Here is a 285971-nt window from a genome sequence, read left to right as displayed (position 1 = left end):
GGGCTTTCCAGCAGGAGAGAGCTGGGGCAGAGATGAGGGTTGCAAGGGTGGTAAAAGTTACAGCAGGGACCCGTCATCACTTTCTCAGGAGAAGGTCTCCCCTCCCCCCCGCTCCCTATGCTCTCCAGGTCTCATCCCCAAATACGTGTCACGCTCTCTCTCTCTCTTTCTCTGTCTGTCTGTCTCTCTCTCCATTGTGCTTAGTAGAAACTACACTTCAATTAGTACAATCATTTGATTAACTTTTCTCTCCTTGTCCAGACTGAAAACACCATTTGGGTAGAAAACTCTAGTTCACAACTGAGTACTCAGCCCATGTACCAGGAACATAGTAGGTGGGTGGATGGATGGGAGGGAGGGTGAGTGAGTGCAGGGGTGTGTGGGTGCACAGAGGGTGGAGGGGATTGGATGGGCTTGCCAGAGAAGGTGATATTCATGCTGGATGGCGGAGAATGAGGTGGGTTTTGAGAAAGCCCAGGTTCACGTTAGCATAGTTAGTAGGCATTCCGCCTGCCTCCCGCACACTGCTCTTTTCTTGGTAGCTACCCTGGTTTTTATTTTGGTATCCTCATATCTCCTTATCAGTCATAGACTTTGGGGGAAGCTGCTCCCATGCTTGGGGCGGGGCGGGGGTGTGTGGGGTGGGGAAGCATGTGGTTTAGGCAGAAATGAATTCGTGTATTGCCATCCCCTGGCCATTGTTTAAGAAAGGGCAACATGACAAAGGAAAAAGATTTTCTGGAAAGTAAGCATTTTTTGCTTTTCTATGAGAGCTCCTAGAATGAATTAACTAACTAACTAATTAACTTTTGCACCTCCCTCTTCTGCCCTCACACCCCTCCCAGGCTGGGACAAAGAATCATGCAGGCCCAGAAATTGATAGAGGTCTGGGTAGGGAAGGGAGATCTGGCCTTGGGATGAGGCAGAGGCTGGATGGAGAAACCAAGTGCCAGAAGGTGTCGTTGAGCCCCTGAATCAAGCCATCCCCTCAGCCTGCTCCCCTGAGGGCTTTCCAATTATGTGACCTTACGTCCCCTTTATTGTTTAGGCATGTTTGAGTCAGGATGCTTTGAACCCACAGTATCCTGATAACAGCAGTCCAATGAGATGCAAACCAATTCCCTGCCTCTCACAAATGCGTGCCCTCCCAAGAGGTTCCCAAACTCTGGGTGCCTGGAGCACCTGTAAAGAATGCAAAGTCCCCGAAGATCAGGGAATCCTGATGGGACACAGGCACTCTGCTGTGTAGGGGGCTGAAGGCCATAGTCTGAGACTGCGCACTGCTGGCTGTAGGGCTCCGGTGGGAGTGCTGCTGCTGGTCCTTGAGGCACCATTCTACCATCCATTCACTCACCCTGCCCTCATCTGGGCCTGGGGGGTCTGAATCCTGTGTGTGTGCCTTGGTGTAACCTGAGAAGGTGGAGCGGAAAGCCATGTGTCCTCACTTATTCTTTCAACAAGTATTTGAGTGCTCACTGTGCACCCCCCCCAACACACACACACACAAGTCACAGGAGAGAAGCCTGCACCTGAAGAACCAGTGATAGGGCTGAGAAGAGACACAACCTCACATTTAATGGCATTGTCATTACTTATTATTTAATTATTCATTCAAATCATTTATTATGTAACGGTTTTAAAACACTATTTAAATCACACAAGGCAGCCGCATATGGGTGACAAATGGATGCTCCACATTCAGTCTGGAGAAGCTCAGACAAGGGCCTTATGAAAGCTGGGATTTGAGTGGAGCAGTAATAATTAGTAATAATAACAATAATAATCCTTTACATGTGCATAGAGTATTTATTTTTTATTGAGATACCACATTCACATACCATAAAATTTGTCATGCAATTCTGCAACTTTTGGTGTACTCACAAGGTTGTGCAACTGTTACCACTAATTTCAGGATATTTTTATTACTCCAGAAAGAAACTCTATAACCATTAGCAGCCACTCCCCGTTCCCTCACCCCAGCCCATAGCAACCACCAATCTACTTACTGTCTCTATGGAGTTGTCTCTTCTGAACATTTCATGTAAATGAAATCATAGGGTACGTGGCCTTTTGTGTCTTGTTTCTTTCACTTAGTACATTGTTTTCAAGGTTCATCTAATGTATCAGTGTATCATTCATTTTTATTTTCAAGTAACATTCAATTATAAAGCTTTCATATAAGACCCAGTCTTATTTTACTATAATATAAGACCGGGTCTTAATATAATATAATATAATATAATACAACATAATATAATATAATATACCAGGTCTTATATTAATTTTTGCTCCAAAAGACGCGTTAGAGCTGATTGTCCGGCTAGATCTTATTTTCTGGGAAACACGGTAAGAATTGCAAAGTTGAATTGCTGCAGGTATAGCTGCATCGAGACTCTCGTCTTTTTTCTCTCTGTCTTCTCTTAGTTTTACTTCACTCTGCATTCCTTTTCTGCAGCAGACAGGATTTCTCTGCCTGCTAGAAAGATGTAGCCAGCAGTCCCAAGCTTATCCTTTATATATTCTAAAGGGAGAAGACAGCCTTCGCTCCCAGATCCAGCAAAAAAGTCCCGGGTTTTGATTCATGCCCACCCCCGAACCAGTCAGTGTCTGGAGAATACGGTGCTATAATTGGCCCAGTCTGAGGCACACACGCAGCCCCCAGCAGTTGGGAGGAGAGGGCATTATGACTGACAGCCCAACCAACACCACATATTATAGGACAGGAATTCCTTAAAGGAAAAAGGAAAAGGAGGGTGACAAAGTATCCCTTTGACAGACGAAATCCATAGTTGCTAAGTCCACGTGAGAAATCTAAGCTTCAAGCAGCAAGGGACTCACCCAAGATCCCATAGCACGCGTGTGGTAGAACTGGGGTTAGAATTCAGGTATTCTGACAGCAGGTTCAGAACTCATCACCGCACTCCGGCTGGATGAGGGAAGCAGGTGTTTCCGGCCAGGACTGCATGAGCATGGTGAGCCTGAGAGTCCTGTGCGCGGCTCCTCTGGCTCTCAAGCTTTGGGTCTGAGAACCCTCCTCTGGGGAGTATGTGACTTCTCGAGGAAGGAAAGGTGGGTGAGATGCCACCACCTCCAGAGGAACGCAGCTGTTTCTGGGCACTGATGACAGAAGCCTGGTTCTTCTGACTGGCACACTCTTCTTCCAGAAACGTACTGGAGGTGACCCGATCTGCTTTCATTTTAGAGGGTACTTTTCTCTTTCCATACTTTCTCGGCATTAGCACTTCTGTGACGTAAGGTAACCAACTGTCCTGGTTTACTTGGGACTGAAGGGTTTCCTGGGTTGCTGGACTTTCATGTCAAAACTGGGACAATCCCTGGACAACCGGGGCAGATTGGTCTCCTTATCCCCCATCTCTGTCTGTCCTGGACCTTCTCCCTCACTTTCTTCTCCAACCTCCTCCCCTCCGCACCCCCTGTTTTTCTCCCACTATCTGGTTCTTTCTCTCGACCTCCTAGTATTATTATTATTACTAATTATTACTGCTCCACTCAAATCCCAGCTTTCATAAAGCCCTTGTCTGAGCTTCTCCAGACTGAATGTGGAGCATCCATTTGTCACCCATATGCGGCTGCCTTGTGTGATTTAAATAGTGTTTTAAAACCGTTACATAATAAATGATTTGAATGAATAATTAAATAATAAGTAATGCCGATGCCAATAAATGTGAGGTTGTGTCTCTTCTCAGCCCTATCACTGGTTCCTCAGGTGCAGGCTTCTCTCCTGTGACTTGTGTGTGTGTGTGGGGGGGTGCACAGTGAGCACTCAAATACTTGTTGAAAGAATAAGTGAGGACACATGGCTTCCCGCTCCACCTTCTCAGGTTACACCAAGGCACACACACAGGATTCAGGCCCCCCAGGCCCAGATGAGGGCAGGGTGAGTGAATGGATGGTAGAATGGTGCCTCAAGGACCAGCAGCAGCACTCCCACCAGAGCCCCTACAGCAGCCTCTGTCCATGTCAGCATGGGGGTAGTGTCCACACTGAGGTGTACCCTGGCTCCTGGGCTCCTTTCTGTCCCCACAAGTCCCCCTCCCCCCACAGATCTGGCCTCTGCCCTATGTCTTGTCTGTTGGTCTATGCTCAGGAAATGCAAACTTTTTTTTTTTTTGAGATAAACTTAAGCAAACTTACAGTTACTGGGAAGGCACATCTTCTGCCAAAAATGATATAATAAATTCCAAAGCCAAGAAAAAAAAGTAGAAAAGAAAGTTACAAGATTGCTTTTGTTACCTGCTATTTGAGTGACTTGTGCCACTGTTCTGGGCCAATAATGTGGATGATAGGGGGGTGACTGCATTTGCCACCCACAAAGGGTCTTGGAAGGCGTTCCTTGGTTTCTGTGTGTCATGCCTGGTCTCATACCTGCCCACCGAGTGAAGGACATTAGCCTGGCATAAATGCATTTACACAAGTAGCTTACGTTGGTCCCAGCCATGTTCGACTCGAAGTAGAAAGTACAATATAAAATGTTGGAGCCGGAGGGTGCCACCTCCCCCTAAATGCTGTACGTGAGCCCCAGTCTCAGTTCGGCTGCTGAGGGTCAGTGACTGGGGTTTCTACTAGGATCGAGCCCTGTGCACAACCTGTGTCAAATCCAGGAAGTTATTTTCTGATCTCTATTTCTCAAGCCACAAGTATGTACAGCATTTGCAATAAAGAATTCAAAAGAAAGGAGCATGGCCACAGCACAAACATGTAGGATGGGTAAGGAAACATCCCTTTGAAGAAAAAGTGTGTCAAAGGGTATGAGAGAGTGCAAATTGCCTTAAAAGTCTAGAGGTAGCCATCAGCATCCTAGTTGAGAGGCCATTTCTGATGAAGCTTAGCTGAGCTAAATGCTTGACCTTGAACCAGATGGAAAGAGGCACATCAGAAATAACCGTCACAGCGACAACAGTGTGAAGAAAAACTGCCTTCAACTGAGTACTTAATATGGACTAAATGCCACTCCTACATTATCTCCTTTAGTCATCAGCGCAGCCCCGGGGGTTGTCCAGGACTTTTGTCCTGGCCCTGGCTGGGCTGAGATGGCAGGGAGAAGCCATGAGAGTCTGAGGTCAGACTGGATGGAGTGCACAAGCGTCAGGATGGGCTTACGGCGAGCCCCCAGGGAAGCAATCATGACATTACACAAAGACATGGGGCAGAGAAAGGGATTCCCACGGGGCCAAGGGCAGGTTCAAGGGACCAGACGCTGCGCCATTCAGTAAGTGTACTACTGAGCACTCCACTGGGGATAGAGTGACACACCAGATTCAGGTCATGCCTTTCCATGAAGCTCCTAATCCAGGAAAGGAGGCAAACATGTACAGCAATAATCAAAATGACAGCGCCCACTTTCCACCCACTTACTGTGCTGTACACTTTCTTTATGTCATTTCCTTTCATCCCCACGACAATCCTAGGCAGTAGTATAATTTCTGTCTGCATTTTACAGAGGAAGAAATTGAGGTTCAGAGAGGTAAAGTCCCAGAACTTGTAAAAGGCAGACCTAGGATTGGAACCTGGTCTTGCCTGATCCCAGATTCCATGCTTCTAACTCCTTGGCTTCATTGTTTTGCGGAGCTGGCTGGGAATGGGACTGTGATGATAGAAATGCAATCATAGCATTTATGACCAAGTGTCTGGGAGGCACAGAAGAGGATCAGGGAAGGGGGTAACATCTGAGCCGGGTCTTGGAAGCAGCAGTTTTTCAGAGGGGAAGCGGGGAAGGGCATTCTAAGTAGAGAAAGCTGCACACGTGCACAGGTCTGTGCAAAAGAGCAAGAGTTCAGGCCGTCCCAGGGAATGGTGAGCAATCAGAGGTGGCAGAAGTGTAAGAAAAGACGAAACCCAAGTTTCGAATGTCTGTCCCTTCAAGGGTCAGCTCCCTCTGGTGTATTTGGGAAGGAGGAGTGTGTCTCGTGTCTGCTCCTGAATTAGCCCCTTGGGAACCACTTCTTTGTTCTGAATCTGGTCAAGCTCAATTTTCTCTGTCAGCAGAGGAGGTGATGTGCAGATATACACACTCCCTGTGGGCTTCTAGTGGGTGTGATTGGGCCAGACACACAGTCACGTACATGCATGCACATTTGTACCAACAATAAATAATACTCTTCTGATCCAGCGCAATCCAAACCCATGTTAAGGGGGAAAACATTCCTCCAGGTAAACCTCCAATGTGCAGATTACCCTGTGCATTGTGGAGGTGGCATTTTCCATTTTTTCTCAGAGCAGCGTTGGTTCCTCACGGCTCTTTCTTCCACTTTCAGAGGACACCTAAGGGTTCTGAGTCATTGCATCCATGTCTCAAATGCCAGGCACAGAGCCCCAGAAGGTTGCTTCTTGGCTATAAAAAGGCCCAGCTAAAGCTTTTACATTTTCATCTTTTTCTTTATACTGGGGGCAGATCAAATTCCAAGGAGGCACGTCCTAGTTGTTTTATCTGGATGGGAGGTGTGGGAGTGGTGGGTAAGAGAGAAGGGTAAAAAAATAATTTTGGTCCAATTGTGGGGGATTTTTTTAAATGGCGTTCATTTGATAGGTAATGAGAAGGCTTCAGCGGCTTTTGAGTGAGATGCAGGGAGGGTGGGGAGGTTTGTGTTCAAACTAGTCAGTAGGACAGAAGCCTGTGGCTCTGGCCAGTTCAGGGAGGATCTGTGGAGGAGATGCCAATGCTTCGTGGATCACCTTTTAGACACCCCTCAAGCTCCCCTAAGACGTGGGTGCTTTCTTGTGCGTTGCTTGAGCTTCTGAATGATGCTGTCTTTCCCACCTGGGCCTTGGCTGGTCATGTTTCCTCTGCTTACCATGGAGCCCTGCATGCGCACTAGCCTTGCTGCCCACGCGGTCAAATCCATGACCTGCCTGCCCTTTGAAGCCCTGTGTAACGGACTTACCCCTGCATTCCTTGTTTTGTTTCCTACCTCTCTCCAAAACAAACCACGTGTGACTTGTACACAGCATTCTTGGAACAATAATAGGACCAACAACCATCACTGACCATCACTGACCATGGACTAGGTACGGTTATGTAACTTGTGATGCTTAGAAATCCCTGCATGTCCTTCCAGGCTGAGGACATCAGCCCAGGGGGCTGGGACTGGCTGTCAGCTAAACAGGAAACAGGACATGCTCATTTCATCACCCTCTCGGCTGCCTTTCTGAGGAGCTGCTTGCTCCTCTGGGGCCGTCCAGCTGCACAAGGGCTAGTGCCCCTGATCCACACTCCCTGCAAACTCAGATCCCTTTCTCTTCCCTATTAAAGCTCCTACTCGGTGCAAGGATCTTGGGGAAGAAGGTGATGTGGTGAAAAGCTCATGAGATGGGTGAATGGCTGATAGTACCTAATAGGTTACTGTACTTCCCAAGGGGATTTTTTTTTTCTTTTTCAAAGAGGGTACCTGGAGCCAGAAAGTAAAAAGGCAAAATATCTGGCATCCTCAGACATTTCAGGTGTTTGGACAGAGGTGAGAAAGTGTGGAGGCAGTATAATCAGTGTGGTTTGGAGGCACCATCCATGTTCCACCCACACCTCAGCGTTCAAATCCTGACTCGGCCACTTTCCGGCTATGACACTTGGGGCAAGTTCCTTCAGCTCTCTAAACCATCTGCCTGTCCTGGTTCCCCTGGAAGCAGACCCTGATACAAGGATTTAAGCGCTTATTTTTTGTAATTAATTAATTTATTTATTTATTTATTTATTTTGGGGGTGAGGGGGGATCCCAACAAGCACTGTCAAAGGAATGAGGAAGTAAGACAGGGAAGGGAAGGAAGCAGTAGTGAGCAGGTGGCCACTGTGGGTAACTGGGCTGCCCCAGGAGACTGTAGAACATACCTTGGACTTGTCCTTCGGGGGGATGTCTGAGTCGGTTGAGGCCGCTATAACAAAAACTCCACAGACTGGATGGCTTATAAACAACGGAAACCTATTTCTCACAGTTCTGGAGGCTGGAAGCCCAAGATGAAGGCACAGACAGATTTGGTGTCTGGTGAGGGCCTGCTTCCTGGTCCGTAGACAGCATCTTCTAGCTGTGTCCTCACAAGGTGGAGAAGGCAAGGGAGCTCTTTGGGGCCTCTTTTATAAGGACACGAATCCCATTCGTGTTCTGATCACCTTCCAAGGCTCCACCGCTTAATATTATCATCGCCTTAGGGGTTAGGATTCAACATATGAATTGGGGGGCATAAACATTAGTCCATAGTAAGGGGTATTTCTCCCCTAGCTCCCATCAGGCATTGGTTGAGGACTGCTCCCACTAATTCCTCAGCACTCTTAGATTGCTGAGAGGGCTCCAGGAGCCAGAGAACACTTTCCAGCTTGTAGCTGGAAGACGTAGGATCTGGCACTCAAAGGAATGGTGAGTGCCAAGAGAATACGTTAGAATATTGACAGCGACTGCAGCACTATCCGTTCAGTGAGAATAGAAAGACCCTCTGCAGGCTGAGAGATTAAATGAGCATCACAAATTGCATACCTGATTTTGGAAGTTGAAGGAGAGGGATAAAGGAGCCCTCAGCCCAAGATAAACCATAAGAAACATTTGTGACAGTAAGACCCGTGCTGAAGCCCACTATCTAATCTCCGCTTCCAGCCAGACTCGCTAAATCCAGTGTCTAGAATTTGAAAAGGGTGCTACCTCTCTCTAGCTCCCCTCCTGCCACGGGCTTGAGGAGCTGGGTTTGTCTCTGTGATCAAACGCCTACCAGGTGTGGGCAGCCACCAATGGGTGCTTGCTTGGAGACTTTGCTTGTCTACGCTTACTTCTGCACAGAGGACCAACCCCCTGCTCTGCCAGGGAAGGCTGTCTCCAGACTGCGCTAGCTGCTGCTTCTCGTCCTCAAGCATATCTCAGAAATATCTCATCCTCAAGCATGTCAGCAATTTGCAGCTGGGGGCAGAGGCCAAGTGGTTGTGGTTGGGGACGGGGGGAGAGGTATAGTGAGTGTAGACGTTTTAGTTGGTATTTGGGTAACAAATGCTTCTGTGAGCATTTTTTTTTTTCCTCTCCGAGCATAGTGAGAAACATGTGGATGCAAGTGCTGGGCTTAAGTCTTCTTAAGAACTTCCTCCTCAGTAAAGGCCAACAATTAAGCATCACGTGCAGGATTACTGCAAGGGAACTGGAGACGGCAGCTTTCTTGGTCTTTGCAGAGCTTCAAAACAGGCTGTGCAAAAGGCTGGTGGCCCCAGCAGTTGCTCATAGGGCTGTGGGCGTAGGGAGTGTAGTGAAACACATGGGCTCTAGGCTAGAGAGACCTGGATTAGAACCCCAGCCTGGTCCCTCATCAGCTGGGTGACCTGCCACTTACAAACACTTTACCACCTATAAAATGAAAATGATAAAACAAGTTCCTACTGACCACTTACGAAGTGCCAGACACAGTTCCAAGCACTCGGCGTGTAGTAACTCACTGAAGGATCATAATAGTTCTATGAAGTTGCTGCTATCATTATTCTCATTTTACAGTATAGGAAATTGAGGCACAAAGGGGGCCATAACTTGCTCAAGACACTCAGCTGGTAAGTGGTGCGGCCCAGAGATTACCTCAGGGAATCTGGCCACAGCACCCTTAGCCACTCTGCCTCTTGGAAATTGATGTAAGGAACAGATAAAATACAGCCTATAAAGGTTTGGCACAGGGCCTGCCATATGGCAAGCTCTCAATAAATGTTAACTTTTATTATTAACAACATATGACATGGTGTAAAACAGACTAGTTGAGTTATCTGCACCATATGAGATTCTTAACAATGCCTGCCATTTGTTTAGCCCTGTATATAATTCAAAGGGCTTTCCCAATTACGTCTCCTATAACCCTCCCTGAAGCTCTGTGAGGCCAGTGGGGCAGTTTGGAGCGGGCGTGATTATTGGATGAACGAGGACATGGAGACCCAAATGCCAGTGACTTGCATAAGGTCTCATACACACCATCCTTTAGCAAGCCTGAATTGACATCCCAGGGCCTGAATTACGTGCCAAGTGGGCTTAAAAAAAATAAAAGCCAAGGAACCATCAGCATGTGCTCCTTTAGTATGTTTAATTCAGGTCCTATTTACTCAAACATTTTTATACTCAACTGTATGAACTGTGATACAATAATAGCACTTTATTGATTTTTTTGTACTCTACCTTTTTATACTAGGGCTTACAATAAAAGCAGATGCTACAAACCTATAAAATCACCAAAAAATAAAAAATAAACATAAAAGAGGAAGAGTCAAACAATAGAACTAACATTTGTACATCCTCCAGTTTATAAACATGTGTGATCTCATTTCAACCTCCCAACAATCTACTACTGAACATAATTGTGCCATAAAAGTTGGGCTGAGGAGAGCTACTGTAATGGAGACTCATACAGTAATCTCCCTACTCTTAGAAAACAAAATAAAACAACAAAAACAAAACAAAATCTCCTGCTCTTGTTGAGTTTCTCCAGTTACTGAGAGAGTAGTGTTGATGCCTCCCACTAGTTCCAGTAAGATTTTGGAGCTAGAATGCTTGGTTTGAAATATCAACCCTGACGCTTACTCATTCTGTGACTTTGGGTAAGTTACTTAAGACCTTGGTGTTTCTGAATTCTCACCTATTGAGAATACCTACCACACGGATGTAACTATTGTGAGGATAAAATAAACTAATATGTATACAGTGTTTGTAAAGTGCCTGGCACATAGTAAGTGCTATTTGCTTATACAAAAATGAAAACAAAAATAATCTTCCATGAAGATTGTGGAATCACATATCATATCTCCTCTTGTAGTTCTGTCTATTTTTGCTTTATGGATGTTGAGGCTAAGTCATCAGGTGTAGCCAAATTTTGAATTGTGGCATCTTCCTAGTGATTTGAATCTTCCATTGTTATAAAATGCTTTTATCTTTAGTAATGCTTTTTGCCTTAAAACTATTTTGTCTGATATGAACAGAGTTCACACTGGCTTTCTTTTGGTTAGTGTTTGCATGGAATATCATTTTCAATTATTTTGCTTTCAACCTTTCTGTATCTTTGTGTTTCAGACCTTTCTCATGTGAGGAGCATGTAGTTGTTTTGAAATTTAATCTATTAAACCATTTCTAAATTGGAGCTCTTAGTCCTTTTACATTTAATTTAATTGTTATATTTGAGTTTAAATCTATTATCTTAATATTTTCTCTCTATTTGTCCTGTCTGATTTATGTTTCTTTTTCTCTCTTGCTTTGTTTGGGATAGATTATTTGTAATTATTCTAATTCGCCCTCTGTTAGGTGGGAAGTAATACAGTCATTTCCTGTTCGTTAATGATTCCCTAGAGTTTCCAGCATGGATCTTTGATTTATAAAAGTCTTATATTAAGAAGTGCTTTTATCTTCTCTCAGAAAATGGAGGAAACTCAAAACATCTGCACTGCAGTTGCTTCCCACCTAATTTACATACAATTGTTTTTATTTTAATTCTCTCTATATTTTGAACACCATGAGACTTTAATATTTTCTTACAGCCAATCAATATTTAGATTTATCCACATACTTACCATTTTTGTTGGCTTTTCCTGCGTCTTTGACTTTCCATAGGGCATCATTTTTCTTCTACCAGAAGAATACCTTTTAGTATTTACTTTAGGACTGGATTTTCTGGTATTAAATTTTTGCCATTTTTATTTGTATAAAAATGATATCATTTCATTTTTATTTCTGAAGGACATTTTATCTGGGCATTAGTTTTTTCTTTCATTGCATTGAAATGATCATTCCATAGTCTTCTGATTCTTGTTCTGATGAGAAGTCAATTGTCAGTTTAATCATTGCTTCTTTGAAGGTCAACTGTCTAATTTTTCTATAGCTGCACTTAAGATTTTTCTTTTTCAGTTTTGCTTTAGGAGGTTTTACTATGATGTAGGTTTATTTTTATTTATCCTCCTAAGATTAATTTGGCTTCTCTTACCTGTGAATTTAAGCCTTTCATCAGTTTTAGCCATTACCTCTTCAAACATTGTGTCTGTCCAATTTTCTTTCTCCTCTACCATTGGGCCTTCAATAAACATTAATTAGAATTTGTCACTGTATATGATATAGATTGAATATTTGTGTCACCCACCAAAAAAATTCATATGTTGAGATCCTAACCCCATGTGTTGATGTTAAGGGGCCTTTGGGAGGTCGTTATGTCATGACTATGGAGCCCTCACGAATGCACTAGTGACCTTAGAGCGTTCTACCACCCCTTCCACTACATGAGGATATAGTGAGAAGATGACCATCTCTGAAGCAGGAAGTGGGCCTTTACCAGACACCGAATCTGCTGGTGCCTTGATATTGTCTTCTCAGCTTCCAGAACTGTGAGACATAACTTTTTGTTGCTTAAGCCTAGTCTATGATATTTTTGTTATACCATATAATTAATAGCCTGAATGGATTAAGACAGTATTCTTTATCTCTTTTATCCTCTCTTTGCATTTTTCAATTATTTTTTTCTTCCTATAGTTCATTCTGGATATTGTTTTCTGCCTTATCTTCCAATTTATTCAGTCTTTCCCCAGCTGACTCAAGCCTATTCTTTAAATTCTTAATCTTGGTTATTTAATTTTTAACTTTGAGAATTTCTACTTGGTTCTTTATAAATTCTCTGTTAAAATTTTAAATCTTCTCTTTTGTCTCCTCGATCACAAGAAATATCATTATTTTAAAGTCTGGGTCTGATCCACTGGAGTTATTATGGTTTGTTTCTACTGTATATCATTTTTTACGATCCTCACGTATGACGTCGTATTTCCTCATTGGCCTGGTTATCTTTGATTGTGCATAGGTCATTGTACTTAAAACTTGCTTGTAAAAATAAATTGAGAGCTTGAATTTTATCTTCCAAAGAGGATTATTTGCTCCTGCTAGGTTCCTGAAGCCATTTAGATCACTTGAATACTGTTAATAACGTTTGGGGATCGAGACTTTCTTGGGTACCCAGATGTCTAGGAGTTGGGTTGCTATCTATGTAAGGGCTGGTTTACTGACTGTTCACCGTTACTCTTAGGGTTTAAAAGTGTTAGATGTTTACCATGATCCCCACTTTTGTAGACCCTGAAAGACAACTTTTTTCCCCTCGATATCCACAAACATTGTCCAAATGTTTCTGTTTCCCTGCTGCATCTCCTGGATTTGCAAATGCCTCCAGGGCAAGGGAGCCCCAAAGGTCAAGCTCCCCACTCTGGGCTTCCTTCCTCTTCCAGACCTTAGACCAGTACTTTTCTTTACTACCTTGATAGCTTTTCCATACTCTTAAGCTGGTTTTTGGAAAATATTTTGTCCAGTTTTTTGAGTTGTCCTTAGAGGAAAAATTTGTCTACATTACTCAGTCTGCCAGAATTGGAAATGTAATACAAAATATGACAATGTCATTTTCTCAAGATGACCTTTAATAATATCTCCTACACCTCAGCAAGAATTTCCTGATGAACCTTCTAGAATTTCCTATTCAATAGCAAGTACTTCTGGAATGGTGATTTTATCCAGTCTTTTAACAACCCAAGGACTAGGAGATTAGTTCATTTATTTATTCAACAAATATTGAGTGTCTTCTATGTTCCAGGCATTGATCTAGGCTCTGGAAATATTATGGTAAGCAAAGCTGACACTTTCCCCGCTCTCTCAAAGTTTAAAGTCTAGAGACAGAGAAAAGTATGGACAAATAACAAAGACATAGCTACACTCAAATGTGACAAGAGATTGAGAGGAAAATTGACGGAGAACAATTGAGTGTAACAGGAACTGGCCGAGGAGGCCAAGTACAGGAAGAATACATCAGTTGTGATGCTTTGACTGCAAGCCCCAGAAAACTGGACCCAAGTGGGCTTCAGTAATGACTGACTGACTATATTATCCTTCACAAACTAGTAAGTCTAGAGGTGGAGGAACCTTAGAGGTCATCATGACTCTGATTGCTCCTCAGCTTCTTCCCTTTTGTTGTCCTCAGGCTGATATAAGATGACGTTCTGATTGTCTCATCCAGCCATGGAATCATCCAGAGGAAAAACAGAAAGCCATCTAGAACACCTCTCCTCATTTTTCATTGGGAAGAATTAGGTCACATGCCCTCTCCTATACGAATCACTGACAAAGGGAATAAAATTACCAAAATGGACTAGACTAGTCACAATCTGTTCCTGGCTGGGAATGGGGCCATCTTCCCTTGAGTCAAGTGTGGGAGAGAGGTCAATTCCTCAACAAAATTGGGGTTCTATTAGGAAAGAAGATGGAAAGAGCAGAATCAGTGTTGAGCAGATCACCAGCAGTGTCCACCACAGGGGTTGGTAGTAGAGGTGGGATGTCACCAAAGACAAACCATTCATTCCACAATTCCTCTAGAGTCTTTTACACATGCATTCTAACATGTTCTTCACAATAACCTCCTAAACCAATAGTAATAATTAACATTATTGAATGTTCGTATACGTAAACTCATTTAGACCTTACGACAGCCCGGCGAAGTCGGTCCTATTATAATGGCAAAACTGAGTCACAGAGTGTGGAGGAGCTTGTCCAAGGTTATATGGTTGGTGGAACCTAGATTTAAACCCAGGTCATCTGGTTCCAAAGCTAATATTTTTACCCATTTTGATAAATGATTTCTAGCAAGGTAAATGGAGATTATTCTACTGATTCAGAGGAGGAAACTGAGGTTCAGAAATGTGAGGTTCATTCATCTACTTATTCACTTAACAAAACTTTCTGGAGTTCTTTAATACTCTCAATGCTATGCTAGACTCAAGGGATGCATTCTGAACAAGACACTGCCCTCGATCTTATTGTGATGCTTACAGACTAATGGGATAGTGATTATTGCCTGCTTCCTGTGAGTGATTTAGCACAGAAGTAAAGGCTGTAGGCTCTGGCATCAGATGCTATGGTTAAGTCCCAGCTGGCTGTGTGACCTTGGGCAAGTCTCCATTTTGATCACGTCTTCTTCACACCATTGCTGAGGGAGAGATTACCACTCTAGCAGGATGGGGATGATTGAGCAAACAACACCCTGCACTAGAGAGATGAGAAAACAGTATTTTATCATTACCTATACTCAGCCTGGGAGGAGGACACCACACACCTTGCAAGGCTACCTGGGGGTTTCACTTGGGAACAGAGTGAACAACGGGGGGCTGTGGAAGGCAGGCTCTGTAGTATCAAGAGGGTGTGGTGCCTTCTGGTTTCCGCAGGAAGATGAGATTGACCTGTTTGAATAATTCCGCGTGCTGGCAGGGAACTGAAACCTGCTATTTAGGTCTAGGCAAGAACTGCACCGGGCCCATCTAAGAAGAATAGTTATTTAGCTAGAGAACCTTTCCCATGAAAGCAGAGTAGAAAGGAAAATTGACTGTTGGGTCATTTGGGCCCCTTCTAATTTCATCAGGTATCCAGGGAGTATGTATTATTGAACTTTAATTTTAGGCCTTATGTCACTGTTTCTTAACCTTGTTGCACTTTGTTTCTGCATGTGTAAAACAGGAATAGTAGTGCTTAATTAATTGGTTATTTGTGAGTTTTTAATGAGGCAATGTGAGTTCGACTACGCCAAAACTCCCTGAGGATGAGGACACTCTTTCTGATTCCTAAACTGTAGCTACCACTCACTGGTGGTGTGATCTCTGTACTTCATAATGTGAAGTGACCTTTTGGATAATCTAATAGAATCCTTCCCTTTTGCAGAGGAGGAAACTGAGACTCAGAGAGGTAAAGCAATTATTCCAAGGTCACACAGCTTGCCAGTGGCAGTGCCAGGCTTACGTGATTTTCCTCTTTCCCTCTCTGGGCCTCAATTTCTTCATTTGTAAAACAAGAGTGTTGGGCTAAGTGGTCTGGAAAGTTCCCTCCAGCTCTACCTGAGGATATGTTTTTAAACAGCGTGTCTCATGAGACCCCTACTCCATGGAGCCACCACTGTTCCCTGAACTAGCCCTTCCTTCTTCTCCTCCATCCCATATAAATGCTACACGCATCCTTCTGGTCCACACCACACATTCCTCTGGACCAGTGACTGGCTTCTTCAGATAACTGCTTTCAGGAGGAAAGTACAGTTCAAAACACAGGTTTGAACTTATGCATGGAATTTTTTCAATAAATATAGTCAGCGCTTCCTATCAGTAGTTTTCACATCCATGGATTCAACTAACCATGACGGAAAACAGTATTTTTACATTCCCAACTGCAGATTTCCAACCTCTATTGAAAATAGTAACATGAAATAATAGTAACAAACAACAAAACCCAGGAAAATGAAAAGGCTATTGCTAGTCCCTTTGACTGTCTTTGAAGGTTTGCACACTTCATTTATTTGGCCAGCTTGACTTTTCCTCAGATGGAGCTCTCGTCTTAAATTAGACTGTGCCATGGCTTGGTGGATTTATTTTTTCTTCCATGCTTGGTGCTCTACAGGATTTCAGAAAAGAGCCAACTTGGCAGTTTTCTTCAAATCCGCTTGTTGCTCAAAGATCTGGGAGGGGGCCTTCCAAGTCTGGACAGGGCTAGGGCAATCCAGCAGCATTGGATATTTCCCAGGCTGGCCTGCCCATGGCCCTGGGTGTAGGTGGCAGGCAGACAACTGGGTTGGCAGCTGGGGGAGGACCCAGAGAATAAGGTGGGAAATTTGCCTCCTCCTCCAACAGGGCTCTCTTGAGCCTATGTGTCTGGAGTCTGGCTGGGTCAGGGCTTTCAGAGGCAATGTTGTGGGACTCTCCCCTACCCTGTTATCAACAAAAGCATCCAAGTTCTGCTTTCAAACCTAGGGCATCAAGAGGAAAATCATGTAAGCCTGGCACTGCCACTGACAAGCTGTGTGACCTTGGTATAATTGCTTTACCTCTCTGAGTCTCAGTTTCCTCCTTTGCAAAAGGGAAGGATTCTATTAGATTATCCAAAAGGTCACTTCAGGTTATGAAGTACTATGAAGGGGTTGGAGCATCGTCTCTGGAATCAGATAGACCTACTTTGAATCCCAGCACCACTTACCAATAGGGGATGCTTTTGTTGATAACAGGGTTGGCTTGAGAATTAGATGAATTAGTGCATGGAAGAGTGTAGTGCGGGCCTTATGTAAAGGAAGCAGTCAGTAAATAAGTTATGATTTATGAGCTCTCGAGACAATGATGGTAATGAGTCTGAGTGCTCAGCTGTCCTCAGTTTTCTTCTACTTGATCTTCCTGGGCAGAGACCGGAAAGCAAATGCAATGAGGTGTTTAGGAGCTAAAAGTAGCTCTTAACTCCCCAAGGCTGGTATTTCCTCCCTAGGCACCCAAGCCAATATGTAGGGGGCCACCAGAGGGCCAGAGACAAGACATTAGGTGACTGTGGCTGAGTGTGAGGCAGGGAGCCAAGAGAGGCTTGCTGAAACCCAGTAAGTGCCAGTGGATGCTGGGAGAGGAGGCAAAGAGCATTTTCTGGAGTGGACCATGACTAGGAAGAAGCTCATGATCCCATCTTTAACTAGACTGGCCTCGCAGTCCTGTTGTGTTCCATGCCATCCTCTTGTGAAGTGGAAGGGGATGCATGCGCAGTGCGGCGTGCTTATGGGAGGGAGAGAGGAGGTTTGGAATGATGGAGTTGCTGGGGCGACACTAGACCCTCCTTGACCATAAATCAGAGACGTCTCCTGGCCATGCTGCCCCGCAGTGGCCGTGGAAAACCACCTGCCAGCTCAGCCCTGGCCCCAGAGGTCCTTCAATGAGCAATACTCTCAGTGGACTCGTATCACTGCTGAGACAGTCAGCATCTGTGTGGCTACGAGCTGGCTTCTTCTCTCTGGAACTTAGTCTCCTCTTTTGCAACGTGATAGAGACTTCTTTTTCTTGCGTGATGGCAGACTAGATACCGTGAAAGACTCTACCAAATGAAATAGTAGACGGTGCTGTATAGAGAAGAAAAAAATATTTTTAATTGTACCACTGAGCTGGCATAAAGGGAAGGAATCACAAATGAGGTAAAACCAGAAATCCTTGGATGTAAATTGATACCAAAGCTCTCTTTTAAATTGTAGGTTTCTGTCAAAATGTGGGAATCTTGAGCTTCTGTTTTACGGTTTTACAGAATCAGGAAACACAATAGTAAGCCTAGGGGCCACCAAAGGTGGAAAATCTAATAGGAGATCTCTTTGAATAAAGCTAGGACATCCCTTAAAGGCTTTATTTTCACTGTAATTGAATAAGTGAACGTTGCAAAGAGAATAAAGCATGGAAACCAGCCTTTGAATTTTTTTTTGATTATGTATGGAGAGGGGAAAAAAAATACTCTGAAAATTTAAAACTATAAGCAATCTTTGAGTTTGCAGTCCAAATTCATACTATCAGTATGGCCCAAAAACCTCAAGTGGAGAATTTAACTTTAAGTGGTCCTATGTCGGAAGAAACAAATATAAATGATCTTTGGAGAAACCAAACTTAAGATCATCCCTCAAAGAATTCCCACAAATAAACTTCCAAGGAAAATGAGCGGCTCACAGTAAAAACAAAATGAACCAAAACACACAAGGAAATAAGGCACCAAAAAGTAAGGTCAGCATAAACATTAAACAGCAGAAGCAGAAACGCAATGACTTCACATTCTGGAATTAACAGACAGAAAAACTAGATTTAATAAAGAAATAAAAAGCATATTGTAAATATAAGCGAGAAATAAATAGATTTGAAACAGCATCAAGTGGATTGACAATTGAAAAATAAAAGGACTGAAAATAAAAAGACAAACCACAAATGGGCAAAAGGTTAATTACAACACAAAGCGTTAACACAGGGTTGAATAGTATCCAGAATATGAGTCAATAAGAAAATGACAAACAGTTGCAAAACAGGCACACACACACAAAAAGAAATAAAAGCAAACAGGGATATCATAGATGAAAAAACATAAATGGTTCATCGGTGTAGGAAAAGAGGCTTGACCTCATTAGTAGTTAGGAAAATGAAAGTTAAAATGACATACAGTTACACACACTCATGAAATAAGCAAACAGTCTGACAATGCCAAGTCTTGGTAAAGATATGGAGCGATGAAACTCTCTTCCACTGCTGGTGGGACTGTATATTGATGAAACTATTTGGAAAACAGCTTAGCATTGCCTAGTAGTACTGAACATGCACAAAGCTTAAAACTCAAATTCCACTCTAACATAAAAGCATTTTTGCACATGTGCGCTGAGGGACACTTTAAAAAATGTTCATAGCAGAACTCTTTGTAATAGCCCCAAGCTGCAAACAATTCAATGTCTATCAATAGAAGGTTCAGATCCTTTGCTTATTTTTAATTGGTTATTTGTCTTTTTATTACAGAATTATGATAGTTCTTTATATATTCTAGATACAAGTTCTTTGTCAAATACATAATTTGCAAAACTTTCCTCCCATGTGTAGGTTGTCTTTTCACTTTCTTATGGTATCCTATGAAGCACCGAAAGTTTTACTTTTGATTGTGTTCAGTTTATTTTTCTTTTGTCGCCTCTACTTCTGGTGTCATATCTAAGAAGTTATTTTCTAATCCAAAGCCATGAAGAAAACATACATGTTTTCTTCTAAGAGTTTTGTAGTTTTAGCTCTTACATGTAGGTCTTTGGTCCATTTTGAGTTAATTTTTGCATATGGTGTGATGCAGGGATCCACCTTCATTCTTTTGCATGTAGAAATTCATTTTTTAAAAATATATTGCCCAATTACAAAATGAGCACAGGATTTGAATAGACATTTCTCCAAAGACACACAAATGGCCAATAAGTGCGTGCGAAGATGCCCAACATCATTAGTTATTAGGGAAATGACAGTCAGAACCACAATGAGATACCATGTCTTACCCACAGTATGGCTATAATGAAAAAGACAGACAATAACAAGTATTAGAGAGGATGCAGAGAAATTGGAACATATAGAATGTTGGTGGTAAAATGATGCAGATTCTTTGAAAGATAGTTTGGCAGTTCCTCAAATGATTAAACATAGAGGTACCATATGACCCAGCAATTCCACTTCTAGGTGTATATAAAGAGAATTGAAAACATCTGGTCACACAAAAATTGGTAGATGAATGGTTAGAGCAGCGTTCATTATTCATAATAGCCATAAAGTAGAAGCAGCACAAGTATCCATCACCATCTGATGGACAGATAAACAAAATGCACTGGAATATTATTTGGCCATACAAAGAAATGAAGAACTACACCAGGGCTGAGCCTTGAACACATTATACTTAGTGAAAGAAGCCAGTCATAAAACATGACTTACCGTATGATTCCATTTATATGAAGCATCCGGAATAGGTCAATCCATAGAGACAGAAACCTATGGGGAGTGACTGCTAATAGGTGAGGAGTTTCCTTGTGGGGGGTGATAAAAATGTTCTTCAATTAGATGATGGTGATGGTTGTATAACCATGTACGTATATCAAAAACTACTTTATTGTGAACTTTAAGAAGGTAAGTCTTATGGTGTATAATTATTACTCAAAAAGTTAAAAAATACATGTTAAGTGGTAAAACTGCTTTCAAAAGTAAAGACTAGTTAACTCCAAATCAAGACACGATGACCTCTCGTGATGATTACCGCCAGTGCGTGTGCTTTGGGGGTGGAGATGCGGATGGGCAGTTCTAACGTATTGGTGTTGTTTCTTTGCTTAATTTGCAGTGTATACACAGGGTTCATTTTTATGATTCTGTAAACTAAACACATCTCTTGCGCACTCCTCTATGTATGATTTATGTCACAATAAGTAAAGATAATCAAATGAGGGAGATGGATTAGATAGCCTCCAAGAGTCCTTCTTGCCCAGATGGTTCCCAGGTCGGGGGAAGTAACAGAGGAGTAGAAGCAGTGCTGATGCTCAGAAGTGATGGGACTCCGGACTGGGGAGTGACCATGCGCCTGTCCTTGGTGTGGACATTCCAATGGAAAGCGGGTCTCCCGGGCTGACTGTGAGGCTGACCCTCTACATTCTTCATTTGCAAGTAGAACTCAGTGCTCATGTGGTGTGACCCAATTCTCTTCCTGAAGGGGGCTGCGTGGGGAATCTCATCTCCGGAGGACAGGAGGACTATCCCTCTCACACCTAGATGGACTTGCTGGTGAGGCTGGCATCCTCAGGGTCTATTGATACAATTTCTTGCATCTTTTGTCTCAGCAGTGATGACATACCAGGTCTGACAATTAAGTTTGAGAACTTGCCACCGTGCACTTACATTGGCAACACAAACAGCTTGGTAAGGTTTCATAACCTTGATGTATCAGTGTCTCACAGCTGTGTTTGTGGTGGTGTCTTGTTGAGAGGCGTTCATTATTGTTGTTGTGTGTTTTTGTGTGCCATTGTGAGAATGTCTGAGCTTGAATTAAAAGCAACAAACAAACATTACATTTCTTGTTCAACTTGTCAAGAGTGGAAGTAAAATCAGGAACATGTTAGTCCAAGTTTATGGAGATAATGCCATGAAGAAAACGGCAGTGTACAAATGGATTAAACGTTTTTCTGAGGGGAGAGAATGTGTCACTGATGAAGAGAGGTCAGAGCAGCCAGTAACAAGCAGAACTGATGAAAACTTTGCAAAAATTCATTGAATTATGCATCAAAATCATCAGCTGATTGTGAGAAGCATAGCAGACCAAGTAAACATCCATAGAGAAACAGTTAGGAAAATCTTAACTGAAAGTCTTGGCATGAGAAAGGTGTGTGCAAAAATGGTCCCAAAGGAGCTCACCGATGAACAAAGGCAAAGGAGAGTCAAACTTTGCCAAGACCTTTTGGAGAGGCAAGATGATGTTTTGGGCTGTGTTATCACTGGTGATGAAACGTGGGTGCACCAATACGACCCTGAAACAAAGCATCAAAGTGCACAATGGAAGTCAGCCAATTCTCCACAACCAAAAATGTCCTTCAGTCCAAATCAAGAGTCAAAATGATGTTGCTGAACTTTTTTGATATCAGAGAGAATATTCATTATGAATTTGTACCAACTGGACAAAACAGTTAAACAAGTTTACTATTTGGAAGTGCTGAAAAGGCTGCATGAAAAAGTTAGATGAAAACAACCTGACCTTTTCACCAACAATTCGTGGCTCTTGTATCATGACAATGCAGCAGCTCACACGGCACTGTCGGTGAGGGAGTTTTTAGCCAGTAAACAAATAACTATATTGGAATACCCTCCCTACTCACCTGATCTGGTCCCCAGTGACTTCTTTACCTGAAGATAAAGGAAATATTGAAAGGAAGACATTTTGATGACATTCAGGACATCAAGTGTAACACGACGACAGCTCTGATGGCCATTCCAGAAAAAGAGTTCCAAAATTGCTTTGAAGGGTGGACTAGGCTCTGGTGTTGGTGCACAGCTTCCCAATGGGAGTACTTCGAAGGTGACCGTAGTGACATTCAGCAATGAGGTATGTAGCACTTTTTCTAGGATGAGTTTGCGAACTTAATAGTCAGTCCTCCCAGAGATTCTGCATTGAACTAACCCATATCTATCAAGTGCTTTTATGAACCAGGTCCCATGGTAGGCACTGGAAATACAGCATTGAACAGAACAGAGCCTACAGCCTAACCATGGAGGCAGGACATAACCAACTAATCACACAGCTAAAAATAAAGTTGCAAATTACGATCAATTCAGTGGAAACTCATCTATTCACCGACAAATGTCATACCCTAGAGGAGTGTCTGACAAAGATGTGTTTGATGAATAAGTGAATGACTAGAGATTGAATGAAATGAATTTGTTCTATGAATGGAAATGCTGCCAGCCCACAGACCAGGTCCGCCTCTCCCTGTATCTCCAGGCACCATCAGTGTTGGTCTGGACATGTCACCTTTCTCCACTCTTTTGTGATTGGCCCTTCCCCATCTGACCTACACGTTGTTTCTTTAGAACTTCCCATCAGGATGTGGCTCAGTCTTACTGATATGGAAGCCAGTCTGTCTCTGAAGGTAACTTTACTTATTACTGCCCTGATCTAAGTTCTTGGAGAGCACGTCCTTGAGGCCACCAGCACCCACAACACTTCTCATGTGGCTGTCACAGAGCAGCCCTGGTGGTCATTAGTGTGGCAGTGAGAAGCTGATCACATCCCATCAGGGGAAATGCTCAGGGAGCTGAAAGATGCCACTTCCTTTCCATAGCAGGCCTGAGCATGTCCTGAGTGCCGTCCAGAAAGATCCTGGGCCATGCGCAGTGAGAAGGTGTCAATCTGCAGGGAAGACAGCCGGGGTGAGGTCCTTGGAAATACTCAGAGGTGATCAGAGAGTGGGAAGGCAAGGAGGGAGGAAAGGAAAGGAGGGAATTCTACAGGCAGTCGACCAAGGAAACTTTTACAGCACTGGATGGAAGGAGCCCACTTTCTCTGCTACTATGAAAAGAGACCTTTGTCTTCCAGGAATGCCCGAAACCATCTAGTGGAGGGGCCAGGCAGACCTACATCTGCCTGTTTCTCAGCAGCATGGAGTCCCTCTCTGGAAGGGGAGATAAGAATGGTCTTTTCTGAGAGACAACTCTGCCTATTTCTCCAGGAACCAAGGAGAGTGAAATGAGCAGATATTTACCTGTCCTTCCCTGGAGAGGTCAGTGTAGCTGGTCAGATAGGACTAACCACGGGATATGGACACCAATGAGAAGCTGCCAGGATGGGTGGTAGGGACTAAATGAGCTGCCGGCCGCATCCCTAGACACAGTGCAGCCCGATGGGTAGAGCAAGGCTCCTGGCTCAGACAGCCAGCCCTGGGCTCAGGTCCCAGCTCTGTGCTCATGACAGACAAGCAGTGTAACCTTCAACAACTTACTTCAACTCTCTGGATCCCTGTATCCTCCTTCCCTTCAAAATGAGGATAAACGTACTACCCACTGGGAAGAGATAATGTACCTAGGATTTACATGAAGTGATCACTCAGCACAGCACCTGGCATGTCCTAAACCTCAATAAGTGTTAGTTACTATAATAATAATAATATAATATCCTGTATTATATGCCTGAGCATATAATAATATCCTATATTTTATTTTTATTATTATTATTATTATTATTATTATTATCGTTGAGGGAAGGGAGAGAAGGCTGGAGAAACAGAGATAAGCTTCATGGAGCAGGCAGAATGACTCCTTGAAAAGAGGAGTGAAGAGTGGATACATGGCCCGGATGGCAGCAGTGGGGGAAGCTGAGGCAGGGAATAGGGAGGAGTGGGTGCAGGTGGCAGCTGGCAGGAAGGAGCCCTCCAGGTTAGAGCAAAGATGGAGCTGGGGAGTCTCGAGGGATCAGGAAGGAGTGCTGGGACCTGAAGGGAGTGAGCGTGGGCCTTGCACCTCGGTCTACCCAGGTCTTAGCACCGTGGCAGAGGCAGGACCCCTGTGACCTGCCGAAGGGCTCCTTCCAAGTGCCGCCCCTCACTTCCTGAGATCACCCGGTCACAGGCAACGGCTTCACGAAGCAGCTGCTATTCTGGAAACATCATCATAAGGAGAGACAGGAGCGCTCAAGTTCTCATCCTAGTTCTGCCTCTAACTGGACAAGTGGCGACCTGGTGCTGGGCCCCCCCTGAGGACTTCAATCTCCTGTTCTGTCCGGTGGGGGTGGGGCAAATAACTGATCTCTAACGTTCCTGCCACTTTGTGATCTCTGCAAAAAAAAAAAAAAAAAACCCACCTAACTCTATCCTTGCTATGCTTATTTCAAAGATTTTGGGGGACAAATCTCCAGATACTTTCTTTGCTTAGAGTTCACAGAGAGGTTGCGATGATCTGACCCTCGCAGTCTTGCTTACTTTTTAGCCTGAAAATGAACAACATGGCAACTGTTGTCTCTGGTTCTGAGTTTCAGGACTAATATTTCCTTAAAAAAACCTCTTTAAACGCAAGTTGGCTCCTGATGAACCCACAGGCAGCTCTGGGGTGGTGGAGGAAGCCTTGGTTTTCGGGTCAGTCGGTGTGGCTGGAGTGCTGGCTCCTACACTCACCATCCACGGGTCTCAGTCGGATACTTACCCCCCTGCGCTCCCACTTTCTCGTCTCTAATACAGGGTTCAGGGTCCTTTTGTCACAAGGGGAAGAGCAGATGCGATGTCATCACAGTTATTACATTCTTGCCTTGTTTTCCTTCCAAGTGTTTAACTTTTGCCATCACGGCAGTTTAGTGAACCAAAGCAGGTCCTATTGTCTCCGTTTTCAGGTTGGGGAACTGAGGCTCAGAAAAGGGACATGGATTTTCCCAAGCCACATAGCATTCAATGGCAGTGCTAGGATTAAAAAGTCACTTCCTGTCTTCCTTTGTATCATGAGGGCACCCACTAAACCTGCATTTGCATGACCACTTTGAATAGAGACTTTGAATTCCCGATCCTTGTCTTGTCACTCCAGGGGAGGCCTGGCGACTCTTTCCAGTGGGTAGCAGCTGAAGGGCTCTCTGACATCTGCGCTGCTAGGAGGACTTCATGGTTGTAGCTCTTCAGCCTGGGTCAGGAGTCAGAGCTCCTCCCCCAATCGATGACCAGGGCCCAGGAAGGGGGGCAGGGCCCTGTGGCCGTCGACCACAATCGCCAGCAGGCCCCTGATTCCAGTAGCTGTCCGGGAAGCTGCAATCCAGTCCTGTAATTTCCAAGCTGGGTCTGGACCAAGAGCAACCCCACTGCTGAATCAGTCACTTGATCAGACCTATCTTATTATTTCTTGGCTCCCTGGCTAACAGCTTTACCTCCAGGAAGTGGCGCATAGAGCCTGCCTTCTGTTTGGTGTGCCTGGGGCACTGGCAGGCTTCCTTCTTGCCTCCTCACTGCCGCAGCGCTGCTCTCCAGAGCTCTCTTGCCGCGAGGACTCTATACCTGTTAGTCCTCTCCCCTTACCCTCAGCCTCCTTCATCAATTGCAAACCTTTCTGGCTTCATCCCACTGGATGAATCATGTGTTTCTTCTCCCCAAAGGGCCCCAGCTGGGGTTTCTGCCAGACAATCTGACAATCAGATAACTGCAGGGCACTTTCCCACAAAAAATGGGAAAATGGCCCAGAAATTAGAGAGCCTTCTTTCTTCACCCTCCCCTATTCCTCCACCATTTAACAAAATGCCTGGGCTAAGCCAAAGAGGAGATGGTTCTTAGGAGGACAAAGCAGGGACTTCTTGTACCTATTTTGTTCTCAGGTGGGCAAACAAGTTGACCGTCCCTTCCTGGACCCCAAAGCCCTGCAGAAGGGGCTGAGGACTCTGGAGCTGGGGAAGGCCCAGTGTTCACTCCTAAAAGACCTTAGCATCTGTCACCATCTTCTGATGGTGATGGCTCTCGATCAAGCAATCGCCTCCCATCAGGACGCGGCCTCCCCGCTAGCCCTCTCCCTCTGCTTCCCACAAGGACGCCAGAGTCTCCTTTCTGAAACATAAATGTGTTATGAGTCCTCTGTGCTCCCTCTTTAAAGCCCATCAGCAGCTCCTCCCTGCTTTTGGGAACTCTCTCTCTCATGCCTCCGAAGTTCTGCCTGGTCTGCCTGCTTACCCTCCAGTTTCTCTTGGGCCTCATTTCCCCTCCGTTGCTGTCCAGGCAGCACCAGTCTGCCTTCAGTTCCCCACGGCCACACTCTTTCCCACCACGGGGCCTTGGACATGCTGTTTCTTTTGCCTGGAGTGCTCCTCTCCACCTGCTACCTGACAACACCTGCTTATCCTCAGATCTTGGTCCACGTGTTCCCAAGCCCAGCTCAGTCTCAGTCCTCTAGGGGCACCCCTGTCACAGCCCCACAGACCTCCCCGTCATAGCAGAGTCGTGATGCCATCGCACATCTGTCTTTGTGGCTATTTGGTTCATGTCTGTCTCCTCCCTGAGAGCAGGGGCCTTGTCTGCTTTTGCTCACGCCTGTATTCTCAGGGCCTTGTATGATGCTTGGCACAGGGCAAGTGCCCAGTCAATATCTGTAGAATGGGAGAAGCAAATGCTGAATATTCCTGAGGTCAAACTCCCATGACCCAGGAGCTCCCGATGGAGACCTCACAAGGCACAGAGAAAAAGCCATGGCAGAGCTGTGGGCTGTGGATGGTTCAGTATGGGAAAGACAGATATGTGCATGCTCAGAAAGTGTATGTGTGTGTGTGTGTGTGTGTTTGTGCGCGTTTGTGTGTGTGTTCACATCCAATGTAGTTATGTCCAGGCATAATTCCATGGCTTAAACTCCTGTTCGTGCGTAAGTCCCTCCTCAGATTGGACATTCCAGTGACAGGGCGAAGCAGTATTTAAAAACAACGACTCTGAGGTTAGACAGGCCAGGGTTGGAATCCCAGCTTCATCACTAAACAGGCCATTTAACATTTTGGAGCCTCAGTTTCCTTCCTTGACAGACAGAGACGATGATTTCTACCTTCTGGGATTATGGTGACAATTAAATGTAGTGTTGCATTTAATGTACTTAGTACAGTGCTTGGCACACAGTAAGCACGTCATAACTCATAGCTATCAACATCATTCAGAGTCATATTTGGGTCTTCTATGAGCAAGCTTTGGTTTTGTCCCAGGTTGTTGTTGACCAGGTTGACCAGGTTTTTTCCCAGGTTGTTGTTGATCAAGACTTTTTCAACAAAGAAAAAGCAAATTAACTGCCCAGAGCACTTTTTCAAAGCAAATTAACTGCCCAGAGCACTCCTGGGAACCATAAAGCTCATTGCAGATTTTGAGGGAGGATGAGAATGGGGTCATATGTTATTCTCCACAGCAGAACAATAAAAGCCCCCAGACATCCTTCTCGTCAGATTGGCTCTCCCCAAGTTTACTCCTCGCCCGAAGCTGCAGTGCTACTCTTCCTCCACCCTTTCTCTGTACAGCTCTTGATTTCTCCGTCTCGCAGCTCAGGTGTGGCCCACATTTGTATTCACCATGAAGGAAAATAAAAGTTCACTGTTTTCCAGACCTGCCTCCCTTAGCAGTGATTTAACAGCAGTGATCACATTTTGCTATGGACGTTTTCCCCATGGGGGTTTATTCTACTCTTAAGCCCAGCTGCTGGTTTTCATTCCTCTTTCTAGCCTTCTAGAGTGTTTTCTCTAAAAGGAAATTATGGAAAATACAATTTTCTCCAATTTTTAAGCAATTCATTGAGCTCATTCCACTGCAGGGTGGGTCTGTGATAAAGTTCTTTATTATGCTTAGCTGAAATCTGTCTCCCTATAACTTCTCTCTGGAGCAGTTTCGTCCATACTCTCCTTCACAGGACAAATTCTCAATTACCCACATCAATTTCTATTAAGAAATATCCCTGTTCATTCTGGTTTCGGCCTTGTCAAGAATTCCACATCTTGCTTTTGCATTTTTTCTTGGTTGTGCGTCTGTGTGTCCTTTCAGCTTTCATATATGTCCTTTTCCAGTGGTGGCTCACAGGGTGTCTGAAGCCACCATATTAGGTTTATCAAACAACTCCTCTTAACCTCCTTCGCATCAGGTCCTATCTGACGATATTCAGCTGAATTTTCATTTAATCTAATACCTCTAAGATACAGTCTCTCAAAATGAGATGTGAGAGCCACTTGCCTCTAAGTTGTCTAGGGAGATTATTAAAAATGCAGATTCTGTGCTTTATCCTACACCTACTAAAACCAAGTCTCTGGAGATAGGGTCTAGGAAGGGTGTTTTAAACAATCCCCCCAAGAATTAGGATGCATAGTTAAAATGGCAAACCACTGCTCTAAGGAAACCTGAGCTAGACCTAGTAAAATGGGACCCCTTGCCATTCTATTGCTCTTACTTCCTAAAGTGGATTTTTCTACAATATGATGGAATTCTTGATGGAGTTGGTGGTGGGGAGGAGAGAAGTGTTTTGTTTTGTTTTTGTTTTTGTTTTTTGATGAGAGGAGGTTGCTTACCATGTTCCTTTCCTGGGCTTTAGTAACATCATTTCTGGAGCTGCTAAGGTTTCCATAAGCTGATGAATTGAGCTAGTTCCAAATCCACTGGCCGGTTACTCAACCATACATTTATGTGTGTTCAGTAATATTTACGAAGTATCTGCCTTGTGCCTGGTACTGGGGATACTTTGTTGAGCAAAACAGACAGACGTCCTGCCCTCATAGAGCCTACTTTCTAGTGGAAAAGAAATAAGCCCATAGGAACAAAGAAGGAAGAAGACAAAAGTAGGGGGAGTGATGTGAGCTCTCCTTTAGGGGAATAAAATGCAATGAGACGTGAGGTTGAGGCACAACAGATAGAGGTGACTCATGTGCTGGTCATGAAGGAGATGTCCCAGGGTAGAGAATGGATGAGGAAAGTGTGGGGGACTCTGAAGGTGATTAGGTACTGTGCCAAGATGAGACTGGATCTTACGTCAGACTACGGGGAGCGAGGACCTGTACAACAGACTGACGGCCTATAGACAGGGAGTAGCTGTAGTTGGGGCTGGGGGGAGATAGAAAGGGAAGTGAACGTCAAGGTGAGGAGGTGTGAGACTTACAGTATTTAGGAAAGTGGGCGATCGAGCTGGGTGTGCAGGGGGATAGGTTTTTCAATGTGGGTCCAGATAGCTTAGACAGGGCTGGGGAGCCTCTGCGCAGATAATTTGTAGGTTTGGCTCATCCTATGTGGTTCCATATTGAACATGGTACACTAGCTCCTCTCCTGACAAAAAAGATACGACAGAGTGGAGGGCCTACCTTCAGGTTCATCAGAGACACAACTGAAACATGTATTCTGAACATCTGACAGGGGACAGGGACGTCGCACACACTCACAGGTGCATGCATGCACATACACATACATGCACACACATATTCGCACATATACACACACGCAGTCAGCCTCCTTCCTTTGTTACATTGAGATTAAGTACGAGGTGGGGATCAGGTCAGAGCTGCACAGGCTTCTGTGGGTTGGTGGGGACATCTGAAACATCGAGGTTAAAGGAGGGAAGAGGACGTGCTGCTTTCAGACATCCGAGCAGAGACCTATAATAGTTTCAGTCCAGTCTAGCTCTCCACTGCTCCTAACCTGCAATCCAACTTTTCACAGTGAGTTAGTAATAATAGTGTCAACAAAGGAGAGAGCTCTTCAAATAGCACCGAATTGGTGTTTGTCTTCCTGAAGAGTAGAAAACACATTTTTGAGGTCAGATTTTTTATAGTTGGGAAGTCCTTTTAACCAAAGCAACTAGCCTAGTGATGTGTCATTTTGACAGTACAAATTTATGCTCATTATATTTCCACAGTATAATCTTTCCCTCCATCCTTTTGATAAATATTTATCTTGCCCCACTATGCCCCAGGCACTGTCCTCGGTGCCCAGTGGGAAGAAGGATCAGCCCCAGCCCTCCTGGAGCTTATGCTCAGACATAAGCTCAGGCCTGGGGAGTGAGAGGCTCTTTGGTGACTAGAAGGGTTGGAATCCATACTGGATGGGGACTTCCTGGATGGGCAGCCTTCCCACTTCCCCTCCCGGGAGATGCTGCTGGCCTGAGCTGTCATCACTCACAGAGGACAAGGTCATGAGCAGAGGTCAGGGAGGCCCCCGGGCTGCTGAAGGGTGAGCGGTGGAGCAGAGCTCCAAGTCTGGCACTGTCTTCTCCCAAAGACCAATCGACAGTCTTCCTTCACTCGCCCTCTCTCCTCAGGAAAGTGCTCCCTGCTTCCCCACTGTAATCCCCCATTTTGCTGGAGGTAGAGTGGAGAGAGATCCACCTTAGTGTGGCCAACTTCCTGTGGAGCCTCAGTCACACCAGTCCCACCAGTCTGAGTATGTGTCTAAGTTTGGTGCTAAAGTTCCAGTCCTGATTCCCTCACCAGGCTCCTTCAGAACATGGCCTCCTGGTCTACCTGCCCTGAGGTTTTCTGGTCACCCGGCTCCATTCCATACTGACTCCAGCTGTGTGGACACAGACACAGATGAACCAATGTGCCTAGTGTGTATGAAAGAGACACATGATGGTTTGATGAAGTAAGAGCAGAGGCCCAAGGAGACCTAAGGTCGGGGACACTTAACTCTGAGAGGGAGATGTGCCCAGACTTAACCTGATGCCATTTCTGTAAGGAAGCTCCCCCAGGGCAGGTGCATGTTGGTACCCAGTGCCTAATACAGAGCCTAGCACATAGTAGATGCTTACTAAATATTTGTTAAGTAAATGACTAAATACAGCCAGGCAGTAACCATGGGGGACGCTATTGGTCTTGCCTCTCTCTTGTGCTCTGGGTTATATGACCAAGCTATAATTTCCCCTCCAGAGGAAGCTCTGGAGAGGTGCAGCAACCTCCACTGGTTCAGTGCTCGAGGGTTCTCATTATAGTGTCCTCAGGGGGGCAGAATGGATTACTCACAACTTGTGATTCCAGAGGTGATAGACAATGGAGCTAATGAAGCCTCAGAATCACGCTCTAACATGGGCCCTTCCAAGTCTTAGCATTCTCTGCTGGGAATGCAGGATGTCTCTTAACTGGTGCCCTGGTGGTGCCAGCATCACCCCACGTTCATAGAGCTCCCCAACACACGCCCCCTGGGGGATATCATTGAGGGTGTGAGCCCTGCTTTGAAAGCCCATGGAGAAGAATCTGAAGGTGCCGCCACTATGATCCAGGCTTTACCATCACCCAGCTCTTTAGGTACCTGTCTGAAAGGTGGGGGTGATGGTGATGGCTGGGCTGAGCTGGGCCAGATGCCTGGGCATGACCCTTGGGCATAAATTACCAGCTGAACAAGAAACTTCAGGAGAAGCTATAAAGCCTACTGTTCCAAACTATCACCACCACAAACACATTCTGATAACCCAGGGGAAGACTGAATTATCTTTCTGTCTAACAACTGCATGTGAATCTACAATTAATCTGCACATCTCTCAGTTTTCTGGGGATGGGGGGAAAGGGAGTGTTGGTCAACGTAATTTGAAAAGTTCAAGGTGCCCTGTGGATTTAACAGCTTCAGGGCTGCTGATGTTGACCATGGTGGTGCTTCTGATACTGGCTAAGTACTTTGGCTCACAGCGGTGGTATCAAGGAACTCACCTTCAACATCAAGGCAGAAGACCTGAGTTCCAGTCTCAACTTTACCACTTACTAAGTCCTTGACCTGTGGCAAGTCGTTTGTGGCTCAGTGCTTTGGTCTGCCCTGATCCTCTGCTCCCTATGGTTCAGATGGGGCTGACCTGTCCTTGCTGGCCAGGTGTGGGCATAGTGCTGAGGTCTGGCCATTCAAGGACTCATCAATTGAGCCCAAATGAATGGTTCTGGTATTAGGCTGTGATCAGGAAGGGCCAATCAGAGTCTTCCCTAAGCCTTCCTTTTCTTCTCTTCCTCCTCCTCCTTATTCCCCAAGAGCTATCAAAAAGGGCACTCTCTTTTCTTCTGGGACCATGACTCTAAGAAAGACATAGGAACTACTTGGGAGCTTCTTCCCCAGCCACGTGGAAGAAGCAATAACTTGATATTGTTAGAATTTCTAGGTCCAGCCACACCTGAAACCAGCTACCGAAATAAATATATTTTTCTACTTACACTAATTTGAGCAAGGTTTCTGTCACTGGCACTTTAAAAAGTACCACTCTGAGTCTGTTTTATTATCTGTCTATAGATAAATATACTTCTTTATCTATTTATTACACAAATAGATGCAATAACAATCTAATTAGAGTGTTGTATTTAAATAGATCTGTACTTAAATAGATGCACATAAATCTTTGTTTCTTTCTTCCACCCCTAAACAGTTGATTAATTTGGGTAGAGTCACAGAGAATTGTAAAACAGAAAGGTCATAGTTGGAGGGGCCGTAAAGGTCATCTAAACTACCCATGTAATACTTCAATCTTTTTTTTTAATGAATTTTTTTATTAGTTTCAGGTGTATAAAGCAACATAATAGTTAGACATTTAAACCCCTCATAAAGTGACAACCCACCCCCCAAGCTACTACCCCTCTGACATCTTATACAGCTGTTACAATACCATCAACTGTCTTCCCTGTGTTGTCCTCCACATCCCATGACTATGTATACCTACATATTTAGTTATAGTTGACACTCAATATTATTCTACTTCAGCTCTTCAGGTGCATAGTGCATTGGTCAGGCATCTACACAGTCTGTGACGTGATCCCCCTGATACGTCCAGTGCCCATCTGGTACCCTGCATGATCTTTACAACATTGTTGATTGTATTCCCCATACTGTGTTAACTCCCCATTTGTATTTCTTAATGCCTTCACCTTTTTCACTCTGTCCCCAACCCCATTCCCATCTATCACCCTGATAGATCTAGTACCTATCTGCCACCATACCTACTTATGACAATATTGTCGACTGTATTCCTTATGCTATAACCTACATCCCCATGACTACTGTATGACACCCAATTTGTTCTTCTTAATCCCTTCCCCTTCCACTTGTCCTTAGCCCCCCTCCCCTCTTAAAGAAGTCCCTCTAAGAGTCCTTGTAATACTGGTTTGGTGGTGATGGACTCCTTCAACTTTTTCTTGTCTGGGAAGCTCCTTATCTCTCCTTCAATTCTAAATGACAGCCTTGCTGGGTAGAGCAATCTGGTTGTATGTCATTGCTTTTCATCACTTGGAATTTTTCCTGCCTCTCCCTTCTTGCCTGCAAAGTTTCTGCTGAGAAATCAGCTGACAGTCTTATGGGGGCTCCCTTGTAGGTAACTAACTGTTTTTCTCTTGCTGCTTTTAAGATTCTCTCTTTGTATTTAACCTTTGGCATTTTAATTATGATGTGTTTTGGTATGGGACTCTTTGGGTTTATCTTATTTGGGACTCTCTGTGCTTCCTGGGCTTGTATGTCCATTTCCTTCACCAAGTTAGGGAAATTTTCTGTCATTATTTCTTCAAGTAGGTTTTCAATTCCTGTTCTCTCTCTTCTCCTTCTGGTACCCCTATAATGCAAATGTTGGTATGCCTGATATTGTCCCCAAGACCCCTTAAACTCTCCTCAATTTTTTGGATTCTTTTTTCTTTTTGCTGTTCTGGTTAGGTGTTTTCTTCTACCTTATCTTCTACATCGCTGGTTGGATCTTCTGCTTCATCTAATCAACTGTTGATTCCCTGTTACATATTCTGTTTCCATTATTGTATCCTTTATTTCTGACTGGTTCTTTTTCATGGTTTCCATCTCTATTTTTATGAGATCACTGAGCATTCTTATAACCAGTATTTGGAACTCTGTGTCTGATAAATTGCTTATCTCCATTTCATTAGTTCTTTTTCTGGAGCTTTGTTCTGTTCTTTCACTTGGGACATGTTTCTTTGTCTCGCCATTTTGGCTGCCTCCCTGTGTTTGTTTCTATGTATTAGGTAGGGCTACTATGTCTTCTGGTCTTAGTAGAGTGTCATTATGTAATAGGTGTGCTGTGGGGTTCAGTGGCACAGTCTTTCTGGTCACCTGAGCCACGCGTTCCAGGTGTCCCTGTGTGGGTTGTGTGTGCCCTCCTCTCGTAGTCGAGCCTTGGTTGATAATTGTACATCAATGTGAAGAACTGGCCTTGACTACAGTGGAAGGGTTGTTGTGCAGAGGCTGATCCTACAGAGCAGGATCTGCCTCCGCAGGACTCTGGTGCCTGCCCAATCTGCCCCTTGGGTGGGTCGTACTTGGAGATGGCTAAGTGATGCTCCAGCTCATTTTGAAGTCTGCTGTCCGTGCTGTGCTTAGAAGTGAGTTTGAGAGGCCAAGCTGCGAACCAAGGCTGGCTGCCACTAGTGCCAGCTTAGGCTGCTCAGCCAGAGGTACAGGACATGCTCAAGCCAGATGCTGCTTATCTGGGTTCCGCCAACATTTGAGAGACCCTAGGAAAGTGCGGCTTGAACCAAGGCAGGCGGTCTGCATGAGAAAGACACTGAAAGCAGCCTGGTTATGCCTGAAAGTTGGGCGGGGCCAGGTCTCAAATCACCATGGTGGGGCCGAGGAGCAGCAGAAACTCAGAAATGGCAGCTGCCTTGTGTTCACGCGCCAGGAAGGGAAAAGGCTCAGCAAAGAAATGATGGCTTCCACCAGCTCCTCTGTCCGGGAAAAAGCTGCCTCTCCAGCCTCCATCCCAAACCAGACAACTCAATTCCCCACCATTTGTCCCTGCCTCCTCTCCAGCTGCTGCCCCATCACTGGAGCTCAGAGTGAGTGATTCCGTTGGTGGGTAAGTCCCCGCGCAGTTTCTTTAAGAGGGGCATCTGTGAGTGCAGCCGCACTGGCTCACTCAGTCACAATCCCTGCTGTTTTTCACAACCAAAAATTATGGGGACTTCTTTCCCCAGCACTGGAACCCTGGGCTGGGGCGGGGCTGGTATCTCTCACTCATTTAGGAGCCGGGGGACTCCCCCAGCTGGAATAGCCCGCCCGATCTTTGATCTTTAATGACCACACATGGGCGTGGGACCAGCCGGTTCCGCGTCTCTGACCTTCCTACCAGTCTGGTGGCTCTTCCTACCAGGAGGTGGCTTTTTCTGCGTGTCCTTAATTGAAAGGCTTTAGTTCAGCTTGATTTTAGGCGATTCTCAATAATGGTGGTTTTGTCGATTCGTTGTAATTTTGATGTGATTGTGAGAAAAGGTAAATGTAGCCTTTACCTACTGCGCCATCTTGGTTATTCCTCTCCGCTTCAATCTTTTCTTCACTTCCACTTAACTTTCTTGAGGATAAAAGCTGGTGGGTTTTTTTTTTTCGTGAGCACATAGTATGGTTGGGAGGATCAAATGGCTTGATGCATATCAAAGCATTTTGCACAAAATATAAGAAAATAGCTATTATCTTACAAGGAACTTGTGTTCTGGCAACAGGGATAAGGAACCCTCCAAGAACACTCTAGGAAGATACAATGTGCATAAGAATAACCTGGGGAGCGTGGCAGGCTAAACAGTGACACTCTGAGTGTCACTGCACTAGTGACCAGAGAAAAAGGCAAGAGCCTGTGGAAAGGGAGCACTTCAACACTTGCTGCTGACAACCAGAGAAGGGTTCATTAGGAAAGTGCAGAAAAGGGCAGCTGGTCTGGAGTCAGGATGCGCTCCTGGCAGAAGGGCTTCGTGGTGGGGTTCTCCTAGAAGCAGACCTGGAGGCAAAGCATCAAGTGCCATGGGCTGGGGAAGGGAGGGCTCCCACTGAAAACTGGTAAGGGGATGGGTGAAGCAGGATACGCCTGGGAGAGAAGCCAAGCAGGGCATAGCTACGGGTGAAGACCTACACTCAGCCTGATCTCAGGGGAGCTCTGAGTATGACTTACACCTCGGGACTCCCATACTAGTCAGTCGTTGGCTATGGGGTAGGGTGTGGAGATAAACTCCTGCCACATCCAGCCCTCCCTGCAGTGAGGCTATTCTGTGTCCAAAAGCAAGGTGCTGAAGGTCATGGGTGCTAGCCACTAGCAACAAAACACCAGGAAGCTAGAGGATGGGAGCTGAGAGAACCTGGGGCGTCAACATGTCCAGTCCTGAGACCTGGGATAGCACCTTGAGTCTGGGTGTATGATCCAGGAAAGAAAAAGGAGGAGGACATTTCAGAATCCAGGACTGAAAGCGCCAGGGGGTGGATTCAATGTGTCCAGAGTTGCCACTCTCGTGTTCTTATTTCTTGTATTCCCAGCAATCGCAGAATAAAATCCAGAGCATTTGGGAATGTGACCCACCTTCCCACAGCTCCTCCCGCACAGCCCCCCACCACACACATGAAAATGAAATATTTTTAGCCATGCTCATTTGCTGTCTGTCTCTGCAGACAGGGTTGCATAAGAAGGGGCTGTTTTTCTCCCTGCGGGATTGCAAGGGGATGGTTAAGCTGCACAGCGATGGTAAAGCCATTCACACTCAGAAGCAGCCAGTGTGGCTTCGGGGGATTGGCAGGTCCCAAACCTCTCGGCACATAAAGGGAAAACCTGACAAATGCCTGCCAGGGAGGCGAGGTGACTTCATACGAGGGCTGATTTACTGCAAAGAATAATATACAAGCCTCCCACTGGACCTGCCTCTTTGGATTTTTGGCATCACAAAATGTTATAGCTGTAAGAAGAACCTTTGCAAGTATAATAGATCACCTGGCCTGAACTGGTCGTTATAAAGATGAGAAAATTGAGGCCTCTAAGTGGGGAAGGGAAAGAAACTAACTCTTGTGAAACAGAGCCACTCCTAGGCCCAGACACTGTGTTGCACACTTTTCCAGATTGTTCCACTTTAGCCTCATTATGGCACTGTGAGGTGGAATTATCAACACCATTTCTATGAACAGGGATACAAGCTCAGAGGTAACATAGCTTTCCCGAAGTCTTACAGCGAAGCAGGCAGCTGCGATTTAGATCCAAGGCCCACCTGGTGTCCAGACGGAATCCTTGTTTGTTTCTCAATCTTCAGGGAAAGCTGGGCAATGGCTTTCTAGCCAGCCATGAAATCAGAGCCTGTGCTTGCTTTCCATGAACGTGTCAGTGCCACAAGGGCGGGGCAGCATCTGTTTTGTTTACTTCTGTATCCCGGTACCTAAAACCGGGCCTGTGAACACTGCTTGCTGATTTAACTAAACCCTGGGCTTTTGGAAATCTGGGAGTAGAAGAAGTGGGAGAGTCATAGGAAAAAGGGTTAAATCTAAAACTACCGTGACAAGAAGCCAAGAGATTCTGCTAAAGCCAAACAACTCAAGAAACAGCAGTGTAAACACATACATATTTCTTTTTAAAAATATGAAAGTCAAAACCAGAAAAAAGAGCTTAAGGAATTAAAAGTTGGTGCCACTAGGGAGAGGAGCCAAGGGTAGGGGGCAGAGGACTACAGATTTTCATAGATTTTTAGCTCTATTTAAGAAAAATAATGTATATGTGGTACTTTGACTTGATGCAAATTAAAAACTAAAAGACGGCTTTCATAGGTCTGTGGAGGACAGACACAGGTGTGGACACAGAAGCAGGGAAGCCAGGGGAGGCCCGGAAAGGCCTGGTGGGTGGGACACAGGACAAGGCCTGTGGAGGTGCCCAGGTGGGACCTGAGTGACAAGCTGCAGACCTGGGTCCCCAGAAGTCGCAAGTGTTGGAGAACCGAGGGGTCAGTTGAGGACAAGAACACAGGCAGGCAAGGCAGGCATCGTGGGCTGGCCTGGGAGTGAGGCGTGGGGCGTGGAAGCTCGCTCTTGCCCTGGCTGTGGCTGCTGCGGTGGCCTGTGAGCCCCTCTGTCATCTCCCTGACTGTCAAGCACCTACATGACAGCTTAGGAGGGGGACCAGCGTTTCCATGGTAACGGAGCAAAGAATCCCAGGAAAGGAGAAAGAAACTGGTGAGATCAAATCTGTCCCTGAAACAAAAATAGCCAATAGTTAAGATTTTTAAGAAAGAAGAAAAACAAAAACAGCGTTTGGTACATGAGTCACACCGACTTCTCCCAATTACCAGCTTTTAGGCTCCAAAGAAAGCTTCCGACAGAGGAACCTTGGAATGTTGGTGGTGGCAAGGATGCTGAACTCCGATCCCTCCTGCCAACCTCACGTTTGGCTCTTTCTAGTGGAAAGCATCAGCCTGCCTGCCCAGAGTCAAATGCCCCATCTGGCAGCTGGGTGCCAGAGAAAGACCAGTGGACAGGGAGCCAGGAGAATTGGAGCAAGTTTCACCCCTTTCCAGGCCTCAGTTTCCCCCTCTGCAAGTGAGGGGGCTGGACTGAATGGTCTCAAGGCCCATGGGCTTCTATATGGTCTGCTGTGCTTAGTGTGGGAAGCACAGCAGGGGGCGCTATAGCAGTGTCCCCCTGGTGCTTAGACAATTATGTTAGGTTTTAGGGGTGTATTCTTTTGTCAACGGACTATAGAGAGGATGCTGCATGCTGGCAGGGGCTCCCATTCAAAAAAATGGGTGGAACTTTGGGTGAAAAATCCATCCATCCTGTGAGTTTGGAGGAGGAAGATTACACAACCTTTGGGCTCGGCTGGGTTGGCCAGGGAGGCTTCTTGAGGTGATTTCAAGCTTGAAGAATCAGATGGGTGACCACCTGCTTGGGCTGGTTGGGGAAAGGGTACCCGGGTGTAGGGGATGGACCAGATGACCTTCACAGAACTGCCCCACCCATGACTTGAAGGCACGCTTCGTTGTAATGCTCCTTCTCCCCTGGGTCTGCACCACCTTGCTTCATCCGCACACGCCTTTTCTGATAGAACAGGGATTCGTAACTTCCAAGGATTAAATCACGGATGCTCCAGCTACTGGTGATGGGAGAGAATTTAAGTGGGCGTGGGTGACTGTGGCTGTTATTTCACTCAGAACACTCAGGACTGTGCACAAGATGAGTGGCAGGAATGTTCTAAGCCCTCAGTCAGTCTCACGGCTGCGAACCTCACCTGGTGAGAGCATCCTGCTAAGCCGGGCTTCCCTGCCATACCACGTTCAGGGCGAGGCCTGTGGGATTCCATCCTACAGACCAGGGGTGTCCAAACTGCGGCCCGCAGGCCAACTGCAGCCCGCAATCCATTTTTAATTGGCCTGCAGCAAATTCCAAAAATATATTTAGTTTACTTAAATAAACCGGGTGAGGCAATCCGTACTTCACCTCGAGTGAGTGGCCCGGCGTATGGCCCTTGGTGAAAAACGTTGAAAAAAGTTTGGACACCCCGCTACAGACCCTGTTGTGCAGAAGGTCCATGGCGTGCTGGCCTTATAGCCGGGAGGCTCCTGGTAGCCTGCAGCCAGACTGCCAGGGTTTGAATCCTGGCTCTGCCTGTGACTAGATGAGTGATGCAGAGGAGGGTCCCGCAGGACACAGACAGCTCCTCCCAGGGTTTAACTGAGCAGAGGTCGGAGAAGGGCCTATTTACAGGGTGCGCACAGGGTTAAGGGAAGTGACAAAGGATGGCGAGCCCCAGGGACTCCTACAGAGGAGGGTGTTCTACTTCTAGGACAGAAGGGGCCAGGACAGGGATGGGAACTGGTGAGCGCTGTAGCCCTGGGAGAGGGGTTGAGGATGGGAGCTGTGGCCAGAAGAGGAAACCGTGGCCAGCAGGAGGCCAGGTAAACGCTCTGACCGCCCTCTCCTCCTGCCAGTGCCCCTATGGGTGGAATCCCACTAGAAGCCAGAAGACAAGGGAGAGGGAAGCTCACTGTAGATCAGCCTCTTGAGGCACAGAGCCGCAGGAAGAAAGGTGGAGAGTGAATCTGCAGCGGCAAAAGCCAGCACACATGGCCTTTCTGTGCCTCCGTTCCCTCATTTGTAAACTGGTGATGATGATAACGTGCGCCGTGAGACAATTCTCAGAATTAAAGGAATACATCTATATACCTACATCTATTGCGGAGAATGGTGCCTGGCACAAAATACATGTATAGTGTTTGCTACTACCCGTATTATTACCACGCTCCCACACAAATTTGTTCCCATCCTCTGGGCACCCGTTTCCTTCCTCCCTTCTATCCAAATCTGTTCCCTGCCAGCTGGTTCTTGAGAAGGCCTATTAATCAGTCCATACTAAGGTGTACACAGCTAATAACAGCTTCAGGAGTTACCTCTGCCTGGGGGTGTCTGCATTTTAATAGGAAACATTGAATCACCCTAAGAATGCGAAGTTCTAAAGCTGGAGCCTCAGGTCTTTTGTTGCTTTTGCAATTGTGGGTGAGTGGTCTCCTGGTCCTACATTGAATAATAATAGTAATAACCAGTGGGGCGATACTGGAAGTATGGAGGCTTCTTACGCCTCTGCTCAGGGGCGGAGCTGTGAACACCTGACAGGATGAGATAGATGGTCCGGGTCCACCAACTGGCCACGTGCCAACTCCTAAGGAGCCAGCCCTGACCCTGAGCTGGCAGGAACCTCTGAGTGAGGCCCTTCCTTCCAAGCTGGAAAGAACACCTTCAGTACCTGGACAGCCAGGAGCCCAGAGAGAGTGACCTAGCCCCATCAGTCAGGAGCCCTATGGTGAGGCCAGGGTTTAAACCGAGTGTCCTGACCCCCAGGCCACGTCCTTCTTTTACCTCCTACTGTTCGCTCTCAAGTGCACGCCCTTGAGTGGCCAGAGTCATGCCTCGGTGGCCATCTGAACTCACCAGCTGGCCCTGGAGCAGCTTTGTCTTTCAGCCAAAGGGGAATGCGTGACCCAGGAGAGGATCCAAGTGTGACTCAAGCGGACAGTGTGGACTCTTAAGGGTGCTGAAGCCCCTCCTGTTCAAAGCTCCATCTGGCAGTCATGACCTACTGCTCTGGGTGTGTGGCCTTGGCAATGACTCTGTTCCCCCCTATGGAGGTGTTCCCCAGATGAGGCTTCCTTGACCTCAAAATGCCCCTCCTTCCACTGCCACCAGGCCGGTCACATGCTCTGGGACAATGTGAGCTGGTTGTTTATGCAGTGTTTGCTCACAATAGCAACAAGCACCCCTCTTCCTCAGCCCTTTGATAGCAAGATGCCGTCACACAAGGAGGGGCTAGAAAGTAGCTGGCAGCAAAAGGTGTCCAAAAAACAAATTTAAGCTCATGGAAGCATCTGGAAAACAAGCTCAGACGCAAGGAACATCCAAAAAAATCAAGCTCGGGCTCAAGCTCTCTCTCCAGCTCCTGACTCATTTGTACAACCCTAGGTATTACTCCATGGTGACCCCTGACCCATCGTTATTTACACCTCGGTGCCCCAGATTTCAAGGTGAGAAGAGGAGGCCATGTGGCATTGAGGATCTTAGAAACACTGAGAAAATCTCATGACATTAAAGTTGGAAGTTTCTTAATTTTACATGAATGTGCAGTTTTCCTGTGGTCCAAACTTTTCTCAGATGCCCAAAGGGGTCCTTCCTGTATGAGTCAGGATAGAGTAGGTAATGCTGTGGTAACAAACAAACCTAAAATCTCAGTGGATGACGACACCAGTGACTTTTCAGTGATTCCCCTATTTGGAGTCTATTTCCTGCCCCTATTCTCCTTCCCTAATATCCAGCCGCCCACTTATGTCAGAACAAACAAAACAACAAAAGACAAACATAACCAAATTGTTTTATTAGATTATCCTTTGTGTGGCAGACTCATGAAGAACCAGCTGTTTTATAAAGTGCTGTTTCATTTGATCTTGTGAGGCAAAGTAGGAATCTGAGGCTCACAGAGACAGATTGAACTGGAATGAATGATGCTTGGTGGGGTTTCAAGCTCCATACAGATTGGCCAGAGCTATTCAGGAGGATTCCACAGCACAGTGAGTTACCCTGCCTCCACTGTGGTACATGCAGCTGCCTGGAAAAAATTCTGGGGGAGTCCCTGCACCACTGAGCCTGGGCTTTTTTTTTTTTTTTTTTTAACCTGTGGAATCACATTCATCATTTTGTCTCTCACAACACGGGATCTGGTTTAGAGAAGATGTTCCTCAAATGTTTATTGAATGAATGAATGAACAAGTGAATGAATGAATGATGACTGACAGCGGACAAACCACTTCTTTTCTCTGGGCCTTGGTTTCCCCATCCGTCCACTAAGACGCTGTGTAAGAGCTCCTTCACTACTGACATCTGCTGACTAATGTGACAGCAGCATGCCTACGTGGTCGGGAACACTGCTTTGCCATATCTGCCCAAAAGGGGCCTGTGTGTCCGTCCCCAAAGCTGATTTCTGGGTTGGCTGGGTGCTTTGGCTCCAGAGACAATTACTCACACGGTTAGTACGGGAATCGGATCCAGCAGCATTGTGGTGGAGGGGTGAGGGTTCTCCAGCACCAGGACTTCAGGACTCTGTGGCCAGGGTTCATAGCAAGATGGTGTGCCTCCAGAAACACAGGCAAGAAATGTCTCTTCCCAAACACCTCTTCTGCTGGTGCCTGAAATTCCACCATTTGTGATTTATTCCATTGGGTTCACCATTGTTCTGTGTGTGCGTCTGGGTCCTCTTTATAAACATTAGAAACCTTGGCAGAGTGATAGAGCTTTTAAATAAAATTCAATTCATGGTTGCTGGCCTCTGTATGGGGGTTAGGGGCTGGCGTAGGTACCAAGTGAATAATAGCGACATTAACATAACTAGTGTTTATTATTTACTCTATGACAGGCTCTGCATATGTTGTTTACTTAAGCCCTCACCCCACACCTGTGAATATGAATTTTGGGCCTCGTTTACAGATAGGGGAACTGAGTCACAGAGAGGCTAAGACACTTATATTAAAGGGTCATACTGCTTGTTTAACTGCTACAATGCCAACCGCCCTGCTTGTGTGTGGAGCGGTTCTAGGCAGTGGGCAGAAAGACATGGAAGTTGAGCAAGTGAATAGAGGCATAACGAGTGAGCCACACGTGGCTGATGAGAAAGGCGGAGATTTTATTCCAGTTGGTTCTTACAGGTTAAGAAGGATTTTCATAGCAGGAAAACAGGGCAATAAAGCCTTGGAGAGTTGCCAAACCAGTTTACCTGCTGAGCTGTTGGTGTCGTACCCTCAGACTGAGTCTTACACCACCGACTTTCCTAGTCCTCAGGCCTTCGGATCTGGATTGCCAGGCCACACCCAGAGCTGTCGGTTGGTTGGCCTTGGGATGGCTGGAGAATGCAATGGATGGAAGAGGGTGCATAGTGGAAGACCATGGAATTTGGCAATGGAGCACCACTGAAGGTTTTTGCAGAGTGAGATCCCATGAAGTCTGTTTTAAAATACTCGCTGCGGAGAAACTGTCATAGACCAGAGCCGGCTAAGGAGACAGGATACCTAAAAGCAATGAGTCACCCTGAATGGGCCCCTGGAACAGAAAAAGGACATTAGGGAGAAAGTAATGGCACCCGCATGGGGATGGAGTGAATAGTAATCTGCCAGTGTTGGTTCTTTAGTTGTGACAGATATACCCTAAGATGTCGACAATAAGGGAAACTGGCGAATGGTATGTAGGAACTCTTCGCAACTTTTCTGTAAATCTAAAACTATTCTCAAAAAAAAAAAAAATGTTTAAATACATTTAAAACAACTCCTTCGGTAGCAATGTGGAGAACGGAGTTAAGTGGGCTCCACCCTCCTCCCGGTGGCACAAAGAGGGACCAGAGGGAAGGGGACAGAAATGAGGGCCACACAGGCAGTGGGTGAGACAGGACTTGCCGACTGTTTGGAAGTGAGGGCTGAGTGGAAGGCACGCATCCAAGGTGACAGTTCAGTCCCGCACTGGGTGCCTGGCACGGAGGAGAGCCAAGAAGAGGGGTGAGTTTGCGATAGGCCAGCCTGGGAGCCGGGGACAGGGGAGGGCCGCAGCCCCAGTGCTGCTCTGTGCTCGTCGTGGTGAGGTGAGGGCTCGTAGCTAGACTCTTCACAACAGTGACTGGTGGTTAAGGGTCAGGTGTTTGGGCTTTTTGGTTTTGATTTTTTAAGTGTACTCATATTTCCAGTTCAGTAAAGATCAATATTTTGGTCTGCACCGTGTTCAGTGAGCCAAGTCGCCTGGTCTTCTGCTTGGATGTCAGGCAATTTCAAAGCACTATAAACGTTTCTGAACACGTACCCTATTTGTATCTATTTGTATCTCACTGCAGACCAATAAAAACACAGTTTATGGATGGGCACTGTCTGCTGGAAACCTCACAACTGCCCAAGAGTTAGAGATTTACAGATGAACAAACTGAGACATGGGGAGGTTTGTAACCTCTCTGAGCTCACACACAACTACTAGTAGGTTGCAGAGAGCAGGGAGTTAGTCTGGCTCTAAAAGCAGTGTCCCCACTCCTGTCAGCCCTGTCCCCAGACCTCTTTTCCTCATGCCCTTCAGGTTGTTTTTAATGCTTCTCTTCCCTGAAGGCCAAATCACGGGTTGCTTTTACTTCATAAGAGGAGGATGTGGAAGGGAGCATCTTTGCCAGAGGTGACGTCTCCGCCTATCTCCCCAGGGCCTGGCAGGGGAGCGTGCAGAGAGCTCAGAGCCAGCAGTGACCTTGCCAAGGTGGCTGGGAGCATGACCTTGACTGGCATCGTTCCCAGGGCTCTGCTGTCCATGCGCTGGGGAGGGAGGGTCCCACAGCCTCCTGCCCAAGGACGGCCCCTTTAGTGACTCCGGGTAACACAGCACTCGGTAGTGGCTGTAATAACAACGGGAAGGCTAGAGCGCCCTCACATACCAGAAACTAAGTGCAGAGATGCTCATTTGTGTTTACTTTGGCTCTGTGGGAGAATCAGGAGTATGAGCTTTCTTTGGGTTTTTATTTTTCACACTGAGTTTTTTTCCCATTCTGAGGACGAAGCTGAGCTTTTGGGCACCCTCTCCTCAGGGATGTTTGCAGGAAGGAAAAAGAAGCGGCTTTAAAACAATCTCTTTTTGAGGCTTCTGAGCAAGCCTAAGGTTATGGAGGAGATGGTAGCCAGAAAAGGGGACAGGCAGTGACTCTGGGATAGTTGAGATGGCAACAGACGGTGGAGATTCCCAGCCTTTGGGAAAGGGGCTAGAAATTGGTGTGGAGCGGGGGACCCAGGGTTCATTTCCTGGGACAATGGCTGAACTATGGGCGTAGGGAGATGCATCCATTCATTCATCAAACATTCACCAAAACCCACTGTGTACATGCACGTGTCTCGGTTCTGGGAATACAGTGGTAAATAAGACAGACTTTAAGAAAATAACAGCACATTTCCTGCACATTCCATTTCAAAGAGTAAGACTGTCTCCTCCAGTTCCCGGCTACGATCCTCCCAGCCCCTGAGTTCTCTCTGGCCTCTGCTCGTCCTGTCCCACAGCAGAGGGACACTCTCTTGCTCAAAACTTTGACATTTGGTGGTTCCGTTTCAGCAAAGGGTAAAGTGCATATTCCCTGTCAGAGTGTGCAAGGCCATGAGAAGGGAATAAATTAGACTCGTGTGTGACCACTGCACACTCACTCCTTGGCGGCCAGGTGGGCACATTTCTCCTTCCCCGTCTGTACCTGGGCTAGCTCCTACCCTTCCAGCCTCATTCCCAGCACACCCTTTCCGCACGTTTCATACTCTGGCAACACACGACCACTCCTTACCATGCACTTTCAGGTCTCTACTCCCTTCCTTGTACTGTTTCTTCTGTCCCAAGTCATTTTGGGATTTTCCATTCTTTAGCATATTGAAATCTTATTAATCTCCCAAGGCCCAGCTCACATGCCACCTCCACTGGGAAGCCTTGTCTGATGTCCATTATTAGAAAGAATGCTTACTGCTCTCTGTTCCCAGACGGACACACACTCATTAGGGCAGTGCACACCCCTGTCGGCTGCTGTCTTGTTGGCCTCACGCGCTGCTCCCACCAGTGTAGAGTCCGCTGACCAAGGCGGTCCTTCTCCAACCTGTTTACCCCAGTTGTTCTCATTGCCCAGGATGACAGAGCCACACTGGCTCAGTGCGGGAAGACAGAGACTCGGCAAGGGGTGGCTCAGGAAGGAGTCGGGCCTAAGCTGACAAGGCAGATTGAACTCGCTGGAGAAATGTTTACAGTTCTGACTGAGAATTAGGGTCAGAATTAATCCTAGGTTAATGGAAAGTCAACACATGAAGGGAAAAAGCCATTATTAACTCTCGGGGGGAAAAAAACAACAACCAAAAGCCAGCCAAAGGAAAGAAAATGTAATCACAGCACACTATTGTGCTCCAATAATTATGTCAATACTGACTAGAGATTTAAGCAAAAATTGTGATAACTATGCATTGAAAGGATGGGAATTGAGGAAGTATGTATACGTATTTGTATATGTTTATGTGAGTGTGTGTGTGTGATGGGAAAGTGGTGTAAGAGAACTAAGTTGTTATCTTTGACAGTTAGTGGCTATTGTCTAAAACTGAAAAATAAAGAATCAGAATTATAAGCTTGTTGTATAGAAATATGCAGGTACTCCAAAAAGTGTTGAAAATGGTTGCCTCATTTTCAAAATCAAGATACTGCTGTTTTTGTTATACATTGTATGGTATGAGCGGCTTTTTTGAAACTAAACACATACATTGCTTCACAAGAATTAAAACTTCAATTAAAATTTTAAAGGTCACTAAGAGACAAGTTGAGTGTGGCTGCTCCCTGGCTTCTATGCTGCTCCTCTGGGGAGACAGCCTGGGGAGCAAACCCTCAGCCCTCCGGCCTCTCCCAGGAAGGGAGTCAGGGGGATCTCCAGGATACAGCTGGTGCATCTGGTCACGTTTTATTTTTGTGCCTCAGAACCACAGGGTGAACTAGCTCCTCATTAAACACAGGCCTCATGTGAGGTGGAGGCTTGGGGGAAGGCATAAAGGGGAAGGATGTTTGGGAAACACTTGCAAGCAGGGGCTAGGGTGGTTGTTTTTCCTCTGAGACCCAGACACTTCTGGTAACCATTGTTCCCAAGTGTGGTTTTTTGAAAACTTACTCTTTTCAAATTCCATGGGCAGCCCAGACTGAATCGTCCGTCTAGGAATTTGAGGGGCCGAGAGCAGAAATAACATTTTATAGGAGAAGGGGGATCAAAGCCAACAGACTTTGTGTAGAATCCACCCAGGTCTTGCACTTTCAGGATCACACCTCGTTAATGGGCTGAGCCTCACCAGGTTGGTTTTTAACAAGCTGCCCTTCAGCCTGCTCTGGCTCTTTGTCAACATTTTCCAGGCCAACTGCTGTTTCTCCTGGTGCTGGGACAAGTCCCCAGTGACCCCAGAGCAGAACGCAGACCCTATCATACAAGCGGTCTTGTGCTTTGTCTGTCAATATATATAGGTCTTCGTTCTCAATGTTCTTTTCCTCCAGAAAGCAATCGCTCAGATTTCTCTAATGCTTTATAGTTCATAAAGCACCACAGTGGACCTATGTAATATCAATATGGAACGGGCAAGGATTATTGTTTCCATTTTACAGGTGGGGAAAGTGAGGCACAGAGAGGCGAAGGGACTTGCCCATGATAACACACCTAGAAAGGGCAGAGTTGGGAATTGAACCCAAGTCTCCTGAGGCCTTAGCCGGACCTCCTCCCAACACCAGGCACCTTAGAAGGGGCCAGCTCCCAGCCCCAGTGTGGTAGGTAGCCCATGTGCCCCGCTATGGCACAGCACCTGGGCTAGCTCGCCTGCCTGCCTGCCTTAGTAGAGCCAGGTCTCCAAGCCTCTCAAGGGCCTGTCCCCACCCCAACCTTAACTTCTTTCTTAGGGCCTGAGTTTCGGCTACTACCACCAGCTGGACAGTCTGAAGCTAACTCACTCTAAAGGGTGAATGAATGCCACGCAGCCCCTCCCAGGTCAGAGCAAAGAGTCTAGGATTTGTGTTATATACAAATCCCAGGGCTGTATCTCCCCAACTGTGGCCTTGGGCAAACCTTAAGGCATTCTGGGCCTCAGTGTCCTCTACTCTGAAATGCAGGCCATAATTCTGATCTAATAGAGTTTTATAGATCAGACAACCAAAATGATTTATCAACTGTACAAAGGAAAGAGATTATTAATTTCAGCATTAATCGCAACTGCCTTAGACCCCACACCTTTTTGTGAAGGAGGTATCCTTCTTCCCACATCACAGATGAGAATACTACCATGCAGAGACAGTATTTGACTTGTCCAAGGTAGAAGTTTCAGGTCTGGATCTTAGCTCTGCTCATTCCAAGGTTAATGTTTTTCACTTGTCACAAGTCAAATATTTGCCTCCCTAGGTAAATAAATACCCATCTTGTGCCTGGGTCAGTCCACATGTCTCAGCTTTCAGGGAGTAGCTAATCAATTCTTTCACTAAAAACTGTTATGTGTATTAGGATGCTTTTGGCTGCAAGTAACAACTCATAACTAAAACACAAGAAAAATATATGACATCACATAGCCAGCAGTCCAGCAACCCTAGAGCTGGTGAATTCAGGGCTCAATGTCACCGCAGTGAGTGGCAGGATAGATATGGCCATTCCAGGGGTTTCACACAAGCAGGATGGAGTGCAGGGAAGGAGAGGGGTGTTTCCTGCTTATTAGTGAGGAAGATTTTCCAGAAGCTATCCTTCCTTCCAAGCAGAATTCCCCTTGTATCTCATTGCCCAGGGCTGTATCACAGGCCCAGACTAAACCCATCCTTGGCAAGGAACGGGGAATTACCAAGAGTGGCTTAGGTTAATCAACACCCACCCCAGGGAAGTCTGGGGGTGGGTGTCACCCTCCAGAATACCTGAAAATATGAACAGCTAATCAGAATCAGTGCCCAGGCGAAAACCTAGAGCAGTGCTGTCCAGTAGAACTTTCTGCAACGATGGAAATGTTCTGTATCTGTGCTGTACCATACAGAATAGTATGCCTACCATTTTAGGCTCGGCAGGTCTACAAGGGTATGTGAGTGTGCATATGTACTTGTGTGTGGGTGTGTGTGCGCATGTGTATGTGTGTGTGTGTGTCCGTTGGATAAGTAACCAAGGGTCTGCCACAGAGTTAATGAGCTTTCCTGGGAATACTTACATCCTGTTTCCCTCAGAATGGTAAGAGAAGCTAATTGCAGGTCATAAACTGGTGGGTAGACGGGGGAGATAAAAAGCTCCCAGGAGCCCAAGGTCAAACAGCAGGTGAGGACCACCTCTGGCTCAGGACCCTGGAGGAGAAGCCCCCACTAGGAAGCCCTGGCTGCCCCTATGTCCTACCACTAGGACACTCAGGACAGAGAGTAGGCCCAGGTCCTGAAGATCTGCCCTCCTCACGTTCTTTCTGTCCCTTCCTCCCCATCCCCTTTCATTTTCCCTTCCGGCGCCGCCACCCCACATTCCCTCCCCTCCTTTTCATCTCCCCCCTTTCTTGTTCTCAGCCCCTCTACCTTTTTTTCCTTCTTTCCCCTAACTTCTCCATCCCTTCCTTCCTGCTCCCTTTCTTACTCCCATTCCCCTCTTCTTTACTTCTCACCATCCTGCCAGATTTTAAACTTTGGTCAAAAAGTTTCTCCAAACCCCTTCTCTTTCCTGAATTTGCCAAATCCTCCCAGGCTCTGTCTCCTTTGCTCAGTTCCCTGTCCCTAATTCACCCCTCCTTTTCCTGGCATGTGATTTCTACTTGGAAGGGGCGCCTTCTGGAGACATAATCCCTGGACCCCATGTTGTGAATTTGACTGTGGAATTGCCTGGGTCCCAGAGCAGGCCCATGGCAGGGGTTGGAAGAACCATCTGAGGGAAGAAAAGAGGTTTTGCGGAGTGTCTCAAACGCACAGAGCAGGAAGAAGTGGGGCCAGTTTGGGGGCATGCCCCCAGGGTATTAGCGATCACCCATCGTCCTGCGTGGCTTGGATTCTTGGGTAGCCCACAGGGACATGGATGAGTGATGCTTTAAGTCTGGGCCTGTGCATCGAAGGGCCAGCCATGGTTCTCAGTAAGGAGGGTGGAAGCAGCTGGAAACTCTTCCCCATGCCCCACCCCTTGCTGGCCTGAAGGGGTTTCAGCAGAGGGCACAACATCAACACAGGGCGTTAGAGCTCAGCTGGCCCACTGGCCCCATCTCCTTCTGCAGTTGGAGCACAGACATATGGACAAGGCCCTGGAGGTCTTCTCCCTGTTTCCAGCAGGCTGGCCTGGTGCTGGACACCATGGGTCCCCCATCCTGAAAAGGCTCTTTCTGACTCAAATTGCCACTCTCTGAGGACTTCCCGAATTTCTGAAAGCTGGGAGTCCCATCAGCGCCTCAGCAAGTCTCTAGAAGTAGGAATGACTTCATCAGAATTCTTTCCAGTTTCTGGTCTTCACCGTATTTTCAAGGGCAAAATGCCATCACCCAGACCCTTTCCAAAAGCCCAAATGCCTTTCAAATAGGACAGAAAGGGGCATCTACTCTCCAGGAAAATCCTCTATCCCAAATTATAAACAGCCCGGGTAACCCTACCCCAGAGCATTGAGCTGTAAATGCTGCTTTGTTCAGGGCTGGGCCCTGGGAGAGGTACTGAGTCTGAGCGAGCGGAGTGATTGCTTTCCCTCCTGGGGTCTGTGTGAGCTGGGCACCAGTGATCCTGTGCCAAGCAGCACAGCCCACCCAGGTGGTGATGGACCGGGCTATGACCGCCATGGGCCCTGAACTCATAGAGACGGGGTGGCGGGGAGCATGGCCCAGGCTGTAGGGCTTTGTCATAAACACCCCTGTTCTGCTACCACATCTGTGAGCAACACTTCCAAGTTCCCGTGGGCCCCTACACGCACTTCAGCGTCCCCCCTCACGTGCGCATGGGTACCGCCCTGCCTCCTTTTGGCCCAGCGCTGAGTCTGCAGTCACATGCCAGGACCCCACACCCTTGTTACCTCCTGGCTTCTTTTTAAAATGTCTCTTCCTCATCTGTCTGTTTGGCTCTGCGTTTCTATCAAGGTCTAAGTCCAAAGCTGCCACTTCCTTGAAGCTTTTCCAGATTTCTATCCAGAATTGAACAATATCCCCTCTGTCTCTGACCACATATCTGTAAGGTATGTTAGAACAAATCATAGTCTTCCTTGCTTTAGGGTACATGTCTGTTATCCCACCTACATATCTCGGGTCTATCCCTCCTTTCTGTACCCCTGTCCAGTACCAAGCACAGTGTCCCATATGAACTGTGTACTCAGCACCCTTGTCAAAAACAGACTCTTTTTCAAAAATTTGCATCAGTATAATACCAGTAGCTAGCATTTACTAAGATTTACCATGTGACTGGCCAAAGTCTAAGTATTTTATGTGTATTAACTCATGTACCTTCTAAGAGCCCTATGAAGCAGGTACTACAATTACCCCATTTTACAGATGAGGAAGCTAAGGCACAGAGATGTTGAGTAACCTGCTCAGAGTCACACAGCCAGTAAGTAGTAAAGCCTGGATTTAATTCTTTACAGTTTAGGTCTAGAATCTGTGCATTTTAACCTTTCACTTCCCCTCTTGAAGTGGATGTGAACATGGAGTCTGACTGGTGGATTTGAATCAGGGCTCCACCTTCTCTACCTGTGTGACTTTGACGAGGGCACTTATGTAACCTCATGTGTGAAACAGGGACAACAATAGTACCTATATCACAGTGTTGTTATGAAAGTTCAGTGAAAGAGCGTGTGTGAAAAGTCTTTGCACAGCATTTGGCATAGTGAGAACATGCTCAAAAGTGCTCTGTGCTTGCTGTTCCTACTGTGACCACTTGGCTTAAACATTGATCCTGGCTGTCACTTGCAGGCTCAGGCACTGACTGGTGAGGGACTCACATGGGGTGAGTCCAAGGGCAAGGGCCACACCTGTCCAGGACCCAGGCGAGGCCTGTCTGTGGTGTGGGGAGAGGGGAGGTCAGGGCCAGTGCTACCACCTGGCCCCTCCCAGTCTTACCCATCCCAGCACCCCACAAACAAACCTCCCTCATTCTCACAGAGGCACAAGGACAAAACTCCAACGTCAGAAAACTAACCAACCAACCAACCAACCAACCAAACACCCTGGATACAATAGGATTGCGGTCAGAAGCCCAGAGTGACAAGAGTCCTTTATGTCTTTTACGAGGGGAATCAGCCATACCAGCTCCAGGCTAACCGTTGGAGACAGGGGATAGGAGAATTGTACTGTCAGCTGTAACTGCTTGCTCAAAAGATACCAGTGTAAGGACAAGGCCTGGGGGTGATAAGCAAGAATGAAAAGAATTGTTGTGGTAGGTATGGCATAGACGGGTGTGTGTGTGTTTCCTGAACATTCTTTAATGGTGTTGTTACAGCCCCTCCCCCCCATTAGAAAACACCAGAAGTAAATAATGTTGTTTCAGACACATTTGGTGTGTTTGCCTGTGCAGCTGTTGCTCTCCTGTCTTCTGGGTAAATGTCTTCTCTTCCGACTCTCAGGCCAAGGGGTTCTTGGGTACTGATTCCAGGTGGGGCCTTTGACCCAACCCTGGCTTTTTAGATGCTCTGGGCCACAGAGGGTGACTGGGAGATGAGCATATGACCCCAGGTGTCCAGTGAGACTCATTTCTGGGACTTTCATTTGAACAGCTGGGGACCGTGTCAGCTTCGGGATGCTGGTGGCCTCAGGCAGAGGCTAGAGACTGAAGTCAACACCAAGAGCCGGGGGAGAGACGGCGAGGAGAGCGGGGTACTGGTGAAATTGTCTGAGCTTCTAGATGCAGGGAAACCCAAGGGGAGATCTCTCCTGGGATTTTCCTCTCAGTGGGGGTGAAGGACACGGGCTTTGCAGCGAGCCTGCCTGAGCCAAACCTTGGCTCTACCACTTGCCAGCTGAAGGACCTAGGGAGAGTCCACCCTCAACGTCATATTCCTCATCTGTAAATGGGGATGAGAACACTTACGTCCAGGTTGTGAGGAGCATTACATGAGTTAATATACATAAAGCAAATGCAAGCTCTAGATAAGGGTTGGTTATCAGTATCGAGCTGGGTTTCTTTCTGCCTAGCAGCTCAGAGTCCTCCCTGCTTCAAGGTGCCATGGTTGGGAATGTTTTCTAAGACAGGGAGAAAAGAGCCCCAGGTCTAGGCTTGTTTGGGTCTGATGGTAGCAAATGGAGAGCCCCCGCTGGGGCTCAAGGAGCCCTTGCCCTTTGGAGGAAGTCTGGCCAACTGGCCCCGCCGTGACAGACTTGTCCACAGGCTGGATACTCTGGCTAGTAATCCCATCTCTGCTCAGCCACAGCCCCTCGGGTCCCTCCCCCATAACGTGAGTCACTTCACACCAGGCAGTGTGTCCTCTGGGATCCTCACCCCCACTGGGTGACGGCTAGAGCAAGCCACCCTGGACATTCAGGGGCCTGGCGAGCCTCGTGTGCCCATTGACCAGGCCACAGCTCCTTTCTTCCCTGACCCACTGGTCTCACTGAGAAGACAGGCCACTCACTCCCTGGCCTGGCTGTCCCTGCAGAGCCCTGTGCAGCTGCCCTGCTCAGCCTGTGGCAGCCTCGTCCCCAGCCATGGACTCTGTCAGTGCACACTAGGTTTGCTCCAGACTCTTGGACCTTCCAGAATTTGCAGAAACCTAATACCTTACCTTACCAAAGGAAATCCCCAGTGGGGACAATGCCAAGAACATGGGACTGTCAGTTACAGCAACAGCCACCATTTGCTAAACATGGGATAAGGGTTCTTTGACCACGGAGGGATGGGCACTCAGCTGGGACTCTCCATTTACAGAGGCGGCTGCACTTAGACAGGAGCAGGCGCAGACCTGGGGCTCTTTTCTCCCAGCTATGCCTCCAGTCCCGGGAGCAAAATCTCCCCTCCCTCCCTGCTGCCCGGCTGGCTGCTTGGCTGCTGGCAGCGACTGAGCCTGAGCTCCCCCAACCACTCAAGAGCCCCCTTATTAGCTATCTATGGCTATATAACAAATTGCCCCAAAGTTTAGCAGCTTAAAACAACAAACATTTATTGTCTCACAGTTTCCAAGGGATGGGAATCTGGGAGCAGCTTAGCTGTGTGCCTCTGCTCAGGGCCTCTCCTGAGGTTACAGTCAAACTGTCAGCGAGGGCTGCAGACATCTGAATGCTTGTCTTGGGACAGGAGGACCTGCTTCCAGTCTCACTCGTGTGGCTGTTGGAAGGAGGCCTCAGTTCCTTAGAGCTGCTCGTAATACAGCAGCTGGCTTCCCCCAGAGTGAGTGAGGAGAGAGGGAGAGAGAGAGAGAGAGAGAGAGAGAGAGAGAGAGAGAGAGAGAGAGAAGCCTCTAAGACAGAAGCTGTAGTGTCTTTTACAACTGAATCTTGGAAGTGTCACACCCTCATTTCCTCCATATTCTATTGTTCACACAGACCCACCTGGCTCCAAGTGATGGAGACCACACAGGGAGGGTGTGAACACCAGGAGATGGGCCGTGAGGGCCATCTTGGAGGGAAGCGACCACAGCCCCCCCAGGAGGGCTTGGAGTCAGGAAAGGGGGACAGGAGAAGAGTACAATTCAGAATTAAAGAGAAGTTAGAACTGTGAATGGTGACAGCAGTACTTCAATTTGACTAGCTACTCAACCGAGAGACTTAGATTTTAGTAACCGGATTGGATCCCAGAGCCCCTTGAACTGGGCTGACATTTGGGCAGGAACAGGATGAAGAGTGTGATTCTGCTCTGAGCAGATGGAGTGTTTGGGATTTGACCAAACCAGCACATGTAGATTTGAGAATAAAGTGGATTTGAGACTGCTTGTTGGGCTGAACAGGTGTTTCCTGGACTTGGCACAGAGCTGTGCGCTGTCTATTTGCTCAAGCCGTGACCCACACAGTGGTCACAAGGAGGGTCCGAAGAGAAGACAGGTCTCCTTTCACAGTGGGAGATTTTGAGTCGTGCCTTCAAGGAGGGAAGGTCTGTCAAACAGAGTCAGCAAAGGGTTTTTACTGATCTTTTTCAGGTAGATGTTAAGGTCTCCTCTGAGCCCCTGGAGACTGTCCAGACCTCAGAGGTTTCTCCCCAACCCCCATCCAGCTCACTCTCCTTGAACCACGTTCTCACCACCCCTCATGTTCATTTAACCAGCCCACATCTGGCCTGGTTCTGCTGGAAACTCCATCCCTGAGGAGGCAGGCGGAATGGGCTGCTCCAGAGCCAGCAACAAATTCCTGAAGCGTTAACAGGTTGGTTTGCATCAAAAGACTTGAAAGCTCTGGACAGCCAGACACGTCTCTTCGGGGTAATGATATTTGCAGGCCCCAAGGCCTACCTTCCAGCTCCTGTACATGGCGGCTCTCTGCCCCCTGACAACCATTATTTTGCGTCCCAGAATTCCCAAGCCAGGCTCCCTGAAGCCTTCTCTACCCTCCCTGAGACTTCCAAAGCCTGGGGTCTTACTGGATGGGACAGAATCCAATTATTACAAACTAGGCCTCCAGTAAGGAGATACTAGGGGCCCAGGCTCAGGGCCCAGCAAGTGCCGCCCAGACTCTGGCCTGATCTCTGGCATGGCCAGCGTTCTCTTTCCCACGATTCCTACCCTCCCACCTCCCAAGGCCACTGAGCAAATGAACTGATGAGATTACGTAACTCTAAGTGTCAGACGCTACTGCCCCAACTATTTGTAGGAGTTTGTGCTTTTTATCTGAGGTTCCCCATGATCTGTTTTTTTTCTTTGTACAGAATTCAGTTGACGCCACTCCCTCAGCACCTCCAACCAAGTAATTTAAAGGGAGTGATGCTTCTAGATCAAGAGAGGTTATCTGCACTGACATTGGCAGAGCCGTAGCAGAGTCCCAAGTCCCCTCCTGCAAACCCATGTAGCAAGTTAATGTGGGGCCCAGCTGGCTTCTCCCTTGTTCTGAATGTACCTTGCACTCCTCACAGGTGACAATGAGAGTGGCTCTTGGTTTCTAAATGAGAACCAGGTCAATGTGATTTGCTGTTCCCCACTTTTCCCTCCCACCTCCTCCTGCCCACCCCACCTCTGATCGTGGGGAAGATCTCAGATAAGGGATCAGATGACAGTTTTGGGGTGCTGTCTGTGCAGCATTTCCCCTCCCCTCTGAAAGGTGAGCCTGTGCAGCTGGGATCACTGGGGCTGGGCCAGTACTGCTGGCTGCAGCCTCTAAGTGAATGTATAGATGGGCCAGTTTGGGGCTGAGCGTGCACCTTCTGCCCGGGTTGCCGTCATGCAGGACTGATCTGAAGTCACAGGAGGGGCTCTGTGACCCCTGCTGTCCACTCTTTTCAAACTAAGACTCCTCCGTGGTGCTACATTGGTGTAGTCTGGCAGATACAATCAGATCCAGGAAAGCCACTAAGGCAAGAAGGAGCACGCAGGTACAGTAGGTACAGGGATCCATTTACTCATTACGTCAGCACTCAGCCGTTCAGAAACCTTCTATGCACTTTGTGCCAGGCTGGGATGTCATGGGGAGTATGACTGTTATGGCCTTGGTTTCAAGGAGCTCGCATTTTGGGCGGGGAGCAGGCAGGCTGACCAGCAATTGCAATACAGTGCGACAAGTGCTGCCGTGCTGTGGACAGAGACACTGCTGTGGGTTGAACTGTGTCCCCCCAAAAAGATATGTTGAAGTCCTAACCCCTGGTACCTGTGAATGTGACCTTATTTGGGAACAGGGCCTTTGCAGTTATAATCAAGTAGAGATGAGGTCATTAGGGTGGACCCCAATCGGTTACGACTGACGTCCTTATAAGAAGGGAAGAGAAACAGACACAGAGACATTCAGGGAGGGTGCCATGTGGTGAGGGAGGGGAGGTGCAGAGGAGTGATGCTTCTACAAACCAAGAATTGCTGGCAACACCAGAAGCTAAGAGAAAGGCATGGATGGATTTCCCCCAAGGCCTTCAGAGGAAGTGTGACTCTGCTGACACCTTGGTTTTGGACGTCAAGCCTCCAGAACTGTGAGACAATACATTTCTGCTCTCTCAAGTCACTCAGCTGTGGTACTTTGTTATAGCAGCCCTAGGAAACTAATGCAGGCACATCACCTGTCTGAAGTCTTTCGTCTAGAAAGAGTAATGGAAACCATGGCTCCCGGGGAGCATATGCACAGAGGGAAATGGAAACATGGCCTTAGAGAGAACCCTGTGAAGCATCAAACTGTAATGATTAAAGGAAAGAAATCTGCAGAGATGACTGGGAAGCAGTGGCTGGAGAGGGAGGAGAGAACACAGGAGAGGTTTCATGAAAGCCACACAGGGGATTCGACAAGGTGGAAATGGCCAGTAATGTCAAATGCTGTCTCAAAGCCAAGCAAGTGAGAAAAGAAATATATCATTTCTTGATGAGGAGGTTAGGAGTACTCTTGGCAAAAGCTGTTTCATTATGAGAGGTGGGGGCAAAAGCCAGGTTGCAGTGGGGCGTGAGGAGGCAAGCACTGAATTTGTAGACAACTCTGCAGAAATCGGGCTAGAGAGGGAAGGAGAGAGAGTTCTTAGATGGGGTGAAGATTGAGAAATTGAAGGAAATTTGTTTGTTTCCTGTCTCTCATATGGGAATAATGTGAACATGTTGCATCCCCAACAGAATAGAGAGGAGGGGTTGAGAACAGGAGAGAGGCATAAACAAAGAAGGGGAGAGGGGGGACCCAGAGCCCACAGACACTGAAGTCCACAGGGGACCAGGGGATGAAGGGTGAATGAGGCAGCTCTTCCGGTAAGGGGCCACAGCCCGGCAGCGGGGGCAGAGGGCTGCAGGAGTACAGAGGTCTTGAAAGAGGCTCAATGCATCCTCCAGACCTTCCTCTTTCTCACCCTCTTGGCCCGGCTGAATGTCCTTCAGAGATCTGCTCAAATGCCACATCTTCAGGAAAACCACCAAAACCTTCCAAGAAGGGACACAGTACCAGCAACATAAGCTCTCTCAACAATCCACACTTCTCCTTCCAAGCACTTTTCTATAAAACCTGAATTACAGAGAGTTGAGAAAATTATTCTCTTTGGTTCATGGGATTCCAGTATCAGCTATCCGTGCAACGTCCCCTACTCCCTGTGGGAGGCAGAATAATGACCTCCCAAAGATGTCTGTGCCCTAGTCCCAGGACCTGTGATAGGTCACTTTACATGGAGAAACAGACTTTGCAGGTGGGATTAAGATACGGACCTTGAGACAGATTGTCCTGGATTATCTGGGTAGGCTCAATGTGATCACAAGGGTCAGAGTCAGAGAAAGGGATGTGATGACGGAAGCAGAGTCAGTGAAGGAGATATAAAGATGCTACACTGCTGGCTTCAAATATGGAGGAAGGAGCCATGAGCCAAGGAATGCAGGTGGTCTCTAGAAGAAAAGAAAACAGGTTTCCCCTAGGGCTTCTAGAATAATCCAGCCCTGCTGGCATCGTGACGTTAGCTCTGTGAGACCGATTTTGGACTTCCCACCTCCAGAGCTGTAAGAGAATAAATTTGTGTTGTTTTTAGTAGCTAGATTTGTCGAAACGTGTTACCAGCAATAGGAAACCAATACAACCCTTGTCTTGCTTTTTGTTTTACTTTTTGCTTTTATCCCCCAAACTAGTCTAGCTCCCCACCCTCACAACTGGCACCCCCTTCAATGTATGTACTATATGTCATTAGATATATGTGTATCTTGGGGAAATGTACAGGGTTCTTTTATGTGTATATGTTTTTAATTCACGTAAATGTTATTGTGCTTTAGTCTCACACTTCCTTACATTTTTTCTGTCGTTGCTAAATTGTTAAAACCCTATGCTGGGGTGGCCGGTTAGCTCAGTTGGTTAGAGCGTGGTGCTAGTAACACCAAGGTTGCCAGTTTGATCCCCACATGGGCCACTGTGAGCTGCGTCCTCCTTAAAAATAAAAATAATAATAATAATAATAATAATAATAATAAATTATACTTTAAGAAAACCAAAACCCTATGCATATTGCTATGTGTGTTAGCAGTGTGAGCACCTGCCTGTTATGTGGGTTCCACAATACACAGCAACAACAACTGACTGAGAACACTAAAATTTCTGCCAATGCTCTGCTGCCACCAGCATTTCTGGGGTGAACATCCTCACGTGTCTTCTTCACGGAGCTATGAGAGCTCTCTGGATTGTATACCCAGTGGAGGGATTGTTGGCTCATGAGTACTGCACGACATTTATTCACTAAGTATGGCTAGTAAATGGCGCCTGCTCCCCACTTCTCCACCAATGTCTGATGTTATCCAACTTTTGATTTTTGCCAAAATTATGGGTGTAATGGGGCATGTCATAATTGTCTGAATGTGCATTTCTCTGAGCGCTATGAGCTTGCATATCCTTCATATATTTCTTAGCCATTGACATTTTTCTTCTGTGAATAGCTTGTTTCTCTTTTTTGCCAATTTATCAATTGCCATTGCGCTATCTTAACTTATTGATTTGCAAGAGTTCCTTACGTATCTTTCTACATGCATACTCCATTTTAATCTTTGAAAATGTTTCCTCCCAGGTTATCATTTGTTTAACTCCGTACTCTGTGTTCTTTACTGAACAAAAATTGTTAATTTTGATGAACACTAATCATTATTTTTCCCTTTTAAAATTTGTACATTTAGGGCCTTGCATAAGAAATCATTCCTCACTCCCAGATAAAAGGTGTTCTTCTAATATGTGTTCTATATGTTTTTTTAGATTTACTTTTTACATCCAGCTTGGTGTTTATACCTTTTTTATAAATTTTTATAATTTGATCCACAAATTTCTTATTAATTTTTCACTTGGTTAATCCCCAGATAATTTGTAAATTTGCTGCTATTGTAAATAGAAGTTTATTTTCTACCTTATCTTCTAATTGATTATTGGTGTTTTAGAGGAACGCTAATGAATTTTATAGGTTGGTCTTGTATCCAGCCATCTTGAGCAACTATTTGTTTTAGTTCTATTAGTTTGTTTGCTACGTGTTAGGTTTTATTTGAAGATAATCATATTATATAAAATTGATTGTTTCATCTCTTCCATTACAATAATTATATGAATTCCAATCTCATTTCTATCTCTTATTTTATTGCTTTGACCGGAACCTCCAGTGCTGTACTGAACAATAGCAGTCACGGGGAACATCCCTGTCTTGTATCTCAACATAAGAAGAATATATCTAAATTTAGAAAAAAATTTTTAAGTGTATTTGCTGTAGGATTTTAGTAGAGAACCTTTCTAAAGTTAAAGAAGTTCCTTTCTATTTTTGGTCTCTAAGAATCTTTGTCATTAAGAGATGATAAACTTTTAAATACTTTTTATGCATCTGAGACATCATGTGATTTTTTTTATCCCTTAGTTTATTAATGTGGTGAAATACATGGATAGATTTCCTGATACGGGATCATCCTTACATTCCTGGAATAAAGACTTCTTAGTCATGATGTGCTATTTTTAAAATAATTTGCTAATGTTTTCTAAAGAATTACAACTCCAGCAATAAGCGAAATAGTCTGATTTTCTTTTCTTTTTTGTTTTGGTCCTGTTCTTATCAAGTTTTGAAAGCAATGTTATAGTGGCGTCATAAAAAAATTATGCAGGTCGCTCTCTTTTCTGTTAGGATTTCTATTAGGGTGGACTCCAGGGCTGCCCAGGCATGGGGGACGTGGCGGAGACAATCTCACCATGTGTTTTCCTCAAATCAAGGTTTTTCCAGAGAATACTGGTTGCATTCGTGTTTATAGAGCTAACCCTGTCACCCCTCGCCCCCAACCTTATGGAGGTTTAAGTGCAGATGTGCTGGATGGACCCGCCTGCCCCTCGTACTTGTATAACCAATGACATATGCTTTAGATCTGGCTGTTCTAGGCTCCGGCTGGCCAGAGTGCAATAGTTCAGCTTTCAGCTGGGGTTAGGGGTCAGCTTGTGGTCAGTATGTGGCTGGTTCATACAGTTAGGAGCAACCCTTGAGGGTTTGGGTTACTATTCAAATATGATTCATGCTCAGAGTCTATCTCTAGGTAAGGTAACAGTGTCTGGGTTCATTGTCAGCCTGTGAGTGAGGTTTGGAGCCAGTGTGTGTATGTTTTCAGGGGACTGTGTGTGGCCAGGGTTGAGGTCAGTCCCGCTGAGTGTGACAAGTTAGTGTGTGGCTTAGCCATGGACCAGAGAGCAGCCCTGTGGTGTCTGTGTTGGCCCCGTGAGCAGCTCTCAGTGCCCCATGCACTGCACAGGGCCCCAGACTTGGTCCCTTTGGCCAAACAGTCTCTGCTCTGGGCATCTGTGCAGTGTGTGCTCTGGCCAGATCCTTCTTAGCAATCTGGGCCACGGCAACCCTTGGCCCTGCCCCCTCACAGGGGTCCACGCAACCTGATGGCCTATTACTGTGCTTCCAACATGGCCAGGTAGCACTGCTGTGAGATGGCATTGCCCTGTACCCCCAAAGCCAGGCTCCCCTGGCCCCACTTTTCAGAGAAGCTGGTGGCTAACATAGAAAGAGAAGAACAGACCATGAAGCAAAATGTGGTTGCTTAAGGCAATGTGCTTATCGTGCTACCTAGTGGCACTGATGTGTGGAGAAAGGGTCCTGGGCTCAAGTCTCATTTGTCCAACCATGCAGTGAGCAATCTTGAGTAAGTCTTTGAGTAAGTCATCTGAACTTCCATTTTCTTGTTTGTAAAATGGGAATCAGAATTTCTGTGAGGAGGAAATGAGATAGAATGTTGAAAATTCCAGTTAAACTATAAAGTGCTATTGCAAAGTAGGGGATAGTGGTGACGATGATGATGATGACGACGATGGAGGGTGGTAACTGTTTATTCTCTTGGGGTCTCCTGGTGAAGCTACTGCAAATATAGAGAGATGAGCACCAGCTTTGGAGTCACACACTCTTCAAGTCCAGGCTTGACTTCTTACTAGACATGTGTCTACGGGCAAAGCACGTTACCTCTCGGAGCCTCATCTTCTGTAAAGGGAAGGGCTCAGAATGGCCAGCATTTTAGGAGTAATTATTATGTGCTTTACATGGAACAACTCATTTAAATCTTCATACCATTGTGCCGATGAGGAAACTGAGTCATGAAGAGGTCAAATAAACTGTTCAGAGTCACACAGTTAGAGCAGAGTGAGGAGTCACATGCTGGGCGGGTGGCCCGAGTCCTTGCTTGTGGTTCCCCTCTACCTCCATCACTGGGTCACCCTGGGGATTAGTGCTAAAGTGGACACAAAAGGGGCAGTAGGCAGGTGAAGCACTGACGGACTGGCCCAAGGAGTGAGAAGGAAGAAGAGGACCCCCGTGGTGTTATCTGATGCTGCCATCAGTATATACCAGGAGAGCGTGTCATTTCGAAGCCATTTAGCAAACACTTCTGTCTTTTTATTAACTGTTGTGAACCTTTTTATTTATTTAAATCAAATCACCAATAAAAGCAAAATACTAACAGGTATGTGAAAAGTCTCCTCACCCAGTATCTGGCACATGGTACATGCTCACTAAATGGCAGCTTTCTTCATTGTTAGTATTTAAGCCTAAAAATCCCAAGAGAAATGTCCGTGGGACCCAAGTGTTTGTAGTACTGAATCTATGACCAAACACTCTGTCCTGAAACTGGAAGAGTAGCCATCCACATATAAAAAAGCCCCCAATACACAAAATTTCATGTGATCTTCAGGGTCTCTCCCTACTGGGAGGCCAGTTAGCCAGGAAAAGCTAGATATGCTGAGACAACAATACATCCCCCTAATCTCAATGACTGCACAGCAAAGCCTTTCTTCTCCCTTACATCAGAGTTCAGTGAGGTTGGGTGGCTTTGCTCTGTGTCATGACTCAGGAACCCAGGTCTTCTCCATCCTGTAACTATGCCATCGCCATCTCTTCAGAGGTAGAAAATAGGGCTATGGGACCATGCGGATGTTTTTAAGGCCCAGGACTGGAATAGCTGACCTTACTTGCATCTATACTCCACTGGGAAGAACTTGGTCACAGGGCCCTTGATCTAACTGCAAGGGAGCTGGGAAATGTCATTCTACTGTGAACTGGGAAGAGGACATGGTATGCTGAGCACACAGCATTGTTTCAGCCACAGAAGATATTATTTATTATTCCATTTTACAGATGAAAATACTGAGATTTGAAGATTACGTGATTTACCCAAGGTCACATGACTCAGAGGATCTTTGACTCCTATTTTAGGACTTGTGCCATGACACCAGCTGCCTCCGTGTGGAGTGTTCCTCATGGCTGCTTCGTCCTTCCCTTCTCCAGCACTTTCTCCTGTCCTCTGTATCACAGCACAATGACAAAGATGACAGCAACGATTGGCCAAGTGCTTGCTGTTCATCAAGCATTGTGCTAAGCATTTAGACACCTCATTTCCTTTCATCCTCATGACAACCTTCAAAAGTGGGGACTATTTAGGTCCAAAGATCCCAAGAGAAAATGTTACAGATGAGGAAACTGAGGCTCAGAGAGTGGGAGTGCCTTGCCAATAGGGGCTGAACAGAGACTTTGTCCCTGGCCTCTCTGGCTTCGAAGCCCACACTGACCGCCACTGTGTTTTACTGAATCATGGCCAGGCCGGGAGTCGGACATTCTGGATCATACGCGGCCCGCCAACGACACCTTTGCGTCACTTTGGCATCGTCTAGCATTCTCATTTGGAGAAAATAAGAACTCCCAGCAGGCCTTCCTCCTGGGGAGTACTTGAGGGTCAAATGAGTGGAAGAATATAGTTAAAAGGCCAAATTGTTGCATAAGTGGATGAGCTTTTTAAGTACCCTCCAAACCCCTTCTTGTTCTCCACTTCTCCTTCCTGATTTCCTCGCTCCTCTTCAGTGACAGTTAGGACAAAAGTGATGATTATGTGGGGGGCATAATCGGGGTCTGTCCCTTGGAAAGGCCTCTCCTCCCTGCCTCCTGGGGGTTTTCCAGTTTTCAGGCTGTTTTCAATGACCCCAAGAACACTACCACCATTTCCCTTCACGGCGATGGAAATAATTAGCTCCTTTCTTCCTATTTGGACAGACAGTCATGTCTACTTGGGCTCTTAATTTGATTTTTGTGTGCAGTGCATTTTCAACCCCTCACAGGTTCTATTTTTACTCTTCTTGCTAGAGGAGCTCTGGGAAGAAGATTCCAGCACAAAGGGCCCTAATTAATTTCCCCTGCCTTTAAATATTTTTTCAAAGTATGTGTTTGAAAAGGACATTAAAAAAATATTCCATGACTCTGGATGCAGATTCCAACATATTTCTTACTGCTTTCCACTTGGAAAGCCACCTCCCCTGCCAGCGGTGTCCTGGCTTGGGGTACTGTTTTGCAGCTGGTAGCACTGTTCCTCCTCCCTCCTAACTGAGTGGTCCGTCTTCTCCATCCATCTCTCAGACAGCTGAGGGCCGGCCTCTCAGGCCACAAGCTGTTTTCAGGTCCAGAGTTGGAGGGCCCAGAAAGGAGATGGTCCTGGCTAAGAGCCAGGCAGAGGTAAAGAGGGCCTCCGACAGCCAGAAATACAAAAGCACAGGACTGGGCCTTTGGAAAAACCATTAGGGTGGATTCCTTTGCCTTGAATCCCCTTTCCCAGAAGGGCCACCGAGCCAAACCATACATGGTGATGGTGATTTATTATCGATTTGGCCGTCCGGCTTTGAAATGATATTCTTCACACTGCCTGTGTCCTCACAAGTCCAGAGGGAGTCTGAGCACACAGTCCTGGGGTGAGAGAGAAGCTTCTATGAGCTAGAACACTGGCTGGAGGGAGCAGTTTTATTCTTTGAGAGTGATTCTGGTTTTCAAGTTCCTCACTGAAAACAAGTTGTTTTCAAAGAGCAGAGGCTTTTTAAAAACACACAAGTAAAGGTTCTTCCATTCCAGCTCTGAGTCGCCAGGGTTAGGCTCCAGCTTCCCGGGATGAATCCTAATCCGAGGTAGGGAATTAAAGGTCTCCGAGACTGAGTGGAGTCTTGGGCATTTGAGAGCCCTGTGCCTGAAATCCCACCTTTAGTCCTTCCTGCGTTAGAATTGGAGGCACTAACCCTGGCAACACACAAATCCATTTCAGCCAGCATGTGAATGGTGTGGGTGGCAGCGAGTTGACTAGGAAAAGGCTTCTCTCCTCCGTTTCTCTTCTGCTTCCTCTCTGCTTTTCTCCGCCCAGGGCCTCATTCCCTCACCTCTGCCTTGCCCACTCTCACCCCCATTTTCTACTCCCTCCCAATTTTCTAGCCAGTCTTTCTTCTCCCTTTCTCTTTCTTCTCCTGCCTTGGGGCTATCCTGCCCTTGCTCCCAGGAAGCAGCCTCTAGTCCCTTTATCCCTGTGCAGTCTTACTGCTAGAATGGGGACCATCTGGGCATGCAGTTCAGCTGCAGCTGGAAACACACTGCGGACTGGTCCCCACCCTAGGGCTTCCCAGGGGCTCCCTGCTAACCCTCTGATTATTTGTCCTGCTCTTTTCTGATGGGGATTGGGGGATTGGCTGGAGTAAAGAGAGGCCTTCTCCTAATAGCTGTAAACACTGAGAGGTCAAGGAGCCTTTATAGACACAGAGTAAGACAGATGTGCTCGATTCCTCAGACATTGGCTCTCCAGACCCTTGGTTCAGTGCCCTGGAATGACCTCAAGTCCAGGACAAGGAGCCTGGGCTGGGCCTCTGCTCTCCAGTCAGATTTTAGATAACACGTCCTGCTGTCCAGCTCCATTGTGTGTGTGTGTGTGTGTGTGTGTGTGTGTGTGTGTGTATCACCTCCTCTTTATCTATTTATCCATCAATGGGCACCCAGGCTGCCGCCACATCTTGGCCATTGTAAACAATGCTGTGATGAACATGTGGATGCACATGTCCTCTCGAAGTAGCATTCAGGTTTCTTCAGATAAATACCCAGGAGTGGGATTACTGGGTCCTTCTTTGTCTCTTGTTATAACCTTTGTTTTAAAGTCTATTTTGTCTGGAATAAGTATTACTACCCCAGCTTTTTTTTTGTTGTTTGTTTCCATTTTCATGAGATATCTTTTTTCCTCCCTTTACTTTCTGTCTTTGTGTCTTTCGATCTGAAGTGAGTCTCTGGTAGGCAGCATATGTAAGGGTTTTGTTTATTTATTTATTCAGCCCTTCTATGTCTTTTGATTGGAGCATTTAATCCATTTACATTGAAAGTAATTGATGATAGATATGTAGCTATTGTGATTTCATTATTCAAATTTTTATTTTTTTTCTTTTTCCATCTTACAGCAGTCCCTCAATGTTCCTTGTAATTCTGCTTTGGTGATGATGAAATCCTTTTGCTTTTTCTTATCTGGGAAACTCTTTTTCTGTCCTTCAATTCTAAATGATAGCTTTGCTGGGTAGAATAGTCTTGGTTGTAAATCCTTGCTTTTCATCACATTGAATATTCTGTGCCAATCCCTTCTGGCCTGCAAAATTTCTGTTGAGAAATCAGCTGAAGTCTTATGCGAGCTCCCTTATAAGTTACCAGTTGCCTTTCTCTTGCTGCTTTTAGGATTCTCTCTTTGTCTTTAATCTTTGCCATTCTAATTATAATGTGTCTTGGTGTGGGCCTCTTTGGGTTCATCTTGTTTGAGACTCTCTATACTTCCTGGACTTGTATGTCTATTTCCTTTGCCAGGTTAGGAAAGTTTTCAGTCATTATTTCTTCAAATAGGTTCTCAATCCCTTCCTTTCTCTCTTCTCCTTTAGATACCCTATGATGTGAATGTTGTTACATTTGATGTTATCCCAGGGGTCTTTGAAACTATCCTCATTTTAAAAAAATCTGTTTTCTTTTTGCTATTCTGATTGGGTGTTTTCTGCTACATTCTCTTCCAAATCGCTGATTTGATCCTCTGCTTCATCTAGTCTGCTGATGATTCCTTCTAGTTCATTCTTCATTTCAGTTTTTGTATTCTTCACTTCATACTGATTCTTTTTTTATGGTTTCTATGTCTTTTTTATGCTTACTATCTCTTTGTTGAAGTTCTCACTGAGTTCCTTGAGCATCCTTATAACCATTGTTTTGAACTCTGTATCTGGTAGGTTGCTTGCCTCTGTTTTGTTTAGTTCTTTTTCTGGAGCTTTCTCCTGTTCTTTCATTTGAGATGTATTTCTTTGTTTCCTCATTTTGGCTGCTTCTCTGTTTCTATGTATTAGGTAGATCTGCTATGTCTCCCAGTCTTGGCCCAGTGGCCTTATGTAGTAGGTATCCTGTAGGGCCCAGTGGCACAGTCTCCCTGGTCACCTGCACCAGGTGCTGCAGGAGTGTCCCTTGTGTGGGTTTTGTGTGCCCTCCTGTTATAGTTGAGCCTTGATTGCTATTGGCACATCAGTGGGTGGGACTGAACCTCAGGCTGGCTGTAGTGTCTGGCCACATCTACAGCTTATAGGCTGCTGTGTGTGGGGCTTACCCCACTAAGTGGGATTCACTCCAGTGGGCTCTGGTGCTTGTTGAGACCACCCATTTTGTGTACCATTTTGGGGGCTAACTGGGCAGTGTTCTGCTGTGGTCTGAAGCCAACCTGCAAGTGTATTAGTTCTGGGGCTTCTTGCAAGAGTCCAGTGCATGTCCAGGTCACCCACTGCCTATGACCAGCCAGGGACTACCTGATAGGAGCTACAAAGTGATCTGTGGTTGTTCGCTGCCTGTGCTAACGCTGGAGGTTTGTGGGAGAGGCCATGCTGCGAAATGAGGATAGCTGCCACCAGTACCAGACCTGGGGTAACTCCACAAAATGCCAGGACATGCAGAGATCTGCTGTCACCTGCTGGCTCCCTTTAGGTTCAGCCACCCATAAAGCCGTGTGTGGTAAGCGAGTTGGGTGAGGCAGGGTGTCAGGGAGTCACTAGATTGGGAAGAATTGTGGTCACAAGGTTAATATAGATTCTGGTTTGGTGTTAGTGCTGAGCCTGGAGCTACTCAGCAAAAGTCTCAGAGTACAACAAGGCTGGTCGCCACCTGCCTGAGCCCCACAGACTCCAATAGTTTTGCAAGAAGGAGTGCAATGTGGGTGGGGCTGCCTGCTCACTGAGAAAGTGCCTCTGGTGTTGGGCGAGTTGGGTGGGGCAGGGTCTCAGGGAGTCAGCAGAGTGGAGCTGTGGAGCTCACCAGGCTAATCAGATTCAGATTTGGCCTGTGGGGTCAGGGCGCAGCACAAGGAAGATGGTGTCCACCTGCTTTGCTGGCTGCACAGGAGAAGGACCCCACACAAGGAAAATGGCAACTGTTCTCCAGCTCTCGCCTGAAGCCATACACCTCAGTCTCATGTCCTCCGTATGTCTCCGGTATCCCCCGAGTTACTGTCCCTCTGCCAGAGCCTAAGGTGAGTACCTGCAAGTGAGAGAGTCTGTGTGCGGGCCATTTAAGAGGACGCCTAGGTTTTCTGCTGCCTTCCATCCTCAATAGGGATGGTTGAAATCCCTATTGTTTTTCACAGCCAGATGTTGTGGGGGCTCCTCTTCCAAGCACCAGTACTCTGAGCTGGGGAGGCCAATGTGGGGTTGGGGTCCCTCGCTCCTTGGGGGGAACCTCTGTGGCTGAGATATATATACATCCTGATTCTCAACTGCCACATGGAGGTTTGCGGCCAGCATGTTTTGCATGTATGCCCCTCCTACCAGTCTCGAAGTGGCTTCTTCTTTATATCCTTAGTTATAAAACTTCTGTTCAGCCAGACTTCAGATGGTTCTTCAGATTGATTGTTCTATAGTTTAATTGTAATTTTAATGTGTTCACGGAAGGAGGCAAGCAGAGCCTTTATCTGCTCTACCATCTTGGATCTCCCTCTCTTTTCCTAATTTCTTGAGATGGATACTTAAATAACTGATTTTCAGCCTTTCTTCTTTTCTAATATATGAACTTAAGGCTATCCATTTCTCTCTAAGCATAGCTTTAGCTATATCTTCAGATGAATGTTAGACAAAATTGATTTCAGCACTTATTTTCTAACATAGGCATATTTGAGGTTATAAATTTTCCTCTAAGCGCATCTTTAGCTTCATAAATTTTGATATGTCATATTTATCATATTCTTCAGCTCAAACTGTTTTCTAATTGCTATTGTGATATTTTTTTGAATCCATGTATTATACGAAGCATAATGTTGAATTTTCAAACATCTGGGAATTTTCTGGTTCTTTTTCTTACTGTCTTATGGTCAAAGAACATACTTTGAATCATTTCTATCATTTGAAATTTGTTGAGATTTGCTTTATAGGGTAACATATGGTCAATGTTGATAAATGTTTCATGTGCACCTGATATGAATGCATTTTCTATTGATGTTAGGTGCAGGTTCTGTGGATGCCAGTTAGGCAAATTTTGTCTATTACATCATTCAGATCTATGTCCTTATAGATTTTTTGTTGCCTGTTTCATTAGGTACTGAATGAGCTATATTAGAGTTTCTCCTTATATTTGTAACTTTTGTCTATTTCTCCTGTGAGGTCTGTTAATTTTTGCTTTACATATTTTGAAGCTATGCCATTAGGTGCACAAAAATTTATGAGAGTTGTATCTTCTTGATAGATTGGCATTTTTATCACTAAGAAATGTCTCTGTAGGGCCGGCCTTGCCTTAAACTCTACTTTTTCTTGATTACTTTTTGCATAGTATATTCTTTCTATCCCTTTACCTTCAGCTTCCCTGTGCCATCATTTTCAGTTGAATCATATGAAACTACCATTTTTGTAAATAAAAAATGATTGAATATAGGCACTTTCATGTGGTTCAACTTAATATTTAAAGTGTCTCTTGTAAGCAAGAGAAAATTAATTAACTAACTATATATATATGTATGTATATATATGTATATGTATATATTTAGTTGTAATTTTAATGTGTATTTTTATGTGTAATTTTAATATATATAAAATCTCATCTGTAAATCTTTGTCTTTTAAATGGAGTATATATTCCATGTCCCATATGTTTTATACTTCTCAGTATTTTCTTTTTTTTACATTTATTTAGAGTATATAGTTCCTTGGCTGACATATTTGGTTTTATATCTACTATCTTTACTATTTGTATTCTAATTTTTCTACCTGATTTATGTTCCTTTTCTTTTCTTGCATTCTTTTGCATTAATAAAATATTTCCCATTATTTATTCCATCTACTCCATTAGCTTATTAGTTTTACATTCTTTTACTATTATATTAGACATCACCCTGGATTACTTGACTTATTAGAGTCTAATATAAGATAGTGCTTTTGTAAGTTCTTATATAACACTAGAAGCTTGGAACGCTTTAACTCCATTTACTCCTCTTCTTCTTCTTCTTTTTTTTTTTTTGATTATTGCTATACATTTCAATCCTATATATATATTTGAAACTTCATATTTCATTATCTTGTAAAGTCAATATTCATTTAGACTTACTCACACTCACACCCACACATTTACCCTTACTGTTGTTCTTCATTCCTTCCTACATGTCTTTTTTTTTTTTCCTTTTAGGGTCATTTTACTTCTACCTGAAGAACTCACTTTTTGTGTTATTTTTAGTGCTGGGCTACTGGTGCTGAATTCTCCTGGTTCTTGTCTGTCTCGAAATAACTATCTTGCCTATATTTTTGGAATATTTTTTTCACCGGGTATAGAATTCTAGGTTGACTATTATTATTGTTACTTTATACGTTGACTATTATTATTATTATTTTAGCAATCTGAAGGTACAGTGTTTCCCCGAAAATAAGACCTAGCTGGACAATCAGCTCTAATGTGTCTTTTGGAGCAAAAATTAATATAAGACCTGGTATTATATTATATTATATTATATTATATTATATTATATTATATTATATTATATTATATTATGTTATATTATAAAGGCCTGGTCTTATAGTAAAATAAGACCGGGTCTTATATTAACTTTTGCTCCAAAAGACACATTAGAGCTGATTGTCCAGTTAGGTCTTATTTTCGGGGAAACAGTATTAATCCATTTTCTTCTGGCTTTCATCTTTTTATTGTGCTTTTAAAGGTACACATCTTTTTATCCTGAACAGTTTTAAGAATATTCTCTTTATCTTTAGTGTTCAAAGATTCACTGTAATGTTCCTAAGTGAGATTTTCTTCATATTTATCCTGTTTGGACTTCGTAGCACTTCTTGAATCTTTAGCTTGATGTCTTCTCATTGCTGGAATATTCTTGGTCATTATTTCTTTAAACTCCACTTCTCTATTCTCTCTTCCCCTTCTCAGACTTCAATTATATGTATATTTAAATGTATATTTAAACTTTCCATCATGTTCCATATGTGTCTTATCCCCTTTTCTGTTGTTTGGATTTTTTTGTTTTGTTTTGGTTTGGTTTTCAGTTTGGAATTTGGACTGGATATTTTCTATGACTTAACTAATCCTCTTCTGCCGTTCCAATCTGCTATTGAGCCATCTATTGAATTCTCAGTTTTATGACTTTCTTTCTCAGCTTTAGAATTTCTATTTGATTCTTTTCTTTATAGATTACAGGTCTCAAGTAAAATTCTCCACCTTGTTATATCTTTTTATGAAACTTCATCACCGTTATTTTAAAATTAGTGTCTGATCACCTTAATATCTAAATTATCTGTGGGTTTGTTTTTCCTGTCTGTTTTTGTTTCTTTTATCTCTTGGTCCTGTGACTTGGTACACCTAGTATTTTTGATTGAATACTGGAGAGCTTACATTAAAACATGTGGAGGTTTTGCATGATGTCTTCCGTAGAGGATCCCCCTTACCTCTGGTAAGCAGCTAAAGTAGGGCTGTCTGTCCACCTCCTTCAATCATTGACTTGAGGCCTGGTTTCAGCCTTTGTAAGCTTGGTCTTCTTCTGGTTGAGCTCTCCTCCCAGACCATGGCCCTCCAGTGGTCCCAGCTGAGAACTGGGTAATTCCTGGATCCTTTAATCTTTGGCATATCTTCAATTCAAATTTTTGTCTCCCAGCAACCATGGAATTTTTTCAGCCACGTTTTGCTCATCTTCTTAGCTTCTTATCCTGCATAGCTAAGAATTAGAAAATGCCTTAAGGAGAAAAGTGCTGGCAGCCAGGCTCACTTCTCTGGGCCTCCATTATCTCTTGGATCTTGACTCCTCAAGTCCTGGCTGTCTTGGAATCCCAGAACTGTGCTCTTGGTTTCTCTGCTCTGTGAGATAGCCTGAAGTTCTGCTGGTTTCTCCACCTCCTTGTGGAAACCTCCACCAGGACTCTCTACCTCTCACCCTACATCAAAAGTCTCAAGGGGAAAAGTGATGACCAAATGTTGGGATCGATAAAACATCTTCCTTTTTTCCCCCTCCAAAATCTTGGCTCCTTGAACAGTGGCTGCCTTGGGAGTCCTATAACTCTTTAAAGAATTACAAAAAAATATTTTGTCTAACTTTTTCGGTTGATCTCAATGAAAATTTTTATCTGATACAAGCTCCTTTATCATAGCCAGAAGTGGAACTACACTTCATCTTTTAAATCTTGTTTTAATGATTTTTCAAGTTAATTGAAACTATTGTTTTCCCTAATCCCTCTTTGAAGATCTATGAAGGCACAAACAAATAAATCATAAATACTTTCATGCATTTTTTGCTGAGTCATCTTAGGCTTATCTCCCCAATCATAGTTTAATAAATGAACTTTACAATTTTATTGCATTTATATTTTATAAACTGACATCCTAAGCATTATCTTCTTTGAACCTCACCCAATCTTATAGAGTAAATAGAGATAATTTTTCCTATTTTGAAAATCATAACACTGAAGCTCATTGAAATTCATTCAACAAAGAAGTTAAATGAATTCTTGAATGAGTACTACTAATGAAATAGAGGAATCCTAACTAAAATTTAGTTATTCAAGCTCTAAGTCTAGCCACCATTCATGCTTCTTTTCTGTTGTTTGCTTCCTGCAGTCAGACCTTCTGAATATTCCACTGGGCTCACCAAAGGTCTAAGTGCACAATGGTTGCTCTAGAAATGCTTGCTGAATTGATTTGTGTTGTATTACAGCAGCTGATCAGCGGTGGAGGCTCCAAGGCTGACACTGGCCCTTAACTATTGCATCAGACTTTATTTATAAGGAACTGAGAATAACAAATTAAATTCTGGTGCCAAAAGAAAAACCCACAGGAATTTATGAGAAATACAACATAAATTCACTGAAACTTTTACTGAGTATTTGTTCTCCTTTGTCTTATATTTAGGCACATCTGGGTATAACTAAATCAGACAAATCTGCCCCTCTCAGACAGACAACTTAATCCAGCAAAACCCTCACCCAAACCCCAAAATAAAGCAAACTGACATCATTTAATAGTTAACGGGGCCTATTATGGTCTAAAATGACAGGTATGTAAATTGAAGCCATTTCTGAAATAAGTCATTCAAAATTCCAGGGGTGGGGGAAACACAATCTTTATTTTCAAAGTAAATCCTGAAGCATTTTAAAAAGAAAAGAAGAGCGGTCTATGAAACATTACTGAATAAGTCAGGAAGGACTACAGATGGTTTGAAGCAAATTACTGCTGAGCTTGTCAAAATTTGGAAAAGATTAGCACCCCCTCTTTCTGGGTCATGGGAGGATTCAACAAGGCTTTATGAGTTACCAAGATGAGATGAACTTGACTCCTGACAGAGACTTTTGCAGGGTTTGTAAACATTTGTTAAAACTCTTTGCACAGTACACTTTAAATGGGTACATTTTACTGTATATACACACACATACACACACACGTGTGTGTATGTGTGTATGTGTGTGCATATATAAATTATTGAGGTATATGTAAAGTGAATATTTTCTCTGAGCCTATGGCTGGTCTTTCATTTATTAAAGATATTTTTCAAGGAGCAGAAGTTTTTAATTTTGATGAAGACTGTTATAGACTGAATCGTGTCCCTACTAAAACTCATATTGAAGCCCTAACCCGTAAGGGACTGTATTTGGAGATAGGGCCTTTACGGTGGTAATTAAAATTAAATAAGGTCGTCGTAGGGTGAGGCCCTAATCCAGTAGAGACACCAAGGATGTGCATGTGCAGAGATAGGCCACGTGAGGACACAAGATAGCAGCCATTTGCAAGCCAAGGACAGGCTTCACCGGAAACCAACCCACAGTCACCTTGATCATGGACTCCTAGTCTCCAGAACTGTGGGAAAATGAATTTCTCTCAATGGTGTCTTGTTCTCGAACAGTAGTTGTTAGTCGTTCTTCTTGTGAGGGGCAGTGAAGTTAGGAATAATCTATGTGGCCATCTTGGTGAGGTCACTCCCTAACAAGTACTCTCAAATTCACTAATTTACTAACATTTACTATTTTTGATGCTCTTTATTCCTTTCCATAGGTCCAAGTTTCCACCTAGTATCATTTTGGTCCTTCCTGAAGAATTTTCTTTAACCTTTCTTATACTGCAGTGAAATCTATCAGGTTTTGTTTGCCTGAAAAAGTTTGTAGTTTGTCTTCATTTCTAAAGAATATTTTTTCTGAATATAGAATTTTAGGTTTTCAAAGCATTTTTTTTTTCCCTTTCAGCACTTCAAAGATGTCTTTCTTGGTGTACATAGTTTGTGACAAAAAAATGTCTGTGGTGTTATCTTTTATTCTATGACACTGTGTCTTTTTTCTCAAGATGCTTTTAATAGTTTCATGATTGATTTTCAACAAATTGTTCATAATGTGCTTCACCTGGTTTTCTTTGTGTTTGCTCTGCTTGGGATTTACTGAGGTTCTTGGATCTAGTTTTCATCTTTAAACTTGAAAAAAACTACATTTTTCATCAAATTTGGAAAATATTTTTCCCAAAAAGTCTTTAAATACTTTTCTGTCTATGCTCCTTTCCTCTGGGACTTTAGCAACATATATATTATACTGCTTTCTGCTGTCCTATAGGTCATTGTGGCTCTGTTTATTTATTGTTCAGCCTTTTTTATTTCTATGCATCAGTTTAGAGAGTTTCTATTGTTATGTCTTCAAATTCCCTGGTGCTTTCTTCTGATCTGCTCTTGACCCATCCAGTGAATTTTTAATTTCACGTGTTGTATTTTTGCCTCTAAAAATTCCATGTTTTTAAAAAATGTTTTTTGCATCTTTATTTTTCATCATTATGTTCATCTTTTTCTTTAAGTCATTGAACATGAGTATATTTATAATAGCTGTTTAAAGATCTTGTTTGCTAGTTTTGTCATCGCTGTAATTTCTATTTCTGCTTCTACTGACTTGATTTTTTTTTTTCTGGTTTTCGGTCACATTATCCTGCTTCTTGGCATGTCTAATAATTTTTAATTTTTTATTTAATTGTGAATATTATGCTATTCAGTACTTTGTTGTCTTCCTATAAAGACTGTTGGGATTTTTATATCAGGAGATTAAATTGCCACAGGATTAGCTTGTTTCTTTTAAGGCTTTTTTAAACCTTTGTTAGGGCAGGTCTGGAGCTGAATGTCCTGGGTAATCAATAAGAACCATTTACTCTGGTTGGTTGAAGTCTAAACATCTCCTCACCTGTACGTACACTGGGAAATTTCAATTTACAAATCAATGGTTGTTCTTTGGGTGAAGTCATGGACTTTCAGCCTCCACGTGCATTGCTAATAATTCAGGATTCAAGGGAACCCCCATGCAATTTTTTTGGATTTCTTTTTCTACATAGTTACCTCCTCTCTAGAACTCCAGCCACATTTCCAACTACTTCAACATCTCTGAAAGTTAATCTCTATCTCTTCAACTCAATGAGGCCCCTGTGCTCTACTTGAGATTTCCTCCCTGTGTCACAGTCCAGAATGTGCCTCTCAACACATAGGAATCAGTGGGCTCATTTTATTTGTTTTCCTTCTCTCATGGATCATACTCCCATGCTGCCTGTTAGCCAGTGTCTGAAAATAGTGGTTTAATATATTTTGATCAGATTTCTAGTTTATTATGGTGGAAAGGTAAGTATGAATTCTGTTAGTCTATCATGGTCTGATGTAGAAATCCTGTGTGCTGAATTTTAATTCAGAAACTGTCAACTAGGTTGGGGGAAGGAGAGCTGGATTAACAAGTTTACAGATCAAACAGGCATATAATATGTATATGAAAATATTGGTGAAAGCATGAATAAATAAACAGATAAACCTAACCATGAGGAACCTGGAGCAGACTTACCAATAGAGTAGATAGACTGTGGCACTAGAGCCAGTGGGGCTGGATCACTGGGTATCCACTGATTAGTGATAACTGCCACTCTTTTGTGGGAAGAAGAGAGAAGTCAAACCTGAGCTGGTCCTCCTGGCAGGGACCATGAGGGGATGAGATCAGAGAGGTGAGCAGCCATGTCTCCCCAAGCACTGTCTTAAAAAGCAGCGTCTTTTCAACATTTTCAAAGGTCACATTTGACATGACAGTCATTAAAATAATAATAATAATGTGTTAGGGTAAGCAGTATGAAATACTCCGTTTAAATATCTGTGCCCAAAATATGAGAGCCTAGAGAAGGTCATCAAAGGGTGGGGACCTTATTATGGTCATTTTCCAACCACATCCCACACAAGCTTGTACAGAGCCCCCCATCTTAGATTCTCACATCAATAGCTTTCTGTAGCCATTAATAGATCCAAACAGGGCCCAGTCTGGCTCTAATCTCCCTTCTCCCTAAGCTTCCTAACATGAGTTCCATGTCCACGGCAGGCAGAGTTCCTCATGGTTCTCCATTCACATAGGTGTCCTTTCCCCTGGGGAACCTATGTGTCTGGTGGGACCTCTGGATGGGAAGGCCTTCTACCACTCCTGCCAGTTCCTATCTAGCAGACATTTCCTGTCTTGTCCGTATGGAGCCAGGTCAGCATCTCCATCTCTATCTCTGAGGCCTTCTTCTCCTCTCACCTCTCTGTGCATACACACACACACACACACACACACACACACACACGATGTAGGCCTCCCACAACTGCACTCATGTTTGATCTTTATTCACCTGTTCCTCATGTTAAAATGGAACTTCTTAAAGATAAAGATTTTTGCCTTGCACATTTTTAGAGTATTTTATCTCCAGACCAAGGAACATGATAGAAGCTTAACAAATGACTGCTGAGTGATGTACTCACTTCCACCTTAGGAATTTATCTGCCAAATAGACCAGAATACCCATGTCAGCCAATCCAGGCATCCTTTTTCCCTACTCACTGCTGATTAAAGACTGCTAAATTACCCTTTGAAAACTCACTGACAGTTACAGTCCCTTTGCCAATACATCTGTTCTTACTACATGTGCCAGCAAAGTGAGTCTTGTTACTTGGGTCTTAGCTACATGGGAAGGTAACCAAGGCTTCCCCCTGGCCATCTTATTTAGATTTATGCCTCCCCAAGTTTCCTTGGCTCCTCACAGTCTACTTATTCCTAGGAAGGATTATTTCTGAAGATAGCTCCTTTTATCATTTTCCTGATGAAATTTAGTAATTTTGATCTCAAAGTTGGGATGGTCTTTTCCTTATGCTCTGCCCCAAAGCTGGAGGCATCTCCCTGTAACCCTACAGCCAACAACCAGGCTTATAATTTTAAAGCTACCATTTCATAGTTGTATGACCTTAAGTAAGTTACTTCACTTTTCTGAGACTGAGCTTGATCATCTGAAAAATGAAGGTATTGATCATTATAATGGTAATTCAATCACAGGGTTGCTGGAGTGATTAAATGAGATGAAGTATGGCAAGAACTAGCATGATGCCCATAGTATGTATTCAATAAATGTTGTTCTAATTGTTATTACAATATTAACCCTCCATACACTGATGATACGACCTCTGTGGTCCTCCTGCCTCTCACAAATATGTAAATACTTCTCAAATCTGTTAGGGGTTATGCAACAGTGGGAGGTGACTAGCGAGAGGAAGAGTGCCTGCCATTGGCGTTGGAGGGGGTAATGTTTTGTGAATCCAAACTTGGGAGCAGACATAGTCACCTTCAATGCCAGCTCAGCGGGAGACTTAGAAACCAGAGACCAGACATGCCATCTACAACAATTGTTTGGGATTCTATAACTCAGGTTGTTTAAGAACACTGCATGATTCTGGAAACTTGGTCTTTGAGAATTGTATGGGTTTACGGAACATCAGGCTGTAGGAATGCTGCGTGATTCTAGATCTAATGACTTAAAAGAAACTTTGAGTGATTCTGAAACATTAGCCTGTAAGAAGGTTCTATGATTTGCAATTTTAGTATATAATAATGTTATGCTATTTCATAACCTTGTGTGCTTCTGGAAGTTGACCTGTAATAAACTTACATGATTCCAGTAAGTTGATTGATTAAAACATCATGTGATTCTGAAAACTTGGCCGGAAAGAAATATGCTTGATTCTAGGATCTTGGCTATCAGAATATTATATAATAACACTGTGTTATTTCAGAAATTTATTCTACAAAAATATTATGTAATCTGGAATCCTAGCTATAAGAAATTTAAGATAATTCTGGAATTTTGCTCTCTATATACCTTGGCCTATGTGAATCTTACATGAGTCTGAAAGCTTGTTCTGTAGGAATATCATACAATTCTGGATGCTTTGTCAAAAGAATCTTATGTGATTTGGGAAGGTTGATTTATTGGACTGTGTGATTGTGACTCTTGGCTTGTGAGATTTTATGTGGATTTCGAATTCTGACCTGAAGGAATCTTATCTAATTCTAGAAACTTGGCCATGAGAATCTTATGTGATTCAGAATCCCGGAACCTAATCGCACAGCACTTCAGAACTTTGGCCAGTAAGAATGTGGTGTGACTATGTAATCAGCCTGTAACTACATGGTGTTACAGGCTGTGAAACACCTGTGAAATCCTGGTGTGTCAAAAATCACTGCTTGTCTTTCAGTATTTGTTCTTACTTTTTTCCTTGGTTATAGACCACCTGATTTTCAGCTGGGCACATGGCCACCTGAAATAATAACTAAATTCTCATCCTGTCTGACCTCTAGGTTTATCCTCATGACTAAGCTCTGGCCGATGACACGTAAACAGAAGTGGCATACACACGTTCTAGAAAATCCATTCATAGAGTGGGTGTTATTTAGGGGAAACAATAAAGTATACAGAGGGGCTATATCCTTCTTCCACCCACCTCCTTCCTGTGGCTGGAATGTGGACTTGGCTCCAGCAGCCACCTTGAACCATAAAATGACCTTGGCATGACTTATGGAGCATTGAGAGAGAAGGAGCCTGAGTTCCTGACATTGAAGGTGCTGTGATATGAAAGAGAATTCAACTGCCTCATTTAAGCAAGCTGAATCCATTGTTTTAAGCCAAAGAACAATAGATGATTCTGAAGATGAGGTGTATCATTCTGGTCTCAGGGCCTATGAATCTTCTATGATTCAGATACCTTGGTGTGCTGGATTATCTGTTGCCTACTATGCATCACTGCCACCCTCTTGAATTGGAAAAGCCAAAAACGACATTTCCCAGAATTCTCTTCAGTGTGGTTCTGGATTAGAGTTAGTTTGTGAGGGGCACTCATGTGAGATTTAGAAAGTGGAAGAAGAGAAGCCATTAGTCTCCAGAAACAGTAACGGGCAACAGCAGGGGCAGACTTAGCAAACTATAGCCCATGGCCAATCTGGCCCACTGCTTGTTTTTGTAAACAAAGTTTTATTGGAACACAGCTATGTTTACATATTGTCTATGGCTACTTTTACACTACAACAGCAGAGTTGAGTAGTTAATACAGGGAACGTATGTGGCCTGCAAAGCCTAAAGTATCTACTATTTGGCCCAGTACAGAAAATGTTTGCCAATTCCCACTATAGAGTACATGGTTGGGGTTCAGTAACTTCAATTTGATAAGTATGTGTTGAGTATCAGATGTCTGGTGTGAGGGGAGGGGAGACTTTTATTCATAGAGTGGGTGTTATTTAGGGGGAACAATAAAGTCTACCCAGTAGCAGATCTCAAACTTATTTATGTCACCTTTAGACATTCAGAGAAATACAAACTTTTATTTTTCTTCCCCAGTGATTGATCTGATCTCTTTCACGTCACTCTCCATGGGGTAACAGAGGCAAGAGCATTACAATTTAATTTACCCAATGATTTTTAATTCCCTAAAATAATTTAGTCTTTTTAAAGCAATGCTTGCTTTCATTAGGTAAACATGTACAGGGTATGGCAGCTGGAGGAGAGATGGGTCGTTGGATTCATGCATTGTCCTCTGGAATTGCTGACTTCAGATGCTGAGGGGCTGGCCCTGAGTGCTCTTGGGACGGTGACTGTGGAGGGCCTGGGTGTGGCCATGACATCCAGCGCTGGAGTCTGTGGTTGCTATTCGAGCATAACTCATGGAGAGTGCTTCCTTTTCTTCTGCATGGCCAGAGTCCTCATCACCCCAGTTGATTTGGCCCCACTTTGGTTCTTGTTGTCTGTTATTTTAATGAAAGCTTAGGCTTCAAGTTCACTCTAAATGAATAGGTTTTTTACCTACAGAAAGGAAACTCACAAGTTTATGAAAACAGCAACAAACAAGGCAGCTTTATTGTCATCTCCCAACCTCCCTAGGCCCAGTGGAAGAGAAGAAGAGAATTCCTGGACGCATTAGGACTTCTTGCACTCTGGGCAGGGCATTGCGTTCCCTAAGGAGGGGTCTAGGTGTCATCACAGCAGCCTGCAGGTTCCCACAGACCTGTCTCATCAGAAAGAGGGCTGGGAGTCCTCATTTCTATTAGGCAAGCTAACTAACGTCCTGGGGCATTGATGGTTTGGAGACTATTAATCCTTTAAAGTGACTATATCAAGGCTGACAATCACACTCTTATGTTCTAGTTTATGTGCCTAAATTCAAATGTGTGCATTATATTTGTATTGTGTTATGCTATTTAACATTGCTAGGCTTCTACAACATCGGAGGCACTTCAGAGACCAAAGAAAATGTTCAGGTACAATGTAATAGAACTGGGAACCACAGAAACCCAAGCTGCAGGAGTCTGCCAAGAGAGCACACTGGACCAGAAAGGAAAACCAACCCCTTCCTCCTGCAATGTCTCTAGAACCCTCTACTAACAAAGTTTAGCATTGTGCCAGCTGGCAAAGCAAAAATATTTAAAGGGCTCTGAAAAAATATTTTTGCAGAGCAGGCAGTGAAGGACTGAGAATCAATAAATTGATAACTGTATATCTATTCATAATTACCTTTCTAGAAAAAATGAGAAATTTTTGAAATATTTATTAATTCAGTCATTTAAAAATAACAACAATAAACCCATTAGGTATTAACAGAATACATTTTTATAAAAATAGCTGTTTCCCGAAACACATAAAATTAATGAAAAGAGTAGCATTATTTTACATTTTTGGAGATCTCTTTGGTGTTGGACTTAATAGAAGACAGCTAGATTCACCTATCTGCTTCTTCAGTCAGTCTATTGTGATATGTTGTTTTGGTTGAAGTATATGAAGAAAATCTGCTTCTCTACACACACACACACACACACACATGCACACACAATTGTAACTATGCGAGGAGATGGTTATGTTAATTAGATCGATTGTGGTGATCTTTTCACAATGAATATGTATATCAAAACATCAAGTTATATACTCTAAATATATACAATTTTTATATGTCAATGATATCTCAGTAAAGATGTTTTTAAAATGTTTTTTTTAATGAAAATCTGGTTTCACACAGCTATGTAGTTGGAAAAGGGAGGAGGATTTTAATAGTTTTTAAAGATGATTGTGACTATTGCTCTTTAACAGTGCACCAAAAGCTCAACAAGCGGTAATTTCTTACAAATTAGTTGCAATGAGGAATCTGAAATCGTATCAGTGAACTTTTCATACTGTTACATCAACCTCCCTTTGTCAACCTTGCACTTTACGTGGATCTTTTGCCTATGCATGATCCTGAAACATCATGCACTGGTCATTTGGAAAATATTGATTCACTGAGTTATGTAGAGCTTCCAAATGTTAATACATTTCATTATACAATAAAAGAAAAATAACATTCCATAATACGCATCACCACCGATCACAATGTATCAGGAAATTGTCAACATCACAGTGGCAAATACAAGTTTTCCAAAATTCTGATTTGCATTTGAAAGCTTGAATTTTATAATTGGCCACAATCATTGTCAGTTATTTTTTCCTTGAAATGAATAGTAAGCTGATTTCATTCATTTTCAAAATTATGGCTGCCAAATACCCCAATCTGAATAATTATACGTAGTCTATCTTTCAAGTAAAAATGATGTGCCATGGAGAAAGGCCTAGTTTAGTCCACAACTCAATCAGTCAGACAAATCCCTGTCCTCTAGACAACCCTCATATGTGTGGGGCAGAACTGCTTTACTCCCCACTTCGTCCCACAGAATCAGAATATTAAAAAGTCACGTCCTCAAGTTTCAATATTTAATAAAATGAATAATTTTTATGGCTTCATCAAGGACATTCTTGAGCCAAACTGACTTACTTTATTTATTTGTTTATTTATTTATTTATTTATTTTACTGCAAGTGCTTGGTGGTGAAAAACACAATCATGACTACTGGTACAGCTGACACCCCAATTCATGCGAAAGCACCAGCAGTTTTACCCTCCGTTGCATTTGTACCCTCAGTGCAAATTTCATCATGGGGCCATAATCTTGTTAGTATTATGAAAATAGTTTTGACTTTGTGGACTCCCCGAAAGATCTCAGGAACCTCCAGGGTTCTGTGGCCAACACTTTGAAAATTGTGGATCTATTTAAACATTTTATAAATAACTACCATCGTGTGATTTCAGGGCCCTAATTTTCATTTGCATGGAGTTGTGTTGGCACCAAGTGGTACTGGTTTATTTTTAAAGGCTAGCGAGAGTAGGAGGAGGTATAGCACATAGTTCATACTAAGTGATAGTCAAATACTGTGAACAAAGATTTTATAGTAGTTTAGATCGAGGAAAAAGTGATGGGAGAGTTGGATCATTACACGAGATAATAATATGCTGAACCCAAAGGAGTCTGTACCATCCCAGTCAGCACCGTAATCATGGTGCGAGTGGTGATTTCGTTTCATCAAAATAACATAATTTAGGGCCAATTATCCCCACTACTGAAGCAAGACCCTTTGAGTGCTTTGCCCAATGCCCTGTGAATTATGACGCAGTTCACTCTGGCTGGAGAACAAACCTTATTCCTGACCCAGTGTGAGCTTCTGTGACTGTTTCCTCCGATCCTTTCAGGTGGTTTGTCCCCTGGCTCATGTAGTTCCTCCACATACATGTGTCTCAGTACTCTGCTGAAGACCTGACGGGGGCCCTCCATGGGTCTTTGGCGTTCTTTCTTTCTGTGGCTCTCTCTTCTCCGGGACAGTGTCCTGTGAATTGTAGCTGCCTTGATCTCCCTAGATTCAAGTCTGTCTTCTCAACTTAGAGATTCTGCTGGGATCTGCCTGTGTTTCTTCTCCCTGCACGGTGGCTGAAAACTCTCTCAAGGCAGAAGAATGGGGTAATCATATAACTTGTCTCATTTGTTTTGTCTCAAGGATCACTGCTCTTTGTTGACTGAGGTCCAATATCTTCAAAACCATCAGTTCTTATTTTTACTTGTTTCAGGTAGGCCAGTCAATCCAGTACCCTACTTTTCTTGGCTAGAATTGGAAGACCCTAAGTGTTCCAGATCTCATCCTACCACGTTCATCCATGAATTAGGCTGACCCATCCTTAACCACATAATTTCTGAGCTCATCACTTTTTTGTAGTGCCTTCCCAAATGCAGCCACTAAACAAATCACACTATTAAGTTTCTGTCTTCAAACTTCTTTCCCTAGAGTACATTCCAAGTAACCACAGGCAATAGTTTCACCAAATGCTCCTCCCCTGCATGGATCACCATCTTTCCAGCCTCCAACATCAGTCTCCTCACTGCCTGCCCCTGAGCCTCTAAGAGAATGCCACATCTTTTAGTTGTTTGTTTGTTTCAACATCCCACTTCCAAAAACAAATTTCTGTGTCAGTCAGAATAGGAGAGGCTAAGTAAGCTATGCTGACAACAACACCCACATAAACAAGTTTATTTCTGGCTCACACTACATGTCCAGTGGGGACAGAAGAAAGATGACCTCACTTACTGTAGTCATTCAGCAACCAGGCCATTGGAAATTCCATCTCTTTTCTTTTTTAATTAAAGTTTATTGAGGTGACAATGGCTAGTAAAGTTACACAGGTTTTCAAGTGTGCAGTTCTGTAATACATCATCTGTATATCACATTGCGTGTTCACCACCCCGTTCTCCTTCCATAACTATATATGTGATCTCATTTACCCTCATCTACCACCCCATCCCGCCTCACCCTCTGGTAACTAGGTGCCATCTCAATGCCTGTTTTCAGTTTGCTAAGCAACAAGAGGATATGACCAAAATTGTACACTAGCTCTTAAAGATTTCCCAAAAGGTCATATTCTGCTCACATTTCATAGGTCAGGGAAAGTCATATGGCTTCAGTTAACTTCCGAAGAGAGCAGAGAAGTACACTCTTACCATGTGCCATGAAGGTGGGAAATGAGATTTTCAACTAGCCCTAATGCCTACTTGATAATCGGTGGTCAAAATGTATTTGTTGAGTAATGCTCTGCTATCTGGCATATTTAACAAAAATGCCTTGTTCCAGACTTCTCCTGGGTTGTCAGAGTTTATTGTTGAACAAAGGAAATTCTTCACTTCCAAGGCAGTGCGAATCCAAAAACTATCAGGCTGGAGGGAGGAGATAACTCAGGAAGGCTTCCAGCAGGGGGCGGCATTGGGAGCCAAAGATGCCCACACTCCCAGCGACCCACGGAGGTATTCTCCAACACTGGATCTGTCACTGTAAAATGACCTTGACCAAGTCATGTCCCCTTTGTAGCCCTCGGCTTTCTCCCCTCTAAAAGGGGGACAGTGTGAGTGGAAATTTCCAGAACAGTGGCTGGCTTGTTCCCGTCCCCTGGCTGGGAAATGTCTCTCCTGGACCAGAGCCTGGGGCTGATTCACACTCACTATCAGCATCATTCTTAGGCCTGTGCCAGGTCAACAAGTTGTTTATCTTGGTGTCTGAGCCGATTCCTGACTTTGCAGACACACAGAGACTAAAAGCATCTGAGGGGCTAGTGGGTCCCCACCCCCATATTTCCACTTCTTCCTCTATCATCCCAGGAGCTTGTGGGAATGACTAAAATGCGACTGTCAGGCCAGCGAGGGCAACTTCCCAGGGGCAGAGTCAGTAGAGTTCCCATAGAGACCCTACCGTTTGCTTCCCAGGCCCCTTCCTTTGGAAGGACTCTTGAATTTTTGCCTCTTCCCAGCTCCCATGCCTGTCTCTGAGCTCAGGGCATCCACTCCTCCCCCCAGGACAACTATAGAAATCCCCTGTCTGCTCTTGCCCCAGTCTTTCTCCTGAGTACCAGTCTGGTCTTCCCGGCTTTGCCTTCATGGTCTCCTGCCCAGCAGCCTCCCATGGCTGCCCAGGTGAGGGGATGAAGCCCCACTGCAGCCCTTACCTTTCCCCACTCTCTAGTCAGAACAGACGTTCTGCTGGACAAGTCACAAGCCTTCCCCCCGAAATAGCTCCCCATCCCTTTCTCTGATTGTTGAAGGGGCATCTCAGGCCCCACCCTGGTGACCACACCAGCCCACCCCAAGCTCCGGCCCCCACTGTAGACAGCCAACTGTGTCGGGTAGTGTTTGAGAGCAGGGCACTACACTGTGGGATCCACACCCTGCCTCTACCTGAGCAGGTGGCTAGCTCTCTCTGCGGCTCAGTTTCCCAACTGTAAAAGGGAGAAAATGATGGTACCTTCCTCAGAAGGTTACTGGGAGGAGTAACTAAGAGACAACATGTAACGATATGCAGAGTGTGAGTGTGTGTGTGTGTGTGTGTGAGAGAGAGAGAGAGAGAGAGAGAGAGAGAGAGAGAGAGAGAGAGAGAGAGACTAGTGACCTGTAGCACGAGTCATCACTTAATCCATCTGTTGGTGCACATTACCGAGTCCCTCATATCTGCTAGGCTCTGTACTAGTTGCACGTGACACAGAGATGCCTAGGACTGAGTTCGTGCCCTCCTTTAACTAGGGGTGAGTGCCAGGTAAATAAAACCTGGACACTGTGTGACACGCATGTACAGAATTGTGTTCGTGCAGTGGGAGCCGAGGGCACGGAGCTCTCCTGCGTGAGTGAAAACACCTGAGTTGGACTCCCACGATGGACAAGGCAGAGGGCACCACACCCCAACTTGACCCTAAACCCTTGGAGAACAGAATGACTTCATAGAGATCTCTTGCTCCCTCTAGTGCCGGGCTCAGGGCTCTGCACCCTTCCGGGGTTGAGCAATATTCCTTAAGGTGATGAGCCCAGAGAGGTTAAGTGACCCACTAGTTTTGTAACTGTTCTGTGCCTCATTTTCTGCGTCTATAAAATGATGGAACTAGTAGTTCCTTCTTCATGGGGTTGTGAGAATTGAAGGAGTTATGATAAATAAAAGTTAGGGTGCCTGGCATATATGGAGTACTCAGTACGTGAGGAAGGCACCAGCAAATAAAAACCCTGCCTCTGAGCCTTCATGGTTTTCCCCCTAATTTTTCAATCTGGGTATTTAATTCAGTTATTTTCACATTTTTGTAGTATTGATATGGAAAGGCATTTGCTGTTATAAATGTCAGGTCTCAGGTTTATCTGCCTCCAAAGTTTGTGGCTTCCTACCCTACTCAATCCCGGTCCCTGGAGACCATTCAGTGGTAAAGTCATTACTATGAATGAAGGCATGAAATGAGTTACTGTGTTTCCCTGGAAATAAGACCTAGGCGGACAATCAGCTCTAATGCGTCTTTTGGAGCAAAAATTAACATAAGACTCGATATTATATTATATTGTATTATATTATGTTAAAGACCCTGTCTTATGTTAAAATACAACTGGGTCTTATATTAATTTTTGCTCCAAAAGACGCATTAGAGCTGATTGTCCGGCTAGGTCTTATTTTCGAGGAAACAAGGTATGTCTCTTGTGTGGGTGTGGCAGCTCTCCACATTTTAAAGTTGTTGGGATCAAGAATGGGGTTTCCCCAGTGGCCTTTTCCACCACCCCAGAAGCTCCCTAAGGGAAGGCCCAGAGTTCATACACCCCTCCCTTTGGAGCCCTACCGGGAACAGGAAGAAGGGGTGGTAATACTGGCGTAAGGGAATAGAGCAGCAGCCAGGGTGGCATTTGAAGGAGCCAAAGAGGCTTCCCCTTTCTTAGGTCCTGGCAGAAACATTCCTTTCTCAAGGGGGGAAAAGTCCCATCATCCCATTCAGTGGAGGTAAAGAGCCAGGGTAAAGGCGGCCTGTCAGGGAGGTTGGGGCACCCCCATGGAATTGACAGGAGCGGAGGTCGCCTCCTGTCCCCAGCCCCAAGGTTGTGGTTAGGAAAGTGGCACACAGTTGTGCCAGGGCCCAGAATGCCTGTCAGAGCCAGTGGCCACCCGGAGAGTTGGCATTTCCTCCAAAAAGGTCTCATTTCCTCGACATGGGATCTCCTAAACCCCAAGACCTCACCCCACTCTGCTCTCCCTCTTTTGCCAGCTCATGTCACTCATTTTCCAGGGCAAAATGCCAGCAGTGAGTTGTGCTTGCCACCCTCCATTCTTTGGGCAGAAAATGGACTCAAGGCTCTTTTCTGAATATAGAACTGCTCTCTTGTTGATTGCCCATTATGTTCCAGGCCTTTCTGTCCTCACATTTCCTGCCAGGAGGGTGACCAGACAAAGAATTGTCATGTTCATCTTGCAGATAAGGAAACCCAGCTCAGAGACATTGAGGGATTTGCTCCAAGACCTCCCAGGACTTGGTTTAAGATCCTGCCATCCCACTGCATTTTTTTCTGTTTCCTCACCTTTCCAATACTATGCACCGATTCGGGGGTGTGGAACGTGTTTCAGTAAATTGGATCCTGACTCAGCTACCCCAAGGGCTTCTAAGGGTTCCAGGAACCTGCAGGGAGTTCTGTCTAAGTAGAAAATTTTCTGATATCCTTGTTTTTAACTGTTGAGGCTTGTTGAATCAACACAGTTGAATTTGACACAAGTTCAGTGTCATTTCCTTCAAGAATTAACTCATCTTTCTGGGCTTGAGATACTGAACAAGCAACGCCTGACCTCATCTGAACCCTGTGGATGTATTTTTCACCTAAGAAATTTTGGATTTCAACAAGAGGACCATTCTCCTGAAGAACGACGCTGATAGGGAAGTGAGCACGCGCAGACCTCAGCTTGTATCGGACGCCCAGTGTAACACCCTTGATCATGTTCTGTGTGTGACTACAGAGAGTGTGAATAGGGGCCAGCTCCTTTCCATGTCCCCTCCATTTGTCAACCCGGAGCCTCTTCTTTTTCCTCCCAAGGAGACTGAACTCTACATGGATATAATTGAAGTCTCTCTGCGGGGTGCCTCTGGGGTGCTTCCCGGTAACCGGGGTCCCTTCACAGTGACGTCCACATTTTCTGGGATGTCCAGTCTGATTGCTGAGAATGGTCTTCATCCTCACAGCAGATGCAGCAAAACCCCTCCTGCTGTATTGAGCGAGGATTTCCAGCCCCTTCACTCCTCCTCCTGCTCTGGCCTCTGGCTGAACCAGCTCAGACCTTCTGCGGGGCAGGGTGAAGGGGCCACAGGGAGGATGAAGTGGGCTGGCAACTGAGTCACTCCATTCTAGTCCCAGCTCCTCCCTGAAACTGCTGCTGAGTATGAGCAAGTCACTTAGCTCCTCTCAGACTTGGTGAGCTCCTTGCTTCCTGCTTCCCGGAGGGTGCGAATTGCACTTGGTAGGTTTGCAGACCTGGGAAAAGGTAGAGTCTGCCAAGAGATGGACAGGGGAGATGCCAAGCCCCAAGTGTGCTTGAAGCTGAGGGTTCTCTAGGAAGAAGCCTGCTTGCCTGATGCAGATTTGAAGCTGCTTCTTTCTAGCCATCATGAAAATGCAGAGTTACTCACACAAGCCCCCAAAGCAAGCTTGGAGAAGCCCGCTGGGACGTAATGCTCCTTCTATTATAGGTAGTTTAGGTTCTTTCCCAACTTTGTTATGACTTCCCATGTGGCCTTCGCAAATCACTCAGCCTGGGCCTCAGGACTCCTTCTGAAAACGCCCTTTCCGGGGAGCTAGCTAGTGATGTGAGGGGTTTTGGAGTCAGAAGGGCAGCATGGACTTTCAGCTCCAAACCTCACCAACCGAAGCAGGTTATTGAACCTCTCTGAAGCTGTTTCATAATCTGTAAAATTAGAACACAATAGCACCTATCTCATATACTTTATTGTAAATTTTAATGAAATGATCCTGGTGCAAAGTAAGGGTCAACAAAAACATTTTGCAACCACTGTTTCCATTACCGCTGAGTTCTGGAATTCTGGAGTCCCCTGAGAAAGGATAGCCGGCTGTCTCTAAAATAGCCAGCAGGTGGTGCTGTCTCAGAGCAAATCTCCCAGCAGGTCTTGTGAAGGTTTCCTCCAGCAGGCAGGGAGGTCCCTTTGGAGCCAGAATACATCTGAGATGGAAGGGGCTCTGGAGAATCTAGGCCCCTCATTTTCCAGAAGGCTACCTGGGGACTAAAGAGAGTATGCTGCTTACCTGCAGTCCTGACAGAGCCAGTGCTCAAACACAGACCACATGCCTCCCAAGGGGAAACACTATACTCTCCCCACACCTCCAGTCTCCCTCCCACCTGTGGGCTACCCACCCCCATGGGTGTGGGCTGTTGGATGGGCAGAGCCTGCTGGGTGTGTGTCTGAGTAGAGAGAGGGTTCCTGACCGACCAAGGGCAAAGGGGCCCAGGCTGTTTGAATAACCCTGAACGGAGTTCCCCACTCAGCCTTCCCCAATTGTTATATGCCACAGAGGGTGGATAGAGTGCAGCTGGGAGAGCCTAAGTCATGACCTGAAAGAGGCAGCTCAGAGGACACAGAGCCAGGATGCTCTCAAAGACTCATTCTGAGTTGTGTCTGATGCCAGCCCAAGCCACCCAGGTTCCTTACTCTCAGGGGCCTGGGGATTAGGAGATACAGTGTATGAGCCCCAGGGGTTCTTCCTGCAGGCTCAAGGTACAGCCTGGCACTAGATGTGCTCATCTCATCTTGGAGAGTCTTAGCCCCAGGTCCCCTCATGGGCTGTGTACAAGGCAGTGTCACTCAAGACTCTTATTCCCAAGAGTAGAGGGAGTAAAGACATGCGCCTCCCCCAGCTCTGCCTCCCCAGCCTCTTTTTCACCTCAACACTTTCCCCTCTACTCTCCTCCTCTCCCCCCCCCCCCCCCCAGAGAACTGGGACTTGACTGGCCACCTCACTCCCTCTGATGGTCCCGTGAGGTCTCTGGGAAGCCCAGTGTGGGGACAGAGTCCCAGAGAGCAGTTTCCAGGCTCTCAGCCTCACGTGGAAAGGTGCTGGCCGGGTAGTAGATGGCCATCAGCTGTGGCTGGTTGACCATCACCTGTAACCAGTTAGCCAATTAGCCACTGATATAACTGCTGCAGCTGCATTGGTTAGTCAGTCGGTTGGTTGGTTGGCAGGCAGAGAAGCGGACAGCAGGTTGCAGGTCGTGTGGATCCAGCCTCCAGTGAGACTATAGTGGTATGACTCCCCTATCTACGGCTCCGTGGGTGTTCCTTTTTGGCCTAGCCATGTCCTGCATTCTTATGTGGGGAGCAGGACCAGAGACCCCACAGGCCACCTCACACGACAAATGGTGCAGTGAGCAGGATCTCCTGCACAACACCAGACTCCCAGAGCCCCTGGGAGGGACACTGAGTGGCCCAGCGCCCTGGAGCTGGTGGGGTCAGGGCCCTCACAGGTAGACCTCGAGGCCTGGGCCACTTCCATGTCTTTAGACCAAGATATATTTGAAAAATGGAAAATGGCAATTAAAGTTACAAAGATAACAGCTTATTTTATATGCTTACGATTACAGATTAATGCTTTTCACTTATAAAACATGACAGTGATTATAACTTCCTTTGGTATGACATCTAAAGTCTAGATTTGGGACCCTTCATGCATGTGAGGCCCAGAGCCAAATGGCCCTCCTTTCCCCTCCCCCTTAGACCAAGACAAGATGCTATAGGTCTGGGGTGCAGTGCAGAGACCTGTCTGGACCCTGGGGTCTTGTGTCTGCTCCATCTCTGACCCCAGGGTTCTAGAATCACAGAATGTCAGGTCCAGAAGAGGGCTTGGCAGTCAGCTGGCCCAGACTCTCCTCTCACAGATAGGGAAACTGAGAACCAAGGAGTCAGAGGTAGATCCAGGCCGTGGCACCAGGTCTTCTGACTTCCAGGCTGGTGTTCTTCCTGCTTCACTCCAGTTAAAATGGAAAAGGAGAAAAACCCAGAAAAGACCGAAGCTGAAATACCCCTTGCTACCCTCTCCTTACCTAGACCCCTGGGCCCTCCTCTCTCCTGATGCTGAATCTGCAGCCCCAGCCACAACAATCACAAAAGTAGCTGTGAGGACAGAGCCAGGAGAGCAGTTTCCAGGCTCTTGGCCTCACGTGGAAAGGTGCTGGCTCGGGTAGTAGATGGCCATCAGCTGTGACTAGTTGGCCATCAGCTGTTACCGGTTAGCCATTAGTCACTGATATAACTGCCGTGGCTACACTAGGAGGTTGGTTGGTTGGCAGAGAAGAGGACAGCGGATTGCGGATCATGTGGCTCCTGCTTCCTGTGTCTCCAACTCAGCTGCCAGCAAGAATATAGTGGTATGACTTCTCTATCTATGGCTCCTTGGGTGTTCCTTTTTGGCCTCACCATATCCTGCACTCTTGTGCGGGGAGCAGGACCAGAGACCCTGCATGACTACTCTTGGTATTTGGACACAGAGGGAATCTGGTTCCATCTAGTACACACTGAAACAATCCAGGAAAAATGTAAAGCTCCCAAGGGGCAGAAATGGCTACAGGAGCAATAGAGGAGGCAGGGCCTTGTTGCTGGGCAACCAGGCTCATCTGTTGCCTCCCTGAAAGCCCCATCGGAGGGAGGTTGTGTGCAGAGTATGTGCCTGAGTCTCCAGTCTTTTCAGCACCAGCTGGCTGCAGCCACACACCCCCACACACGTATTGCAGACTGCCTCCTGCACACTGTGGAGGCCCCCAAACATGGTTGGGACCCTTCCTGCCTCATTCCAGCCTTCTCCCCGATTCCTCCTCATAGCCTGTCCAATGACAATATACGTGATCTTGCTCCTAACCTTTGCTCAAGAAGTTCTCTCAATCTAGTGGCTTGCTGGGTCACTGTGTCCTAGGGAAAAGAGAGGCTTGCCACCCAACCAGGGTGTGTGGTGTTTGCAGAGGTTGCCCACAAGCTGGGCTTCCTGTTGTTGGCTTTTGAGTGTCTTTCCATTCATTCATTCAACAAACATTCAGTGAGCACTGCTTACCTGCCAGGCATTGTGACCCTGGGAACACAGGGGTGCATAGGACAACCCAGTCCCTGCGGCTCAGCCTAGCAGGGGCGTCAAACAAGGAAGCCAAGGGTTACATGACGGTGGAGGTGCTCCAATGAAGAGAGATCTTGGGGAGCTGTGTCAACACGGAAGAGAGGCGTCTCATCCCTGGGGACAGAGGGATGTGGTTGGCTGAATAACAGCCCCCAACGATGTCCACACCCGCATTCCCAGAACCTGGGAACATTACCTTATGTTGCAAAAGGGACTTTACAGATGTGATTAAGTTAAAGATCTTGAGAGGAGAAGATTATCCTGGATTATCTGGGTGGGCCCAATGTAATCACAGGGTCCTCATAGGAGGGAGGCAGGAGGGTCAGAGAGAGAGATTATGACAGAAGCAAGAGGTTAGAATGATGAGAGAAAGAGGCCACGAAACTGAAAAAGGCAAAGATCAGATTCTCCCCCTAACTCTCAAGAAGGAATAAGGCCCTGCCAACACCTCAATTTTAGCCCCATAACATCCATTTTAGACTACTGGCCTCCAGATCTGTCAGAGAGTAAATCGGTGTTGTTTTAAACCACTGAGTTGTGATGATTTGTTATAGCGGCTGCAGGAAACTAATAGGAATATGAAGGTTTCTTGGAGGAGGTGATGTCTGGCAGAGTTTTGAAGAGTCAGTAGAAGTGAGTCCAGCAAAGGGACAGAGGAATTCTCCTGGGAAAAGGCCAGAAAGTGAGAGCTCCTGGCACTTTTGTGCCTTATGTGTGGTTCGGGGAGGATTTGGGGGCGTGGGGTGATAGGGAGAAGCTGTCAGAGATGAGGAGGGAGGCCAGGGCAGGAACAAGGCCATGCAGGACCATGCAGGACCTGGAAAGCCATGGAAAGGAGTTTGGCCATCTCCCTGAGAGCAATGGGAGCAACTGAGGCTTAGAAGCGGGGGGGGGGGGGGTTGGATCTCATTCGAATCCTAGAAGGTCACTCTGGCTTCCGAAAGGAGAAAAGATTGCAGGGGACAAGAAAGATGTGAGGAGACCAACTTGGAGGCTGGGCAGTAGTCCAGCGGGAAGGTGAGCGTGGTAGTGACGGGCTGGAGAAGCAGAGATGGCAGAAGGACCTGGCACTCACTATTGGGATAATGGGGGAAGGAGGCAGAAGCGTCAAATATCATAGAGATTTGGGCTTTGCCACTAGGTGGTGCCATCGGTCAAGTTTGGGAAGCTGGGGTGAGCAGCTGGAGGAGGTCCAGGGGACTGGAAGGACCACGCAGAGGTTCCTGCCTCAGAACTTGGAGCAGGTGGGTGTAATCCTGAGCTCTACCGATGACCCCAAGCAAAACCCTCAAGAGATGGCTATCTGAAAACCAGGGAGCCCCAGTCAGAGAATCAGTGGCTGCTAAGGCCTGAACAGATCTTTGCCTCCTCCCTCAGGCAGCCCTCCATCCCTGGGCCCTTCCTCTTGGCAGACCTAGCAGAAAAAGAGCACCAGTTCTAAAATCCTATGGCTGCCATTGCTCAGCCTACAGCATCTGGTTTAGTTCCTGGCTAAACCCCCCTCGTAACTCCCCTTTATTCTAAATTCCCTGTTAAACCACATGCAGAGTCAGCCCTGACCCCTCCCATGGAACCCAAGGGCCCTTTCTCCCCTCTTTGTGATGAGGGGACTCACGCAAATCTTATCCCCTAGTCCCTTCCTGTCAGAGCCTGTCCCCTGCACACTGCTCTCAAGGACTCATGGCGTCACCACTGCCTCTAAGAGACTTGCATCTTTTGGAAACAAAATCCAGAAGATAGGTGTGGCTCTTGCTGGCACACTCCTTTTGTTTAATTCTGAACAAAACCCGGAGAGGGTTGCAGAAAAGGAAGCTGGGGTTCAGGGCTAATCTATCAAGGTCATACAGTACATCTGGGGAATGGCGGTGCAGGGAAGGGAGCCCAGGTCGTGCTGAGCTTTGCAAAAGTTGTGCAACATTTCGCCAAAAGAGCCTCCTCTCCAAGGGCTTATTGCAGTCAAGGCACCGGTCTGAGTGCTCCGCAGGTACTCCTGTAAGGCAGGTGCCATGATTTCATGATTGCTTTGAGGCAGAGAGAGGTTAAGTAAGTGCCCCAGGTCACAGAGCTGGTGGGTGGCAAAGCCAGGACTGGAACCCAGGCAGTCTGACGTTAGAGTCTACACTGCTAACCAGGACTCCATAGGCCTGAGTCACGGTGTCTCAGGAGTTCAGCAAGGATAGGGGTGCAGTGAATGATGGATGTACCTGTTGCATTACACTTCTCCCAGGTAATGTATTACCTCTGTCCAGTTAAACTCAGCATGTTTCTGGAAGGCCCTGAAGACATACATCCAGGGGTGGGCATTTGGGCACATTTGGGGGTATGCTGGCAATTGAGGGATGCCTTACCCCATTGACAAGTAGGGCAGCAAGGCAGGTACTTGTGGGCACCTCCCTGAATGGCATGGTAGGGACAGCAGTGTGGGCACAGGGGCTTCTGCCGGGGCGGGTCAGTGAGCTGGGGGCAGCAAAGGCCTGGGGAGGGCAGATGAGGAGCAGCTGCTGGGTGAGGCTGGTTCCCCACCCTCTGTGGGATACACTGTGAGGCTCAGTGGGGACCCCACGCATAATGCATCTCTGGGCTAAACCCAACGTCTTTGGGAAGCTGTCTCCTGCTGCCACTGCCTGCCAGGCCCAGGGATCCTGCTGAAGCTCTGGATGGCTGGGAGGGGGGTTGGGGCGAAGGAAGCAAACTCCCTTCCCCTGGACTCCAGACAGGATGTGGTCTACAAGATAAAAGGGGGAGGAGGATATCTGTCCATCAGCCTCCTTCCCATCTCCCTGTCAGTGGCTGCCCAAGAGGTGCAAGGATCCAGGTGGATCTTAGAGCAAATCCCGGCTCTGCCTTGACTTGCTGTGTGACATTGGACAAATTAATTCCCCTCTCTGAGCCTTGGTTCCCTTACCTCCAGGTCCTGGTATACTCACCCCAAGAAGAAGTTGGGAGGAATAACATGAGTTAATGATAAGGAAGTGACCTGTGCAGGCCATGTAGGAGTGAGCATGCTTTTCCTTTGCTGTTGTATCATCTTCAGTTTTATTCAGTCAATATTTACTGAGAATGGATGATGTACTGGACGCCATTCTGTTTGCTAAGAAGGAGGGGGTGGGTAGCAGATGTGTATGAGATGTGACCGTGCTTTACCAGAGGGACAGAGGGACAATTATAATTCAGTGACGTCCCTGCTAGTTAAAAGTGGCAGTGTGTTTTATTACCACTTTAATGTAGAAATTACCCTGTGTTTTGTTTTGCCCAGAGCAGTTGCATAAGAAAAAATGATAAAAGGGTAAATGTCCCCTGCCCATTTGCAGGAGGATTGGCAGCCTTTGGAGGAGTGTGTGGCTCCCTTGCCCAGGGGGAATGAAAAGCCTTTGATGGGGGGTGGCCGGTTAGCTCAGCTGGTTAGAGCATGGTGCTGATAACACTAAGCGTGCCGTTTCGATCCCTGCATGGGCCACTGTGAGCTGGGCCCTCCTTAAAAAAAAAAAAAAAAAAAAAAGCCTCTGATGAACTTCTACACATGTGTTCATTGCAGAAGTTCTGGTCCGTCTTTCTCAAAGTATAGTCAGAAAACCCACCCCGGATCTGAATGATTCGAAGCACTTATTTAAGCAGATTCCTGGCCCCCACTCCTCTGCTGAAGCAGTATCTCTGAGGACAGGACCCAGGAATCTGCATTTTAGCAAGCTGCCCACAAGATTTAGAGCATGCAGAGGTCTGAGGTCCCTGCTAGGCCACTGGCAGGACTGGGCTGGGTTGCCCAACATATGGGATTGGCATTGTAGGCATTGAGAGCTGAAGTGGGAAGTGGCCCTGCCTGGGGAGGTCGCAGGCCAGGCCCCACAGGGCTCCAGAGGGATAGCCCCCGTGAGCCCTGGAGGACTCACAACTGGGGGAGATCCCGGCAGTGGACCATGCCTGGGAGGGCTGTCTCCACTCCCTGCTGGCCCTGGGGAGAGGGGTGGCGTGCCCAGCAGGGAGGCAGGGGCGGCACCAGGCAGTGACCTTATTATGCAGCTGAAGTTCTTTGTGAAGTGAGAAATCAAACTAAGATAATTCCCAGGTCTCCAGAGAGACTTTAAAACATTGTTTAAAATGACTAAGTTGAAAAATGATTTAGTTACTTGCTCCAGGAGTAAGACTGAACTAGTTAAACAGTTTACTGACAACGGAATCATCGAGACGCTCACATCCCTGTGCCTTCCAACCCAAAGCCGTCCGTTTTCCCCGAACCCGACCAGTTCCCTGCCTGCTTTACGCCAGCTCAAACCCTCAAATCCTATCAGTACCGCTCCCTGATGTCCCCATTTTGGACACGGCTGAGACTTGAGACTTCTGCAGTTCTCATTGCTCGGTGACAACTGGGTGAGGGTGAGGATGAGCCCGAAGGGGGGCCGTGCAGCCTGGGCTGCCATGGCCGGCCTTAGGCTGGAAAGGCATCGGGTCTGACTTGTGCTTCAGGAAGGGCACCTGGCTGCAGAGAGGTGGATGGACCAAAGCGATGCAGGTGATGTTGGATCTGCTAGCAGTTTCTGAGTGTGGGCCGGGATCTTGTCTCGTGAAGCCAAAGAATGGAAACATGGACCAGGGAGAGGCAAACAGTTTTTTAAAAATGATGGTTTATTAGAGGCAGGAAAAGAGGTTGCAGCTCCCGAGCGGGAGGGGATCCCGCATGGGGGTGCCCTCTGACTGAGGCAAAAGCTCTTACTTTTATACTTTCCCTTGCCTGCTTGGGGAAGGGGAGCTGTTTGAAGAAGGGAACTTGTTTGAAGAAGGGAACTGGCAGCTTTTAATGAAATTCGTCTACCAGGTTTGTTCTGCTTGCCCATCCTAAAGGAATTAGCAAAGTAACCCACTCTTTATCTATCAGATCTGCTCCATTTATCAGGCCAAAAGGAATTTTATGATTAACCTCAAGGCCTTGTTACATTATGTCCTGGAGTGAAGGAGCAATTTCAAAACGTGGAGTTTTAGGATATGACTGTCTTTGTTTATTCCACCAGGAACCTCCCTGTCTACCTAGGGACACGCTAACTAACCTGTATCAAAAGGGATGTGTGGGGAGGCAGTCACAGTGCTCCTAAGGTGTGGGGATGAAGGCCAGAGTAAGAAAGGATGCGTGGATGGGATTGGCTACTCAGGTAGAAGAAAAGGCCAAAGCAGATAGTATGGGGCCCACAAGAACGGCTGAAGGGATAAAACAGGGAGGGGGTGCAGAGGAAACAGCCTTAGTGGTGACAAGATGTTCCCCAAGACTTTTTCTCTGTTTAATCCTTTCCCCCTCTGGGCCTCAATTTCTCCGTTGGTACAGTGATCCCTGAAATTCTTATAGAGAACAGTCGAGGAGACTGAGGCGGCAATGAGACCGTTCCATGTTCCCATAGGCCTCCCCTTTCGGAGGTGTAGTTCCAAGGAGTGTCCACCAGAGGGGGGGCGGCCCACATCCTTTTTAGGAACTGGAGGGCTCAGAGGAACCCTCTGCTAACTTGTGACACACACACACACACACACACACACACACACACACACACACACACACACACACACACCACTTCTTGGCAACTGTTAGTTTGAGTCCTCTGGTAAGCAGACTGAGTTAGTAGTGCAAGTTGAGATTTAAATTTGTGAAAGATAAGGAGGAAGGCAACAGGTTTGGCAGGGGGAACCTCAGATCAGACGCAGATCTGACAAAGTCCCAGCCAACCCCCACCCAACAGGGAGCTCTGGAGCCCAGACTGTCTGGCAAGGGAGTTCCGCGATGGGCTGAAAGCAGAAGGCCCTTGAAACTTGCTGTGCTCAGTCATTGGTTGAGGGATGCTTGGGAAGATGGGGCTTCGGATTCCATGGTGCTGACGGCTGTCCGCTAACTGCCCCGACACTGATCGGCAAATTTTTTCTTGAGTCCGCTAACTGCCCCGACACTGATCGGCAAATTTTTTCTTGAGGAAGATTGGAGCAGCGTGCAGCCCCTTGTCTCTCAAAGCTCTGTCCTCCACAAACAGGCCCTTTTCCTCCTCTCTGCTCTTTGCTGGTTGGGATTTCTCTCTAGCTGCCCTCCCGAAACCCCTCCCTTTCAGGTCCAGCTCTCAGGACCTGCAGGGCAGGGCGCCTGGCATAAGCAGGTCTTATACTAATGGCTTCAGTATAAGGGAAGGGCCCGGATCGCCCGAGGCACCCCAAGGAACTCAAGCTCAGCCCTGTTCACCCTATTGCGGGGTTTGCACAAATTAGCATTCATTCTTCTGGATTTCCAGGGGCACACCAATCCTCAGGGATAGGATCCAAAATGAGAATGCAGGAGGGCTCACGTTCCCAAGGGAATGGCACACAAAGGATACAAGAGCCTGGAGGGTTTCAGGGGTTTATCCCTCTCCCACACCCCCAACACAATTCCACCTCTCAGGACTGGTTGGGTTCCAGCAAAGGGAGCTTTGAGAGGGTTTTTCCAGAATCAGTTTGATCTGAGAGTGTTCAGGGAGATAAGGTGGGGGGTGGAGTGGGGGTTTTCCTGCATATGCCACACTGGGCTGCCCCCCTCCTCCCAGTTTCTCTCAGGCACCATGATGCCCATCTGCCATTTTGGAGTATTTGTGCCGTGCCTGCAGCTCCATTCTCCCAGGTCCAGATGGTCATCCCATCCCTTCCTCCCGCCACTCTCCCCACTGCCCTCATCCCAGTTCCTTCCACTCGGAGCAAGGGCCTGGGCAAAAGCCAGCACTGCCTCCCAGCACCTTCTCTTTCTAGGGTAGAGAATCCTTGGTTGTCATGGAGACCAGGCCTGCCCAACCTCCCTCAGTCTTCCTGCAAGGAGGAAGGCATGTGGCTGGGATGGGCGAGTGCACGATGGACAGATATCCAGATAGAGATAACAGCAGAAATGCCCCCCCACACACACACACATACACACACATACACATCTAGAACCTGAGAAAGGACAGGCAGCATATATAAGACTTGTTGTAACTGTGAGTGATTATTGGTGACAAGGATGAGAGAGTATAAACAAGTATACCAGTGTGTGCAGGGCCATGTGTGTATGTGAGTGGAGCACGTTGCAGTGGGTCTGAGTGTGCGAGACCGTGTTTATCCTGCTAGTGTGCTTGGTGGGCCTGGGTGTTTCGTGTGCTCTGTGCATAGTAATGCATGGGACTGTGTATCTAGTAAAGTGTGCCGGTGAGCGTGACATGAGTGTGTGTTGTGAGTCTGTGCACATGCATATGAATGTGGACAAGTAGTAGGGAGGAAGGGCTGAATGTGCTGTTTTCCCACAGACCTTGACCCCAAAGCAGGCTGACTGGGACTCCCCAGCTGCTATCCGCTGGATGAAAAAGTGGACTTTTGGTGCTGGGCACTGGGTGAACAATGAGATGTGTATGGGGAAACCTTGGGAGATGCAAGAAGGGGCCCTTCTGGAAAAGACGGAAAAACCCCCCTTGCCTTCCTGGTAAGATGTGCTCCCTCTCCCCCTTCCCCTTCTTCTCAGATTGTAAGCTCCCTGTGCAAGGACTGTATTTCCCTCTTAAACTAGGAGCCTCTCCAGGGTAGGCCCTGATTTTCATCCTTAGACTAGAAGTTCTCAGGGTACATGTCTTTACATTCTTATTGGAATTAAGTTCCCAGATAAAATACAGGATGCCCAGTGAAATTTGAATAATTTTGAATAAAAGTGAATAGTATTTTAAGTATAAATATAGCTCAAAAATTGCATGGAATATGCTTATACTTAAAAATTACTCGTTGTGTCTTGAAATTGAAATTTAACTGGGCATCCTATATTTTTATTTGCCAAATCTGGCAATCTTATACTGGAAGCCTCCCCAAAGGCACTAATGGGTTGAAAGTTAAAGGACAGAAAAAGATATTCCATGCAAATAGTAAACCAAAATAGAGGTGGGGTGGCTATACCGTGTTTCCCCAAAGATAAGACCTAACTGGAAAATAAGCCCTAGCATGATTTTTCAGGATGATGTCCCCTAAACATAAGCTCTAAAGCATCTTTTGGAGGGAAAAGTAATATAAGACCCAGTCTATTTCCAGGGAAACACGGTACTAAGATTAGACAAAATAGATTTTAAGTCAAAAATTGTTACGGAGACAAAGAAGGATATTATATATTCATAAAAGAATCAGTCCATCAAGAAGATATAACAATTATAAATATGCACCTTACAACAGGGTTCCAAAATATATAAAGACAGAATTGAAGGGAGAAATACCACTTCTACAATAATACAGATTTTAATACCCCACTTTCAATAATGCATAGAACAACTAGAAAGAAGATCAGTAAGAAAATAGAAGATTTGAAAAGATTGACCTGACAGGCATATACAGAACACTCACACAACAGAATACGCATTATTCTTGAGTTCACATGGAACATTCACCAAGATAGACCATGTATTAGGCCATAAGACAAGTCTCAATTAATTAAAAAATTTGAAATCATCCAAAGCATCTGCCCACAGTGGAATATAACTGAAAACCAATAACAGAAGTACAACTGGAAAATTCACAAATGTATGGCAATTAAATAACACACTTTTAAACAAGCAATGGGTCAAAGAAAAAAATGACAAAGTTAGAAAATTCTTTGAGATAATGAAAACAAAACACAGCATAACAAAACTTCTAGAATTCAGCCAAAGTCATGCTTAGAGGGCAATTTATAGCTGTAAATGTCTACATTATAAAAGAAGAAAGATCTCAAATCAATAACCTAAATTTAAACCTTATGAACTAGAATAAGATGAGTAAACTGAAACAAAGCCAGCAGAAAAAAATAATAAAGATTAGAGCACATATAAACAAAATAGAGAATAGAAAAATAATAGAGAAATCAATGAAACCAAAAGTTGGTTCTTTGAAAAGATTTACAAAACTGAATACGAACAATTGTATGCCAAAAACCTGGATAACCTAAATGAAATGGACAAATTTCTAGGAAGACACAAACTACCAAAACTGACTCAAAGAAATAAAGAATCTGAACAGACCTATAAGAGATTAAGAGATTGAATCAATAGTGAAAAACCTCCCGACAAAAAAAAGCCCAGGACCAGATGGCTTCACTGTTGAATTTTAATCGTTTAAAGAAGAATCAACAGCAATCTATTTCAAATTCTTCCGAAAAATAGAAGAGGAAGGAACACTTCCTACCTCATTCTATGAAGTCAGCGTTACCCTTATACCAAATTCAGATGAAGATGTCACAAGAAAACTACAAGCCAATATCCCTTGTGAACATTAGATGGTCTAAGTACTAAATAATTGCTATATTTATTGTCTAAGGTGTGTGGGGCATGAGGGGTGTATTGTAAGTTAGCATGTTTTATTACTTACCCTTTAATAAACATTGTTTTCAACATGTGAGTCAATTTGAAGAACTCCCAATTTTACAGTGGGCCTTGACCAATTTAATTATAGTGAAATCTTTCAAGCCTTCTTCTGGCATAGTTTGTGTCTCAGTAGATTCAAAATTATCAATAATTACAAAGTCATTGTAAAAATGAAGTAGAACACTGAGTTACTCAAGTCTGTCATTTTCTAGAACAATGGGTCAAGTCATGTCAATAGTCTTTATCTTTCAGCCATTTTCTCTGATTTTTGGAGGGAAAAAACTTCAGAAGTTTTTAGCAAATTGAGTGAAAAAAATTTCTGATGAAGTTATTTTACTGGAAATTTTTTACTACAAGAAATCTGTAATCAATACTGAAGAAAGATATAATATAAACAGTATTGCACTTTCTGGAATTTTTGTGTGAAATGGAATTTGTAGAATCTCTACCAAATCTACCCTTATATTTAAGACTTTTCCTATTTATCTGTTGCTTCATGTGAAAGTTAAGTTTTCAAAGTTAAAATTAATAAAAAGTATTTTTAATGACTATGAGCAAAGATAGATGGACAAATATGGCTTTACAGTCAACTGAACATGAATTTGAGAAGATCAATTCACAGATTTACAGACGCTGTAATGTTATTATTTGCTACCGTGACAGACTTTTGTTTTCCATGTTTTCAAAAATACATTAATGTAATTAAAAAGTATTAGTATAGTACTATTTCCTTTTTTGTATTTTTATTTGAAAACTTTATTGGCATTAATATATATATGAAGATCAAAAAATATTTTCACTGCATTTCTTTTCTAGCCATTTTAAAGATTTCTTTCATTGCAAGATTATAACTGAAAGTGTTTATTGTTTGGGAGGGGGCGGGATGACCCCCACTCTGGGTATCAGATGCACTGGGAGGGCCACTAAGAGAAGCATTTGTCTATGGCCCTAGGAAACAGGCCCACCCATGCTGCATGCCTGCCTCACTCCTTTCTGGAACCTTCCTATACAGCTAAAAATAATACCTGCTTGGGCTCTGCTGGGTTACCCCAGCCTTAGCTGATGGTTCTACAGTAAATGCCTCTCCCCCAGCCTGGCTGCTTCCTCAGCCATGTGGTTCCAGGTCCCCAGCCAGCAGGGAGGCAGACCAGACTGACAGCAGAAGGAGACTCACGTGTTCATTTGTGCTAACGAATTCCCCATCTTTCCTCCACCGCTGTTGGCAGGCAGCTGAGAACAATGCCAGCTTTGCACTTTGCATCCTCAAGTCAAGCAGCGTCCTTCCCAGGCCCTAGGAGCCCTGCCTGGACTAGGAGAAGAGGTAGGAAGAAGGAGATGTTAATAAGTCAGCACTTTCTCTGGGCCAGGATCCTTCCTAAGCACTTTTTATGTATGTTACTCATTTAACCTTCATAACATGGCAGGTACTAATAGAAATACCATTTTACAACTGAGAAGTAGCTAATATGTTCTGAGTTCTCACTCTGCGCCAGTCCCTGACCCAAGCCAGGTACAGACTTTGCCCTATGAGGTGGCTGCTGTCATTATCCCTATTTGATAGAGGAGGAAACTAGAGCCCAGAGATGCAAAGGTAGCATTCAAACAAGGTCACATAGCCAAGGAGTAGCAGAGACAGGATTTGGACTCAGATTTGGCTGATTCTAAAGGCTTATGTTCCTGATCACCACACAAAACGTCCTCTCTGAGGGGCTGCCGCTTAAAATGGGGTCTCCAGTCCTGTGGGATCGAGAGGAGATGCCTGCAGGGATGCAGGTCCCTCCCCTCCCTTCCAGCCTGAGGTCACACCTGCTGGGAATCAGGACGCTGAATGGACTTGCCCCCTGGCCCTAGATGCTTTGCTTCCCTGGGTGACTGCCCCCACTAAGGCCCATTCTTATTCCATAGGCCTTCTCTGTGGTTCAGGGGTAAATTAGCTCCGTGCTCCTGACTTTCCTTTCCAGGCCTGGCTGTGGGGACAAAAAGTCATTCCAGGTGGGGAAAGAAGCCTGCACCACCAGGTACTCCTGCGGTGAATGCAGCAGGAAACAGGGCTCTGGAGGCCCAGGTGTGGCCTCTCTCGACTATTGATCTGGTGGCTCCCAAAAGGAAGCTTTGCAGAAACAGCATAGTACAGCATGCATTACACACACACACACTCACACACACACACACACATACACACACACGCGCACACCTACAGGCTGAAGGACCTAAGGCCACTCGGGGAGGCAGAATGTCCCATAAAGGACTCACAGCAGCTGAAGCCCACACTTCCTGGCTCACGGTAAGTCCTATAGAAATAGCGCAATGATCATCATTTGTTATTATGAAGTCAGTCCTCAGTGACTGGGCACTGGGGCTGACCCCTGGGTGTTCAGGGTCCGCCTGGGAGGCATAGTGGTAAAGCTGGGGATAAAGCACAAGCATCGAGTCTTCCAGAACCTACTTTGCCACTGACCAGCTGTGTGACGAATGCAAGTTGCCTGTCTCCCACCCCACCTCCTTTTCTCCCACTTCCCCCAACCCCATGCTTCATCTGTAAAATCAGGTTTAAGGATTAAGTGAAATAATGTACATAGAGTGCTTAACACAGTGCCTAGACATAAATGGTGGCTATCATCTTCATTATCACCACTTGCCACTTACTCTCTGAGAGGTTGTCATAGGGATGGGAACAAAGAACGAGTATTATTGTCTTTGTTTGTAGCTAAGGACTCAAAAAGTCAAAATGACCGACCTGCACTCCCGCGGCAGATTTCTGGCACAGCTGGGATTTAAAAATATAATAGCACCAATCCCTGATAGCAATAAACCAGCTTGCCCTCTAAAACTGTTTCCATGGGCATTAGCTTGTTTATCCCAGCCTGAAACCTGGGAGATTTTGCTCCCAATTTTTAAAACAGAGTTTTATTTGTTAGATCAGTTTTAAGTTCACAGCAAAATTGAGCAGAAAATACAGAGTTCCCATGTACCCCGGCCCCTATGCAGACACAGCCTCCCCCACAATCAACTTCCCTACCAGAGTGGAACATGTGTTACAATCCATGAACCTACACATCATAATGACCCAAAGTCCATTGTTTCCATTAGGGTTCCCTCTTGGTGTTGTGTATTCCATGGGTTTTGACAAATGTATAATGACATGTATCCATCATTACGGTATCATACACAAGAGTTTCACTGCCCTAAAAATCCTCGGTGCTCTGCCTACTCGTCTTTCCCTCCCCACAACTTCTGGCAACCACTGATCTTTTCACTGTCTCCATAGTGTTGCCTTTTCCAGAATATTATATAGTTGGAGTCCTACAGTATGTAACCTTTCCATGTTGGCTTCTTTCACTTCATACTATGCATTTAAATCTCCTCCACATCTTTTCATGGCTTGATAGCTCATTTCTCTTTAGTGTTGAATAATATTCCATTGTTTGGATGTACTACCGTTGATTTATCCATTCACCTTCTGAAGGACATCTTAGTTACTTCCAAGTTTTGGCAAATATGAATAAAACTGCCTACTACTATTAATATCCATTTGTAGGCTTTTGTGTGGATGTACGTTTTCAACTCCTTTGGGTGAATAGCAAGGAGTGCAATTGGTGGATTGTATGGTGAGTGTGTTTAGTTTTGTAGGAAACTGCCAAACTCTCCTTCAAAGAAACTGTATTATTTTGCATTCTCACTGACAATGAATGAGAGTTCCTGTTGTTCCTCATTTTTGCCAGCATTTGGTGTTGTCAGTGTTCTGGAGTTTTGCCCGCATTTTGCTGATGAGGAGACTGAGGTGCAGAGAGGTAAAAGCTTTGCCCAGGCAGAGGCAGGATACCCTCTCACTCCAACTTTTTCCTACATACACATAACTGTCACTGATGTGTGTTCTTTGGTTAAGGAGTCATTTTCCAGTGGGGTCTGTGCCCTTCCCAGCAGGCTTGGGGAAGGGTCTCACCTGCAGGGAGAGGTTACTCAGATGAATCACCTGAGCAAGTAGCCTTGCAGAGGTGATGCTGGAACGAAGAGGAAAATCTGCAAGGTAAGCTGTTTCTCTTTCCCTCCCTAGATGGCTGGGTGGAGTGGCAGGAGGCGCGGGGCTTGGAGTTAGAAACGAGTCTAAATCCTAGCTCTGCCACTCACTAGCTGTGTGACTACATTCAAGTCACTTAGCCTCCAAGCCTTAGTTTTCTCTCTGAAAAACAAGTGCAACTTCACAGGGTTGTCGGGAAGATCAAAGGAGACGCGACATATAAAATGCCTGCATGTAATGCAGCAATGATTTAGAATTAGACCATGTATAGGCATAAGGGATATTGGTCTGGAGTTTTCTTGTGATGTCTTTGTCTGGATTTGGTATCAGGCCCCATAGAATGAGTAGCAGCTATTGTGAGTCTTGCCCCATAGAATGAGTAGCAGCTATTGTGAGTCTTGATCATGAAACTGTAAGACATTGGGGAAAGCTTCTGGGTGGTGACTCATAGCTGGTGTCCTCACATTGAGACAAGACCAGGGACTAAGATTTTGGCAACAAGCAAAGTGTCCACAAAGGTGGGCTGGTCTGAGAGCCTAGGGAACCCCAAGTAGGAAACTAGGGTTGCTTTCAAGCACTCCTTCTGTTCTCCCCTGGGGTTCCATGAAGACCTGGTAGCCGCACCTGTGTCAGCTATGCTGCGGAGACTCAGAGTAAGTCTTAGAGGGGAGAGAATCTGTCTCCAAACAGAGCTCCATGTGGTGCAACAGAAAGAGCCCGGGTGGAGCCAGGCCAATCCAATCTTGTCTCTATCACTGCCTCTTGGGGTGACCTTGGGCTCCAATTTCTCTGAGCCTTAATTTCCTCATCTGTAAAATGGAGATCAGCCTCCTCTAGGGCTGTGGTGAAGACAGGTTGAAACAATGGCCCAAAAGCACCCAGCGCAGGGAAGGCTCCTGGAACTGGTCACCTTTTGATTCTTGATCTTGGGGTCCCCATTTCTGATGATGGCAGAAAACATCAATTTTCCCACCTCAAGGGGTCTCCTGGCAGGATTTTGTCCTTTGTGGAAGGAAGATGGGAGGGAGAGGAAGAGGAGGTAATGGATGATTGACATCTAAAACCATGCCCCAGGCTGTGGAGAGAGAGCTGGTGGTGAACATCCACGAAAGAGCTGCCCAAGAACGTTTAAACTGGCTTCTTTGTAAACTCCTGACGATTCCTTCTCTCCCATTCTGCCCAGACACACTGGCCTCCATACCAGGATATTCAGGCTCTTCCCTCCCTGTGTCTGAGTTCCTCGTCCCCAGATACCAGCCGGACTCCTGTCCTGGCCTCCCAGGCTCTACCCCAGTGTCACTCTATTAATACGCCTCCCCTGACCAATCCCAGAAATGCCCCGGCCCTACTCCCTTTACCCCTTGTCTTGCATCCTACTTAGCACCCCTGATATGTCTTTCCTTAATAATTACATTGCTCATTGTCTCTCTGCCATACCCATAGAACAAAAGCTTACAGAGGAGCAAGGACTTGGCCTTGTTTCCATCTGTATCCCCAGCTCCCAGCAGTGACTGGGAGAGAGTAGGTGCCTGTTAAATATTTGTCACATGAATCATATAATTATTATTATCCTGGGGGAAGTAGCAGTAATGGGAGGGAGACAGCCTTCCCATGGGGAAGGTGAGATTTTTGGGGAAAGAGTCTAGGCCACATAGTCCAGCTGCAGCCCCCTCCTGTAACAAGCCTTCCCAGGCCGATAATGGGGGGACTCATACAAGCTCACATGGCTGGTAAGTGAGTGAGGTTCAGGTCCTCTGACCCAGCCCAGCATTCTCTCCGCCACCCAAACCACCTTCACTGCTGTCTTTAAAAGCAGTGTCGTCAGTCTCAGGGTTAACGCCAGCCCTGGGGGAGCTTTACTGCTCACAGTGTGGTCCACAGAGCAGCAGCCACACCCGAGAGCTTTTAGTGATGCAGAGTGTTTGTCCAGCCCCGGACCCACCGAATCAGAATCTGCACGTTAACAAGATGCCCAGGGGATTCATTAAAGTTTGAGAAGCCCTGCCTTACAGCATGTTTTACAGGAAGAGACTCTCCAGCTAGCCTTCACCTGGCTCAGCCAACCAACAAATAATTGTTGAGCACAGAAGGCCAAGGCAGAGAGGGATGGAAAGAAGTACAAAGCAAAGTCCTGCCCAAGAAGACAAAGATCTGCCAGAGGACAAACTGACTACACTTCAGGGGTCCCTGCAGGGGAGTGCCCCCTTCAAAACTTTTTAAGTTCCCTTCCAGTACCTGAGACCAGTTGGGGCACCTGTGCAAGGTGCCTGCCCTGGACCCTGCCTGGTCCTCGGTCCCCCATTTCTCTCCTTTGGGTCCTCGCTCACCTTTACCTCAGGCACGGGGTTGGCTAGATAACTCCCCCAGGACCTCTAGGACTGTCACTTGGAGCACTGTCCTGGTGTCCCATCGCTAGGCCCCGGTTCCAAGAAGGTGGTCTAGTGAGCAGGTTGTTCCCACAGTCTGGCTGGTGCCATATTGCTTTTGCAGTATCTAGAGTATGAGAGAATAGGCCACTACAATGGGATTGACAGGCTGATTTTGAGTAATTCCCACATCAGACTCAGGACAAGTTCAAGCCTCTGGGCTACCATCAGTCCAGGGTGTGTGTGGTGGTCTTGCCCATCTATGTCACCTCTGGCCTATAGCACCAAGAGGGGCAGGGATAGGAGCAAGCATCCTTTACCCTGGTGCCAACCTCCATGAGCACCCAGGGCATCACTCCACCCCATTCCTGTCATCTATGGCCTGGAGGGTTTGTCGTTTACACTCTGACCTTCTGAATGATCAATTTATGACCAGAAAACAAAGGATCCTTCTCAGTCTCCTACACATTGGGTAAGACTTGCATTTACGGTCGTCATCAATGAAGCAGGTGAAGAAGCTTTGAGAGTCATTGGACTCCAGTATTCATGGGAGACACAGTGAGTGATACGAGGTCACAAGGAATGATGCAACTAGCATTAAATAAAGTGCAGCGTGGAAGTGCAGGGGAAGGAGGATCCGCATTGTTTCCATGCAGGCAGGTTCTTAAGAGCCATGGCATTACGACTAAAAACAGCGCTGTCACCTTTTTCTCATCTTGGGAGACAAGAAATTAACCAGGAGTGACGTGAGATGGTTCCTGGACCCCAAGAGGAAAAGATAGTTCTTGGACCCTCTAAAGAATCTTCACATACATTGATTGGACGATAAACAAGTATGTTAGTACCTATTCTCTATCCATTATTCTACATCTTCCTCAATAAATCACAATACCTCATGAAGGCCAAGAGTTTTGTATTACATTTTAAAATCAAATTGATAATATAGACATGGGTCCCACACACACAAATTTGCCAAAAGCCCTACACACATTAAGGGCAGAACTGACTGGGGGAGATAAGCCTGGTTCTCATGAACTAGACTTCAGAACATTTTGCAGCAAGCAGCGGAGACCTTGGCAACCATCTGCCTGCTCTTTACAAATGATGAGGGACTGAAATGCAGCAATGACAGGTGCCTTGGAGCACTTAACATGGACGAGCACTAAGTGCGGGGAGCTCAGCGAAGGGAGAGGACTGAGTGCCTGGGTATAGTGGTAGGGGGTCTCCCTGGAACCAGAGGGCTGTGTGCTGAGCCCTGCAGTGTAGCCACGCGGGCCAGCCTGGAGGAGAATGGAGGAGAGCACTCCAGGCACGGAGAAGCAGGGGTGAGCAGGACCTGTGAGGACTCTGCCAGGGACTGGTCTGGTTTAGGGGCGTCTGGGGAGAGGCTGCTGGGCTGTAAGTGGATCTCTGAGACCTTCCTCCCCCGACTCTGAGGCCCCACCCTTGCTCACCAAATCGAGGAGCATGTCTCCCATGAGGCAATCAGGACACATGCCATTCCCACTCCTGGTCCAGCCTCAGGGGCAAGTGCAGCTAAACCTGAAGCAAGTGCAGGCACTGAAGCTACTAAGGTGGCACACAATTTCAAGCCAAAGCACAAAACGTCAAAGCTACGGTCCCTTGCTGGAGCTGTGTCACCTGTTTCACCACCTCCCCTCACTCTTCTGCTCCCTGCCATGCTTGGAATCTCCTTGTGTTTGGTGGAAAGATTTTTTTTTTAAATTTTTTATTAAAATGTAGCTAACATATAATATTATATTAGTTTCAGGCGCATGCCATAGTTATTCAACATATACCTAAAGAAGGGATCGCCATGATAAGTCCAGCAGCCCTCTGACACCACACCACGCTACCAAAATATTATTGTCTATATTCCTAATTAAACTACCAGCATCCAACTCCTTTCTCAGGCACTGCTTTGGGGAGAATGCAAACTAAGATGGGCCCCGTTGCTGGAGACTCAGAAGGAGATGTTGTGGTATAGACGTGGCACCACAGAAAACGCATATGTTTCTGAGTATCTTCTGCGAGCCAAGCCCTTTTACTTGATGACGGGATGCAGAATTCTTTGAGAGCGCCCTTCCTCTTCCAGACCCCTGCTCTGATTGGGGACATGTGACAGGAGGGGTGAGCCAGCAATATGTGAGGGATCACGGATTTTTTTTTTTCTGCCTTTGGAGCACATCATGTGGGTTATGGGCAGCAGATTGATGTTCCTAATTACATTTGGCTCAAGCTGATATTAAGTATTTGTCTCATTGCCGGAGCCTGCAATACCAGTGGATAGCAGGGAAGGTGCCAAGAGGCGTGCTGGGTAGCTGAGGATGACAATCTGGGATTTTAAACATCCACGAGAGATAAAAGTGGACAAGTCACAGCCATGGGGGAAGGGGGTCTAGTGTTCTAGAGTTGCCCTTTTATGGCTTCCAAGGGCTGGAGGGTCCTGGAAAGGTCCTGAGGTGCACTCTCCAGATAGGCGCTGGAACCACGTCTGAGTCTGGACAGCTTGCTGAGGGGAAATGCTTTCGTCAGTCTAATCTAAGTTTCTTCTGCTGCAAGCCGAAGGCTTATTTTGCTTGATTTGTTCTAGGTGGCATTAAATATTCACTGAGCTCCTACTGTGTGCCCAGAGAAAATAAGCCCTTGTGCTCAGAATGCTTCTGGGTCATGGTCTGTGCCCACAGGAAGCTCATTGAAAACAGCACCAGACACTCAGACCGAAATACAAGTGGAGCCAGGGGGGATGGAGGGGTCAGGGTGCAGCAAGGAGGTGACAGTGAGAGGTGGGGAGCGTTTGGATTAGGGCAGATGAATGAAGAGGGCATTCTTGGCAGGTGAGCCAGTGATTTGGTCAAAGCCATGAGGGCTAGCGTGGGAGCACACCTAGGAAGGGTCTGACAAAGGAGATGCCTGAGGCCTGTGGCAACATCTGCTACCCCAGACATTTACTAAATTCACTCAAAGTCCTCAGGTGTGAAACGAGGACTGGTAACCATCCAGCTAGCTCCCAAGACAGGTGTAAATTTTAGCTCAAATAAGGCAGCAGGCCCTCGTGTCCCCGGAATTCACAGATCCAAAGCACGAAAGAGTTCTGTTCAAGTCACTGTGTGATCTTGGGCACTTCCCCTTCCCTTTCTGTCTGTTCGCTCATCAACAAAACGAGAATGAGAATTTCTTCCTCATACTGTTGCATTTAGAATGACAGGATTAAATACAAATAAAAGTAGCGCGATGATCCACACAGCGCTCTCCAGATGCTGATTATTATTTTCCGCTGTGGTGTAAGCAGTGTGCTTCTTGAAGGCAGGCATCCGGTTTTCTCTCCGTTCCCCTGGCACACAGAGGTGTTCGTCCACCGCGTAGACGACTCTCTGTCCTTAATTGCTGTTAGATTAAGTTGTTAAATCGCTAGGGCAGCAGGAAGCCAGCACTTCCGGGCTTGCAGGGAGGTGGTGATGCATCAAATGGCCCACCTCTCCACCCTACATCTCGGCTAACCCCTCCCCCACTCAGTCTCAGTGGTTGAGTATCTGCCAAACAGGTTCTGCTCAGATACTCGAGAGGGGCCTCCCTGCTCAAGACTGGCGGGAGGGGGGTCACCTTCAGGTGTTTGTCCCCCCAAATCTCTGCAGCAGCTCCAGGATACGGTGTGACCCATGTCAGAATTAGCTCACGCACAGGACGCACCTGTGGTCTCCCAGATCAGCGCTGCACCAAGGGTAGTGTAGACACATGTCGGGCAGGGCCAGTCCTGTCTTTAGAGCACAGCTTTTATCACGAGGGGATCGGTGGAGAGCCGGCCGCTGGCACCCAGAGAAACGCCTGGGGCCAGTCCTGCAGCGTGCGCTTGTCTAAGTCACTTCCCACTCTGGTCCTCAATTTCCTCCTGCGTGAAACTGGCTACGATCCCTTCTCGGCCAGCTGCTTCGGGAATTAGATTCCAACGATTGCTTACAGAACTCCCTCCTGTTGCCCTGTGCTGGGTGTCTGCCCCAGGCAGGGGCGCCCGCAGAGCTCTGGGGCTGGCGGCTGCCACGCCCCTCTTCGCCTGCGGCGAGGCACTCACCGCCCGCGGGCCGACTTTGCGAACCTCCAGGGGGCGAGCCCCGCGGGCTTTTCGGCCCACGCGGCGCCTCGGCAGTCTAGCGTGTGACTTCACCAGCGTCCTCGGGCCAGCGGGGCATCGGGAGCCCGGGTCGCCGCCCACTCCCCCAGCCGGCAGGTGCCAGTATCCTGCCTCGCCTAACCGCCTGGCGTCCGCGGGCCTGAAGGGGTTAAGGCCGCGGGCCTGGGCGCCCGGCCCGGGCCCCGGGAGCAGCAGTGCCCAGCGGCCGGCAATCGGGCCTGGCGGCGCAGGGCAAGGCAGCGGGCGGGAGCGTGCTTCCTCCTCCTCCTCCTCCCTCCGCCTCCTCCTTTGTAGCGAGTTCCTGGCCCCTCTTCCTCCCCCCGCCCCGCAGCCTGGGCCCGCTCCCTCTCTCCCTTTCTTCCTGCCTCGCCTTCCTGCGGCGAAGGAGGCTCATCTATTATAAATGCACATTCGGGGCTGACATCAGCGACCAGCGGCGGGCGAGCGCCGACGAGCGGTCCCTGCGCGCTGCCCGGCTGGAGCGCGGCCCCCAGGCTCAGCTGAGCCTTCCGCGGGGCGCGGGAGAGCGCCCAGAGCCTCCCGGGCCGCGAGCGCGCCAAGCCGCGGGGACTCCCTCCCGCTGCCGCCCAGGCCCCCAGCGGACCCCGACCGCCGCCCCTGCACGCCGCGCCCGCGCCCCCGCAGCGCCCCGGAGTTCCTGCATGACTGTCACAAAGGTAAGCGCCTGGGACCCGCCGGCGCCTGTAGCCCTGGCCTCAGCTGCAGGGGGCGTGAGGGGCGGTGGGAGGTGGGAGGGGGCACTGGTGCTGGGAAGGCGCAGCACGCGCCTCATTTGCTCCCCCAGTTGCTCGAGTCGCTCTGGCCCCCAAGGACTGCGGAGGGAAGGGGAGGATGCTGCTTTGGAGCCGCTGTGGTTTGGACAACATCCCTCCGCACGGCCCAACCCCGGGACTGCATTTTTAACCCTTGTTTAGGATGCTGCATTTTTAACCCCTGGAGAGCGGTGTTGGGCAGCTCCTTGGTATCCACCACTGGAGCGCACGGCCGAGGGCGTCCCTGGCAGGGACGAGTGCTGCTCAGTGGTGCGGAAATGGGCTGCGCCCTGAGGAGGCCCGCGGAGGGGAGAGCCCACCACACCTGCCGGCCTCTGCCGCGCTTCTCAGGGGCTCGGGCCCTGCGCCAACGCCACTCAGTGGAGTAGGCGCTCCCAGTCCCAGGAGTTGCTACTGGGGATAGGAAAGGTTCTGAGGTGACTGGCTTGAAGATATGGGGAGGGAATGTGACACGGGAGGTAAAATGGGCATTCTGGAAGCCCTCATATTGGAGAAAGGTTCTTGGACCTTGCCTTAGGGGCCCAAGTTTATTGGAGAGAATTTGGAGCTTCCCTGTTGTGGGGAGGAAAGAGTTATGAGGGAAGCAGACGGGGTAGTGGAAGGTGCTGAGGATTAGGAGACCAGGGAGACCTGAGTTCATTCCCCAGCTCTCCATGGAGCCCCTGGATAACCGTGGCTGGGCCCTTCTGCTTTGGGCCTCACTTTCCTCTTGTGGAAAGTGAGGGTGATAATATGGACCCTCGGGCTCATGCTGGGCAGTTGAAGAACCAATAAGATCAAGGGTGTGAACCCACACTTTTGACAGAGCTCTGTCAGGGTAAGGAGCTCACAGCCTGGCTTTGGCCATGCTTCCACCCAAGGCCAGATTCCACCAGCTGCCCAGCTGGCTTTCAGAATTGGAGAGTTGGAGGCTAAAGTGGGAAGGTCAGAGCAGTGGACCGGATGGAGGGTCAGCCGTGGAGACAACAGGAGGGGTGGTTCTGGCTCTTTCTGATAAGCCCATGCCCCCATGAGATCTGCCACAAGCAGCATATTCATTCAGGGTCTTTGGGCTCAACTCCAAAATTGGGACTTGGAAACATTGTGGGACGATGAGCTTGGGGGCTAAGGAGCTGCCTCAGCTCTGGCTACGACTGACTGCTGGACCCACAAGGGGTCGGATGCTTAGTGTTTTGAAATGACACAAATGTTGTTCAGTGGGGAAGGATTATTATCATTAAAGTTATTAACGTCAAAGACGCAAGCCAGCTGAAGCAGAAGAGTAATGGATGGACCTGGATGAGAGAGACAGGATGTGAGATTTGTAGTAACAGTGCTGAGATCAGTCTCAGTGCCTCTCCTGGGTCTCGCTGTGTACATGAGCTCAGGCTGCCTTCCTTCCCAGGAGGCTTACAGGGAAGGTCTGTTTAGCCCCCTTAACAGAAAAAGAAACAGGCTCAGAGACATATAATGATTGCCTAAGATCACACAGCGAGTAAGTAGCAGAGTTGGGGTTTGCTCTCAGGTGTACTGTAACCTATGGCCTGTGATGTTTCCATTGCTATGCACTGTTGAGCACCCTGGAGATTGGGTTGTTTCCATGGTAGAAGGGCAGTACTTGGAGGCCTGAGTCCTAGGGTGTGGAGTCCCTGAAGCTGGGTACTTGTCTGTTAAACCCACTGGCAGGCCTGGCCTCTTGGTATCCAATGCGTATTCACTAATGCTCCCCCTGCCCCCATGTCCGACCAACCCCCTCTGTGTCTCTCTCCTCCTGCTGTAACCAATGTGGCATCAGTTTAAGTCAGCTCAGAGGATTAAGTAAAATCTCCTCCTTAACCCTGTCTTCTTTCCCCTTGTCAGCCCTTTACAGACCAGCACTGTTCCTGTGGGGAGGGCTGGACGAGCAGCAGGGATGTAGGAGGGGCCTGGGTACAGTCCTGCTGCCTGAATGCCTGCTGGAAGGGGCACCTCCACAAGTTCTAGAAGAAACCACAGTGCTCTAGAGGTCTGAAGGCCTGGCCTCTAGTCCTAAATCAGCCACCACAGTCACTTCCATCTCTAGGCCTCTGTTTTCCCAACAGTGAAATGCAGGAATTAGTTTCGATGGTGTCTAGGATGCTTCTGCTGGGTCTCGGGACATCTTCAGCTTCAGCAAGGAAGTCAGCTCTCACGGAGAACAGGGGGCTCTTTGTTCTCGGGAGGTGGCCTGCTTATAAGACAGAGATGAAGACGAACCCTAAAGGGCATCTGGGAGGTGGAATCACTGCTTACACAGTGGGGGTGGTTGACAGGGAGGGAATGGCTTAGGGGGTGAGACCACAGACCCTAAGTGCTCCTCCTCCAGATGCAGGGTCACCCCCTCTGGTGAGTCCCAGCTTCCTGCTCCTTAGACCCATGCCCTGAGCCTTGTGTCAGCCCCGCTGAGAGTCCTCCAGCCAGGGTTAGGTGTGGATTGGTGATCTTGTTAGCCCAGAGAGCCTGGAAAGTGAAGAAGAAACCAGATGGCAAGTTGCTCGATCTTCAGTAGCTCGATCTTCACTTCCTTGGAGGAGGTGGGCCTCTGTTTTCCATTTGCCACCTTCTTTCTCATACATCCCCCTAGTCCCCTCCATTGTGGGGTACAGCTGGTGACACTGCATATAAAGCCTTGGTGGTGGGCGGGGCTCCTAGAGGGACTCCTGCCCTGACTAACACTAGAGATTCAGAGCCATGCACATAGATCTGGACTGTGACCTTCTAGCCTGATGGCATTGTTCCTGGTTATGACATTTTAAACTCTGTGTATGTGTGTTTAAAAAGCTAACTTCATTTCTTTATGTAATGGAGAGGAGTAAAAAGGAAGTAAAAAAAGAAAAGAAAAGAAAGAGTAGAGGGAAGGACCCGATGGAGCTTCCCAGACATTGGTCACCCACAGGAGGTCCAGGCCCCACCCCCTCCCAGTTTAGTCCAATAGCCTTCCATCCGGCAAGTCAGGTGCGAGGATTCAAGGCTGCTTTCCCAGTAGCAAGACAATTTTACTCCAGATGATTTTATTCTTCAGTTCTTGCGCCTGCTTTGTATATTTTTCTATCTCTATTCCATTTCAATCATACACTAGGCTAGCAGTGCTTCTCCAGTTCTAAATATCTGTTTCTAAACTGCCATCAACTGGAAAAACAGAACAAAATACATTAGTATTGTGTGTAGAGTACAAGTCAATGGGCTATAAGAAAAGCCTGCAAGCTGTAATGTAGGACTTTGCAATCTCCTTTTTGCTGCTCAGAGATCCTTTGGTGTGATTTCCTGGCTTTTGTCTGCGATGTGACCAGAAGAGGGCTTCTAGGTATGGAAGGTGGTGGCTCATAGTGACGGCTTCCTTGTTCCCAGGTGTGCCCTGTTAGGTTCGATGCCAATGAGCTCAGTGCTCCAAGGCTAGTTTAGCAGGTCTGCTGTCCAGGAACAAAGTACCCTGAGCTGCAGGAATGCCTACTGCACCTCAGAAGGACTTAGGAAAAGGAATGTGGGCAAAGAGGAGACCCTGGATGCCAGCGCCCCCTCTACCAGTCGAGTCCAGGTCCACAAGCATCAGCCCGCCAGCCCCTGGCCCTTCTTTCTGCATGTCAGCCTTCTCTCTCCTGCCCCTGTCCTGGCAGGGCTCAGCTCACTGCTGGGAGCCCCTGGCCCTGCTGAATGTGATAGGATGGAGGACATGTTGCTCTCCCAGGTAACTAATAACAGGTAATCGTCTGACGAAGATCCTGTGTCTCCAGGGCTCCTGTAGCGTGCTTCATAGGAGAATGGAATGTTTGTGCTGGCCGATCAGCCAGCCCTCTCCCTTCACAGACGAGGGAGCTGAGGCCCAGGGAGCAGAATCGTCACTGCCTAAAGTCACTCAGTAAGTTTGAGGCTGACAGGGCTGGCACCCGGGTCCCCCTGACGGCTGCTCTGTGCTCTTTCTACCGAGCTGCCCAACCAGGAACAGGTCACTCTACTATACCGGCTGCACTGCTGGTGTCTGGCTCCCTCAGAGACCAAGCATTGAGGTGCAAGGCGTACGGGAGGCCTAGCTATCCTCAGCGTCACGATGGGCAGGAGGCGATTGCAAGGCCACTCTGCCTCCAGCTCCTGACCCAGAATCGAGCCTACGCAGAAGATGCCTGGACCCCATCATCCCCAGACATCCCGCTTCTCAGCACCTCTTTCCTGTCTGGCTCTTATTGGAAGAAGAGACGCGAGAGCCAGCATGTCACAGAGCCTCAGTTAAAAGGAACACTCAGCTCCCCGACACATGGGGGTTCTGCCTTCTCTGCTGCACACACTCGTTATACCTCCTCCTTCCTCTCAGGCTTCCAGATTCTTACTGTGTTTCCCCGAAAATAAGACCTAGCCGGACATCAGCTCTAATGCGTCATTTGGAGCAAAAATTAATATAAGACCCGGTCTTATTTTACTGTAATGTAAGACTGGGTATAATATAATATAGTATTATATAATATTACATAATATATAATATGATATAATTAATATAATATAATACCGGGTCTTATTTTACTGTAATATAAGACTGGGTCTTATATAATGTAATTATATTTGCGCCAAAAGATGTAATTTTTTGTGCCAAAAGATGCATTAGAGCTGATTGTCCGGCTAGGTCTTATTTTCGGGGAAATATGGTAGCATTCTCATGTAGAAGGTATGAGGCTAACATTCACCGAATGTAGCCAGCATCCTCAGAGCTCCTAGTCTGGGCCAGGCCTTATGTTAGGTACTAGGATGACAGAATGCATAAGTCACCACCCCTGCTATCCAGGACCTTTGAGAAGATGGATGTGGAAGGAGATGTGCCAAAGTCCTGAGTCAGGAGTCTCCAGGTCCAGGGGACACAAGCCAGAAAAGGTCTGTCTTGCCTGTATACTATAAGTGCTCAATAAATGCAGACTCTTTCCTCCCTTACCGTCTCTCCCTCTAGGCAATGAAATTCACTCTCCGGAAGAGCTCTGGTGAGTGAATTTCATTGTGTTCTCTTGCCCCAGGGCATTGCCACCTTGGCACCTATGGCAGCACTTAGAGGCATCTGGAAAGGATTATGAGGCTCCCCAGGGCCCCAGAATCACCCTGCAGTTGGCCAGCCCCATGGAATCAGCATAGACTTGAGCTCGGCCAGTTTGAGAGTGTGGACACTGGCTGGACCAACGGCCTGGCAGCATCAGGCCCTGGCAGCTCAGTGATGAAGTGAGTTTTTCCACTTCTCTCCCGGGTTGGCTAGCCTGGAGCAGACATGGCCTCAGCTGTCGCTGGCTCCTGGCACCGGGGCAGCCCAGATTCTGATTTGGATATGCTGGCCACAGAGTTTGTCTGGTGTCTTGGAGATGAGACAATGTGCAGATTTCCTCTGTGCCCAGCCCCCTCTCCTTCCCTCTTCTCTTGATCAGCTTGTTCTTTTCCCCTTCCTTTCCCTGCATGTGGACCCTGAAGGTTCAGGCCCAGCTCAGAGAAGCCTGCAGCCTGGGGAGTTTGGAGCAGCTGGCATGGAGCAAGCCCTGCCAGGGAAAGACAGATGCAAATCCAGTGGCTTCCACATGAAAAGAAGCTGTTTAGAATGAGCCTCTCCTTTGTGGGTCTGGAGTGTGGGACCAGCTGTGAAGGAGGCACAAGTGGGGGAGGGAGGTGGGAAGTAGGGGAGGAGCTGCCACCAGCCATTCTGGACCCCCTCCTTCTTGCTCCCCACAGAGGCCCCTGGAGGGATTTCATAATTGGTTTCTGGCTGGCACCCTCCTTCCAATTAATTAACACAGCTATGGGAGGTGTCCAGGTTTACTCAGGACTGTCCTGTTTACCGACTACAAACATGGGTTACTGTAGTGAATCCCTTCAATGGTCCCATGGAGGGGTGTACCCCCTATTTACAAATGAATAAACAGAGTCTCTGAGTGGAGAGATGGCCTTTCCCGGGTCACAAAGCAAATGTGGGTCAGATCTGGGATGCACACCTACATCTTCTGACTTTGAGCCAGAACCTTTTCAATCAGATCACATAATGATCCATATCCTGTGAGGATTAATCACCACTATCAGGAGAATAATAATTATTAAGCAGGCATTCAGCATGCACGATCGCACTTACTCTGTACAACCACGAGGTCCAGTCTGTGAGCCAATGATCCCATTTTCCAGAGGAGGAAGTTGAGGCTCAGTGAGGATAGGTGAGTTGGTCAAGGGGGCAGGGTTAGTGGATGGGGAGCGGGGATCTGTGCCTGGGCTGTCTGACCCCCGAGCACGCATTCCTCTAACTTCCAGGTCTCTTGTGTGCTGGTATTCCACTCTACTCCGTTCCTCCGCTCTGCCAAGGTGGGGAGCTTCTGTCTGTGTGTCTGTGGTCCTGGCACCAACGTATGCGTGACAAATGCTGCTTGAAGGTGACACCTGTGGATGTGTCCTACGTAGACTTCCCTGTGGGCTTTTTTGGAGCTGGGAACCATGTAAATAATTTGGGGAAGGGTGCTGGGTGAGGAGAGAATCCTATACATGGTGGCTGACATCAGAAATGGCTGCGGAGGCAGGGCAGCCAGCCCAGGAACATAACAAGGTGTGACTGAGACAGCGCCACCTTCCCTATTTCCATGAAGCTGGCTTTGTGTAGGAAACACAGGTCTATGGTCCAGGCCTGCAGCCCTTATGAGAAATGGCCTTCTCTCGAGGTGGCCCTTGATTCCCAGTGGGTGCTGACTCTAAAGAATGCCAGCTTTAGAGTCAGACAGGTGGCACTGTATCATTTACTTGCTGGGTATTCTTGGGCAAGTTGCCTAACCTCTCTGAACATCTGTTTCCCCATCCATTAAATGGGATTATTAATAGCACTACTTAAAAGAATTATTACAGATTAAAAGAGCTGATTCACGTGAAGCACTTACCACATGCCTGACAGTTAGTGTTAGCTATTAACATTGGGAAGACAGAAACGTAAGGAAATGCTGACAATGAGTGTCCTGGGCTTATGAAATGAGAAATGCAGGGAACTTGGGAGACGAATAGCTGCGGGCCTGACCTAGTCAGAGGGTTCCGAAAATGACTTTTAAGTTGCATCATGAAGGGGAGTAGGAGGTAGCAGGTGAAAGGATGGAGCTGAGGAGAGAAGAGGCAGAGGGAACAGCATGGGCAAATGTCTGGCGTTGAAAGCAACACCCCAGGATTGCTTCACATGCCAGCATTGGTGATGGCTCCGTACATGTTTGAGCTCAGTTAAGCCTCAGAACGACTTCGTGGCGTAGGTTACTATTGCTGTCTCCACTTTATGTAGGAGGAAACAGGCATTGAGCAGCCACGTCAGCTGCAAAAGGTCATCCAGTGAGGCAGAACAGAGGCTGGTCCAGACCCCAGGCTCCTGACTCTGGCACTCTCTCCTTCCGCCTTGCTGTGGTTTGATGATTACAGGGAGGACGGCTGCTCACTGGGCCACTGAAACTGACCTGGGCAAGAGGGGTGTGCAAGTGCCACGTGCGGTTGTCCAGCCCGTTGCCACCCCTCACAGAGCCTCCCTGGGCTGTGGAAGGGAGGGCAGGGGCCCTCCTGGCTCAAAAGCAACTCCGGGGAGGGGTCATTTATTTTTCCAAAAGGAAACTTTGCTCTGGCAGGAAAATTTCCACATTATATTTTTACTGGGCCCAATTACGACTTTTTTTATTCTTTACATCTTTCTGATGATCTGGATTGGAACTTGGTCTTTAAAGTAAATCTATATAGGTATCTATGATATAGATATAGATATATAAATTATAAAACTTTTAATGTTAAAAGCCCATTAAGTCTCTGCATTTTGGCTTCTGCTCTACCCAAGCTCAGGGAAGATAGACATTTTACGTGGAGTTCTTGTCACAAGCTTAAACTTACTAGCCCCTGTGTGAGACAGATGGCAACACGCTTGGAGGCTCGGGCTGCCCAGAGAGGGGCATGTGGGGAGGCTCACACTGGATGGGTGATCACACTCATCCCGGGGAAGAAGCCCCCGTGCTCAGGGCTTAACTCCAGAGCCAGCTGAGGTCATCAGGTCCAGCCCTCTGCCTGCATTGCATTCCACACTTTCTAGGAACAAGAGAATGACTCCTAATCTTCATTTAGATTCATTTAATAAATACTAATTTATGAGTAAGCAGTTCCCAGACTTTTACCAGGCGCTAGGTCCCTGCTTTTAAGAAACTGACAGTGAAATAAACAATGACAATAACAACAGAAATAGCTAACCTATCTAGAGTGCTTAGTTTACGGCAGGCACATAAAAAGTGTTTCATACGTATTTACTCATTTCATCTTCATGACAACCTATGAGATCAGTGCTATTATCTCTAACTTCAGAAACAGAGGCCTAGAGAGAGAAGGGAGGTAACAGTTACGAAGGTTTCACAAAGCTGGTGAGCGGCTGAGCCTGCCTCTCAGGCCTTCTGTCTTGCCACTCTGTCAGGCTGGAATGACCTTGAAACATGCGGCCAGAGCTGGGGATCTGGAGGCTCTTGCCTCTGCTCCTTAGTGTGTGACCTTGGGCTGTTCCTCAGCGTCTCTGAGCCTCTTCTTTCTCATTTGTGAAAATGGAGTTAGTACTCAACCTCACGAGGGTGCTGTATATATAAGGAATACGGAAATATGTAAGTAAGGTGCTTTGTAGATGTCGTAGAAAGGGGGTAGTTTATTGTAACGTCAAATTCAAGGACCCTCCCTCCCCCTGCCATCACCAGTGTTCCATGACCTTCAACGTTAGGCAGTTCCATCCAACAGCTAACCCACTTCTCTGCTTCTGTAGTCCGGACTTCAGAATTGATTCATATTCTGTTGGAAGAGACCAGTTCATCTCTTCTAAAGCACCTGTCTGTGTTTTTACTGTTAGGCCAGTTTGGTGCAGATGAAAAGTTGCTTTTCTCTCCTCCTGTTCTATTTTGGCTGTTTTAATATGCTTGGGACAAATAATCTGGCTATAAAAATTGGGTGTCCTGCTTTTATTTGAAAAGTGAGCCAAATAAAGCATCCAAACCTTGATCTGTATTATCCTGGCTTCCTATGGAAGGTGAGGGAAGATGGGTCCCAGGGTACAATCTCGTCCAGGTCTCTGGACAGAGAAACCCAATCCCCACTGGCAAATGACCTTGAACTTTGCTTCAGACACATGGACACCCCGGGGCCTCAGATCTACTTTTCCTTTGAGTTTATGGAAAGGAATATCCTCTACTAGCTTGAGGCATTTGCAACAAACATTTAAACACCTCTAGTGTGATTTCAAAACTTAATAGCTTTATAATCTGGGATGGGGGAATTTCCAAGACATGGAACAGCTGATGGAAAGAAAGAGATTGGTGGAAGGGGACAAAAAGATTTAGTTGGTGAGTTTTTTGTTCAGCTTCAGGAAGAAAATGCTGTTATGTCTGTCCTGCCGACCTCCAGGTGAAAGGTCAGTTTGCAGGAATGTAGGGGAAATTTGGGATTCCGAGAATTTTGGAATTCTGGGAAAGGGGGTTTCTGAGTACCTGGGGATCCCTCGGATGACTTTTTATTGTCACAAATCTGTCCTCTAAAGGCCCTGGATCTGCCTTCCTGCCAAAGTCATTAAAATATCTGAAAACAAACTCAAGTTCTTGTGGATTGGGGCTATTTCAGGGCCGAAATTGTCCTGTTAAACTGGCCTTTTCAGGATCTGGAGATGTCTCTGCCTTGGCGCTCCTGTAGCAACCAGTCTCCACAGGTAAAGGACTAATGTCTTAGGTTGTTTGCTGATTTTAGGAGCACGGACCTTGACTCCTTAACTTCCTGTGAGCTTGCTGAGGCCGAGGATTATGTCTGATCCTATTGTACCTTTCACAGCATTCGTCAGTGATGTGGGCCAGACTCGGAGGTACCCAGTATCAAGATACAAGACTGGGCAGGATTTACAGCAGGACTAACCTATTCCCTGGTGTTGCTGCTTGGGCTAAATCCTTCCTCTTGTAGATCTGGACTGCTAGAGCCGGAAAGAACTCTAAAGAGATATAATCAGATCCCCCATTTTGCAGAAGAGAAAATTGAGGCCTTAAAATATCTACCTAAAGGGGCAAAGTGACCGACCAGGACCTGGGGCGCCCTCAGGTTAATGGCAGGCTCAGGGTGGGTGAGTTTCAGTTCAGTGGCTTTTTCTAGACTTCTAGTAGAAATCAGGCCAAGGACTGATTCAAAAGTGGGTGATTGGGGAGAGTTCCAGAAAGGAGACTTTGAGAACTTAACCTAGATGTCAAGGGGGATCTGCATGGAGAGGCTTGACCCCCCAGGTGACCAGCCAGGAGTGCCCTGGGGCCTGGACACGACTGTGGCAGAGGAAAGAGGAGTGACTTCTGAGGTTCTTTCTGTTCAGCCAGGGGTGGGGGTGGGGGCTGTGATTACTGAGATCTGGCAGCTGCATATCCTGCGTGCCAGGCCACCATCCTGGCCTCCAAGGCAGCCTGTGAACCCCGCTCTCCCTCCTGGAAGTGGGCTCTTCTGGCACCCTGGACTCCAGGCACTCTTTCCCTCCTTTGTTTCTCTGAAACCATGAGAAGGGCCTCTGGGTTGGGAGCCTGGGTTGCTAAGAGCCTCCCTCTGGCCAGACCTTATCACGGGCTTGAGAAGTCTCCAGGCAAAGTTTTCCCTGGAACTCTGGCTTGGAGGGAAGGAGGGAGGAAGGGAGAGTGGGTGGAGGAAAGGAGAGGGAGGCTCAGGAGTCACAAACAAAGCCGCCCTCCCCTGTCCCCTAGAGAACTAGTGCTGGAGCTGGCCGTGGGAGCCACAAGCTCTGTGGCCTTAACTTTGGAAAAGCAGCAGGAATGATGCAGCTAGCTGTCCTGAATTACACAAGCACGACACATCCGTTATTTCGTGTAACCCCGCAACTCTGCTGGTGTCCCCCCTTTACAGAAGATGAAACAACCTGAGAGAGGGTGGCAGTCTCCTTGGCTCACACGGTGGGGAAGGGTGACCGTGGACCTGACCCTGGTATGTCTGATTGCACAGCCTGTGGACACTTAGAGCCGGCTGGTCTGGCAGTGGATGACTGATCTTGCGATGTGTTTGCTTTTTCAAGAATGCCCTTCCAGTCACCTTGCCCAGAGCCTACTATTGCAAAATTCAGTTCCTTTGGGCCTTATGGATGTTATTAAAATGTAAATTCCCCTGGGAGACATCATGCCTTAAATGGCTGCCATTGACTGGGCCCAGCTCACTGATAGCAGGTCCCTCAGTAATGAGAGTCAGGAATGGTTCCTGAGGGGGAAAGTGAGGTAGGAGGAGACCGCTGTTTACCATGAGCCAGTTTCGCCAGGTAAATGGGAGTGGAGAGGATGGCCATTATTTTGTGTTCCTCTCCACCGTGGCTGCCCTGCTCGCCTGACCACTGAGCCCCCTCCCCACCTCTCACCCCTAGTCAAATAAAATGAGTCCCCCAGATTCATTTTAAAAATCATTTGCTGAGCACTTGTGTGTCAGGCCCAAAGCATGTGGCATGGAGCATACAGGGGTGAACCCAAGCCGTCCCCTCCTCAGGGGGATCCCCGTCTAGTGGGGGAGACAGGCCACTGGGAAGGACACACAGCTGTTGCAGGGATGTGGGGGGAAGGAGCAGGGGTGTGGGAGGTCAGTGACAGCTGTATGTCTAAAACTCTGACACTCTGGGGACCAGATGGGGAGGCCAGGGAAGGTTTCTGGAGGCAGAGATCTTAGCCCAGTCTTCAAGGAAGAGTAGGCAGAGGCAGTTGAAGAGCAGGAAAAGGCATTCCAGGTGGAGGGGGTGGTGTGAACAAAGGCATGGAAGGGGCCAAGGGTGTGGCTTATTCTAGGAGAGACAAAAGTTGGATGCTGCGGGGTGGAAGGAGATGGATAACACGCGGTGAAGCAGGCTGGAGAGGCAGGTAGGAGCCAGGGGGCTTGCACGTCACCCGGGGGTGTCAGGGAGCCGTAGAGGGGTTTTAAGCAGAGGAGTGACATGATCCTACTTGTGATTTTGGCGGTCCGCCCCAGCCCACGTTGCCCCAGAGGCAGACAGGTGAGTGGTCATTCACAAAGCCTATGTGTAATGAGTTGGGGGTTTGGGTTCCAGCCCCCAGCCTAGATTTCTTGCAGGCATCTCCCTGTGCCTGGGAGTGGGCACTGCACATGCCCTTCTCCATCAAGATAGCCCAGGACCACTCCGTGGTCCTGGCCTTTCCCCTCTACCTGGGGCTGCCAAAGAGGTTGGGTCTGGAGTTGAGAAGACAGAAGAAGGGGGCAGAGGGTCACAGTCTCCTGCTAAGAAGATGTGGTTATGGCATGGCGAGAAGACCACGGAAATGGGATTTTGGAGGCTCCTGCCTAGATACCAGCTCTCACACTGTGGCTGTATGATCTTGGGTCAGATACCTCCCCCTCTGGTTGGGACTCAGTTTCCCTAACTGTCTTAGGATAGAATCACCTAGTTTGAGGCTGGGTGCAGGAGTGAGCTTATGGATATGCTTATACCCAGACCTTATGCCCCGTTGCTGCCCAGCCTAGGGCCCAGCCCCACCCACCTCCCTCCCCCAGCTTCCCCAGACCCTGCAGCTAGAGTCTCCTTCTGAGTTGTGTTCTCCAATGCAGCATACACACGTGCACTCACCCAGATTGCCAAAGATTGTGAAAAGTTCACGCAACTTGGAAGTTGAGGGCCAGAGTCGAGTGCCGGCTCTGCCATCAGCTTGCCCGGTGACTTTGAGCAAATCATTCAGCCTGTCGGAACCTCCCATTTGGTGTAAACATCAGCCCTTTGCACACGTAAGGAATTTTATGTGTCAGCCTCTTCCACGTCTCTTTAATACACCCCATTTGTCCTAAGTCTGCCTCCTTCACCCAGAGACGCTTCTTGGATGAAAATTCTATCCACTTTTCAGTGGTGACCTGGGTTGGGGGTAGGGTGTAGTATTAACTAGGATAGGGCACAAGAGAAACTTCTGGAGTGACAGTGATTAGATGAATATATGCATGTGTAAAAATTTTTCAAGCTGAACACTTAAGATTTGTGCACCTATGGGCATATTGGATATATTTTAATATCTGAATGTTAATGGTTTATCTTATTACATAAAATTATTATTATTTTATTATATTTACTTATAATAAAATGTTAATATTTAATATATTTATATTTGATTTTTTAAAAAATTGAACAAAAGGGTCTTCCCAGCTTTCTGGTGCTAGCTCCACCTCTCTCCATCAATTCATGTATTCAGTCGCAGTGCACATATTCGTCTGTGCCCCAGGCAGCCCAGTCTCTCAGAGGTAAAGCAGATGCAGATGAGAGCACTGTCATGGGGACTCAGGTGCAGACCCTTCAGTGGCTCCCCATTGCCATCAGTGGTCCTCAATGTCACCTGCAAATCACTTGGGGACCTTTAAGTACATGTCCCCAGGGCCAGCTTCACAGGTGTGCAACCTGCACGACAGCTGGTTTAATGTTCTGACACTGTCTTGAAATTTTTTATAATTATTGACCAAAGGGTCCTACAAATTATGTAGTTGGTCCTCCCTGCCCCCTTCCCCCAGAACAATAGAATCAGAATCTCTGGGAGGTGAGGCCTGGGCATCAGGATTTCTTCAAAGCTGCATTTCCTTTCAGGTATAGCCCTCATTCTCACATACTTGGCTGAAACAGAAGCTGGAACCTGGCTCTCTAGACGCTTGTAACTGAGTTGGAACGATAAGACCTCACATGTGAGAATGTCACAGGAGCAGTTCCCCGGTGGCAGCAGTGGCAGCGATCCATAAGGGAGTTCAGGAAGGAGAGGAGATCATTGTGGGGGGGATGATCAAGGAAGGCTTCATGGAGGAGGTGGCACATACACCATCCTGAGAGGGATGAGAGACAAGAACAGGAGAGAGAAAAAGGCAAAGGCAGGACAGCATTTAGACAAGGAAGGGGCTCACTGGGGGAGACAGGGAGGAGCTGTGCTACCTGGAGTGTGAGTGTGACTTGAGCAGAGAGACGTGGTTGGGAAGCTGGGGTAGGGCAAGATTGGAAAGCACAGGAAATGATAGTCTAGCAGTCAGGATCCTGTTGGCAGTGGGGAGCTGCCGAATGTTCTGGGTCCAAGGATAATGTGTTCCATGAACGAACATTTGAATGAATAAACAAAAGGAGTGTTTGGGGGAGACTTGGGGGGACCCACCCGCTACGTCGCCAAAGTTTCCAGCTAGAACTGTGGCCCACCTGTTCCTGGAGGCTCTGCACCCTCTTCCCCGTAGGCACTGACGATCTGTGCAGAAACCTCGCGTCCCTTGTGGTCTTGGGCAGCAGCGATTGAAGCGTTCCCAAGAACAACAGACGCTGAGTGGACCATGTTCTCCCATTTCTAGGAATGGCAAGCAGTGGGGCAGGGCACGTCCGGTAAAAACTGGGCTCTGCTCTCCAGCCTCCACCAGGTTCCCCCAACCCAGGTGAGCCGCCCCTGCCGGAAGGTGGCTGTCCCTGCCGTCTTGTAGTTCTCATGGCTTGGTGGACACTTCAGTGCCACCAAGGGGACGGCGTGAGGGTCCTGCCTAGAATAAAGCAGCCCCCATTTCTGAGTAGCCAGCAGCAGATCAAACGCAGATCTGTTTGTTTCTTAGTCTCCTGAAATATTTATGCAGGAAGACGAGAAAGGGGCTCTGTTTATTGAACGCATCCTCCAGGGAAGAAGCCACAGGGAACGGGGCTGCTTCCCGTGTCTGAGAGCCAGTGAGCAGAGATGGAATTTCTTTGAATTTAAAGCCAGACAGAGCCTGTGTACTTGCAGAAGGAAGGAGGGTGTGTTTTCTGGAGAGGACAGAAAGCCCTCTCAACCTCCTGCCTCCAGTCTCAGAAAGGGCTTTGAGCACATGCTTTCCTGGTGACTCCAAATAATAACAACTGAAATCTCAGCTGAGTTTCTATTCTGGGATCTGCCTCTAACATGCTGTGTGATCTTGGACAAGTTGCTTAACCACTCTGGTCTTTGTTGCCAACTCTGAAAAGAGGGAGGTATAAATCCAGTTCTGTGTCCCCTTTGAGAGTGTTTGGAGAGTCCGATGAGCTGTGGAGCAGCTTTGCTCCGAGGTAGTGAAGGGGTAGGGGAGGGGGGGAGGGTGTAGGGAACAGGGTATCATGCAGAAGTCTCTGCTATGCAGTGTTCAAGGCCAGAGAACTGACTAGGAGCAGGAGCAGTGGCCAGCCCAGCTGGCAGTCTTAGCTGTGGCCTGTGGGGTCAGGCTAGAAAGAGTTCTCCCTGTACCCAGGCCCACCCTGGGGCCCCTTTCCTCTTTCCTCCTCCTGAACCCCGCTGTCCCATGTCCCTGAGAACACTGGCAGGATTTCCTCCCAGGAAGGGGATGCAGGTATCCGGTTTACATCACCCGGGAATTGCAGGCACCAAGGAGCAAGGCAGCACTTCCCCTGACAATGGGACTGGCCTTGTCTTCAGATGTGAAAGTCTGTGGCTCTGTGCCCCGATCTTTGTGGCCAGTCTCAGATCATCAGCTGTCCACACTCAAGGGACAGGACCCCTGCCCTCAGTTCTGCCCCTGGTACAAAGCTTCAGGGCCTGTCCAAGGGCCGGGGTTCTGTCCGCAGCTCTATGGCGGGCTTGCTCTTCCTGTCTCCCATGGTGGGCCTTGTTAGAGGTATAGTTAATAACAGTTATTAGCATTAGGACAATCTGAATCTTAACACAACCTGCCATCCACTAAGCATCTGCTCCCTGCCAGGCACTGCACTGGCTCAGGGGACACAGGGGACCGATTTCCCCGACCTTTAAGGAACTTGAGTTCTGCCTGGGAGGCAGACAGATACAGACGCAGTGATGGGAGCAGTGCTGAATGCGGGTCCTACAGGCTGTGGAAGACAAAACCTCAGAGAGGAGGTGGGCTTTGAGTCTGATTTTGAAGGGTAAATAGGATTTGGGAAAGGGTGGACGGGGGGTGCAGCATGAGTAAAGGCAAGGGCAGCGGTGCTCCTGGGGTGTTCCAGAGCTTCAAGTTGGTCCAGGCAGCTTTGCATGTGACGGGTCAGAGGCTGGGAAGGTGAGAAGGGGCTTGGGGAGTAGCCAGAGGGGAGGTGAAGGTGAAGGCTGAGGCCAGTAGCACGTAAGTCAGTAAAGAGCTCGTCATGGGAAAGAGACATGATTGAGTCATTAGATTCCACGACCATAAATACTCACGAAGCACGTCCTATGCTAGCCACCGTTCTAGGTGACAGGACACATCAACTTCAGTAAACAAAACAGAAAAAGTCCCTGTCCTCAGAGGACTGGCCCTGGAGGGTGGGAAGATAGGACAGAACACAAATACATATGTGTTAGGATGTCGGGTGGGGGGAAGAGCTATGAAGTCACCATTGTGTGTGTGTGTGTGTGTGTGTGTGTGTGTGTGTGTGTGTGATCACCAGGTGTAAAGTACAGCATAGGGAATACATACAGTCAATGGTACGTAATAGCTATGCACAGTGTCAGAGGGGTAGTAGACTTGTTGGGGTTGTCACTTTGTGAGGGGTGTACATGTCTAATCATTATGTTGTTTTGTACACCTGAAACGAATAAAAAAATTTTTTAAAGAGCTATTAAGAACACTGCAGCAGGTCAGGGGACAGAGCGATGGGACAGTTAGAGAGGGTGGCTATGAAAAGGGGACATTGAGGCCCAGAGTGGAATGAGGGAGGAATAGAGCCATGTGGAATCTGGGAAGATCTTTCTGGCTGAGAGAACATCTCGCTCACGGGCTCTGAGGAGGAGGCTGCCTGCTATTGAAAGCACAGCCGTGAGGCCCTTGTCTGGGGATTAGGAGGGGAGAGGGTCAGAAAGGAGAGGTAAGCTGGATCTGGGTCACAGAGTCCTCCTGTCTCCCGCAGGCTGGCACTTCCTTCCTGCTCACTAAGTTTGTTGACTGACTGAGAGTGGCTGCGCAGGGGTAGGACAGGAGTGGGGAAAGGCTGCAGGCCGGGATCCTGTGGCCACTTTGAGCTAATGAGGGTCTGGGCCAGGGTAAAGGCAGTGGCACAGAGAAGAGGAATCTGCGGGCCTTGATGACTGGGTGGGAGGAGGAAAAGACAACAGCCAGGTGGTCCTCGAACTCCCCTCAAAGAGCTGGGTCCACGAGTCCATGGCGCATTACCATGGCAGGCTTCCCATCCCCGCTCCCATGGGGCACCGGAGACTGCGCAGCCTCTGACCTGGGCCTGTGGGCCGGCCGGAGCCTCACCTCCCGCCTGCCTTCTCGAGGATGCTCCCAACTGGGCCAAATTGGGCCACGTCTGCCTGCAGGGCCAGCAGGGCTCAGGGAAGTCCTCAGGGGCTGCCCTCCCCTGCCAGCCTCACCTCACGTCCAACCTCATTAGTATTTTGAGCAGAAGCATATTTATTTTTTCCTGCAGGGAATTGGTGCCCTGCTCATTTCAAATTGAGTAAAACCAAAGAGCAATTAAGAGGCACAGCCTTCTTGGGTCAAGGAGAAGTGACAGAGGGAAGCGGCACTGCTGGCTGCTGGGCACATCTGTTCTGGGCTGGCCTAGGTTTGGAGAGGCAAGGAGGGAGGGGCTGTAAGATTTGCATTCACATTTGTATTTAGTAACAAAATACTAAGGATTAGTGTTTATTTAGTTGCTAACCGTGTTCCAGGGACAGTACTAACTGTTTTACATGCATCTCATCACCCTTTCAACAGCCTGTGAGGCACAGAGAGGGGGCTGATACTGTTATGTCCATTTTGTGGATGAGGAAACTGAGGCTGCGAGGGGTTGAGTAACATGCCTAAGGTCTCATAGCTAGTAAATTGAGATGGAGCCAGGGTGCTATCCTATTCCTGATGTGCTCAGAGCACATGCCCTTAACTGCCTGGCTGTTTTGTCCATCACAAGCATTGCGTTTAGCCAATAGCTTCTCCCTAATTTGTATTTTCCTCCCTTCAAAAAAGAAAAGACCGAATAAACAAAAAGCCCTTGCTGCTGTGGATGCAGAGGCTTCACTGGCATTTCTGAGGTGAACCAGGCTAGAGAGGGGGCACAGGTAACATCCCAGCTGCTGCCTGTGCTGTGGCTCCGTTCCTGCCTCTCTCCCCGGGTCTGCACAGTTAGCCCCGTTGCTCTTGGAAAGCCTGGGGCCTGCAGACCAGGTAGGGAGCCATTGTGGTGGTCGAGGTGAGAGGCCTAAGCCAGCTGGGTGGAGGCAGCAAGGGCTGGAGAGGAAGCGGAAAGTAGGGTGATGTTTTGGAGGTTAATGAGCCGTGGAGGGGTCTGAGGTAGAAGTCCGTGGATGACCAGGGCTCCTGGCCTTGCTGCTGAGGGGTTGGGAAACCCAGGAGGAGGAGATCAGTGGCCGTGTGGTCCAGATCCAGCCCCTGCCCCGACAGCTGGACCATCTACCTTGTTCCACAGACTTGGCTCTTGGAGCATTTTCAGTTTTAGAAAATGAGATACCTCATAGGCTAAAGCTCAGTGCCTCAGGCTCTGTAGGCAGTTCCCAAAGAGGGGTGGCAGTCAGCTAGAATCGGGGTGTCCTCCTCCCAGGGAACTGAATTGAGAGAGAGAGAGAGAACAAACAGGAAGATTTGTCATCTCAGATCTTTTATCGTGCAGGGTCAATGATTTTTGCTAATAGCAACCTCCTGGAAATAAATTGATCCAAAGACAGAAATCCCATTTTCTTAGGAGAGTAGGCCTGCTTTCTGAAAAACACCTGGACCTTAGATAAGTGAGGGCGGGGGGTGTGGGGTGCGGAGTGCGGGGAGAGGGATTAGTGCCCTACAGAGCCAGTCCCTGCCTGGTAAGCTTCCTCCCCAGAGCCCTGGGCACTAGTCCCTGTGTAGCAGCCTTCTCTCCCCAACTCCTGACTTCCTACTTATAACTCTAAAGCCAACCGAACTCTCCTCCTTCCCACCCCTCTCTTTACTGGGCTCTTTGCTGGGCACCAAGGGGCCAATCTGTAAATTGATCTGCATTTGGAGCACTGCAGGGTTTGTGCAGCAGCCTTGCCAGAAGAAATTTTCTACTCTGATCAGAATTTCTGGAAGAGTGACACTGCTTGAAGGAAGCTGGTGGCGGCAGGAACTGGGGCATCCATGCTTTGATTCTGTCCTGGGCCTGGGGCTGCCCTGGATTCGAGGACTGGGGGGTGGGGACCTATCAGTCTCTGCTCCTAGAGCCCGTTGCCCACCTGGTTGGCAGTATTCTTTGGCTTTCCATTGCTAGCCCACACGCCGGGTGTTCAAAGCCTTCCTCGTGCTTCTTCCCCCACCCCCCACCCCTTCCCCTGGCTTCCTACTATTTATCTCCTTGGCGCCAGCCCAAAGCCTGCCCTCCAGCCACATGAGTCTGCTTGCTGCCTCCAAACTCAACTTCTGTTTTTCTGCTCACTCTCTACTGGAAAGGCCTCCTGATTCCTGCTTTCAAGGCTCAATCAAAATGCTACCTCCACCATGGAGCCTTCTGTGATCTCTCCTCACTCTAAACTCCAGGCTTCTCATGTCGCTGGGATATTGAAATGGTTGTAGCTGCACATGCCCTGTCTTTCCAGCCAGAGGGCAAGGCCCATGTCCTGCGTGGGAGGGAGCATGCGATGCCACAGATCCCATGGCATGTTCCCTCGTGCCTGGCCCATAGATGTCCCAGTAGAGATTTTTGAGGGACATATTTATATTTTTTGCATAAGTAGAAGACTCTATTCCATGTGAGCAGTGCAGCTTCAACCATGTGAGATGCATTTGTTGGCAAATCCATCAGAGGGTGCAGAAGAAAGGCTCCCAAAGGGCCTGGGACTGATATAGGGAGTTTATTCTTCCTTTCTCCCATCGCCCCAGTGCTGCTCACACAGAGGCTATGCTGCCCTTGAAGAATTCTAAAGGAGGGAAGTGCTCCGCAGTCCAGCCCAGACCTCCTGCCCAAGCTAGGCAGCGGCCTGGTGACCTTGCGACAGCAGTGTGCTTTCCGAGGGCCCTGCCCTCCCCTGGGAGACTGCCATATGCTTTCCGGATGTCCGGGTCTCATTAAGCTCCAACTCAGAAATTCATCTTGTCTAATTGTGCTTGAGGCCTGAGTGAATTCAGGAACTAGAACTATTAGCCAGGCTCTGTGGGCCTGGAGTCTCCATGGCAATGGAGGATGCGTCCTAATGAACTGCGTCCTTGGAGACTGGCTCACTGCCCCCCTTCTCTGTGGACTGCTGCTGCTGTCCCTGCTGCTTGGTGGAGGCCCCCTCCAGAGGAGACTTAGGGATAGGGAGAGGGGAGGGAGGCAGCCAGTGTAGCCACCAAGACCTTTGTGGTGTAGCCACAATCCCTCCCAGCATTACAGGGATAAAAGATACTCACAGATGATCCCACAGCCTGATTGCTATCCAGAGTTTCCCTTCCCAAACAAACAGTACTTCATCTAAAATACACACACACACACACACACACACACACACACACACACACACACTGAATTCCAGTGGGTTTTTTTGTTTTGTATGCCATTTGTTTTGTAAATCTTTCTAAAATGTGGAAATTGCACTCCTCTTTGGAGACCTGGCTCAAATGCCACCTCATCCAGGAAGCTTTCCTGGAATGTCTATCTCTCAGCCTCATTCTGCTACTACGCTTGGTTTGTGCCTTAGGTATGTTTTTCAGCACACTCTGCCCAGGAGTGGACTTCACTGAGTACACATCAGGCTTGCTTTGCACAGGGTGACAAGCTCCTACCATAGGTAACCCTCTGCCTTCTTCTCTGGAGCCCCAGACCTGGACCTCCATGAGGCTCAGTGAGGAGAAAGGTGTCTTTGCTGGCAGCCTCTCTGTGACCTCAGTTCCACCTGAGGGTCCAGGCCTAGGAGCTTCTCTGTTCATGTGGCTGCCAGGGGCCTTCAGAGACTCTCCTGCCTCCTAGGACTGTGGGTGATGACAAGGGGCAGGTGTTTTGCCTTCCCTCCCTGAGGAAGAAGGGGATGATGACCTAAAATCGGGTTTGGGGGAAGAAGTGGAAAAGAAATGGAAACTTGAGGAAGTGAAAACAGTAAAGCTGGGTATAGCGCTGGCCTAAACCCCCGCCTCCTGGTTGCTGGGCCCCCAGGCCCCTGGCCCTTCAGCCCTTCAGCCTGGCCACTCACAGGAAAACTGTAGTGGTGGAGGAGGGGCAGAAGGGAAGGATGCAAACCGGCTATTTCTCCGCGTCCACCATACCTCCCTCTCAGCTGTCCTGCTGAGTCTCCGCTCCAGAAACGACCTGCAGAGAGAGGAATGAGTGGGGAGGAAGCCGCCTGTCTGACTTTTAATTAAAAGGGACAGGACACCTCCCAGCTGACCTTTAAGGCAGTGGCACTCCCTGTGGTATGTGTGTGTCACCAACGAGGGAGACGGGTAGTGTGCAGGTGTGTGGGTGTGTGAAGGGCTAACAGACAGAAGTGGAGATTGAAAATCTATCCAGAAAACGGAGTGTTCTACTCGCTTCTCCGCAGCCCCTCCCATTCATGCAGCAAACACGTCTTGAGCACTCGGTGTGTGCCAAGCCCTGCACCAGGCCCTGGAGAAGTAGAGAGGGATGAGATACGGCCCTGGCCTGCAGGACTGGGGGAAAGGCTGGCGCTGAGAGGTCGAGGGGCCTGCCTGTCACTGGTGCCTCATTCAGCTCGCATCCCCTGAGCACTCCTATGTGCCCCAAAGATAAAGGGGTGAATGCGGCAGAGGTCCCGGCCTGCATGGAGCGTATAGTCAGGGGCGCTCTGGAGGTGCAGAGCCCAGGGTCTGAGCTGGCAACTGTTTCAACAATGTGACAAATGCTAGGGTGAGGGAAGCACGTTGTGGGGGCCAGAGGACGAGCAGCTAGGGGGACCAGAAGGCCAGCCTGAGGAAGAGGCCCCGAGGAGGAAGAGGATTTGGCCAACTGAACAGCTAGGAAGAGTGATCAAAGTGGACAGAACAGCGGCAGGTGCAGAGGCCTGGAGAAGAGAAGCAAAGGCTTTGAGGGACAGGGGGAAGCTGAGCGCAGTGGGAGCATAGACGGCCCCGGGGCCCAGGCTAAGGAGGGCCATCACAATCCACTTTGTGAGGTCCAGGAGCTTGCCCCTGCAGGCGGCGGAGGGAACTGCCTACTGGCTTTATGCAGGGGAGGGGTATGTTCTAAAAAGATCATTTTGGCATATATTTTTTATGATTAAAAAATAACAGTATTCTCAGTTTTTCATTTAAGGTCACTCTCAGTGTTGTGGAAGGGAACAAGTGAGAGGCAAGGAGGGCATTGCAGTGATTGGGACATTTGGCCCAAGTTAGGGTCTGACCCCAGACACACACACACATTTTACCTAGATGTTTTAATTCACCTTGATATAGAAATGTCAGGCCACTAAGAGAGAAATGAGCCAAAAGGGCTCTCACTGCCCTTTATAATGTGTGTCGTTAAGTCTTATCTATCCCTATCATTTACCCAGTTAAACAGGATCCAGCTAGCATCTCCACAGCTCCCAGGGCTCTGATGGCCCCGGTTGGAAGGGGTCCCATGGTTTTGCCTACTATGGGGTTTCTCCTTTTATTGCCCCCCTGGGGAAAGGATGGTAAGTGTGAATTTCATGGTTCTCTACGTCAGTGAACCTGAGAACACCAAGAGGCGATTTCTTTCTGTTTTCTAATAGAAATAGTTCATGGAAGCATGCCTGTGTCCTGAGCAAACCGGGACTGCTCGTACACAGCGTGCAAGCACACATCTATTTCCCTTGTTGGGACATGTATAATTTTACTGCCCAGGAGGGGGACACACGGCTTTGCCGTCCCTTGCCTAGAAATAGCTCCCCCACTGGACTAATAGCACGTGCTTCCCCTGATCAGGGAGCTGTTCCAGAGCCCCCTGCCCACTGTGGGCTTGTCGAGGTCTGTTAGGATGGGAGGTAAGAGCTGCTGGGTGGCCTGCTGGGTGGCACAGCAGGGAGAGAGCAGTAGGCAGCTTGGCGAGTTAGGATGTAGAGTTGTTGCTGTGTCTTGTGCTCCATCACAGTCCCCGGGCTGACACGGAGCCCGGCTCCTGGGAGGTGTTTGCCAAACTAGTTTCTGGATGTCTGAGTGGCGCATGCCACTCAGAATGAATGAGTTGAATGAATGAATGGGAAGGTATGCACAGATGGGTGAAAGTTGGCCTGTGACCTCCAGATAATCATAATCTGCGAAGAAAAAGCATCCTTGTTGATAAAGCTAACGTGAGGCCTGATGACCGAAGGGACAGGCCAGGGTCGTCTGGCTGATGCACCAGGCTGCGTTTCTCACAGCTGAGTTAGGTGGATACAGTGTTATGGACGGAATTATGTCTCCCCAAAGTCATATGTTGAAGCCCTAACCCCCATGGGACTGCACTTAGAGATGGGCGACTTGAAGCAGATGATGCAGGTTAAACCCAGGTCGTAAGGATGGGCCCCTAATCACATAGGACTAATGTCCTCATAAGAAGAGAAAGAGACAGCAGGAGTATGTGACACACAGAGCAAAGGCTGTGTAAGCACCCAGTGAGAAGGTGGCTGTCTGCAAGCCAGGAAGAGAGGCCTCCCCAGAAACCAACCTGCTGGCACCTTCATCTTGGGCTTCCAGCCTCCAGACCTGTGAGACAGTTTAAGCCATCCAAGGTGTGACATTCTCTTATGGCAGTCCTAGCAGACTAGTACACATGGGGCCCCTGGATCTGAGCTGGGACATCAAGGTGGACAGAACGGGGGGAGACACGTGCACCCAGGAGGTTCAGAATAAGAACCTGGGCTGAGGAGACAGCCTGCCGGGGCCCAAGTCCTGGCCCTTTCCACCCTCTAGTTGTGAGGACCTGGACAGGTTTTAGACCCTCAGTTTCATTATCTCCAAGTGGGATAATAATAGTAGTCACTCTGACTTCTTAAGGTACAAGTAGCATTGTGAGTATTAAATTTCTTTTACGTATGTAAAGCACTCAGCACAGCGCCAGGCACGTGTAACTTCAGGAAACCCGAGCTGTCCCTCGTCATCCTTGCCGTGTTTTCTCATCAGTGCTGTCATCCTGGGCGCTCCCTTCTCCCAACATGCACTCTAGGGGCTCCAGCCGTGGTTCAGAACATTTTGGGACCTCCTGAAGAGCAGCTTTCAGTACCAGCTTCTAAAGTCAAGAAAGCAATTTGACACTTCATGGCCAGCCTCCCTCACCCCCGACACCGTCACCCCCACTGTGAAAGGACAGAGCTGTGCCTGAAGGACTCTGTCCAGATTGTGGCTAAGGAGAGGAACCCCATTAATGAAGGACACAGATAGGTCCTCACTGAGGATATTCCTAAGAATATATCTTACCAGTCCTAAGCAGGATGTCATACCAGGAGTGTAAAAGTTATTTTTGAAAACGTGGTGAAGAAGAGGGGAGGAATTTGATCTTAACAATGTGGATAGAATATGTGCGTGTCCTTTCCAGGGGACATCTAGGGAAAGTCCAGGGTCTTCTTTCGGAGCCATCAGCTTATATATCGATGGTGTTTAGCTCCCTGAGGATGGATGACCTCAGGTAGGGAAGTGGTTGTGATTAAAAACAATAACCTCAAATTCAGCCTGTGTCCCTTATCATAGCAGTCCAATACTCAGAAACGTTTTCTAAGAACCTTTGGAAAGGTGGGATTATAGGTGCTTTTGTTTTATTTGGTTACGCATTTCTGTTTGCCTTTTTATATTTATATTGTGCATTGATTACTTTGATAATTAGGAGAAAACTAAGCAAACTTTTGAGAAGTCTTATAAAAAAAAGAAAGAAAGAAAAACTCCAAACTCCCAGCTGCCTAGGACTGTCCTAGGTGTCATATTTCTACCTTATATAAGCCATTATCAAAGACACATAAAAGTAAAGGAATATCACCCTTTTGGAGAGCAATTTGGCAACGTGCCTCACAAGCGATAAAAATGTCCATATCCTGTGACCTGGTAATCCCACATCTGGGAAAGTGTCCAAAGGAAATAACCCGAAGGCGGGAAAGGCTCTGTGCATGAAGATACTCATCACAGCGTTATTTGTAACAACTAAAATGTGGAAGCAAAATAAAGGCCTCACAACATGGGACTGGCTACGTAAATTAGGCAGCATTCATTCAATGGAACATTCTGCAGCCATTAACACTTATAATACCAAAATGCTACGGCAGTGTGGAAAATTGATGAGGCTAAGTGAAAAAGGTGGCTTACAAAATTGTATGCACATCATGATTATAACTGTGCAAAAATTCTTAGGAAAATACAGATGCTTTAAGATTTAAAAGTGAAGGGAGACTTGATAGGACCTAGAAGAGGGCTGGGGAAAGGAAAAGGGGGGATTGACAGATGACTCTCAGGTGTGCGGGTGGATGAACGTCCCATTGACTAGGAGTCATGGTGGCAGAAGAGGAGCAGATTGGTGTGAGAAGATCAGTAGTTCCTGACACGTTTGGTCAGAGATGTCTGGGAGAATCCAAATGGATGGATCCGAAGCTCAAGAAAGAGGCCCAGAAATTTCAGAGCCATCAGCTTATAGGTGGTGTTTAAATCCCTGAATGTAGGTGACCTCAGGTAGGGAGAGGTTGGGGCAGTGGGTCTCATCCTTAGATACTATTAGGGTCTCCTAGATCCCTCCAGGCAAATGAATCAGAGACTCTGGGGGTGGGGATTGGCCCCGTGCAGTGGGTGTTAAAGTGAGGGAGGAGTGGCTGAGTTGGAAGCTCTCCATAACTGAGACTGAGGAGGGGGAAAGCCTTCCCAGGTGACTGAGCAGGTGTGGCCAAGAGAAGGTCCAGGAGGAGGGGGTGGTCTTCTGCACCAACTGCCGTCCAAGGGCAAGCATGAGGCCTGGCCTCTGGACTTAGTGTGCATGAGGCCCTCCTAGTGCTGGGATTCCATGAATCTAGAACTGTATCGATGAGCCCGCAGTGCCCAGGACAAGGCGTTACATGCAGGCGGCAGGCTGGAAGCGTCCATTCTACTGAACTGAACAAGAGTTGTTGGTCAGTCTCTTTCCTTAAAGTAAACATTTTCCATACCCCAAATTCTGGCACATGGTCTGCAAGATTTTTGTGTTGCTTCTGTGTAGAAGAGGCCATGTGGAAAATGCAGTCTGAAAACAGAAACAGTGAAATGACACGGATGTTTTGATAACTCATGGGTACAATGGGGCAGAATATTTGAAACTGGGACACACACCGAAAACTCCAGAGCATAACTGAACATTTTCCCCAGTATCTCTGGTCAGCCTCTGAGGGCTCCACATAGAGGGTAAGTTTCTGGAGCACAGAGGAGTGAGCAGGGAAGATGCTTTTGGCATCCCTGGAGCTGCTGGCATGGGGGCAGGCATTTTGTGGGTGCTCAGTACATCTGTCCTCCATTAACTTGGATGAATACAGAGCTGCAGAAAGGGCTCTAACAAAAGAGCCGTCCCCAAATATCCCAAGCCTATCCTGGCTTTCTTCCTGGAGACAGGCTGGAGACAGACATTGGGCATTTGGAATAGATGGCGGGGTAGGCAAGGGGCTGCATGTCTTCTGTGGGTCAGGCATTCAGATAGGGCACACAGGGGAGAGCCAGTCTGGGGTCTCAGCTAGGAAAACGCAAATGGCTAGGGCGTGGCTTGAACATCTGAGAGACTGGAATCACCTGGGAGTTTCTTCACTCACGTCTGGTGCCTGGGCTGAGATGGCTCAAAAGCTGGGCCCACCTGGGACTGTGGGCCGGAATATCTGTGTGCCATTCCTCGTGGCACGGCAACCTCAGAGCAGTCGGATGTCTTACCTGATGACTCAGGGCTCCAGGAGCAAGGGTTCCAGCGGACAAGGCAGAAGAAGCATGACCTCTTAGGACCGAGTCCCAGAATCCCAGCGTCACTTCCACACCAAATCCAAGGGGAGGGGACATGGCACCCACCTCAGAGTCCTCTTCAAAAAGCGCATCCCTGGCTGTCACTTCCAGCCTTTCTCTGAGATGGGTCCGACTCGGTCTCCAGGAACAGACACCATGTTCATGTCCTTTCCTTTCCTGAGGCCTCCAGGTCTTTATCATCTTTCCGTCTAAACCAGATGCCCTCCAGGCTAACATCTCTTGAAGGAGGGGCTTGGGGGTGAAAGACCTTGTGTGTCCAGTGGCTGCCCTTGGGCTCAGCTGCAACTACTGACCTGCCACTGGGAAATGGCAGTGTAGACTGCACTGCTGCCCTTGTGAGGGGACTCATCACACTTTTCCTACGACCTACGTCTGCGCCAGTATTTCCTTTCCTTTAGACTGAGGCAACCAGAAGCAGACCTCATGGCCTCATCCTGGCCACTTTAGACCCCGAGCCGGAAGTCAGAGGCTGGGCAGTGCCCGAAGGGGAAGTGATCAAGGTCTGGCCTGTGGCGGCTGCCCACCGCCAGACCCAAGGGGTGGTGGTTATAGTTTCCAGGCCTCCTGGGAACAGGGCCAGCATGGCAGGTTCTCCCGCCTCCATGGTCTGGTTCCTGGAAGACTGCAGCCTTGGGGACAGCTCCCCTGATCAGGCCAGTTTGTGCATGGTGTGTGTGTGTGTGCACGTGTGCGTATGTGTTGGTGGGAGTGCATTTCTATTTTTCAAGGATTTGGCTCTTTGTGCAGTGAAGGAATTGTTTGAAGAAGGAGATGAGAATAGAGGGTCAGGGAACATCCTCCCCTCTTCTTCCCAGTTCTTCTTCTCCTGGAGAGGGAACACCCCCAGGAACCAGAATTCTTGAATGCTGAGTGGCTGGAGCCCAAGGCTTTGTCCAAACTCCCAAATGGCTTTTCGCAGACTTCCCATAGCTGGAGTAATGGGGCTCCACGAGGGGCCTTAGAATTCTTCATCGTCATCATCCAGTTCCCATGTCCACCATTCCAGCCCTCCATCCACCCATTCAACAAGCATTACACGTATTTACTCAAAGTCCTGCTCAGTGCCAGGCGCAGAGAGGGAACTCAACCTTGGGCCCTGTCCTCACGGGCAGCAGAGAGGAAATGGACTTGCAATAGCAGCCATGCCCAGCAGGAAGTGCCAGCCCCAGGGTGCGGGCACCACGTACCAGGGAAGCAGGACAGGCTTCAGGGAGAAGCAGCATTTGAACTGGGCCTCGGATGGCTGGGATCTGGCCCCCGCAGAGGGGCAGGGAGAGGGGAAAGGAACAACCTGGGTGTGGGGCCTTGTCAGGCCCAGGTGCAGCTGCCCTGCAGGGCACATTTGCTACGTCAGGAGAACTTGTCCTCATCCTCCAGCGTTCCCTGTCTTGAGCCCTTTCTTCCAGCGAGGGAAGAAAGGATCTGGTGAACTGGGGCACACCAGGCCCTTAGGAACGGTGTTCCTTCCTTCTCCCACAGGGTCTATATTTAAAAAGAGGGCCCTGGCTGTGTGAGCTTTGGGACAGGGGATCAGTGTGTGGCACACATCAGGCATCTGGGCATGAGTGACAGGAGCCTGAACCAGAGTAGGGTCAACGGAGAAGCAAAGGAGGGGAAATCACTGAAGTCCGGGGCTAGCTGGGCCTTGCCTCCTGCCTGACACAAGCGGTGCTGAACTGTCTTTGACAGAAGATGTGTTGGGAGTTGGGGGATTAGATGTGGTGTCGAGGGAGTACCTGGGATCTCCATCTTCTCTTCGCTGTGGTCCCCCAGCTCCTTTTGGTGCCAGGCCTGAGCCCGCCGTTCAGTCCATTCACTTCCTCACTACTGTTCTCTTCCCAGGGCATTCTGTGTGACTTAACCGAAGGTATAAATGCTACTGATGGAAGGCTGCTGCTCTGGCTGCCCAGGGGTGAGCGGGGGCCAGTTGGTGAGGACGTGGGATTGGAGAGCTGCTTTTCACTGCACGCCATGTGGACGGGCCTTGTGGGCCTTGTCACTGGCAATGATGGCAGACAGGATGGAATGGGGCGGGGGAGTGTGAAGAAGTCCTGTGCAGTGTACTGGCTGGAGCTGGAATCCACATGAGTCATCCAGATTGGCCAGCTAGCCCATCCCCGGGGGCCCTGTAATTGTGCAACCAGCCTCTCCCCTCCACCCCTCTATCCCCAGTTTTCTTGGTAGAAGCCAAGCCAGAGATTCAGGCACAGAGAGAAAACGGATGTGGTGACAATTCCGTTGTTATTCAAAATTAACTAGGTGAATATTTATCGAGCACCTCTTGTAGGGCAGATACCGAATATCTGTTGGAACTGGGTGCTTTCCCCGGGGAGCCTGCAGTCCTCTGGCCCCAGTGCCAGCAACTCTCAGTCAAGGTGGAGGGATACAGCCTGTGAGAGGAGGTAGGGCTTCGCAGGATGGCATGGGGTCTCCATTGCCTGTTTTACGAAGCAAGTGGTGAGCCACTGACTGCCCTGAAGTTCTGTGTTTTCCTCATGACCCCATGGAGGATGGGCTGGGGGCTGGCTTAGGTCCTGGGTGCACCCCTTCATTGCCTGCTCTTCATTTGACACCCAAGACCCCTCGCTGCCTGGCCCCACCCAATCTTCTAGGACTTGTCTCCGCTGATCTCCAGAGTCCCTTGTCCTAGCAACAACAGGCTCCTTGCTCTTTCCTAAATGGCCCTTGAACTTTACCCTCTCTCCATTCATGCCTTTGTGCTGTTTCCTCCCCACCCTCGCCCCTGGTTCTGCGGTCCGAATGTGGAATCTGAATCAAACTTCAGGCAGACTCCCAAGCCAGCTTTTCCTCCACTCCTTCCCCATCTCTCTGATGGGTCAATCAGGCATTGTTCTGCCTCTTGCTCAGCATCGCTCTTAGTTGTCTAACTCAGGCACTCACGGGATTGTGAGTTCTTCAAAGGTAAAAGTGGTGCTCTTTTTCTCAGAGGGAAAGTGAGGCACAATAGGTTAACTTGGGTTAGGCTCTCAACTCAACCACTTACCATCCTGTGATCTTGGGCAGATGACCTAACAGGCCTGAGCCTCAGTTTTATTGCCTGTAGGATGGGAAAAATAATACCTGCCTCCCAGGATTGTCACTAATGATAGTGTAGCTCTGTGCCTGACAAGTATGCAATGTTCCGTACGTGTGGTTCCCTCCTCCCACTCGCCTTTGAGGCTCCTGTGGTCCTAATGCTTTGCCTTGCACAGATAATATGGTCAGTAATTGTGTGATGAATAAAATGAGTGACTTGAGCTCTGAAATAAACCTAAGCATATACAGTCAACTAATTTTCTATACGTGGAATCTTAAAAAGCTAAATACATAGACGCAGGGGCAGGGAGGAGGGGAAAGTAGGGAGGTGTTGGTTGAAGGGTACAAAGTTGCAATGATGTAGACTGAATAAGCCTCCAGACCTAATGCAGGGCATGATGACTCCAGTTAATATATTGTATTGAATGTTGGAAATTTGCCTAAAGAGTAGATTTTAGGTGCTCTCACCACACACACAAAAAGCCATTATGTGAGGAGATGATATATATGTTAATTAGCTTGACTGGAGTAATCATTTTACTGTGTACATGTGTATCAAATAATTTTCTACACCTTAAATGTATACAATTATTATTAAAAATAAATTTTTCAAAAATGCGTGACTTGACTGAGTGTGATCTATTCTCGACCTCTAAAATATCCGTATCAGGAAGGACTTTACAGACCGTTTGGTTTATGCCCTTCGTTTTATATTTCCTGAAACTGAACACTGCAGGACACATGATGTACCCAAGGTCACTTGAAAGAATCACAATTCAAGCCTTAGTCTGCTGGTCCTAGTCCAGTGTTTTGACAGTTTCTGAAATGTTGGCTGGTCCCTTGGGACTGCTGGGCACGGGCGTGATGGGGATGGTTTGTGAGAATCCTCCGTCTTCACACCCCCTTTGCTTATCTCCCCCGCGTCTTTCTTCCGACTGATCCAAATGCCTCTAGGGAGTTTGGTATGGCAGCCAAGGATGGTAGAGATGGGCATTCCCCTGGCTTGGCAGGAAGACAGGCCTTGACTCCAGCTTGCTGCTTTCTCTGGAGGAGGTTGTCTCACATGCCCCAGGTCTCCTCTCTTGTGCCATTTCCTTTGTGTCCGGTCACTTCTGCATTTCCCGTATGTCCCCTCTACTCATACATCTCGTCCTACTCTGCCCTTGCTCCTGCTCCCCTGCGCCTCAAGCACACTGTGCCTTTAAGTTCTGTTTGTGGAAACCTGGTCTCAGACTAGATCCTACGCCCATCTTCCATTCCTGAGGGTACATCTCTCCCAGGGTCCCATCTCTCAAAGACCTGAGGTCTTCATTTCATTTATAAAATGGTTTATCCTGTTGTAGAGTATGATTCTCTGCTCTCCCGTTGAAGAATTTCAGGTCCTGTGAGGTGGGTCTGGGACGCCAGTACGGCATCAGGCTAGACCAGAATGTTCACATATAGACACAGAGCATCAAAGTGAAAGTAGACCTCGGACACCAACCTGTCCCTTGACTCCAAGTCACAGAGATGCCAGCTAACACCCAGAGATGTCAGGTAGCACCTTCCATTTATTCCACACTCTGGAAGTGGCCAAGGAAGTAACCCGAAAGGGAAAATAAAAGAAGCATTTTGTACAAAGCTTCATTTGTGTTAGCAGAAAATTGAGAAACATTCCATGTCCTGAACAACAGCTAACGATGCCAACTGCGGTTCTTCAGCATGAGGGAATGCAGCCCAGCCACTGAGCATGGCTTGTGGGAACCTGCTCTCTCTGTGGACGTGCTCGTGTTCCCCAGGATTTTACCTATTCCATGGCATTCCTCTTTACATTTATTTGTAAAGTAATATCTTTTTCACATTATAAAAATGATATATGATCCTTCTGGAAATGTGGAAAATCAAAAAAAGGTAAGGATGGAAATAAAATAGCACCCTTTATCCCACCCTCCCAAGATCCCACACTTTGCATTTTGGTGCTTTTCTTTTACTTGTTTTTTTTCCTGAGTATATATGAGTATGCCATACCTTTTGCATTTGCTTTTAGAACATTATATCAGCAGCTTTTCCCCATGGTGTTATTTATGCTACATTTCATTGATTATAATATTTCATGTTTTGTGATCTCTGAAATTAAGATATATTTTCAGTTGATAGCATAGTTAATTGATGTCATAGTTAATTACATTTTTTTTCTCAGAAGAACATAAAATAAAGGTCAGTCCTGCAATTGATTGAATTAGATTTGATGAAATGTGGATATGCTTCAAAAGCATGATTTTTTAAAAAAATGATATTGTAGTTTTAATTTTCTATGGCAACAGGGGGTATCCACTTTTTAAAAAAATTGGAGAATATTGGGGAACAGTATGTTTTTCCAGGATGTCAAGTCATTGTTTTTCAATCTAGTTGTGGAGGGTGCAGCTCACTGTCCCATGTGGGACTCGAATCGGCAACCTTGTTGTTAAGAGCTCACACTCTAACCAACTAAGCCATCTGGCTGCCCCCAAAAGCATGATTTTTATGCTTGTATAATAGTCTATCATAAGAACATAAACATACTTGATTTTATCAGCCTCTTATTATTGGACATTTAGGTGGGCCCAACTTTCTACTTCTAGGAAACATCGGTACGTGTGAAATGTGTCCACATTGCTCATTGTTCATTGGGATGGATTCCCAGGAATAGTTAAAATGAGACAAGATGAACGAAGGTCTTAAAGACTCTTGATGCAGACACATGTACATGTTGACAAGGACAAAAGTGACTATAGAGGGACATAGATGGCATTAGATTCACCAAGTTCTTATTTTCTGTGAAGTTCTTTGTGTATACACTCTGAAATGATGATAATAAGGACAAATCAGCAGTGAGTAACTTTATTTATTTATCAGTGTATGTGTGTGTGTGTGTGTCTGAAAGAGAGAGAGAGAGAGAGAACGAGAGAGAGAGAGAATTGGAGAGACTATGGGAACGAGAACTACCCAGTACTGCAGGGGAACCCTCAAATATTGGAATGGGTGGCATAGAAGTGCATGTAAGGAGGTCTAGGGTGGGCAGGAGAGCTGTTGGGGTAAGGGAATGTTGTTTGGTAAGATTTTTGCATACCCCTAAATTCTAGCAGTTGGAGCACAAAGTCTAGAAAGAGCCCTGAACTGGATGGGACCAGGAGACTTGCGCTCAAGCCTTGGCCTTCTGATAACTTGCTCTCTCACTGACCTTGAACATAAGACTTTCCTGCCTCACACTCAGTTTTCTCCTCTGTCAATGAGGGAGTGGGATGGGATGATCTTTACGATTCTTCCAGCTCTGAAGATCTATAGCTTGGGAGTTCCCAGCATTTGGGGAAAGACACATGGTAGTATCTGGTTTTAACCGACCGGAGCCTCCCTCACCCCTGGTTCGTTGGGCCCTGAAACAACTTTCTTGGCATCCCTTACCAGGTAGAATGTCAGAGCCATTAAGTCCCCCAGGGAGTACACAGGGGATTGGTGTAGCCAGGGTTAGCATGACATGAGATTCCCCTCCTTAGCTTCACCAAAACTCCTGGCAACCCTTTAGAGAAACCTGGGTTGCTCCCAGGAGTTCCAGAAGAGGCAGGTGACAGAAGACTTAAGTCCAGTTTGTGTGCCAGGTCTTACCTGGCCTCTCAAAATCAGAGGTCAGACCCCTTCCTCCCACCCCCCAAGGTCATGAAAGTGAGAAAAAGGAGTTGGAAACAGTGCTTTGGTTAGGACATGGTTTGGATTGCTCTGATAAAGACCAAAAGTGGCATGAAGAAAATTAAAGTTTATTTTTGTCTCACATCACAGGCTAGATATGCGTCTGGAGTGGTAATGTGGCTTTTCTTTTCAAAGTGGTTAGTGGCCCCGGTTCCTTCTCTCTTGCTGCTCTGTCTTCTAAGAGTCTGACCCCCTTGTCCGTGTTTGTACATGTGGGATGGGGAAGAGAAGTGGAGGGCACCCCCTTCCTTTACTGTCGCTGACCTGGAGCTGCTGCCTGGTATTACTGCCCACGTCCTACCCGCCACAACTTCATCACTTGTCCACATGCTCGGTTGCAAAGGAGGCTGGGAAATGTAGCCTTTTCTTCCTGCTAAAATTGAGATGCTATTACTCTGAGAATAGAAGGAAAGAATCTGGGGTGAAATAAGCAATCTCTGTTAAAAAAAAAAAAAAAAAAAAAAAAAGCAGATCTGAAAGCCCATGACAGCAGCAGCTTATTAACCAAATTATCAAAATAAATTGAACCTGACTCCTTCCCCTGCTCAACCCTGGCATGCCTTCCCTCTTTTCTCTCTATGCAGCAAATCTTAAAAGACCAGTCTTAGAGTGGCAAGGCTGTCCCTAAAGGATTGAGAATAGATTTGGAATTGCAAGCCCTTCTCTGGATTTTTAAGAGCCAATGGAGCACAGTTCCATGGTTTTTATTTTAATATACCACCAAAGGCTGCTTACAAATATTCTCCTGTGTCAAACAAGGATTATCAAAACATGGTATTTGTAAACCCAAATTAATATGTCTCTAGAATTTATTGGGGCCTTGAAACCATTATTTTACTTCGTAGTAAAATGGGTAGTGCCTTTTATATTCCTTGGTAAAGCTCCTACTGTATAGATTGCTGGAACTCCCGAAATTCTCAGTAAGGAAACTTTGCCTTCAGCATCATCTTGAGTTGGCTCTAATATCCAACTGCTGCTATTACTGCTTTTTAATTATAAATTGCTGTGGGTTTAGCTCCATCATTATTGATTCAGTTTGTTGTGGGTTGTTTGGTGAACCACCAGTGTGTGGTCTTATTTGCATATTTGAAACCTGTAATTTCTCATTAATAACTGTGTCTTAAAGTATCTGCGGGCCACCTACATTGGAATCTCTTAGGTGCTTGTTAAAATGCAGATTCCTGGGCTCGCTTAGACCTCCGGAATTAAAAGCTCTGGGACTGGGCCCCAGAATCAGCATCTCTGTGCCAGCAAGAACCTCTGAACATATCTTTAGTGTGTTTGCATGGTGGTTCAAAAACAAATCGCCCCAAAATAATATTGAATGTGAACTGCAACTAAGAGATAAATAATTTTTTTCCAAACCCTTATTGCTAAAGCAACTGTACACGTAATTCCCCAATTCTGCTTATATGGAGACGGGTTGCATGTGGATTTATTCCACTTACATATCCGTCAAGAGAAAGGGCGCTGTTTTATCACATAAAATTGTGCATAGCTTATTTTAGGATGTAGGTAGCAGGTGATTCATAGCGCCTCTCTCTTATTCTGTCATCCTCACGCTGTTTTCCCACTGAGTGTGGGCGTGAATCCACTCAAGATCAAGGAGCCCAAGACCCCAAGGAGCATACTAGGCCCTGGTGGGTGGAAGCACCTACTGGAAAAACTCTTTCAGAGAAGGGACATGGGGATCAAGACAAGGAGGAGGTCCTGGGTGATTCTCCACAGGTCCTGGATGATTCTCCTTAGGCAGAAGCTGCTAAGCCTGAGTCAAGGATGTGGCTGAGGCTGCCCTGGAAAGTGGGTGGGAGGCTTCAGCAGCCCCACTCAGGCCTCCTGGGGTCCTCTGGGGACTGCCTTCCTCTCCACCCCTGCACTGTGCACTGGGGGAGGGGCCAGTTCCAGGGCCCCAGAGAGCCCTTTATCCACTGGCCTCAACTCTGACTGGAGCACATTGTGTCCTGGCTGCAGCCCTCACGGCCTCTTAGTGACGGGCCTGTTGTCCAGGATGGGCGTGCGGCTGGTCCAGGCCTGTGCCCATGTATTATGCATCAGCAGTCAGACAAAGCTTCTGTGTGTGGGCGCTGGGCGGAGTGGGGGCTTGGCCCCCAACAGAGTCCTATTTACCAGGCACTGGATGCCCAGAGGGTGGGATGGCGGGGGTGCTGTGTACAGGCGATGGGCTTTGCAGTGGGGCCTCTGAGAGGAGAGAGGTGAGGCATCACGGGGGCCATTGCAGGCCTTCCGGGCAGAAGCGGGGGTAATGGCTTACTTCAAGTTCAAAGCAACCAGAGAAACAGTCCCTCCACCTCTCAGGACACCCAGGCCAGCTCAGAATGCAGTGTTTGTTCATCAATAGAGCCTCTCTGGCTAACCCTGGCCCCAATCGGCCAGGAATTCTCTAGGGCACCTATGGTGAGGCCTGCGGGTCTTAGGCACCCAGCAGGCAGGACTAATGCTGACCTTCCTAATCGGGATGGACAGAGAATCAGTCGTGGCTCCTGATGGGGAGTCTCTCGAGGAGGGCGGGAGGGTCTTGCCCCTCTCTGGAGCCCTAACTCGGAGACTTGGTGCAGGGCAACCACACAGTCGATGTTTGGAATGAGAAGGGGTTTCCAAGCCTTTGTGATGGGCCCTGTCCTGAGCCAGAGGCTGTGGCTCAGGCTCAGAGGAGAAGCTGAAGGGAGATGTACAGCCCTCCCTCCTAGACGCTTGCTGCCCGATGGAAGACTAAACCTTACTCAGACAAGGACGGTAGAGAAGGCTGCCATTTATAGAGCTCCTACTGTGGGCCAGGCCGGCTAGATAGTTGACACGCAGGGCTCATTCCCTCCTCCCAGCAGCCCTGTCCCAGGAGCCCTTTCTCGATCTGTGCTGGAAGAACCCTTTATCTACTGCCCTTTGCTCTGACTGGAGCGCATTGTGTCCTGGCTTGGACGGCCCATGGACTGACTACAGCTTGTGATTTGGTTGTGAACAGCATAATGATGGGCGTAACTGGGTTGCTGCTGGGGCCATGACTAATCAGAGTTATCTCAGGAGCCTTTTCAAAATAATATTCATGCCTCTTCTCTACCACCCCAGGTTCTGATAGACATTTTAAGCGGGAGGAGGGTTAAGAATCTTGGGCAGGATTCATGTAGCTTGAAAAAGCTCTGCAGTTGTCCTAGTTCCTTCTCAGATAGGTAGTTAGCCACGTTTTTAGTGTTATTTATAGATTTCAGAATTTTACTGTGATTCCAACAGAAGGGGGAAGCTTTACACGAGGTCACCCAGCCCCCGCCAGGGCCTCTGGCTGCCCGGCCCGCTGGCCTTGCTGCTCTCCTGCACTGCCTTAAAAGCAGATGGCCGCCCCAGATCCAGATTCAAACCGCCTGCTGGATGTCCCGGGCAATTGTGCAAGTCTTTCAGGCCAGAGCTCGAATGATTCTGACAGGCCGGGAGTGCGGCTGTCGGCTCGTGGCCCACGACACACACGGGAATCCCATACTGCAGTCATCTGTGAGATCCCCGTGTGCCAGGGCCTGGCCTTACTCAGGGGCCCGAGAGGTGCAACTTGCCTCCCAGTTGCTCATGGTCTCATGGGAAAGTCAGGCAGGCACACGAGGCGTGATTACACAGTGCCCTGAGTGCATTTGGTTCTGGAACCAAACTCTCACAGTCAGACTCATCCCAACCACGTGGATCTACTTCAGAATTGGGATTTTAAAAGGAGGGTATGGGGCAGGCAAGACTGAGGGGAGAGTGGGGTGTGTGTGTGTGTGTGTGTGTCTGCACACACGTGTTCCTTCTCAGCAAACTCTGTGATCCCAGGTGACTGGTCCATCCCACTGATGGACAAAAAGGCTAAAGAGATAAAGCAATAGGACCCAAGCCATGAAGGCTTATGAGTGTTGGGCCAGGGAGTTTGGACTTTATTTTTTTACTGTTATGTTTATGTTTTTTACTAGGGATATTGAAGGTGTTAAAGCAGAAGATGGTCATAGGCATTTTGTGTTTATTTGGAAGAAATTTCTGAGGGTGAAATAAAGGGTTTCAAGGGAGAGAGGGAAGGGAAGGAACTAACATTTACACACACTTACCAGGTACTAAATTTACCTTGTTTTATTTAATCCTCCCAAGAACCATGGAAGTGGAGAGCAGTAACCTTGGTTACCAGGTTAGTGTCCAGGGTTCTGAGGGGTTAAGAAAATGGCTTATGGATTGTTGGGACTAAGTTACAACTGGGCTGTCTGCCTCTAAGCCTGTGCTTTCTCAGGACATCAGCTCCCTCCAGCTCTACAAAGCTAGACAGGGTGCTATCCTGGCATAGTTGGCTTGCGGGGACTGGCGGCTGGGGGTGAGCCGAAACCCAGAGGCAACGCAGGAGGAGAGAGGCATGACAGCCACTGTGGCTTTTTGTCCCAGCAGATCCTACAGCAGGGCCTTGATACCACCTCTTACTCTAGAAAGGGACTGTCCGTGGTTTTCTAAGCACTTTTCTACTTAATGCCTCATTTGTCCTCTCTTCACTATTGGCCTGGGAACCAAGGGACTTGGTTCTAGTCCCAGCTCTAGGATTCCTGTAAGTGGCTGTGTGACCTTGAGCAACCACTTGCCTGCACTGGGCCTCCACATTCCCACCTATGAAATGGCAAGTAGCATGCATGCGTGTGTGTCTGTGAATATATTTGTGTGTGGGTACGTGTGTTTGTGTGTGTATGTGTGTACATGTGTGCCCGTATGTGTTTGTTCTCAGCAAACTTGATGTGAAGAGGAGAACCAGATCAACTGTAGGCTTTCCTCACCGTGTTCTCTCCTTTGTGGGATGGGTGACGCTGGCATCGTCACTCCCATTTTATAGAAGATGAACGTGGAGTTTTGAGAGGGGGTCCTGGATAAGCCTGGACTAAGCCATACTGTTCTTTTCCACCCACACCCAACAACTTGATCTTGAAGTCCCCAGTGGGCCACCATCCTCCTGGGTGGGTCCTGTGCCTAAATGGGGCCCTTGGACAATGTGGCTGCACGTGGGTGTTTATGGCTGAATCTCGGACACCGGGAATACCCTAGTAGACAAACTATTCTGGATCACTGGATTTTCAGTTCACATCCATGAGTGTTTATTGAGTATCTACTATGTGCCAGGCTCGGTGCTAAGTGCTGGCGATATAGAGGTAAACCTGACTTAGTCCCTGCCCTCCAGGAACCCACAGTTAGTGCTTTGGCTTTCAGATGTTTTTTGGCTGCAACTCCTAGTAAGAAACTAATTTTATGTTGTGACCAATGCACACGTGCACGCGCATACACACACACACACACAAACACACAAATGTATGTTATATATACAAAACCAAAAGTCATACCATGTACTCTGACATTTTCTAATCTTTTCTACTCTGTTTCACTTTTTTTTATGCTGGTAGCCACCTATCACTTTGATTTCATAACCTGCTAGTAGGAGGTGACCCTCTAGTGTGAGAAACACTGGTTGAATGTTGCATGTATTGCATTTATTGTATTGCCCATAAATTATGTGATATGGAAAGAGAGACCAAGGAATGGGTTCTTTTGATTGGGAAAATCAGGGAAGGCACCCAGTCCGAGTCGAGTTACTTGAGCTGGGTTGGGAAGAATGATAGGATTTCAGTGAACAGAGAAAGGGGAAAAGCAGCCAGACTGAAGCAACCACATGAGCACAGCCAGGAGATAGGAGAGTGCACTGACTGAGGAAGAGCTGACATTGGCTGCCTGGCATGTGAACAGCACTTTTCCTGGGTTACCATTCAGTGCTCATCACAGTCCTATCCAACAAGAACTCTTCATATTACGGATGAAAAAATGGCGACTCGGAGGAGTTATATAACTTGCCCAGGGTCACGTAGTTACTAAGTGGTAGAGCCAAGGTTTGAATTCAGGCAGTCCCACTGAAATCTAAATATTAGGTTCCTAAAGATGTGACCCTAAAAATATTGTGGGACTAGTTCATGGGGATGCATGAATATAGCCTGGAAATAATTAATTTTTTTCTGGAGGTAAGAGAAAAACATTATACATTTTTGAGAAAGGGAAGTGACATGATCATAACTTTATTTGATGAAGATCACAGTGGTGTCTGCATGGGAGATGGGCTCAAGGAGAAACAGGGACACCTGTCAGGAGCTGGGAGTAGCATCTTTCTGCCCGGGACAGCAGCCCCAGATACCATTATATCATATTTATCTTAGGGATGTGGTTGAGGACATTCCTCATATATTACATGCTGATGAAAATGAAAGGAGAATAGGTCATGTTTCTCTTTTTACTTTGGCTGCTAGGAAACCCAGAGCTTCAATATGTCGTACTCTTCCGGCGAGCATTTGAGAGCTCCAGTAAGCTTTTTATGTACTCATTTTTTTCTTGCCTTAGTTCTCCTACCCTCACTTTTCTTTAATCTGAATTTCATCATCTGCTAAATTTTTCATCCCACTGTAATATATGCATTTTGGTAGAATGCCTTAGAGCAGGTTTTAAATAAAATACAAGTCAAACACACTGAAGCAACTGGAGAGCACTTTTCTTTTCCATAGACAAGATTGGAAACTCCTGGGGGGTGGGGATTGTCTTACCATCTCCTGGGGCTTCTGTCCCAGGGCCGAGTGCCAGGTGAGTGTATGATGTAGCTGTAAATCTTGCACTGTTGGAACTGGAAAGGGCCCTAAGGATCCTATCTCTCTGTATTTCTTGAAGAACGTGGACCACAATGTGGACCACCAGTGCTGTGCAAGGTACTTTCAGTGGGACCTAGATGAACATGGTTTAGTTTAATTGTCACATATTTATTTAATGTGTATTAGAAAAATATGTAGCTAACACATCAAACCAATGATGTCACGGATAACATTGCTCAGAATGAGGCTCAGGCAGATACTTAAATTTTAAAAGGAGTCCATTTAAACAAAATTCTTTAATAAATATGGTTCAAATGATTTGTCGAGATGGCAAAAGCATGTTGGCAGTGGTATACAAATTATGACGTTTGGAAAACATTGATTCAGTTCAACGCCTCATCTGACAGAAGATGAAACCGAGGCCCAAAAACACCCTTGTCTGTGGGTCTTGTAGGTTATTTTAAGCCACAGGAGTGAAGCATGCCTTTCCTTTCCAACCTCATCTGGCCAGGCATTCTGCTTTTGAGTCATTTTTATATTTCTAAATGCCTTCTGTCTTTTACTCACTCATTCCCCTTTTCCCCAGGCCTACAAGACAGACATAGCAGAGGTTCCTGTTTCTCCTGTTTTCTGAACAAACTGAAGCCCAAAGAGGCGGTGGGCCTTGCTATCACCCAGCCTGCCATGGGGGGACCAGGCGTTCCCACTGTGTGTGTCAGGCAGGGTCGGGAGGGGAGCCAGTTTCTGTGTTGAAATACCCCAACACATGTAGGAAGTCGGCTGGGTGAAAGCGAGGCCATCTGCTAGCAGGCGCCACTCGGGAGCCGAATGGCCAGTCCACGCCGAGCGCTCACCACTCCATTTCTGGGAAGCTACGACTTTCCAAAGGAGCTCTAGATGTTCTCCTTGCATGCTCACTAACGGGCTTGTTATTCGTTACTCAGCTCAGTGACGGATGATACCAGGCGTGAACATTCTCAACTATGTGACCACCGCAAACCCTCCCAGTGCCCTGTGTGTGGGCCTTCCTGGCCATAGGTAATGAAACCACAGCATTTATTGGGCATCTTTGCAATGCCAGGCCCCGTGCTCACAGGTGGACTCTCACACTGAATCAGACACTGCTCTGGCCCCAAGGGACCCCGTCTGGCGAGGGAGGCAGACACATAAACAACTAGGCAGAGACAAGCGCAGTAAGTGCTGGGATGGAGCAATGGACCGAGTGTTATGGAGGAAGCACAGAGGGAGTAACGAGTTCTCCCTTCCAGGGATCAGAGAGGCTTCGCAGAGCAGGAGACATCTGAACTGTACTTGTGCCATTGAATAGGATTTGCTGGGAGACGGGGAGAAGGCATTCCTGATCAGGGGTCAGCAAAGGCCCAGAGGTGACCAGGAAGGACCCACTTTGGCTGGGCTATCGGGCCGAGGGAGGCAGTAGCAGGAATGAGCTGCAAAGGTGGGTTGGAATGATTCCCTAGCAGGAGTCCGCTGCTGGCCAGGATTCCACACTTCCGTGAACTGGAAACCAGGGTACACACACCTGAGGTGAGGATGTGACTTTGGCTTCACAACTCTCCCTTTCCTGCTGGGCAGGCTGCCCAACTGACTCCACCGTCAAGGTTGGGGTGATGGCTGGGCTGGATGCAGCCTTGTGAGAACCAGTTGAACTCGCTTTGGTTTGGTGGTTGGTTTGTGTTAGGGAGGAAGTGTGGCTCAAGAGGACCGGCTGTGGAGTGAGACAAAGCTGGGTTCAAAGCCCAGCTTGCTCCTGCCAGCCATGTGACCTTGAGCAAGTCATTTCACCTCCTGAGACTTGATTTCCCTTCTTTAAAATTGGGATAATGGTAGGGGTGACCGGTTAGCTCAGTTGTTTAGAGCGTGGTGCTCTTAACAACAAGGTTGCTGGTTCAATCCCTGCATGGGCCACTGTGAGCTGCACCCTCCTTAACAAATAAAATTAAAAAATAAAGTTTGGAAAAATGGGGATAATGGGCCCTTCCTCTTAGGAATGAGAATTCAGAGACCAGGTGGGAGGAGGATTTTGCCCACAGCCTGGTTTGCAGTAAGAGTTCAGTATGTTAGTTGCTACTGTTGTTAGTGATGATGAGGTGGCTCCAGCTCGGTGAGTGGCTGTGTGTGTGAAGTGGAGTAAGTGTGTATGGACAGGAGTGTGTTTTTGAGACCATCCATCTGGGTGGAGTATGTGAACACAGTGTGAGGATGTGCTAGTTGATTTATATTCACTTGAGTATGAGTTCACTAGACAAGACTTAACTGAGGGCCGTTGGTGGCTGGAAGGATTTGGGATGGGATGAGTGAGCCTGTCATTCACTCTAAGTTGGAAAGCACTCTCAAGGTATCATCCAGTTCAACCCGAACCTGATATGTGAGTCCCATCTCTGACACCTGTACCACTTGCCACTTGCCAACATAGTCCATTCTGTTGTTGGACATCACTAACTACTCATTAGAAACAAGCAGCTCACCCCTATGGAGTGCCTTCAGAATCACAAAATATATCCCCACACTTCATTCATTCATTCATTCATTCATTCATTCGTATTTGCTGAGCACCTACTATTGATAGGCACTATTCTAAATATTGGGGATGCGTCAGGGGAATAAGGCAGACACAGGCACTGACCTCGTGGAGTTTACAGTTTTGTTTACCATATCCCACAACACCCTTGTGAGGTAGGTAGGGCAGGGATTAGGATTATTCCTATTTAACAGACTGGGAAACTGAGGATAGTGGTGGTGATGATGTCAGCTAAAATATATAAAGGCCAAGAATGCTTTGTATACTTTATGGATCTAATCTTCACATGAACCCTATGCAGTCAGCACTATTAATATTATTCCCATTTGATAGATGAGGAAACTGAGGCTCAGAGAAGTGATGTTACTTGCTCAGGGTCACACAGCAAGGAAGTGGTCCAGCTCTTTTCTCCTCCACCCTGTACTGTTTCTAGAATTGAGACCCTAAGACTTGCCAGAGCAGCAGAGCTGGGGCCAGAACTGAAGCCCGTGGACTGAGACTATGGGCTCTTTGCACATTGTTGAAAGGCCATGTGGGAACCCTGGGAGTATCCAACATGTGCAAACTGACGTGAGATGAGTGACCTCCAGCCCTCCCCACCCACAACCCTCCTCCTCAGCTCCACTTTGTCCCCTCCCAAAGGGACAGAAGTGGGAGAGGCCATCCCAGATGACGTTCAGGAGTCGCCTCAGGCAGTGGGGCAGACTCCCATCGGGTAGGGCAGCCTGCAGGTTCCTTTGCTCTGGAAATCTTGCTGGGCTTCCCATCCCCACACCCAGGAGTCTGCCGCTCCCTGGGAGGGGCAGAGCCAGGTGGGTGGGGCTGGGTGTGGTGACTGCATGCTGGATCACAGCTCGGGACAAGCCCAGTTTGTGCCATTTGCTGAGAATGAGATTGGAGACGGGCCCCGTGAGCAGCCCCTCCCCTCACCGCCTACATCGCAGATCTCAGCAGCCCCTCTGCTGAGATCTCAGGGAGCACAAACAGGTTTCTTGACAGCTGGCTTGAGAGGAAACCCTTTCTGATTCCTCCCTCTCTGCACAGCCTCTTCAGTTCAGCTACTAGCGGGAAGGAGGATTTCGAGCCCTAGGGGCAGGGTGATGGAAGAGAGAAGAGATGGACTCAGAGAACCCGGGTCACAGGTGCTGCCCCTACCCCATCTTGGCAGGTGACCTAACCTCTCTTTCGACTCTGTTTCTTCCTTCAATAAATGGGGATGAAAAAAACCAGCTGCCTGGCTTAGATGATGTTCTGTAAACTTGAGGCATCTTACCAAGTTAAGATAACAGAATGTACAGTGAACACAATTACTAACACAAGTAATAAGGGCTGTACACATCATCAAAGTCTTTGGAAGGTACTCTTTAGTGTGTTCCCCAGCCTGGAGCTCATATGAGAAACTACTGTCTCTAGGACCTAAAACCAATATACGATGTATCTCAAATATTGGTTGTGCATTGAAATCACCTGAGGGACTTTTTAAACATCAGACCAGCAGGTTTCTGGGGTGCCCCCACCAAGATTCTAATCAGTGGATCTGGAGTGGGGCTGGGAGTGGTCTCTGTTTTTTAACTTCGATGCTGGTGACTGACGGCCACACCTGCCCAGAGTGAGGACACTACAGGACAAGTGGCAGCCTGCCCGGGGACCCTCCCTCTGTGCTTGACTAAGTCTCCTCTCAGTGGGTGTCCAGAGCGTGCCCCTGCACGGGTAAAGGGACCCGGCTCTCCGTGGGCCATCAAACGGAGCTTAGGGATCTCTAGGAGTTTCCCACAGTTTCTTTGATGAAACTTTCTTTATCAAGGACCAGGACAAACATTTCTTCAGGGAATGTTTTTTAGAGTCAGGCTTATTGTATAATTTACATGCAGTAAAAGCCATCCTTTGGAATGTACAGTTCTGTGTGTTTCCACAACTGCATACAGTTGTATAAGCACCACCAGTCGTGATCTAGAACTTATCGGAGAGGGAGGTAACTCTGTGCCTGGGACGGTGAGATGAGTCTGGCTGCAGCACAACGAGTGCGTGGGGAGGAGACCCACGATGATGATTTGGTGGGAGGCGCTGTGACAGGTCTGGTCTTTATCTGCCAGGCAGGATGGGTGATGTGAGCAGGAAGTGTGCAGGTCGCAGAGGGACCTGGACAGCCCTGGGCTGAGACCTGCCCGAGGGCTGACTTGGGTGCTGGCCGGAGCCAGGACCAGGGAGGAAAGGTGGCCTGGGGAGTGGTGCCGCCCTCCTCTTGGTGAGGCAGAGCCTTGTCGTTAGTGGGAAGGAGCGTCAGTCCTTCCTATAGTCCCTCCACTTTCAGCTGGACTCTCATTTTTTTTTTTTTATCTCTTAGGCTAGCTCTGGGGTCTCACCAACCACATAGTTGCTCTGCAATGATCAGGTCACAGAAAAGAGAGGCCCAAAGCGGGTGGGAGCTATGTCTGATTCATCCACTATTCACTCAACAAGCATTCATTACGCCTCTGCTGTACATAAGGCCCTACAGGGGATACAGATGTTACAGACCTGGCCCCTACTCTCCAGAAGACTAGTCAAAAAGACATTCGGCCTCTTTGTGCAGTGAATCTGAAACGAAGTTGGCATAATACGGACAGGGCTGGGCTTGAAATATGAAGTGTTCTGAGAGCAGAGGGATGGAAGGAGTTGATCCTACTGAGACATCTAGAAAGGCTTCCTGGAGGAAGTGGCACTTGCACTGGGCCTCAGGGATTGCATCAGGTAGTTCAGTTATCATTTGCTGAGCTGAATCTTGTAGGGGCAGCCTGGTGTCCTTCTGTCTGCTTTCCCACCCCCAAGACCCCCAGACTCATGGGTATGACTTTCTTTCTGCCCAGTCCCACCCCCCACTTACCCACATCTCCCAGCTTCCCCCCGATTAGCCAACTCAATTTGCTGTGTGTCTGGTGTGCCACCAGTTTGATGCGACTCTGTGCTGAAGGGGTTTATTTGCCCTCTCCTCTGTACCCAAAGTCTCCTCTCCCTGCCCCCCAACTGGAAATCCAGGAGGAAACCTTCTAGAAAGAGTCCCATCCACCACCAAAACACAGCCAGATCAGTGCTGGAGAGAGGGAGAGAGGGAAAGGAGGGGCAGCTTCATTTCGGTGGCTACTTTGCACAATTAGTAATAATGATGATAAACATTCAACAGTAATGATACGTTAACATAATGACCATATATTGAGTGCCTTCTGTGTGTCAAGCACTTTGCTTTATCTCATTGAATTCCCACAGTAGCCACCATGGTGCCCATAGCCTGCTTGTTAAACATACACCCAGTGGAGCTGGAAGTCTTGGGTTCAAATCCCTCTGCCTTTTCCCTAGGTGGCCTTGGGCAAGTTACCTAACCTCTGTGCCTCAGTTTCTCCCGTGTAAATAAGGGAAGATAATAGCATGCCTTATTGGGTTGCAATGAGGATTAAGGTCTCTAAACAAGGCAGGATGAGAACCTGGGAGAAAGGGACCCCCGTGTCTCTGGGGACAGCTGTATGCTTCACCTCCAGACAAGACAGGGAGGAACGAACTGGAATTGGGTGGCAGAGGTGCTAAGACTTCAATGGAGAAGAGCTTGGGAAGTGAGACCTGCAAGGAGGTGTTGGGCAAGCCATGGGATTGTGCCGGGCAGTACTAAGTAGGTCTCGGGGTTTTGTAAAGTTGTTGTCTCCTGAGCTGGGCTGCTCCACATTGCAAGTTCTGGAGTAGTCAGTGTCTGAGAATAGCATTTAGGTCAGAAACGTTGGAAGGTAATTGGAAAGTCTCCATGAGTCGCCGCCATGTACACTTGTGTGAGTTGTGCCTTGCACAAGGGCACGTGACAGAGGAGCAAGTAGAGGCTGAAATCAGCCCGTGTTCCTTTCACTGACCTGTGGGCTCTGGCCCAGAGCTATGTCTGCCCAGACGAAGGGGGACCTTTTCATATTTCCATAAAAGTGCCATACAGACTGGGTAGTCCTAACTCCAAAGGAGAAGTGAGTAGAGAGGCTTTATATGCAGAGGTGAGTCTGCAGAGGCCAGATGATGCCAATAGGTTGGCACTCAGGGAACCGCGGCTTTGATTTTCATAGTGACCAGGAGGGCCTGAAGCAAGAACACAGCCTGGAACCAGGACTGGGAGGAAATGATGTGTGTGGAAAAGCTGAGCACTGAGCAACTTCAAGGGCTTTGTAATGTGCTTAGGAAGTGGACGGGGGCCCGACAGAAGGGTCTGTGCCAGAAACAGCCTCTGTGGGGACCACATCAGGAAGATTTGGATGGGGTTGAAGAAGATACTAATTGAGAACCCTGACCCTGTGACGGTGACCCCAATTCACTGTGGAGTCAGGGAGGTTGGGCTCTGGAGCCAGCTGTGTGTGTGTGTGTGTGTGTGTGTGTGTGTGTGTGTGTGTGTGTGTGTATGCGCTATGAGGGAAAGAAGAAGAAAGAGTACTTCAAAAAGCAGGACTCCCAAAAGGACAGAGGCACCGCCACCCTTTCGGAGCTGCCTGATGGCCTTGTTTTGTCACCGCATTGCCATTATGTTGGAAGGGAAAGGGAAGGGTGTTGGTGATAGCTCATTGCCCACCCAGCCCTATGCCAGATGTTTTACATGAGTATCTGAACTCATTTTCATCTTCACCCTTCTTTCTCATGGTTTCTGTCATGATGACAGTATTCAGAGGATAGAGAAAACGGGGAGGCAGCGGGGAGTCTCCTTTCAAGTCTCAACAGTGTTGCTGGAGCCGGGAGGTACCCCGTGTGGGTGGTTTTGTAGCAAGGACAATATGAATCCGATTACTGCGGATTCATCACAGTGGTCATCACTGTTACGCCCAGAGCTGTGCAACTTTTCCAGCAACTGCACAGGAGGCAGAGGCAGCTGCATTAGCCTACCCCAAGGAACTCTGCTGAGAGATGGGAGAAAACCTGGAAAGCGAATGGACGGCCCTAGGTGCTCTTTGCCCTCTGGCAGGGGCAAACCTGCTGGGTATGGGTGGGGCTGTGTGGTGTCTGCACCTCCTCATAATGTCGAGGTGCTTGGCTGTGGGAGGAGTGCCTCTGAGACAGACAGACCTCAAGGAAACAGGTCGCTGCAGTGTCCAAAGACTCAGGCATCTGTTACCCCCACCCCTGCCCTTTCTTCTTCGTCTCTATCAGGTGGAATGCTCTGGCTACAAGTAACTAAAAAAGTCAACCAAGAATGACTCAAGCTGTAGGCATATTTATGGTTTATTGAGCAAGAGGCCTGGTGGGAAGAGGTCCTAGGGTTGGTTTTGTGGCTCAACAGTGTCATTAAGGATGGAGGCTTTTCCTATCCTTCTGGTCTGCCTTTTCATCATGTTGCTTTTGATCATGGGCTTGTCACCTCATGGGCCCAAGGTGGCTGCCACGGCTACAGGCTTTATATTCTCAAATGCAAACAAAGGCTGGAAGCAGTGCATCAGCCAGTATATCAAGGAAGAGCTTTTAGTACGGGTCTCTCTTCTTTTAATAATACAAGAAAAACTTTCCCAGAAGTCCCCAGCACAGAACTGGGCCATGGGGCCACCCCTAAGAGTAAGGGATGTTGGGACAGTGAGTACCCTTCCTAGTAGAAGTGGGTGGAAAAAGTGAGAAAGGCTGGCGTGTATCCTGTCAGCGGCATCTGCCACACCTCCCTTATCCAGGCACTTGTCCCAATGCTCCCAGGAAACACCCATATGGCAGAGTCACGGAACGATTCTGAAGTGGTGTTTGACCACCCCCACCCCAAAAAGCCAGTTGCTTACCCAACAATTGGTTGTTAACTGTGTGTGCAGGACACTTGAAGAGAGATTAACGGGCTGGAAACTGCCCTGAGGAGTAGGCATTGTTATTCTTCATTTTTACAGATGAGAATGCAAGTTCCAAAAAAACGGATGAACTTGTCCAAAGTATGTAGAGTACATAGCCAGTGGTACTAGAATTTAGATCCAGTTCTGTCTGATTTTGAAGTTCCTGCTCTTTCCAGTCTTCAAAGCTGACATGTGGGCCGAGCTTACAGCCTTCCAGAGCCTTCTTGTTACATGTAAAGAGAACTAATCAGACTATCAAGTATATACCAAGTGCCCACTGGGAGCTACAGCCAGGAAACGCTGCAGGTGTTCAGGAAGGGTGAGTCCCTGGGGACAGGATGGTCAGAGATGCACAGGGGCCAATTCATTAGTCTCTGGAAACCAGCAAACATACTAGAGAAAGTTCTGACACACCTGCACAAGGGGAGCCCCTTCTTCTGAGCTGTCAGGGATGAGTCACTTCTGCTTGCCAGTGTAGAATGGCTGCTGGAAAGGCTCAGGGAGCTACCCAGGGAAGGCCATGTGTTGTTTCTCCCCATGGCTCGAATGGGTCCTTTTGGTTGCTAGAAACAGACGCTCTCTGTTGGCCGTTAGTAATGGGAGGCAAGAGAGTGACCAGGAGGCAGGCCTCACAGACTCCCAGGGTAGCCCCACACAACCAGGGATCAGAAGCCTGGAATGACGTTTCAGAGCTACCAGTGTGTGGGATCCCCCTGGTGCCGTCTGCTCAAGCCTGGCCTCTGGGATGGTGACGTAGCTCTCGGACTTCCGCCTCCTGCTTCTGCCGCCACTTTATTCTGAAAGGACTTGCAGGGCGCTCCCTCCGTCCTCCCCCAGCATCGCGCAACTCCAGGGGGCGCTAGTCACATGGTCAAGCTGTGCGGTGCCCTGTGTGGCAGCCCTGACAACTTCAATGTGCAACAAAGATACAGATTCTTTATTTTCTCTGAAGCTACTCTGGTCTCACTCAGCGGCTCCACCTCACAGGGTCACGGTGAAGTGGCATCACCCAGTGGCATTAGTCTGATTCAGGAATTTAAATAGTCCTGTCATGTAAAGGCTCAGCCTCTGGGGTAATTTGGTGCCTGCTTGAATGACTCTGATGGGCGCATCTTTCAGAGCTCCTCCTCCTCTGGCTTTTTTTCAAAATGGCATCTGGGGGTATAAATGGCTGGGGCTTATGTGACCTCAGGTGTCAGGGAAAGGGACCTCTGGCTCTGTGCTGGTCCGTAGACATGTCCTGGCTGACATCCACTGAGGTATGGCTGGCCCTTCCCATCCCGAGGTGTTCTTTGGGCATCTGCCACTGAAATTTACAGCTGACAAACTCATGGTCCATTTTTTCTTGGCCCCGATGGCAGAGTCTATCCCCAGCTGGATGTTTGTCTCACTAGCCATCTTGCCCCAGACCTAGACTCTCTTCCCCACAACCTCTGATGCAGCTGGCTTGCCTCTCATCATAGCAACCTCTTGGCGGCCTGTGGCTCTTAGCTCTCCCATGGCCTCTCTCCGGGGTGAGCAAGAGAGGCTGGGTTCTCTCCACCAGCCAAGAGCTGAAGGAGGCTCAAGAGTATATGCCTGGCCCTCTCTATCTGGCCATGTCCCTTGGGCATCTTAATTCTGTAAGGCCACCTCTTATTTGGCCCAGGGCCATCCTGAACAGTGGTCTGTCTCTTTTTAGAATTCCAACCAAGGAGCTGGAAAGAAACCCCACTCACTACCCTCTGCCATCAGCACCACCCTCAACCTACCACGCACATATCCCCCTGCGATTTGGGTCAAAAGTATGGAAAATCAGGACACATATCTGAACATGCACTTCACCTTCTGCTTTGCTTGTCATTCTCACTCTTTCTGTACTCGAGGAGTGGCCTCTCCCCTTCCTCTGGTGTCAGACCAGGACCTCTCTGCGATCGGCCAGCCAAGTGACACTCCTCATTTGGGAAGAGACATCTCCCTCGTTCAGCCTTTTGCCTCAACTATCAAACAACCTTTTCAAAACAAATTGTTTAGCCTTACCTTACCAAGAGACCAGAGGGCCATGAAGGAGTGTGTGAGTAGAGACTGCAGTGTAAAGAGAAATGGGTTGAGAACCAGAAGTCTTGGGTTGAATTCCACCAGCCCTTATTGAGCACTTACTGTATGCCTGGTCTCGTGCGCTGCAGTGTAGGAAGGCGAAATAAAGCCCTTGAGGCACGCATTAGGCCCAGCTCCTTGAGTGACTTGTTATATGGCAAGGAGACTGTCAAGGGCAAATGAGATCATGTAAAATCCTTTTTAATTAATTAATGTAATTGATTAATTAATTAATCAAATTGATTTATATAACAATTTTTTTATAGTAGTCCACAAAGCACTTTCACACACCTTATTATTTCACTGGAGCCTCTCAACTATCCTAACAAAAAGGTATGAATTATATCCATTTTACAGATGGAGAAACTGAGACTCAGAGAGGTAAAGGGACTTAGCAAAGGTCACAGAGCTAGGGCTTCAGAGGGCACAGTGCTCCTTGCACTGTAGCTCAGGGACTGAAGTGGCTTCAGCATCACCTGGCAACTTGTTAGAAATGCACATTCTCAAGCCCCACCCTAGACTTCCTGGATCAGAAACTTGGGGTGGGGCCCGGTGTTCTGTGTTTCAACAGGCCCCCCAGGTGCCTGTTAAATGCACACTCAAGTTTGAGAGGCACTAAAGGAGAGCAGTGTTCCTCAAGTTGGACATATCTGCAAATCACTGGGGGGTCTTGTCAAACTGTGGATTCTGCTTCCATCCGGGGTGGGGCCCAGGATTCTAGGTTTCTAATCCGCTCATGGATGATGCCAGTGCTTTTGGTCCACAGACAATACAGGGGGAGCTTCGTGAAAATACAGATTCCCTGGCCCCTTCCCATGTGATTCTGGACGCCTGACGTGGGTCCAGGAACCTGCATTTCTACAAACACCCCGGGAGACTCTGAAACAGGTAGCCTGAGGTTCACACTTAGAGGATCCCTTCTCTGGGTTCAAGCTTGCAGACATCCACCCCAGCCCCATTTTCTCCTCTACTCCCCCTCTCCCTGGCCCTGAACCATCTATCTGCTCTCCTGCCAAACCATAGATTAAGGGGTGTGAGTGGGAGGCCATCCCTTAGAAAGCAGGGCCCTCAGTTCATCAAAATAGGTCAGGAGTCTGGCAAGACCAGGCTCCGTGGCTGCAAATAGAAACCATCTGTTGGGCCTGTGCTCTGAGTTCCACCACCCCTCCCTCGCTGAGTAGAGGAATACAGAACTCAGAACCTGGGTGGAAGGTGCGCGCTTCCCTGGGCAAGGCCTGCCTGCCCCAGACACTCCCACCGGGTCTCTCTGCTGAGAGAGGTGGCAGCATCATGTCCTGTCCGCCCACCTCTTCACCCCCACCCCTACTTCCAGGCAGGAGGCTTACAGTATGGATTGGTCATCCAGGATGACCTTACTGTGTGAATTTGGACAAGTCATTTCCCCATTCTGGGCCTCAGTCTGTAAAATGAAAGGCTGGATTTTAGTGGACCCAAGGGTCCTTTTCTGCCCTGGCAGGCTATGGTTCCATGAAAGCCTTTTTTGTGTCAGGACCGAATGTAGGAAAAGTTGGGCCGGCAGGGAGGCAGACATTTCCTTCCCCGGCTTTCTGCCCAGGTCAGATCTGACAAGTTGGGAACTGGTCTTGCAGATCCCGTAAGAGGGTGGACAAGGTTTGTGATCTGGGAGCAGCAAGGGGGCTTTTGGAGGCTTTGAAGGGAAATGACAGTCACTCTTCCTTATTCCTGTCCTCTTGTTCCTTCACTCAGTCATGTATCTAGTAAACATTTATCAATACTGCATGAAGCCTAATGGGAAGTCCTGGAAAAATCAAGAAGAATGAGACACGGTTCCTGCCCTCAAGAACATCCTGTATGGTCGGGCAGTAAATGTGAAGCAGAGACCCTGAGTTCAATCCCAGTTCTTCTACTTAAGTGCCCTTGGACAAGCCCAGTTGCATCTGTAAATGAGGATGATAGTTGTAGCTATTCCTTGGGGTTATTATAAGGATTACAAGATGTAATGAATGTAAAAATGCTTGGCTCATAATAAGCACTTAATAAATGTTGGCTATTGCTATTAGTATGCTGAGCCAGGAAGAGGGGTAGATGGGATGATGAGACAGGATCAAATCTGAGGGCTTCAGGAAAGACTTCCCAGCACAGGGGCCATTGTGGGGGAAGTGGGAAGCTCTCCTGAAGCGTTCAGAGCAGAGGAGGCCGGCAGCTTTCCCCTCACGTGTCTGGTCCTGCTCAGCAGAACAGGAAGGCTGTGGGGATTCAGGGCGGAAGCCTACTCCAGGAATAGACTTCGTGCCTGGCGGGGCTTGCGTTGGGTGATGGGCAGAGTGCAGCATCCCTGGGTGCTGCATCTGTAGCTTCCCATCTGCAGACTGTTGAGAAGGCACCATCCGAACATGTTCTTTCCCACTAACTTTGATCTGCCCCCTGATAGCATGCAGGAGGCAGGACAGAGCTGGGCAGAGAGGAGGAATCACCATTTCATAGTTGAAAAGACTAGGGGGCTTGCCTAAGAGGCGGTGTGAGCTGACAGGAGAGCTGGCCCGAAACCCAGGCATTCCACTTGTGCTCAGGTGGCGAGAAAGTCATTGGGTGACTCTAGATCATGACTTTCAGTGGTCCCTGTGCCTTCCAGCCAGCAACTCCCAGGTGTGGGGGTTCAGTCTGATTCTTTTCTTCTGGGATGTGACTTTTGGGGCTAATGGATATTCTCCCAGCACTGTCCAACAGAATTTGTTTGCAGTGATGGAAACGATCTGTAATATGTGTGGTTCATTCTGGTAGCCACGAGCCCCATGTGGCTAGTGAACACTCGAAATGCAGTTAGTCTGAGGAACTGAATTTTGTATGATTTAATTTTAATTAATCAGAATGTAAAAAGTCACTTTGGCTGGTAGCTACCATATGGAACTCTGCAGCTTTGGCTTACTCTTAGGCACATAAGCTAGAGCAAATATTCTCAAACACAGGTACGTGCCATGTGTCCACAGATACATGCCTTCATAACTTGCTCCTCAGATGATTCTGCTGCATAGCCAGGTGAGGGAATCACCAGACCAGGGGTCTGGGCGATGCTATACCTGAGGGAACTCATAAAAACCACACAGTTCATGTAGCCTCCCATTGTCCCTCTGTCTGTCTCGGTGGCCTCTACCTCTTTTTCTGTCATTTTATTTCCATTGCAGTTTAACTCCAGCCCAACTGCACATTCAGTGATGCCACACTGGTACCTTGAAATCAGCCATGGTGGGAGTATTTCCACCCCGGAAATTGGCAGACATTATAAACCAGGGCTCCCCCGTGCCCAGAGAGCTGGTTGTTAAGCATTTGCCAGCACACTGCTGCCCTAGACACACTGGCAGGTACAAGTGTTTACCATGCGCCAAGCACTGTTTCAGGCATTGCGGATACTGCAGGGAACAGGAGAGAGACAGGTCTCTGCCCTCCTGGAGCTGACAGTCTAGTGGAGGAGAAGATACAAACCAGATAAGCTAAATGTGTGGTGTGGTTGAAAATGGCGTGTGCTTGGGGAGAGTCTCTCTGAGAGGTCACTTTTGAAGAAAAGATCTAAAGGAAGTGCGAAGAGGGGACAGCATCCTCACAGAGTCATGTCACAGACAAAGGGAACTGAGTCTCAGGTCAGCCTGAGTGAAGGGGAGCCAGGACGCAAAGGCAGGTCACCTGGCTGCAGAGCGCTCCCTCCTCCCCCCGCTGTGAATGTGAGCTCTGGCTGGAGGTGGACCTTGGGTAGTGAGTTAGCCTCCTCCGTCCTGCACCCCTGCTGCAGTTGGCTGTGCCGCAGAGGACACGGAATTCAGAGACAGACCCGCAAGGAAATCCCGGGTCGCTGGGGACCCAAACCCAGTGGATTCAGCAATCAGAGAGCATCTAAGAGAGAAGATGTGTGGTCCAGCTTCTTTGTGCTGGAGATTTCTTGAATGGCTGCAACATCTTTTCGGAAATCTTGGAAGCCAGTGAGAACCCAGGGTCCTGGGCTAGACCATGAAATGGCAGAGTGACACGGTGAGCCACCTGGCCCAAACACCTCCTGTGGGAGAAGAGGAAGGATCTGCCTGTGGGCCGCCACTGAGTTAGTGGCTGAGAAGTCCAGAACACAGATTTCTGGCATCTTTCCTTGCACCATAGGTTCTCAGATTGGGTTCTACGTGGGCCAGGGTTCTGCAGTGCAGTTCCAGAACCATGGCTTGAAGGTGCTCCCAGCTTCCTTCTTGACGTGAATGCAGACACCTCGGACTTTGCCCATTCTACATTTTGTAGTTCCGAGTAATAGTTTACTTGGAAAAAGTGTTCTCTTGCTAAAAGGAAAGATCCTAGCCATTCATTTTACAGAGGAGAAAACTGAAGGGTAGAGTCCATCAGTAATTATTGCCAAGCCTGGCGAGCTTCTCAGGACCCTAGGCTGATTCATTTCCGCTCCCTCGTTGAGGAACACCGTGTTCCCCCTGTGTGCCCAGCCCTAGGATCGGGAAAGCAGAGCTGGCTTTGAGATGGAGGAGGATCAGGTGATCAGCTATTGCTCGTGGACCTCGAATATTACGGCTGAATAAACAGGCACATTGATAATACTAGTACCCGACGCTCATCAGAGTGGCGCACCATTTGCAAAGCCCCTGTTCTCTGTTGTCAGGTCTTCTTCGTCCTCATAAGGATTCTGGCGTGTAAGTGTGGCTGATACCCACACTTCACGGAAGAGGACACTGAGCCTGGAGAAGGAAGGTGACTTGCCCCACGCCACACAGCTAGTGACTCAAGCAGGGCTGAAAACGCCAGCCTTTCTCTGACAGCACATCAACAGGGAGTGGCTGTCCCACCGGTCCTGACGGGCTGCCCATGGGAACGAGTGCCCAGCAGCCACCAGGGCACATCCCGGGGCTCTCCTGGGCATCCCCTGCTAACAGCTATCTAAGAATGTAGTTATGAGCTCCCCGCTTACCTGAGCCAGAGACAAGAAAAAAACTGCCCTCATATATTTTTGTGTTCCAGCTGCAGGATTGGATTTTAGCCATCATCATCTAGAAAAATACATCCGCTGGCCACAATAATTCATTTTCAACATCAGAGGAAAGGATACAGTTTGCTTGTGTGTGGTGTGTACATAGTGATTATCTCCGAGGAGAAAAAAGTCAGCCTCCATTTCTTAAGAGGCTATAAGGGCCATTCAGCAGTGAAATGAATACTTCTTCCTTCCGGGCCATTCCCCTCTCAGAGGGAGACCAGGATGGCCCTGGGCCCAGGGAGAGGCCACCAGGGAGCTGGCCCAGCTGCTGCACACATCTGGAGTCTAGAGCCTCTCCCACTCTCCTCCTGACCTTCAGCCCAACCCCCTTCTTCTCCTGGCAGAGCCTGGCTTCCCCAAGTAAACACTTAATTGAGGTCAGAGTCTCTCCTGTCACAGGAGAAAGGAGAGGGTAGAATCTGTATTTGGCAAGCACCCACCCTGTGCCAGATTCCTTGCCAGGCACTTTGCATTTGGTCACTTCATTGCATCCAATGAGCTGGGCGACAGCATTCCCATTATACAGATAAAGAAACTGATGCTCAGAGAAGTTGAGTAACTAGTCTAAAGTCACACAGTTAACAAATGGCAGAGCCAAGACAGAAACCTTTGGATTCTTTCTGACTCTCAAAACCCCACCTGCTGTACAGTTTCTGTACACTTCTGTGTATTTTGTGTATATATGGAGCAATGTGGGGGGTTTATGGGTTTGGGTGCGGAGGCTGAAGGAGGAGAACAGTAGCCTAAGAGTCAGAAGTTCTTGGCTGAAGTCTTGGCTCTGCCACTTTCATAGCTTGTGACTTTGGGCTATTCTTTTAACCCCCGTGAGCCTCAAATTAGTCATGTATATACTATGTGTTTTCAGTGGGATTGTAGCATATGCCCAGCTCTACCCACTGGTCACCTGGGAGTGATAGTGAATGAGGTGGTATCTGGAGAGGGTCACGGCTGTGGCTGTGCGTGGTTTTTAAGGTGTTCTGCAGGCACTGGTCCCCTTGCTGATACTGTCCCTTAGCAAGGGACTCACTAAGCTCCAGCCTCAGAGCTGTACTGAGTTCAGAGGCCTTGGTGTCCTAGTAACAAGGAGCCAAGAGGAGATGGGGCTGCATCACCAGATGGACAAACGTTACAGAGGAAGGACTTGGACCCAGAAATACTAATGGGTGGAGGGTAATGACCATATCCTCACCCTGTGGGCAGGGGGAGGGCGTCAGCCTGGAAATGAAACTCAAAACCTCAGCAGCTGACGTCACAGCCATGGGGTGAGGTTCTGAGGAGACTGCACCTCGTAGCATCCAAGGACCCGGGCACTTGTGCCTGACCTTGGCTCTTGCCCTCCCACCATCCTCAATGATTATTCAACCAGAGCCACTAGGAGCGCCTGCCAGACGGGAGTCCTGGACCAGACCTGGGGTGGGGTGGAGCTGCGCAAGGGCCGGGAGGAGATGGGTGATCGGATAACTTACAATCTAGTAACAGAGTGAGAAAACATACACACCTACAGCTAAAAAGAAGTGGCCAAGAATTAATCAGCTCAGCCGGATGCCCTAGTGAGAGATGGCAATTGCCAGGACAGCCGTTGTCATTCAGAGTCACAGCAACCCAGCTGGCGAGGCATTACGGTCCCTGTTTTACAGAGGAAGCAGGTCCCTGGCCCAGGTGACAGAACCAGAGTTCCCGCTGGGCACTCTGTCTCCAACGCTCCTCTCTGTCACAACACAATGTCTTTCATAAAGTAGAGGAGTGAGTGCTATTATCTCTGGGCTGGAAGGCCATTTAGTGCCATCCTTTGTTCCACGTTGCCCTTGATGGGAGACCATCTACCTGCATCTTGATCCCCTCCAGGGACAGGAAGCTCATTACCTATCAAGGCTGCTTCCTTTTCCATCTCAGGTATCTAACCATTAAGAAAGTCTTTCCTTTGGGGGAGCTCAGATGTATCTCAGTCTGGTCCTGAAAAGTTCAGAGAGTGTGTTCCGCCCTCGCTAGGACAAGCTGGGGGAATCCACCAGGATCCGGGCTGGGTTTGGGGGCAAAGGGCAAAGGACCAGGTTTTTGGGTCACCACTTGACCACCCCCACTAATTTCCTTGTGAGGTCAAGCACCTCCTCCAGGCCTAGCTTCAGTGTGGCCTACTCCTTCTGGCAGAGTAGAGAGGAGTCTTTTCTCTTCCCTACCTGCACACACATCCGTCTGACCTCAGAATGAAGTCAGCCCCTTGGTAACCACGGGTGGAATGGTCAGGCCTTCCAGGCCTACAGACACCCCTCTTTGGCCACAGTGTGTGCTGGGGCCTGATCTGGCCTCCTGGGTCTTCCAGCTTTCTGTCCACCACCCTCCAGAACAAACCCTTGGCACTACTAGCCAGCTGGCTGCCTCACTGCCAGCAGCCTGGCCAGGTGTACGCTCACACGTTCTCTATGCCCTCTCCTCCCCATCCTCGCCCCCAGCCTGGCCAATTACTAACATTTCACCTGCATCAAATCAAGCCTGTATGCCCGGCTCCTAAAGTTTCTAGGGAATATAGGACTGACTTTGAAGATACCACAGAGCAACACGAGACAAATCGATGGAACAGTTCATAAGACAACTGACGTGGGGTCTTCAAAGTCAATGTTACTTAAAAAGAAAAAAAATTTTAAAGTGATGGGAGTGTTCTAGATTTAGAGGAGGCAAAAGAGAGATGAAATGAAACACCAAATGAAACACACGGGAGCACTGCGGCTCCCCACCCTGGTTCAAAATGCGGAATAGCTGTAAGAGGCATTTTGGAGAATTTTGACTATGGGCTGGCTATCAGATAGTATCAAGGGTTTGTTAATTTTCTTAGATGTGATGTGCCAATGTAGGAAATTGTCCTCCTTTGTCGGAAATGCATGCTATGCAATAAAGAGACAGGAATCATGACGTTTGCAACTTCCTTTCAAATGATTCCACAAAAGAAAACAAAAAAGAAAGAAGTACACACACTCACTACACACACTCACTCACAAAGAAGTATGGCAAAATGTTAACGATAATTCAACTAGATAGTGGGTGATTATTGTACCGTTCTCTCAACTATTTTTGTATGATGAAATATTTCATAATGAAATGTTGGAGAAAACATAATATGGACTACAGAGTCAGATAGAACAGATTCAAATAAACCCTGCGCTTGCTAACTGTCTGAACTTGGGCTGAGTGTTGCCCACCCTGTACCCCCACCCTGTAGTTCCCACCTTATGGCGAGTTATGAGACTAACCAGTGTGTATGTAGCACAGTGCCTGGTGCTCTCAGTGTCCAGTGCAGGCCGGATGGCCTCCACGCAGCCCGCCCTGATTCCCTCTCTCCTTCTCTGACCTCCCATTCCTGTAGCACTTACTGTTTGTATAGTCTGTTTGCTACCAACTGTCTGTTGGATTACCACCGTAAACTTGTCAGGCATCGGTCTCATCTCCTCCACTAGCTTGTAGGATATTTGAGAGTAGGATCTGTGTCTGATGCTTTTCAGGGCACCTCTCTGTAGACTGGAGCCACGGGAGCAACAGTGATATCGGATCTCAAATAGGACCTTGCACCCAACGTTATCTCATTTTGATTCTTCAAACAACCATACAATGTCAGAAATTCTGGATCTCATCTTAGAAATGGAGTACCTGATGCTCAAAGACGCAAAGTGTCGTCCCCAAAGTTAGGAGGAGTCAGAACGGGGAGTGGAAACACAGGACTGCAGAGTCCGAGTTCAGTGCTCTGCCAGGCACACCTGCTGTGGGTCCGTGTGGAGTGAAGCTGCAGACTCAGTGAGGAGGAAGCATTGATCAGCAAGAGCCCCAGCCTCCTTCTGCTAGTCCTTAAAAAGGCCCCGCACAGAGAATGTCTATGGTGATCCAGCCCCAGTCTGCCAGCCAATAGGGACAGGCCAGTGCCTGGCTTGCTGAGAACAAAGCTCTTGGACAGACACTCTCCATTTCTTCCCAGGAAGCAGGCCTGCATCATTCTAGAGCCTGCTGGGAGCCCGATCCCGGGGACATACTCACTGGAAGGACATGCCTGCTGAGTGCACACCCCCAACCTGAGTGCTCTGGGCCCCCAGAACACAGCATCCAGCTCAGAAACGCCACTTGGGCTGTGAGGGACAACATGAGATGTGTTCAAGAATGCATGCAAGCATGTCCACTGGGAGCCTTGGCCACAAATGCCTCTTTGCTGCATGCACACCCTGAGGAATGGGGAGCAGGGGAGATGGCAGAGAGAGAGAAGAATGATCAGGAAATAGGACAACACAGAGAGAGAGAAGAGAGAGAGAGAGAGAGAGAGAGAGAGAGAGAGAGAGAGAGAGAGAGAGAGAGGAAGGAGAAGGGTGGTGGAGAAGTGGAGGAGGAAGAGGTGAAGTCAGATGGGACAACAGACCCAGAAATAGCCAGCAATGTGGCTTCACCCAGGAAATACGCATGTGGTGTAGACGGTCTGGCGAGTCTGTCAGGTCAGTTTGCCCGGATGTCCCCGGAGCTCTGGGCCAACACATTTCCCAGAGACCCATGTTGATTCCCAGCCATGGTAGACACAGGCCGGGGGCCCTGAGGGCTTGAGCTCAGACCCCACGCCTCAGCCTGCAGGGCTCTGGGGTATTTGGGAAGGACCAGCCCTTCCTCTGCGGCCTCATATTCTGCCCCATTAAGTGAGCATCCAGAGGGGTGCCAGGCCTGCGCTGGGCACGTCACAGCCACTTGGCACTGACTCCTCCACAGGCTTGGAGATTATTAGCCTCCTTTGTATAAGAGCAGCTGGGAGGTGGTACAGAGACGTTAAGTGGCTTGCCCAAGGCACACAGCTAGACTCCAGCAGAGGCAGCACCTGCATCTAGATCTGCATGGCTCCCAACCCCTCACAGCCACCCCTGAGACCAACAGTGAAGTCCACACTGAGCACGTACACAGACCTGAGCCTTTATAAACAGGCCTCGTTCAGCCCATCCCAGGTGCCTGGCCGAGGGCTGTGCTGGGGGTGGACGGGGAACTTGTAGTCCTGCTCACCAGGCTTGGGCTAGGAAGTGGCCCCCTGAGCCTTGCATTCTGCTGGAGGCTGAATTGTACCCGGCTGTCTCCCCACCTGGCTGAGCTCCCCTCAAGGAGGGCCTGGCCTGTCATGGGCTGGTCTCCCCAAGGCATCCAGGTCTCCCCAAGTCATCCAGGACCCATCGGAGCTGCCCAGGAAGAGCACAGACTAGTCTTCAGTCCCTCTCAGGCCCTGGGGTCACTGTCTGCCATCATAGAGGGAGCCTGTGACAAGGTCTAGACTAGAAGCCAAGGGAGAGGTGCTGGCTGGGGGCCGCTATGAGCTCTGGAGTTGGGGTTGCATCGGGCCCTGAAGGCTAAGATCGGGCTGGGCAGAGAAGAGGGGCGAAGGAAGAGGAGGTTGGAAAGCGCAAGCTCACCACCACCTCCTTTCTCTTCCATGGTAACTGTGAAATCTGGAATGTTCTACCTGGAGGAGACAGAGTGATTTCCAGCACTTCCATATCAGATTGATTTTTTTTGCCAGGTGCATGTACTACCCATGCTATATTTTTCATACTATTTTTCTTTGAATTGGTTCATTATTTTTAACTTAACCTTATTAGCAGTACTATCTATGAAACCATGCATTTGACATGCAAGTTATTTTTTTTCAAGTGAAAATTAAAATAACCACATAACCACTAAAATTAAAAGCTTCATCTCTTTTCCATGTAAAAGAACTGAGGGTCCAACCGCCTGGGACTCCACTCTGGGATTGGCTAATGTAATCCTGATCAGGAGTCAGGTGCCCAGAGAGGGGAAGGGGCTTGCTTGAGGTTACACAGCCAGGAGTGACCAGCCAGGCTCCTGCCCAGTGTGCTAGCCTCTCCAGCAGGACTTTGTCCTGAACGGTCTTGGACAGAAGTCAGCAGAGAGAGGAGAAGGCGGGCGGCAGGGGGGTACAACATGGGCAGAGGCTGGGAAGTCAGAGGAGTGGAGAGTAGGGAGACTGACCCTGCAGGGTGGAGTGTGACCCGGGGGAGTGGAGAAGAGGTGGGGGGTGTGGAGAGGGTTTGCCTGAAGGTGAGGAGGCGTCCCTGGATTCACCTCATTGGATCTGAGCTTCTTCTCCTTCAATAAAGAATCCTGGGTAACTGAGCTCCTGACTTTATTTAAATCAAATGCCAAGTTTTGTTTTCAGTCAAATTCCCAGAGTTGGTTTCCTGACTCTGTGACTGTGTTTCCTTTTGTTTCTCTCCCCTTGGAAACTTCATATGAAGAACTGCGCCTTCTCCTTTCTGTCCTGGTATGGAGTAAGAGAGATTTGGGAGGAACATCAGGAGATTTGGGAGGAAGGGGAGGGGATAAATAATGGCAAAGTCAGGCCAGAACCATGTTCATTTCACGAAGCATTTATTGAGCTCCTGCTGTATGTCAGGCCCCAGGCTGGGTTCTTGCTTGTGGCTCATTAGATGCGTGTCTGCCAGGAGAGCGCTTACCTGGGCTCCACCTGTGATGGCGTCCGTTTGTAGGGTTCCCCATGGGAGGTGCCACCCTACAGCGAAGCTGGACTCCACTGTGGGCTGCCCACCCCATCCTCACCCACCCACTTGTGCATGTCTGTGTTCTCCCCTGTGCATACATGGGACAGGTATACAATAGGAGCCAGTTGGTTGCTTGGTTGGTTGGAGCCTGTGTCATGGATGGTGGGCAGAGAGGGGTGGGGAGGGACCCCACTCCATTCTCCAGAAAGGGGCTCAACCTTCAGTGTGCTTCTGTCTCACTGTGGGGGATGTGAGCTGGATTAAAACACTAATTTCTGGGCTCCATCCCCCAAATATTGAATTCAGTAGGTCTGGACTGGGGCCCAGGAATCAACATTTCTATCAAATGAGGCTCAGAAACCTCCCCCACACCAGATGGTTTTTGATTCAGTTGATCTGTGGGCCACACATTAAGAAGCCTTGCTCCAAAAGGTAGTCTGGCATAGGAATATGTCTCAGATTTCCAGTCAGGAACCTGTGTACATGACCCTACTCATTCGCTGTGTGACCTTGGATAAGTCACTTCACCTCTCTGTGCCTGGTGCCGAAGATGATGATGGCACATAGGACTAAGCGATTTCTGAGGGTGCACCTGGGAATTAGAAGGCCTAGAATCAGAGGAAGGGATGATAATGGCTGGTCGTTTGCCTCCTTGAACATAGAAGGGACATCTTCCTCTCACACGTCACCATCAGCGATGTTCTCTCTGTGAACACCCAGCCTCCTCTGTCTGCACCTCCTGCCCTGAATTGAGCAGTTTCTGGCACACAGTAGGCAGCCTATACCGGTTGTGGGGTGGATGGTCTGCCCTATCACAGGGCACGTCCCTTGGAAGTGAAAGGGCCCTACATCCTTTCTGGGAGGCGGGGTGGGCACGTGCACCAACGGCAGGAAACGCGTGACCGCCCTCATGCCAGTCTTTGCTCCTGGAGGACTTCATTAAACCAGTAAGTCCGCTAGCACAAGGCGGGGCACACAATTCTAGGAGACTCCTTCCCCTCTCCCTGTGTCCCAAGGGCGGCACCAGGGCTGGCTCACTTCCTGCCTCCCTGGGGAGCAGCGACCCTCTCCCAGGGTCCAGCCCAGGCCCTTATGGAAGCAGTGACCAGCCTGACCCTTGTCTCTCCTGGCCCCTCACAGATGTCCTGGCGACCGCAATATCGCAGCTCCAAGTTCCGGAACGTGTATGGGAAGGTGGCCAACCGGGAGCACTGCTTCGATGGGATCCCCATCACCAAGAATGTGCACGATAACCACTTTTGTGCTGTCAATGCCCGCTTCCTGGCCATCGTCACCGAGAGCGCAGGAGGAGGGTCCTTCCTAGTCATCCCCCTGGAGCAGGTAGGCCTCCAACACCTCCCTGGCCCCGGCTGCAGCTCCGGGGCAGAGAGAAGCCCTCCGTGGTCACTGTTGGGCCTGTTGCCCCTATTTCTCTCTGTCATCCCCCCCACACCTTTTACGTCCTCGTCGTGTGTCCAGTGGCTATGCTTTCCCATTTTTTTCCTAAGATTCACCAGAACAAGTGCAGACTGAGTTCCAAGAGACCTGAGATCCGTTACCAAAACTTCCCCAAAGGTGTGCACTTGGACAAGTCACTTCCCTCAGGGTACATGGGGTTTCCATTAACCAGAGGGGCTGGACATCTGATCTCCAAGGCCAGGTCCGGCTCTACCATTCTGTGTCCTGGATGTCCTTTTGATTTGGAGCTGGAAGGGAAGACCCAGCCATTGGGCACATTGGACATCTGCAAAAATGACATACTCACTTAAAAAAAAAAAACACAAGAAAATCCTACTGCAAGCTCTCTACTGAGAAACTAGGAATCATTTACCTTCTCCCTCATCCCCCACCTTCTATCTAAAGGTTTCCCCTCCTCTGTGGCTGCCTTTGTGAATATAGCAAATTAAATCTGCAAAACCTAGATCATGAAATTTTGAAGCTCTGCTGTTCAGGCAGAGTCTCCAGAGGCCTGTGGGAGGTCATGTGTCCCAGGAAAAGTGCTTGCTGTCAGTCCCGCTTGTTTATCGCTGAGTTCTCCCTCCTTGGCCTGACTCATCTCCACACCCAGCCTCCACCAAACTACTCAGGGGGAGGAGGAGGTGCATGGGGAAGGGAGCCTGGGTTATTGAAACCATCAGCCGGTAGTGGGGGATGGATTTTTCCAGTCTCTCCTACCTACAGTGAGAGAGCTCAGAATTGGGAGAGACTGGGTCAGATCCTCCCTTCCACCAAAGAGGGCAGCTATGGTGACACTGAGGACAGAGCCTCAGGCACAGAGAGGTCTGAGGGGCGGTGCACTTAGTGGGAGGAGGTCTGGGTTCTAATTGGGCTCTGCCACTTGCCAGCCATTTGACCTCAGGCATGTCACTTACCCTCTCGGTACTTGATTTTCCTGGAATGGTATAATGGGGATCCTAAATCCATGTACATCCGAGACGTTGGCATTGAGTGGGTAATGGACATGAACACTCCCTGTGAGCTGCATGACATGTTTAAGATGTTTTGCTACTTTCTTGGGAGAGTCGTCAGCTCTGCTCCTTGACTTTGCAAATGCCCTCTGTGGCTCTAACACATTGGGAAGGATTCTGAAATGTAGCTTGCCTTCTCTCCCGAACCAGATGGGCTCAGATATCTGTCTACCTCGGGGACTAGTTCAGCTCCAGCCACAGCAAGCCTGTAGGTCCCCAACAAAGTTTTTACTAGGTATCAAGCCCATTGCCAACCCCAACATTACTTTATGGCTTGCAAAGGTCAACAGTCAATGCCTCATAACAGAAGTTAATTCCACATGGATCAAGGACCTAAACATTAAAAGAAATGAAAAGAAAAAGGAAAGCTACAAGTGTATTGGAGGAAAATGGGGAGAATTTTTTAAAATTAAAGTTTATTGGGCTGATAATTGTCAGCAAAGTTACGTAGAATTCAGGTGTATAATTCTGTAATACATCCTCCATAAATCCCATTGTGTGTTCACCGCCCAGAGTCAGTTCTCCTTCCATCACCATATATTTGATCCCCCTTACCCTCTGGTAACCACTAAACTATTGTCTGTGTCTATGAGTTTTGTTTTTTCATTTGTTTTTCTTGTTCTTTTGTTGTTTTCAGTTTTATATACCACATATCAGTGAAATCATATGGTTCTCTACTTTTTCTGTCTGACTTATTTCACTTAGCATTATAATCTCAAGATCCATCCATGTTGTCACAAATGGCAGTATTTCATCTTTTCTTATGGCGGGATAGTATTCCTCTCTTGGGTATCTACCAAAAAATCTGAAAACATTTATCCATAAAGATATATGTCCTCTGATGTTCATTGCAGCTTTGTTTACGGTTACCAAGACATGGAAACAACCAAAGTGCCCTTTGATAGATGATTAGATAAAGAAGTTGTGGTACATATACACAATGGAGAGCATTTTTAAAATTATGCAATGAGGAAAGGCTTTCTAAGCAAGACAAGAATCCCCAAGCCATAAAGGAAATGATTAATAGATTAGAATAATTTTTTTAAAAAGGTAAAGTTTCTGTACTACAGTGAGACATGTAAGCAAAATTAAAGACAACTACATAACTGAGGGCAATAGTTACATACATAACAACAAAAGATTCGTGTCCAGAATATACATGCGTTCCAGAGAAATCAATCAGGAAAAGAACCTAATAGATAATGGGCTAAGGATATGAACAAGCAATTCACAGAAGACAAAATATATCTTTTAACCTATTAAATAGGAAAATATTTAAAAGAGCAATAATCTTCAGTGTTGTCAAAGTTGTAAAATAGCAGGCACTCAAATACACTCGGTACATTTGATGTATTACATCTCACCAGGAGATGTAAATGGAAGCAATTTGGCAATATGTGTTAACATGTAAAGTTGCATGTCCACTGGCCTAGCAATTCTACTCCTAGGAATCCATCCTAGAAAAATATTCTCAAGTAATGTTTGCAGCATATTTTAGTACTTGATTTTTTTTTTTTTTACAAACATCAATTTTTTTATTATTTCCAATAGAAATAAAATTTCTCTCTGAAATTGCATAAAAGTTTCTAAGCTCTTCCTCTCAATTTCTATAACAATACCAAAGAGTTTTACACTATCAGTAGTACTGGTCTAGAGTATGATCAGGTTTTGTAAACACTTCATGGACAGCAGGAAAGAAAGTACTCTTCACAGAGTACAAGGCTCTCTCTATTGAAATATACAGTGTATCTGTACATATGCATGTATTGTCAATGTATACATAACTTTTCGACTTTATTTGTTCACATTCTCCGATACATTTTGTTTAATTTGATTAATAATGGACTGATCGTGCTCCCTTCGGCAGCACATATCCTAAAATAATAACGGACTGATCATGATGGCTCACACTGCCAGCTGCATTCTGTTGTTTTCTCTCATTTCACAAAGTTTTCACTTTATATAAGCACTTGATGATTTGTGCAACACTTCTATAATAGTGAAAATTATTGGGAAATTATTAATTATAAATTATTAATAGGAAAGGTTTGCAGATCTATCAGTTAGGAAATGGGTGAACAACTTAGGGGACACCACACAAAGGGATACCATGCAGTCATCAAAGCTGACGGTGTAGAGTAGTGGTTCAACCTGAGAATCACTTGACACTCTTACCAATGCAGAGCATAGTCAGACTAAAACACGAAGGAATTTCAAAAATTTGTATTTGTTAATTCACTTCAAATAACAATAATAAACCCATTTTATGTTCTCCCCAAAAAACATATCTTTACCAAAAAAAAACCACTATATTTTCCAAAACAAAACAAAACAAATAATGGGATGAATGGCATTGTTTTACACTACTTTTGCAAATCTCTTTACATTAGTCTGGCTTAAGAGAAGATGGCAGAATTTGCGTATCTGCGTCTGCATTTCTGCATTTACCCTGTTGCAACATCACACATGCAGCCTCTGGAAGACTCCACTGTGCACTATGGAGAGAATGAGAGTGAAAAGACAAATAATGTCTTCATATTATTATGAAATAGTTTTAACCTAACAGACTCCCTGAAAGAGTCTTGGGGATCCCCGGAGGTCCCAGACCATACTTTGAGAATATTTAATGAGAGAAAACTGTTTATGAAATGCTGTCAAGTGGGGAAAAAAAAAAACAAAACATAAAATATTTTAAATATCCCATTAAAAAATATCTATGTACCCATCTACCTGTGTGGAAAAGACTGAGAGAATATATACCGAATGTTAAAGTGGTTATCTTAGACCCCATTTACCCTCTTCTAGAGCCCCAAACCTCTGGTAACCCCTAAACTATTGTAAATGGGGTCTAATATATGGTGATGGAACGAGAACTGACTCTGGGTGGTGAACACACAATGTGAGATATAGATGATGTATTACAGAATTGTACACCTGAAATCTATGTAACTTTACTAACAATTGTCGCCCCAATAAACTTTAATAAGGAAAAAAAAGTGGTTATCTTTGAATACTGGGATCATGGGTGTGCTTTCATTTTCTTCTTTTTCCTTAGCTATATTTTCTATAGATGAACATTTAATGTTTTGTTCTTTAGGGGGAAAAAATATAATAAATGTAGTTTGCTGACATGAAGAGGGATCCCCCTGAGGTTTCAGAAGCGCAGTTCAACACTCCTTATGTATGTTGCAAATGTTTTCTCCCAGAGAGAAATGCAAAGTTAATGGAGGTATCCATTGTGAGGTCATAGGGTGGTGGTGGAGGTGGTGGGGGTGGAAAGGGGGTGGTGGTTCCGGGTGGCTGGGAGAATGGGGCAACTCCTAGATCGTAGTAGTTCATTTAGTTTGAGGCAGGACCCTGGATTCTACAGAGCAGGGTCCCGCCCCCAAAGAGGGGCTGCCTGGGAATCAGGGCCAGTTCCCCTCCTTCCCCGCTGCCTGGGCCAAGGCTGTTGGTCTCCTGCCCCTGTGGTCTGGGCTGGGCCTGCTGTCAAGGGCCTGGTGGGGGCGCGCAGGCAGGGCTAATAAATAATAACAGTACTGCCGCATTCAGAATCCCCACATTATCTCAGCAGAGATGAGCTGCTCCACGCTGGTCGATTTTCTGGGAAGAAGTTTATATTATTTAAGCTCCAGGTTTTCTCCTCCAGTTTGATAGAAATCCTTCTGAAAACAGTCTCCTGTGTTATTCAATACAAACACAGAAAAGATTTTGGCTGTTTCCTGATGAATCCTAATCATTGCTTTGAGCATTAATTATGAGCTGTGAACTCACAGGGCACACTTGTCCCTGCGCTGCATTGTCCCTGTGATGGCCCCATGCTGTTCTCCTGAGCAACCAGAACGCCACAGCAGCTTGTCTGTTTCTGTTCTTTTCTGAATTGTTTTCCATCTGCTGTCAGGGGTCCTTCCCGTTCCTTGCTTGCTCCTCTGAGAGGTTGGGGCCCGATGAGACCAGCACGAGCCCAGGACCCCCAAATTCCTGAGCCTTCTGAGAGAGGCTCCCACTCTTCCAGGGGGCATCTCTCCCTTTGTTCCATCTCTCACAAAGCCAGCGTGGCTGAGATTTCCATATTTGTGAGGAAAAACTTTTCTCCAGGGTAGGAAGCCATGTCACAGCAACTCCAAACATTCATGATGATGCCTTCCTTTGCCCAGCACTCCCGTCTGACAAACTCTGTCTTAGTCAATCCTCTCAGGGGTACATAGAGCCATCCCCATTTTACAGTTGGGGAAATTGAGGCTGCAGAGGCAGGTATGCGGTTGGTCAGTGTAGGGGCTGGACCTGAAACCAGCTCACTTACTTCTGAATCCATGACTCTTTCCGCAGCCCACGATGGCTGGCTGCAAACCTCAAATGAGTGGATTTGTCTTCCCCGAGGCTCTTATGCAGGCTGCTGTTGTGGAAGGCCAGCTCCTGTTTGTTCCCTAGTTAACATTCAACAGCCAGCTCTCTCCTTTCTGGAGTGGAATGTTAAGCTGCAGATGGGAGAGCAATCAGCACCCTGATTGCCTGGCACAGCTGGAGGGGCCTTATGAATATTCCAGAGACCAGGCAAGGCGCCCAGGTCTGATTTAACCACTTGGGCCTCCCCAAGTGCCCCCCCCACCACCCTTTTCTGCTGTACTCCATCAGGGCTGCCCATTGCCTCCAGATCCGGCCCAAGAAGGCCAACGCTGGAAGCAGCCTTGCATGTCTAAGCTTTAATCAACTACCTGGTACCCCAACTGGCAGCTGGTAGAAAGGAATGAAGCTTGGCCTGGACATCAGGGTCTGGGTTCTCCTCCTAACCCAGAGGGTCTTAGCCCTGGCTGTAGTGTAGAATCACCTAGGGAGCTTTGGAGGGTCTAACATACCTGCTCTTTTTGAATCTTACCTCAAGTCCCATGATGCAAGTACAGCTATTTCCCCATTTTGAAGATGAAGAAACAGGTTCAGAGAATTCAAGTGACTCCTTCAAGACTGCACAGCACACAAGTGGCAGAAATTTAAACCCAGGGCTCTCCCAGCCGCATGCCTGCCCACTTTACAGAGGGTTATGGAGAGGCATGTCTATAGATGTGCCTTATTATTGCTGTCATTGAATGTCTCCAAGGACTTCCTTGGACATTAATGCAACCAGTACTACATGAGCTCCTCTGATGTGCCAACACCACACATGTCCATCTCTTCTAGAAGCCAGGAGAGCAAGCATTTCCTAGACTATGGGGAAACTTCCTCTCTGAAGGACTAAAACAACAATTTCAGTCGGCAAGGAGAGGTGGAAAGAGGTGTCCTGGAGCAGGGACCACGCAAGATAGCATCATTCCTTCAGTCCTGGGACACGGACTGGGCTCCCAGCCCTGTGCCAGGCACTGGGGACCCAAGTAGCATCAGGCCTGGTCTCTGAAAGGCCCGGGGCGCATCCCATTGGCGGGCCAGGCCAATGGGAGTTCTCTGAGAAGGTCCTGCCCATGTTTTGCTCAAGGAACCAACTCGATGGTTCATGGAGGGAGATATTGATCGTATCCATCTTAACTGCTCCTGCCAGCAATTCAAAATGACAGGCACTATTTATTGCATTCTGCAGAAACTTGAATCCCTGATTAATTTATGTTCCGATGTAGCTGCATGTAATGAAAATAACCCGACTTAGGGTTGGGGGTGTTAGGCTTGGTCTCCAGGTGGGGGCGGGGGGTCACTCGTACCTCCTTGCGCAAATGTCCCAATATCTATTCAGTCTCAATGACCCAGTGGCAGAACATTTCGCCCTTGGTCTGAGGGCTGGAGTGCTGCATTCCTCTCCCCCAATCCACTCAGTGGCCTCCTCTTGCTTCTTCTTCTGTCTCTGTTGTTCAAGGGTGGGAGGCCTGACCAGGGCGAGGCAGTCACTGCCACTCTCCCTGGCTCTGCAGAGGTGGATGGTGGAGGTGGGCTGAGGAAGGAATGGTAGTAAGAATCCACAGGCATTTGAGTGGAGAAAGCAGAGCCTTGGAGCAGGAGAGAAGCACAGGACAGGGCCTAAGAGATCAGGCTTTCAAAGCAAACAGAACTTTCTTGAATCTCTGCCTTGCCATGTAGTTGCTGTGTGACCTTAGGTGAGTCATTTAACTTTCCTATGCCCTAGTTTTCCCTTCTGCAAAGTGATGGGGTTGGGCCATATGATCTCTAGAGTTCAATTTAGCTCTCACATTCTCTTCCCTTCTAACACCATTTTAGTCAAATACGGCCTCACCAATTCAGTGCTGGTAGGGACTGTAAAGAATACAAGAATGGCTTCTTCTCATCCCTCAAGGCCCAACTCAAATGGGCCAAATGGGCTTTCCCCATCACAGTACCTATCCAGAGGCATTTAGTGTCTGTCATTGTTAGAGTACTCTTATATACTTCCTTAGTTTCTTAGGTGGTTAGTCCATCCATCCATCCATCCATCCATCCATCTATCTGCCCGTCTATCCATCCATCCATACATCCTCCCATCCATCCATCCATCCATCCTCCCTCCCATCCATCCATCCTCCCATCCATCCATCCATTCATCCATCATCCATCCATCCATCTAACAAATATTTATTGAGCACCTACTATATTCTAGTTACAGTTCCAGAACCAGGGATGCAGCAATAAACAAGACTAAGTCCCTGTCCGCATGGAGTTTGCATGCAGTCCAGTTACCTGCCTCGATTGGACTAAGAGCCCCAGAGGATGGGGAACATGTCTGATTTGTACAGGGCCTGCACACAACAGGTGCTCAGCAGGAGGCCTTGGGCTGACCTAAGGCCAGGTCATCTGTGCCCTATATCCCCAGCTGGATTTTCCTTTTAAGGGTCCTAGGATCCCCTCCTCTCCAGGTCCCAGGGACAATGAGAGACCCTGCAGGGGCTTCCCATACTGAACAGGGGCTGCATCCTCCCCTTCAAGCCCTTGAAACAGTAGTGCCCAATCCAGCTGCTCTCTGGAATCGAACCCAGTCGTTGGCAGACCAGTTAGTTAGCTCTATGACTCACAGTACGTTTGAGGCCTAATATTAAAAGAACTGGGGGACAGTGCCCACTCAGTGCCGAAGACGGTGATAAAATCCGATGTTTTTGCTCACCCAAAGCCTATGCCCCCATTCCAGATTCCTGCCCCTCTCCATCACTTCCCACATCAGCACTGAACTCCTCAGTCCTTCTGTCTCCGTAAAGCAAACCCCAAAACTCCATCACTGCTCCCCGCTGTGGAGAGGTCTCCCTTTCTCCCCTGGGGCAATTCAGAGAGCCTTTTCCAAATCAATTTTTTCGATCTTTCCTCAATCATTCTTTGTTCTTCAAGCTGCGTTCTGCTTGCTGCAATTTGCATCTCAAAGCTTGTGACAGCCCGAATGTACAGTAAGTGACTTTGGGAAAGGTGGAGAAGGCACTCTGAGGGAGAGAGAAGTGGCAGCTTCATTCCATTTGTCTGGGGCTCGAGATTGACAGCGTTGCTTTGTGCTTTTCCCTTTTTTGGAAGAATGACTGCCTATTTTTGAGAAAAGTGAAGGCGAGCCCTTCAGCAGAAGTGGAAATGTGGCTCCTTTCCTTTATTTCGCAGTTATGGGATGGGGCGTTCTCTAGATTTGAGGTACAGGAAGGGGGCCAGGGATGCAGACTGGCTGGTGGATCTGCTGGGAGGTGAGAGAATCCACCCCTCTGCCTCGGGCCAGGGCCTCCACTAGATAGGTGCTCCTAAACTCCATTACTCTGATTCCTAACAGAGCCAGGGAGGCTGGAAAGAACAGGGCTGCTTCGCTAGGACTGTGAATTCGGGGCTGTGGGCCTTAACTCTGCCCAGGGGCACCGGCCTCGACCCAAACCAGTTTGCCAGTTAGCTTGATCTGCTTCCCATTTCCTTCTAAGGCCAGGAGCCTCCCACACCTTTAGAAATCATAGGTCCATTCCTTAGCTGTGAACCCCTGGGCATGTTACCTCTCTGTGCCTCACTTTCTCTGTTTGTGAAATAACAGTGGTACTTGTTTCTCAGGTGAAGTGATGATTAAAGGTACTGGGTAAAGCACTTAGTGTGTGCTCAGTCAGTAGGAACTATGGGATATCAAGGGCTTTCTCCTTCCCTTCCCCTTCCTCGTCCACCCTGAAATAGCCCGTGAGCTCCCCAGCCTGCACCCAAGCAGGACGGAGGCTTGTCTTTGGCCTTCTGGCTACTGGTTCCATTGTCTAGTCCCTGAGCTTCCTCGCAGGGAGCCCCACCCTGCCTAGAGGGGAAGACACCACAGACCAGTCATTTGTGCCCAAAAGGGAGCGGGGATGTGGTCAGGGTTTCCAGAGGGATATGACTCATGGGACTGTACCAGGCTGAGGGCCTGGAGGGAGGGAATTTGGAGGAGGGGACGCTGGACCTGCTTTAGTGCCACGTCATGCACCTCTGAAGTCAGCCTGCCTTCTAATCCAGAGTCCACCTGTCTGCCGGGGTTACATGAGAAAAGACATGTAAGGGTTTACCATTAGTCTGGTATACAGCAAGTGCTCAGTAAACCCAAGCTATACTGCTTCTATTATTATAACTACTAGAACAAGCTCCAGGTTAGTGAGGGGGGGAAAGGTGCTGGAAATTGGGGGCACGGGCTCCCGGGGGGCTCTCTGGAATCTAGCTGGCTCAGATCCATAGCACAGGCCTGCTGGGTGGGCATGAGTTTGAGATTCTGTGCTCTGAGCCAGCACAACCCCCAGGTCCATGCCCCCCTCCCCAGTGCCTCATTTCCAGTCGTTCACTGACACAATGCCAGCATCGGGAGACTCCTGCAATCACATATTCCCATGTTGTACCCAGGAGAAATCCTGGCCTCAGAGAGAAGTGTGTATCCAAGATTGCACAGCATGCCGGGACGCCCTCTGTGCCCTTGTCCAGGAATCCTCGCACTTGGCCACTTCTCAGAGTCCAAAATCAGATCTGCTAAGGTGTTGGCGACGACAGTGGATTCCCTTTACCATGGGATTTGCATGAGGTTAAGGTTAGGGTGAGATTGAAGGAGACCAAACTCTTGAGACCCAAAGGAATGTGTTGCTAATAGTAGTGGGATTCCAGGCTGCAGGGAGATGTGTTCACACGGGGCAGCCATCCCCACGCCCTCAAGAGAGACTGGCCTAGTCTCTCAGGCCTAAGGCTGTAGCTTCAGAAGCTCCTCCTTCTGTGTCCATGGACTCCTAACACTGCAGGGAACAAAAGTGGTGTATGGTGTACGGGGTGTGGGGACTGGAACTATGGCCACTAGCTCGAAACACAGTGTCTCCCTGGGGGTCAGTGGGGCCCTGAGGCCTTGGCCGAGACCCCCACTAAATGGCCCTTCCCATGGCAGCTTCCAGAACAATGAGTCTGTGTTTGCCTTGCCTGAGAAACTCCAGGCATGATTTAATCCAAAGGGCAGTTTCTTTTTCAGGATGGCCTTCGTCAGTCCCCGACCTTACCCCCAGCCCAAGGCTCTTAAAGGGCCAGGTCGCCTTGATGGGGGAGGTGGGTAGGTCACAGCACTCACAGCCTCTTAAAACAAGAGAGGGCTCTTTGGCATCAGCATGGCATAGTGCTAGCCTGTCCTCCTCCCTTTCCATTCCACTCAGCCAAGACCTTGATTTTAGTTGCTAAGCAACCTATGCCTAAGTCTCCAAGTGGGTTGTCCCTCAGATGAACACCGGAGGGGGAAGGTAAGGGTGGCGCTGCTTAGAACACTGTATTTTATAGATGGAGACACTGAGGCTCAGAGAGGGCAAGGAACTTGGTCAAGGTTGCACAGTGAATTTGTGTCCCATGTGTCAAACAATCAGTTGGGGCAGCAAACCCTTCCGAATCCCATTTCCCCTACCCCACCCCCACCAAGAGAAGCACGCAACCAGCAGCAACCTCTTAGGGACTTTGCATGAGAGGGTTCCGTCTACCCAGACAGGGAGGCAGGATGCCCAGTGATGAGGCACAAAGCCTCTGGCGTCATCAATCAACCTGGATTCAAGTCCCAGCTCCACCACTTAATAGCCATGTACTTTGGGCAAATTATCTAACTGTTCTGTGCCTAGTTTCCTGAGCAGCAAGACCGGAGACATGCTAGCCCCAACCCTAGAACCGTTCTGGGGTTTAGTAAGGTGTTAAATAAAGCCTGGGAGGCTGCCTGGCAGAGGACATGCACACAGGATACCCACATAAGGCACCAGTGTCCCCTACCTACCCCCGTACGCACCCCTGTTACTCCTTTGATGGCAAGGGAGTTCAGCCTCAGTCTTATCCATCTTGTCAGGTTACAGATATAGTACAGAACTTTTCAAACTTTAGTGTTTAACACCAGTACATTTTGTCCAAATAAAACAGATTCTTAACTTTGGAGAAGGGGCATAGGCCCCTTTGACTGTCTGGAAAAGCCCATGGACTCCTTCCCAGAAAAAATAAAATAAATAGGATTACAAAGGAAACCAATTATATTGAAATACAGTTATCAAAATGTACCAGAATTGTGATATAGTGGTATATGTGCTTTTCTATTAATGCATTAAATAACACGATCAAGTGGAGGACCTAATAAGTACTGTACTTTCAAAAGTGATGAGCGTAAACAATTTTTGAAATAGCGGTCACAGGGTAATGTGATCTGAAAATATCTGTGTTGTCTATTGATGAAGAAGTTACGAATTCAGCTATTCCTCCTGGGGTTTATTGCCTACACTTATAAACAAAAGAAAAATTACGTTTTGGTTAGAGGCTGGTAAAAACATAAATGCAGTTTTTCTGTTATCCTGGCTCACAGACCTCCTAAAGGGTCCGTAGGACCAGATTAAAAACAGACCTCTGAAATAAAATTGCAGAAGGACTACCATTGTATAAAATCAGGACAAACAGAACTGCCCTGGCTGAGGCTTGGTGGGAAAGGGCAGTGGAACCCGCCTGAGCACCCCCAAATCCTAAGCTTTGCTGGCAGCGAGGAAGCCTGACCTCTCTGCCTGGTTCTTTGTGACCTTGGGCAGGTTCCCTGGCCTTTCTGGGCTCAGTGTTCCCATCTGCAAAAGGACATGTTGGACCGATGTCCTCTGAGGTCCTGTCCAGCTCTGATGTGCTGAGAGTGTGTGTTTCTCCTCCACTGGAGACAAAGGCCCCAGCAAATGGGCCTGCAGGAGCCCTGGACCAGGGAGAGGGAACAGCTGGGGCCAGGCTGGCTGCCTCCCAATTGTTCGAGGCAGGAGGAGGAGGCGAAGCATGGCGCTCTCCAACGCGACAGCTGGGTGAGCCTGGCTGGGGGCCTCATCCTCGCCTGCCATCTGCGCCTCCTTCCTGCAGTCGGCCAGCGGGGGGCCGGTGGGGGTGCAGATGGGGCCCAAGGCCCGACAGCAACCTGGGTGGGTGGGGGAGGGCTACCCCCCAAAAAGCCAGCGAAGAGCCTGGTTGCTTAGTCTTGGGTGCTTAACTCTTTCCACACTCTCTTTTCCCACTCTGGTCTTCATCGAGTTCTAGAGAAGGGAGGATACACAGCCCTGGGATCAGTTAGGCTACTGTGACTTCAGGAAAGTTACTTAACCTCTCTGAGCTTCACTTTCCTCCTTCGTCCAATAAACATCATTCCTAAGGCTGCCCTTTGGGATCCGAATGGGGGCAGATGAAGTGTCCCAACGTGGTGCTGACAGTGAGTGATAAGCAGGGAAGTGCTTCCCTGCTTATCACTCACTGTCAACCAAGAGGGCTGAGGCCTGGGACAGTGAAAGCCCTGGAATGTGACACTGAGGCCATGATGAGGTCCTGGACAAAGGTCTGTAGAATGTTCTCACCCACCCCCACCCCCCCCCCCCCCCCCCCCCCCCCCGGCACATGGGACTTTGCAGCCCACTTTCCCTGCTCCACACCTTTGCTCCAGCTCTTCCCCTTCTGGATTGCCCTTACTCACCAATATCCGCATACAGAAAATCTTACCCGTTTAGCATGACATCTATTTATAAATAAGTATTAATTTTCAGATAGTATAACCTGCAGGTAGTTTAAACTTCCAAAGCAATCAAAGGACACGCTATGAAAAGTCTGCCTCTCACACCTAGCTTCCAGTTACTCTGTTCCTCTACCAGGAGGCAGCCAGTGCTAACAGTTTCTCAAGTGTCTTTCCCAAAGTTACCCCTTTTTATACAAAGGTAGCACACTGTTTACCTTGTTCTCTATGTATCTTGCCTTTTTCCGTGTAATTATACATCTTGGAGATCTTTCCACATTAAATACAGACAGTTTCCTCATCCACTTTTATGCGACACAGTATTCCACCGCTGGGATGTGTCATCTTTTGTTGAATCATATATTGCCTGCTGATGGGCATCTAGAGTGTTTCTAAACTCACTGTCACAGTGCTACACAGAATAATTGTGGACAGGCCTTGTTTCACGTATCTGTAGAATAAATTCCTAGATGTTGAACTGATGGTTCAAGAGGTACGTGCTTCCTCCCAGGAAACAACACACACTCACCCAGAGGATTTCTTCCTGACATTGTAGTAGGTAGGCAAAGATTGTTTAACAGGACACAGAAAGCAATCATTACAAAAACAACTGACAAATGGGACTTCATCAAAATTAACAATTTTTGCTCATGAAAGGATACCATTAAGAAAGTGAAAAGGAAAACCACAAACATGGGAGCACTATTTGCAATGCACGTATCTGAAAAAGGACTAGTATCCATTATATATGAGTTTTCAAATGGGCAAGAAAGAATGTTTTTTCAAGGCAAAACTTAAATGGACATTGTGTAAAAGCAGATGTCCACATGGCCTAGAGACCTCCGAAGAGGTGCCACTTCATCAAAGTACTTTCAGTTAGCATTTTTAAGACTGAGGCTGAAAATCTCTTTATATGTTTAAGATCTATTTGCATTTCTTTTTTTGTGTGAATTGTTTATCTACCTGCTGTGCCCATCATTACTCATTAGGAAAAATGCAAATTAAAACCGTGAGTTCCTACTATACACCCACCAGAATGGCCTGAATTTGAAAAACTGACAATATCAAGTATTAATGAAGATAAGGAGCAACTGGAACTCTCGTACTTTGCTGGTGGGGTGTAAAATGTTACAGCCATTTTGGAAAACTGTTCTGCAATGTCTAATAAGGTTAAACAAATGCCTACCCTAGGACTAAGCAATCCCACACATAGGTTTATACCCAAGAAAAATGAGTACATCTATCCACACAAAAAATGTTTGTATAAGAATGTTCATAGAAGCTTTATTCATAATAGTCCCTAACTAGAAACAATCTAAACATCCCTCAACAGGATAAACAAATTGTGAGAGATTCATACAATGGAATAGTACACAGCAGTAAAAGAGAATAATTGTACACACCCACAGCAGCATGGAATCTTTAAAACATGTTGAATGGAAGCCAGACACAAAATAGTATTATGCATACTGTACGATTGCACTTATTCAAAGTTCAAGAACAGTCCAAAAAATTGACCTGTGGTGATGGAAGTCAGAATAATTGTTGCATTTTGTGTTGGCATGAGGACACTTTCAGAGTGATGGAAATGTTCTGTATCTTGATTGTGATGGTATTTACATGAGTGTACACATTTGTAAAAATGTGATGAGCTATGCAGCCAAGATCTCTATATTTTATTAGAGATAAATACACTTTAGTTAATTTCAAACTGGGGGAAGTAATACGTGCTTTTGAAATTTTGATGGATATTGACAAAATTGTCTTCCACTGAGGTTGTAACAATTTACATTCTCACCAGCAAAGTATATGTGTGCCTGTTTCCTTACCCTCTTAAAAATGGAGTGTTACCATACTTTTAAAATTTTTGCTAAGATGATGTATGGGAAACTTTCTCAGAGTAGGTTCAAATGGATTTTTGTTAAAATATCTTTAAAATCTATTTGCATTTCCTTTTTGTGTGAATTGTCTGTTCACATCCTTTATCCATTTTTCTAGAGGGTCAATTGATTCTTTTCTTTTTGATTTCATAAGTTCTTTATATATTAGGGAAATTAGGCCTTTGTTTCGGATAGGAGTTGCCAATATACCTTTCAAAGGGTGCTTTTTGTAATGCAGATTTCTTCTTTTAAATTTCAAGAAGTCTAATTTACCAGTCTTTTCTTTTATGGATTCTGGATTTTGGACCATAGTTAGAAAAAGCCTTCTCTTCCCCATGGTTATAAAGTAGTTTTCTAACAGGCCTTCCAGTACTTTTATAATTTCATTTTTATATTTAAATCTTTGATACCTTTGAAATTTATCCTTGCGTAAGGTATGAAGTATGGATTCAGTTTAATTTTTTTCCAGTTGGCTATCCAGTTATCTTAATACCACTTAGTGAGTAATTCATCTTTCCTGTACTCATTTGAGGTGCAGTCTTTGCTACATTCTACATTTCTATATGTATTTGGGTTTATTTATGGACTGTCCATTCTTTTCTACTGGTCCTCCTCTCTAGTCACGTTAATGAGATTTTATAAGATGTTTTAATATCCATAAGGAGACTCATCACTCATTACTGTTATTTCTCAAAGGTTAGCTGCCTCGTGCTTGTTTATTCTAATATTTAACTTTAGGGAAAAACTCTTATTTTTATTGGGATTATATTAAATTCAGAGAATAAATTAAAGAGAGTGGACAATCTTGTGATATCGAGTCTAATTATCTACGAACGTAGGTTACTTGCTCTAGTCTTTTGTGCCCATTGTAGTGTGTTAAAATTTTTCTTTATATAGATCTTGTACATTTCTTGTTACACATATTTACCTCTTTTTGTTGATATTATATATAGGGCCCGTTTTCCATTATATCTTCTATTTGGTGATTGTATATTTGAAAGCCATTGGTTTCTACATGTTAATTTTTATGCCGCCACATTACTAAATTCGCTAATTATTTATAGCAGTTTTTCGATGTTTTCTCTTAGGTTTTCTAGGGATACTATCTTATCATTTGCAAGTAGTGATAATTTCACCTCTTTCTAATTTTTATACCTCTGGTATCTTTTTCTGTTATAATTGCATTGGATAGTACCTCCAGAAAAGTGTTAGATAACAGTTGTGTCCTCTTCCTAACTTTGATGGCAGTACATCAGATGTTACCCATTGAATACTTTGGGTTGGGAAAGATAGCTTGTCCCCCAACATTTTATTATGAAACTTTTCAAACATACCTCAGAGTTTACATAGTTTTGCAGTGAACACCTCCTAGATTCTACCATAAGAGTTGACTATACCTGCCAATCAATGCTGGGTGCCTTGTTTGTTTGAGGTGAGGAAGGGGCGTCAGATAGAGAATTCCTTGGGGACCTTCTGTGTAGCGGGCAAGGACCTGACAGCAACACGCTCAGTCATTAGATGGTTCTCAGCTGTACAAATACTGAAAGTGCGGCCCCAGGGCAGCTTAGTGCTCTGCTCAAAGTGTCACATGGGTGTCACAAGTAGAGGGGAGCTGAGATTTTAGGACATGACGTGTGGGGGGTGATGCCCAGGTGAAAGGAAGCAAAGCATAACAGCCTCTCCAACCCCCAGTGTTCCGAACATTTCCAAGACACAGTCTCCTCCTGGTGGCTGGTGGGAGTTCCTTTTCTTCTTTTTTCTCTGTCCCCTCCTCTTGCTTAGCTGACCCCTCCTAGCAGAGCCCCAGACAAAGAAAAGGAAGTGGTCTAAGAAGGTGTTTCCCTCCTCCTCTGAATGAGCTCTTCCTGGACAGCTAGAGTGGGCAGCAAGGTGGAGGTGTGGGGGCTGGAGATTGGAGGGTGGGTAAGGAGGGGGCCAAGGGAGCTTGATGTCTCTTTCAACCCTGTGGTGGACAGGGCTCCTCTGCATTGTTATTTTTTATTTACACCATGGTAATCACCTCCTTGAGCTTGAAAAAAGAATATATAAAAGAGAGTACATGGTTTTTTAGTCAAGTAGATTTGGGTTCAAATTTTGGCACTGCCAGAAACGAGCTGTGTGACCTCGGGTGCGTTACAGTTCTCAGCATCTCTGGGTGGTGAGAGCATCTGCATGGCAATGGCAGCGCCAGTCTGCACTTGTCTAAGGAAGGTCCTTGGCAAATGAGCCTTGAGGGTCCTCTCCTAGCCTCCCCTATCCCGAATCTCCCCTCACTCTCGTGGGGCCCTCCCCTACCGGGAAAGCTCCCAAGGCCTCTTCTCCCTTTCCAGATTAAGTCCATCCCTACCCTGGCTCCAGTGAATCTCCCAGCTTGGAGGCTCACCCTGCCCTCTACTCCAACCTTGAGTCTGTTCTGGTCCTTCTCACCTCCATGCCCTCCTCCCTCCTCATTCACGTGGATGATTCCTGCGTATCCTCCCCTCACAGCTACAGGCCACCATCTCACCTCAGGGAAGCCCCACCACCACCACCAACCACCATGCTTCTTCCTCTGGTCTGTCACCAGGTTCTCACTATACACGTCCCTGCCATGTGGGGGGTCTCAATATGTTTCCTCCTACTGCCCACTGGGATTCTTGAGGCTGGGGACAATGCCTCATCCTTCTCTTCCCAACAGCCAAGGTTCTGCCAGGATACTGGACCAGGATCTTTTCGGATGTGGAAACCTTTTGAGGTTCAGGGTGGTGACAAGTGTGGGCCAAAGCCCAAGTCTTCCAAACTACAGAGCTTTCAATTTAAGACCCTGGGTGAGGGTGTAATGGGTGAGGCCCTATGGACAAGACAAAAGCTTCTGGCAGATCCCAGCCCAGCAGCCTGCAGCCATTCGCCCACATGAACAAGCCACCTGCGTGGGTGTCTGGGAGACTACCCAGTGAACCAGGCTTGCACTGGGCTTCTCTGCTCGCTTATATGCCCCTTTTCAGCCTCAGTTTGCCCCGTCTGTGAGAGGGGAGAGTGTACTGAAGACTGGGGTAATGTGGGTGTGGGGACAGAGCCCCAAAAGGCGGTTTCCAGCCTCTCGGCCTCATGTGGAAAGGTGCTGGCTCAGGTAGTAGATAGCCATCAGCTGTGGCTGGTTGGCCGTCAGCTGTAACCATTGAGCCATTGGCCACTAATATAACTGCCGCGGCTACGGAGGGAAGTCGAGGAGAGAGGAGGAGAGAGGAGGAGACTGAAGGAGAGTGGAGGAGAGTCGGTCGGTTGGCAGCAAAGTGGACAGCAGGTCGCACGTCGTGTAAACCCAGCCTCCAGTGAGACCATAGTGGTATGACTCCCCTACCTATGGCTCCGTGGGTGTTCCTTTTTGGCCTCACCATGTCCTGCATTCTTGTGTGGGGAGCGGGACCAGAGACCCTGAAGGCCGCCCCGCACAACACATGGTGCAGCGAGCAGAGTCCCCCGCATGACAAATGGCGCAGCGAGCAGGGTCTCCTGCATGACAGTGGGCGTTGCCTCATTCTGCAGGACTGCAGAAAGGGCTAGTTCTTTATGTGTGGGGAGGGAATTGCTGGAAAGGGGAGAGACTTCAGACCAGTTAGCTCCATCTCTAAAAGAGAATTGAACATGTGGCCATGAAGTTATGGACTTTAGGACTTAGAATTCTGACTCAGCTACTTCTTAACTGAGCTATTAGACCCTAAAAGCTTGGCTTTCTCATTTATAAATGAGAGGTAATAAATCCTACCTGGCAGGGTTGTTATGAGAATAAGAATCACTCATAGCTGTTGGGCACGTACAATGGACCAGGCACTGTTCCTTGTCTCACTGAATGCTCACAGTAACCCTATGAAACAGAGGTTGCCCCATTTTACAAATGAGGAAACTGAGGCACAGGAAAGTTAGGTAACTTACCCAAAGTCACACAGCTGGGAAGTGATAGAACCGAAAGAAAACAGGATGATTCTGGCCCAGAGGTTAGCAGGACCTGGCTCATAGCAAGTGTCAGTCAGCAAGATGGCCTGGGTCATCTGTCCCTCAAGTACCCAGACTTGGCAATCTGCAGGCACACCTTGGGGAGTGGGGGCATGAGAGGGAGAGTAGCAAAGGGAGCAACAGGAGATGAGAGAATCTTCTGGATCATGTGAACAATACAGACAATGTGTGCCGACAAGGTCCCTGTTCTCAAGAGCTGTGTGGGCCAGTCAAGGGGGCAAACAATAAATAAGAAAACAAACCAGTCATTAAGATTATATCAGACAGTGAGAGCTGTGAAAACACTCAACTCGGTAATGTGATAGAAACTTGGGAAGGATATAGTAGATAAGATGGTCAAGAAAACCTGGATGGGAAGAAGCCAGTCATGTGAAGAGTGTCTTAGCAAGAGGGAACAGCATGTGCTAAGGCCCAACGCAGGAAAAGGCCGACATAGGGTGAGGATCATGGGTGAGCAGGAGAGTAGTGAGAGACGCAGTTGGAGAGACAGGCAGGGCTAGATTACCCAGAACCCTGGAGATCACACCAAGGAATTTGGATTTTCACCTCTGTGCAGTGGGAAGCCACTGGAGGATTTCAAAATCTGGATTGCCTCTTACTTGAGCTAAGCAAAGAAATACACAAAATACATTCTTTAGAAAGCCTGAGATAGGACTTGACCTTGAGAGGCAGGGTGCCTCGTTCACCTTATTTGCATCTGGGTGTTTGAAATCTACAGGGTCATCTTTGCCAACTCACAAATGGGCGGGCTCCCATATGGGAACCTTAATAGGGCTTCTCTCTGGCCAGGGCAAATTGGATGTGTGTGTGAAGAGTATGGTAGATTTTTCTGGCCCAGTGGGTAGGACGAGTTCTCTAAAAGAAATCGCATTGCTTTGCATAAATACTGGAGTGGGTGGGCAGGGGCCAGGAGAGCTAATAACAAAAGGAACCCTTCCCGTGACTGCCCCTGACTTTTGTTGTAAGACTGGGTGGCACCACTTTCTCTGCGAGCAATGAATGAGGCTATCTCTGAGCTAGCTATGATTTTATGCCCCTGGGCTCCAGAAATAAGTCTGAACTTACTGGAGAGATCATTCCAAGCATGGTTTTTGGTCTCAACAAAGAAATCTCTGACAGTTTTCTGCTAATAAAAAAGGTTGTTTGTAGATAACCAACTAGGATGGGAAAGTGGATAGGAACCAAGAGGCAAAGTAGAAATATTTAGAATCATTATTTTTTTTGTAGCTGGATCAAAAATGAAAAGGGACAATAAATGTGATGAAGAATTAATGCAACGTTAACACTTCTAATACACAAAGACCTCTTATCAATCATTAAGAAAAAGATAAGTATCCCATTAGAAAAAAAAATTGATACATCATATAATGAACTAATTCGCGAGCAAAGAAAAGCAAATGTCCAATAAGCAAATGAAGACATAATCAACCTTACTAGACATCCAAGACTTGCAAGTGAAGGCAGTGAGATCTTATTTTTCACCTGAAAATAAGCAAATTAAAGATATTATAATATCCTGTGCTGTCAGGGGTGTGGGGAAATGGTCATTCTCTTGAGTTGCTGATGGGAATACAAATTAGTACAACCCTTTGGAAGGGCATTAAAACTTTATAACAAAAGCATATTTTAAAGTGCAGACCTGTTAACCCAGCATTTTCATTGATAGGAATTTATCCTTTAAAACATTCACATATGTGTGCAAAGATTCAGCTGTTTACTGTAGCCTTTTTAAAGTACTGGAAATTATAAGTCACTTGCAGTCCGCAAAGTAGGAGACGACTTGATGTACTGTGGTACAGCCACACTATGAAACACAGTGCTGCCTTTGAAAATGGTGATGTCAAGAATATTTCATGGCGCAGGAAAAAAACAAAACACACCTCTCAGCAGCTAGGTATGAAATGGAGCTGACAGTCACCAGCACATAATAGCAGTCATTCCTCCTCTGTAGTTCCCAACTTGTGTACCTTTTTCTCAAACTCCCTTTTTAAAAAGTAAGGAGAGAGCCTCTGAAATGTCAGGGTTGGAGCTCACACTGGGGACCCAAGGAAGTTCACACATCAGGTCCACTCCTCACTGGCTGTGGACACACATGTAGGTAAAAGCCTCACCCACATGGCTTACCTGCCCCATGCCTCAGTTTACTATATCAAAATCTGAGGTGATAATGCCTGTCTGCCTCATAACAAATTGTTGTGCCTGCCTCACAACAAATGGAAAATATATCTGTTTTTGTTTTCATAACAAAAAACTTTTCAAATCAAAAAACTTTTACATAACAAATTACCCCAAAACTTAGCTGGTAAGTTCTGGCTCAGAATCCCTCAGGAGGTTGCAGTTGAGCTGCCAGTCATCTGAAGGCTCGACTGGGGGAACTTACATTTCCAAGCTCACTCACATGGCTGTGGGCAGATGGCCTTAGTTCCTCACCACCTGGGCCTCTCCATAGGCTGTGCCTCTCTCATGGTATCTGGCCTCCCAGAAGTCAGGATCCAAGAGAGGAAGAGGTCAAGGCAGAAACCAGGAGCTTTTATAGCTCTGGCCAGATTCTGTTAGCCTCACAGACCCACCTTCGTACAACATGAGAGGAGACTGCGCAAGGACATGTACACCAGAAGACGGGGATTGCAGGAGCCGTCTCGGAGGCTGCCTCCCACCACATCCCAGGGTTAAAGTGCTTTACAGGAAGAGCCACGGGGGGCTATGTGTCAGGTCACAAAATTCCAACTATGACCGACATTTTCTGGAAGCCCTGGAGAGTATTATGGGGGCCCACAGGGATAATGAACAGGAGTGGAAGGACACTACTCCACTTGTTCACTGAGTGTAGCTTAGGGAAGACGTACATCAAAAATAATAGAGATTATCCCAGGTGAACAACTTGTTGATAGTAGAACAACTTGGTCATGTGGAGGTGTGTGTGTGTGTGTGTGTGTGTGTGTGTGCACGCGCACCGGCCCGTGCACGCTTTGTGGGGATTTTTTCAAGTTGTCTTCTTTGAGTAGGTATAACTTTTGAAGCTAAAACAAAAATGTCTAAGGACAGTGTGTTTATCTGACTTTGAAAAGAAACCACAAGTAATGCAGTGGCCTCATTTTGGAAGTGAGAAGAAAAAGTACCACGAAACCCAGGAAGAATCCCATCCAGGATGGAGAGGTTTGGGAAGTGAAAAGGGAATGAAATAAATCAAGGTGCCTCCAGGTGATGAGGTGGGGACCTGCCCCCCCATGAACCTGTCCTCCCCTCTCTCCACCAAGTAGCCAGGCATCGTAGGACCACAGGTGTGACTGAGAGCCAGGGAGTGAGCTCAGTGACCTGCTGCAGCCCTTACCTGGCACTTGGGTCATATGCACTTGGTGGAAAGTGTCAGGGGTGGCCTGGGCTGAAGATGAGCTCAGGTGGAGGTGAGTGTGAGCATATAGCAGCCAGGAGAACCCAAACTCCAAGGGAAAAGGTCTAAGAACAAGCTAGAGCTTGAATGGTGGGGAAAGGAGTACCCGGGAGCCCCTGTGAGTACTGGAAACCCAAGTCAAGAGTGGGGGGGATAGAATGTCCTGTCTCCTGCCTTAAGGAATCACTGGGAAACAGATGTCATTTGAAATGTCAGAATTGGAAGGAGCCTTAGAATTGATCAGGGTCCATCCCATTGTCTTATAAGTAAGAAATAAAGACCCAGAGAAGGAAGTTGTCTTGCCCAAAGTCCCATAGCACTGTGGATGCAACTAGAAAATGGACTCTGACTCCCAAGAGCAGGCAAAGAGAAAAATGGTTGACTTTTAGGAAGAGCTGGTTGGCCTGGTTTCCTCCCAATCCACATTTCTGGATGCGGCTGAGAGCAGTGCAGCCACCGCCCTCTGCTGGTAGAATGTCAGTAGCACAGCTTCCCCTGTTTGGCCACTGTGTTGTCCTCTGGCCAGGCAAGGAATCCAGATAGGAAGCAACACTTTGGGGTCTGAGAGCTCCCTGCTGGGGGCTTTAGGACAGGGAGTGGGGACATCCCCTGCACAGATGTAGAAGGCAGGTGAGATCAGTGGACTGCCCCATCCATGTCTGTAACATGTAACATGTGAACTGTCCTCAGGTAACTGGTGTGTGCCCTGTCTTCTCAGTGTGATCTTCCTGCTCCCTTGCTGAGAGTAGGGCCTCCAGACTTGAAAAGGTTGGGACTGGGCGTCTGAAAACCTGGGTGTGGCCCTGCACATATCCATCGCCTATTTACTCACTGTGTGACCTAGAACAAATTCCCTCCCTTCTCTGGGATGAGGGGCAGTGGCTCTGACCACCAGAGAGGTTCATGGATAGATGCTCCCCTGGGGACACAGAAGAGCACCAGACTCAGTGATGCCCAGTGAGTCAGCAGGTAAGGTCTGAGGTTAAGAGTTTGCATTGACCCCCGGCACCTTATTCTTTCTCTCTTATCCCCTCCTCTCCACCAGTGCCTTTATGCTCATTTCCCTCAAATCTGCTGCTGGGAAACTTCCCAAAGCTCATTCAGAAAGACCAACATCTCCCACGTCTTCCTCAGTAGTGTCTGTAAGTTAAAAGCAGCAAGTTGTGGCACCAAAGGAATGAATCACTAATGGTGGAATTTCAGAGATGAGTCAACTAGAGAGTCAGAGATTCTTTTATCAGGCAGCTAGATCTTAGAGGCAAGAAAGAAGGAAGAAATCTTCCCCCTCCCTTTTGTGCTGGTCAGACCACGGGCTGGAAATACAGTATTGTTCTCAGCTCTATGAACCATACTTTAATTGGGAAATAGAGCAGAAGGTAATCTGAAGAAGGAAGCCATGATGGCAAAAATACTTCTAATCCAGTATGAATTGGAGTATTTGTACCCCCTTCAGTGTACTCCAGAGAGCCACTCCCAGTGTCTGCCTTCTGCTTTGCTGTCAGTCCTTTGTGAGGGTTTCACAGTAACTGAGGGAAAACAAGCTTGTATTCATTCCCTTCCTCGGTCAGGTCAGCCCCTGCTTGAGCCAGCCTATGTATCCCTTCCTCTAGCTCCTCTCCCCAAGGACAATGTAAGCTGCTGAGGGCAGGAACAGCGTCATCTAGATATAGGAGGGGTGCCCTAGTCTCTGGAAAGAACTGGGGACTTGGGGGGTGGCTGTGAAGTCCTGGGTTCTAGTTCCAGCTCTGCCACTGTTTTGCTGCACAACTTTGAGAAGTAAAGTCAGCCTTTTGAGCCTCAGTTCTCTCATTTCTAAAATTAGAGAAATAATACCTCCCGTAGGGCAGTGGTGAGACTCAAGTAACATGTTTATAAACATGTTTGTAAACCACACAACCAAACTCATTAATAGAATAATACACACACATAACACACGCAGCCCCTGTGAGACACCTTTGAATTCTGCCCCTCACCCATGTGACCTTCGACAGCTCATCTGTAAAATGGAGATAATAAGTTAATACATATTTAACATGCTTAGAAAACACACATAGTAGGTACTCAGTAAATGTTAGCAATTACTGCATCACCTGGGAGAGAATTCATTCACTTAACTGATTTTTACTGAGCACCTATTATGTGCCAGGCACTTTTGAAAGCACTGGGGACCCAGCAGAGAACAAAATAGACAGAAATCCTGGCCTTTATAGGACCTACATTCTAGTGGGCGGGGGGGGGGGCAATTAAGTAAATCATAGAATATAATAAAAGGTAATTAATGTTAGGAAGAGAAATAAATTAGGAAAGGGGACGGGTGGGAGGGTGGAAAGTAGTTACAACTTTAAATAGAGTGGTCAGGGAATTTAATTGGCTCATGGTTGCATTCGATGTTCATTCTGATCCAATCAGCTTGGTGTGTGGGTGGCATTGGGAAGGCGAACATGACTGCAAACCTCGGCATCTGTGGGTAAGGGCCATAGTTAGGGAGTCATTTTGAGCTGCGCTGATACTCCAAGAGGGGACCTCACATTCAAGCAGAACCGCCTTCTGGCTCACCCAGGCCTTTGCCTTCCTAGACCAATCTACTGAAGGTCATTTTTGTCAGCTGTCAGGACTGAAATGACAGAGATTGAGGAGGCTGCTTGAATAGCAAGAACAACCGCCACTGACTAAACCTACCTAGTGCCAGCCACATCCACACACTGTCTCTATTCCCCTGTGCGGTGGGGCTATGATTCCCAGAAAGCCACAGAGGAAGACTTGAACCCAGGTCCATGAGACTCTAAGCTGGTGCTGGGGCTGCTGCAGCAGTGGGTCCCAGGGGCCTGCCGCTACCTCTGTGCTGGTCTGGACACATTGGTACCACTTGGTGAGCGTGTTGAAAATGCTTGTTCTTCAGGAACTCATTCAGTGAATCTGGACGCAGCCCAAGATCTGTGATTTTAATGGCACCTCGGGGATTATGATCCCCGCCAGGCCTGCGTGTCCACCCTCCAGCTCTTCTGGACCATCTGTCCCCTGCTTGCTCCTCAGCCCTTCCTTTGCCTCTCTCCTCACTTGCAGTTGAATGTTTCTCGATGCTCACCCCATTGAGCCTGAGCAGATTCCACAAAGCAGAAAATTCCAGAACCTCAGAGATCACCCAGCACAAAGCCCCATTGTACAGGTGGTATAAGTGAGGCCTAGACAGGGACAGAGCAATTCAAGGCCACACAGCAGGTGGCGCTGAGACCCTCCCTTTACCAGGCATGGCTGAGGAGCAAGGGCCCCTTTCTAATGAATTTCCTTGGGCAACCAGGAAGTGGCTTTTCTGGGAAATGCCAGGCAAGGAGGGATGACGAAGCTGCGACAGAGTGGGGGTGGCGGGGGAGTGTTTCAAGGATTTGCTTGGAGAGGCAGAGGTTATTTGGCAGATGAACACAAGGCCTCTGTAAGCAGAAAGGAAATAACAGTTCTTGCCACAGGCCTTGGTGACTATGTGTTGGGAGACTGGCCGCCCTGGGCCACCCTTTCCCCCTTGCTAGTGAAACAGCCCTGCTAGGTCAGAGGGGCTACTCTCCCACTGCCCATCCCCCTTCTGTGTGTCTCCTCCTCCTCTCTACTGATCCCTCCTCCTTCCCTCTGCCCTGCCTATTTCCTGCATCCATAGCTGGGTGACTGGGTCCCCTCTTCTGCCATGTCAGGAACAGGACCTAATTCCCTAGCTCAACAGGCCACAAGTTCTCTACAATGGCAGAAAGACATGAGGCTGATGCGGCTGAGGCTTTCTCCCCTTCCCAAGCAGCGAGCAGGCTTCAGTGAAAATCTCCTGCCTACTGGGGCCTCCTGCCCTTCTCTAATCGACAAGAGACCCCCTTTGCAGTCCAAGTGTCACTGTCCCTTCCTAAGGTCTGACATGCACTTGACATCCCCAGGAGAGTTACTCAGCACCCATACTGCTGGCTACTAGCTCTCCCTGCAACCCTGGGTGGGTTAGAGCCCTCCCCACCCAGTCTGGGGAGACCACTGAGCCAGACATGGCCCCAGGGGGGACTCAGACAGAATGGCCCAGGGCTCCATGGCAGACTGCGGGCTCTGGGGAAATAGGAAGCCTCAATTTCTGTGCAGATGGGAGCCCTCTCTGCCCTCCTCACACAGAGCTCCCAGAAGGGAGCCACAAGGCCATTGGGCAATAATGAAAAAGGCAGCAGCCACTGAGAATGTCCCAGGGATTGGCAGGTGGGACAGCCTGGGCCAAACTCAAAGGAGCTGCCCACATCTTCTCCTGTGGGGAGCCCCTGGACATGCAGGCGCTGCGCACCCAACCCCCAGCCTTTGTGGCTGCATCCCCCAGCGCCGAACACAGGACAGGTCTCTGTCCCCTTTATCATTTGAGAATTAGAGTAGCCTCAAGTGACTGGAAAGATAATGGATCTGGCTACAGGCCAGGTGGCAGGCGTAAAAGGGATGTGTTCCCCTCCTGGCTCCTCTGGTAGCCCAGCTCTGCTTGACAATAGGAGACAGTCCCTGCCTTGGCTCTCTGAGCTAACGACGAGAGTATGGGCCTTTCTGGAAATGTCACCTGCTTCTCACTCGCATATGCATTCAATAAATATTTATTGAGATTTTACTAGGAGCCAGGGACTGTGTTACAGTTTTGAGATACAGCAGTGACCAAAACATAGATTGTCGTGGAGCTGGCATTCAAGAGGATTTCATCTCTAGGTGGCCAGTGCCAAACCCAGGGAGGGTCCTTGTCTATGTTTGATGAGCAGATGAGTGGAGGCTCAGTTTCTAACCGTAGACTGTCAGTGCTGAAATGGCCGATGTTTCAGCAGACACTTCTGAGCATGTGTGTGGCAGGGGCTATGCTAGGTCTGGGGGTACAAGGACAGGTGAGACACACCCCCACCCTCAGAGACCTCACAGAGAGACAGAGCCATGAGACACTGAGCACAGTACAGGGGAGGGGAGGGGAGGTCCTGGGGGGTGTGCAGAGAACAACGGCAGAGGGGTGACACAAACCTCATTTTGCAGCTGATACTGATAACTAGTATTTATTGAGTGCTTATTTGGTGTGAAGCACTGTGTTGGGTGAGCTTGTGTTTATTGTCCCAGGAGAAACTGCAGCTCCAGGAGGAAGGAACTTGCTCATCACTCATTGGTGTGAGCAATGAAACTAGACCCAGTTCCTAGGAGCTTGGAGGGCAGTCTGTCCCTTCTCACACCACTCAGCCCCTGAGGATCACCCAACCTCAGCAGACACAGCAAGGAGACGGCTTGGGATGGGGTGGGGCACCTAAAGTTTGGGGGAGGCTCACTTTCCATTTAAAGGACATTTTCAAGGCCAGTGAGGTCCCAGGGTCATTGCCTTGGAGGTGGTGCAGCCCCTTCTGTGGCCTCTTAGGTGTCCCTGATGGAGCAAGGCTGAGGGTCTGAGCCAGAGGTCCCCTGCTCTGCCAACAGATGCCACAGCTTCTCTGTGGGCAGTGATGGCCCAGGACTCAGTCTAGGTGGTGTCTCGGCATGGAAGATGACAGACATTGGGCCCATGCCGGGTCTGCATGCTCCTGATAGATGGTGGGTTTTCTCAGTGGATAATCCCAAAGAGACAAGGCAGAGGCGTGGCTCGTCTCAGGGGAGCGTGGATGGCACTCCGTGATCCACTCCCACTGCCAACAAAAGCAGCATCTGTGCAACTGGCAGCATGCGGCTGTGGGATCATTTGATTCTGAATATAGACTGACAATGTGTTTGGGACCAGCAGGCAGAAGAAGCATGTCTTATGCTTCTTAGGTTTCACTTGTATCCCACACTCTGCTGGGAACCCTCCGTGATTATCTTATTTAAGATGAAAGTGCTAATAACCTTTTGGGCAAGGCAACCAACACTCATGAAATAAAGCAAACAATACAAAGCAGTGCTAAATCGAGAAACAGGGCAGCATCATGCTTAGGCCCAGAGCACCAAATAAGGCTGTATACCAGGTGACTGGTACCGCTTTGAATTGTGCAGTACACAACCCTTTTAACTGTACCCTGATTAGATCCATGGTTTATGGCATTATTAATTCGACACAAACTTATTGAGAGCCTACCATCTGTTAGGCACCATTCCAGACACGGGTTACAGCAGAGAACAAGACCAAGCCCTACCTCTCATGTAGCTGACACTCTAGTTCAGAAGTCAGATAGACTGAGGCTTGAGTCCTGGCTTTATATCAATTAATCTCACTAAGCGTCAGTTTCTTTATCTGTAAAATGGGCACAATGATATGGACTTCATAAAGTGACTGTGGTAAATTATTGAAATACCAGTTGGTTTCAGGTCTGACACGTGGCAGGCACTCAGTAAATGATAGCCAATATTATCACAAATAGTGGGTTACGGGGAGAAAGGTTTGGGGAAATCAAGGGATAAGGGAGATCACAGATGTGGAGGAGTCAGCGGAGACGTCTTAGCAGGAGCAGGAGTGAATGGTTAAGAACTGCAGAGGCCCAGAGGAGCAGGTCTTTCTGAGGATGGGCCCCTGAGGCAAGTGGGGGAGGGGAGAATGAGGCTGTCCTGAAGCACCGGATTCGGGGACCGTATTTTCCCAAACCAGGGATTAGGACACACACGATCTGGCAAAGACGTTTCTTCCAGATGTGAGAAACAGTCTGAAAAAAGGTGTGGTCCTCAAAATATCAGAATTTAAAGAGATTTAAGTATTTTATTGGTACCTAAGACCTGATATGTAAAATTGGGTCTGTCTCTTGACAGTCTGAGACATGTGACCCCATTAGGGGTGAGCAAACTGGCCGGTCAGGTTGGGGGAGGGTGGAGTGGGAATAAAGTGTGTGGGCCCCTCAGAGGCCAAGCAAACGCGCTGGGTCTGCTGAGGTAGAGACAAGGGAGCTGACTCAGTCAGGATTCCTGGTTGCTAGCAACGGAAGTCACCCTATCCCTATTAAGCAGACACGGATTTGGGGCATTCACGAATTCAAGGGGCGGAGGGCAGTGGAGAACCAGACTTGGAACACAGGTGAGCACCAAGCAGCTCCTGAGGGCCCAGAGCAGAGACTTAAATCAGTCCTTGGCCTTCCTGGGTAGGAGGGTGTGATTGGCCAAGCCTGGTCACGTGTCCCCTCAGTGGCTAGCAGAGGACCCTGGGTAAGAGGAGCCCCACTTAAGCTCTCATGGTGGAAGATAAGGCACTGCATCCCATCAGCATATCACACAGTGGGAGGGTCCCCCAAATTAGGAACGGGGCTTGGATGCCCAACTGCCAAACTTCCTACAAATGATTACAACCAAGGAAAATTCTGGAGGAGTTACAGGATGCAAGAGATAGAAACTGCCAATCTCACAGCGGGGTTTGAGAAGAGAAAGCACCAAGGAGACGAGCGGGAAGACAGCTGGGCACCTCGAGGAGGCTGTGTGTAAGGTGGGCTGGACAGGAAGGGCAGATGTGAAGGCATGGACGGGGATGAACTTACCAGAGGCCCCTGGGAATCCTCTCTGAATGCAGAGCAGCCCCCGAGCCACAGAGGCTTAGTGAGGCGCTCACATGTGGACAGCTGTCAGCGCTCTAGGGGGTCACATGGCCCCAGGCAGACAGGCAGACTTCGTCTCGTTTGCCCAGTCCAATCACCGAGAAGGATTGCAGGGTTCAGACAGGCCCCCGTGAGCCATTCGCAATGCCTGCTGTAGAGACGGGAGCCCGGGGTGACACATGGACCATGTATTTGTCATCTCTGCCCCTCCAGAATGTCTCCACTTTTCAGAGGGAGAGACTGAGACCCAGAGAGGCAGACACTTGTCCCCGGCGACACAGCCAGTGAGCAGCAGGGCTGAGATGAGCCCCAGTGCCCTAACTCCTGAATGGGGATCATCCATTTAGTGATGTTCCCCAAACCCCAGGTGGGCTGGGCAAAAAATAATAACCCTGAATGAGTTTCCTTCACAATGCAGGAGATGTATGCGGAGAGGTTGCAGAAGAGGCTTCAGGTGAGAGGGTCCCCCTTTCCCATCTTTCCTGGGCCAGACGGCAGATGGAACAGGGGATTTTTATACTCTTGGCAGCCTCTGAAAAACACAAGGTCTGCTGGGGCCTCTACTGAGATGGCCTCTGGTACAGCAGACATCCAGGACTCTGGGCCAAAAAGCAGAGGGCTGACCTGGGAACTGCTCCTGACCTTGACTGGCTTCTATCTCAGGGCCGTCCGTGCCTCCATCCCTCCCAGTTTGGGGTGGGTGTCCACTAGGGTTCTCTCCGTGCCAGGGCCTCTGGGAGGATGAGGCCTATTTGGGGCCAAGAATGGGGAGAAACTGAAGAGCCTGTAGCTGAACCCCACAGCGGTCCAGCCCCCGTGTCCCTAGTGCTCCCCACCTTCTAGAAGAACTCGGCTTCATGGCAGGGAGAGAAGGTCAGTGCTAGTGTTGACAGCCTTAAGATAGCACGGGTGCTCTTTTCCCTTGGATTTTCTGCTTGAACCAGAAATTTGCTATTCTGCTCATTATAAACCAAAACTAAGGCTTTCCCCACAATTTGCAAAACATGTCATGTATTTTTTGCCAATTGTTTCACATTTCCAAGTCACAGATTTTTGCCCATCCCCCACCTTCCCCACTCTGGGACACTGGGACATGATCCGGGGACTGGGACGTTGGGAGACTGGCCTTCCCTGTGCAGTCGCCGGCCCCATCACAGTTAAGACCTTGAATGCCAGGATACATGCTCCCTGGGCTAGGGACCCCTGCGTGCCCTGTCTTAGGTCTCTGGGCTCCCCAGGCATAGCATAATTCTCACTCTGCAGTAGTCGCACATCTGGGTCCCCCTGCAGTCCATTTTCCTGCATTAAACCATCAGTGGCTCCTCAGTGCCTATGGAGTAAAGTTCAGACTCCTTCACGAGGCCAGCGAGTTCCTGAACTGTCTGGTCTGCACCTTCCTCTGTGGCCTCTCTCCACTTATTTGGCTTTCCGAAATACACTCAGGGCCTCTGCCAGTGCTGGTCCTTCTGTCTCTTAAGCATTACCCCATGCCATCCCAACCTATGTGCTATCAATTCTTTGGGTGGATGGCACCGCCTCTAGGGAAGATTTCCAGATTTCAAAGTCTCCCATTCTTGCCCCTCGTCCATGCTCCCACAGACCCACCATTTCCCCACCAAAGCCCAGCCCAACCTGCAACTGTCCAGCTCTCTATCTCCTTTATAGACTGTGAGCTACTGGAGGCAGAAACCCACAGCCCAGGACACCCTATCGAAACCACCCCGTGGAGATTTGTCAGGCGCAGTAGAATTTTCGTATCTTCTTCACGTGTTTTAGCCCAGGGTTCTATAAAAGAGGGCAGTAGTCAGGAAACCACAGGGACAGCATGAGCTCCGAGGTCCCAGGCAGCCCCTCCCTAACACACACACCCACTCGTTGACTATTACTCAACATCTTCCCATCCCAAGCTCAGGGGGCCTTTTAGCTCTTCTCCTGGAGTCTGAAAAAGGGCACTTCCTAAGACCAGGAAAAAGGGGGCTCCCCATCATCTCCTGGAGCCTTGGAGAACCAATTGTGTCTCCAAGAGCAGAAATATCAGGAGAAACACAATTCTTTACTGGTCTTCTCCAAACAAACCCACCCCTCCCCACAAAGGGCCCTTTCCCACCCCATCTGCCAGCGTGCGCACTCAAACACACACATGCACACACACACACCCCCCAGGGATTTTAACTGGAGAAGTCAGCAAACCCTTTTCATTTCTAAAAACACAGAGATAAAAGAATGAGAGGAAAAATCAAAACAGGAAGTCATGAAATCAGGAGGCTCTTTGAAGTATCACTGTGAACTTCTGTCTAACGGGTGACTAACTTCATAGCATTCACGACCTTTATCATACACTGTGCCTTTGACTCTGAATTTCCCCCCAAACTCAGCCCCAGATTGAGACTTTCTCAAGATCATAAGAGTAGGATCTGGAATTATCTCCCAGCATGGGGAAGGGAGAGCGTTTGTCTGTTCCCTAGGTGATATTTTCTGGGTGCCGAGGGTGGACATGCACAGAGAAGGGAAGGGGAGTCAAGGCTGAGGGAACAGCAGGAGCTAAGCCGCAGAGGTGGGAAACGGGGTGACATTCATTCACCCAGCTTGAGCCCTTGCTCTGAGCTAGGCCCTGAATGCGGCCCTGGAGACATGTTGTCAAGAGCGCTGCCCTCATGGTGTGCACCCCTGGGCACAGGGACGAACTAAGAACCAAAGGTGGCATCAGCCAGGTGGTGGGGCATTGGAGGCAGGATGTGGAGGTATGTGTATATGGCATGTGTATGGCCCAGGGGTGACAGATTGTGTCGAAGCAGGATCGAGCTGGGACCACAATAGCTCTGATGTCTGGGTAAGGAGTTTGGCCTTTTAAAGTCTAGTAATTGGGAGCCACTGGAAATTTTGGAGCAGAAGAGTTACTGCAGCAGAGCTGTACTCTAAGAAAATTAGACAACAGTAAGTAAGATGCACTGGAGAGAGAATGGAAGAGGGCAGACATTAGAGGCAGGGAGACAAGGCAGTGGACCCGTTTCAGAAATCCCCAGGACAATCCTTCGAGCTCTGGCGTGAATACAGCTCTCCACCCAAAACAGATCTCTTAGCAGACTGCCTGAGAAGCAGAACTCAGCAGACTCCACCTCTGGCCAAATGGCTTTCTCTGAAAGGCTCCTGTCAGTGTGCACATAGACAACCTGCAAGAAGAAATGGACTGACCCATTATCCCCCAGGGTCCCCTCAGAAAGCTTTTGTGTATTGGATTAGCTGGCCAAAGAGAACAGGGCCCTGAAGTATGGAACATGAGACCAGCACGTTCTGATTGGGATGGAGGGAGGAAAAGAGCAGAGTCAGAGGCCTGGGTGGAAATGGCTGTGGGGAGGAGCTTATATGGGCGTGTGTGTGTGTTTGTGTGTGTGTGACTGGGGACAGTGACTGGCAAATTGGGTACACCCTGGAATGGGAGCACCCACACTTTGAATGAAGGGCACACAAAATTTAGGAACACAGACACCCCTCTTATCCCTGCTGAGAAGGCCACGCTGGTACCCAGAGCTCTGAACCTGCATAAATTCTGGCTGTCACTTCCAGGTGGGGTGACCAAGGGCAAATTTCCTTGTTTATCGAGTCACACCTTCCCTGTGCAATATAAATTAAGATCGCGTATGTGTGTGTGCTTTTTGAAGTGTCAAGGCCTTCTTCAGCCCCAGGAGGCTGACACACAAGGGGCCTGACCTTTGCCCAGGGCTTTGGGGAGAAGGATTACGTTGCCCATTTTATAATGGCGATCTCTCCTTTAATATCAACTTCCATCCAGAGGAGAGAGCGTAAGGAAGACAGCGAGCAGCCTAATCAAATGATCTGGGATGCGTGGGGTGGCACACAGAGGAGGGAATGTGATGACTGGAGTGGCCTGTCCAAAACTGTCTCCCTCGTGGAAGCTTGGAGTTGCATCATTAGATCACCCGTCTCCTGGGTTCAGCAGTATCCCTTACCCGGGGTCTTCCTGATGTGACTCTTATCTTGCTATTTGCTTTATCTGCGGTTTCGGTAAATGAGCCTTTATTAAACGAGCAATGATGTTCTTTGATTTCTCACCCCACCCTCCACACCCACGTCAGTAACACTGACAGGCAGACAGCCTCTGAGCCTGTCTTAAAATGCACAAGTGTTGCAGGGGCTTCCCTGGGCCTCAGCAGAACAGGGAGCCTCTAGGGTAGTGGTTCCCAAACTTTGCTGCCCACTGGAATCACTGGAGGAATGTTAAAAAATACCAATGCCTGGTTCCCTGCTCCCAGACGCTGTGATTCAATTGATATGAGGTATAACCTGGGCACGGGGACTTTTAAAACTTCCCAGGTGATTCTAAAGTGTAACAAAGTCGGGCTGGCCCGGTGGCTCAGGCGGTCAGAGCTCCATGCTCCTAACTCCAGAGGCTGCCGGTTCGATTCCCACATGGGCCAGTGGGCTCTCAACCACAAGGTTGCCAGTTCAATTCCTCGAGTCCCGCAAGGGATGGTGGGCTGTGCCCCTGCAACTAGCAACGGCAACTGGACCTGGAGCTGAGCTGCGCCCTTTACAAGTAAGACTGAAAGGGCAACAACTTGAAGCTGAACGGCACCCTCCACAACTAAGATTGAAAGGACAACAACTTGACTTGGGAAAAAGTCCTGGAAGTACACATTGTTCCTCAATAAAATCTTAAAAAAAACTAACGTTTAAAAAAATAAATAAATAAAGTGTAACAAAGTCTGGGAACCACTAGGGAAAGGGGTGAGCCTGAGTGAGAAGAAGGAAGGAAGGAACAGTCTCCCAAGAGAAGGTTAAGGGGCTGTGGGGACAGAGCCAGGAGTGCAGTTTCCAGGCTCTCTGCCTCATGTGGAAAGGTGCTGGCTCAGGTAGTAAATGGCCATCTACTGTGATTGGATGGCCATCAGCTGTGGCTAGTTGGCCGTCAGCTGTAACCAGTGAGCCATTGGCCACTAATATAACAGCTCTGGCTAGGCTAGCAGCAAATGGGGGCTAGAAGCAGATGGTGGCTGAGCTAGCAAGGGGCGGAGTGTGGATTGCAGATCGTGTGGCTCCTGCTTCCTGTGTCTCCAACCCAGCCACCAGTGAGACTATAGTGGTATGACTCCCCTATCTATGGCTCCGTGGGTGTTCCTTTTTGGCCTCACCATGTCCAGTGTTCTTATGTGGGGAGCGGGACCAGAGACCCCGCCTGACACCCTGCATGACAGGGGCACACCGAGTTGCCAGCCAGCCATTTCTTAGAACCCCCACTAGAGGGGTCCTATTTCAGATTTCTGACCACTTTTCCTCCTAATTTATCAAATGTCTCACCTATATTCCGATAAAGGAGGCAGCATAGCTGAGGTGCCTCTGAGCCAGACCGCACTGACTGCAAATTGCAGCTCCTTGATTCCCAGTTGTGTCACCTTTGGCAAGTCACGTCCCAGGGCTCAGTTTTCTCATCCATAAAATGGATTGGTACAAGAGGGTTATAAAGATTTCATAAAACTATATAGGGTTTTACAAGAATTAGTTAAAATAATGTATATAAATTGCTTAGCACAAAGGCCTAGCTCTTTATAAGCACTTGTCAAATGGTCTCTTATGACCATGATTCTTTTTCATTGTTATCATTAGTATTGCCATCCTGCGTCTTTCTGACAGCACATTTGATGTGGATCTCTCTGTTCTGTCCTGGTACACCAGAAGCAAGCCCTCTGGTTGCCGGTGTGCCTTGCTTTGTACAATAAGAAGAGCAGCCATGAAGAAGCAGAAAGGGCATTAGCCCAGGGTCTAGGAATCTGGAAAACCCAGAGAGGCCAGGGTCATCCATGTTCAAGGTCACTCAGCTGGCGGGGTGGGTGCTGGAACTGGGCCTGAAACCCTACCTCCTGCTCAGAGTCTGTTCTTTCTGCCTCGCTAAGCTGATTCCCTAGGTAAGAAAACATTTTGCTTCTGTGTACAAAATTCAGCTTTGCAACGATGCGAGATTCTAGGAAGCTGAAGCTGCAATGCAGGTTGTTTTGAAAATATCTCATCTTCAGTCAGTTCACTGGGTTCAGATAAAGCCTGGACTGAGGCCCACGGCACCCGCCACTTCCCTGGGTGGCCTGCTGGGTGAGCCTCACCTGCCAGCCTTTCCAAGGGAGGGCCTTGCCTCAGCTGCCCACATGCACACCACACACACACTCACACACTACACTCACACACACAGACACACACACAGTGAAACCCGCTTTCAATTAGTTATGTAACTTTCTTCAATTTCAAGGATCTTTTTCTCCCAAACCATTCTTGTGGTAACAAAGGAATAGAGAAGCCTGTATAACCAAACATACTTGTGTCCCACAAAAGCTTCTGACCATGTAAATCTGGTAGACTCCAGCCTGCATCTCATTTCTTTAAAACTTGTTTGACCAAAACCAGAGAGGAATATGTTTCAATCAAAGCTATAGGGTGTGGGTGTGTGTGTGTGTGTGTTAAGTAACATCTATCTTTTTAATAAGTTTTAAGTGTTTGTTGTGGAAAAATTGGAAATCACTAATATCCAGAGATTGCTACTATTAAAATTCTGATGTATTTTCTTATAGACTATGTATTTTTTTTAATAGGTAGGGATCGTTTTATGTATATAATTTGATTCTGACTGTTTCACTAAACATTAGATCTTGAGTAATTTCCATGTCATTAAATATTCATTAACAATAAGATTTTAAATGAGCTCATAATATTCCATTACATTGCTGTACTAGAATTCATTTTGGCGATGCCCCATTGTTGGGCATTTATTATATGGTTCCCCATTATAAATAACACAGCAGTGAACATCTTAGGGTGCTTCTCCGTTAATTTCCCTGGGATAAATTCCCAAAGTGGAATTATTGGTCAAAGGCTATGAATCTTTTAAAAGTCTTTGAGACCCTATCAAATGGACCTGCAGGAAAGTCTCCCTATTTCACACTTCCTCCCACCCTGTAGAGAGGCCTGCGTTCAGCCCCTTTCAACTCTGTCTTTGGCAGATAGGGTGTATTTGAAATACAGCCTGACCCCTAGCACGAGGCTCCTTCTTGAGAAGGCTCAGGCATGCCACAGTTGCTATCCAACATTTGATGAAGGTCTGTCCCAGCCAGTGGAGGCTGGATTTGTCCTTTGAGGCAAAGGACATGACCCACCGACAGCCTGTTTCTTGGTAGAGACACCAAGTAACAGGCTTCCCCACCCTACCCCGTGCAGCAAGGTCTCTGCCCCAGCTCTGGTGAGCCTGAAGCTCTCTTTGAGGTTCAAGGATCAGGTGGTAGGTGAGACCCAGGACCCCTGACAACCTTACTACTGGAACAGAGCTGTGAGCGGACCCTCTACACAGTGATTCTAAGGTACGAAACACTGTAAAACCTTGATTCCATTCCTTAGAAGCTCTTTACACCTGTTTTCTCAACTGTAAGATGGGATTATGAGGATTAAATTTGATTACATTAATATGGTATATTAATAATAGCTACTAGTGTTGGTATGAGTAGTAGCACGTGTACGAGTATGAGAAGATAGCATTGTGTAGCAGTTAAGAACCAGATCCAGATTTGGTCTCTACTCACAACCCATAAAGAAATTGGAACAGAAAACAAAGGTGTTTTGGGGGGCTGGGGAGAGGATTATTCCCATTTTTAAAAAAAAATTCAGAACAAGCTTCCTTTAGAACATCTGGTACATACATTTTATTTGTTCACTCTTTAATATTTCTATCTAGCAAAGTAATAATTGTAGAGTTCATAAAGCCTAACAGTACGACGAGGCTTATAGCCCCACAGTTATGTGATGGAGTCAGTTTTGTGAGAGCCTGTCAAATTGTTAGGAGTTTTGCAAGGCCATTATTTAAAATTAAATTATGCAAACATTCAATTTATTTATTTTAAAACCAGAGGTATTAAATATTAAAAACTTATGCTTCCTAATTATTTTACCAGAATCTGCATTCTTGAAGTTATTTATGTCTATTATACAGTTGGCCTCCCATATTCAGGGTTCACCCAACCACGGATTGAAAATATTTGAAAAAAAGTCACATTGTTGCTGACATGTATTATGTAGTTAGGCCGACAAAGGTTGTGTCTGCACTGAACATGTACAGACTTTCTTGTCATAATTCCCTCAGCAATAAAGTATAGCAACCATTTACATAGTATTTACATTGTATTAGGGATTACAAGTAATCCAGAGATGATTTAAAATATACGGGAGGATGTGCGTAGATTATATGCAAAGACCAGGCCACTTTACATGAGGGACTTGAGCATCTGCAAATTTGGTAAACTCGTGTCCTGGACCCAATTCCCCACATATATTGAGGGATGACTCTGTCTATATGGTAGAAATGTTACATAATATGTACGACTGTGAATCTCTTCTCACTCTGCCTTTGGGTGATACTACCCCGCAACTTGAACTTAGCCATGGTGGGAATATTTACACCACTCAAATGGGCAAATGCTACAAACCAGGGCCTTTTTCCCCTGGAGAACCAGTTGTTAAACACTTAGCAGCACAACATGGCCTTTACCCTCCATCCCTGTCCCACTTTGCTGCTCCCCTCATTTCCCACCCCCTAAAGGTGGCTATTTTCACTGCTTTTAGCCGTTTCTTTTTGCACTTATCCCCATATTTCTTAATTACATGTTTTTAGAGGGATTTTTTTAAATCCCTCTAGCCACATCTTGATTTTTTAAATCCTAAACATTGCCTATTGACGTCCTATTATGGAAGATGGAGATCTGGCTTTCCTCCAGCTCTATCTCCCCTCTTACTGCGCACGCGCACGCGCACACACACACACACACACACACACACACACACACACAGTTTCCATACCTCTGTCCTCCCAGCATAGTATAGCAAAACTCTTATTTAAATAAATATTTTGGATTCACATTATTACAACTATGTAAATATTATATGTCAGTCATTATGCATTATGATTGCATTAGTTTTCTTATACAATTTTTTTTCCTGGAGTTAATAATTGTAGTTTTAATTTGCTGGATTTCTCTATAAAGCAGTGGTATTCAAACTTTCTTTCTTAGCAACGGAACTTGTCTTTCAAACACAATTTTATGTGGAACCCTCCTATAGGATGCAGGAAATCCTGAGCTGCCAGGTTGAAAGCCTTCCCTTTAGGGCTGCCGCACATAGCCAAGCAGGTTGTGTACTGCACAACTCTTGGGTCTCCATTCATATAAACAACACTGTGATCCAGTCAGGATGCTTATAATTACCTAGCTCACTGGGGACGCATCCATTCTGTAAAGGGAGGTCCACTGGGATGTATACATTACCTCAGGATCATTCTCTGCTTTAAAAAGACGTATTCCTTCCCCAAGGCAGGGCTCTGACCACGCCCCATTCTAAATAGGTTCCAGTGATGTTGCTTCATGGTCCCTCTAGTGCATCACCCACAAGCTGCTGGCCAGAGCTGCTGTTAGCTGATGGCCACCTATTGACTGATTCAGCGCCCCTCACATTTGCCTGGGCTGGGCTAGGTGCCAAAAGCTTGGTGCAAACGGCTTTGCTCAGGGATCATTCCAATGCAGCCTCTGAGATCCGATGTAAGGAATGGCTCTGTCAGAGAGTAAGTGAGCTGTGGAAGCAGACAGCGCAGGGCCTGTCTGCCCATGGAAGTCAGAGCTGGAGGAAAGGACCTGGCCAACAACAGGCCGGAATTCCAAAAGCTCAGCCTTAAGGATCACCCCTGTGTGGGAATCCTAGTTTCACATTCAGCTGGGTAACCTTGGGCTTGTTGCTAAACCTTGCTGAGCCTTAACTTCCTCATGCCGAATCCACAGGGTTGTCGCGAGAGTTAAAGAAGGTGATGTGTAACCCTAATAAATCCCAGGGCCATATTGTGGCTCAGTCTCTGCTCAAAGTCTCATTTAAAGAAACATAGTGCTACCTCCTGAAAGTAATTGAAAAAATACTCCAATCCAAAATATATCCCTCGTGGAATGTCAAAGGGGATCCCATTCCTAACTGATAGCACTGCTCCCCAAATCCTTTTCCTCCATTCTCTAATTCTCCCATGATATGCAGTGTCTCAGTGAAGTTCTCTGGAGTACAACCTCTGAGGCTTTTTTCCTCTCTCTTTCTCTGCCTCATTCCTCACCCTCCATCCCACTGCCATTTTCTCTTAGGTCTGTTTTTTCTCTAACCATACCGCCATTGCTGTGTCACACAAAAAAAAAACAAAAAAAAAAATCAGAGGACCTGGAAATGAGCTGATGGAGATTCTGGCAGGAAGTGGGTGGGGAGAGGTCATGGCAGGACGACACCCTGAAATCACTCTCATCTCATCACACTAGTGAAGTATGAGGCACGTGTAGCAGGGGCTTGGCAGAAATTGGTTGTCTTCCTCATCTTTCGGTCAAGGAACTTGAAGGAGGGTGGGCTATGGCCTGCCTGAGTTTCCTCTGACCACCTAACCACTATTAGTAGGTGGGCAGTGACTGGAAAAACTCTCCCTCTTTCCTCCAAACCCCCAAAAAACTAGTATTAAAAAGATGGATACACAGCTTCTGCCTACAATTTTCCTTCCCTTCCCTGCCACCTTTATAGCCAGTAAGCATGGACCTACCTTTCCCTACCCCTACGCCCACATGCATGTTCCCTCTTTTGTGGACTCCATCCCCCTCACAGGATGTCTTTCAGGTCATGTACTAAGTGTCTCCTATGTGCCCAGCTTGTTAGGACTGCACATTCAGACAAGGAAGACACAGACTGTGTCCTCAGTTGCTCACAAATAGAAACAGATTACAACTCCACGTGACAATGCTATATTGGAGGGAAGCCCAGAATGCTGTGAGTGCACAGAGGAAGAGTTCTTAACCCATTGAGAGATCAGGGAAGACTTCCTGGAGGAGTTGTCATCTAACCTGTATGACAGTAATAACTACTATCATATACTGAGCAGTCTTTATGATGATAATCTCCACACTAAACACTTCACTACGTACATTAGCTCATTTAGTTTCACAGCAATGCCAAGAGGTAGGTGTTGATACCCTCATTTCAGAAATGAGGAAACCAAGGCTCAGAGAAATTCATTGACTTTCCCAAGGCCACATAGCTAAAAGGTGGTAGATTCAAACACAGTCCTCTGTGACTTCAAAGACTATGCTTTGAACCGCAGGACACTGTGTACAGGTGTTTAAGATGCACACTGAACAAGCCTGCCACCTCTGGGGGCAGCACTGTTCACATCATAGGCAGAATAACTTATTTATATGGCAGTGTTTATGTGGACGCAGCCGCATACCTCTCCACTGACTCCTGGAGCATCAGAAAAGAGCCTCCTCCTGATCCACAGCTGGCGGTGGCACTTCTGCTGGGGGCAGTGGGGATTATGGGCACTGAGAAGAGTGCATACCCCGCTGCCCCATCACCATTCAGTGTTGGGAAGGGTGCAGCCAAAGAGCAATTCAGCCTACGCTGATGCAGGGACCAAAAGACAAATAAGACATTGGTGGGTCCTCAATTACCTTCCAGTCCAGTTTAGAAGCCCTGAATAAAGACTCTCCTTTCAGGGCCACCCCAGGACCATCAAACTAATCCCCTTCTCTCTCTCTCCCCTTGGCAGACGGGCAGGATTGAACCTAACTACCCCAAGGTCTGTGGTCACCAGGGGAATGTGCTGGACATCAAGTGGAACCCCTTCATTGACAACATCATTGCCTCATGCTCGGAGGACACATCGGTGAGCCAGAGGGGTGTCCCCTCCCTGCTTCCTCTTGGAGGCCTCCCTTCTTAAATCCCCCTCCTTCTCCCTTCTTTGCCCAGGATGGAGATTAGGAAAAGGAGTGAGTGAGCAAATCCCTGGAGTGTTCAGCAGATCTCGTGCCTTTGGCATGATTTCATTTGGAAGTGTTGATTTTATAGGTGAGAATTAGAACAAAAATACTAAGTGTATGATCAGAACTCAAATGTGGTCTCAGCAGAAGGGGAGGAGGGGAAATATGGACAAGGAGAAAGGGGAAAAGGAAGGAAATGGATGAGCCATGAAGAAAAGAGCCCCTGTTCCTGCAGAGTGGGCGTGGCAAATGTACCATCTATTGTTGCACGTGAGCCACGGTTTTAGGGAAGGACTCTGGGCTGAGAATTGTGACTTGTCCAAGGACCTACAGTGGTGGCCCAGAATTTGAACTCCGTGTGTCCCACCACTTGATGGGAAGAGAGAAGAAATAAGACAAGAGAAATGAGGAGGAGGGAGCTGGGAGGAGATAGAGGGGAGAGAAAGAGAGAACAGATAGGAGAGGTGGAGAAGGAAGGAAGAAAGGGGATAGAGAGAATTTGGAGAGAAGAAATAAAGATTCTAGGGAGAGTAAACTTTGAAGTTGCTGTCTGGCCAGCCTTTGCCTGGCCTCTGGTGATGTCCACAGGTGGAGGCAGGGTCAGGTGTTAGCAGTAGCCTCAGTGTCCCTAGTGAGGGACCCCATGTCTTTCCCCCACACTGCCCTTGAACAATGTCAATGCACCAGCTTGGAAGCAAGAGGGGGTTTTAGAGCCTCAGCTGAGCTGTGAGGAGGGGTTGCCTGAGTCCCTGGTGTTCCCAGGTGAAGGAAGATCAGCCTTTCATTCAGGCCGCAAGCATCTACCTAGCACTCACTGGCATAGCCTTGGTACAGGTCCTAGGCTCCCAGAATATTGGAACTAGAAGGAACTTCAAAACTCATGTCTCCTGTCTTTCCAGACTGGACTGTGAACTCCTGAGAGCTGAGGCCTTGGCCTATTTGTTTCTTAATCCCAAGCATCCAGCACAGAACCTTCTACCTAGTAAATGCTTAGTAGCAATTGGATAGGATGGATGGTTGCATGGATGAATGGATTGATAGATGGACGGATGGATGGCAGATGGAGGGTTGGATAGAAGATGGATAAATAGGTGGATAGATGAAGAGATTGTTAGATGGATGACTACTTTGATGGACAGAAAGATGACTGACTGGATGGGTAATGGACAGATAGATGAGTGGAAGGATGGAAGGATGACTGGATACAAGTGAATGGATAGGTGGATAAATGGAAAGATAAATGCATGAGTGAATGAATATAGCGCAACTAATCAATTATCCAAAGAAAGAGAGAGTCACAGTAAATAGTTTCCACTGGTCAATAAAGTTGGGGTTGGGGGAGTTCAGCTGGCACAGTTCCTAGCAAATGCGAGTAGTGGGGAAGGGGCTGAAAGAGCGGAATGGGCTTGACCAGCTCCTAAAGGTCAAAGTCCTAGGTCAACCCAAGAGGATTCCTGAGAGCCGCAGCAAGGGCAGGGCCCCTGTGAGCAGAGAGATCAAGAATTGGTAGTGACATGGGCCATCACATTTGGCTAATTTCTTTAGCAAAATGAGGACAGTGGCCAAGGGTCAGAGCACAGGCAGGACCAGAGGTGGGCATGAGATGATGGAGCCCAGGACAGGTGTGGAAGCTCAGGAAGAACAAGGTCACTGGTTGCTTCCTAGGCTGGGAAGGAGGCAGCTGGAGCCGGTGGGGGCTAGAGACCTCAGTGTGGGTAATGCCTGGGCTCAGTGGGAGAGAGGACAGGTGAAGGCACTGCCCATCCTTCTCCACTGGGTACAGGGAGCCCAAGAAGGAGTGCCAGAGACCACAGCTGGCTCCGTCGCTGCCTGGTAAGGGGTTGAGTAACTGTCACCAGCCATCGGGGAGCGAACACCCCTGAAACTCGAGGCTGCCTTATACGGAACTCCTCCAGCCAGTCAGGGCTGGACACTTCACACACAGTTAGCCCTCACGGCTACCCTGTGTGCCAGGCACTGCCACCCCCAAACTGATGGTCGGGGGCAGGTCACACAACTAGGAAGTCGAGAAGGGCTATGGCCCCAAGTCCACACTCTTCTTGCTTTATGAAGTCTCATCATGACACGAATCCACAGAGTCCTGTGGGCAGCCGCAGGTCCCTCCCGGAGCCTCGTGCCAGGGGAGCCATCTGGGAAAGAGAAGAGCAGTGTCCAGCTTGCTGCGGAAAGGGACAGGGTAGGCCAGGGCTCTCGGGGTCACAGGCTGTCCCCGCTCCACCTCAGGCTGACACTTCTGCCTGAGTCAGGACGAGGATAGGCGGGGTCACTGGCCCTGCTAGCCCTGCCCAGCACCTTATTTCACCTAGGAGTCAGGTGCTGCATGCTCCAGGACCCCAGCTAATAAACCAGACATCCATGCTGTGTGTGCAAGAAAAGCACAAGGCCCCAGCCCTGGCCACACGAGCCAGCGCGCCTTTCAGTTTCGCCCGCGCTGGCTAACGGCCGACAGGTGCCCGCCACGCTCCCGGGTGCTGCGCTTCTAAGTGAGCTCCACGGCGGAATCTGGTTAACATGGGGCTGATCTCAGCTTCACCATTGACCGACTGGGTGACCAAGGATGTGTTTCTCACCCTCTCAGAGCCTCAGTTTTGCTCAGCTGTATAACCATACATAATAATGATGTAATAATGATGACCCATCCCTTTGGCAGTTGCTACGAGGATGAAAGGAGGTCTGTGCCCAGCACGATGCCTGCTACTCTCAGTCCTTCCCTGGAAACACCACCAGTACAGGGGCGGCGTCACACCCCACCCACCAAAATGCAATGCAGAGCAAAGTCACTGCAACCACGGAAGGTCAAACAGGGCTGTGTGCCCAGGGAGGAAAGCAGGATTACTTTTGACCAAGGTGCACGTGGGGCAGAGGGGGTTAGAGAGAGCTGGACCCTGGAGAAGCAGGACTTTGACAGAAGAGAAGGGGTCCAGGATGAGGGCAAAGGCACAGGTCTGGAAGGCGTATGTCTTAGCTCGGGCCACTATAACAACATACTACAGACCGGCTGGCTTAGAAACAACAGAAACGTATTGCTGAGATCAGGGAAAGTCAGATCAGGGTACCAGCACGGCTGGGTACCTCTGTGTCCTCACACAGTGGACGGGGTTAGGGTCTCTCCAGAGTCCCTTGCATAAAGCACCAATCCCATTCATAAGGATTCCATCCTCATGACGTAATCACCTCCCAAAGGCCCACCTCTTAATACCATCCCCTTTGGGGGTTAGGGTTTCAACATAGGAATTTTAGGCAACATGAACATTCAGGCCATAGCACAGTTCATATATTGTGGTTGGAAAATGGAGGTGTCTGATGTGGCTGGAGCCTGGGGTGGTGGCCAGGGAGGGGAGGGGGCAGGAGAGGGCCTACGGAGGGAGGTTGGGAGCAGAGAGAGAAAGCTTGAGATGCCAGGGTGAGCAGCTGCACTTTGAACTGAGGCCTGTGCTTTTCAAGCCATCTGAACATAAGCTGAGACACCAGGCACACAGTGTGTGAGATGCCACATGCCCCGGGGGAGCGAGGGAGGGGAATCAGTGAGGCCAAAGGGTCAGAGCCAGCTTTGTGGGGGGGGGGGAGGCCACGCCAGCTGGATAAGTGCTGGAATGTGATTCCTCAGAGAGAAGGGGAGCACCCAGGGGAGGGGTGTGAAGAGAACGGGCACCAGGCTTGGGGGCACAGGGAAGGAGGGGATAGCTCAGGCTTCTGATCCAGAGAGAAGGAGATTAAGTCTCCAGACCAGTGAGGACCTAAGCTCTTGCTCTGGCTGCCAGTCCAGCCGCCTCAGAAGCAACAGCTCAGAGCCCTACTTTGCCCCGCAGGTCTCTACTCCTCCCCAGCCTCAGGGCCAAGGATCTGGCCAGGGAGCCAACAAGCCCCCAATCCGGGCCTAGTCCCTCCTGGAGAAAGGCACACTGAGGCCCGAGGGGCAGCGCCTTGCCCAGGTCACACAGGGAGTCCAAGTCACAGGCAGGGCGGAAACCCAGGTCTTCTGACTCCCAGCCAGTGCTCCGAGCGACGTACCAACAGCTGTAGCTTTACGGTGAGGAAACTGAAGCTCGGAGCCGTGAATGGCTCAGATCAAACACTTAACATTACATCTCAGTGTCCTCTCTGTGCAAAGCCCACGTGGCACCTGAACCAGGTCCTGGGAAGGTGGGATGTCCAGGCAGTGGAGCCTGCAGCTCCCGAGGTGGGTGAGGCGGCCTGTCAGCCTGCCAGGCTGTTCTGACCCACCTTCCTGCTTCCATCAAAGTACCTTGAGGGCAGGCACTGAGACACCCTCCCTCGATCCACTCAGGCCCAAATGGTCAACTTAAGGTTAGGAGGTCAGCAAACCTGTGTGCCCGGCACTGTGCTACACACCGGGCCTGGGGAGGGAACCAACCCGATGGAGCCCAGAGAAGCTGCTCGCAATGGATCTGGCCCGTCTCCTGGAAGTGCCTGTGCATCCACTCCCACCCCTCTTCTAGTCTCAGAACATTCAGAGAACACTGAAAGGATCTAGCGAGACTCCACCCCCACTCCCAGGTCCTTTCCCATATCCCTCAGCCCTTGAAAAGTCTCCAGTGATATCCATCCCCCGTGTCCCCCAGAGTGTGAGGAGGTCCCCAGAAGTCTAACCCATCCCTCCAGGGATCCAACAGAACATACCCAAAGCCCTTTCCCCAGGGCTCCAGTGCTGAGGAAGGGGTGGGGGCCGTAACTCTCCTGGCATCTGGCAGAATCCGGTTCTTTCTGCCACTGGGTGATGTCACCTATTGTTGAAGGGCTGTGCTTTTTATAGCTTCTGCGGCAGCTAGGGAGGGCGGCTGGCAGGCGGCAGGGAAGGGCGCTATGAGTTTCCTCCTGCTCTCAGCCCTTCTCCAGCAGCCATAGAGAGAGAGGTTTGTGACATCTCAAGGAGAGGAGAGAGTGATCCCAGGAGAGAGAGGGAGAAGGGAGAGGGAGGCAGGCCCCTCTCCATGTTGGGCCGAGCACAGCATCTTTCCTTTGCCTTCTGTTCTTTTGTTCTTCTATCCAGTGGCTGCCCTCACCCACCCCACCCTCAGAGATGATGACCCGTCCGGAGGAGTTAGAGGTGGGAGGGGGCAGGAGGTCAGCCTTGCTGGAAGCAGCCAGAAGCCACCCACCACCCTGCCCTCCGACACACTTGAGAGCCATTACATCTTGGAGTTGGAAGGGAACAACACACTCATTTTAGAGATGGAAGGACAGTAGCCCCAAGAGGCCTCACCAACATACCTGGTAGCTGTAGTCAAATTGACAGTGTGATTCACTTGTTAAGCAGCCAGGCTCAGGAGGCCACAGGCCTAGGTTCAAATCCTGACTCGGTCACTTCCCAGATGTGTGACCTTGGACCTGTTTCTTTACCTCTCTGGGTACCGGTTGCCCTGCTGTAAAATGGAGACCATACTGGGTTCACCATGAGAACTAAATGAATGTAAAAGTGTTTCTTAGCTACTAAAAACTCCATAAACATTAACTGCTACTTTCTTAGCCATAAGTGGGGACCAAAAAGTTTAACTACCTTGCCCTCGTGCAGGGTGGCTAGAGGGCTGGGAGTCAGTCCCCCAGTGTGCACTCTTTCTATTACATCTCATTCTTTGCTCGTTGAGCACCCCAAAATAGGCCTTGTGTCACTGGTTTCCAAAAAGGACTAAGCTGAATGCTAAGCCTCAAAATTCAGGAAAGAAATCCTCCACCAGGTCCCCCTTCCAAATCAGGACAAAAGGGATGCTTTCCCATCTATCCAGCTCACCACCAGCCAGAGTAAGGGTGAGCCCACTCGCCTCAGCTCAGGGGTGATTCACTGCTGAACCTGCTGCTGGTAGGAAGGCTCTGGGCTTCTCAGGTTCTTCCAGTGATTCATTCATTCAACAAATATGTCTTGGATGCCTATTATGTGCCAGGCACTGTTTCTCACCAAAAGACCCTACCCCTGTATGGAGGAGCTGACCATCCAGTGGGAGGCCTGGCAGGTTATCTGTGCCCAAAGAAGGGTGATTTCTAGATATAGGGGGCCAGAGAGCTGTATTAGTTTCCTTGAATAGAGGAGCAGAAGGACAGACCATGTCCTGTCCAGGTTGTCAGATTCCAGCCAGGGAAAAGGAAGGGATTGGGCAGGGGCAGGGGTGCAGAAGAGAGGAACAGGGAGCTTAGTTTGCCTGATTCCAAGCCTGAGTTTGAATCCCAGCTTCTCCCTTCCTAGCTGTGCGACCTGGGCAAGTTTCCTAACTTCTCTGTGCCTCATTTCCTTATTTTTTAAAGAAGAATCATTAATAATAATAATAATAATAATAATAATTAGCATATATCCTTCCATGTGTCCAGCTCCACATTTACCATTTTATTTAATCCTCTAACAACCACCTCGCAGGACTCTCAGCGGTAGATGCTCAAGCATGCTTCCTTCTGGGCCCTCAGATGGCCTCCCTCACCTCCCTGGGTTTGAAGTGATTTGTTCTTCACATTGGGAAACAGTTAGGTGGTCAGAAGATATCGACATTCAGGTAGACTTTGAGATTCTACCTCTTGTTTAGATGAATGACAATAAACTCAGTTTCTAGTAGTAGTAAACAAAATAATTGGTAAGAAATGGGGGTTCGGGTGGGGGGAGTTCCAGGAGCCCTCTGGCTCTGGGCAAGACCCTCACTGCTTCTCTTTTTTCGCTGCAGAAGACCTGCGAGTTGTTGTGACCTGGGCTCAGGCACTGTATCTGTAGAGTGGTTGGATGGAAATCCTAGCACCAAGGTCTGTGTTGTCGCTCAGCTAAATTGGATGCTTCCCGAGGGCTGAAACCATATCTTGTACTTTCCTTTTCCTCCTGACGCTACTCCAAACAGAGTTGTTTTTTAAGTAAACACGAAGTACTTGGAATCTGTATCTTCTCCCAGCTACTTAGGACCACTGTGAACTCCAGCTCCTCCTCTGAGCTCCTATACCCCAGATATAGATAATAAGTACTGTCTGTTTGCTGTAGCTGTATAACAAGCAGATTCCCTAAATGGAGCATTCTTTCTCTTAGGAACAGCGTTGTGAGAGGAGCTGAGTATGTCCTCACTAGGCCCTGGCCCTAAGTCACCAGCAGCCATGACTCTCAATGTGTCAAAAGCAGAAACTCTGCCAGATACCTTCATAACCACATAATAATTTTACAGAGGAAATGTATACTGCATTCTACAAAATGGAGACAAACTTTATACCACATACACAAGGGTAACAAAGTACACATAAAAAATATAAATCACGTCTTAAATTTGACCTATATAAAACTTGTATATAATCCTTAATAATAAGCAAGCATTGTTTATATTAAGTGCTTAGTAATCTGCTTGGTAGGACCTATATTTTATCTTTATTTAATCTTTATAGCAACTATAATTCTAGGTTCCATTATTCTTACAGGTGAAAAGACTAAGGCTCAGAGAGGCTAAGTAACTTGGCCGAAGTCTCACAGCCAGTTAAGTTCAGAGCCTGGATTTGAATGGAGCTTGTCAGACCACAAAGATCTCCCTTTGTTGTCCAACTGCTCCCTCCCCCATGCATAGAGACACTGGTTTTGTAACTTCATTAACCATCCTTATCAGCTGCCTTGCCTTAGCTTTGTCTGCACATGTCTGCTGTATCCCCCACAAGACTGAGCTACTTGAAACCAAGGACCATCCCCCAGTGTTTAACGTCTGTGACACAGGGTGGGGCTGAGCATGTTTTGTTGGATGAATGTAGCTGAGATAAACAGAGCTCTGAGCCAGGGACCTATGTAGGAGACAGTCCTAGGCACAGGGGGCTTGCTGGAGAGAGTGTTTTTGCCACTTTCCCCCTCCCCTTCCTTCCAGAAATCCGGTTTGGCAGACCCTACTGGGTTTCCTGTTGAATTGAAGTAACCTCCCAGAGCAACCTCTGGGCAGATCCACAGTGCTCCTCCCACGCCTATCCACTCTTTGCCTCTAACAAAGCCTTTGAATACTAAGGGATTGGAATTCCTTTTCCAGTTACTTGGGCCCACTGTGAACTTCAGCTCCTCCTCTGAGCTCCTGCAGCATATGGTGCCAACTGTTAGCTGTAGCGGTGGATCAAACAGAGTTAGTCTCTTCCCCCAGGGATACATTCAATGATGTCAACAGCAGAGAAGTTTGGAAGATTAACTTGTACTGTCTCGATGTGATGTGCGTATGAGAAAACCAGGGCCCAGGGAGGGAAGTGGCTGGCATATAAGGCAGAAAGCCTGTCTCCCTCTCTGTGGGACATTTTTCATCCAGGTCCCCCAAGCCTTGCCTGGGACCCTACTCCAGCAGTTATTGGTGAAAAAGCTCTTAGCTTCTCCCTTGCAGCCCTTCACCCCACAGGACGCAGATCCAGTCCAGAGGCTGAGCCTGAGCACAGACATGACCTGCCCTCCCCAACCCTTAGCTTAGCCCCTAAGTTACTAGGCAGAACTGTCACCCCAACAAATCAACTCATGTGGCTGGAAAGCCTCAGATTCACAACTCTGAAGCCCAGTTTAGTTTAACGCACACACCTCTGAAAGGTACACACATCTCAATTCATCATTTGGACGAGAGGCCTGAGCCTCAGACACGTTAACTGGCTTGTCCAAGGTCTTCCTACTAGTCAGTGGGATTAGAGCCTGGGTGGACCCTCCCTTCACAGCTTCTCCCATCTCTCTACCCTCATGTCATGCAACCCAGCGATGCCTCAGTTAGCTGGCTGCTCAGTAGTTAAGCTGTTCTGGGAAAGAGTTTTTTCTGAAATTCTACCCAAGCAATGCTTTTTGGACCTCAGTGACCCACGCGGCCTCTGGTCTCCTCTGCCACCTGCTCCACACCAGCCAGGCTGACCCACCTGCAATTTCCCTACCCACTGTGTCCAAACCACAGATGCTGATCACTTTTCTGTCTCCCCACATCCCCAACCTATCTTTTCAAACACGGGTTAACATCCCCTCTTTTAACCCTGCTTCTCCCAGACCCTCTCACCCCATCACCCCCAAAACTGGATTTGAAGCTCCCCAGTTCTGTGCTCCCGTGGGTGCTCTGCTGTGTGGGCCCCCTGTGCTGGTCAAGGGCAGGCATGAGGTGAACTCCATGCCCGTCCCATTGGCCAGCAAGGGTCTGGCTCATAAGCGGTGTATATGGAAGGGATGACACTCAACTCTCTGTTTCAAAGATTGTCCTCAAAGGTCAGAGGCGACTCTCCTGCCTCAGGTGACACTTAGGCGCTGAATGAGTTGGCATTCATGTGTATACATGCTTGTCCATGCTTCTCAAGAGACAGTCTGACTTATCTACAGATGGGATCCTCTGCTCCCAAATGCCTCCACACTGGGCCATCATTCTCCCCTTAAAGTCTCACCCCTTCGAGTCTGAAAGCTTCTTAAGCTTCCTACCCAAATGCAAACAAAGGTGGCCAACAATCACAGAAAAAGATGCCCAGTATTTCCAAGACTCAAAGAAATGCAAATCTACACAACGAGATGGCATTTTTGATCCGATGAGCAAAAATCCATTTTTGAAGGTATAGTTTCAGAGACATAGGTGAAGAGGCAGACTACTGGTGAAAACCGAAACAGCTTTGGTGGATAACTTTACGGTCACTAAAATGAAACACTTCTAGGCATGGGTCCTACAGGAATACTCACGCCCATGCACAAACTTGTATTACAGGAGAATGGATTGTTATAGGGGGAAAAAAACGGGCAGAACCCAGATGTCCATTAACAAAAGTTGATTAAATCCATCATGGCACAGTCATACAGCAGATGTCTCTCTAGCCACTTAAAAAGAAAAGGTAACCCATATGTAGGTGTGGAAAGATGCCCACTATCAGTTGTTACAGGAGAAAAGCAAGTTGTAGAAGCACACGTGTAATAGCGTCCCTCTGAGTAAAAAAGCAGGAAATGTGTGTGCGTGTGAAGAGTGGGGGGTGAGGGTTGGTGGTGTTGGGGGGGGTGTGGTGTAGGGGAGTATGGTGTGTGTGCGTGGTGTGTGTGCGTGGTGTGGTGATGTGTGTGTGTAACCCAAGCATCAATCTCCTCTCTTTAAGGGTCACCTTCCTCTCGTACATTTGTGGACAAGAGGAATTGTATCTATTCTTGACTACTGAGTCATCTACCTACAGGTCCCCACTGAACCCTCCCACCATTTCCAGGTCAGACCTCATCCCAGAAGGCCCTCTCACAGGGCCTGTGGAGAAAGGACCATGGGGCCTGCTGGGCGCCATTTATGTCACCTCCCTCTGCCAGGCCCACCACCGTGCAGAGCTATGTAGGGGTACAAGGCTTTGCTGGAGAGCTGCAGCAAACAAAGGAGATGATAATGAGGATAAAAAAGCATTCAGGGGTGGCCAGATGGCTCAGTTGGTTAGAGTGAGAGTTCTGAACAGCAGGGTTGCCGGTTCGATTCCCGCATGGGCCAGTGAGCTGTGCCCTCCACAACTAGACTGAAGACAACAAGCTGCCGCTGAGCTTCCGGAGGCACAGCCGGATGGCTCAGTTGGTTGGAGTGCAAGCTCTCAACAACAGGGTTGCCGGTTCAATTCCCGCATAGGATGGTGGGCTGCACCCCCTGCAACTAAAGATTGAAAATGGCAACTGGACTTGGAGCTGAGCTGCGCCCTCCACAACTAGATTGAAGGACCACGACTTGGAGCTGATGGGCCCTGGAGAAACACACTGTTCCCCAGTATTCCCCAATAAAAAAGTTAAAAAACAAAAAACAAACATTCAGGGCTGGCCCAGTGGCTCAGGTGGTTGGAACGCCGTGCTCCTAACGCCGAGGTCGCCAGTTCGATTCCCACACGGGCCAGTGAGCTGCATCCTCTACAGCTAAGATTGTGAACAACAGCTCTCCCTGGAGCTGGGCTACCGTGAGCAGCTGGAGGTTGGCGTGAGCTGCCGTGAGCTGCTGTGTGCTGCTGTGGGCTACCATGTGCTGCCATGAGTGGCTAGTGGCCAGTGTGAGTGGCCGGCAGCTGCTGTGAGCTACTGTAAGTGACCGACCTATAACTGGCGACCGACTGCCTCAGCTGGGGGCAGCGCAAGGCTCATAATACCAGCATGGGCCAGTGTCATGCAGGGTGTCATGCGGGGTCTCTGGTCCTGCTCCCCATATAAGAATGCAGGATATGGTGAGGCCAAAAAGAAACACCCATGGAGCCATAGATAGGGGAGTCATACCACTATATTTTCTCTGGCGGCAGGGCGAGACACACGAAGTAGGAGACACACGATCCGCAATCCGCCGTCCACTTCTCTGTCTGCCAGCAAACCAATCAACAACACAGCCACGGCAGTTATATCAGTGGCTAATTGGATAACTGGTTGCAGCTGATGGCCAATTATTACCCAAGCCAGCACCTTTCCATGTGAGGCCGAGAGCCTGGAAACTGCTCTCCTGGGACTCTGTCCCCACAGCCAGGGAGCTGTGTCCTAGACTGAGAAACAATGGCTTGAACTGGAGAGGGGGTGAGAGGCAGAAGAAAGAGGGGGGAAAAAAACAACATTCAACTGCCCCCTAATTATAAACTTTTTCTCGAATGTGTTTTTGAAACTGAGAATGTTGTACCTAAGGGTGACCCCAATCCTTGATTGAACCTGCCCTTCTCACCGGGAAGTCCCTGTATCTGCATGTGTAGAGCTGTGTCTGCTGGGGAACACATGTATGGGAAATACTCATTCTAAATCACCAAGAAGAAAAACCTGCCAAGGGAATTCCCTTTGGAGCAACCCCAGTTCCAAGCTTTGCTCCCCTCTCCTTGAGACTGCCTATAATTGGCTTTTTTTTAACATGCTTTCTGTGTTTATTCATAACCTTCAGAATTAGAATGGAATGGCCAATGTTCCAAACTGATACGGTATATTAAATGGTTCCCCTTCTGCTGGCCGTTTAGAATGTTTCCAAATTTTCTGTATAGATGATGTTATCGTGATCATCTTCATGCATAGAAATTTTTGTTTATATTGAATTTTAAGAGTGAAATTACTGAGGCAAAGAATATAATATAAATGTCTTTATGGTTTCTACTAAAGGTGGCCAAATTGCTCCAAAAGAATGACTCTGATGTATAATACTACCAACACCAATTGAACCTACAAGTTCCAGTACAACCTTGCCAACACTGGCTTTTTTTTTTCCAGTTGGCTATTTTAGAAGATTATAAATGGTATCCCAAAGCTGTTTTTCCTGTTTGTCTCCTTACTAGCAAGGGTGGAATTCAGATTTTCAAAAAGTTTGTTTAAAGGTGTCCCAAGTTATAATCACGTGTGCTCTTTCCTCTCTACCAGTTAGATCACAATAAATAGCATTAATGATGATAATAACAACAATTAGAACAAGAATTAGAATTCCTTAGGTTTTTAGAGCCCTTCACAGTTTACCAACTTTTACAAGCCGTATCTCCTTTTATTCTGCCGATAGGCAAGTCCAGGCAAAGATTTTATTCCCCCATCTACAGATGAAACAGTTGAAACTCTGCAGAGACTGTTGTCTTGAGAAACAAGTGCACCAGGGCTGATGTAAATAATCAAGGGGATTATTCAAAAATTTCAGAAAAATTGCCCAGTTTCTCTCTCTCTGGGGCCACATGGTCTCTTCTCTGCTTCTCTGGGAGTCCCATCCTCCTCTCTGCAGATCATTTTTTTCTGTTTCTCTATCAGCATCCAGGAAGTGGCAGCTGCATCCAGGCTCTGCCCATCCTTTCAGCTCAGACTCCCAACATTTAATCAATCTCTGCCCCTTAGTTCATCGTCTCTCAGGGAGACTGGGCCTCCCGGCCTCCCAGATGGGTTTCCATCCTGGGTAGGAGCCAGAGTTGAGGATAAGGCCATATGATACAAACAGAGGAGCTGAGGCTGAAGGCAGATGTCTCAGGAGGGTGTGGGACGGTAAGCAGAGATAGGCTTTTCAATACAACACTGTCTCAGAGTTGATCAATGAGTGGACCTCTGGGTCTGACTAGACCATAACAATATGAGCATGCCAGTAATATTATAATAGTTGCCGAAGTTTGCAGAGACTTCTTGGAGCAAACCGTGCCAAAGGCAGAGAGGAGACGGCCTCTTTCCTCTCTAAAAACCCTGGAACCTCCCCTCGGCCTCAGTCGGGCTCTGCCCACCTGCCTAGCCAGGAGGCTCCTCACCAAGCAAGTCTCAGAAAGCCTGGTGTCTGAGGAAGAGGCCACCAGAGCCTCCTCCCGGCGCTGCACATCCAGCCGAGGCCCCCACCCCCTCTGCAGGTGCGGCTCTGGGAGATCCCCGAGGGTGGGCTGAAGCGGAACATGATGGAGGCGCTCCTGGAGCTGCATGGGCACAGCCGGCGTGTAGGGCTGGTCGAGTGGCACCCCACCACCAACAACATCCTGTTCAGTGCCGGCTACGACTACAAGGTGGGTAGCCCGGTGGGCAGTGGAAGCAGAGAGGGAGAGAGAAGGGTATCTTTGGGAAAACACTGTTAATTTCCTGAGCATGTTAACCAATATCATCTCATTCATTCATTCATTCCATACACTGAGCATCTTCTTTGTACCCCATCATTCCCGAGGTCCACAGAGGCTAGAGGCATCTGTACTACTTTCTCTGGCACCGATGGACTGGAGGTGAATGCCCACTCTGTGCCCACACTCTTCTGATAGGAAAAAGGAGCAACCAAAGCTGCTGGAGGAAGAGTCCCAACCCCTCCCCAAGGCATGACCTCAAAAGAGGTGTGCCAGCCACTGGAACCTGGCAAAGAACATTTATCTTTCTTAATAGTAGCAGAAACTGAACCCAGGCTGGGACTGGGGTCTGCCCAAGGACAGTCGTGGATTTGTGTGACAGGGACGCATCAGCTGTTGATACAGAACTCAACAAGACCATCCTGCATCCCAGTACATCCCGAACGTGCACTGGGCATCTCTCCCAGGACCATCAGGTGTGGACCGGGGACAGGTGCCCCATGACAGCAGCAGTAGGGCTGACCCCACCTCCTGCATATCTGCCCCTCAGATCCTCATCTGGAACCTGGATGTGGGTGAGCCTGTAAAGATGATCGACTGCCACTCGGACGTGATCCTCTGCATGTCCTTCAACACTGACGGCAGCCTGCTTACCACCACGTGCAAGGACAAGAAGCTGCGTGTGATCGAGCCCCGCTCTGGCCGCGTTCTGCAGGTGAAGCCCCACTTTTCTGAGGGGAAGGGGAGGTATAGGGGCTTGGGACTCAGCTTTCAGCCAGGCCTGTGGAAAGCCTGTGCCAACTCCCCTCTCTCATGCATCTGGCCTGCACTTCTGTTGAACAGCCCACCTGTTCTGGGCTCTTCTCGGCTCATAGGAACCCTGCCTTGTTCTTGGTGGAGAGGGGCTTTGACACCCTTTCTCAACTACTGCACCCCTTCCCCAGATGGGATTCTTCTGGCCTGCTCTGGGGACAGAGCTGGTGACATTCTTCAGCACATGAACCCCTGAGTGTTGACTGGGCACAGGAGGAAGGGATTTGGACTCACTGCCCAGCCCCCTGCAGGAGACAAGACTGGCAGAAATGGCTCAGGGTACCAGCCTCAGGGACAGCTCCATGTGGGGAGGCTGATGGCGAGCTTAGCTCCAGTTTTGGTCTTTGAGTCTCCTGGGTCTTGACTCTGAAGAAGGAATTAGATGTCATTTGGGAGTAAAAAAAATTAACACTTTTTGAGCACCTACTGCATGCCAGTCACTAGATGGGAATGGAAATTTTGGATGAAATTTGAGATTTACTTCCTACATAAGAAAGGATTGGTGGTGACCTTGTAGTGTTTATCTAGGCAGAGTCCAATATTGTGAGGCCGGAAAGTCATCTACTACTTGCTACTACAAATAATAATACTTACCCTAGTTATTAGCACCATTATTATTAACCGACATTTACTTAGAGCTCATTGGGTGGCACGCACTAGGCCACGGGCTCCACATCGTTGCCTCATTTAATCCTTGACAGTTCTCTGAGGTTGGTACCGTTACTCTTCCCATTTCACACATGGGAAGACTGATCCATGGAGAGGGTCAGAGACTTGAATCTCATAGTCACAGAAGAGCTAGAACTCAAACCCAGCCAGATGGACCCCCAGAGCCCATGCTGAGCAGAAAAGGTGTTAGAGAGCAGAGAACCCAACCTCCACCTCACAGCTGTGAGGGTGATGGGCTCCTCCCAGGTTACACTTTTTTGCAAAACTTGGAACTAAAATCTAGAGCAAGTAATACCAGCCTGGGTCTTTGCGCTGCTCCACCAGCCTCTGGTTTCTACCTGATGCTGACTCATCCTGGCAGAAGGCCATTGTGCGTTAGGAGGAAAATGAAGTGTCATAAGCCAGAACTCAGGAGAGGAGGCAGAGGACAGCCCGTTGGTAGGAGCCCCTGGTGAAGTGCGTCATCAGTGACCCAGCATGAGTCCCCTGTCCTCCTGACCCTCAGTGATTCCTGCCAGCAGGTATTGTTGTGCGGGTTAAAAGACATGCCCTGCTGAGAGCACTGGCACAGTGCAGGCCCTGCCCGGGCCTGGTCGACATTATCTCCCCCTATCCTGTCCCCCACCCACTCTGGGACATGGCAGAGAGGCCTGGTTTCTGGGCCCACAGCTCCACTGCTCCTCAGCACCTGTATTCTTTCCTGGGGAGTGCTATAACAAATTACCATACACGGGGTGGTTTAACAAGAGAAATGTCTTCTCTCCCAGTTCTGGAAGCCAGAAGCCTGACGTCAAGGTGCTGGCAGGGCCGTGCTCCCTCCGGAAGCTCTAGGGGAGGATCCTCCCTCGCCTCCTCTGGCTTCTGGTGGCTGCTGGCTTCCTGGGCTTCTGGGCACATCACTCCAGTCTCGGCCCCCCCAATCACATCACCTTCTCCTCTCTGTCTGTGGAATACCCCTCTGCCTGTCTCTCATAAATACTCTAGTGATGGCATTTAGGGCCCATTTGTATATCCAGGGGATCCCCCTATCTCAAGGTGCTTAACTTAAAATTACAGCTGCAAAGTCCATTTTTCCAAATTAAAAAAACATTCAGGGCTGGCCTGGTGGCTAAAGTGGTTGGAGCGCCGTGCTCCTAACGCGGAGGTCGCCGGTTCAATTCCCACACGGGCCAGTGAGCTGCGCCCTCTACAGCTAAGATTGTGAACAACAGCTCTCCCGGGAGCTGGGCTGCTGTGAGCAGCCAGAGGTTGGCATGAGCTGCCATGGGCTGCTGTGTGCTGCCATGGGCTACCGTGTGCCCCCATGAGTGGCTGGTGGCCACCATAAGTGGCCGGCAGCCAGCGTGAGTGGCCGGCAGCTGGCGAGAGCTGCCGTGAGCTGCTGTGAGCAGCTGACCGACCTGCGACCGACTGCCTCAGCCGGGGGGAGCGCAAGGCTCATAATACCAGCATGGGCCAGGGAGCTGTGTCCTACACAACTAGACTGGGAAACAATGGCTTGAACCACAATGCGGGGGGCGGGGGGGGGAGGAAGGGGAGGTGGAAGAAAGGGGGAAAAAAACATTCACAGGTTCCAGGGATTAAGACACAGATGTATCTTCCAGGGGCCACCATTCAGCCCGCTACAGGCCCCTGGTGTCCGGGGCCCTGGCTCACCAGCTGTCTCTGTCCCCACCAGGAGGCAAACTGCAAAAACCACAGAGTGAACCGGGTGGTGTTCCTGGGGAACATGAAGAGGCTTCTCACAACAGGGGTCTCCAGGTGGAACACGAGACAGATCGCCCTCTGGGACCAGGTCAGCCGCAGGGAGGCTGAGGGGTTACATAAGTGGGTGGTAGCTCTGGGGGACTTTGCTAGGGTTTGGGACAGTGAGGTGCCGTCCTGCCTGGACATAGGCTGATACCGGCCCCTTCCCTGCAGGAGGACCTATCCATGCCTCTGATCGAGGAGGAAATTGATGGGCTCTCCGGCCTCCTGTTCCCCTTCTACGATGCTGACACCCACATGCTCTACCTGGCTGGAAAGGTAGCAGAGGGTGGAGGAGGGACTGGGGAAGCCTGTGGGAGACCCCTGTCCCCATGGGGCCCCTGCTCCTGCCCGTCCCTGCTAAGAAGAGCTGGCCTAACCTCTTGGGCCTCCACCTGACCCAACCTGGGCCTCACCTTCCTCCCTTGAAACCAACCCTCAACCTGACACTTATTCTTACTGAAGTGTCAATGACTGAGAATTCCTTCCGAGGAGGATTGGAGAGGGTTTTACATTGGGATAGGGATCAAAGCCAGAAGTGTAGAGGACAGTGATTAATAATGAAATTTGAGGCACCTGCCAGATCTCTGACAAATATGGCCTTGTTTATCGGAAAAGCTGTCTACACACACACTACCACCACCACCACTACCGCCCACAGCAAGTGCCCTGTGGCAGGCACACCAGGGGAGCTAGGGGCCAGGTCTCCTTGGTCTTTGACAGCTGCTGAGGCACAGCAGAGGCTGTCTTCAGCAGATCCCTGGACCAAGGCTTGCTCAGCCCTCCCTTCCCCCTCTACCTTTCTCACGTCTCTCTCTCCTTGCCCCCAGGGAGATGGAAACATCCGGTACTATGAGATCAGCACTGAGAAGCCCTACTTGAGTTACCTCATGGAGTTCCGATCCCCAGCCCCGCAGAAAGGCCTAGGTAAGGGGTCCAGAGGCTGCTGTGACGGTTAGGCTGTAGAACGAGAGACTGGACATTTGGCTCATGGGTCACCGTCCCCTGAAATGAAAACTCAGACTCAGAAGGTCACAGCTCATGGACAAGTCAGAATAGAGCCTACAGGGGCTACTCCTGTGAAAGTCACCCTGCCGGTCTTCAGCCGCCTGTCACCGCCCACTTGAGCGGCTCATCATTCCATGGTGTTTGCATCCTCCACCATCTCTGGTCCTCAGCAGCCCACGAGGATATACACAGTTTCTTAATTCCTGTTTACAGATGGGCAGGCTGAAGCCCAATATTCTGACATCAGTGGGAGGTGGTTCAGAAACTAAAGGTCAGAGCAGGATGTAGACCCAGGCCCCTTCCTGAAGACTCTGAGAAGCCAGGACCCCCAGTCTTCAGCAGCAGCTCTATCCTTGCCTGAGAGGACAGGAGGAAGTTCCAAGGTGCCCCATCACTGCATCCCAAGGCTCCTAGTTTCTCAGGCAAATCCGAGAGAGAATTCCAGGATTGACGGAGTGCAGTGAGTCAGGGTGGGGGTGAGAAGTTCTTCACCCCCCACACCCTCCTACCACTAAACGTCTTACAAAAAATTTTCATTCCTATTAACTAACACTGGCAGTGCATACAATTCAGCAATTCCCCCTTTGGGGTCTGAATCACCCAGCGGAAGGAATCTCTTCAGGGGCTCCATTCCCACCTCTCCTTAGAATTTGAGTCTGGCTTATTCTCTCTGAGGATCAGGTATCATGGCCAGGACCTGCAGGCCAGCCTCAGAGACATCAGGATTAGAAGGGCCCAAGAGCCCACCTCAGTGAACAACAGCAAAATGGAGGCCCAGAGCTGTGGCTGAGGTCCTAACGATCATTTCATTGACTTCACCTTCTCCAAGTCTCTGCCATCCCCGCCTCGCTCACTGTCATCACTTCATCAGACATTATAAAAAGCATCCTGGACTTTGGAGTCCAACCTAGGTTGTATTCCGATTCAACTGTATACTTAACTCCTCTGATCTCAGTTTCCTCATCTGTAAAATGGGGATAATCAAAGCTACCTTGCAGGGCTATTGTGAAGCTTATAGACCAAGGGTATAAAGCATGTGTCAGAGCACCTGGTTCATGCTGCTCCTTCATGTTGTTGTCCAACAAACATTTATTGGGCACCAGCTGTGTGTCAGACCTCGGACTAGGTCCAGGGTACAGTGATAAATAAAACACAACATGGCTTCACTCACATTCCACTGAGGGGAGGACAGACAATAAACTAATAACTAAGAAAATATCAGATAGTAGTAAGTTCTAAGCAGAGAATCAAACAGAGTGATAGAACAGGCAGTGACTGGGGGCAATTTTAGATCAGGTGGTTAGGACAAGCCTCTCTGTGGAGGAGACATTTTAAGCTAAGATCTGAAAAGCAGGAAAAGGGAAGAGTAATGCCAGTGGGTGGAACAGTTAGTGCAAAGGCCCTGTGGTAAGAATGAGCCTGGCATGTTTTAGGAACATGCCAGGCTTCTGTAGGGAGAGCAGATTTGGGGAAAATGGATTTTGAAAGGGCAGGAGGGAGGCAGAGAGACCAGTTAGGAAGCCATTGTGGGCCTCTAGGCAAGAGAGGATGGTAACTAGGGGATGGCAAGGGGATGGGGAGAAGAGCATGAATCCAGGAGATGTGTAGTAAGCAGGTGAGCAGGACTTGGGGAGGAGGGGAGGCAGAGGGAGGAACCAGGGGTAACCTTTCTCCTCGTCCTCCTCACCTGTGGCCACTGCTGAGCATTTACCAGGAGCTGGGCACTTGCAAAGTTTCAGAGTGGCCAAGTGACTCGCCCCACGCAGATCACGCAGCTGCTAAGTGGCAGAGCTGGAGCTCAGACCCAAGTGTGCTGGCTCCAAATCCCACTTGAGTGCCATTACACCACTTCCCTCCAGCTCCTGGAATTCCCTTATCTGGAAGAGTGGCCTTTCATTCCAGTTGAAGTGAAGTAGAAACTTAACTCATAGTCACATCATAAAGAAACTAATGTTATTAGATTGGTGCAAAAGTAATTGCGGCTTTTGCAATTATTTTTAACCTTTTAAACCGCAATTACTTTTGCACCCACCTAATATTTGTGCTCCTCTCCGTGCGGAGCAGTTAATGAGCATCTTTGCCTTCAATCCCTGAGCATCTCATGAGGGGCCACGACTGTCCTCCTCTAACCAACCGAGGAACTGAAGATCAGACAGGTAGTGAATTGCCCAAGGACTCCCAGCCAGAAACGGGCAAAGCCAGGATTCAAACTCAGGTCTGTTGGACCCCAAAACACCACATTGCACTGCTCGATCAGTAGGTGATCAGTAGACGTAGCCGTTAGGGACTCAGTGGCTAGTGCACACACACGGACAATTCGTGCCGATGCTCTCGGTCCTGGAAGATTTACGACAGAACAGGATTCCGGCTGCATTTAAACTTCGGGGGTGCATGGGGAAAGGTTCCTTCCTCCTTCTTTCTCTCTGAGCACCAGGGATACAGAAGCTTTGGGAAGCCAGTTCATTTCAGAGGGTGATGGGCTCTGTGGCTTATACAGTGACAATGCTCTGTGACCTTGGGCAAGCCCCTTCTCTTCTGACCCCAAGGAGTCTCATCTAGACAAAGAATGGATTAGATCCCAATATTTCTGCAGCCCCTTCCAGTCCTAAAAGGCCCTAGTTCTAAAGCATGAGACTTGGTGAGGCACGTCTGGCCCATGGGGCTTATTTGAGAACTTACCACCCAGACACAGAACTGACTCAAGAAGCCCCCGCCTTCCCACTGCCCTCTGCATCAGTCATTGCCTCCAAACCTAGTGCCCCTCACCTGGTCCTTTCCCCTGGCCGAGGACATCAGGGAGGAGGGACACTGAGGAGGGGATCCCCGGGACCCCACGGAGCCGCATGTGCCTGTCCACAGGGGTCATGCCCAAGCATGGGCTGGACGTGTCGGCCTGCGAGGTGTTCCGCTTCTACAAGCTGGTGACTCTCAAGGGCCTGATCGAGCCCATCTCCATGATCGTGCCCCGGAGGGTGAGTGGGGATGGGCGGGGCTCCCAAGGGCCCCCTGCCTTGAATCCTAGCTTGCTCGCCACTGACTATAAGCCTGGAGAAACTCAGAAGAAGGAGCCCTTTTCCTGTGGACTGGGGCCTTCAGGCTCCATTTGGGGTGGGGGGGACATTCCAAGATGGGACAGTTTGGCTTGCTAATGAAGTCAGGGTGGGAATTCCAAGTGGGAGACACTGTGAGTGCAAAGGCGTGGAGGCAGGAGAGCAGGTAGCATGGATGGAGATCGGCAAGGAGAAAAGTCTGACTAGAGAGCAGGGGTTTTTCTCAGCAGCCCCCCCCCCACCATCTGTCCCCTCTTCTGCTCCCCCCACTGCAGTCAGATTCCTACCAGGAAGACATTTACCCAATGACACCAGGCACGGAGCCAGCTCTGACCCCTGATGAATGGCTGGGAGGCATCAACCGAGGTAGGTAGAGGAAGGGGTGGGCCTCACAGGAGAGGCTTTAAGTCTGCAGGCTTTGCCTTCCATCTGGCCCACCCCTTTTCTCTTGCATATCCTCCTGTTGGACCTTCCCCTCACACTCAGCCAACTGTCAAGCATGGTGTAAATGAAAGACCATCACTGGACAGTCCATTGATTGTCAATGAGACCGTGTCCCTTGCCTTTCTTAGATCCTGTGCTGATGTCTTTGAAAGAAGGCTATAAGAAGTCATCGAAAATGGTATTTAAGGCTCCCATCAAAGAAAAGAAGAGCGTTGTGGTCAATGGAATAGATTTATTAGAAAATGTTCCACCCAGGACAGAGAATGAGGTAAGGAATGTAAGTTACTACCTTGACAGGCCCTGGAAGAGCGAGCCCTTTACATTTCAATTCTGGGCTTCAGGCCTTTAAGCCAGCTCCATTCGGAGGCCTTTTTCTTTCTGTGACAAATACCATAAGTAGCCTGCTGTTGGCTTCTGTTGCCTCTGACTCTAATAGAGGCTGGGGTATCATAGGGATATTGATGCCCCTCCCCCAACCCTCAAATTGACTAACCCACACAGTTACATGCCTCATGAATCCATTCCAGAATGTCGCTGTCATTTGGTGCTACAGGAGATAAAAATTCCTGACTCACAGGGAAAAGCCAGCCTCGTGCATTACAGCACTGCCTTCCTCCCTGGTGGGTCTGACAATTTCCTGTTTCTGTGGAAGAGGTTGAGTGTTTATGGAAATACTCTTTGTACCATTTGGAATGGGTGCAGCTCACTCAGGAGCCACCATGGCTGGGCTTTGTCCATGTCCCCGAAGCCTTCTCCTTCCAATCACACCCTCAGTATTTGGTGCCTATACAGTTCAGCTCAGCTGGGACTCACAGAAAGCCTACCGTGTGCCAGGCACTTGGCTTGACGCAGCTGAAGTAGAGATGGCTGCGTGGACACACCTGCATTTGAATCCTGGCTCTCCTACTTCCTGGCTGTGCCTGAACAAGTTTCCTGACCTTTCTAAGTCCATTTCCTCATGGCAAAATGGGGATGTGAAATGCTGTGAGCATTAAAGAGATAATCCCGAAGTGTCTAGCACTCTTCCTGGCTCACAGTAAGTGCTCAAAGAGGCTAACTGTATTAACTATCCATTGCCATGTAACAACATACTCCAAAACTTAGTGACTTAAACCCACAGACATTTATTATCTCATAGTTTCTGTGGGTGCCTATGACTCAAGGTCTCACATGAAGGTGTAAACAGTCAGCCAGGATTGCAGTCACATCTGAAGGCTTATCTACTTCCAAGTTCACACACGTGGTTGCTGGCAGAACTCATTTCCTCACAGGTTGTTGGAGTGAGAGTCTCAGTTCCTCATGGACTAGTGGCCAGAGCCCCCCCACCCCCTTAGGTCCTTGCCATATGGACCTCTCCACAGGGCAACTTACAACATGGCAACTGGCTTCCCTCAGAGTGAGTGGGGAAAAGAGGGTGTCCAGGATGGATGCCACAGTCTTTTTGTAACCTAACCTTGGAAATCACATCCCATCTCTTCTGCCATGTTCTAGTCATTTGAAGCAAATTACTAGGTCCAGTCCACTCTTGAAGGGAGGGGATAACATAAGGGCAGTCTCAGAGGCTTCTTGTCTCATCAACTTACAATTACCACTATTATTCATAAAATTAAGACTGTGAATACAGTCTTAAAGGGGAAATTAACAAGTAAACTGATAATTGTTACAAAATATATTTATGTGCCATTATAGAGGGATGTCAAATTTTTAGGACTGAATGAAATCATGTGATAAATGGAATTTGCTTCAAAATAATCCCTGAGGAAGGTGGTGCAGGAGAAGTGGGCAGGAGTAGATACCAAGAATAGATAGATATCAAAGAGAAGCAGTAACCCATGTCATTTGTTGAAGCTGGTTGATGAATACCTGCAGGTTCATGGTGCAGTTCTTTCTACTTTTGTACACATTTGGTGTTTTCCATTAGAAAAACTTGTTTGCATACCCTGAGAAGGTAAAGGTACCTGAGTTTCTGTGCTAACCCAGAGAGGCCATAACAAGATCCAGAACTCTAGTACCAGGTATGGAGAAGACAGAGTTAAATAGTAGTTAAGTCACATAACATTTAGCTACAGACTTGTCTATATGAATCAGAACTGAAGACCTGGAGGAAATTTTTAAAGGTTCTCTAAGGAGACAAAATAAATGTCACAATCTCCCTACACTCAAGCTTGTGCACTATCCTCATTGGGAATATATTCACTCAGAGCCTGCTAACGCTGGTTGTACCCACAATTTTAATCTTCACAGCAGCTTGGAAGCAGCCAATGAGAAAATGGGGATATAAATAGTAGACACATTGGTCTAAGCGTGGAGAGGCAACTGGTAGCTTGACACAGGAAAAGAGACATATGGCTGCACAACTCTGTAACTTTGCCAAAAATCACTGAACTGTACACTTAAAATGAATGAAATTTATGGTATGTGAATTCCACTTCAATAACGCCTTTTTTAAACCAAAGCTGACAAAAAAATTATGCAAAGAAATTTTGATAATTTGGAAAGCATAGGAGTATGTAAGAACAAATAGCATATCTTCCTCAGAAAAAAACCAGGACTGGTTTATTGGATAATTTTTTTTTAAATGTCATGTAAAGCAGGGAATCATAAAAATGATATATACATTCTTTAAACCATTTATAATTTTTACTTAAAACATATACATTCATTCAAAATATTTTGATGTAAGACCAAGACCATTTTTTTGAGGAACTTCCTGCTTGCGATCTGCTGTGTCTTTCCCAAATAAATCACACTTTAACTCCAATTTCCAGTTTCTTTTACATGGAACAAGAACTTGAAGTCAACTGAAAACAAAACCCTGGTTTTTTTCAGAGTTTTCCCGTCATTTTTTTTTTTTTGTGGTGTACAGTTCTGTAAGTTTTGACAAATGTGTAAACGTTTTGATAGTCATGTAACCGCTATCACACAATCAAGATGTAGAATATTCCCCAATCTTTTGTGGTTCTATTACCCCCATATCAGTCAGCAGCAACATTGTTAGCAAGCATCACCTTTATCAAGCTTTTTCTAAAGCATTCAACTTAGTTTTTATAGAAACAACTGATCTTTTGTACTCATATTTCATCAGTTTATATATTTAATTAAATTTGCAATTATAAGAGCAAATGCAACTCACCAGGAAGTTGGAGGTCAAACCCAACTGTTTGTTGGTAACATTCAACTCAGGTGTGTGCGGTTGGTCCTCCAGGAGCTGCTGCCTTCCAGGGCTCAGCGTCCTGTGGGTATTTCTGTTTTACAGAAGTGCTGTCAGTCTGTTTTACAGAAGAAATGGAGAGACTGGTGACTCCAGGGGGTCAGCTAAGGGAGGGTCTGTCAGATACCTGTGCTTTGCCTGTGGCCACACCAGCATGTGAATCACTGCCCAGATCCAAACAAAAAGCTGGATTCCATTCTGTATCCTGAGCCTCCTTAAAAAGAGAATACAAAACATTTTAGAAAGGTTTCCATCCAGAATGGTAACCAAAAGTATTAGGTTTGGACCTCTAAAAGGGTACACTTAGAATGTTTGGAAAACTGGCCTGTGTGGATTCTCCCCTTCGTCAGTGACCCTGAATCAGGCCCGGGACAAGTCTGTCTCTTTTTCCTATCTCAGAGAGGAGAGTAGGAACCATGAGCGGTGTCTGGAGAAGGGAGAGCTGTGGTGACGTCAGTCACCTGGGACACTGAAGTGAGGGGAGCAGTGGAAAGTCTGGGGGAGGAGGACACAGGCTACTATGGGGAGAGCGGGGGTTGGAGTATCCACTCAGAAAATCACCTTCTCACCTGCTCTCTCCTGGCCCGGCCCTCCGTGGCCCCCTCTCTTCCTCCACCCAGCTCCTCCGAATGTTCTTCCGGCAGCAGGATGAGATTCGGAGGTTGAAAGAGGAGCTGGCCCAGAAGGACATCAGAATTCGGCAGCTACAGCTAGAACTGAAGAACTTGCGCAACAGCCCGAAGAACTGTTAGCTCCCTGGTGGGGCTGCTTTCTAAGCCGATCTCTCCGTTGTTTCTACTTGTCCCTTAACTTTCCCTTGTCCCGTGACCCCAGAGACAGAGCCAGGACAGGAGCTGGGGGACAGCCTGAGGACCCCACCTACCACCTCAAGAACTGGAAGCTGACCTTTGACCTCTTGACCTCAAGCTAATAAAAGTCCCAGCCTTTCCTGGAGACCCACTGCTGGCAGCCCCTTTCCCTGGCACCGCAGGAACCTCGGCTTCCCCTCTGCTGGGCAAAGACCACGGACTCCCTCAGGGGTGCCCTCAATGGACCAGGGAGCAGAGGAGGAGAGGAGAACCTCAGTAGATTAGAACTGGAACTTTTCCCCTACAAAGGGGCCTGCTGCCAGGACATCTCAGCAACCCCTGCTGGGCTCTTAGCATCAATAACGGACCACACCGAAAGGGCTGGATGGCAGGCATCACCTGTTCTCCCTCCTCTCCCCCCACCACCCTCGACAGCCCTGGAAGCCAGGTTTACCTGACAAGGGTTGCAAGCAGCCCGGCTCCTTCCTGTCTCTTCCCCCTTCTCTCTTGTCTTCAGGGAATTAAGAGGATTGCTCGCTAAGGCCATAATGACCCCTTGCCTTCCCATGATTCTCTTCAAAGCTCTTGCAATACCCTATTCCCATTTAATTTGTGAGGTAGGCAGGGTAGGGAATAGTGTCTCCATTTTACAAATGACAGAACTAAGGGTTGCACTGGGGAAGTGACTTACTAAGTCACCCAGCAGGTCAACAGTGGACCCAGGACCAGGATGGATAGTGTCCAGACCCCAGGCCAGCCAGAGCCCTCCCCACTGCATCAAAATGCCAATCCTGTGGGAGCGTCACTAGTGCCCACGTATCTGTGGAGAATGAGAACTGGAAGCCACTTCTACCGTCTGCCCAACACCAGTAGTGCCAACGTGTCACACTGCCCAGCGGAGGCCCCTCACACTCAGTGCCCCTTCCTCCCACTGGCCTCCACCTCTGCTCTCTCCCTCAAGGGGACTCCCTCTGAGATGAGGCCTCTTCTTCCTGGAAGCTGAGTCTGAGGAGGGTGGAGTCCAGCCCTGGGGAAGGCAGAGCAGAGGTCTAATGGCTTCGAGGGGTGGATGAAGCTCTGCGTGTGTCTCTCGCCACTATGAGCCCAGCCACTTTCAGCCTTACGCTTCTAGAATGACCACAGCCCCTCACGTCAGTATAGCACTTTAAAGTTTACACGGTTCTTTGACACATAGGATCTCATTTGAGTCTCATGTCTGCTCCAGGAGGTAGGGAGCATTCTGTCCATTTTGCAGATGAGGAAGCTGAGAAGTGGCCTGAGGTCACAGGACTCTCTGAGACGCCACTTTTCATTCTACATGTTTTCTTTTGTTTCTCCTTTTCTCCCTTCATTTCCCACTACCCACAGTGTCCATAGACGCTGTTCTTCTCAGAATCGTCACAATTTGGGGATGAGCTATGGCCTGGGAATTAAGAAATGGGTGTCCACCCTTCTCTCGCATTCGCTAGGATCTACTAGACACATTATGCTTCACACCTGCTTTTCCCAGGGCCACCCTGCAGGATATCCACAGAGGCCAGGGCTCCTTAAGCCCCTTCAGGTGACCAGGGCAGGGAAAAACCCCTGGTCCCTTGGGCTTTTCCTCCAAGAACCTTCCACCCTCTTGGCCAGCTAAAGCAGGGTCTCCTTACCCCCACCTCCTGCAGCTAGACAGTGTCAGCTCTCATCTCCTCCTCCCCACACTTCTTGAGCTTTTTTTTTTCTTCCCCATTGACCTTTGTGATCTTCTCTGATTATTTATGCTGCCTCCCAAGGATAGAATTGAAATAAAATGTTTTCAACTTATCAAACCTGGGCATGGCCATCTCATTTAACCCCAGGTGGTTCCTGCTTTTGGTTACCATGGTATCTTGACGGTCAGTTCCCCAGCCATAGCTCCTTTGCCTTTCTGGAACAACAAAACGCACTTGTATCTACAGGTATAATTTCACACTTTCATGCACCTCAGGAAGGCTTCTGAACCTCAGCACTACTGATATTTGGGGCCAGATAATTCTTTGCTGTGCGGGCTGTCCTGTGCGCTGTACGCTGTTTAGCAGCATCTCTGGCCTCCACCGATCAGATGCCATAGCAACTCCCACACACTTGTGATAAACAAAAATGTCTCCAGATATCACCCAATATTCCTTGGAGTGTCAAAATAGCTCCCAGTTGAGAACCACTGTTCTACAGTCATTCGATGGCCATCTGCTCTGTATCCAGTTCTGTGCTGGGGCCTGGGGGACACCCAACATTTTATACTGGAATGATACTTCGCAGTTTACAAAGCACTATTCTATACACTTGGCTCTTGATCTTCATTCACAGAAGCTCTAGGTAATATGTTGTAACGTTATTCCCATTTTGAAGAAAAGCAGCCAGGTCCAGAGCGGTGACATGTTCAAGGTCGCTCAGCTGGTGTAGGGACGTGGATCTCATGAGCCCAGAGCCAGAGAAGGCACATGCTCCCAATCCCTCGTCAGTCTCAGCATTAGGCCACGTCTGTCCTGGGAGGAAGTCTGGGCCCATCACAGACACGGGATGTTGGACAGGGGCTGCCAGCCACTGGGACACCCTCATCTCTCACCAAGCCAGGGTTGACATGGAGCAGAGTTGTCAGGCTGCATGGAGCAGCGTGGACACCACAGGAAACTCAGAAGAGCCAGAGGGAAGCAATGAAAGTTTTAGCAAAGACGGCTGGAGAAGAAGTGCCCAAAGGGTTGCAGAGTAGCAGTGGAAGGGACACCGGAAACTGGGAGCGGTTGCTCCAGGCCCAGCTCTGCCTCTGACTGGGTGTGACATTGAATAATTCACTTCTCCTCTCTGAGCCTCACTTTCTCCATCTCTAAAATGACGGGATAAGATAATTTTAGTGTCCCTTCCTGGTCTAACACTTAAGTTTCTATTATACCAGCAGTTGGGAGAATGAGACAAATCCCCAAGACCACCCATTGTCTAGCCTGAGTGGTGCAAAGGAGAAGTATATCAGGAGAAAGGAAGCAGCAAGACGGCTTCCTACAGGTGCAGAAAAGTACTTCTGCTAAACTTATATTTGAACAAAGACACCCCTGGGGTTTCTGCTCTAGATCAGTTCACAAAGACCTGCACTTGAAAAAAATTGCTACAGTCATTGAGAGTCTGGCCTTTTCACAAGCTCCTTCTCCCTGGGATGCTGAAGAAGATGGAGCTGGTTCCTTTACTGAGGCTTCCTCCTGCCTGGGCCCAGAGAGTAGGTGAATGGAGCAGGTGATTTGTCTCAGGTGTGCTCTGTCCCACCAGTTCTGAGCTTACCCAGGAAGCTCTATAATCATTACTAATTATATCAAATTGTGCAAGTTCAGGGTCAAATGTGATTTCTCCCCAGATAGCCCATTTTCCCAACTGCATTTGTTAAGTAACCTATCAATTCGTCATTGGCTGTCTGTGTGTCCTTCAGTTCTTCGTACACTAGAATATATTCTATGCCTAGTCTGTTACGCTGATCCTGCTGCCAGTTATGGATGACCCAGCCCACCACATTGCTTTGATTAGTGTAACAAAGGGAGAGAGAAAGCCCCACCCGCCACCAGCTCTTTGAACCCATTCCCACTGCCAGGTTCCCTACAAAGTGCTTGTTCCCTTCTTTTCTCCAATGAGGACATCTTAGGCTAAACTCCAGACCCTTCTCTTCTGTGGAGAGGTCCCTCCTGGGCATGCCTAGAATTCCTTGATCTGTCCCCTGACATCTACTTGGATTTTCAACTCAGTCCAACACACACTGAGAAGCTGGATCCTACTCAGTACTGGCTACTGGGAACCCAGTGACAAAAAAGAATCAGGCCTGCCCTTGAGGGCAGAGGTCATTCCATGGGCATCCTGTCACCCAGGGGGATGCAGAGTCCCTGGAGGTTGGAATGAGCTTCACCCTCCGCTGGGTTGAGCATGAAGTAGGCACTTATGAGATTTGCTAACTCCTGGGTTCTCTTCCAGCTAGCATCTTGAGATCCCAAGATGCACTTGGGCATTATTAGACTCTTTCCTGGTGCTGGGCAAATATCGCAGACTGCCAATGGACCATGCAGAACGTGGTTGCTTCTTCACTGTGGGAAATGACTTCTATTGAAAACCCCTCCCTACACACAAGGTCTCCACCCTTCAGCCTTGCTGCATGGAGCAGGAACAGATACTTACCTTGACCACAGGAAGTATTACCACATCCCTCTCTCTTCTCCTTGCGTTGGCCAATCTGGGGACTGCGGGCTTGTGGGAAGAGGGCCACGTCTGGGATGTTAGCAGAAGCTCCTTGTAGTCTGTGCATGTGTGCTTCTATGTGGGAACAACCTGCAGCCTGACTTTCCTTGGAATTTTAATTGTTAACAAACACACTTGGTCAGCCTTTCTTAGAGAGACAAAGTGAACATCTACAAGATCAGGTCTGGAGAGTTTTAGGAAGCTCCTGTTCCACAGTTTCTCCCTTACACCTGGCCTGTCACACTGGAATCCCCCCATTAGCGCAGAGTCCCTTTGGATTAAGCTTTGCCCTTGCCAGAGCCTTCTTCATACTCAGATACCTCGGGATTGGGGTGCTCATGAAGGAAACACAGGGACAATGAAAAAGGACGAGCCCAAATGGGAGAAAGGAGGTGAGGATGCTGAGGACAGAGATGTTGGATTTCAAGGTCACAGAGATTAAGGCAAGATTCAAAGACCAGAAAGAGTTTACTAGGAGCTTGAATCCAGCCAGCAGGGGGCAGATTATGGCCTTCCCACTAAGCCCATTTTTCCTAAACTGGGTCCCTTCGGTCACCCGCCAGCCCAGCCCAGAATTAACGACCCAACACACCAGGGCCTAGTGGCAAAGCAGGCACACAGGATAGCCGGGATCTGAAAGTCCCAAGTATAGGAGAAGGAAGGCTCAAAAGGCGTCAGCCGACCTTCCCGCTACCCCAGGTCAGCTGCCTCCTAGAAGCCAGGGGAGGGCGCTCACCTCATCGTCTTCCTCCGAGGCTGCCTCGCCTGAATACTTGGAAAGAGGCTGGTTCTAGGTTCCTATCCCAGCCCAGACCCTGACCTGCTCTGTGACCTTGAGTGGCCCCACCTACCCCGAGACAATGACAGGGAGGATCCTGGAGAGTGAGCAATTCGTTGAGGCGTGCGGCCGAGGAGGTGGCAGAAGGAAGAGTGGAAACTTGAAGGAGAGGGAAGAAAAGTTGGGGAGGGAGGAGCTGGGGTTCAGCAGCTCCAGCCGGCTCAGTCTCCAGGAAGTTCCTGATGACAGAAACCGGAGCGGCGTCCAGGCAGGGATACAGCCCGGGCCCAGAGGAAGAGGGGTCGGGCGCGGTCAGGCCGCGGAAGCCCTGAATCGTAGCCCGGGGAGACTGGACTCTACTCGCCGCGACGAGAAAGCAAAGAAGGGCTTGAAGCAGGAATGGATACCTCCCTCTGGCTGCTGCGAGGGGAAAGGATTTGAGTGCAGCCCTGAGGCTGGGAGCCGGGTCGGGGCTATTGGGGCAGTGGTCCGGGGGAGATGGAGGGGTGGGGGAGGCGGGCTGAGGCAATGGCTGGGGCAGACTTCAGAATGGACGTCTTTGGTCAGAGGTGTGGGGGCAGGAGGAGGGGAAGGAAGAAAGAAGTAGGGGATAAGAGGGAGAGGGTGACCTCCCAGAAATGGGACCAGAGGTGGGAGTTGAGCCACCCTGTGCCAACAGATGGGGCCCTCCGCAGAGGTAGGCACAGAGCTTTATACCTCTCTTAAACCAGCACCACCCCCAACAGGGGACCTCGGCAGTGCTGGCTGCACCCTTCTTAGCTAGTGTCCTTTGGACTAGCTAACAGAGGAAGGGCGTTCCTAGAAAACTTGTTGGGGTTCTTTTATCACTGAAAGACCTGGCTGCCCTTTTGGGGCTGCTCGGCACTGTCATGTGAAGGTTTCCCATCAAGCCTAAGGTCTTCCATTCTAACTTGTCCTCCATCAGCCTCTCAGGATGCCTGAAATTCACACAATTTTTTATCCTTTGGCTCAATCATTTGTAATGATATGAAAATAGGTTATTTTTCTTTTCTCTCTTTGCCTACTGGGAGATTTGAGACAGTTTTCATTCAAAAAGTATTTTATCAAGTGCCTTTTCTGCATCAAGTATTGTCCTAGGTGCTGGGACTAAGGAAATGAACAAGACGTGTTTCTTGCTCTCAATGAGTTTCCACTCTAATTTATAATTAAAATTGTATTCAGTGCAGAGAAAAATGTCTGGAAGGACTGAGGTGATTAACAGTGATTATCTCGGAGTGGGGCGTGGGAAGGGATAAGATTAATTGTATTCTTTTTGAAAAGCTGCATTTCTCTATAATAAACACTATTTTTCAATAAGAAAGGAAGGTATTTTTAGTTTTAAAGACATTTTAAACACAGGTACAAGCTTAGGATTTGCCACCAACTGTTCCCCTTGGGATAGAACCTCAGGCTTGCTCTGTTCAGTTCACCAGGATACTGGGCTTTTCCTCCCACATCGCCAGTAGCCCCTATGGACCAGAAGAGGAGATCGCCCATGGGGTTAGTTGGATGGGGTGAGCAGATTCTGGCCAGGTGTCACTTGTGATGGACACCTGACAGGCCAGGTCCTGACAGGAGGACTTCAGCTCCCCACCACTGAGATGAACAGCTCACATGGATCTCTGCACAAGCAAAGGTGGCAACAGATTTTCACTGGGCCTTGGCTCAGCCATCCCTGGATCCACCTGATGCTCACTTGGCCTTCCCTGATCCCTCTAGGTCTGGTCCTATTAGGTATAAGTCAGAAAATGTAGGAGAAGGAAGAGGGATGGGAGGGGGTCCATGGTGCCTACAGAAAAAGCTCATAAATAGCTTTGATTAACTGCCTACAACTACGTATCTGTTTTTACAACAACAGTTGACAAGAGGTGGTCTGGAGCAAGATAAGGATCTGAGTCAACAGACCTCCACCCATCTTAGGAGGTCACACCCTCCCATTGAAAAGCTTGTACCACCTTTTCCCGCCAAGTCAATATGTAACTCCTTCACCCCACCCAGCAAACTGTAAGTCCTCTGGACAAAGGGACCAGGAGCCTATGCTTCTCTCTCCCATCTCGGTAAGACCCTGTCCTCTTCCCTAGGAACGTATCACTAATAAGCCCAGCTTGCATACTAATCAGCTTGTTGACCTTTGATTCTTCACTGTGTCTGGCAATAAAAACCAACACTCCCACAGCAGTCCCACTCACTGGCCTCCCTCTCCACCCCAAGTGGCCCCAATTCCTAATCTTCCCTAAGGAGGAGCAGGGTGTACTGTTTCTTCACCCATCCTCGTCCCAATCTACTGTTTGTGGCATAAACCCACTAACCTGCTTTCTCTGGCATTGAGCCATTTTTCCTCTTCAAATCAAAACTCTTGGTTTTCGGGCTGGCCCGGTGGCTCAGGCGGTTAGAGCTCCATGCTCCTAACTCCAAAGGCTGCCGGTTCGATTCCCACATGGGCCAGTGGGCTCTCAACAACAAGGTTGCCAGTTCAATTCCTCAAGTCCCTCAAGGGATGGTGGGCTCCGCCCCCTGCAACTAAGATTGAACACGGCACCTTGAGCTGAGCTGCCGCTGAGCTCCCAGATGGCTCAGTTGGTTGGAGTGCATTCTCTCAACCACAAGGTTGCCGGTTCAACTCCCTCAAGGGATGGTGGGCTGTGCCCCCTGCAACTAGCAACAGCAACTGGACCTGGAGCTGAGCTGCGCCCTCCACAACTAAGACTGAAAGGACAACAACTTGAAGCTGAACGGCACCCTCCACAACTAAGATTGAAAGGACAACAATTTGACTTGGAAAAAGAGGCCTGGAAGTACACACTGTTCCCCAATAAAGTCCTGTTCCCCTTCCCCAATAAAAAAAAAAAAAAAAAAAACTCTTGGTTTTCAAGACCACTGTCTTAGCCATGACTTTTTAAAAATTCCTGCTATCAGAATCCTGATCACCCCTCAGGCAATAAATACCTCTGGCTGGGGAGGGGAGAAGTTACTTCAGGGACTACAGATGGACAACTATTATTTCCAAAATCCACCCTCTCCACTCTCCTCAACATGCATGCATGCACACGTGTGTACACACACACATCACTGGATCATTGAAATGGCCAGAGACATTAAGATCATATAGAATGGGAGGAATTTAATTAATGATATGGAACTGAAGTACAATGTTTTTTGCTAATTTTCAATTAACATCTCTTAGACAATGACATTACATTAGGTGCCAGTGATATAAAACAGATTGAGATACATAAGTCAGGCCCTGGGTTTACTGTGGGATGCAGATATACAAATGAGTAATTAGAATTCAGTGTAACAAGTATTATATCAGAGCCATATCTGGGCACAACCAGAAGAGAGAGGAAGACCTCTGTCTGGTGATAGGTTATCTGAGTTCTATTTTTCATTTATTGGGACATAATTAACATATAACACTGTAAGTTTTAGCTGTTTAACATGTTGATTTGATACATTTATATATTGTGATAGGACTGCCATAGCGTTAGCTAACACCTCTATCACGTCACATAATTATTTCTTTTTTGCGGTGAGAACATTTAAGATCTAGTCTTAGCAACTTTAAAATATATAACACAGTGTTTTTGACTCTATTAACTATGCTGTGCATTGGATCTTTAGAACTTATTTGTTGCAAGTGTGTACCCTTTGACCAACAACTCCCCAATTCTCCTACCCACCAGCCTCTGGTAACCACGATTCTATTCATTGTTTCTACAAGTTTAGCTTTTTTAGATTCCACATAGAAGCGCTATCATACAACATTCATCTTCGTCTGGCTTATGTCACTAAGCATAAAACTCCATCCATGGAACGAAGGCAGGATTCCTTTTTTCTAGTAATCTGGGTTCCTGAAGTGAAAGCAATTTTCCACCAGAGAAGAGAGAGAGAGAGAGACATTCCAGTAGGGAACAGCATGTGCAAAGTCACCGAAGGACAGCTGGTATGGTGATGGTGGGGAGGGGGAGGAAATTACAAAGGCCTTGAGTTGCTGAAACCAAGGAGAAGGTGGTGAGTGGGCAGTCTGCAAAGGATCTTATACTCAGACTATTTACTTGAAATGCACTTTTAAGCAATGGGAAACCTCAGGAGGTTTTTAAGCATCAGAATGATCAGATGAAATTTGCATTTGAGAAAAATCAATGGGGAGGATGGAAAAGAGAGAGAAAGACTCGGGGCAAGGAGGCTGATGAGAAGCTTCTGGGAGTATCCAGTAAGATATGAAGGGAACTGAACTCAAAAATCAGGAGCAATAGGGAGGGAGATAAGGGAGGTGGGTGCAGTATATAATAAAATACCATACACTGAGTTGCAAAGAGTTTAAAGGAATAATTATTCTCAGTTGGTCATGAAATCAATTTAGTGTGTGGCAACCAGCATTTTTTAATAGGATAAAGTAGAATAGAAAAATCTGTATTAGTGTGCATCACACAAAATAAGGGTAAATATCTGTATATGAAACTTTGTTCAGTAGTATACATGTATGTATTGTTCTGTGTATCTGGAGCGGGGAGAGGGAAAGGGTGGTGTACTGAGATATAAGGTAAAGTATGTTTTCCACTGGGTCGCAATCAAACAGTTTTGAAAGTCACTGATCTAGAATGTACTAATAGTGCAAAGAGTAATTGCCAATGGGATTCCCAGGAGAGAGAGATAGTACAATCTGTGTGTGGCTGTTAGGGATGGTTTTCCAGAGGATGTTCAGGACTGGAAAGTGGGCCCTGAAGGAGGACAGGGTATGGATGGGAGAGGACAGGGAAAGACATCCCTGGCAGAGACAAGGCCTTGAGAGGTGGGTCAGCAGTCCTGCTGGATTCCTCCCTCGCCTTAGTCATTCCTAACAGCCTCAAGATGGTTATCTTGGGGGGATAACATTTCAGTCTCAACACAGAAAAGCATCTGCTGACAGCTTATCTTTTCCTCCAGCACTTATGTAAAACCTGTCTGCCAAATAACTCATGTCTCTTTTGACCTTCTAGACAGAGGCACCAAGTTCATTCTCAAAACAACTCACTTAACTAACAAACAAGGGACATTTTTTTGTTTTCACGAAAAGTCTCAAGGGAAAGAGAATTGAATGAGCTGAGAGATCTGGGTTCAAGTTCTAGCTCAGAAGTTCATGTATATAGTCACTGAACATTTCTAAATCCCACTTTTGTCCCTCATACAATAGGCTAATCAGAACTACCCAGCTTTTCTCCCAAACTTGAGCATCAAATCAAATGACATAATGGGCACAAATCTAAATTACCACGAATCAGGACTGATTACTTTTCCCATTGGCCAGAAGGCCCACCTACTGTCAGAGCTCCCAAAGAATAAACATGATTTGGCAACCTTGTCATTGTTGTAAGCAGATAAGAGAAGTTATTGTTTTATCAGTTGGCACCAGAGTTCCTTTTAGGAAAGGAAGTCTCATTGTTTAGGAAAATACCTTGATAGGCCCCTTGGGGGTAGAAGGTGAGGCTCTGAGGACTTCAGTTGGGAGGAAAAAACAAAGATAGCTAAATTGCTCCACCTAAGAAGTGAACAAGAATTTAGGGAGAGGAAGAACAAAGGAGAGAGGAAAAGGAAAACTAAGCCATATGGCCAGAGACTAAAAGCCCTAGTGGGTGGAAAATTGGGGAAGCTTTTTAATAACAGAGAGATCTCTGGACTGCAATTCTGCAATCCAGCCTTCTTTACAATACAATTCATTCCCCCAAATCTCCAGTAAACCTCTATTACACAAAGCTACCTTGTGGGAGCAGAGTTAGTGGGCATCAAAAGAAGGGCTGTGTTCAACTTTGAGGGCAATTCTGGTGTAGAGATAAAGATCAAGACAGCAAAGAAAGAAATTTAGAGTCATAAGTGACAGAAATATAAGTCCAGGGAATTCATAGAAATCTTGGAGAAGGCCTGGGTTTTCCCTACCTTGTGAGATTGAGACAGGTTAGTTAGTATGTTGCTAGGTAGACAGGCAGGTCCCTAGTGGAATACACAAAGACAGCCATATCCTAAAACTCCCGGTTTTGAAATCACTCCTTCACTCCAGGACAAAATGTAACAGTGCCTTGAAGTTAATCATAAAATTCCTTTTGGCCTGACAAACGGAACAGATCTGATAGACAAGAGTGGGTTTTTTTGCTAATTCCTTCAGGATGGGCAAACAGAACAAACCTGGTAGACAAATTTCATTAGGTGCCAGCTCCCCTTCCCCAAATAGGCAAGGGAAGGTATAAAAGTAAGAGCATTTGCCTCAGTCATGGGGACCCCCATTCAGGACCCCCTTCCACTTGGGAGTTCTGACACTTTGCTTTCAATAAACTTTCCTCTTTTTATAACTCTTTGCTTCTCCTGGGTTCGTGTTTCCATTCTTCAGTCTCACGAGACACGATCCTGGCACTCAGTCACTCAAAATTCCCCTATATCATTTGGGGACTCACAGAAAAATATTCCTCCATCATTTGGGGGCTCATCCGGGATTGAAGGAGAGGTAAATATTACCTGTGATTTTCTCCTTGCCCACCCTATGGGCCTTCATAATTTTTGTCTCTGTCTCCTGTTACACAAATAGTGGGCCTCCGTAGGCCACTTAAATGGGAATTGCGCTGGCAGCCACTCTTAACCCTCAGAGATAAGTCTTTTCGGAAAGGCTGGGATCAATCCCCTCCAGTGTTGAGCTGGGGGAATGTTGTCCCTGGTGCAACCATCTTCTCTTGTGAGGAGTAGGCTCCCTCCTCCTCCCTATTACTTTCTCCTATTCCTCCTCTCCACGAGGAGACTGAACACTGGCGCGTGGCCAGGACTGTGGGCCTTTGCAGACAACTGAGGGATCCTGGTTATGGCTACTCTACGGTGGGTACCAAAGGTCCCTCTGGTCCTTTCCCAGCCCAACTGCTCCGTAAGGTTGCCAGCAGGATGACTCCTTTGTCTCTGCTGTTCTTTCATCCGGTCACGATCTCTCCTCAGCTTTTGAGATGCTGGTCTGGGGTCTCTTCCCTGCAAGACCTCCATAACACTCCCTGCTGACCTCAAGACATCTTAAGGTAAGAACATGGACCTCTGCCTCTATAGGACACCACTTGTCACTCATGATGAGATTTACTGGCGGTTCACATTCCCTCTCATCATTCCCTCTGTTCTTCCGCGATCTCACTGTACTCCTCTGGGGACCCTGCACAGCTTCTCTGCTGCCTGGCTCCAGCCCCAGCTCAGTGGCTGCTGCAGCAGCCGGGAGTGAGAGGGGCCATGAGAGCCTACTGCCAGCCCAGCCACCTCAGCCACCGCCAGGCAAAGTTTTTAAGGAGGACCGACATATTCCAGACTCACTTTTCCTTAAGGAAACAGCCTTGTGCAGAGCCTTTTGGGGCTTCAGATATTTTTTTTTGCCCCCTCTCACATATTGGGCTTCAGGGACTCCTTCCACTCCCTCTTGCCTAGGCCGTATGCCTTCCCTACAAGCTTCAAGTATGTACTCCCTCCTTAAACATCTTTATTTGGAAGGCTACTATTATATTAATCGTGCCATCAATTTTTTGTGATGCCCAGAGTCGGGGCATACACCCCTCTACCTTAAAGCACCTCATTATTGGCCACAGCCTTTATCGGCCTGTGGGCCAGCACCAGACACTCAGGTGGGGACACACACACACAGATTTGGGTTAGGCGCTCACTGGAGGCCCGGCCCGGCTGCCCAGGTAGGTGCGAATAAATCCTGGCCCGCAGTGTCTCCCCACTCGCCTCAGAATCAGTCGTGCAGTGGCCCACGTTTCTAGGAGACATCCTAGACCAAGTTGTGGGAGGTGAATTGCAAAGGGACGCCTTTCTGGTCTTCCTCCCTTTCAGATGGGCAATCAGCCCTCACGCACCTTCACCCCCCTGAATTGCATCCTGAAACATAGGGACAAATTTGACCCTCAGACTTTAAAGAAGCGGTACATGGATTTCTTTTGTTCCGAGGTTTGGCCTAAATACACGTTGGAAGATGGGGAGACTTGGCCTTCTTTGGGAAGCATTAATTACAATACTATCGGTGCAGCTAGACCTGTTTTGCAGACAGGAGGGCAAATGGTCAGAAGTTCCACATGTTCAGGCTTTTTTCACCCTGAGGGACAACCCAGATCTCTGTAAGAAATGTAGTGTTGACCCGGCTCTTTTGGCCATGATCTCTTGCCTCCTTCCTCCTAAGGAGACCCCTTCTAAGGGGACTCCTCCTAAGGGGATTCCTCCTAGGGAGACTCCTAAGGAGACTTTCCCTAAGGAGACCCCTCCTAAAGGGACTCCTCCAAAGGAACCTCCAGTGGGATCCCCCTCTCCTGAGGAGGACCCTTCAACAAACACCCATCTCCTAATCCACCTAGAAACAGCAATGCCTGAGGCTGGGGTAACTGAAGGAAAAGGTGGCACTTTAAAAAACAAACAGCTAATTCTCAAGCCAGACCCGCCCCCCACCTCTTACTCCAGCTGCTCTAATTCTAAGTCCTGCAGGGACCACACGAAGTGGGATTCATTATAAGGGAAATCGCCTTTAGATTGGAGTCCCAGAGTACTGACATTCTAAACAAGCCTACTTTTAATGTCTTGTTATCTCTGTTAAATTTGTCAAGAAAATAGCTTAGAAGATAAAGTGTGTTATACTATTGGTCTGCTACTGACATTATGAAAAAGTTTTCTGCCTAAAAAAACAAAGATTGTATGTGTCACCAAAATAATTTTCTATGTTTTATATTTTCTCAATCAGGTCCTTGGTTACTCAAAAATTAAATCTAAAACTGAGTTTTGCTAACAGTTAAGTACACTTTTATAATTTAGAACTGCTAGAGTTCATGCGCCTTTCTCGGTAACTTTTTTGTTTTATATTTTTCTATGTTACATATTTTCTCAATCAGGTCCTTGGTTACTCAAAAATTAAATCTAAAACTAAGTCTTGCTAATAGTTAAGTAAACATTTATATTCTAGAACTGCTAGAGTTCATGCGCCTTCCGCGGGATCAGCGATAGGCCAACATAAGGAAGCTTAGCCTGATGTTTTCCCCTAACTGGTAGGGAATTCTAATGGTTCTGGCCCACCATTACATCCCTGAGTAAGAGGCTCAGATCCTAGAGAAGGCCAGGAATTTGTTAAATGTCTCTAACAACCAAGGCAGAAAAACGAGGAATAAAGGAACAGTGAGACCAGAGCATGAGACCAGAAACGTACCCGACTTTTGGCCACAGTTATAGACAACCCAGGGCTGAAGCCACCTTAAGGCACCCCAAAAACCACAGAAGAGGAAACGCCAGATAAAAGGCACCTATTCTGGATGTGCAAGCCCAGATCACTGGAGTCCTAATCCTCCAAAACAGCCGTGCCCCCTGTACAGAATAAAGGGCACTACAGGAGGCAGTACCCCTTGTTCTGAAGGGAGTAAGTGAAGTAAGAATATTTTTCTGTAAGTCCCCAAATGATGTAAATGATCTCTCTATAGTTTCTGGGTGTAGGCCGGGATCGTCTCTCATGAAGCCGAAGAATGGACACGCGGACCTGGGAGAGGCAAAAAGTTGTAAAGGAAGATAGTTTATTGAAAGCAAAGAGTCAGAGCTCCCGAGTAGGAGGGGGTCCCGAATGGGGGTGCCCAGTGACTAAGGCAAAAGTTCTTACTTTTATACCTTCCCTTGCCGGCTTGGGGAAGGGGGCTGGAGACTTCTAATCGAATTCATCTATTAGGTTTTTCCTGTTTGCTCATCCTGAAGGGATTAATGAACTCCATTCCTATCTATCAGATCTGCTCCTTTGTCCTGCCAGAAGGGATTTGAGATTATTTATTAACCTCAAGGTGTATTCTCATGTGTCTGTCCTGGAGTGAGGGAGACATTCTAGAACCTGGAGTTTCAGGATATGGCTGCTTTTTTGCTTATTCCACCAGGGACCACCCCCCCCCGCCCCCCCCCGCCCCCCCCCCGCCCCACCCCCCCCCCCAGTCTTGCCTAGCGACATCCTAACTAACTTGTCTCACAAGGACTAACTCCCTCCCCAAAAATGGCTGTCATCACAGTTGGGCCTCAAGTTCCCAGCGGCTCCCAAGCTATTCTCTCACAGGGGGTAAAACTACGGGTGACCCTCACGTGGCAGGTAAGCCTATTTATTTCCTCATTGATATAGAAGCCATTTAGTCTGTCTCAACTGCTCACTCTGGACCTTTTTCCTCTGAAAACTGCTTGGTTATAAAGATAAAGACAGCCCCCAGATTTGGGTTCATTTTACTCAGCCTGTTTCTTATCTATACCTTAAAGAAAATGTAAAATAAACAAATTAAACTTAAAAAGGACTCTAGAACTATTTAAGTGAGGAACTAGACCTCGTAGCACTGGCTGGCCAGCTCGCCTCCAGGCCATAGCTACAGCTGCGCTCCTAGTTCTCAAAGCCACCGAGCTCACAGTGGGGCAAGACTTAACTGTTTTCACCCCACAGCACTTTCAAGGGCTTTTAAATGCTAATAAGAGTCACTGGCTCACTGTTCTCCACCTCCTTGACTTGGCATCAGGCCCTCTAGTTTAAAGGTCCTGTAATCCAAATATGGACCTGCTCCACCCTTAATCCTGCCACCTTCCTCTCTGAGACGGAATAAAAATCAACCCATGAGTGCCAACAAGTTTTAATACAAACCTATGCTATTAGAACAGATTTACAAGAAATACCCCCTAGACAACCCAGATTGGACGCTCTTCACTGATGAGAGCTGTTTTATAGAAAATAACATACAAAAGTCTAGATATGCTGTAGTTACTCTACATAATATCTTAGAAAATACAAGCCTTCCCTCTAGGGTCAACACCCAACTGGCTGAGCTAATAGCTCTCACCCAAATACTAAAACTGAGTAAAGAAAAAAAAGAGCCGTAACTCCAGCTGATCAATGTGTTAATTTCACTGGCTGCTCCAACCAGTGCTTTAATCTTTCAGGCGGTAACAATTTAAACTGTAGCTCTAACCACTTCTATGAGCTATGCTAATACAAATGTCAAATTACAGGATAGATGGTTTCTCCTTTGTGGAGAGATTGCGTATTCTTATGTCCCAACTTACAAAATTGGGGGACCCTACTCTCTCAGGAAATTAACTGCCCTTTTACCCCAAAAGCCTCATCAGGTTAAATATCGCAATAAACTTCCTTTGGACTCCAGCTGTAACAGCGATATACATTTATTAATAGATAAGGAGTATGTATCCTTATCTCTTTGTAGTACCGTATAAGCATTATTTTAAATGTAAAGATTAGTCAAATAGCTTGCTCAATGACAAAAGCCCTAAACGCCACCTCACAGGCTAGCCATGCCATGGGACAAGAGTTAGGACAGTTCTGAGAAGCAGTTCTCGAGAACAGAGGTCCCATAGATTACCTCCTTCTCAAACACAATCAAGGATGTGAGAATTTTAAAGAGTTATGCTCTGATAATTCACAGTTAATTAAAGATAAAGTTCAACAAATTCATACTATAGTTTCCAATATTAAACTAAAAACAAGATTCTTCAGCCTAGATTTGTTTCTTCCTTACTTCCTAGCTTCCCAGTTTAGCAGGACTTAAGGAAACTTTTCTCATTTCTCTTTTATTCATTATGATAGGTATTACCTCATGTTGTTGACTACCGTGCGTCTCAGTTTACAGACTACCCCCTGGTTGGCTGTGATGGCCTACAGGACCACAACAACCTCACCTGGATTTGTTCATCCACCGGGGACCCTGAGATAGACCTCTGGCTGCCGATCTCTCACTACTACGACCCTCCTCAGCCTGAAGTATCCAGAATGGTCATCTTCCCTACCCCCTAGCGGCAGTTAGGGTTTCATCTTCAGAGGGGGGATTGAGACAGGTTAGACAGGTAGACAAGGAGGTTCCTGGTGGAATAAACAAAGACAGCCATGTCCTAAAACTCCAGGTTTTGAAATCACTCCTTCACTCCAGGACAAAATGTAACAGTGCCTTGAAGTTAATCATAAAATTCCTTTTGGCCTGACAAACGGAACAGATCTGATAGATAAGAGTGGGTTATTTTGCTAATTCCTTCAGGATGGGCAAACAGAACAAACCTGGTAGACGAATTTCATTAGGTGCCAGCTCCCCTTCCCCAAACAGGCAAGGAAAGATATAAAAGTAAGAGCGTTTGCCTCAGTCATGGGGACCCCCATTCAGGACCCTCTCTCACTCAGGAGCTCTGACACTTTGCTTTCAATAAACTATCCTCTTTTTAAAACTCTTTACCTCTCCTGGGTCCGTTCTTCAGTCTCATGAGACATGATCCTGGCACTCACTCAAAATTCCCCTACATCATTTGGGGACTCACAGAAAAATATTCCTACATCAAGATGGGTTTCAAACTGTTAAAGAGAAAACTACAGGCCCAAAATGGTGTCACTTGTGCTACAAGTCCATGATACCAAATATCAATTTAGCACCAAATCTAATTGTAATTTCTATGTGTCCCAGAAACATAATCTTTTTTTTAAAAAAAACATCTTATTGGTGAAGAGGAACAGGACTTTACTGGGGAACAGTGTATACTTCCAGGACTTTTTTCCCAAGTCAAGTTGTTGTCCTTTCAATCCCAGTTGTGGAGGGTGCCGTTCAACTTCAAGTTGTTGTCCTTTCAGTCTTACTTGTGGAGGGCGCAGCTCAGCTCCAGGTCCAGTTGCCTTGCTAGTTGCAGGGGCGCAGCCCACCATCCCTTGTGGGAGTCGAACCGGCACCCTTGTGGTTGAGAGAACACGCTCCAACCAACTGAGCCATCTGGGAGCTCAGCGGCAGCTCAGCTCAAGGTGCCGTGTTCAATGTTAGTTGCAGGGGGCGGAGCCCACCATCCCTTGCGGGACTCGAGGAGTTGAACCCGCAACCTTGTGGTTGAGAGCCCACTGGCCCATGTGGGAATCGTGCCGGCAGCCTTCGGCATTGGGAGCATGGAGCTCCAACCGCATGAGCCACCGGGCCGGCCCCCAGAAACATAATCTTAATCAGCCAGTCTGGAATTTTCTGGTCAAGCACTAGTAAGGTATTCTATCCCATGGTGTCAAGTGGGCCATCTCCATCCTCTATAGAATGAAGAGGCAACCTGCATGACAAAAACTCTCCCTCCAAAGACAAGATGTCTTGGCCCAAAACTAATCCTTTCTTTTCTTTTGTGAATAGCTCCCTTGCCCCACCCTTCGTCCTATAAAAACCTTCCATTTTGTACAACCTCTCGGAGCACCCTTCTAGTCACTAGATGGGATGCCACCTGACTCATGAATAGCTCAATAAAGACGATTAGATCTTCAAATTTACTCTATTGAATTTTGTTTTTTTTAACAATACCAATCACATATATAGCTGAGGTGTTAGATTACCCCAGTAGATATCTGAAACCATTAGCTATCTAATTCTTGTCTATTATCATGATAAACATTTTTTCAGGTTTCTCTTTGGCTGAAGTCAATATTATTTGGCTATTGATTGAACTTCAGTCACAATTTAAGAATCAACCACAGAAGAGAGAGTACACCACCTTTTTTCTTCTCTTTTCTGATTATCCTGACCAACATACGCTTTGGGCAGTATTAATATAATGCTGTTAGGGACCGTGTTTCACTGAAAATAAGACCTAGCCAGACCATCAGCTCTAATGCATCTTTTGGAGCAAAAATTAATATAAAATAAGACCTGGTCTTATTTTAATATAAGACCAGATATAATATAATATAATATAATATAACATAATAAAAACGGGTCTTACATTGATTTTTGCTCCAAAAGACGCATTAGAGCTGATGGTCTGGCTAGGTCTTATTTTCGGGGAAACACAGCAATTCCTTTATGATAATTATCTATTGCATATCCATGATATTTAAAAGCTTCTTCACCATCTTATCTCATCAAACACTGGATCTTCAAAAAAATCCCTGTGAAGCAGGGACGCCATGGATTATCAATTCCACGTTAACAAACAGGAAACTAAGACCTAAAGAATCAAAATATTAAATTTGGATTGAATATGAGAGATAATCTCAGATATTAAGGAATGTTGGAGAAATAAGATATAAATGCATGAAAAGTCAAATAACAACATTAAAGAAGTAGGAATAAGGGCGGCGGGTTAGCTCAGTTGGTTAGAGCATGGTGCTCTTACCAACAAGGTTGCTGGTTCGATCCCCACATGGGCCACTGTGAGTTGCGCCTTCCACAACTAGATTGAAACAACTACTTGATTTGGAGCTGATGGGTCCTGGAAGAACCCACTTAAATAAATAAAAGTTAAAAAAAAAAGTAGGAATAAATATAAAAATAAACGTTTTAAGGAAAAGCACAATTAATTGCTAGAAGAATGACAGAGATCACAATGCATCCCAAATCAAAGTCTGAACCAGCTCAATCTCATGACTCCACCCACTTCTTTCCCCTCTTCAAGATCTCCCAAGGCCATCATTGTCTCCACCTGGATGACCACAGTAGCTTCCTTACTAGCCCCTCTGACTCCAGACTTCTCCCTCCAATCAGTTCTTTGAATAGAGTCATCTTTATAACATGCAAATCTCATCCCAGTCACTCCCTCACTTACACCCTCAGTGGCTCCCCACTGCGCTAATCTAAGGTAGAAATTCTTTAACTGAATATACAAGTCTTTCTTGTTTCTTATCTCTCAGGCCTCCTCTCTTGCCATTTGTTACCTGAAACTCTCTATTCCTTGTAGACAGCTGTATAACAAAATAAATATTTAGTCTTTGTTTCTTATCCTGGAACAGAACTCCTAAAAACCTTGGGATTTCCTGAGTGGCAGGAGTGTCTTTTGTTATTCGTAAGGCGGCTGTCTCTTCGTATCACACGGAGTTTATGCTAATGAGGTGATGGGGGGTAGGGGGGTGGGGGGTGCTAGATAGCTTCAGGATGGGGAAGTCACCAGGAAGAGCAAGTGATTAGAGGGTGGGAACTTCCAGTTCCACCCACTGACCTCCTGGAAGTTGGGGAGGGAAAGGCTGGAGGTTACGGTCTATAAAAACCCTTGAACAACAAGATCCTGAGAGCTTGGCATCCACGTGCATCCACGTGCTGGGAGGGTGGAGCACCCCAGCTTCGTGGAGATAGAAATTCTTGTGCTCAGGACCATTCCTGACCTCTCCCTAGGTACCTCTTCATCTGGTTATTGATTTGTATTCTTTTAAATAAACTAATAGATGTAAACAAAGTGCCTTCCTGAGTTCTGTGAGCTGATCTAACAAATTACCAAACCCAAGGAAGGAGCAATGGGAACCCCAAATTATAGCCAGTCAGCAGTATGGGTGGCCGGAGACTTGTAATTGGCCTCTGAAATGGGGGCAGTCTTGTGGGACTGAGCCCTTAAGCTTTGGGGTCTGCACTGACTCTGCATAGTTAGTTTCAGAGTTGAATTGTTAAACACTAAACTGGTGTTGGAGAACTGATTGGTGTCAGAAAACATCCCAGATAGATACAGTTTGTTTTGCTTTGTTTTCCTGATTTCCTGAGCTCTTTCCAGGTACTCTCTTTCCTTCTGGCGTTTATACACTTTGTGCCTTCTGTTTGCATTACTCCTCCTGCCCAATCTCCTGGTTTGGCTAATTTCATCTTATCCTTCAGGTCTTCGCTTCAATGCTGCCTCCCAAGAGAGGTGCTTCCCATAACTAGAATAAGTTAGAATCTACACCCTGCCACTTCCATAGCATCTTTGACTTCCCCATCCTAACACTCATCACACTTCACTGTTACTTATATAACTGTCTTCTCCAAGAACAGAGGTAACTCTGTAAGCTCAGTGATGGATGGACCATGTCCGTCTTGTTCCCCATCATATCCACTACCTGGTGTAGTGCCTAATGTGTTGGAGACATTTAATAAGTATGTTGAGTTCAGAATGAATGGATGGATGTTGTAAGAATTCAGAAGAAAAAAGAGATCAATATAAATTGAGATGGTCAGGAAAGAAGAATGACAAATGGGGAAACTTCCACAATCACCCAATATATCAGTGACAAACAAACCATGGCTCCTTCCTCCAATGTAGGAGCAACTACAATATGGAGGAAAGAATGTTGAACTATGAGATAGGGAAAAATTTTTAAAGTTCTAAGTGATTAAAAAAAAATGTACTGATATGGCGATAAGTTATTTTGCCCACTTGAGTGTGTGTGTGCACATGCAATATTCAAAAAGAATGAGAAATCAAAAAAAACAAAAAAATAAAAGAAAACCTAGAAAGAATAATATCCAGGGGAGAAAAAAAGTCATTTATATTTGTACCTTTAAGGCAACGGGTAGACATATTTGTTTACAGAACATTATAAAAATTGGGTTTATTTTAAAATAATTCTATTGAGACATAATTGATATACAAAGAATTACACATATTTAATGTGTACAGTTTTATGAGTTTGGACATATACACACATTCATGATACCTTCACTACAAACAAGTTAATGAACATATCCATCACCTCCCAGTTTCCTCATGTCCCTTTTTTTTGTTTCTCTTTTTGTAATAAAAACACTTAACACCCTCTTAAATTTTGAAATGAACAATACCATAAGCAGGGACTAAAGTCAGGAGGTGATTTCCAAATAACCTGTTGGTGACAAGCACAAAATTGAATAGGGAAGTTGTTGGTTCCTGGAGCCCAGTGAGATGCTGGACTCCAGGAAGTAACATAATCCAGGAAGTTATATATTTCACTTAAAGACGCAATCCAGGAAGTAGCGCTTTCATTCGGTTGAAAACGCGGGAGGCAGACATCACAGGGAACTTCCAAAGCAAAGGGCTTGGGGTAACATGCAGAGCTTTGCAGGAGGTGTGAGGGCTGTGGAGAAAGGAGAAGAAAGGCAGGGCTGGATGCACCACTGCATGGACAGGTGGGGAGCCCTGAGGAAGGGCTCTCCATCAACAAGATGTTCTTGAGATGACACAGAAACAGGAAGCAGGCTTCTTCCAGATTTCATATTTGCCTCCTTTCATCATGAGGGAAAAACAGCTAAAAAGAATAGATGTTTTGAATACTTCCACGAAGCAGAGGAAAATCAAGACAGTGTTTTAGTTAAATGAGGAAAATAAAGAAAAGGAGAAGGAAAAAGAAACAAAACACAAACACCAAAGCACCAGGAGCAAATATCCCTCAGTGAGGAGAAGTAGTGATGGGAGAGATCTCAAAGAAGATGGCAAATTCAGTCCCTTTTTGCCATAAAGCCCTGGATCTGACTTCCAGCGTAGGGGCTCCACTGACCAGGGCCAGAGACCGCAGATTCCTCTGGCTTCTGGACACAAAGGGGGTTTTACAAGTTCAGGAACCATATCAGTTCAAGAAACTTCCAGTCACCTCCAAGATACCAGGAAAGAATAATAAATGGAAAGATGAGTCACAAGACAGTTCAACAGGGTCCCCAAGATATAGCAAACACCATATTTTAAGATACACAGGAAAGAAGAAGGCAGAACCAAGAAACTTTCTCCAAAAAAAGGGTTTCCAAATGCCCCGCACTCCAGAAAACTCTGAGCAGAAGAATGGGAGCCAAAAAATGTACTAAGGTGAAGGAGGAAGGTAGGCTGACTCCCTCAAGAAGTATGAAATGGGTGAAAAATTAGGAACACCTGATGGAAACCTTATCCAGAACCTGAAGCTGAGAGCCACAACTTTATCCTTGGCGGTTCAGGTGAAAATAGATGCTGCCTGCTAAGAACCGTAGTAGCACAGAAGTTCTTTATGAGAAGAAACTTTAGTCTTTGTCTTCTCAGCTTGCCTGGTAGAGTTCAAACTGATTCCTTAAAAATTCCCTTTGTATAATTTCAAATGACTTTCTCCAAAGCTCAAACCATCATTTTTTAGTGATTCTCTTCCTTCCTAGAGAGCACTGCCGTTAATGAGGTGCAGATGGGCTGGACCAGATTCCTTCCCTATCTTGGTGACGAAGTGTCCCCTCTTCAGGCAGTGGCACCTTGCGCTCCTGAAATCATCAGTGACTTTCCTCTCACCAGCGTGCCCAGGCCTAGTCCGCCACCTCAGCCTAGACTGGATTTTCAAAACAAATGGATTCCTTTTGGGATCATTCATAGACCCCTTGCTCATCATGGTGTAAAATATCTTACATTTTACATTAGAGAGAGATTCAAGTCAGCTAGGGAAGATTCTAGGGAGTGAAAAGAACTTAGAAATGGAAAAAACAAACTAAAAGTACTACAGAAAACTAAATTATCTTCTAACCATTTCACGAGTATTAGTATTTCATAAGTGACTTTAGTAGACAATCATTTGCCAAGTAATTCAGTAGTACAGGTCAATGCTATTATCTCTGAATATAGGAGTTGGTTCTTCTTTTTTTGTTTCTTAACTCATGCGGTCCATAGTGCCCTTTTGGTGTTTCTGATGGTGCTGGTGCAGGGAGGAAGTACAATTTTAGCAGTCTGTAATTAAATGCCCTCTTAACAACAAAAAGCTCATACAAGAACACGCTCATCATTAAAAAGATTCAAATAATTTGGAACTATACAAAATGACATCCCTCTTCCTTAAAACTTTCTTGCATCCAAAAGCATTTGGAGTGAATATCCTTCATTGTTTAATTATCCTTCCAGACCTTTTAATATCTATCTATCTATCATCAATCTATCTATCTGATTGATACATCACATACTCACGTATACTGAAATGTACTCCTCATGCTGTGCAAACTGCCCGGCAGCCTCCCTTTAATTTTGTTAACAAAAACAATATATTACGGACATATGAGTACATTGAGATTGGTATATAAAGATTTACTTCATCCTATGATGGTTGCGTTGTTTTCCACAGAGTGGGTTCATAATAATATTAACTAACTCACTTGGGGACATTAAGCCTTCTCAAATTTTTTTTTCTCACTCTTTCAAAATTGCATATTTGTATCATATTTAAAGCCCAGGCTTGTACCAGGCTGCTTGGGCCCAGTTCTATCTCTGCAGCTGATTAGCTTTACTCTCCCTGAGTTTCTAGCATCCATATCTGTGAAACTGGGATGGTGGTCCCTACTTCGTAGTATTGTGACGACGAGATGAGTTTATGTCTGTAAAGCACTTTGCACTGTGCCTGCCACATCTCCAGTGCTTGTCATTCTTATTACACACTTCTCTGTAACTTGTGATATTTCTGTAAAATAGCTTTTTAGAAAGAAGCAAAGTATAAGAAATATGCCAAAGTACCTTTTAAAAAGTATCACCAATTTATATGGCCATGAGAATGTTCTTTCTCCCACCCCTTTGTGGTGGGATTCTTCTAATTCTGTTCTCCTCTTTATTAGGTCAATACTTTTCAGTCTTGATTCATGATTTCCTTAGTTTGAAGTAGCCTGGCAACTTATACTTGGGCTTAGAATACCTGCCAAAATTTCAAAAAAGTATACTCTTTGAGCTAGCGATTCCAATTCTGGCAATTTATGCTACAGATATACTAGCAGACTTGCAAAATGACATGTCTACAAGGTTATTCATTGTGGTATTAGTTGTAATAGCAATAGACTGGAAACTAATAGGAGAATCGTTAAATAATTTATAGCTCATCCACACAATGGATTACTATATAGCCATTTTTAAAAAAAGAAAAGGAGAAGCTCTCTTTGTGCCAATACAGAACAATATCCAAGATGTATTTTTAAGTGAAAATAAGAATGTAATAGCTAACACTTGTATCCCATATTTCTTCAATTCTAAGATTTGCGTTTTTTCACTTTAACATTTTTGAAATGAGGATGTGTCACAGTCAAAGGCACGTCATAATTTAATTGGAATGGTTTTTCTTTCTTAGTCTGCAAAATAATGATGTGTTTTACAATCCATGGCATCTTGGATTTGATGAAATACAACAGTGCTTACCAAGAGCGAGGCACTGTCCATTTCAATCTCACAACAACTGTAAGAGTAAGTACTATTATTTTGTACATTTTACAGGTAAAGAAATGAGATTTGACCTTGGGTATTCCTGCTGCAGGGCCCATGCTCTCACACTCTCGACACCCCTCCTGTGATAACAACACCACATATCACCTGTGGAGGGCTCACTGTGTGCCAGGTCCTGTCCTAAGTACTTCATACATATGTTAGGGCATCCAATCCTCAAATGACCATATGAGACGGAGGCTATTACTACCCTCATTATACACATGAGCTAACTGAGGTACTACAAGGTTATGAAAATTGCTTAAAGACATACAGCTAATTAGTGGAAGAACTGGGGTCAGAACGTTGGCAGTCTGGCTTCAGAGACCATGCTGTTAATGCTCTGAATGTTAGTTACCTTTGTGTAAAAAAGGAAGAGGATGGAGTTATAATAATATAGTCATCTTTTCAAAATGCAATCTTGGAATAAAAAAAGCAATGCAAAAAAAATACCAACAACAATGGAGGTGTATTGGTAAGTAATGGGTAGGTACTGAGTCACTGGGAGATGAGGTGGGAATGAAACTTTATTGTACACCTTTTTATGGTATTTGATTTTTGACCCAGTGAGTGTATTACCTATTTGAACTAAAACAAAACAACAATTTTAACTTCGCTTTCAATGAACATACTAACGGTATGAGAGAAGTGGTCCCAGGTACACAGTTAGTGAGATTTCTGTACCTATTTGCTGTTTTAGTATTTCTTTTAAGCCTCAGAAAGATTTTGTTTTATTGTTTTTAAAGTAGCAATGGATAACAGATGAAAGCCTTCTATTAATCCTGATCACAAATACCATGATTTCAAGGCTTGAATCCCATCATAACACCTTATATACAAATCTGTCCGACCACGCCGATAGGCCGGTAACACATAAGCCAGGCATAATTCCGCCCTTCTCTTTGATCACTGTGCTGTCTCAGGCTGCTGCCTTCAGTGAGTGAACTGTGGACTAGAATGAACATCAGTTGTGCTGTATATTGATTTTTTAGGTCTTTTAACTCACTATAGTGTCGATTTAGTAAGGCCATTGACTCGCTCGACATTTCCCTCCATCACAATTTGGGGGATCTAAATCTCTTGAATATCTAGACTTCCCCTAAAAATGCTGTCTTGAAAGGCCAGGACTTGGATCACCTGCATTTACATGACAGTTGTGGCTTCAGCTTTCAAGGGAGTTTTGAGTAAGCTTTTGGCTTTCCAGAAGAGATGCTAAAATGTCTATTTTTAATTTGTATTTAATTTGGGAAACTCCCTTGTTATTACTTACATGAAGGACATGATGTGATACATTTTGGTTTTGTTAAGGCATATTTGAGTTGGCAAATGAGCATCCCAGCCTGACGCTTCAGGGGGTAGGTAGAAAGCAACCGTCCTTCTAGAGTTCCTTTGGCCAAGGTGCTGTTTCAGCACCAGGAGAAAGTATCTGGGTTCTGTTTCTTTTTAGATAAAGGCTCAAATAATCAGCTAATAGAAATCCAGTCATCCTAGTTCGGGGAATAGTGTACTCAAAGGACTCAGGGCTCACTGAAAAGTCCCTGAGCTATCAAAAGAGACCTAGGTAATACCATTTTTTTGGATTCCTGGTAAGTTAAAAAATGAAAAAATGTCCCAGTTGGAACACAAAAATCACGACATATTTTAAATATCTACATTTTTTTAAATTGGCCCTTTTAATACAAAACAAACACAAAACCCCACAAAACCCAGAAATAACAACATTTACTATTTTTGTGCTAATCAGAAGATAATTAAGGAATTCATAAAAATATTAATGCACAGCATATAATCAGCAGTGTGGTCCAGTAACAGGCCACAAGTTTAAAGTTCCTATATAAACATCTTTCAATTTTGTTGGCATGTCTCTTTGGTTATATGTATAATTTCATTTGGAAATAAGATAAAAATTTTATATTTCAGATGTTCTGTGAATGTGAGGCCTGGGACAATCTAGCAAAATTCTAGATTCTGGGGAGAATTGTTCTTACAAAATAGAAATTAGGAGAAGACTTCTAACTGTAGTTTTGCTTTTTGGCATAAATTTCTGCAAGGATTGATATAAGCCAGCTTGGAGTCAGGCATATCAAAGTTACTGGGATTCGTTGCTATTATTTTATTAATTTGTTCACCCACAAGAAGGCACGCAAGGAGCAAATAAGTGAATTCAGTAATGCTACTCGGTCTTTGAACTTTTTATTTTTTTTCATTATGGATAATTAAGAGTTTACTATATTTCTAAAAGTATTTAACTAGAATTCTCAGTATCAGTTTTCCATTTTAAAGAAGTTGTTAGAAAATATAGGTCCCATGCAAATATCAATCAAAAGAAAGCAGGAGTGGCTAAATTAATATCAGATAAAAAATCATACAGAGTTTGTTCTTTGAACACAATGCAATCAGACTAGATATCAATAACAAAAAGATAGCAATGTGGGGTGGCCGGATGGCTCAGTTGGTTAGAGCTAAAGATTGAAAACAGTGACTGGACTTGGAGATGGGCTGTGCCCTCCACAACTAGATTGAAGGACGATGACTTGGAGCTGATGGACCCTGGAAGAACACATTGTTCCCCAATATTCCCCAATAAAAAGAAAAATGATAGCAGTGAAATTTTCAAACAATTGGAAATTAAACAACACATTCCTAAAAAAATCCATGGGTCAATCAAAGAAGATGTCACAAGAGAGATGAAAAAACAACGACATTGAACCAAATTCAAATGAAAATAAAAATAATACAGAAATTTGTGGAATGCAGGTAAAGCAGTGCTTAGAGGGAAACTTTAGCACTAAATCCATACACTTGAAAAGAAGGAAAATTCCAAATCAAGAATCTAAACTCTCACCTAGAAAAAGAACAAAGTAAATTAGAGCAAAAAGAAGGCAGAAAATAATAAAGACAAGAAGAAAAATCATTGAAATTGAAAACAGAAAAACAATAAAGAAAAAATCAATGAAACAAAGAGCTGATTCTTTGAAGACATAAAATTGACAAAACTAGGAAGACAGAACAAGAAAAATAAAATTGAGGATATCACTACAGATCCTGAAGATAGCACAAAGAAAATAAGGTAATATTATGAACAACTCTACACACATAAATTTGACAGCTTACATGAAAAAAGACCAATTCCTCAAAAAACACAAAATGCCACAGCTCACTTAATGTGCAATAGATAACTAGAGTAGCCCTATGATTATTAAGGAAATTGAATTCATAACTGAAAAACTCCCAAAAGAAATCTTCAGGCCCAGGTGGTTTCACTGGAAATTTCTACCAGACATTTAAATAATTAACACCAATTCTATACAATCTTTAGCAGAAAATAGAAGAGAATACTTACCGATTCATTTTATGAAACTAGTAGTACCCTGATACCAAAGCCAAACAAAAATAGCATAAAAAAGAAAAATACAAACTAATATTCATCATGAATACAGATGCAAAAATCCTTAACAAAATATTAGCAAATAAAATTTAGTACTATGTAAAAAGAATTATACACAATGACAAAGCAGAGTTTATTCTCAGGATGCAAGGTTGGTTCAAAATTTGAAAATCAGGGCCAGCCGGTGGCTCAGGCGGCTGGAGCTCCATGCTCCTAATGCCGAAGGCTGCCGGTTGGATTCCCAGATGGGCCAGTGGGCTCTCAACCACAAGGCTGCCGGTTTGATTCCTTGACTCCTGCAAGGGACGGTGGGCTGCGCCCCCTGCAACTAACAACAGCAACTGGACCTGGAGCTGAGCTGTGCCCTCCACAACTAAGATTGAAAGGACAACAACTTGACTTGGAAGAAATCCTGGAAGTATACACTGTTCCCCAATAAAGTCCTGTTCCCCTTCCCCAATAAAATCTTTTAAAAAAATTTTGTTTGAAAATCAGTTAATGTAATCCACATTAACAGTCTAACAGATAAAAATCACATGATCATGTCAATCACTGCAGGAAAAGCATTTGATAGAATTCAACATCCATTCCTTATAGACTTTGAGAAAAAGGAATAGAGGGAAATTTCCTTAATTCAATACAGAAAAACTACAGCTAACTTTATACTTACTGGAGAAAAGACTCAATGCTTTCTCCCAAATTTCAGGAACAAGGCAAGGATGTTCACTTTCATTACTCTTATTCAACACAGTTCAGGAAGTTCCAGTCAGAGCATTAAGGCAAGAAAAGGAAATTAAAGGCATAACGATTGGAAGGAAGAAATAAAACGGGCCCTATTTGCATGACCATCTACATAGAAAACTCCAAGGAATCTACCACAAATTTTTAAAAAACTAGAACTAATAAGTGAGTTCGGCAAGGTTGCAGGATACAAGATCAACATAGAAAAATCAATTGTATTTCTATATTCTAATAATGACCACATGGACATTGAAACTAAAAATAAAATACCAGTTGGAATTGCTCAAAAAATGAAATACTTTAGTATAAATCTAACACAACATGTGCATAACTTGTGTGCTGAAAATTACAAAACATTAATGAAAGAAATCAATAAAGATCTAAATAAATGGAGAGACATTATGTTAATGGATTTGGAGACTCAACATAGAAGGATATCACTTATCTCTAAACTGATATATAAGTTTAAAGCAATTTCTATCAAAATCGCACAAGACTTTTTTTGTGAACTTAGACAAGGTTTTTCTAAAATTTGTATGGAAAGGCAAAGGGACTAGAATACCTAAAACAATTTTGAAAACGAAGAATAAAGTGGGGGGAATCCATCTATCTACCTGATTTCAAGATTTATTAATAGCTACAGTAATCAAAACTGTGTGCTATTGGCAGAGGGATAAACACATAGATCAATAGAACAGAGTATCCAGAAATATATATATATATATATATATATACACACACACACACACACACACACATATATATATACACACGATGCCAAAAAAAAAGTATACACATTTTAAGAAAGGAAAACTGTATTAATATTGTAATTCTCAATATATACCGATAACAAAAGATGAATACAAGTCACGTTTGACTTCTGCTATTACAAGAGATGCTCAAAGTTGTTACCATCAGCATCCAGACTTCTGATTACGGCAAACTACTGCTTGAGCAACATTGACCAAAGTGTCCACTTGTATCCATTTTTTTGGCACCTCCAGTATATCCACATATATGCTCAATTGATTTTTGACAAAAGTGCAAAATTAATTCAATGAAGGAAAGATAGCTTTTGCAAATATGGTGCTGTAGCAACTGGAAATCCATAGGTTCAATAACAAAAAAGGAAAACAAAAAAAACCCCAACCTAAACCTTACACCTAATACAAAAGTTAGCTCAAAAGGGATTATGGACTTAAATGTAAAACTATAAAACTTTTAGAAAAAAAATAGGAGAAAATCTTCCAGACATAGGGCTAAACAAAGAGTTCTTACTAGTCTTGATATCAAAAGCATCATCCATAAAATAATTAATTGGACTTCATCAAAATTAAAAACATTTGGGGCCTACCCGGTGGCTCAGGTGGTTGGAGCTCCGTGCTCCTAACTAACTCCGAAGGCTGCCGGTTCAATTCCCATATGGGCCAGTGGGCTCTCAACCACAGGGTTGCAGGTTCAACTCCTTGAGTCCCGCAGGGGATGGTAGGCTCCACCCCCTGCAGCTGGGATTGGACGCTGCTTGAGCTGAGCTGCCTCCCGGATGGCTCAGTTGGTTGGGGTGCCTCCTCTCAACCACAAGGTTGCTGGTTGGACTCCCACAGGGGATGGAGGGCTGTGCTCCCTGCAACTGGTAGCAGCCACTGGACCTGGAGCTGCGCTGCGCTACACCCTCCACAACTAAGACAAAGGACAACAACTTGAAGCAGGACAACAACTTGAAGCTGAACGGCACCCTCCACGGCTAGGATTGCAAGGACAAATAACTTGACTTGGAAAGAGGTCCTGGAAGTACACACTATTCCCCAATAAAGTCCTGTTCCCCTTCCCCAATAAATAAAAAAAAATCTTTAAAAACTTTTGCTCTCCAAAAAACCACATTAAGAGGATTAAAAAATAAGCTACAGTCTGGGAGAAAATATTTGCAAACCACATATTCAACAAAAAATTAGTAATTAGTATACATAAAGAACTCTCAAAATTCAACAGTTAAAAAAAAGAAAGAAGCAATCCAATTAAAAAATAGACAAAATATATGAAGAGACATTTCACCAGAGGAAATAGTGATGACAAATAAGCACATGAAAAGATGTGTAACATCATCAATCATTAGAGAAATGCAAATTAATCCACTATAAACTGTCACTACACTCTTATCAGAATTTCTAAAATAAAAAATAGTGACAACACCAAATGCTGGCAAGAATAAGGAGAAACTGAATCATTTATACATTCCTGGTAAGAACATAAAGTGGTATGGCCTCTCTGGAAAAAGAGTTCGGCAGTTTCTTTGAAAACTAAACATGCAATTACTACCATCCTTCCAATTATTGCATTCCTGGGCATTTATCCCAGAGAAATTAAGATTTATGTTTACATAGAAACCTGTACATGAATATTTATAGCAGCTTTATTCGTAATAGTACCCAACTGGAAACAATCCAGATGACATAGAATGGGTTGAATGGTTAAACAATGGTACATCCATACCATGGAATACTACTCACCAAAAAAAGGGAGCAAGCTATTGATCCATGCAACAGCTGAGGTGAATTGCCAATGAATTACACTGAAAACAGACAATCCCAAAAGGTAAGCTATATATAGTATGATTCCACTTATATAACATTTCTCAAATGACAAAATTATAGAAGCAGGGAAGAAAATAGTGGTTACAAGGGGCAGAAGGGAAGAGGGTCTGACTATTAAAAAAGGCAACACAAGGGATCTTTGTGATGTAAATGTTCTGTATATTGACTGTATCAATGTTAATATCCTGCTTATGGCATTATACTATAATTTTGCAAGATCTTACTATTGGGGGAAACTGGGTGAAGGGTGTGCAATGTATTTCTGCATTATTTGTAACAACTTGGTGTTAATCTACAATTATCTCAAAATATAAAGTTCAATTAAAAAGTAAGCAATGAACTGGGAAAGATATCTGTAGAAAACATATAAGGTATCGGATTAATAAACTCAATTTACAAAAAGCTTTAATCAATATTTTTAAAGCTTTAATAAATCAATATAAAAATAGTAAACATCCTCCAAGACAGATCAGGAAAAGAATGTGGACAGATAACCCAGAGAAAAAATACAAACCACTAATAAGAATTTGGAAAAATAAATGTTTATCTTTAATAGTATTCAAAGGAATACAAATTAAAACTATAATAAGATACAATCTTCCTCCTATGAAATTGTAAAAAAAAAACCCAAATTAAAAAAAAACAGATTCAAAGGAGACTAAGTTGCATTGAAAAAGCACTCTTGTACACTACTTGAGGTGTGTAAATTGGTATGACTATTCTGGAAAGCAATTTGCTAGTGTTAAATGTAAAAAATGTTTTTAACTTTTGACCTGGTAACCCAACTTCAAGGAATCCATCTGAAGGAAAAATCAAAATGTAGTCAAAGATATATGCATAGTAGTGTTTACACGAGCTTTGTTTGCAATAGAAAAGCTGGGAAAGAAGCCAATATTTAACAATAGGGAGTGATTAACAATTTATATATAGTACATGTAGACAATGGAATATATTACTATCTAAAAATCATGTCTTTGGGTGGCCGGTTGGCTCAGTTGGTTAGAGCCCAGTGCTCATAACACCAAGGTCACCAGTTCAATTCCCACATGGGCCAGTGAGTTGCGCCATCCACAACTAGATTGGAAACAACGACTCAACTTGGAGCTGTTGGGTCCTAGAAAAACACACTGTTCTACAATAAAAAACAAACAAACAAACAAATAAAAATAAATCATGTCTTTAAGAATATTTAATGACAAGGAAGTCATCAAGATATAAGTGAAAAAATACTAATATGTGATTAAGTGATTTTCTGTGAGTCATGAAATTACAGATTAAAATAATTTTTTCTATTTCTCTGCATATTCTAAAATTTCTATAATAGGCTTTATTTTTTTAGCTTGATAATACCAGGATGATGTTAAAGTATTTTAGTTAAATATGAAATACAAAGTTAATGTTTTAGGCAATTTTAAAAAATCATCCATAATCTTAATTCTATACTATACCTTTGTTTTGCATGTTATCATTATTTTATCCTGAAATTTTTTATACATACAGAAAATCTTTAAAAAGTACATTAAACACTCATATCTTTACCACCCAGCTTCTATAATTAACATTTTGTTATATTTGCTTTATCACATATCCATCAATCTGTCTTAGTTTTTTTGTCCATTTAAAAATAAGTTCCAGAAATCAGTGCCCTTCACCTCTAAATACTTCAGCATGTATATCATTAGCTACAATTTAATATTTGTTTACGATTCTTAATTTTTAGTTAAATGTTATACACAGTGAAATGCACCAATCTTATGTTTGATTAATTTTGGCAAACGTATACACATGTGTAACCCACACCCTAATCAAGATATAGAATAATTTCATCAGCCCAGAGAGTTCCCTCAGGCCCCTGTCCAATCAATTCCCAACCCCACACCCCCAGAGGCAAACCAGTATGTTTGACTTCTGTCACTTACAGATTAGTATCACTCGCTACTAACTGTTACGGAAGTAGAATCATACAGTATGTACTCTTTTGTGTCTGGCATGGTTTTGCTCAGCATAATGGTTTTCATATTCTTCCAAGTTATTGTGTCACGCAGGGTCTCAGCTCCCCCTCCCTGCACAAGAGCGCAGGATATGGTGAGGCCAAAAAGGAACATCCACGGAGCCACAGATAGAGGAGTCATACCACATTATTCTCACTGGAGGCTGAGTTGGAGACACAGGAAGATAACATCCTCCAGTACCCCAAGGAGGGGTCTTCCTGCACCCAGTCTCGCTGGTGGACTGGGGAGACACAGGAAGTAGGATCCACACAATCCGCAATCCGCAGTCCACTTCTCTGCCAACCAACCAACCCACTGTAGCCATGGCAGTTATATTAGGCTAACGGCTAACCGGTAACAGCTGATGGCCAACTAGTCACAGCTGATGACCATCTACTACCCAAGCCAGCACCTTTCCATGTGAGGCCGAGAGCCTGGAAACTGCTCTCCTGGCTCTGTCCCCACATATTGTTTTTATCAGTAATTCATTTATATTTATTGGTGGGGAGTATTCCATTATACAGATATATTGCAGTTTGTTTCTTGGACATTTGAATTGTTTCCAATTTTTGGCTATTACAAAGAGGCTGTAAACATTCTCACATAAATCTTTTTGTGAGCATATTTCATTTCCGTTGGGTAAATATCTAGGCGTGGAATTTTTGGGTCAGAAGGTAGGTATGGGGACAGAGCCAGGAGTGCAGTTTCCAGGCCCTCGGCCTCACGTGGAAAGGTGCTGGCTCGGGTAGTAAATGTCCATCAACTGTGATTGGATGGCCATCAGCTGTGGCTAGTTGGCCGTCAGCTGTAACCAGTGAGCCATTGGCCACTAATATAACTGCTGTGGCTACACTAGCAGAAAATTGGGGGGCTAGCAAGAAGATGGTGGCTGAGCTGGCAAGAGCGGATTGCAGTTAGCATGGTAGATTGCAGCTAGCAAGTGAGGTTGGTTGGCAGACAGAAGTGGTTGCGGATGATGTGGCTCCTGCCTCCTGTGTCTCCAACGCAGCCGCCAGCAAGACTATAGTGATATGACTCCCCTACCTATGGCTCCGTGGGTGTTCCTTTTTGGCCTCGCCACGTTCTGCGTTCTTATGCGGGGAGCGGGACCAGGGACAGTAGGTCAACAATGATAAAATTAAAAGAAACTGCCAGCACTTTTTCCAAAGTGGTTGTACCATTTTGTGCACCCACCAAATATGCATGAGAGTTTGGTTGCTCCACATCCTCAGCCTGCCTTTGGTGTTGTCAGCCTTTTTAATTTTAGCCATTCTCGTGGGTGTGATAACTCATTGAGGGTTTAATTGGCATTTCCGTGATGGCTAACAATGTGGAGCACTTTTTCACGTGCTTATTGGCCATTTATATCTTCCTCTGGGAAGTGGTCTGTAAATATGTATATTTTGTTCATTTTTTCATTAGGGTTTTTGTTCTTATTGAATTGTCGAGCATTTTATCTTTTCACACAACAATAAGCTACATGTTGTTCTTATTTGAATGCATATTAATTTGTTTTCTGTTCTTTTCAATAAATACCGTATCATAATATTTCCCCTTTTTTTTCCTCCTGGAAACTTGGTCCATTTTAAAGTGTCATAAATAAGCCTTTTTCCATTCTGATACAGTTTTAAGAATTGTCAGTTTGGGTGGCCACTGATGAAATTTGGCAAAATTTAATTTGTTACTATAAAATCTCAAGGACACCGCAAGTCCAAATTGTGCTTCTGTCTGCCATCTTGAAATAAAGTAGAAGATAAATTTCCTTAAACTTTGTAGTCCGACCCAATCCCGCCTACTGTGGCCGGCATGCTAGTCAATAAATGCTTGTTTAATATTTTCTGTAGTGTGGTCCATTTCACTAAATATTGATCTTTTGGGGAGAATTTGACTCCATAGTGTCAATGGAACTATCGGTTTGTCCTCCCATTGAAGTCTCCTCACTGTGAGGTCTCTATAGTTCTGCTCCCCTTTGTCTTCTTAGGAATTGAATGGCAACAGCTTGGAGCTGGTGAGGAGGGCAGGATTGTGTCAGGAACCTAAATTATGGAGGTCAAAGAGACTTCCGGAGGCCAATCAAGGCAGGCAAGAACACGCAAGGGATCTAGAGTGCACGAAGTGTGGGCAACAAAGCTTGGAAACTCGGATTCTGCAGACAATCCTGACGCTTCGAGTGCTTCGCACGCCCACAGCCTCTTCTGGGAAAGGGGGCCGAGGCAGCACCTGCTGCACAGTTAATAGGGCTCATAAGTTCAAGTTGGAGTTGCCGGCCAGATGACTGAAGCAGGTATTGGTGTCCAAGCCAGAACCTGACCGACAGGGGCTCCCTATTGCTGGTGACTAACCAGCGCAGTCACCTCATGTTCGCCTGGGGAAGGGAAGGTGGAACGCGCAGAGGGCAGCAGAGTCCACTGAATGGCTGAGGTCCTCCTGGAGCTGCCATTATATCTGAGGGCAAAGGAGCGTTTGCTCCAATTCTCCAAAATCTCTGTTGTACAGTCTGTGAGGGCCTGGGACCCAGAGGGGTAGGCTGTGGGGGTATTTACAGCTTTCCGCCCTGGGGTCTGAATCCCAGCGATGAAGTTTGGAGCACTGGCCGAAGGTGTGCGAGTAAGAGAGGACAGCTGGCTTAGATATTTGGCCAGATGGATAAATGGATGCTCAATCAGTGAACTTCTTGCCAGAGCCATTCTCAGGGGGGGTGGCCCTGAGCCAGCACGCAGACTACCACCTCTACCTGGCCAGGACAGAGAAGTCAGGGGTGTGGGGTTGCAGGGAGTCAGCAGCCTGAGAGGAGAAGCCAGCAAGCACCAAAGATCTGAGACGACAAACAGAACACAAGAGAAACAGCTCCTCCGTGGACATCCACAGGCACCAGACTGGAAAAAACTTGGCCCTTTCACCTTCCCCAGCCCTGCCCCATCCTGAAAATACCTGGAAGTTGTATTAGAAAGAAGAAAGGCTATTTTCCACCCTTTTCATCTCAGACCTTTTGGAACCGTGTATAGTCCATAGGTAAGGAGCTGATGGACCTCCTGTCTTGTGCTAACTCAAACCTGGTCCTAACCTGATGGCCCCACTTTCCCTGTAGTCTACTCAAGAGGAGGTCACAAGGGAGGCTGTCCCCCTCCTTTCTTGTGTCTCAAAGCCTGGAACTGGAGAAGTGTTCTTGCCTCTCATCACTGCTTCCATTTCTGCTCCCTCCTCCTTTAAAGAGGCATGACTGCCTCTGGGTTGCTGTTATCTGCCTCCTTATTAGTGAGGATTATTATCATTTTTCTTATTTTTATTCCTGTTATTCTCAGCAATTTCAATGACCTTGAGTAGAAACCATCCAATACCTTGGCCTCTCAGTTCTGCAAACTCCTCACCTCCAGGGAAGATCTGCTCCTCTTTCCCACCTCAGACGCCCACCCCATGGTCATATCCTTGACCTTCTCACCAGTTAATGCGTCACCTAGACAACTCCACTCCGACTGCTCCCTCCTCTCCTTGCAGCTCACCTACCTTGGTGCTCCCATCCCCACAATCTGTCAACTCCAGCAGTTCTCCACTCTGATGACCGTCTCCCCCTTTCTCACTATCCATCATGATTTGCTTCTCTTTTTCGCCAACTTACAATTCATGTCCATCTTTACAATCTTCTAAACACCCCATCTTCCGTTCCCCCCGCTTTATGCATTATAATAATCTGGCTGGTTACACCCAAGTGTCTATCACCTCGGCTATGCCTGCATACAAGCAGCTAAGGCATGTTCACTGGTCCCTCTTTAAATTCCTTGTCCCCAAGGACTTTAATAAATGGGTATTTGCCCGTCCCAGGCTTCCTGGGGTGGTTGTTTTCTCACCCTCCAGAACAACCGTCTCACGTGCCTCCTTCTCATCTCTCTTCAACCCCTGCTCCTATTCTCCTCCTCTCTGCCCCCACCCCCTCCTGATGGCCTTGCCCTTTATTTCCTTCAAAAGCAGATAGGAACTCTGTCATCTTCCCTTCACCAACTCTACCTACCTGCCTGGATCTACAGCCTTTCTCTCACTTCTCTCCTATTACAAAGGATGAAGTGTCCTTTTACTTCTACCAAAGGCTTAACGTCTGTTTAGTTACAGGATCCCAGGCTGCTGATTTTCTCCAAGTTTCTTTCCATCCCTTCTACACCATCAATGCTTCTATCTTGACTGGATACACACAAACATACTCTCTCTCTCCTGACATTTCTGTGAGGCAGACACTACAGAGAGGTGGCTTGTCCCATCCCAGGTCACACAGTTTTTCTGGCTCTAGCCTAGGATGGTACCACCATCTGTGCTGCCCTTTCCTATATTTCAGGCATTGGAAGAAACTGCTGTTGACCCTTCAGAAAATCTAATGTCCCTCTCTCCAGAGGTAGAAATAAGTTCTTGTTCCTGAGGTTTAAGTCATTTCTGTTGCAAGACATCTGTTCCCAGGGACTATGGGGAGACTGGTTTTGTCACAGTCTGGAGAACTGCAGAGATGAGTGGGAGGAGCGTGCTGGGCCAGAGAGCTAGATTCTTGAGGAAAGGTGTGAAATTAGTCAAACCAAGATTTGGAGGAGAAGAATCTTGCTGCAGTTAGCTGTAGGCTGCACAGGACTTGAGAACTGAGGAAACACCTCCATATTTCAGGCCAGGAAGCTATGGGTGCTGATAGCCTTCTCAGCTGTCTGATTTTGAGCCAGTTACATGTCTGTGAACCTGTTTCTTCACCTGAAAGTGGGGAGGCTAATAACTACCTCAAAAAGCATTTTGCTGTGAGAATAAAATGAGATCACACACGTCGAGCTCTGGGCTCTGGGCATCCTGTGAGCACTCAATACAGATTAGTTTTCTCTCAGCTTCCTTATTGGCCCAGCTGGATTCCACAGGCAGTTGTGGGAATATAAGAACCAGGCTGTCTACACATTGAGACCTCAAAAAGTCATTTTGCTAATTCCGTGTTTCCCCGAAAATAAGACACGACCTAGCCAGACAATCAGCTCTAATGCATCTTTTGGAGCAAAAATTAATTTAAGACCCAGTAATATTTTACTGTAAGACTGGGTCTTTAATATAATATAACGTAATATAATATAATAATATAATATAATATAATATAATATAATATAATATAATATAATATAATATAATATAATATAATACCGGGTCTTATATTAATTTTTGCTCCAAAAGATGCATTAGAGCTGATTGTCTGGCTAGGTCTTATTTTCAGGGAAACACGGTTTCTCTTCAGAGTGCTCTAGCCTCTGCAAAAAGGCTATTTCTTCCACATTGACCCTTCCTACTGCCACCATGGGCTTTTAGCAAGGAACACCTTTACTAAACTTCATGTTCAATATAGACATAACTGGAGTCCTCGGGGGCAATGAAGGAAAAACTGTAACAACAAACTATCAACTAAGGCTGTCAGAAGTCATTTAGTCTGCATGAGGACATAAAGGTGAGTTGTCTGCAATCACCCAGCTAGTAGTTAGTCTCAGAGCCACGATGAGAATCCAGGTCTCCTGATTCCTGAGCCCTGGCCAAGACTTTTAACACCTCAGAAGACCATTATCAAGATTTAGCACCAATGCATTTCTTTTTGCAACTAAGGTCTTCCATGAACTGTATCATGATGGTTGATACACAGAGTAAATTTTATTATATGTAAATTTTAAAAGGGTTGGAAAAAAAACTTTCATGTAGATTATCTTAATTACCAGGTGTTTTTTTAGGACTCTGTTTTCTCCTCCTTACAGAAAATATTTGGGTTGCTTAGGCTTCTTTTTCATAAAACTGGTCTCTCTCTCTCTCTCTCTCTCTCTCTCTCTCTCTCTCCCCCCCCCCTCTCTCCCTTCCTAAATAAGCAGTTTTCGCTTTCCACTTTGCAATGTTCTCTCCCATATTTTCCATAGTCTCACAACTTGTGAGACACACAGGTAGTTATTATCATTCCCTTTCTGTAAGAACTGTGAAAATCATGTAGACCCAGGTTCAAATCCCAACTCTGTCGCTCACCACCTGTGTTAGCTTGGTCAGGTTACTTAACCTCTCTGAGCCTCACTTTCCTCATCTTTAAGTGAGCCCATGCTACTTTCCTCACTGGACTGTTGTAGATACTGTGTTTAATGCAGAATTTCCCAAATGTCCCGGATGATGAGAATCCTCTGTGTACTTGTTAAAACACAAATTCCCGAGCCCCAATACAGAGCTACAGAATCAGAATTCCTAGGGGTGAGGTCTGGCAATCTGACAAACCCCAGGGATTCGTATCAGGAAAATTTGGGAAACACTAACTAGGTTGATTTCTATAAAGCATTTATTAAGTATGTCTAGCACTAAGCAGTGAATCTTTATTGAACACCTACATGTGTTCAATCTTTGAAATGGGGATAATAATGACTGCCCGTTAAGGTGATTATGATAACCAAGCAAAATAATGTGCCACGACCAGCAAACAGTAAGTTCTAAATCTATGTTTGTGTCTTCCCTTCATTGTATCAGTCAGGACTCTTTAAGGCTGAAATGGGATCATCCAGAGGCTCTCTCCAAAGGATGTGCCTCCACAACTCGGGAATTCCAGCCTTCCAGCCAAGTGCCTCCAAACAGGAAGTTTCTCATTTTCTAAATTCCCGGGGCCAAGTCTCATTTAACCAATTTGTGTTCCAGGCCCTTCCTTGTACCAGTCACTATGGTCAAAGTTTGGAATATGCTGATTGAGAAGGACTGGGTCACTTGCTCGCCCCGGAACCAGAGAGGTGAGGGTCAGCCCGATCTGAACTTTAAGAATGGGGCGGGCCATATTCATGTGAGTCCTTGCAGTGGTTTCCTGTCGTGTTGTCAGAACAAGAGGAACTGATGCTTGACAGGCAACTCCACAAATGTCCCCATGCATCAGCTCCCTAAGTCAGTTAGCAGGCTGAGGATGCCCCATCATGTTTGAATCTTTCTGCAGTCTCTCCCCTGCTGGCACATTTGGGGACCCGCCCTGAGGCCTCAGTCAGGCTGATTCAGCCTCAGACCTGCCCTCATCTGTCCAACCATCTCCAGCCCTCTCCTTGGCCCTGCTCACCCCTGGGTCCAGCCTGCCACCAGGGCCTGTCCAAGGGCTGGTCCAGGGACTCAGGGTTGCCATTGTCCAAAGCTGCTTATTAGGGACTCACTGTGGGAATTCTTCCAACCACGAACAATGAGTTTCCGAACCAGGATAAAAACAGCCTTTGCAAGTCAGCAAATGAGACAAACTGAATTGCTTGTTCCCCTTCCCTTGCCTGCCTGGCTGTTTTAACATAGGGAATAAGAACAAGGTCTCCAGTGTCAGCAAGATACAGGTTGAGTGAGGCTTAACTGCCACTCACTAGGTGGGCTAATTGTCTCGTCTATCTAGTCTCAGTTTCGTCTATGAAATCTGTGTGGATTAACAGAGGCAATGGATATAAATTATGACAATAGGAGCTCATAAGCTCCTTCTAACATAGTAGAATCATCAGCATTACTTCTCCAGGCACTGGTCTGCATCAAGAAATGGACACCTTTTTCAGGGATGATCAACCTGACACGATTGAGAAGCCAAACCCATTGTGAATATTTAAATACAGGATGTGCTCCAAAGCCACGTAAAACACACCCATGTGCCATGGCGCTTGCTACATCCTGTCCACCTAAGACTTGGCTGTTCTTCTGGGAAGACTAGACTGTGTATCTTCTGTTTCTCACAACAGCAGGCCTCCCTGCGACTACACGGTGAGCCACGTGAGATGCCCTATAAAGCCTAGGAATGGGAGTCCTAGGGTCCAGGCTGGGCTCCGCCACTGCCTTGCAGTGTGACTGTGGGCACATCACTCACCCTCCCTGGGTTTTGGTTTCCTTTCATCAGATGAGGGTTGGTTGATGTGCGGGTGATTTCTAAGGGCCTGTCCCTCTCAAGGGTCTGTCCTGTGGCATTTGCTAGCACTCAGTGGGGAAACCTTGATCACCGGAGGTGTGATGAGCAAGAGTGAGCAACTACTTCTACACAGCTGGCTCAAACAGGTGGCTGCAACTCGGGCGAGCAGGAGGCTAGCGAGAGGCTGGGAGCACGGTCGTGTAAGGTCAGAGAGCTGGCTCTGGAACCACACACCCCTGGGCCACCTGTAGAGGAGAATGAACAGCACCTGCCTAGAGCAGCTGTGAAGATTCACTGTGAACGAGATGATGCATGTGAAGCGCTGTACCTGTCGCACAGCAAGAGCTCAACAAAGGCCAGTTCTGACTGCCTCCCCCCCTGTGGCTGAGCGTCTGCTTCCTCCTTGCCATTCACCACGAGGTTCAATGAAATGAATAGTCCAAGCAGACCTGGGTTTCACCCTGGATCCACCTCTTTACCTCCAAGTCACTAGACCTGTTTTCCTCACCTCTAAAATGGGTACATAAGACCTTTCCTCGAGGGTTGATGTGAATGTTTGGTATGATTGATAGGGTTTTCTCCTAGTCTCATCAGCATCCATTTTACCTTATATCTTATAGCATTTATTTTCATATCTATGTAAGGCAACTGATCCTTAAAGCCTCCATAAAGGGAGTCAGAATCAGAAAACCTGAGGCCGGGCCCGAGTAGCTCTTGATTTCCCCCGACTTTTATGGTTTCACCAGCTCTGGGAAGCACACTCGTCTAGTTCCTCCTCACACCTGTGCTTAACGCAGCCATTGACCTCGGGAGACCACGTCTCCCTTCTACACATGGAGTCAGTAGATGACCAAAGAGCAGTGAGTGCCAGGGCACCAACCAGAGGGTGGGGTGGGTCAGTCTCTCCTGAGAAGCACCTCGTCTGCCGGAATTGCACAAGAACTAGGGCTTACTGTGGGGTTCGAGACTATCAGGCTGAGACTAGATGTGAGTATGTATAAACTACCACAGTACACTGGTATAACCCTTCTGGAAAACATAGAACTTTGCAAATGAGCCTTCTGGTCCAACAATGATACTTCTAAGCATCTGTACTAAGAAATCCACAAAAAGTATAACAGAATGTCCAGTTTTGGTAAGTTGGAAATAAACCCAGACGTCTAATCACTTGGTTAGGATTAAGCATCAGAATACTTA

The 285971-nt window shown here is 47.1% G+C and overlaps 1 protein-coding gene, 1 long non-coding RNA gene and 1 pseudogene across 2 annotated transcripts; 1 reads left to right on the top strand and 2 right to left on the bottom strand.

Annotated features, from left to right (window-relative positions):
* Positions 1-87939: 87939 nt before the first annotated feature.
* On the bottom strand, positions 87940-88470 carry LOC117023124 (60S ribosomal protein L9-like; annotated as a pseudogene).
* A 24130-nt stretch (positions 88471-112600) lies between these two features.
* On the top strand, positions 112601-245073 carry CORO2B (coronin 2B). The gene is made up of 12 exons (XM_033108146.1): positions 112601-112934; positions 176246-176446; positions 217862-217978; positions 231315-231464; positions 232063-232227; positions 234673-234789; positions 234915-235019; positions 235571-235667; positions 238608-238720; positions 239074-239164; positions 239371-239510; positions 243074-245073. Exons 1-12 carry the CDS (start codon positions 112920-112922, stop codon positions 243203-243205), a joined length of 1443 nt encoding a protein of 480 aa, XP_032964037.1. The 5' UTR covers positions 112601-112919; the 3' UTR covers positions 243206-245073.
* LOC117023433 (uncharacterized) lies at positions 218012-243057 on the bottom strand. The gene is made up of 3 exons (XR_004423204.1): positions 242376-243057; positions 223326-223477; positions 218012-220222 (listed from the first exon to the last, which is right to left on the bottom strand). It is a non-coding gene; the product is annotated as an uncharacterized LOC117023433 (long non-coding RNA).
* Positions 245074-285971: the final 40898 nt, after the last annotated feature.

The sequence above is a fragment of the Rhinolophus ferrumequinum genome, chromosome 6, assembly GCF_004115265.2.
Source record: "Rhinolophus ferrumequinum isolate MPI-CBG mRhiFer1 chromosome 6, mRhiFer1_v1.p, whole genome shotgun sequence".
NCBI lineage: Eukaryota > Metazoa > Chordata > Mammalia > Chiroptera > Rhinolophidae > Rhinolophus > Rhinolophus ferrumequinum.
This window is presented reverse-complemented; position numbering and strand designations above follow the sequence as displayed.

What these genes read in the sequence shown, in the direction of transcription:
- CORO2B (XM_033108146.1), top strand. An exon ending in TAGTCATCCCCCTGGAGCAG is followed by an intron (nt 176,447 to 217,861) that starts GTAGGCCTCCAA and finishes TCCCCTTGGCAG; the next exon opens with ACGGGCAGGATTGAACCTAA. An exon ending in GCTCTGGCCGCGTTCTGCAG is followed by an intron (nt 232,228 to 234,672) that starts GTGAAGCCCCAC and finishes TGTCCCCACCAG; the next exon opens with GAGGCAAACTGCAAAAACCA.